General features: G+C 40.1%; 5 protein-coding genes, 1 non-coding gene and 1 pseudogene across 12 annotated transcripts; 2 read left to right on the forward strand and 5 right to left on the reverse strand.

Moving 5' to 3' along the window:
- Positions 1 to 3700: 3700 nt before the first annotated feature.
- C7H11orf65 (chromosome 7 C11orf65 homolog) lies at positions 3701 to 34183 on the forward strand. Its single transcript, XM_036193610.1, has 10 exons — positions 3701 to 3745; positions 4622 to 4795; positions 7680 to 7769; positions 10943 to 11035; positions 14188 to 14241; positions 22873 to 23073; positions 25216 to 25346; positions 27801 to 27971; positions 30080 to 30135; positions 33325 to 34183. Exons 1-10 carry the CDS (start codon positions 3701 to 3703, stop codon positions 33474 to 33476), a joined length of 1167 nt encoding a protein of 388 aa, XP_036049503.1. The 3' UTR covers positions 33477 to 34183.
- On the reverse strand, positions 19767 to 20190 carry LOC118587359 (annotated as a pseudogene).
- Positions 34184 to 41783: 7600 nt separating the features above from the next.
- Atm (ATM serine/threonine kinase) lies at positions 41784 to 154859 on the reverse strand. Of its 2 annotated transcripts, none has more exons than XM_036192817.1 (63): positions 154658 to 154859; positions 152234 to 152335; positions 152019 to 152131; positions 149785 to 149930; positions 143038 to 143202; positions 140443 to 140608; positions 137722 to 137960; positions 136007 to 136170; positions 134520 to 134686; positions 131715 to 132086; positions 130955 to 131149; positions 129473 to 129568; positions 127845 to 128070; positions 124413 to 124538; positions 122736 to 122861; positions 121714 to 121803; positions 120320 to 120419; positions 119374 to 119573; positions 117225 to 117307; positions 116976 to 117131; positions 115493 to 115568; positions 115236 to 115366; positions 113024 to 113144; positions 111613 to 111786; positions 109895 to 110064; positions 108274 to 108520; positions 107186 to 107301; positions 105829 to 105955; positions 105172 to 105371; positions 101990 to 102161; positions 101337 to 101501; positions 100036 to 100168; positions 99531 to 99626; positions 98001 to 98172; positions 93828 to 93969; positions 92267 to 92443; positions 91099 to 91276; positions 87129 to 87216; positions 81979 to 82134; positions 77883 to 77970; positions 75061 to 75149; positions 74867 to 74969; positions 73997 to 74145; positions 71663 to 71767; positions 70392 to 70511; positions 68527 to 68761; positions 67674 to 67841; positions 66575 to 66688; positions 65717 to 65931; positions 64938 to 65145; positions 63924 to 64037; positions 63476 to 63634; positions 62739 to 62877; positions 62558 to 62640; positions 60983 to 61123; positions 59951 to 60067; positions 55433 to 55582; positions 51274 to 51439; positions 49683 to 49769; positions 47684 to 47798; positions 46333 to 46396; positions 42941 to 43077; positions 41784 to 42834 (listed from the first exon to the last, which is right to left on the reverse strand). In XM_036192817.1, exons 2-63 carry the CDS (start codon positions 152303 to 152305, stop codon positions 42651 to 42653), a joined length of 9093 nt encoding a protein of 3030 aa, XP_036048710.1. In that variant the 5' UTR covers positions 152306 to 152335; positions 154658 to 154859; the 3' UTR covers positions 41784 to 42650. The 2 variants fall into 2 exon arrangements, with proteins under 2 accessions (XP_036048710.1, XP_036048709.1); XM_036192816.1 differs by having other exon boundaries at positions 120248 to 120419.
- On the reverse strand, positions 58881 to 58988 carry LOC118588112. Its single transcript, XR_004945515.1, has one exon. It is a non-coding gene; the product is annotated as a U6 spliceosomal RNA (small nuclear RNA).
- A 275-nt stretch (positions 154860 to 155134) lies between the features above and the next one.
- On the forward strand, positions 155135 to 196026 carry LOC118587190 (protein NPAT). Of its 5 annotated transcripts, none has more exons than XM_036192940.1 (18): positions 155135 to 155274; positions 163813 to 163931; positions 166212 to 166272; positions 167167 to 167239; positions 169387 to 169427; positions 170005 to 170235; positions 171250 to 171331; positions 172911 to 172998; positions 173434 to 173525; positions 173605 to 173692; positions 176366 to 176462; positions 177542 to 177670; positions 180405 to 182039; positions 185859 to 185974; positions 186054 to 186162; positions 191873 to 191933; positions 192027 to 193158; positions 194681 to 196026. In XM_036192940.1, the coding sequence occupies exons 1-18, from the start codon at positions 155238 to 155240 to the stop codon at positions 194756 to 194758; spliced, it is 4269 nt and encodes a 1422-aa protein (XP_036048833.1). In that variant the 5' UTR covers positions 155135 to 155237; the 3' UTR covers positions 194759 to 196026. The 5 variants fall into 5 exon arrangements, with proteins under 5 accessions (XP_036048833.1, XP_036048834.1, XP_036048835.1 ...); XM_036192941.1 differs by having other exon boundaries at positions 192030 to 193158; XM_036192942.1 differs by having other exon boundaries at positions 170005 to 170229.
- Positions 196027 to 201078: 5052 nt separating this feature from the next.
- On the reverse strand, positions 201079 to 234443 carry Acat1 (acetyl-CoA acetyltransferase 1). 2 transcript variants are annotated; one of them, XM_036192946.1, is made up of 12 exons: positions 234280 to 234443; positions 224698 to 224745; positions 222932 to 223049; positions 221975 to 222070; positions 221676 to 221776; positions 219273 to 219416; positions 218278 to 218428; positions 216074 to 216169; positions 214068 to 214181; positions 211407 to 211471; positions 210557 to 210714; positions 201079 to 201267 (listed from the first exon to the last, which is right to left on the reverse strand). In XM_036192946.1, exons 1-12 carry the CDS (start codon positions 234340 to 234342, stop codon positions 201174 to 201176), a joined length of 1248 nt encoding a protein of 415 aa, XP_036048839.1. In that variant the 5' UTR covers positions 234343 to 234443; the 3' UTR covers positions 201079 to 201173. The 2 variants fall into 2 exon arrangements, with proteins under 2 accessions (XP_036048839.1, XP_036048838.1); XM_036192945.1 differs by lacking the exon at positions 201079 to 201267 and adding an exon at positions 209610 to 209856 and having other exon boundaries at positions 234280 to 234442.
- Positions 234444 to 238767: 4324 nt separating this feature from the next.
- Cul5 (cullin 5) lies at positions 238768 to 283783 on the reverse strand. Its single transcript, XM_036192906.1, has 19 exons — positions 283304 to 283783; positions 277664 to 277773; positions 274053 to 274152; positions 272016 to 272189; positions 269494 to 269635; positions 267748 to 267893; positions 267585 to 267665; positions 260226 to 260319; positions 258269 to 258399; positions 257769 to 257876; positions 256583 to 256647; positions 252242 to 252374; positions 249528 to 249659; positions 248203 to 248326; positions 247779 to 247954; positions 247002 to 247163; positions 246073 to 246191; positions 245396 to 245519; positions 238768 to 242109 (listed from the first exon to the last, which is right to left on the reverse strand). Exons 1-19 carry the CDS (start codon positions 283325 to 283327, stop codon positions 241915 to 241917), a joined length of 2340 nt encoding a protein of 779 aa, XP_036048799.1. The 5' UTR covers positions 283328 to 283783; the 3' UTR covers positions 238768 to 241914.
- Between the last annotated feature and the right edge of the window lie 4575 nt (positions 283784 to 288358).

Consider the following 288358-nt stretch of genomic DNA (forward strand, 5'->3'; position numbering starts at 1 on the left):
TATTAGCTTGGATATATCTTAGTGAGAAAAACTGGATTTTAAACCCTGATTCTTTCCTTCCAACTCACCTATCACCCACAATATCCATGAGCCGCTTTTAATCCTGAAATTTTTATTAAAGTGTATGTGGCTCAGAAGCCACGGATCGAGAGAGAGTGAAGGAAACTGCCTGGGGAGGGGTTGGAGGGAGATTTGAATTCAACAAAAGTTGTTTTTTGTTGTTGTTGTTGTTGTTGTTTTTGGGTTTTTTTTGTTTTTGTTTTTTCCGAGACAGGGTTTCCCTGTGTAACTTTGCGCCTTTCCTGGAACCCACTTGGTAGCCCAGGCTGGCCTCGAACTCACAGAGATCCACCTGGCTGTGCCTCCCGAGTGCTGGGATTAAAGGTGTGCGCCACCACTGCCCAACAAAAGTATTTTTAAGCTGACTTTTGAAAAGAGAGGGATCTAAGGGCATAAAGATATAGTTATGTTCATTTGAATAAACTGTCAACAGTGCATGTGGCTTCACACACTCTCAGTGGCTGTCACCCATCAACAGTGAAAGCTGAGGAGTGGAGGAACTGAGCAGACAAGCACACACCACTGACAAGAACAAAGCGTTCCGACCACGCTGCACTGAGAGCTTCCCACGATGTGTCCAGTAAGGACCAAAGGTAGAGGACACAGAGTGTGAAGATCTTTTGCCAAAGACAAAAAGAAAATGGCTGAGTTTGAGGGACAAACTGTCAGCGTTGGGAAAGGAATGGAGAGGAGGGAAATTTTGCTTTATACCTTTTTATAATATTTAAATTGTTTTTTAACTATGGATCTAAGTCAAGTTGTACAATAAAAATGTCAGCCTGGTAAAAGGAAATCCACAGAAGATATATAAGAAGGAAAGGAAAATGGTATTAGTGTTTTCCATGATGCCATATTAAAAACCATGTCTAGAATTTTGTCATGTGGTTTTATTATATACTCTTTTTTAAATAAAGCAAATTTTCTTAATAAAAATTGGAGGCCATGTACTTTGTTTTAAGAAAGATTGTCACCACCCTGGTATGTCTATGACAGTGTAACCTGATTTTTTTTTATGATTTTTAAAAAGATTTTATTTATTTTTGGTGTATGAGTTTTTGCTTGCCTGTATGTTAATACCCCCACATGCATGCCTGGGCCCACAGAGCCCAGAAAAGAGAGTAGGAATCCCCCAGAATTGGAGTTACAGATGCTTATAAGCTGCCATGTGGGTGCTGGGAACTGAACCTGGGTCCTCTACAAGAGCAGCCAGTGCTCCTAGCCCCTGAGCCACCTCTGAAGGCCCTGCTCTGACTTCCATCTCTGTTACATCCTCATGAGTAACTGAACTAAAACTGCTGTCATGGCCATTCTCTCTGAATCCTATTCTTCAGAAATAGAAAAAAAAAATTAGGCTTCACACCACTTAAAAAAAAAAAACTAACAAAACAACTAGTTTTTCAAGTTAACATACAAAGTAACAGGTTTCATTACAGGGTTGCCTACATCATTATACTCTTCTAATCCTCGACCCCTTCTGCGTCCTCCCTTGTGCCTTCCTGACCCCTCCCACACCAGCCATCAGTCAGGAAACAAGAAAGCGTCCCCACGGACTCGCCAACTGGCCAGTCTGGTGGAGGCGTTCTCCCGGGAGAGGTTCCCCTTCGCAGACAGCCCTGGCTTGTTGGCAAAGGCTAAGCAGCGCAGCCGCCATAGGCTCGGTGGGTATCGAACATTGGTCCCCACTTGGCAGTGCTGTCTGCGGAGGTTATGGAGCCTTCAGGACAGCGGCTCTCAACCTTCCTAATTCTGTGACCCTTTAATTCAGTTCTTTACCTTGTGGTGACCTCCCAACCATAACAATTATTATTGCTGCTACCGCGTAACTGATTTTGCTACTTTTTGAATTGCAATGTAAATATCTGATGTGCAGGATGGTCTTAGGGATAGCTGTGAGAGAGACATTCCAATCCTTTCCCCGGATTCACCTTTATTGTAGACTACTGGGTAGCAAGAAGGACCAAGCTTCGGAGGAAACGAACTCCCTGGAGAAATGTGAAAACTGTTTTCCCATCATACATCACGTCATCGGCTCAGTAGTCATGTCGCTATGAGTCATGAGAGCCCGCTGCCACTGCTTGCTTTACTGCCTACAGACAGGTGGCCCTGGGGTAGAAGCTAAAAAAAATAAAATAAAACCATCCATGGACAACTGCTTGTCCACTGTGCCAGGACTTCAGCATTCAGGCTAAGTCACCAAGGAGTCCACTGTTTGAACTAGTTTGGAGGGGCATAGAGACTTACAAAAGGAGTAACATGATAAACATTCTGTTTTTATTAGCACCGTGGAATTTCTGTTACCCATGGATTTGGACACTGCTCTGGGTGCAGAGAGCCAGATGAGCATAGAGATTGATGGTAGTTAGTACCTGACTTTGAGCTTGCTGCAAAAGTCCCTGCAGCCAAGTAGCAGGCAAATGAGCTGTAACAGCTGGCTGGCTGACTAGGCTGTAGATAATTAAGTTGGTTTTGAGGCTCCATTTCTGTTTCTTGTAAGTGCTAATGGACAGATCGCAAGTTGTAGTTCCCGGAACACCCTTCAGCCCTGGCCGATTCCTGACTCCTGAGTAGTTTTTGCTGGGTTTTTCTGCTTGAATTGAGTAAACCCTGCTGACTTTAGTGTTCTAGGAAATTTAAGCAATTCTGGCCTAGTCATCGGGGTCTGAAGAGGAGGTACACTGGTCCCTAGGAGCTTAGATAAGTTCTCCACCAGGCCCACGGTGCCCAGTTTCCTGAGTCTGGGCATGGTGAGAAAGTTAGGAGTCTAGTTTCTTAGATTTATGTTTTGAGTATCTGAGTGTGACTGTTCGCTTTTTCAGTGGGAGAGCTGGAAAGGGGGTGAGGTCCATGGCTTTCTAGACAAACATCCTATGACTGGGGTATTATAATCCCAGACTTTGAGACATGTTTTTAAAAATCTGGACTGTGAGGGCTGGAGAGATGGCTCAGTGGTTAAGAGCACTGACTGCTCTTCCAGAGGACCTGGGTTCAATTCCCAGCAACCACATGGTGGCTCACAACCATCTGTAATGAGATCTGGTGCCCTCTTCTGGCCTGCAGGGATATGTGCAGACAGAACACTGTATACATAATAATAAATAAATCTTTAAAAAAGAAAAGAAAATCTGGACTGTGAATGATCTAGTCCCAGCCGCAGACCCACTCCGATCCCCTGCCTAAAAACACCCCAGCCTGCCAGGGCAGAGCTCCTGGAGTTTCACTGACTGATTTCCCCTCACAGAACCCACCCCAGCCTGTAGGGGCAGAGCTCGTGGAGTCTCCACCCAGGCCGCCAGGCACCTTTGAAGAACCATGTTCTGGGCTGCCAGAGCCACACAAGCCTCCTGAAGCCGACCTCAAGAGAGGCAACAGCAGGTGCTTCGCTCCAAGTCCTTCAGCTTGTGGGCTCAGGTAAAGGAGACTTGTGCAGCCTCTTAGAAAGCCGCGTACCCCGAGGAGCGGCTGATGGCGGACAAGCTTATTTTCCACCACTCCTGCTGGGAAGGTCCTCTATTTTTACTTAAATCCTGTGCCACGCTCAGAAGCTCAAATTTGGAAACAGCATTAGACTGCAGCCTCATGTTACATATAGGCGATCTCTCTGGTCTCCTTTCCTAAGTCCTTTGCCTCTACAGCACCGAGAATGGAAGAGAGGGGGCTTCTGTCAGAGCAAACCACAACAGTCAAGGTTGGGGGCGGGGCCTAAGAAGAAGGTTGAGATGGGAGGGGCTATTGTCATTTCCCACTGCGTCGTTACCAAGGAAACAAGCGGAGAGCTAGGCCACGGAGATTGGCAAGTCATGGGATGTGTCCCCTCCCCTCCCCAGCTCCTTTCTTCCCTGGCGTCTGGTCCCAACTTGGCCCGTTGCCCGACCCTAAACACCCACACCCTTAGCGAGGTCCAATACATCCCTCTCCTGATGCAGTTGCTCTGGTCGGATGGACAAAACTTTCTTCTAGCTCACCAATCCCTTCTGCAGCCTCTCCTTAAATCCGGGGGCTGTAGCCTTGAGGCTGTTGCTAACCCACTTCTCACCTCTGGATTCCTCCCCACACTCTGTAGTACTTGGCTTTAAGTTTTCTCCCTAAAATATTTAGAGATGGAGGGAGCGTTCTAAAGGGTACATGAATGAGGCTTCTATTGGCTTCTGTCTTGACCCTCAGTATAAAGGTCTATAGGTAAAGAGAAAAAGCAAAATCATGACACATTTCTTGAGAAAATAAAATTTAGGAAAGAGGATGGGAATGCGGGTTCTGCGTCGAAGCTACACACAGCAAGGGTATTGATCTGAGATTGGCTTGCTGTCCTACCTCTGAATCACATGATAAGGGTATTGTCTTGGGGCTGGTTTGCTATCCTTACTTTGGAATCGGCAGTGAGCACGTGGGTATAGTAAAACCATGACTTGAGCAACTGTTTACACACACTCCTTGTGTCTTAGAAGTGGTACTTTCACATGATTACTTTGAAGCCTTTGTGCCCTTACTCAAAGAATTTTGCGTTTCCTTTGCCCTCTCTTGCGCCTTTAATTTCTCCATCTCTAACAATATGTTCACATTTTAGTGCCTCATGTTCAAGAAAAACCCGATCGAATCCAGCTCCATCTTCCAGCTCCTGTGTCCCTGCTTCCGCATAACACTCCAGAGTCTTTACCTCCTTTTCCAATCCTCAACCCACCTCTGTCTTCCCCCTCTGCTCCCCACTGCCTGTAAACTCAGCGTTCAGGAGACTGAGGCTGTGAGTTTAGAGGCATCTTGGGCTCTGTGGCATCTGGCTTTCTTGCTCTCTTAGAAAAAGAAATAGTGGCTACTGACATTACTCAGGCTCATTTACCTGATCCAGCATTTAATGCATTAGCAATATTTAGGACAACTGAGCATGCAATTTTTGTTCTGTTTTATTTTCCTGCCAAGTGCCATTGTTCCTCGGGATCATTTCTGCATCATCATGCTATTCATCATGGGATGGCAATGTATACACCACACCTTTAATCTGTGTTATTAACACATCACTATATTATCCTTACATCTTAAGTCAACCAGAAAAATATTAAGTACTGATTTAAAGCCTTTTATAATTTTCATGATGTAAATGCTCCTGTGGTCAATGTCACAGCCTCAGGAATCGGGAGAAGCCAGGCAATGTTCTACCCCTAGTTTCTCCTTTATCGTCATTGTCTCTATTATTGCTGCTGTTATTGTTCCCATTTTGGAAATGCTAGGGATTGAACTGTGGGTGCCAGGGAAGCACTCTCCCACTGAGCTGCAGCTCCAGCCCTTCCTCTTTCCACCATGCAGGTTCAATAGACTAGCTCTTCAAGCACAGCAATTGGAGACATTTTAACTTTACAATTATGTGTATTGTGTAGGCACACATGTGTCATGGCACTTGCGTAGAGGTCAGAGGGCAACTCTCCTTCACTCCTCATGGGGATCACACTTGGGTCATCAGGTTGGTGGCAAGTGCCTTTACCCACTGAATCATCTCACCAGCCCCTGGGGGACAGCAGAGGTTGTTAGTGTGCTATGGCATGTGGTGGGCAGAGAGGGACTCTGGTATGCATTGTACCATGCATGGGGCACTCCCCACCACCATTCACAGGAAAATAACACAGCCTGAAGAATCAGGACTGCCACTGATAAGAAATACTGAAATAGACATACATCACCTCAAAAATACTGTAAATAGTAGGGAGCTGTAATAACTAAGAGTGTTATGTTCTGAGTACTGATTTATAAGTCTAATTTTTTATGACTGTCTTTATGCATGGCTAAGCAAAAATAGAAGCTTAGGGCTTTTTGTGTTTCTTTTGTACCCTTACAGAGCAATATTTTATTTTACTTATTTATGTATTTATTTTTGGTTTTTCAACACAAGGTTTCTCCATGTAGCTTTGGCGTCTTCCCTGGAACTCACCTTGTAGCCCAGGCTGGCCTCAAACTCACAGAGATCCGCCTGCCTCTGCCTCCCATGTGCCACCACCACCCACTGATTATATGTTTACATGCTACAGCAATGCAAAATGACTATAAAAGTCTCTACTCTCGTGTGTGTGTGTGTGTGTGTGTGTGTGTGTGTGTGTGTGTGGTGAGAGAGAGAGAGTGTGGATATGTGGACAAGAGCACACAGAGATCAGGGGCATCAGATTCTCTGGATCTGGAGTCACAGGCAGTTATGAAGCACCTGATGTGGTTGGTGGTGGGAACTGAACTTGGGTCCTCTCAAAGAGCAGCAGATGCTCTTTGTCACTGAGCCATTTCTCCAGCCCCTACTTACGCATTAGTTCAGACAGCCTTGGTGAACCTGGAGCTCACCATTTTGTCTAGACCAGCTTGCCAGTGAGCCCTTGGGAACCTCCAGTCTCTGCCCGCCATGCTGCTAAGGGCGGGGGGGGGGGGGAGGTTACAGATGGCCATAGCTTCCTGCTTTTTATATGGATGCTAGGCATGTAAATGTCAATCTTCATGTTTGCAGAGCAAGAAGTTACCCACTGAACTCTTTCCCCAATCCTCCAATTTTTTTTTTTTAATCTCATATGCTAACATAAAAATTGAGCCTGGCCTGAATCCACAGAACACTCTTAGAATAGCACAACTTGTCATCCACATACCCCCTTACAGAGTTTTCGGGAGCTTTAGAAGGGATAGGAAATTAGAATGTGTCTCTGATTCCTCTACTACTCTTGACAGTTCAAATAAAACTTTTGAAGTACAAGTAGTGATTTGTTTTGCTCCTTAATAGTTCAAATTTCATCTCTTTAAAGCTGTAGTGCATGATATATCAAGTAGGCGTGTGGTTAAGAAAGTCTATAATCAGCTGGGCAGTGGTGGCATATGCCTTTAATCCCAGTACTCGGGAGGCAGAGGCAGATTGATTTATGTGAGTTCAAGGCCAGTCTGGTCTACAGAGTGAATTCCAGGATAGCCAAGGCTACACTGAGAAACCCTGTCTCAAAATAATAATAATAATAATAATAATAATAATAATAATAATAATAATAGAAAGTCTATAACCAATCCCCAGTTCTAGGTTAGGGGCTTGGGCAACCTTGTGGTTACAGCTGTTTCTCTACGCATGTTGGTTACGTTCAAGTCATATAACAAAGTATGTAAAGGTCACAGGTTTTAAAGACACAGACTGAGCTCAACTCTGGCTAGTTATTTACTATTTGACCTTAAATCTTGAAGTCTAGTCCAACACAGGCATATTAAAAATCTCTGCAGGGAATGGAGAGATGGTTTGGTGACTAAGGGTGTTTACTGCTTTATCAGAAGACCAGAGTTCAGATCCCAGCACCAACACTGGGTGGCTCGCAAAAGGCTGTGACTTCAGTGCCAAGAAATATGATGTCCCCTTCCAGCAGCTGTGGGCACTTGCAACACACACACACACACACACACACACACACACACAAATACAGATCTTCTTTAAAAATCTCTTATGTAAGGTACTTGTTAGAAAACAAAGTGTAATATATTAATAATACAATTTAAATACCAAATTTCATTTCATTATTTCTTTTAGACAATTTTATTTAAATTCCACTAGGTTCCAGAAGCAGCTTCACAGCAGAGCATATACTATTATTTTAAGGTTCTCCTTTTGTTAACTTTTCTTTTAGGACTTCCAAATGCCTGAAGAACCACCCCAAGTCCTTAGAAATGAGGAGAGAGCTGCAAAAGTCATTCAGAATGCCTGGAAAAATTTCCTCGTGAGTTTAACTGATCCCTTGAGCGATAATTTATATTGCACAAAATTCATGTATGTGAAGTGTGTGTGGACCAGTAGTTCTTTTGTGTGTTTTTACAGGTTTGTAGTACCTTTCAACTTTGAAGTTCATTATTCAGTTTCAAAAGTTAAAATTATCTGGACAGTGGTGGTACACACCTTTGATTCCAGCACCTGGGAGGCAGAGGCAGGTGGATCGCTGTGAGTTGGAAGACAGCCTAGCCTACGAAGCAAGTTCCAGGACAGAGAAACCCTGTCTCAAAAAACCAAAATGAAAAAAAAAAAAAGTTAAAATTACTTCATTAGGTTTACAAACATTGACGTTCTTGTTAGTTAAAACAATTTTTTTGTGTGTGCATGTATGTAGATATGAGTGTGGTAGCTGTGGACATGTTTGTGCATGCAGGCATGCACATGGAGGCCACAAATCTACCTCAGACATTGTTCCTTAGGATGCTGGTTTTTGATTCAGGAACCCTCACGAGCCTGTAACTTGCCAAGTAGGCTACAGTGGCTACCCAGCAAACCTCAATGGTCCACCAACTCTGGCTCCCCTGTGCCAGGATCCTGAGGGTCCCACCACACTCAGCTTTTTTACATGGATACTGGAGATCAAACCCAGGTATTGGTGAAATTATTAAGGCCACTCCACGTAGTAAAAAGGGAGGTTTATTTTGTGGTGTAACTTACAAATGAAGGGATAGGTTGCAGGGTCTGGCAAAGGTATGGCGCAGTCCGGCGGTATTCTCTGGAGAACTCTGCTCCGTCTACCTCCAGCATCCAGGGTCCTAGAACCAAGAGAGACCTCTCCTCTCGATCCTGGATCTTCCACTTCCTCCCTCAGCCCTACCTTGTGGGCGTGACCATTACCGAAGCCTCAATGGGGGTTGGAGCTTCCAGGCCAATGCTGGGATGGCTATCCACTACACCCAGGTCCTCATGTTTCCACAGTAAGTACTTTGTTACTGAGCCACCCTTCTGGCCCCCACTAAGTTTCTGAATGGGGGTCAGACTCTGGTAACAGCTAATACCTGTGAATGTATCCCTGGTAGCTCATTTGATTTGGACCCACCATGGAGTTGAGGACTCTCTTAAACAGGTTTCCACTTACCTATCAGTCTGTGTTTTCTCACTGTCATTATTTTATATTCATCAAGTATTTGTGCATATTGACCCTGTGGGTCTCTGGGGCCAATGGATTCCTGTGTCTTTTGCAGGATATCTCTTGTGCCCCTACACTGAGATTTGCACAGCTGGTAGGCCAGGTGTCCCCATTAATTCATGGGGTAGCCTTCCTAGCAAGCGGTCTGCTCCTGAAGATGTGCCTAGCAGCCTGACATTGGCCTTGTTTCCACTGAGCACCATAGCGTGTACCTCTTGTCCTCTTTAAGGGATGGCTGTGGGCACAGCAACCTCCTCATGGCCTCTTTAACTGTAAGGGATGGCTGTGGGCACAGTGCATACCAAGGAAAGACTGCTAGACACTGCTAGAGAGACTCATGGCCTTTGGGGGCCAACAAGAGTAGGGACTGTAGTGGTTCAGGGAGCTGTGATACAGGGATGGGCGCTCAGGGTGTGGCTACGCCAGTGGGAACAGCAGCTTGTCTGGTAGTTGCCCCACCCCACCCCCCACTCTCGCACACATTGCTTATGCCCTGATTCTGGCAGAGCCCACTTGCAGTGGGAGTTCCAGCCATGCAGAGGAGCCTGAAGCGCGGTGATGGGCCCTCCACTTCCTCCGTGTCAGTGCACACAGAGGTGGGGTAGCTGGAGGCAAGGCAATCACATGTGAGTGGACCAGCAGCAGGGACCACACTATTTCCTTACAGTTCTAGTGAACTCCGTGGGTCTCTGCTTCAGTTTCGACACTAGTGCAAGTCCGCAAGCATTGCCACAGTCTGGGCCTCAGGATGCAAGTGCAGAGAACTACTGGTTCTTAAGGTCTGTGCTCCCTGTGTCTGTCCGTGTCAAAAGGCCATCCTTTCCAAGGCAGAGCATCCAATAGCATAGGGCACCGTGACTCTGCAAGGGCAGGTTGGGTTTGCAATAAGCCAATGCAGTGGGTGTCTATGGAACCCTGGAGGGGAGGGGTGTGCAGGGATCTCTGACTCCTAGAACACTCCAAATTTACACAACAGTACGTGTCTTGAGATGCCTCTAGCTTACAGCAGCCTTGTGTGTTCACCCGGAGAAACTGAAGTCCTTGTCCAGAGTATAGCCGCTATACAAAGTTATGGTTACTTACCTGACTGAACCGCCAACCTGGGAGAGCTTTGAAGCTTTTTACTAGCAAAGACTGTGGCCACGCTGACAGGAGTCTACAGGGACTCTCCTGTTCACACTCTCTGGCAGTGTGTTTGAGGGGGGTAGGGGGGTGCCCTCTAGAGATGTAGAGCTGGGGTGGGAATTTCAGGAACTGCAGAAATATTTTTCTTTCTATGCTATCATTACAAACATCTTATTCCTTCCCTCCCTCCTCATTCCTTCCCTCTCACTTCCTCCCTCCCTCCTTCCCCCACTTCCCTCCCTCCCATTCTCTCTCCCACTCCCTCCCCCGTCCTTCCTTCCCTCCCTCCCTCCTTCTTTGTCAACTCTCATTTAGTCCTCTGTCATCTTCTGAAGTCACTCACCTTGTAAAGCAGCTATGTCTGTGAACTTGGTTCTTTTCTCAGTAAGAAGTGGGTGCTGGTCTATATCTAACACCCCTCCATCTTTGTATTCTCCCACCCACTCTTCTATAGTGTCCTTGATAAGGTTTGATGTCAGGATAGCACCAGCCTCATAAAAGGAGCTAGGGAGAGCCACGCGTACTGTGTACTTTCCCTCAAAGGGTTTCAGTTTGAAGCCTTTCTCTGATCCTGTAGGACCACTCAGATCTGTGTTTCTGTGCATGTATACAAACAGCTAATAAGAAACAGAGAATTCCGGGCCAGTGAGATAGCTCAGTGGGTAAAGGAAAGTGCCACCAGGCCTAAGGATGGAAGTTCTGGGGTGCACATGGTGGAAAGGAGGACCCAATTCCCAGAAGTCCTCCTCTGATCCCCAAAGGTGTGCTCTAGCACCCCCGGCCCAAATAAATAAATGTAAAAAACTTTTCAAACCCTTGAAAAAGTAGAGAATCTAGTTTTAACCATAATTCTGTGTTTCAACCTTTAGAATGTGGCTGTATTCCAACACTTTAAAAGTCTGATTGATTTAAGAAGACAAGGGGAGCCACGCCAGATAGTGAGGTTCCTTAATCCTAAAGAGGTAAGGCTGTTCTTACCACACAGCATCTTATCAGCTCAGTGTTCTCATATTTGCTTCCTTAAAAACTTCTTATTGAACTACTACATGCTTTCTGTAATAATAACATCACAGAAAGCAAAAGTGTACAGTTAAATGAATTACCACAAAGCAACCACCACCAAACTTCGCTCCAGCTCACTGTGCCTGCCAGTCACTTTCGACCCCTTCCTAACTAACATCATGCTTTAGTTCCTCCTTCCGGAAGCAGGCTTTGAGGTGCTGTCCTGGTTAGTTTTTGTTTTTGTCAACTCCACACAAGCTTGGGTCATTTGGGAAGAGGTGTGTCTGCAGGGCATTATCTCAATAATGATTAATGTGATAATTTATGGATGTGGGATAGCCAAGCCTACTTGGGAGGTGCCACTTCTGAGCAGGTGGTCTTGGGTTCTACACAGGCTGAGCAAAGCCAGTAAGCAGCACCCTCCACGGCCTCTGCATCAGCTCCTGCCTCCAGGCACTCCATAAGAGGAGGAGAAACCCCAGGCTTGCATCTTTGCTCTCTTGTGGTAAGATGCCCTCACAGCAGGAGGACCCTGTATAAATGCTGCCACCACAGCCACCAGGACTGTAAGGAAAAAACTTCCCAGTCACCAGTATTTTGTTACAGACACAGAAAGTAAACCAACATGCCTCATAACCTCTTCTAGTTTATTCCTGAGTGTGGGGCATTTACCCACCAACTCCACAGCTCCCCAGAGTTTTTTTGAGTGTGAGCAGCAGGAAATATTAGATAGAAGAATTTATAGTGTGGAGATAAACAGATAGAAAATAAAGGATAGCCTCGAGAGGGCCTGGAACCTTTTCCAACCCCCCCCCCGACTGTCTCTGCCCCAGGGTATTTATAGAGACGCCAAGGGAGTGGAGCAAAAGACCTCCTCCCCCAGCATAGTCAAGTGCAGACCATCTCAGACACGTGCACTCAGGCCCGTGGTCCAATCATCCTTCTCTATTCGGACCTGCTGGGTAAAGCCACGAGGAACCCAAAAATGGGCTCCCACACCAGAGCATACAACCAAGAGAAATAAATTCAGGAATCCACCAGAAGACATGAAGGGTAATGTTCACAGCAGCTCTGTAACTCAATCTCTAGAGGCTACAGTACAGACAGAGCAAATGTGGAACTGTAAGAGTTGATAGGTTGGTATGATAAAATGCTAGTGGCATTGCAAAATAACCCATGTATCTGCATGGATGGATCTTACATATTCATCAAAGATTAAAGCTGAACAAAAATCCAGGTGCCAAAATAGTATATAGTGTATAATTCCTTTTGTACAAAATTCAAAGCTGCCAACATTAATCCATGAAGATAAAAGAGATTTTTAAGGATAGCCAACTGGGAGAAGTCACAGAACCACAATGCTGAAAGTGTTTATGACTTTTATATGACTTAGAGATGCCATGAAATATACAAACATGTGAAAATTCATAGAGCTACACACTTAAAATTTGTCCACATTCTAGTGAAAATGTATGTATATATGATTTCATCATCCAAACATGAAAATTTTTATGCAGAATTTTATACTTTGTATTTAATTTACAAAGGTTTTAGCCAGGAGAAAATTATTCTGGAAAATTAATAGATTTTCAAACCAAAATACCTGTTTTCTCATCTAACCTAATATAATCAAGAAGATAGATGTGAGCTGTCTTCAGATAAGGAATCAAGTCCCCCATCACCACCCATTTTCTCTTTGGAGCAGGGTACTACATTTACAAGATTTACTACACACATAATTGGAGTCTTTTTTTGACTCAACAAAAGCTAGTTAGGAGGGTTGGGGATTTAGCTTAGTGGTAGACACAAGGCCCTGGGTTCGATCCTCAGCTCAAAAAAAAAAGCTAGTTAGGAAAGGCCCAACTAGTGTTGAACTTGAGTGGGACCAGTTATTTTTTTTCTGAATTTATTTATAATATTTTATATATAAGTCATATATTTGAGGGCTTGTTATTTCTGTTTTACAAATAATAAGTCACTTAGGATTTGTATTTTTTATTGTTTTGAGACAGGCTCTCTCTATCTATATAGTCCTGGCTGTCCTGGAATTCACTTGGTAGCCCAGGCTGGCCTTGAACTCCTAGAGCTCCACCTGCCTCTGCCTCCCAAGTGCTGGGATGAGGGTGCACCACCACACTCATTTGAAGATTTGTATTTATATCGCAGTTTGGCAGTATTTTTCCAGTTATCCTGTAGGGGACCAGCTCCCACCTTTTTGGGGTTCCTATGAAGAGGAGAGAGGAATAAGAAATATTAGGTAGAATGATCGGCCTTTCCAAGAAGAAGAAAAACAGAAACACAGAATAGCTTTGGGAGGACCTGGGTCAAATACCCAACGGCCCAGAACTTTATTCAAAAGGGGTTTTTATAACTTCCAAGGGGAGGTGCAAAAGACTTCCCCTTGCTAAATACAACCAAATGTAGACCCTTCCAAAAACACCTGGTACCCAGGCCTGTGGTCCAATCATCGTCTCATGCAGCCCTACTGAGTAAAGCAAGCTTGATTTCACTAGAATACTTCTGTGGGCTCCCACATTATCCTAGGAGCTTTCCATAAGTCCTCAGCTCTAAAGTATTTTTATGATTTGGGGGCTGGAGAAATAGTTCAGCAGTTAAGAGCTCACACTGCTCTGCCCGAGGACACAAGTTCAGTTCCCAGCACCCACATTAGGCGGCTCACAACCACCTGTAACTTCTGCTTCAGTGGGATTCAGTGTCTCTGGCTTCCACGGGTACCTGCACTCACATGTACCCCCCCCCCACATAATAATAATTAAAAATAAAAATATTTCGCTGGGTGGTGGTGGCACACACCTTTAATCCCAGCACTCCCAGGGAGGCAGAGGCAGGCGGATCTCTGTGAGATCCAGGTTGGTTCCAGGCCAGCCTGGTCTACAAAGTGAGTTCCAGGAAAGGCGTAAAGCTACACAGAGAAACCCTGTCTCGAAAAAACAAATAAGTAAGTAAGTAAATAAGTAAATAAATAAATATTTTATGATTAAATTGAATAATTTGAAGCCTATTCACCTGACCTGTAAGTAGTAAATACCAGCAACTGCTTTTAATAGACAGAATGAGAACAAGGTGATGCTCACGGAATGTTTTCTCCCAGGCGGAGCTCCTGGATGGTGCTGCTGGCATTCAAGTCCGATTCAGGCTGGGTGGGGTGAGTATGTATGAGTCCTTGTTTGGTAGGTTTGGTTTTCCCTTTTATTGAAAATGGATTTTCTTCTCGCATAATAGATCCTGATTACAGTTTCCCCTCCCCCTGCTCTTCCCAGTTCCTCCTCACCTCTCTTCTCCTCCAGATCCACTCCCTTTCTGTCTCATTAGAAAGCAAACAGACTTCTAAGGGATAATGGCATGAATGATATGATATGTTATGCTAAAACAAAAACTAACACACCAGAACTGGACAAAACAAATAGAAGAGAAAGAGCCCCAAAGAAGGCACATGAGTCAGAGACCCACTTGTTAGCACAGTCAGGAATCCCATAAAAACCCTAAGCTAGAAGCCGTAATATAGACACAGAAGACCTGGTACAGAGCCATTCAGGCCCTGCACATGCTGCCCCAGGCTCTGTGAATTCCTATGAGCTTGACTCATGTTGATTTAGAGGGCCTGATTTCTTGGTGTCTTCCATTTCCTCTGGCTCTCATACTCCACTTCCTCTTCACAGAGTTCCCTGAGCCATAAGGGGAGGGATTTGATGGAGACATCTCATTTAGGGCTGAGTGTTTCAAGGTCTCTCATTCTCTGCACATTGTCCAGCTGGGGATCTCTGTATTTGCTCCCATCTGCTGCAGGAGGAAGCTTCTCTGATGATGGTAGAACAAAGCACTGATCTATGAGTACAGCAGAACGTCATTAGAAGTCATTTTATTGTTGCTTTTTTTGGGCGGGGCAGTACTTGGTTTTACCCTTGGTCCCTGGACTATCTAGTCTCAAGTTCCTGATCACTCAAGTAGTGTCAGTATGGGTTCCATCTCATGGAGTGGACCCTAAGTCAAATAAGATATTGGTTGGTTACTCCCACAAGTTGTGTGCCACCATTGCACCAGCAGATCTAGCAGGTGGGGCAGCATGTAGATCAAAGGGTCGGTGGCTGTGGTAGTGTTTGTTTCTCTTTTGGTAGTGTGCAGAGAAGCTTCCTTTGCCATAGATGCTCAACTTGGGGGTGAAGGCTCTGTGTAGGCACCAGCTTGACTTCTTTATGTTCAATGAGTTGTATAGGGGTTGTCTTCAGCAATGGGGACTTTTAGTCTTGGCAACAGCCTGGGTTATCTGGGGATTCCATGGGACCCCTTTGGCCAACAACTTAGTTAGATTTAGCCCAATTTTGGTACTAAATGTTTCATTGGGTGACAAGAAATGGCTAGATGGGACTCTGTCTTCCCCATTATTTGGTGATTTCACTTAGATGGCCTTCATATATGTATATATTTTAGGAAGCCTCTACTGTATTGTTTCCATACTACCCTTCAATTGTAGCTGTTTCTTCCCATATTCCTTCCCTCATTCCCCTTTTTCTCTCCCTCCCCACTTGATCCTCACATTTCAGCCTCCCCCATCCATATCTATTCTATTTCCTTTTCCTAGCATGATCTATCACCCCTTGCCTCTTACTTTATACCTAACCTCTGTGGTTCTAAGAGTGTAGCTTTATAGCATGAATCTTAAAAGTTCTTATTAATGAAATCAAACCCGAGGCCAGTTATTGGGGCAAATGCTGGAAGGAAGATCAGAGAAGCAGAACAAGCCACAGCTATCTCACCTTGCTAGTTCCTCAGGTGATCCTGTTTTCTCAGGCTGGAAGCTTCTGAGTCCTCATCCCAATGGCTCTCAGCTGAACTGTGTTGCTCCAAAGCCTGAATGCTAACCAACCAAATGTTTAACAAACTACATGCTTTTCTCCTCTAGTTCCTGGTCCTCATGCCTTATATACTTTTCTCTTTCTGCCCCCACTCCCTGGGATTAAAGGTTGGGTTTCTGGGATTAAAGGCGTGGGTCACCATGCTTAGCTGTTTCTAAAGTGGCCTTGAACTCAGAGATCCAGCTAGCTCTGCCTCCCAAGTGCTGGGATTAAAGGCGTGTACCACCACCGCCCAACTTCTGCTATAGCTTACTCTTCCCATTTTCTAGCCACCATTTTTGGCTTTGTTCTAGTGGCTGTCTGTTCTCTGACCCCAGATTTGTTTATTTCGGGGAACACACAATATTTCAGGGAACACAATACCCACCACATAGCTTGGTCATTGTTGACTTAACAGCTAATAGCCACATATAAATGAATATACACCATACTTCTAAGTCTGGGATACATCACTCAGGATAATTTTTTTCTGGTTCCATCCATTTACCCATTAATTTAATGATTTTATTATCTCTTTAATGGCTGGATAATAATCCATGGTGTAAATGTTCCATACTTTCCTTATCCATTCTGATGAGTTTTTTTTATTTATTTTCACATTAGACCTCTATTGAATGTATAGTTGGTAAAAATCTTTTACTGTTCTATAGGCTGCTGGTTTGTCTGTCCTATTGATGGTGTCCTTGGCTTTTCAGTTTCATGAAGGCATCTTAGCGCCTGAGCCACTGGTCTTCCATTCAGAAAATATTTCCCTGTGTCAATATGTTTTATATATATATATATATATATATATATATATATATATATATATATATTTTATTTATTTATTTTTATTTTATGTGCATTGGTGTTTTGCCTGAATGTATGTCTATGTCTGATGATCTTGGAGTTACAGACAGTTGTGAGCTGCCATGTGGGTGCTGGGAACTGAACCCAGGTCCTCTGGAAGAGCAGTCAGTGCTCTTAAATTAGCCATCTCTCCAGCCCCTGCCAAGTAGTTTAAGAATATTCCCCACTTTCTCTTCTAATCAGGTTCAGTGTTTCTGGTTTTATGTTGAGGTCTTTGATCCATTTGGGTGGAGTTTTGTGCAGGGTGATAAGTATGGATCAATTTGCATTCTTCTCCATGCAGACATCCAGTTTGACCAGCACCATTTGTTGAAGATGCTGTCTTTGTTTTAAAAAAAAAAAATCAAGTGTCCATAAGTGTGTGTATTTATGTCTGGGTCTTCAGTTTGATTTCATTGATCATCATGCCTGTTTTTGTGCCAATACCATGCTGTTTTAATTACCGTGGTTCTGTAATACAATTAAAATCAGGGATAGTGATGCCTCTTGCAGTTCATCCATATAAAGCTGAAAATTGTCCTTTCAAGATCTGTAGAGAACTGTGTTGGAATTTGGATGGGATTGCATTGAATCTATAGAGTGTTTTTCATAGAATGGCCATTTTTACATATTAATCCTACTGACCCATGAGCCTGGGAGATCTTATCTTTCCATCTTCTAATAACTTCTTTAATTTCTTCAGTGTCTAAGTTTTTTTTCACACTTTGTTATGAGTTGCTTAGAGTTGCCTCAAGATACTTTGTATTATTTGAGGCTACTGTGAAAGGTGTTTCCCTGATTTCTTTCTTTGTTGTTTGTATTTAGGTAGGCTATTGTATATAGCTGGGCTACTGATTTTTGTTAGTTAATGTTGTACCTAGCTACTTTGCTGAATGTGTTTTATCAGCTGTTGGAGTTTCCCAGTGGAATTGTTAGGGTCAGTTATGTACACTATCATATTATCTGCAATAAAGACACGTCTTCCTTTCTGATTTGTATCCCCTTGATCTCCTTTAGTTGTCATATTGCTCTAGCCAAGACTTGAAGCACTATACTGAATAGACATGGAGAGAGTGGACAACCTTGTCTTGTTCCTGATTCTAGTGGAATTGCTTAAAGTTTCTCTCCATTTAATTTGATGTTAGCTATAGGCTTGCTGTAAATTGCCTTTATTATGTTTAGGTATGTTCCCTGTATTCCTATTCTCTCTGGGTCTTTTATCATGAAGGGGTGTTGGATTTTGTCAAAGGCCTTTTCTGGATCTAATGAGATGATTATGTGGTTTTGGTCTTTAAGTTTATTTGTAGGATGAATTACATTCATCAATTTACATACATTGAAGCATCCCTGAATCTCTGGGATGAAGCTTTCTTGATCATGATAGATAATCTTTCTGATGTGTTCTTGGATTTGTTTTGCAAATATTTTATTGAAAATTTTTTGTATCTATGTTCATAAAGAAAATTGGTCTGTGATTTTCTTTCTTTGTTAGGTCTTTATGTAGTTTGGCTATCATGGTAACTGTGGCCTTGTAAAACAAATTGGACAATATTCCTTCTGTTTCTATTTTGTGGAATAATTTGAGGAGGATTGGAATGAACTGTTCTTTGAAAGTCTGATAGAATTCTGCACTAAAACCATCTAGCCCTGATCTTTTTTTGGTTGAGAGACTTAATTATTGCTTCTATTTCACTAGGGGTTATAGGTCTGTTTAAATCACTTATCTGATCTTGATTTAACTTTAGTAAGTGGTATGTAACAAGAAAATTATCCATTTCTTTTTTATTTTCTAATTTAGTGGTGTACCGGTTTTTAAAGTATGTCTTTATGATCATCTAGATCCGCTCGATGTCTGTTACATCTTCTTTTTCATTTCTAATTTTGTTAATTTGGATATTCTCTCTCCACCTTTCAGTTAATTTGAATAAGGGTTTGTGGGATCTTAAAGACTTTCACAAAGAACTGATTCTTTGTTTCATTGATTCTTTATATTCTTTTCTATTTTATTGATTTTGGCTCTGAGTTTCTTTTCTTACTGTCTTCTCCTTTTGGGTGTGCTTCCCTTCCTTTTATTCTAGAGTTTTCAGGTGTGCTGTTAAGTTACTAGTGCTCACACTAGTAACTCTCCAAAAATATTTTTTTTAATGTAGGCACTTAGTGCTATGAACTTGCTTCTTAGAACTGTTTTATTGTGTCCCATAAGTTTGGGTATGTTGTGTGTTCGTTTTCGTTCAATTCTAGACAGGCTTTATTTCTTAATTTTTTGCCTTGACCTGTTTTTCATTCAATCGTGAGTTGTTTGGTTTCTGTGAGTTTGCAAGCTTTCTGTTGTTGTTGATACCTAGCTTTACTCTGTGGTGGTCAGTTAGGATGCAGGCAGTTATATCAACTTTTTTTTTTTTTTTAATGAAAATAAGCTTTATTACATCAAGTAATAAATACAAAGATGCAGGTTTCAGTCATTTTCTTCCGGATGTTGTGATCTTCTCACAGTAAACACGGAACTGAGATCTACAGTCTCAGGGCGGACATTTGCAGGGCGCTTGGTAGGGTGGGTAGATTGCTCTTTCTTCTGTATTTATAACTTGTGCACTTTTGAGATCGAGTTCAAAGCACTCAGTCATGCAAATGCTTAAGCAGAGAAGCTCGTGAAGCAGGGTCTACGCTGTACACAGGTCGGCGGGCTATGAAGCAAACACGCTGTGGTTTGCACTCAAATCCACAGAGGCAGGTGAGCTCATGGACAGGAAGTCAACTGTGCTGATGCAAATGGCAGGTGTATCCAAAGGGAGGTTAAAGGGGACATGGTATTTGGGGGCAAACAACAGCTTGCTGTGAAGTGAGTTCACAAACATCCTTCAAATCAATGCCTGGGAAAAAAAGAGCTGGATCGTTCCTAACTACTTAAAATGCACATCATCAGTAACTGCAAAATGTCTTCCAATCTTCTGAATGTGGGTTCAGAGCTTATGACCAACAAGGCAGGAAAGCTACTGCCATCTTGAACGAAGCCTCTCATCTCCATGGGGTATCGAGATGGGCCTTCACATTGGCCAGGGGCTAGGACCTGACATTCCGTTCCGTTTCAGCCAAGCACTCCGGAACCAGGCTCCGGGAATGAATGATGCCTGTTTTAGTCTCTCCCTGGCGCTCTTGCTCCCTGCAAACGTGGGTCTGATCTCTTTCCCCAACTCCTCTGCATATTTACTCTGAGGCACCTGGCTATTTCCAGTTCCCTGGGTGTAGCCTAGTGATGGTGGCCCGTAGTCACTCAGCAGCTGACGATATTGGGAGGGTGTCGCCATGCTGGTGGAAGGCGAGTGGGCACTTCCGGCGTTGAGGGCGGCGGCGGCGGGCATGTGCGCGGTCAAGTTCGGCTTGTACGACATCCCCGCGGGCGGCGGGCGCACCGGGCCGGGCCGAGCCGAGCCCGGCCAGACCGCTAGCCGGGCGGCTTACCGCGGCGGCGAGGCCGAGGCCGAGGCCCGGGCCGGGCGGCCCCACGTCCCTGCGCCGGTCCGAGCGCGCACCGGGCGCCCGCGCACTTTTTGTTGTCGCCGGCACGGGCCACGCTGGCAACTATGGCCGTCCGTCACCCTGCCGCCGCCGCAGTCGATCGCCCATCCATCGGGCGCGCGGCGCAGGGGCGGCCTATATCAACTTTTTAAATAGCTGTTGAGACTTGCTTTGTGTCTGACTATGTAGTCAGTTTTGGAGAAAAGTTCATGAGGTGCTGAGAAGGTGTATTCTTCTGTGTTCAGGTGAAATGATCTGTAAATATCTGTTAGGTCCATTTGGTTTATAGTACCAGTTAGCTCCAGCATTTCTTTGTTGAGTGTTTATCTGGATGACCTATTAGCGAGAGTAGGGTATTGAAGTCTCCCACTATTGGTGTGTGTGTGTGGTTCAGTATGCAACTTAAGCTGTAGTGGTATTTCTTTCGTGAACTTGGGTGAGTTGTGTATGGTGCATGGATGTTAAAAACTGCACTGTCCTCTCGGTGAATTTTCCCTTTTGGTTTGAAGTCTGTTTTGTCAGATATTAAAATGGCTACACCAGCTCACTTCTTAGGTCCATTTGAATGGAAAATCTTTCTCCATCCCTTTAGCCTGGGTGATGTCTATTCTTGATGTCAAGGTACATTTCTTGGATACAGCAGAATGAATCTGTTTCTGCATCCATTCTGTTAGTCTATATCTTTATTTTGAAATAAAAATCGTTGATGTTGAGAGACATCAATGAGTAGTGTTTGTTGATTTCTGTTCTTTTGTTGTGGTGGTGTATGTGTGTATGGGGGTGTGAATGTGTGTGTGTGTGTTTTCCCTGGTTTGATTCACTGGTCTGGGATATTCCCTGTGTTTTCTTGGGTATGGTTAACCCTTTTAGGTTGGAGTTTTCATCCCAGCACCTTCTGTAGGGCTAGATTTGTAGATAGATATTGCTTACATTTGGTTTTATCATGGAATATCTTATTTTTCCATCTATTGCATTGGAAATTTTGTCTGGACTGGCTGGCATTTGTGGTCTCTTTCAGTCTATAAAACACCTGTCCAGGCCATTCTGGGTTTTAGTCTCCATTGAGAAGTCAGGAGTTATTCTAAATAGGTCTAGCCTTTGGATCTTCCCCTTTCAGCGTTTAATACTCTCTGCTCTGTCTGTTTAGTGTTTGATCATTATGTGATGGGGATGGAGGATGACTTCCTTTTCTGGTCCAGTCTATTTGATGTTCTGTATGCTTCTTATACCTCGATAGGCAGCTCCTTTTTTAGGTTACAGAAATTTTCTTCTATGATTTTGTTGAAAATATTTACTGTGCCTTTGACCTGTGTCTCTCCCTTCCTCTATTCCTATTACCATTAGATTTGGTCTTTCCATAGTGTTCCAGATTTCCTGGGTGTTTCGTGCCATGATTTTTTTAGATTCGACATTTTCTTTGATTGACTTATCCGTTTATTTTATCATGTCTTCAAATGCCTGAGATTCTCTCTTCCATCTCTTATATTCTGTTGGTGGGGCTTGCCTCTGAAGTTTCTGTTTGAGTTACTAAATTTTTCATTTCCAGATTTCCCTCAATTTGGGTTTTCTTGATTCTGTTTCCACTTTCCGGTCTTGAACTGTTTTATTCATTTCCTCCCATTGTTTGTTTTCATCGATGAGGAGATTTATTCACTTCTTCTGTAAGGACCTCTATCATATCCATAATGTCTATTGTAAGGTCCTTTTCTTGTGTTTCAGCTACGTTGCTATTCTCAGGGCCTGCTGTGGGAGGGCTGCTGGGCTTAGTGGAGACATACTATTCTGGCTATTTTCTTGTTTTTATGCTGGTATCTGGGCCTCTGGGTTTGGCAAGATTGTAATTCTAGATGCTGATATCTGATCTCGTCTTTGTTGGATGCGTGTTTTGTTTCTTGGTTTCTGTTGCCTTCTCTGGTTCTTAGGAGATTGTAGCGGCTGTGTGTTGCCTGACAGGAATTTTTCTGGGATCCTGATAGGTGTGGCCACTGAGAGTTCCAGACAAAATGTATTTCTAGGTATTGGGAGCTAACATGTGAGAATGGGGGTGGGCTAGGAGGGAGGTTTTGAGGGGTCCACAGAAGGGAAGAAAGCAGGGTGTTCCACAGGATCTGCTTAGTCCCCTGGGCATGGGGGCAGGGAGTGAGGAGAGGCCACAGCAGAAGCTCTTCCTTCTATAGAGCTAGGAATGAGACTAGGGAATGGACTTGGAGGAATGGAGGGAGAGGTGAAGATCTGCAGTTGCCTGTGTTTCCCCAGGGAGTGCCTACTGGAGGTAGGGCCTGGGATAAAGTAGAGTTTGGGGAGGGAGGCTCGGAGGGGAAGATAAGTGGGGTCCTCTGGAGATGGGGCAGATGGAAGGAAGGCCTCCCTCAGCAGGTAGTCTGTGGTGAGTCTGGGGGATTGGATTTGGAAGAGCAGAGGAAGAAGTGAAGATCTACAGGTAGCCTACCTGCTTCCTGGCTGGAGTCATTATTTGATAGTTTTTAAAGCACCCTTACATGAAGTTTAAAAGAATTTTTAAAATGAAACCCATTGCTGTTATTGAATTACAACGCTGCTTTGAACTTTCCCGTCTACAGGTTAAATTTCCACCTCAGATATACTATAAAATTTTTACTCACAGACATGTTGAAGATCTGTGTGCTAATAGCCCTAGAGACTACACAAAGCTCCAAGCAAAATGCACATCTCATAATAAAGATGATCCACCTCCGGTTGAGGACCACAGTGGCTGGTACCGTCGTGTAGAGAACAATGGCTGGAGGCCTGTTTCCCAAAGAGTAAGCAAATGGAAATTGTAGTGGTTTTTATTTTATATATTTAGAAATTAATCTTGTTTTTGAAAGTTAATCTCCAATTTTAATAATCATAATTTTAATTTAGTTGAAAATTTGCTTAACTTAGCTATTCTGGATTGTTAAAGAAGATAAATTGTTATCCTTAGAATTATTTGAATTATTTTGTGTGTGTATAAGTGATATGTATGTAAGCATGGGTGATTATGTACTCCAGTGTGCATGTAGACAACTTACAGAGTTGGCGCTCTCCTTCACACCCAGGTTGTCAGGTTTGAGTGGTGTTCTCACACAGTAAGCCATCTCATTGACTCCTTAGCTTATTTTTTTCAACATAATAATTTTTTATTGGTTCTCTGGGAATTTCATATCATGCACCCCAATCCCACTCATTTTCCAGTCCTTCCATATCTGCCCTCCACCCCTGTAACCTCCCCACTCAAACAAAAATTAAAATAAAAAAACAAACAAAAACAACATCTTGCAGACCCCTCTGGGCAACAACCTGCTTCCCTATCAACATCAGCCTTCTCTCACACCCATCACGGCTGTCTCATCTCCAGTTCTGCCTCTCAGGTACCACTCCGCTCCTCCATCTTCTCTACTTCTCCATCACATATTCATCTGTTGTAGTGGCATTGGGAGCTGCAGTGTATCACGCAGTAGACCCTTTTGAATAAACAGCTTTACTTGCCAGTGTTCACTGCAATGAGTCATTGGTTTAGTTCAAGACCTCGGGCTTCTGCTATACCATCAATACTGGACCCTCACCAAGACTCCTCTCCAATATCCTGTTGTTGACCCAGTCATGGAGATCCTGTGGCTATGGTTCCACAGGACCAGCCCCTTCACGTGTTCCAGCATCTCATAGATGGGGTAGATGCTGGTGTGGGCCAATTCAAAGCCCTGGATCTGTGCCTGGGTGGTAGCAGAGTTGGTCAGCCCAGGCCTCCACAGACCCAGCTCTCCTGCACCTTGTGGCTGGCTAGGGATGGAGCCAACTCAGCATGGCCCTTGGACATCAACATGGTTTAAGGTGGCATCCCCAACCACAGACATCTGCATGGCCTTTGTCAGTCCCCATGGGCATCAACACAGATACTGTCCACATCAGGACCATGGGTGCAGATATGGCCAGGGGTGGCAGCATGGGGTGGACATCCTATGGACCCAGGTGGCAGCTCAGGCCACTCACATTAGCCTGGTTCTCACTGCCGTCATGCCTCCAGTTCTGTTTCTTTCCACAGCACACACACTGCTCCACTTCTCTCTCTCTCCTATTCACCACGTAGATTCCATCATGAGTCAGTGAGCAGGCTTCTCTTATGTTTATTTTTAATAATCAGGTTTGAAACTAGGCCATTTTTATTTTCTCTCTGCTAACCATATCCTCAAAACACAGATTATAGGATGTGGTATGCCTATATACCAAATGTCTAAATGTTTGAAATGTTTAAAATGATCAAGGTGTGAATCTACTCATTCAGTACTTTATTATATGCCTATCGTGTGCTAGGCATAATTCTAGCCATTAAGAATGCAGTGGTAAGAAGACACAGCTCCTTCTCTCTCAGAGGATGCTTGTACCTAGAAAAAAGCCAAGTAGGCAGGATGCTTTAGTGCAGTACAGTAAGTGGTTAAACAGGGCAAACCATTGTGAGATACAGCAATCATTACCTAGTGATTGTATTGTGGGAAGCAAGGATAAATTGGACTTGGGAACACAAACAACCAGCTAGGAGGACATGCCATTCAAAGAAGGCACAGTTTGGGACATAGTAGAGGTACTTCTCCTTTCTGAGTGGATATAACCCTTGAGGGTTAGTCATGAAAAGCCAGTAGTGCTAGGAGGGGCTAGGTATGTTCAGGTGAGATGAGCAGATATGCTTAGGTTTACTATTCATTCATTTCACTGGGTACTGAAGGAATGCCTCAGTAGTTTGTCAATGTTGCTAGAACAGGTACTTCTGAAACTATCTGTTGCCCATAACTTAATTAGAACTCCCTTGAAAAGGCCTGTCTTCTGTTCTGCTCTTCTCTTGCACATTCCCACCGACACAAAGTTCTTGTCTATAGAGAGTTCTTCACAATCAGTATTTTAATTCTGTCATCTCCACCCCGCCATAGTTTTGGATACCACTTGAAAGTCAAGTGTTGGAGAGCACAAAGCAAACTGAATTTCATTTCTCTAAACTGAAGAGAAAGCAAGACATGGAAAAGAAAAGAAAAATTAAAAAGATAGAATGGATGAGGCAAATGTAAGTAGATGATGACTTGGTCTTATTAAAGAAACAGAAGGTATTTTTGAGAAAAGTTGGATAACTTGCCCTACTTAATTTTTAATTTTAAGGCTTACAAGGCAACTGCAATCAAAACATTGTAACCAGCACACAGTTGACTGGGACAGACCATAGGACTGAGAAATAGAACCCCCTACACACTGTTCGTTGTTTTTTTAAAAGCAAAGGGCATGGTTTATTCTCTGCTACTGTGAGAAGATGATCTGGCCACAGCAACTTAGGGGAGGGAAGGGTTTATTTCAGCTCACAGGTTACAGTCCATCACTGAGGGAAGCCAGGGCAGGAGGTCATGCACCACTTGAAACAGAAAATGTGGAATAATGCTGCTTGCTGGCTCATCCTTAGCTAGCTTTCTTATGCAGCCCAGCACCATCTACCCAGAATGGAGCTGACCAGGCAAGCTGGGTCTTCCTACATCAACTGACAGTCAAGACAACCCCCCACAGACCTACCAATAGGCCAATCTGGTCTGCACAATTAAAGGAGACTAGGACACTGCACAGGGAAATGCATTTAGAAAATACACTGCCCTTTCACCTGCCATGCAGGCCTTCTTTGAGCATTTCCTGTAGGACAGGTCTGGTGACGAGGTGACAAGTTCCCTTGGTTCTTGTCTCAGAAAGTCCTTATTCATCTTAATGACCTTTGTTGAAATTGTCTAACTCATGGCATCCTCAAGTGCTTGGATTACAGGCATGAGCTATCACACAGGGCTTTATGTGTGTCACATTCTTTCAGGGCCTTTGGGCCTCTGTGCCTGCACATCCACATCTTTCCCCAGGCTAGAGACATTTCATGGGCAAGGTTCTGTGTCTTCCCACTTCTTGTCATCTTGTACTGACTCAGAATTTTTCAACAGTGCCACTGTGTCTTAGAGCTTTTCTTCACTCTTTTTTTCCATCTAAGATATTACAAAAGATCTCTCTTTCTCTTCCTATTTTTCTCCTGATTTAATGTAATGGTGAAGCTATCAACTGCATGATTAATTTGAATGAGTGAATTCCTTACTTGTAAATATTGTTTCATTATCTGTATCTGCTAAAAGTTTCATTTAGAAATTTCCCCAGTTTTGTTGAATTTTCTGTAATTCTCCTGTATCTCACGGAGTTTCCTTAAGTTTGTAAGAACACTTAATAGGCATTTAATTAGTATACTTTTCTTTTGAAGTCTGTGGCTAGAGTTCACATTGGAAGCATCATGTTAACTTTGTTTTCTCCATACTTCTGTGTCCACACCTGGTGGATTAGTTGGGCTAACTTTATAAACTGGCTTTGGGAGTAAAAGGTCATCTCCTGAATGTGTCTCTTTGAATGTTGGCCTGGCAAAGGACACTGGCTTTGTTTCCAGTTGTCTGTGGAAACAAACTACTTCCCCTGCTATCGTGGTAGCTTCTGGCTACCCACCATGTTGGGTGGCAGTATGGTGCCACCCAAATGAGGAGCATAGGGGGATTACTCTCTCCTCAAGCACTCTGGGGACAAAGCATCATTTATGTCCCTTCACTACAGGGCAGGTCTTCCCTAGGCATTTCTTGTAGCTCAGACCTAGTAATGATGGCAAAGTCTGCTGATAATACTACATCTGTCTTCTCAATGGATTTTTGTGTTCTATGTTCTTGCCAAGGACTACTAATATCTCCCTATTTGTGTTTGGTGGGAACCTTAAAATAGTATCAGACAGAAGGAGGGTGTGCTCACAGTCAAATGCTGGTGGTTCCCATTCTTACTTCCATGATCTTGAACAATTCCTTGACTTCCCCAAATCTCAATTCTTTTTTTTTTTTTCTTTTTTGGTTTTTCAAGACATGTTTCTCTATAGCTTTGGAGGCTATCCTGGAACTCGCTTTGTAGACCAGGCTGGCCTCGAACTCACAGAGATCCACCTGCCTCTGCCTCCCGAGTGCTGGGATTACAGGCGTGTGCCACCACCACCCAGCTTTCAATTCTTTATATAAGGAAGCAGAAACAACCACCACAAATAGCTGTCTTTTAAAAGAAAAAATGGGAAAATTATGCAATGTATCTGACACAAAGATGTAGAGACCTCCTTTCTCTTTCTAACCGCCATTAGCCTCATGATGTTGTAGAAGTTACCCGATTCCTCCTGGACTTAGTTCTTCATCTATAAAACAAGAAGCTGGCTTTGTCTCTAAGAGTCTTCTACCCAGAATGTAATTCAGATTTTTCTGTCATGAAACTTAGGGCAGGTGAATAAGTGCAGTCTCACTTATTAAAGGTTAGTGATTAAACCATTCCAGGAAGAGTCTACCACATGGGTCTTAGTTCAGAAGGATACAGAACAAAAGCTTGACTTAACTTGTAATGTTAGTATAGAGACACCACCACCCATCAGTGTGTTTACTTCTGATCAGTTATTGCAGAGGATGTGTACCAGTTCTTTTCCTTTATTTAGGTACTACCTGGGCAGCCTGGAGGCCAAGGCGACAGATCAGGAAACTCTAGGCCTAATTCACAAAGCAACAAAAGGGCTAATCAGGAGCATTGAAGATGGAGGGGTCGATTCTGTGATGGAATGGGAAGTGGACGAAGTGCTGAATTGGACAAACACACTCAACTTTGATGAGTGAGTCCAGAGCCATCATAGGGGGACAAAGTCCTGTATTTTTCCTTTGTAAAATTTCCCGTTTCCAGGTTGAACCTTGGGGTTACGAACACAACCTTTAAAACCAGTACTATTTGTCTAGACAGAAAAGGGAAAAACTGGGTTTGAGAAAGTTATAGTAAGGCAGAAGAATGCATTACAACAGCTGTGTCTAACTGACTCTACTGTTCCACTTTGAGATTCAGAAACAAGGCTAAGACCATAAGATTAATTATGCAAAGATTATGTAAAGAAATAGTTCCAATCTATATGACCTACTTTTTCTAGATATTAAAAAACTGTATCAGTAACATAAATGGCCATTGAAAAGTATTTTTAGAATTTTGTGCGGTGAGAATTTAGGCTGCTCAATACAGTCATAAGGTAAATGCCAGTTGAAGGCACAGTGTGGGGACTTCAGATGACCAGCGTGCCTAAAAACAAGTGTTGGCAGTGCCGAGAGTGGAGCCTCTCTATGTGGCTGGCAAGAACGTGCCATGGTTCCGCCACTTTGGGAAATGGCTGGTAACTTCTCAAGTGTTGCTCTATAATCCAGCCATTTCACTCCAAAGTGTGTACAAGGAAAAATGAAAATATCAGTCCACACGAAACCTAGCCCCAATGTTCACAGAACATTTTACAATGAGGAAAAAACTTAGAAGCAATCCCAATGTCCATCAGTTGATGGTTAGGCAAGTCAAGCTTAGTACATCCACAGAATGTAGTATTACTCCGCAGTAGAACAGTGAAATTCTGGTATGTATCATGATGTCAATGAAATTGTCAAGTGAAAACAGCATAATTATAAATGTGATATATGCAGAATAAAGAAATTTAGGGACGACATATATTAGTAGTGGTTACCTGGGGCTGTGGAATTGGGATTGCATGGAGGTCATAGCTATGGGATGTTGAGTGTCTTCTGGGTGTGATGATAATGTTTGAAAATTGACTGTGGTGAAGAATGCACAACTCTGAATATACTAACCATCTCTGAACCATACACTTCACCTGAGTGGATTAGACAGCCAATGAATTACAGCTCAGTCAAGCTGTTAAATGTGTAACTCAGCTACAAGGAACGTGGATAGTGCATGGGCAAAGAGAAGAATTCTAAGGAGGGTAAAGAAAAGGAAGACATTAGACAGAGGGGAGAAAAGGGGACAGGGAATTGAAGTGTCAGTCATTGGCAGAACATGAGAAAGGGACCAGGGCAAGTAGAAGGTGACAAAGGGAAACTCCCCATTGTTCAGAGAGACCTTTGTCATCACATCTGAGGAGATGCTGGCATAGGCAAGCCCCTGCGCTGCCTGTCACTCCTGTGAGATTCTGTGTGGAGTGGGATGAGTTGGCCTTGATTTGAAATGCTGAGAGTAACTGAAGAACCACTTTTTTTTTTCTTAAACGTTTCCAAATTATGTACTCCTTTCCATTCATTCCAGTCAAGTCTATAAAAAGCCAAGTGTTTTCACTGAACCCTGACAAGAACTTAGGGTGAGGTGAGTGATGACTGGGAATATACTAGTCATGCTTCTGACCACAGGCACAATTATCTGATGCAGAATGAGGCTTTGCAGCAGCTTGATCCTAGGCAGGGACAAGTAGCTACTTCCCTTGGCTTTTATGGCATCCAGTCTCCATTCTTATTCTCTTTATTTACAACTGGTTTAATGACACATTCTGTGAGAAAAAAAATGAAGCTGTCATTTCTCCCTCCAGGAAAATTGGTAAGTAAGAAAGACCTTCAAAAATCTGGACAATTACAGATGAATTTTAAAGGCCTTATTACTTTATTTTGAGACAAGGTCTTACCATGTCACCCCGGCTTTCCTGGAACTCAGAGATCTGATCTGTTTGTCTCCAGAGTGCTGGAATTAAAAGTGTGTGCCACCATGGCCGGCAGGTTCCATTTCAACCTCTTGTAACTTCTTGTCCTGGAGATTGTCTTATAAGCATGTGTGAGTACGAGGTGGTAAAGTCATGGAAATCAAACACTGAGACTAGTGAAGATGTCACCAATAAGTATGTGTTAATTAACTAATTTATTATTTAGTAATAGGTCAATTTAATGCCCATATAATATATTGCAGGTATATTGCTAAATGGAAAGAAACTGCTACAAGTAACTCTTCAGCTAACTTAAAAGGTAGGTGATTTGTGTGTGTGTGTGTGTGTGTGTGTGTGTGTGTGTGTGTGTGTGTGAGTATTTTGCTGCCAGGTAAGTGTACCACATGCCTGGTGCCTGTGGAGGCAGGCAGAGGATATCAGACCCCCTGGAACTGGAGTTACAGACAGTTGTGTGCCAACATATGGGTGCTGGGAACTGAACATGGGTCCTTTGGAAGAACAGCCAATACTCTCAACCACTAAGCCATCTCTCCAGTCCAAGGTTGGTGGCTTTTAGCAATACTTATGGAAAAATCTGTATGGGTGTAAACAATATTCTTCACATCTATACATGTATCTAACCTTTCATTATTCTGAAGCATATGTGTCTGCACATGTGGATATAAATAACTCTGTCAGGTCATTTCTATCTTTATATGTAGGACTGTCATTTGGAAAATAGGTTTTCTATTTTATTTAAGGTTGGATAAAAAAGTTGCATACCTCATGGTTTCAGTAATGATCTCCAGTGAGCAAACTTAATTTGACAAAGTGAATGCCTCCAAATTTGCTGGAAATGTTTTTTAAGTCTATGCCACTACTGCCCTTCTGGTAACTGCACACTGAAAACTATCATGTTGCCACAGAAATACCAGTGACTCTGACATAGCTGTCTTCGGGTCTCTATTCTGTGATAAACCCCAGGACCAAAAGCAACTTGGGGAGGAAAGGCCTCTTTCACTTAGACTACCACATTACAGTCATCCAAGAAGTCAGGGCAAGGACTGATGCCGAGGCCATGGAGGGCTGCTGCTGCTGCCTGGCTTGCTCTCCATGGCTTGCTCAGCCTGCATTCTTATCCTACCCAGGACCATCTGCCCAGGGGTGGCAATGCCCACAAGAGGTGGGCCCTCCATCACCCATCACTGGTCAAAGCAATAGTTCAGGCTTGCTTACAGGCCAGTCTTACAGAGGCATTTCTCAACTAGGAGTCTTTCTGCCCGCGTCTATGACTGTCAAGTTGACAAAACCAACCAGCACAATAGCCAAAGACTGGTTACCTGTGATCAGAGTGTAGCTTTGCTACCTTCTATGAGAAGCAGTCAGGTGGAGAGGTTAGACTGTGGAGCCTGGGTTTGAGTTCTTGTGCTGCTGTTGTGACACACACAGCAAGCTTAGAATAGTGCGTGACACTTAACAGAAATTAGGCTGCTGCCCAGCACGTATTACCTCATCAATATGAGCTATCATTTTTATTAGGTGTTCGCTTGCTCCCACCTCACTGCTACCCCTCAAATCCAATTTGTGATTGCCTTTCCTAACTTCTTCAGTGGTTTCTGTTCTGATATTCCCCACGTCCATTTTACACACAACAGATAATGTGAACTCTTAGCAATTACAATGGAGAATGAACTTAACTTGACTTTTGAGACAAATATATGAAACGAGTTCCATTATCTGCATTTTCTGAGGAAGGAGAGATGCTATGACTAGCTGAAGGTCAGTCTGTGTTAGGATTTGAACTGCAGCAGGTTAAGAATTCGCAGCTGAAACACTGTCACATAGTCTGCTGCCTCAAATACAGTTCTCCACATACAAAACTCAGCTGGCCATGGCCTCTGGCTTTACCTACATGAACATGTTCCACTTCTCACTCAAACTCTTCATTTTTCAAACCCCATGCCTGTTCCTCAAACAAGCAGTTTTTGCGTAGGGGATTAATGGAGTCAATGCTGATCTATTAGGTTGGCTTCTATGGTGTGATCTCAGTAGTTCAGCAATGGCTGCCTCAGAACAGCCTGTGGTTGCTCACTCCATGGGCACTGGATGCATCAACTGCGCTGAAAGCTGGGAGGGCCCCTGGAAAGCTGCTAGTCTGAAAGGATGCAGAAACAGCACAGATGAACGTGCCATTAAAGTGAAGGCAAGCAGGCAGAGCAAGCCCTTGCTCTCCATCTTCTTTGATTTGGGTTGCCACCGAAAGGTGCCACCCATATTGAGGGGGGGGAGGGCCTTCCCACTTCAATTAACCTGATCAAGTAAATTCCTCATGAGGTTGCTAGCCTTTTAGCTGATTCCAGATTGAGTCAAGTTGACAGCCAAGTCTAATGATTACAATGGCCTTCTATAGAACAATTTTGGTAACTCTATTTATAGTAAAGGGCAAGGAGGTTAAAGCTTTGCTACAGAAATCCCAAGTACACACATAAGTGGTTTACTGGTAGATAAAAGAACATAAATGGCAGGTGCAAAAAAGGAAACAATATAAATGACTAAGTTCTGAGAGGTTATGGTAAAAAGATATGTTCCTTCCAGCTATGATACAATAAGGGTAAGTGAAAATGATCTTAAATATTGAAGAAAGATGGTGTCATTGGGAGAATGTGTGCTACCCTTCAAGAAGCTAGGGAAAGCCAGGTACTCGAGGGAGGCAGGCATATCTCTGAGTTCAAGACCAGCCTGATCAACATAGTAAGTTCCGAGGACAGCCAGGGTTACATAATAGAAAGACCCTGTCTCAAAAACACAAAACAGAGACAGGGTGTGTATGTATGTACATGGGGGTCAGGTAGGGTGGGTTTCCATAACAGATCCATAGAGGGAAAAGGTAGTTCATTTGGGAATATAGAAATGACTATAGTTAATTACCAAGCACTTACTTTCAAACACTATGGACCATCTCATTTAACTCACAAAACCAGGAAGGGTCTGGGGAATGGCTTAGTAGGTAAGACCACTTGCTATGCAAGCTTAAAGACCCTACCACAAGAAAGGCCAGACACAGCCTGTGGATACCTGGAACCTCAGTATTAGGGAATAGACACACATGGATCCCAGGTGTTCTGTGCTCAGTGAGAGATCCTGACTCAAGACAATAAGGCAGCGTGATGGAAAGGTCACCTCACAACATCCTCTGGCCTTCTTTGTGTATACACACACCATGAGGCAGGTGCTACCGTGACCCTAAATTTTACAGATGAAGACTTGGACTTACAGAACATAAATAAGTGCCCCCAAACTATACAGGTAGTTATTAGGAGGTCACACCTAGAAGCTGGGCCACATAGCGACCTATGTAGAGCTGGACAATGCTTCAAACAGAATGAACAGAAGATCAGAGCACTATGAGTTTCTGTTAAACAGCAATACGGACGGACATGTGCTCCAAGTGTGAAAGAACAGACTACAGGGCAGGGCACTGTTCTAACCATCTGTCATTTCTCTCTAGATGTCAGGCTTGAAAGAATACAGAAAAGCCTAGTTGGCACCTATGGAGATGGGCCACAGACATCGATGGAAGAACCATATGAGAATAATTATTATGAAAATACTTACGTGAAACGGCCGTTCACTAGCTTAACACCGAATTCCATGTTTTGAATGAAACCATAAAGGACTTCCTTTTCTGAGCAAATGGCCCTTCAAGTGCATTTTCAGTTAAAGTCAAGAGACTGTGTATTCTGACTACAATGACTTGTGTATATATTATTTACTCCTAATTAAGGAAGACTAAAGAAATACTACACTGGACAGTGTATAGTACTTCCTGGTATTCTGATAAATTGTAGTCTGACAATCACATTTAAAATATTTATTTAGGTATTAAAAAAGCTCCAAACACAGTTTGCTTTTAGTACAGTTGCTCAGGGCAGACTCATTCACTGTACACACCAAGTCCAAATGCCCCTCACTTGTTTTTTTCCTGAACTGTCCACTGAAGCATTTTTTAAATTATGCACAGGTAACAATTTACACATTTCTGGGGAACAGTGTATTTCACAACATGTACGCAATGTGTACCAATCAAATCGGGGTAGTCACATTTCAGTCTCTTTTAGTTTGGTGCCTTTGGCTGAATGGCGCTGCGGTAAATGTAGGAGCACACGGATTTCTTTAGCACACTCCTTTCCTCTAGCTATACACCCAGACGTGTATACATTGCTGGATCGAATAGTAGTTTGGCGTTGAGTTTTTGGAGTAACCTCAACTCCTCTCCATAATGACTATCCTAATTTACTTTCCCCCATCAGTATATAAAGGATTCCTTTCCCTGAATTTTTTTTTTTTTTTGGTTTTGGTTTTTTGAGATAGGGTTTCTCTGTGTAGTTTTGGTGCCTGTTCTGGATCTCACTCTGTAGACCAGGCTGGCCTCAAACTCACAGAGATCAGCCTGCCTCTGCCTCCCGAGTGCTGGGATTAAAGGCGCCACCACCATTCGGCCTTTCCCCATATTTTTGACATTTTTTCCCCATATTTTTGACACACATCTTTTTTTTGGTTTTTGAGAAGAGTATGATGGCATCTTGTGGTTTTGATGACTTTCAATGTTTTTAAATTTTTTATGTATTATTTATTTATTGGTGTTTTTAGTTTTGTTTTTGTTTTTGTTTGAGACAGGGTTTCTCTGTCTCCAGGCAGGCCTTGAACTCAGAGATCGACCTGCCTCTGGCTCCTTAGTGTTGGGATTGAAGGAGTGCTTCACCACTACCCAGCTCTTTTTTTTTGCCAGAGTTGAGGACCAAACCCAGGACCTTGCACTTACTAGGCAAGCGCTCTACCACCAGCTCTTATATATTCTTGATATTAACACTTTACAGATAAATAGTTGGCAAGTATTTTTATCCAAAATCTGTAAGCTGTGTTTCTAGTCATCTACGCTTGTTGTTCCACACACTTTAGTTGGTGTGATGCCCCCATTGGTCAGCTTCTGTTTTCTGTGCATTACAGGTGCCGTCGAGAAAATCATTCCTTGCTCTACAATCTTCCGTTGCCTGTAGCAATTCCATAGCTTACATTCAGGTCTTGATATATTTCTGAGCTGACTTTGGTGGAGGCTGAAACAGAGGCAAATTACAATCCTCTGCATTAAAATACAGTTTACTAGCAATGGAAATAAGGAGGCTGTCCTTTGGTCAATGTATGTTTTTGGAACATCTATGTAGAGTCATCTGGGTGGAGTATATGTCTTTATTTCTGGGGCCTTTAGGTTTTCATTATTGTCACCCAATGTCCTGCAATCCCTGCAAAGTTTTTTTTGCTGTTGTTGGCTATTTGCAGATTTTTTGGTAGTTTTTTATGAATTTTGTGATTTTTCTAGTTCTCTATAGAATGTTCCTGGTATTTTCAAAATGATTGGACTGACTCTACTATTATTTATTTATTTTTTTGCCATTTAGCAATATTAGTTCTTCTAATCATAAAATGGGAAGTCTTTCCATCTTGGGATTTCTCCAGTGACTGTCATCAGTGTTTTATAAATTACATAGTAGAGGTCTGTCACCAGAGCCTCAGTTGAATTTGTTCAAGGTATTTTATTTATTTTATAACTACTGTGAATGGATTTGCCTTCAGTTTCCTTTACAGAAGGTTTGTTAGTACCAGGATGGAACTCAGCCTGCATGTAGTCATTTTTGGCTTGGTTTACCTGGACCTAAGAAAGAAAATGACACCCCGGATCCCACTGCAAACTAGTGAATCTCAAAATGAGAAGCTTAAGAACAAAGCAAGGCATTCCTATCCTCTCTATCCTCAGCAAGGTAAACTACTACTTAACATAAAGGGACAGACATGTCCAAATACAATTAACAGTGATTTAAATACCTCTCATCAACAGATTGTCCTATTCTGGGAAAAGAAATGTGATTTTTATATACAGCTGAATACTATTTAGCCATAAAAAGAATAAAACCATGTCACCTATCATCTGTGGCAAAATGGATCTAGAGAGCATCATGCAAAACTAGTAGTGTATTCTTTCTGTCACATGGAAACAAAAGTCCCAGAAGTACAAAAATAACTATGTGTTATCAAAAGAAGGCATGAGGTGGGTGTGGGGGACAAGAAATGAAGAGAATGAAGAACAGACATGATCAGTAAATTTATATACACACATAATCGATATGCCTTAGCAACAGAAAAGAACAATGTACTGTATATTTCCAAAAGCCTGAAAGGGCTGTGAAGACTTTTACCATAAAGAAACTATATACCTGGGGCTGGAGAAATGGCCTAGTGGTTGACTGACTGCTTTTTCAGAAGACCCAGGTCTGATTCCCAGCACTGACATGGATGGTGGCTCACAGCTATCTAACTTCAGTTCTAGGGAGTCTACTGCCATCTTCCGGTACAAGTGGTACACATACACAAATGCAGGCAAAAGACCCACAGACATAAAAACAAATACCCTCAGAAGAAACACTTGACCTGACTCAACATTACAGCATATACACAGATCAATACATCCCATTCTTATGAGTACATTTTAGGCTTTTAAACAATTTAAAAAAAAACTCTCATAAAACATATAATAACTTATTTCATGTGCTTAAATTGAATTACTGGAATTGATGGCATATATTGTCAATCCATTTCTGGTTTTATACCTAAAAGAACTAAGGACAGAGTCATGAAAATATGAAAATACCTACCCATGTGTACTATGATAGCACCCTACTGTTGGGGTAAAATGCCCGAAGTTAACATCTTTAAGACTCCTTCCTGTTGGGTTCTGTAATGAGACTTCATCAAGCCAGGGAGCAAGTTGTCTTGTTCAAAGACAGAGAGCAGCTACATAAATCGGCTCCAGGTCCTATTTTATGATTTCAGAGATCATACTCTGTCCCTCCCCTGACAACTCCCTTGACTGGTCCACCTCCTATCGGTTGGTTCCACCACCTCTCAAGTGTTGAAAGTGTATGGATGACTTAATCTTAGAAAACCTAACAATGTGAGTGAGCGCCATAGTAACATGCTCAGAAAAATGGTCCTTTTCATTAAGTTCAGTAACTGTTAACTCACCTCAAAACTTCACAGCAGCCCATGGACGAGAAGGAATTTCTTTAACATGAAAAGTGGCACAGATGCCTCATTAAAACCCCACAGGAAACAGAAAATGGGAAGACCCTAACACTTGAGCATTAGCTGTGAGCCACAGGACTGTTCAAACATGACTCCTTCTATCTTCCATTATCAGTGTGGCAATCAGAGGCTGCAGCCAAGAGTAAAGGAAGATAAAGCCACAAAACAGTATTATATCTGGGAGGAAAAAATAATCATTCATAGCAGATATGATCACCTAAAACAGCAGTTCTCAACCTGTGGGTTGTGATCCCTTGGGGGGTGGGGACGACTGAATGACCCTTTCACAGGGGTCACTTAAGACTATTGGAAATCACAGATCTACATTACAGTTCATAACTACAGCAAAACTATAGTTATGAAGTAGCAACAAAAATAATTTTATGGTTGGGAAACCACAACCACATGAGAACTGTATTAGGAAACTTGAGAACCATGGGGCTAAAAGAACTAACGTTAAGTTTCTAGAATGAATAAGAGTTTTCACCTTAGTCACTGGATAAAATTTCAGTGGAGAGTAACTTAAATTCCAAATACTAGTAAGAGACTGAAGAGATACCCTATGAAAACCATGAAAGTACCTAGGAAGAAATGAAATAAAAGTATGCAAGATCTCCAAAACAAAAAAAAAAGAACTGAGTAACTTTTAGGAAGGTCTAGCAATGAAAGTCCTTACAGGAAAGATTTAACCATCAGTGAAACCAGTGATGACAATGAACGGTAAGTGACAGGGGATTAGGTTAGCAAAGACGTCATGTGGCCAAGACAGAAGCAGAAACATTTCCAATATACCATGGCTATCCAGCAGAGGAGACCACACCAAATGTGAAAAACTTTGTGTCCCGAGCTGTTATAAATGGAGACAATGCCATTTTATACCTAACAGAATAAAATATTTTTAAAGATGTATTTATTTATTATGTATACAGCATGTGTCCCTGAACGCCAGAAGAGGGTACCAGATCTCATTACAGATGGTTGTGAGCCACCATGTGGTTGCTGGAAATTGAACTCAGGACCTCTGGAAGAACAGTCAGTGCTCTTAACCTCTGAGCCATCTTCTCCAGCCCAATACTTTTTAGTTTCAAAATATAAGCAAGGCAAAAGTTCCCAGGTTTAGAACTTCTGCTTTTAAACAATATACTAGTAAATGTACACTTACTTCTGCTGTACTGGATGTTCACATATCTTGTTAGAGCAAAGTATGGGGCTTTTATTCCAAGGAATAATTCCATTATATGAGATCTTTACCAATCCTGAACCCAATCTTTCTGGACACTTTGACTATACTGTATACAAAATTCATTTTGTCAGAAGCTTCACAGAAACATGAAACTCTCCATAGGAATGAATTTATTTTAAAAAACATCACATCTAGGATATTAGCATTGTTATTTGACATATCCTGGTACAACTTAAGTTTCTTAGATTTCAGAAATCATTCAGAGATCATTTTCTAAGCCAAAGCAAACAGCATTAGTCAATGGCCTTCCTGTAGTGACAGACTGGGCGCTAATAATGGCACCCAACGTGTTGGCAAGAGTTTCCACCTAAAACCTGAGAAAAAAGATTCTAAAACCGGAGCTAAAAACAGCTTCCTAGTTGTCTCTCTCAAGTTAGTGGCAGCCTGCCGGTTTGAGCTACTAACTATGGCGGGTTCCTGGCGTGTGCATCTGACCTGCAGTGTGGTGGGAATGAGGAGTCTACAAATGGCACTTTACTCTGCTGCATGGTGGATTTAGCCTTTGCTAATTAAAAAAAAAAAGTTTTCTGGGCTATGCGCTGCTTTGATAGAACTGTTTCTCATAGTTGATGGTACACATGACTCCAGACCCAGAGCTGGCGGTAAACTGTATCATTGCCATGTTGGGAAGCAGAGGTGGGCGGAGCCAGCAGCCACAGCAGCGTTTCAGTCTTACAAAGATGGATATTACACAAAGAATCTGGTTTGTGTTGTCTTTGGGATTTTTTAACTACAGAAAAAGATTTGATTGTAAAAGCTGTTGAGTTAAACAAATATGTAAATTTTAAAGGTAACTTGACTTCAAAATTTGGATATAAGGATATTTTGCTTTGGAAAAGAGTCTCTGCTTTTGTTTCCACAGAAAGCTAGAGGCTGTGGATTTGTTCCAGATTAAGATACATCAGGTTGGATCAGCCAAGACCACCTGAAAGGTCTCCGATGACACCATGGTCCAGATAATCCAACATCCAGAATAGTTTCAAGGCAACTGGCTCAGAGGTTTACCCTCACAGACTACTCCGTAATCCTAAAATTTTCTTTGTGTCCCCACTAGATACAGTGCCCCCCTCCAGCAGGAAGTAGTAAGAAAAACTACACCCAAATTCCCAAAATTATCAAGCTGGCTTTAGAGATGCAATTGGCTCACTCCTTCTCTAAACCCAGGCATATTGCTAAAAGAAAAGGTTAAGAGATTCTTATGTCCCAAATTAGAAGAGCCCTCTGGTGTGGGACAGAATAAAATCAATATTTTTATTCAAATCAGGTTATTAATGTGATATCTTTCTAAAGAAAAAAGGGGACATGATATAGATATAATAGGATGAAAGGGTAGATTAATGAACTTACTTTTAAAGAGCAACAATTTGTTTGAAATGTTTTACATTGGTATAGATTTTAGTTTATTGATACAAACTCAGTTAATTTTGTTATACTGTGTGTATATTTCTACTCTGTTTAAGGTATTATGTTTGTACAGCTCATTTAAAATTGTAATGGATAATTAAAAAATAGATTAATAATTAGTCATCTGTGATAATCATACTTGTAGCTATGTTAGTTAAGTCTTCTAGGTATACATAGAGATATTTCAGATAGACAGGTAATCTTCAAACACTTCAAAGATCTACAGAATATGGCATTTAAAGTATTTTTAAAAATGTAGACTTTCTGGAAAGTGAGACATGTCTGCTCCTGGCAGCACTGATTTATTTCAGAGAGGAGGATGGACATTGAAGATATATAGAGTTTATCTTCACCTTGGCAAAAATAGCCATTTGGGCAAGAAACTGTTCTTGCCTGGACTGCTTGATCAACTGGACATGCAGGACTCATAGGAAGGTGACCACTGAACTCTGCTTGACAAAATGGTCCTTCAAGACCTGCTTAGAAGAGGAAACTGCCAGACATTCTACAGGACACTAAAAGAAGTGACCAAGAAACTCTAGCCCTGTGGGCTGAAGACAGATGCCCCAACTTTACAAAGGAAAATTAGGTGACTGTCCAGGCTGCCAGCTGTCTCTGTCTACCCTGCAAGACTCCCGAAAGTTGCTTGCATCCTTCTCCCCTTTCTCAGGTAATATTATATTCTTCTGAGGTCTTTGATGTAGTTGAAGCTAGATAGTTACAATTTTCCTTAGTTATGATAAAAGATAAGTTAGATATAAAACCTTAGACTCACAAATATTAGATAGGATATCTTCCTTAATATTGAAACTGTAATTCTTGCTTGATAATTGTTTTATTATATGTAGTTTTACTATGTTAAAGTTAAAACCTTCCTTTTAAAAAAAAGTGGGGGGGCAAGTGCTATGGATGATTCATTGGTAAATAAAACAGTGATTGGTCAGAAGCCAGGCAGGAAGTAGAGGCGGGACCAAGAGAGAGGAGAATGAGAAGGCAGGAGGGAACACTGCAGCGGCAGCCAGGACAAGGAAGGTGTAAGGTACCAGTAAGCCACGAGCCACGTGGCAAAGTATAGATTAATAGAAATGGGCTAAATATAAGAGTAAGAGCTAGACAATGGTAGACCTGAGCTAATGGCCAAGCAGTTTAAATAAGTGTCTGTGTGTTTATTTTATAAGTGGGTTGTTGGACTAACGGCTTGGTGGGGGCTGGAGAGAAGGTCTGGACTGGACCCATCATGCCTGGACTCTGAATTCCGAGTGCGGACATCCCTGCTCACTGTTGTCTCACTACAACTAGCCTATGCCTGGCACATACAACACTTAAGTATTTCATAAAATGGACACATACTTGCATAATTAACATAAACTTGTATAGTTCTTTATTAAAATGTTTTATGACATTCAGGTAACAATGTAACAATTACATTTAATAGCACTAAACAAATCTATATGAAAAACAATTTCATTAAGGTGCAATTGAAACACTTGAAATGGCACTTTTCTCTATTTATACTGGCCTTCTACTTATAAAAATGGTTATTATAAACCTTAAAGTGCTCAAAGCTCATCCTTTTTGCTTTTGTTCCTTTTAGCATATTTAAATTTGTGATGGATTTCTAGGTGCACATTTTTTCCCCATGTTAAGTGAACACTATGACCTTAGAGTTGTGGCCTGATGCCTCCCTCACTCTAGACACATCAGCGCCTAACTTCCTTTTCTAGCAGCCTCTCTAGTTGCTTTTCACTAACTTCTAACTGACCCATGAACACCAGACTCTTTTTACTAAAAGCTCTTCAATAGAAGAGATTGCTTACATGAATCTCATGTGTAATGTCTTCTGGCCTCTCACACAAGTAACCTTCTCCAACCTTCACTTTCTCTGGTATAAAACGGATACCATCACCAATATCACAGGCTTTTGCTGTAAGAATCAGAGGTGCTACTGTCAGGTACTGGCATAAAGGAAATACCTGACTTTTAATACCTGTAAATCTAACCTCATTGGCTCCTGGTAACTGCCCATCTTACTCCTGTCAAAAATACTTTTTTTCTTTTCTTTCTTTCTTTTTTGTTTTGTTTTGTTTGTTTGTTTGTTTGTTTTTCGAGACAGGGTTTCTCTGTGTATCTTTGCGCCTCTCCTGAAACTCACTCTGTAGACCAGGCTGGCCTCAAACTCACAGAGATCTGCCTGCCTCTGCCTCCTGAGTGCTGGGATTAAAGGCATGCATTACCTCACCCTGGCTTGAAATCAGAACATTTCTTAAGTACAGGTTTAGTCAGTGTCCCCTCCTAAAAATGCTGAGGACCAGAGCTGCTTCTAGTTTGGGATATTTTCAGATTGTGGAGCATTTGTGCAGACTATAAACTAAGACTAATCTAAACCTAATCTGAACCTCTGAAATGTGCCCAATATGTCAGAAAATTTTGGACACCAGAATATCTCATGTTTTGGATTTTGGAATTAAGGATGTTCAACCTATACTACTTTACTCCCCACCCCCTTCAATCTGCAATTCTGGTCTTAAACTTGGGGCCTCATACAGGTTGGGCACATGTTCTACACTGAGTCACACTCTAGCCCAACATTTATTTAGTGTGAGTCATAATTTTAACACCTACCCTTTCTACAGTATTATTATTTTGTTACGTACGTGTGTGTGTGTGTGTGTGTGTGTGTGTGTGTGTGTGTGTCCCAGTCCAGCACACACACACACAGAGTGACTACTCCACTCAGAGCAGAAGTTATGAACTTGTCCTAATGCACACCGAAACTCACTCTGCTGTCCCCACTGGTTGCAGTTCACTGTGAGCCTCTGATCCACTGAAAACAATACAAGCATGATCTTAAGGGTCAACATTTATCCTAGCAGATCTTGAATAACTATTACTTCTAACATATGAGAGCAGAAATATCAATTTTGGGTGGTAATGAATCAAATAGAAAACTGGTTCAAAAGCAGTTATTAGCTTAAATAATCCTATTCAAATATGGTGGCTGAGATGTAATTTCTGAAGTCTGAGTTTAAGAGTAACTCCTGCGCTGAAGGTCACACCCAAGCTTTCCATCCTGGGAAAAGTCGGCTGAGTTTTTTGGGGTCCATGGCCTGCTGGATAAGCAAGTTCACCTGTCCACCCACACTGAGCACGGTGCTTTCTTCCACGCCCTTCAGCTTCTCCTGCAACCTCATCAAAACACGTTCAGCTACTTTGTTGAAACTCTGGTCAGTATCACTGAGGATAAAAACATGAAGATTACAATGAGGTACAACAACAGTTAAGGGCTTGGGAATAATGAAATCTAAGTAACTAACAATAGGTCCCTCCTAAAATCTCCCACCTAAGACTTCGTTTGCATTCCTGATCTTCTGCGTTGGGGGTAGAATGGAGATCAGTCTCATCTTCTGGCCTCTGCTGCAAATACAAAGCTTTTAGAGGATTCATAGTCCAGTCAAAGAGTGGATCGTACAAAAGGACCTAGGCAGAAAAAATAAATGATGTGAATTTTGATTACATAGTTAAAATCAATAGCAACCATATCACAAAGTGACACGAGTCACAAGCAGCTGATGGAGGAGCCGACTCAGAGATGAGGAAGCTTTCTGAAGTATATGCTCCAAGGTTCTCGTCCCAGCCCAAGTTTACTCTTCCTCCAGGGTCAGTTGTCAGGCTGGATGACACCGACCTAGTTGGAGGAGACTTGTCACTGTGGTTTTTACTCCCTTCTCTTCCCAGGTCTATTTAATGTTCCCCATGGAGTTTTAGCACCATCAAAACTAACATTTTGACCACCAAACAAACCCACTACCCACTCTAGTGGCTTTTTTTCTATCTATTAGAGTCCAAGCTGGGTAAATTTAGTAAAAGAATGTAATTTATTCGACAGCCAACTGCCCTGCAGTGTGTAAACACAGACATTTCTTATTTTCATTCTTTTTTTTTTTTTTTTTTTTTAAGTCAGGCTTATGCAATCTTAGTAGTAAGTGGAATGCTTGGGTACAGAGGCAAACGACTCAGCAGGCCAGGCCAACATCACAGGACCACAATCCTTTCTGACCGTCACCTTCACTGGGTTTCTTCAGCATCTACCTACATGCTGGGACTGTACTAGATCAGCAGTATCAAAAACTTTTCATTTTGTAAGGCTGCCTTGGGTGTCCTTCAGGGCTACTGATAAACAATGGAGGGACTAACTTCGAAAGTGTGACCTCAGGACTGGGAGCCAAGATGCTACTGCACTGCCCTAGAGCAGGAGACAGCAATGGTGACTGGGAGACTCTTCTTCAGTATTAGAAAAGCCATACCAAATGACTCTCAGAAATCTGGACTGATTTACCAGGGGCAACACAGAACTTTGTGTGTCTGTGAGGGGTGGGTACATTCCAAAACGATACAGGTACTGTAAGTGGAGACAGAAATCATTTCTCAGGTGCAATACTCTAACACAGACCACGGTGACAAACTGTTGACTGAATCTTCTAGAGGACACGGCTTCTCCTTATTATCTATCACAGTCTTCACAGTGCCAGTGAAACGTAAATGGCTCTCAATCCTGCCTGCCCAGGAGTGATTTACAAAACACACATGCCCCTTCTTCATCCCTAGAAATCTGGTTTGAACTCAGTTAACATCTACTCTTTAGAAGCAGAACAGATGGTACCTGTCTGCAGCCAGGCCTGTACTCTACTTCCTGTATTTCCCTGTGCAGGAAACAGCTGAGTTTTTCTCTCATACATCCTTACCAGGTTTGTAATGACTGCCAGAGACCCACAATTCTCACTTGGGTAGAATTAAGGTCAAAAGCACAGGAAGTATGACTTTCTTCCCACTCTGACCTGGGTCTACAAGAAATGCATGAAATGATGAACCTGATTTAAACGTGTATGTTCTGCAGGCCACAGGTCCATTCAGATGAGCTGTCTCAAAGCTAAACAGCAAATGCACTGCAGGAGCCTCAACAGCAAAACCTCATTCTTCAGTTATGCTTGCCACTAACAATGCTGGCACTGATTTGCATCAAAATTAGCTCTGAAATTTGTAGGGAGACTGATACATACTACTGACTTCTCTTCATGGAAACCAATCTCAAAAATCTCATATGGAATACACTGGTATGTGTATGTGCATACGTGTGTGGGTGTCACTGGAGACCAGAGGTTGATGTCAGGTGTTTTCTTCAATCATTTTTCTACTCATTTTTTGAGACAGTGTCTATCACTGAATCGGAAACCCACCAATTTGGCTATACTGGCTGGCTAGTGAGTCCCAAAGATCCTCCCATCTCTACCTCCCCAGTGCCAGATAATAAGTATGCACCATTAGTTTTTACATGGGTTCTGGGGATCCAAAATCAGGCCCCATGCTTGTGTGGCAAACACTTTACCAACTGAGTCATCTACTCAGCCAAAGTGGGATGTCTAAGATGTCAAAGTGCTCATTTATTCTTTAAAAATTGGAGATTACTTAACAATGCAATAATATTCCAAGAAATGTGAGGGGACTAGAACCATTTCTAACCCCAAATTTTGTGATGTGTGAATATGCCCACTGTGCCCCTTTCTGCTGCTTCCCAGAACCAATCTACATGAAATGCATGCAGCATTGCTCTTCAAATGAGTGACATCCTAACAAGGCAGGCTGACTGGCAAAGGAGTCCAGATGTCCTTATGTTGGGGAATATTATTCTAAGGTGTGTTATTTTTTTTTAATGTTGCATTTGTTTAACTTGGTGAAGCTGTGTTACTGTGCCTGTCTAAAACACCTGATGGTCTAAAATAAAGAGCTGAATGGCCAATAGCAAGGCAGGAGAAAGGATAGGTGGGGCTGACAGGCAGAGAGAATAAACAGAGGAGAAATCTGGGAGAAAAGAAGTAGCCAGAGGAGGAGGAAGACTCCAGGGGCCGGCCACCCAGCTACACAGCAAGCCACAGAGTAAGAAAGGTATACAGGAATAGAAAAGATAAAGCCCAGAGGCAAAAGGTAGCATGTGGTGGGTACTGTGTTCCCTGAAATATTGTGTGTTCCCCAAAATAAACATATCTGTGGTCAGAGAACAGACAGCCACTAGAACAAAGCCAAAAATGGTGGCTAGAAAATGGGAAGAGCAAGCTATAACAGAAGTTGGGTGGTGCTGCTGGTACACACCTTTAATCCCAGCACTTGGGAGGCAGAGCCAGCCGGATCTCTGAGTTCAAGGCCACTTTAGAAACAGCTAAGCATGGTGACCCACGCCTTTAATCCCAGAAACCCAACCTTTAATCCCAGGGAGTGGAGGCAGAAAGAGAAAGGTATATAAGGCGTGAGGACCAGGAACTGAGGAGTAAAACATGTAGTTAGTTAAGCATTTGGTTGGTTAAGCGTTCAGGCTCTGGAGCAACACAGTTCAGCTGAGATTCATGTGGATGAGGACTCAGGGTTTCCAGTCTGAGGAAACAAGACCAGCTGAGGAACTGGCGAGGTGAGGTAACTGTGGCTTGCTCTGCTTCTCTGATCTTCCAGCATTCACCCCCAATAACTGGCCTCAGGTTTGATTTTATTAATAAGAAATTTTAAGATTCATGGTACAGTAGCAGGATAATTTAAAGTTAAGGAAAGCTGGCAAGAAACAAATCACGCTAATGCCAGGCATTCATAAGTAAGAATATGTCTCTGTGTGTGATTTATTTGGGAGCTGGCTGGTGGGCCCCCCAAAAAGAGTAAAAACCAACAACAACATCCTTATGCATACTTTACCTCTACAATGGTTAGGAGAGTTTCCTGAGAACTGCGCATAACTTCCATGGTTTTCTCACAGCATCTGCAAGGTGAAATACATTACAAACATGGATTCTGTAGCACACCAATATTTCAATCCATCTTTGCCTACACACACTTATGTATACATATGTAGATGATCCTTGCAATTCCCAAAATTTTATTTCAAAGAGCTGACCAGTTGGCAAAGATAGCATTTAAGAGATGTTCCAGGGGTTGGGGATTTAGCTCAAAGGTAGAGGGCTTGCCTAGCAAGCGCAAGGCCCTGGGTTTGATCCTCAGCTAAAAAAAAAAACAAAAAAAAAAACAAAACATGTTCCAGAAAGTAAGATACATACCAATACATGTGTGTATGTTTCATAAGCTCAGCACTTATTTTTTAAAAAAGACACTACTACTATGAAATACTTTGTCTTGATTACTGAGGCAAGTATTAATTTACTTACACAAGCTGAGACTATGGACATTTACTGGAAAAACTACAAGAAACGGCAAAATCTTTGGCTTGTAGTTCTTTCAGACAAAACTATCATTTCTTGAGTTCAAATTGGAGATCTCCATCGGGTCCCTCCCCATTGAAGACAGGGAGGAAGAACTGTAGGTGCCAGAGGGGTTGAGGACACCAGGAGAACATGGCCCACAGAATCAATGACACAGGACTCAAAGGGGCGCAGAGAGACTGAAGCAGCAATCACGGAGCCTGCATGAGTCTGTGCTAGGTCCTCTGTATATATGTTATGGCTGTTAGATTGGTAGTTTTATGGGACTCCCGACAATGGTCATGGGGATGTCTCTGACTCTTCTGCCTGCTCTTGGGACCCTTTTCCTCCTACTGGGTTGCCTTGCCCAGCTCTGATACGAGGGTTTGTGCCCAGTCTTATTGCATCTTGTTATGCCATATTTGGTTGACATCCCTGGGAGGTCTGCTTTTTTCTGAAGCAGGGGAAGAGTGCATCTGGGGGAGAGGGGAGATGGGAGTGTGTGGCTAGGAGAAGTAGAGGGAGGGGAAACTGAGGTCAGGATGTATTGTATGAGAGAAGAATGAAAACAAAACCAAAAAACTATCATCTCTTTAATACCCCCAACAATGAGCACCAAGAAAACAGCAAAACAAAGCATGTCAGCTAAGGGCCTCTACCAGAGGAGGTTAGGTATGCTGACCTCATGTCCCAGGTGGTTGGAAAGAACTATTACTGCCTGTACCAAGGGTTTTTTCCCTCAGTACTGTAAAGCACTGGGATGTGATTCTACCACTGAATCCCATCATCTATATACATTTTATTAGCTGAATAATTTTGATAGCAAAAATTATCTGCCTTCCCTCCCTTACCTTCTGAAGACACCTTCCACACCAGTGATGCCCATGCCATCCACGATATCTCTGCTGAGTCTAAAGGGAACTGTTTCTGGAGTGGGAAGGATTTTACCCTGCTCAAAAGCCACTCCTAAAATCAAAGAGATATGAAGCAAGAAAGTGTGATGGGCTCATACACTGTCTCCGTAAGTACATGTTAACTTTGTAAAGGCAGCAAATAATCTATCACTCACATTCTATTAGTACTAGAAGATTATTCTATTTTTGCTTTCCCTGCCTACATCTCACCTCCATCACCTATGAGAACCACTTCAAATACAAAAGAACAGCTACTTGACATTAAAGGATGATTTTAAAAACTGGACAGCTAGAATGTTTAAAATGTTAAAGACTCGAGTATTAAGTGTTTTTATATATTTTAAATAAAGTTTTGGGATACAAACTCACACGCTTATTTTGAGGTAATTACAGATCCACATGCAATTCTAAGAAATAATGCACAAGGATCACCCTACATACCTTCTACAGTCTTTCTCTCAATAGTAGAAAACCATGGTACAGTATCATAGCCAGGACTATGGACACTAGTACAGCCAAGATATATACCATTCCATCACCAAGAGATCCTTTATACAGCCCTTTTATAGCCACACTTACGTTCCTCACACGGTCTGTCAATCCCTACACCTGTCCCCATTCATCTGACAACCATTCATTTGCTTATTTTTATAATTTTGACATATCAAATGGATATACAAGTGAAATCACACAGTGCACAGCTTTCTAGGATGGGGTTTCTGCACTAGGCAGACACTTGCATCCACTCTACCCCTGTAGTAGTTAATACCGGGCTTTATTATGGTCTTCATGTAGTATTTCCCTCCAGTGGCTTGGAAGCTGCCTCTTGGGCTGAAGAGATGGCTCAGCGGCTAAGATACCTCTTCCTCATGTTTTGGAGACTGTTTTGGTTTTTGTTTTGTTTTGAGATGGGCTCTCATTTCATAGCTCGGACTGGTCTGCAACTCCCTATATAGCCTAAGTTGTCCTTGAACTCATAGCAATCCTCCTGCCTCAGCCTTAAGTATTAGGATTACAGTCATGGGCCACCAAGTCCACTCTGGTTTAGATTTTCAGTAACTAGCATTCTCAAAGCTCCCGTCTTCAGTGTGAGGTCAGGATTTCCTCCAGCCCAGTGACTTCAGCCACCTCTATTGCGGAGAGTGTGACTCACCATTACATCGAAACTCTTTTATATTGATCTCCCACTGCTTTCCAGAAATCTCACTAACGTTTTGAAATAATGTGCAAAACTTATCATTTTCTTATTTTTTTTTTTTTTTTATGAAACCTGCTATATTCCTTTGTTAGATGCTTTCGATGTCTGGAAATCCTCTCCCACTCTGCATAACTAACTTCAATGGTCCAACCTAGAACTCATGTCTTCAAATCCAATCTCCTGGTCACCACAACTCTAGTCCAAGCCTTCATTCATCATTTCGTTTTTATTTTCTCTATTATTATAATTATCACTATTATTTTCTCTCTTAACTTCCTGGTCCAAATTGCTTAGAAAGTTACCTAAAATTCAAACATGACTGTCTCTTGGTTAAATATTTGTTCACGTCCCACCGTTTAACAGATTAAAAGTCAAAACGCTTTAGCCTGTCCGTTTAACCACCCCCACTCTCTCTCAAGCTACTTCATTACAGGCAAAGTTCCCTCTAGCAATACTCAGGCCAGCTCTGCATTATTACCCCTCCCCCACTGCCAGGTTCCCACCGCCTCACTCACTCTTCCTTCTTTTCTTGAGCTGCCATCTCTTACAGTGAGATTTACTCATTGTCGTAGGTGGAGATAGCTGCTCCGCTCGCCACAAGTGCTTATGCTTAAGAAAAAAATCTTGTTATATATTTCTGTGGCTATGTCTGCCTTCCTCATATTTGTAATATGCTGATAGGCAAACAGTCCCTGATGACTACATATTAATGAGAGACACATACCGTTTAATACTCACCCAAATCTATGTGTACGAGTTCTGCTGACTGCTCATTTATCAAGATATTCTGTACATGTCTATCACCAAGTCCAAGGATGTAACCAACTAGGGAAAAAACAACCACCATGTGAAATCTCTAACATACATCCAACCATAATCTGAACTCGTACCATTGACTCTATGCAATTTTAAGTAGTTCAGACTTTAAAGCTATTTAAAGGACATTATAAAGTAAGTAGTATGTAGAGTTTAAGTTAAATCTAGCCAGATATTTTAATGTACATTACATTTTACAAATACATGTGCTGATAAAAATATTTTCTCTTTGTTAAAAAGCACAGACTTTTCTCTGAAATTAGTGTGGTTAAAGCTGGAGACCCTGATTTACCTGGGCAAGTACAATACAAACTTTTATTAAGTGTTCTTACAAAACAAGAGATGCAGTGATGAGTAATTTCATCATTCGACAGTGACACTTTCCTCTGCTTAATGAACTATGCTGATCAGAAACTACTTTATTTCACCAGGTGCTTGTGCAGGCATGACTGCATTTCTGTTTTTAGGACAGATAAATGTCATATCTTAAAACACCTTTAACCTGATGAGAGACACCATACAGTGTTACAGAAAAATCACTGGGTAGAGAATAAGGATGCCCCGTACCTGGCTGGTCCTACTGTTAACTGAGCATGCTTTCTTGTTTATAAACCAAATCACTTTAATCCAATTAGTGATTTTCAAGGCAGAAGAAGTTCCCATAAGTACTGGGGAGCTTGCCTAAACATATATATCCTGTCATTCTAAGTACAGTACAAAAGTGGCAGAAGAAACTGTCTTTTTTGCAAATTAACATGAGACAGTTTCTACATCTCTATTAGTTCTCATATTCTAGGATTTTTTAAACTGATTTATGTAGTAGAATATTATTTTAAGGTATGCTACTTTTGTTATGTCGCATTTGTTTAACTCTGTGAAGCTGTGTTACTGTGCTGGCTAGAAACTAAGTCAAGTTAAGGTTGGGCATTCATAAGTAATAAGCCTCCGTGAGTGAACTTATTTGGGAGCTGGGTGGTAGGACCCCCAAAAGACCAAAACCCCCAACAGCATTAGATTTACCTAATTAAATTTATTTCAATCTCATAAAAAATTAAAAAGTCAAAATATATGTTGTATAGCAAGTATTTAAACACATTACCAGTTTCTGTTCTGAGATTCTATTAAATGAACCACTGAGTAGTAATATATTAGAGATTCTGTACACAAGAGTAATATATTAGAGATTCTGTACACAAGAACAATAATGAAAGAAAGCCAAAGGGCAATACCAAAGGTTTTATTTTCCAAAGAAAATCTCAAAGAGCCTTTATTAAAGGGAGAGAAAATAAACCACATCCATTATATTAAAAACCAAAACAAAACTGGTTTTATTTTTCTTTCTCAGAATAGAATTCTCTTCTATAAAGATGGTTGCAAACTAACAACCATCATCAACAAACACAATGATCTAATCACGAGGACAGTTTGAGCAACAACTACCATTATCACTACCATCCTCTTGTAAGTCAGAATGTAGTTATGTGCTCAATATCTAAGAGGATAACAGGATTACCAATAGAAGATGTGGCCACACTGCGCGTATATGCCAATCGTTTCTCAAACCAAACAGCTGGGTCCAAGAATTTTTCCATGAAGAAGTAACGGAAAACTGGTTCAAAGTTTTGGCAAATAGTCATGAAGGTATCATATTTCTCTTCAAACGACTTCCTTTGTACTTCCTTTAAAAGGAACATTTGGAACATTTTCTTAGTATTATGTATTAAGCTCATTTCATTCAACTATTATCCACAATGCTTCTAGATGAAATAGCTAATAGATTATCAGGGCAATAAAAAGATAAACAAGACATTCTACTCACAAGAGGTTAGCAATCTGGTCAGGAAAGCCTTTAATTCAAGTGATGATCCCATTAGGATCCCACCCCTTGACTACCCCTTAACTAAATTCTAATTTGAAGGGTCTTATAATATAGATGGAGCGACAAGGGATGCCAGAGGCAGTTCCCAGTAATCTTAGGTGGGGTCACAGCATGCACTGTGAGAGGACGGAGGGGTCAGTCTTCTGTCCTGAAACCTCTCTGTGGAATATGCTCCTGAAGCGAAGTTTATCAACTTCAGTGGGCTCAGTGCCCATCCATTTGACGATGACATCCTAACCTGGCCCAGGCACCTCTAGTTAACTTGAGTGATATGCCACTCCATTTCCCACACAACATCCTCACTTGAATCCTTCCAAACCCAAACACAGCCGCTTGCCTCACAATCCAGACTACTGTGAAGAGCACACCTTTCTGTACACTGTTTTTGATGTTGTTTACTTTTTAATAAAATTTCATCCAGGTATATATTGTGTATGGAGTGTATTCCCCCATCTTGTTCGCGCTCACCCTCTTTTTTCACCAAATACCCTCCCCTTTGAATCCTTTGTATCCCTGAAACATTTCACTTCTGCTTTCCTTCATTGTATATATACATACATAATTTTTTTAAAATTTAGGAACCACTAATTTGAAAAATCATGTATCTGTCTGAGCCTGGCTTAGTTATTATTATTATCTCTGGTTGCATTCATTTTCCTGCAAATAACATAAATGTCATTCTTCTTTAAGCCTTAAAATTTTCCATTTTCTTCATCTTTCTTGTTGCTGGACACCTAGACTGGATCTGGAATTTAGATTCTGTGAACACCTGGCAGTCCTTCATACACACAGGAACAGTATAGCTGGGTCACAGGGTAGACATTTTTGAGAAACCTCCACATTAACTTCCATAATGGCTGCACTAGTTTACATCATCAGCTTATGTAAAGTCATCTGTGCTAGCATTTGTTGCTTTATTACTTAAAATTTATTTTTAATTTTTATTTATTTTACTTTATGTGTATAGATGTTTTACCTGTATGCATGTATGTGCATCACATGGGTGCCTGTTGGATACCCTGGTTTGAGGATGGTTGTGAACCACTATGTGTATGCTGAGAACTGAACCCGGGTCCTCTGAGAAGATCAAGTGCTCTTAACCTTATTCAGCTCCATTTTATTACATTTTTACTTACTGTGTGCACGTGGTGGCTGGCGCTGGTGGAGATGCATGTACCACAATGCACACGTGTCAGTCAAGCACAGAGTTGGTGCTCTCCTTCCCCATGTGGAGTCTGGGTTCTGAACTCAAGTAGCCAGGCTTAGCAGTAGGAATCTGCTTCTCTGCTGAGCCATCTCCCCAGGCCCCTGTCCTTGGCCACTGTCAATCTGACTTGAGTAGAACAGCTCAGCATGGATTCTGATTTGCTTTTCTCCAATAACTAGTGAAGCAGAACACTTACTCATACTTGTTTAGATTACATTTCATCTTCCGTGAACTGTTCATTAGTCCATTTGCTGACTGGGTCACTTGTTTTCTTGTTTCTTTCCTTTTTTTTTTTTTAAACGTTCCTTGTTTATTCTAGATATTAATCTTCTGTCAAATGCATAGTTGGCAAAGACTTTTCCCTCATTCTGGAAGCTGCTTTTTAATTTCATGTGACACCGTTTGTTGGCTGGGGACCTCGTTTCTGAGTGACTAAAGTCCTATTCAGAAGGACCTTGCTAGCAGCAGTATTTCCCCGCTTCTTTCTTTAACAGTGTAACAGCACTTCCAATCAACCAATTCTATCAGCTTTGTCTCCTTAATGTATCTCTTCTCTACCCATGATTATCCGTTTGTACCATTAATTAGTCTTACTTAGTTCAGATTATAGCCCCAATCTGTTTTCTCAAAACCACAGCATAAATTATTGTCAGAATTATCTTTCTAAAAAGTAAATCTGTTGCTGGGCATGGTAGCACATGCCTTTACTCCCAGTACTCACAAGGCAGAGGCAAGCAGACCTCTGTGTGTTTGAGGCCAGCCTGGTCTACATCGAGACCTCTGGGATAGCCAGGACTAGAGGGACCCTACCTCAATACTACACCCCCCAACAAAAAAAAAAGCAAACCTGATACCCTATTCTTCACAAGGGTCTTTTTCACCTACAGGATAAACACTTACAAGCATCTTACAGCAATGTTCCACTTTGGGGATCAATTACTACCAACCTCATTCATTCCTTCTCAAAACCTAAGCCCATGCTGTCTGTACCTACTCAGGCCTCCTCCCCATTGTCTGTACGCTTCTACCTGGAAACCTACTTATTTACAAAGCTTGGTTTAAAGTTCGATACCCTCCCACTCAGGAAGCCTTTCAAAAATCTAATTCTCCCCACTCCTCCTCACCAGGCACAACAAGTGCTCCCTCCTCTAAGCCTATCCTTTACCACAGGTGCCCTGCACAAACTCCCATCAAATGCTAATCACATGTTTAAAAAAAAAAAAAAAACTTTTAGGGGCCAGTGAGGTGGTTCAGCAGGTCATGGAGGCTGCCATTCAATCTCCGATCTACAGGTACAAGAACTGGCTTTACAGAGTTGTCCTGTCACCTTCAAATTTGTATCATGACATGAGTGTCCACACACACACATCGTACAGGTACACAAACACACACACACACACACACACACACACAAATACACACAGATACATATACACACAGATACAGTTTAAAACAAGCTAACAACAAAAACCATGTGACAGAAACCACAATGAACTTTCAGGGGCAAAAAAAAAAACAACCCACCAAAACCAAAAATACATGATTTTTACCTTTGACAAGGCTCAAAGTTCTACTATGTGATACATCACTGATCACTGGCAAATTACAGTCCCTAACATCTCACTTTAAAGTGGGGATAAGAATGATGATTGTCAAAATTGTGAAGCCCCAGCTTAGTGCCTGGTTTTCAGGAAGCATTCAATAAATGCTGCTAAAACAGCAAGTGTGGGAGGCCAGCTGGGAGACCGCTCCCACATTTTACCCCAGGGCACTCTTGAGAAGAGAGGGGTAAGAGATTGAGACAGAAGGATAGAGGGGAGAGAAACAGAAACACAGGACAGCCTCGGGAGGGCCTGGATCCTTATCCACCGGCCCCTCCTGTCTCTTCTAATGGGCTATTTGTGGGAACGCCAAGGGGTGGAGCAAAAGACCTCCCCCCAGCACAGCCAAGTGCAGACCCTTTCCAATCACCTGGAAACCATGCACGTGGTCAAGCAATCCTCTAATGCAGTTCTGCTGGGTAAAGCAAGCACAGGATCTCACTAGGAAACCTTTGTGGGCCTCCACAAGCAAGTAAATGTTAAGCCAGGCAGCCAATGTAGGAAAATTATTTCAGAAAGTTGTTTCATGTAAAAATGGATTAATCTGTTTCTCTATTTTAATTGGCATTTTGTTTGTTTTATTTTATTTTGGTTTTTTGAGACAGGGTTTCTCTGTGTAGCTTTGGAGCCTGTCCTGGAACTGCTCTGTAGACCAGGCTGGCCTCGAACTCACAGAGATCTGCCTGCCTCTGCCTCCTGTGATGGGATTAAAGGCGTGTGCCACCACTGCCCGGCAATGTTTTATTAAGAATCACCTTATCACAAATTGGAAGAAACTGGTATAAAGGGGACAATGTTTCTATTTCTAAGATGACAGGGCTGGCACTTCATATTGTGTAAAGAAAGACCTTCCTATCTCACTCACACATTCATCTTGGTAAGTTTACATCCTGTAAACTAAGTAGTATCTTCAACAGTTATCTTATGAAGTTATATATTTTATATATATAAAAGTTATATATAATAATATAACCTTTCAACTCACCATCATTTTCTTTTGGCACTGAGAGGCACTGAAATCGTTTGGTCTGTATCTTTTGTGAGCACCTTCTTCGTTGTTGACAAGATATTCACCAATAGGGATGGTTCCTGTGCACCACTCAAGAACACCACTTCGCTGAGAGAGGGGAACCACCTGAGGTGAAATCAAAGACCTTTGATTACAGAAAGACATTAAAGAACCATTGAAAACCATTCATCAGCAGCAGTGCAGAGCATTTTCCAGGATTCCTTAACATCTGCCTACAGGGATAAAGCCCCTGAAGCTCCTGGGAGGAAAGCATGAAATAAACCTAGGCTCAAAAATGAAGATTTTTCTAGCTTCTGCTTAGACTTGATTGATCTATAATTGATTTGTTCATTTAGTAGAGTATGAACTCTGTTTTCACTATGCTTTGTTTCTGAAACAGGGTCTCATTATGTAGTCTAGGAGCCTTGAACTTGTGATGCTCCTGCCTCAGCATCTGGAGTAGCTGGGATTATAGGTATGCACCACTGCACCTGTTACTTTTCCTTACATTTTTGTTAATTAGGACACACACACACACACACACACACACACACACACACACACACATCCAGTTTATTCAGCGTGCATTTCAACATTTATATTGGTTGGTGTTATTTTCTTATTTCCTGAAGGAGGCATGTAGCTCCTTGTGCTCACAGGTAAGAACTAGGAAACCTTTGTCTCTTCAAAGGGAGAGCTGTATAAGCTGTTTTCTGCTCAGAAGACTGGGAGCAGAGATAGTTAAAGGCCTGGTAAACTCTGTGCTATCTGTATGGCCAGGCCACACCAGCTCCTCCAGACCCTTGAGCTTGTTTATCTCATTTAATCTATAACATTACCCTCCCCCAGACCCTTACCATGAGCATTGTTTACTTTGGGCCTACTTTCTCAGTTAATGTATAAAACCTATTTTTATGTCACTTGTACTTTATAAGTTTTGATATAGTCATGTCTTAAGCTTTATTGCACACGTGGGATTGAATTAATTATCACCGGGAAACTTTTTCCCAATTGTGCTGTGCTTAAATATGCCTAAAATAAACTACCGAGTATCAGATACTCAAAGTCTGACCAACACCAGCTACTGAGTAGTGCTGAACCGGACCTCCTCCTTGCCTCTTGCAGACTGAGTCTCTGCTGGCCTTAGTGTTTGTGGAGACCCCCACAATTTTCCCTGAAATACTGCTGCAGTGATAGTCCACTGGTAAATATATAACAGGGTCACAGGGAATGTACTATCTTTAACTTAGTGAAGTAACTATCCAAGGGGACCGCTGCTTTATAGACTTACCTATTACTGAATTTTTCCAACACATTTGCATTTGTCTGCTTACATTTTGCCACTTTTGTGCTAACTGTAGCACACTGTGGTTTTAGTCTGTATTTTTCAGATAACTAACAGAATATCGTGATAGGTTTACTGGCCACTCAATTTGTTTCTTATGAATTCTGTTCTCTCCTATTTTTTATATGACAATCTTTTAAATTCCCTGTAAGAGTTGCTGATATATTCTACATGTAAATTTCTTGTTAATAAAACAATAATCTTGTGTTATAGTATTACAATTCATTTCTCTATGGATCCTGGTTTTTATGGTATCTTTAATTCTAAACATCTTTTTCTTTTACTATATTCAGATATGTAGAACTACTTTAGGTTTTGTGTCCCAAGGAAGCCTTTAGCTCAAACTCAGCTCCTCATGCTTACAATGCATGCACTTTATCCACTGCACTATCCCCCCACCCACAGAGGAAATTTGGGTATAACAAAATAAGGTGTCTAAGCTTTACTCTGCCTGAAAGCAGCACCTTTAGCTGAGGCAGGAAGAAGCGGTTATTTTGAAAGTGGAGATCATTAATCAAGAGTTCTACTTTACATTTATTGAGTTTGAGATGCCTTAGACCTCTATACAACTAACCTTACAGGAAGTAGTCCTTCCAGATGGTTATGTATAGATGACAGGTCTATTTTTTTTTCTTTGAGCTGAGGATCGAACCCAGGGCCTTGCACTTGCTAGGCAAGCGCTCTACCACTGAGCTAAATCCCCAGCCCTTTTTGTTTTTTTTTTTGTTTTTTTTTTTGGACAGGTCTATTTTTAAGAGACCAAATGAAGGACAAACAGGGGGTTGTTAAAAGCAGGTTAGATTTCCCAAGAGCACAGGGACCAGCGCAACTGAGCCACAATCTACATGTAAATTTTTCTAGTGATTTGAATGGCTTCCAAAGCCCCACACTGCTATGATGCTCAGTAACCTAAGGACATGAACCCCAAACACAAAGCTAACTTTTCAGCTATCAACTGCACACTCTGAAAGCCTGGGACTTAGAACATAAAAACTTATTTTATTCCCATCTTTTATTTCCTTAGAGCATCTGTTCTCTAAGGCAGGAAACAGCTAACAGCTTTTTAACCTTCAGATCAAGCATAAGACTTAGTTAGGATAGCGGGTCTCCAAAAGTGTGGTCCCCAGCACCACTCAGCATCCAGGTAAAATGAAGTCTTGGGTTCCACTCCAGATCAACTGACAGAAATCCTGAGTATCTGTTTTAACAAACCTCTGAAAGCCAGGGACAGTGGTAGAATTTGACCCCAGGCACTGGGATCCTAGCACTGAGACAGGAAGATCAGGAGTTCAAGGTTATCCTTAGCTACAAGGGAGACCTGGTCTCAAACACATACAATGATGGGGTGGAAGTGGAGAGAAGGGGAGGCAGAGAGAAAAAAAAGGGAAGAAGGGAGCACAAATCTTGTAAGTGGTAAGGGCTGCTGAAGTTTGAGTACTAATAATCTGAACCACATTAAGAAAATAGCTTTGGGGCTAGCGAGATGCTCAGCAGTTAAGAGCACTTGTTTTTGCAGAGGACCTGGGTTCAGTCCCCCAGTGCCTATACAGCAGTTCAACCTGTAACTCCAGTTTCAGGTAATCTGACCTCCAAGGGCACCACACACAATGTGGTACATAGACACATATGTGAGGAAAACACTCATATACATAAAATAAATCTTTAAAAAAAACAACCCAGCTTTTACAGACCCTTAACTTTTTTTTTTAGAATTGAGAATTAGTCTTTAAAACATCCGTTGGGCTGGTAAAGTAACTCGGCTGGAGGCACACACACTGGGCTTTTAGAAATGTATGCCTGAAAACGTTTTAAGACTTACTCAGTTTTACTGATTTCCTCCACCCCAATCAGCACCCCACCCCTGCAGGAGATTGAACTCTGGGCCGCATACATGCTAGGTAAGCACTCAATACTACTTACAAAATGTTTTATTGAAATTTTATTGTCAAAAATTATTTTGAAATAAGCTGGTATTTTTCAATGCCATCCCATTTAAAATTTATCTGTTTTCCTGCACATTTTATGTTTTCCTAATTATTTTATCCATTCCTATATTTATGTTGTTAACACCAGTCCTAGGTAGTTTATTCATGTTACATACTCTTTTTTTTCCCTTCTTATGCAGAGACCATGCTAATTTTCTTTGTATTGTTCCAATCTTAGCATTTGTGTTGCTGAAGTAAGTACAGTATTACATACCCTTTAATTGTTGTGAAGGGAACATTTTTCCACTGTACTTTAATGTTTAGGTTAGCTCCTAATAAAATTTCTAGGGAAAACACTTACGGCATCTACCCTTCTGAAAGCAAAAGAACCAGATAGAGAGACTGTCTGGAAAGAAGTAATTCTTGACTAGGTGAATTAAATACTTCTTAGTTTATTCCTATCCTCCTGGGAAAAGGAAAATGCATCAGCAGTAAGTCCTGCTACAACAGTGACAGAGGATGGAGAGGAAATGAGACCTGGGAACAAAGCCAGAAAAGGACAAACTATGGAATTTTATCTCTTAGAAGAAAGATAATTAACATCTAAATGTTTAACTATTAAAATCTTGGCTTGCATTAAGTAAGAGTTAATTAAAGAGCCAAAGATCAGCTAATAGAATAACATGATTTGAAGATTTCTTAAGCAAATTGTGGAGGACATGGAAATGGGTATGACTCCACTGACCATCCTCTAGCAAAATCTACCAAATTATAGTTGCCTGTGTCCTCTTACCTATCAATCCAACTTTTGGAAATCTTTCCAACAGACTGACCAAAGTATGAATGAAACATGCAAGTTCACTTTATCTGTTCAATGCAGAGCATCACTGTTTGTAGTAGCGCACGCCCAGAGACAACCTAGATGGTACTGAGTAAGGACCTATAAAACAAACTATGAACATACATGCAAATGACAGCATAATCCCTACATCACATTACTTAATAATGGGAGACTATTTCAGTTGCCTATAGAAAATATCTAATGGCAAATAACCTTAAATGATACTAAAATAAAAATGAAAATTGTATTGTCCAACCAGAGAGTGGCCGTCTATGGCTAAGTGGCTCTCAAAGTCTAAAATATTCACTATTTGTTCCTTTCACAGAAATCATTTGCTTATCCTTGGTCCAAATAGTGCACCAGAATAGAAGTCAGTAAGTTACCTTGTATGTGCAGATAGTCAGTTTCCTCTTCCTAGTCTCAGTGTTTCTCTGTAGTAGTGTATTGCACATCTGGAACACCTGCTGCATGACAGCATCTTGCCTCAGGTCATCACGGCCCTTTAGAACAACAGACATAAACAGGTACAGTTTACTTTACTGTAAGCACACGGTCATCTCAGAACAGGCACTACAAGGCACTCAGAAATCAATCTGAGCTATGAGCCTCCTCAGAGTCTCTTGAATCATTATCTACTGCCATTCTTTCATTTAGAAAAAAACTATGAAACTGAGAAGCAACTAATACAAAAGACTAAGTCTCTCCTAGCTGCTTGTCTAATAACTGAACTACTTCACCTGAAGGCACAATACAAAACACCCAGGTAAAGTATTATTTCCTCTCTCTTCTATCTTCAGCAAGACCCCAAAAGCACCTACGCAAGCAAAGCACAGGATGCTGTTACTTTCCAATATAGTAGCAGGTGGCACACTATTAGGCCCAGTATAAGCAAAGGCCTTAAATCTTTTCTAACTACCACCAAAAGCTTTTTTCACAAGCAAGTTCATGATGTGTATACACCTTGGTAACATTCTTTCTCTTGATCAACCACACAAGAGCTTGCTAACCCTAGTAGTGCAGACCTACAATCCCAGCTTCTTCAGAAGCTGAGGTGAGAGGGTTCCAAAGTCAAGCCCAGCCCAGTCAGCTTAGCAAGACCTATTTCAAATAAAACCTAAAAGAGAGCTGGGATGTATCTCCCAAGCAGAGAATTGCTGGGCATGAGCAAGGCCCTGGTTTTAATCCACAATAGTAGGAAAGAGACTTTCTCTACTAGTCTTTACATACAATAATAAAGCAGTTTAGTTCTAGCAAACTGTATGTCTACTTCACAAATGTTTCCTACCTGTCATTATTCAGGATAAAGCTAGATCCAGAGAGCCAAACGAGGGAAGAAAAAAACATTGACTCAAGTTTTTCTTGACCTTGATGTCCTTAATCCTCAAAGGACTATACTAGAAACAGGAAGCTCTCACCTTGACGAGCTGTCTCCTTTCCTTGCCGTCAGAACCCACACAATCTATTATTTTTGGTAAATTTAAACCTCCTGCTAAGCGAAATTCTGCTTTAAATGATTTTATAGTCACCAGATTTTCATACTCTCCTGTGGGATCAACCTAATAAATTATGAAAAATAATTATTATAGGTCAGATAAATAAGAAACATTGAACAAAAACAAATTATAAATAGTAAGCAGAAAAATAAATGAGAACATGCTGCTAACATCTGGATCTCTAACTTACTTTGTTTAAAGTTAGAATAAATAACATTGATAGGTTTTATTTCACTTACTTATTTACTCTGTATGTGTGAGTGTACATTGGGTAAGCATCTATCTGTGTGCCACCATGTCAGTCCCAGGGCTGAGCTCCAGATTTTTAAATCACATATAATTTAGTTTACTTTCTTAAATATATTTTAATAAAATTTCAGCATTTCAAGTCAATTAAAATAGTGCTGCTGAAGCTGGGTGGTAGTGCATGCCTTTGATCCCAGCACTCAGGAGTCAGAAGCAGACAGATCTCTGTGAGCTGGAGTCCAGCCTGGTCTACAGAGCGAATTCCAGGACAGGCTCCAAAGATACAGAGGGGGAAAAAAGAAAAAAGAAAAAAAAGAATAGCGTTGCCAAAAAAACTACTGGAAAAATTAGAACTTAGTTGTCATTTATGTATGTTAAATCATCTAAGAAATTATTTAATTCACAAGAACATCAGGTAAATTTTGAAAAGTGAAGAAATACTCAGTTAAAAAACATAGCCTAAATCTGCTAACCCATATGATGCAGTAACAGGTCAAACTCAGTAGCAAAAGATACTAATTTGAATGTACAAGTGGAGTGAAAGATGTACCATGTACTTATCACATCAGTTTCAGAAATGGTTACCTTAACTGTTACATACATCCTGCCCACATGGCACTTCTGGTAATAAAAGATCACTGTGAATAGCTAAATTTAGTATGTACATGCAGCAGCTTCAAAGTACTATAACACCTGTTGTTTTACTAAATAATATAATGCATCACAACCAATACTTCCACTATATACTGAATTATTAAAAAACAAAACAACTACAGCAAACTAGGGGCAGTGATGGTGTACACCTGCAAACCCCAAGAGCCTCAGGTACAGTTCAGCGGAAGTGCTTGGCTGCCATAGGCACCATACCCACACACAGGCATGCATGCACACACTTAAAAGTATAAAAAGGCTTCCCAGCATATACTAGGTTCAGTTCCAGTGAACAATGGGGATTCTCAGAAGCTTGTGACTACTTTAAGGCTTAGGCAAAGGAAATCTGATATAATCTAAGTGGAAACACATGAAACTGCAAAAATCAGCCATTTAGACTACATAAAAAGATCTACAAATAACTTAATTTACTAATGTGTAATTTATTCTTATTAAAAACCAAGAGTTGGGGTTGGGGGTTTAGCTCAGTGGTAGAGTGCTTGCCTAGCAAGCGCAAGGCCCTCAGTTAGGTCCTAAAAAAAAATTAAATAAAATTAAAAAAAAAAAAAAGTGAAAAACCAAGAGTTAATGGTAAATTACCTTGATTTCCATAGTGGGAACAACAACATCATCTAAATTCTTTAGTTTGGTGATTGGCTGGTTTGCTGGAATACTGATGCCTTCTACATTTAAAAATGAAGAGATTTTAGTGATAACAGTAAACTAAGGAATATCACCCAAGGTCAAGCTGTAACAGCAGCAGCAACACTTTCAAACATACTTCTCTGATTCCTCCACTGAGAGGCATCCAGGTTTGCCAGTATAATGTAGGCATCACAGAGCGCCTCCATGTCCTTCACCATCTTACACCTCTGACTTCTGATGGTATGTACTATTTTGGTTGCAGCCTCTGTTCGGTCCTATATCACCAACAACAAGGAACAAAGAAAGACAGAACAAGGAATATTTAAGCTTCTTGGAGAATATAGAAGAAAATTTATATCTAGACAATTGGAGGACTATAAACCACCTATACAGTGAATGAAATATACACATAAAAAATTCAAGGTTAATGATTGAGTACTTTTGAAAAAAATCTATTTTTCTGAGGCTAGAGAGATAGTTTGGTGTTAGGAGCACTTGCTGCTCTTTCAGAAGACCCAGGTTCAGTTCCCAGCACACACATGACAATTCTAGGTCTAGGGAATCTAAAAGCCTCTTTTGGCCTCTGTGGGCACCAGACATACACATGCAAACACTCACATATATTACAAATAAAAAAATATATTTTCTTTGTCCATTGCTACAAGAAAACAAAACCAAATCCAAGTATTTATGCTCTGGAAAATGTTCAGGAATTGTTAATCAGTTTTGAGAGGCATCATCATAATAATGGATTTAGAATCTAGATACTACCAGCAACACATATCCCTAAAATCTCCGAGAATTAAGAAAAGGAATATTCTGAGAAAGAATGACCGTCATAACACAAAGGGTACTTATATTTAATTCGAATACCTCATCAAGCTGGGAGCTTTCTTTAGGTGCATTTTTGGTTATTCTACTCCTTCTTGCTGCCTCTGGTTTGCTCAAAAGTTCATCTTTGTTTGCATTTGCTAAGGCCAATATAATGAATAGAGTATGATGGGGGTGATCCATTGAAATCCTAGAGATCAGCTATCAGAAAATTAATAACCGTTAGTTTCATACAAATAGAAAAAATTAAAATATACATTTTTCATTGTGCTTCACATCTAAATTCAAGTTAATGTCATTACTATGCAGTAAGTAGTATATGTGCATGTCTGTGTGAAAGAGAACTAGAGAGGAACATCAGAAATATGAGACAAATTTATCTGGAATAAAAGAAAACAATTTTATGTTCTGATTTCTCATTTTTCTCTATCTGGTACTCAATAATATAAAAGAAAGGGGATTATTATGTTGTGACTTCAGGTCTACTTACATTATTGAGGACTTCATGAAATCCTAGGCCTCCCATCATTTTGGTCCCCATTCTAGCAGCCAATTGATACATAAGAGGCAAAAATTTATGTGATGAAATCTTCATTCCATCTCTCTGCCATTAAAAAATGCAAAATTAAGAAAGTGTAATATAACCTCATATCTAAGCCAAAATGATGATACTAAAATAATGTTCCTCTACTAACACAACCTAGTGGCTGTCAAAACTTCACTAACTACACAGTTTCTCTTGTCTCTTGGCCTGTCTGAAAGCCTTTCTAATGGAAAGCCTAGGAAGCCTTGATTCAGTGATGATAAAAAATACTTAGTCCTAAATTAAGTTGCATCCAGAGGTAATGATGTATGCTAACCACTGCATACATTCTAATGACTCTGAGAAAGACAAATGTGGACCCGAGTCCTCCTATGGTCTCCATTCCCAAGAAGTCAGTGAATAACAAAATGCAAGTTCTTTTCCCTACATGCCGGAAATGATGAAGTTTAATACATACAGTAGAACAGACCTGTTCTGCTAACCCTGAGTCTTACCATTCTTTTCATTCCAGAGAAACATTTTACCTTTTCCCTTCAAACTAAATGAGAATATATATTTATTTCATGACCATATCTTAAGATTTTTTTCAAAAAAAAAAAAAAAATTAGAAAGTACTCCTGTATATGTTATGAACTTTTTTATTTGTAAAAGCACTCTACTGGGAAAAAAAAATCCCTCAAAAGCATACATAAAGGAAAACTCTTGCTTAGGATCACATTATCTTTAATTGCCTTTTCTATTCCCCAATCTAGCATTCTCTTCTAGGCACTTCCATATGGATCTGTAAAGATAAAAACTCTCGCCTCCATACAAGTCTGCATCGTTTAGTGCTTATACTTATTCATGAAGCACCAATCCCATTGCTAGGGTTACACAGGGATGTACAACACCAGACACTGAAGGAGCTTATGTCTCAGTTTTTAATGGAGATGCTCAAATGCTGGGTTGGGTAAGACTTGCCTTCATCATGGCAGTGACTTCAGAAACTCCAGAATTTTCAAGCCAGAGGGAGCAAAGTCGGAACACCCACATGTCATGTTCTTCTCCACTTAGCAAGCAGCTGATGTAGTTCTCAACTGCTTTACATAGGAAGCGTTTACGATCCTCTTTCAGGGCATGGAGAGCACATTCATCCAGCTCCAGTTCTCTCTGAACCTTTACTGTGTATCTTGTATTTGATAAATTCAAACATAAAAGTCACAAAGCTTTACATAACTATAAAATCATACATGATATATAGCACAAATGAAAAACAAGGTGTTTATTTCAAGAAAGGAAAAAGACAAAACTCAATGGATAATAAAAGGAACTAAATGTTGTCACAACTGCAACTAATAGAACTTCGACACACCCAAGGACAGAGTAGACTCTAGTTAATTTTCTGCTTGCTCCAAACATACAAAAACCCAATGCAGACTCAAAGGAACTTGACAATACCAAAACAGGCAAGTTTTCTATACTTATTTTGGTACCCAGGAAAACCAAACAACTAACATCCATGTACTCTGCCAAGAGCTAAACCAAGAAAGACATCAGCTCTACAAAGAAGAACATCTGTCAGTGTACTAAAGACTGACTGATGTGATTAACCACTGGAGGACTGAAAAAGCCTGTTTAAAAAAAAAAAAAGCCAGTTTAAGTATTCTAAACTGTAATTCAGATGACAGGTTCAAGTCACATTTTCATGTAAACTCTCCTTTAGCTGAACATAAAACCACCATTTCGAGACATAAAGTTACCTGCTAGTCTGAATTTTATGTTCCCTTAGAAGGCCCACTTCTTCTTTGGCTCTTCTTAAGAGGGCCTGCTTGTTTTCAAATTCTGATGACTTCATGTAGTTCTCAATTCTCTGGTATTGAGTATCGGAGAACCGTGCCAATGAGAGAAATGCTTTCATCTGTCCATTTCTGAGCTCGCTGCTTTGGCCATCAAAACTGCCAGCAACTTTCACTGCCTTCAACAACATACATTCCACTTAGATCGTATTTACAAGTATTAAACATAGTTAAAGAATCACTTGGATCAAGACAATCCACTCATGTATATGTAAATTCAAAACTTGATGGCATGGAACCCTTATCAGCTAACAGCTGCAATGAACTGTGCAGAAATGAAGGGTTCTTCAGTATCCATGACAATGACATCTTACCTTCCATGTTAAGCTTACTGAGTGAAATGACTATTTCCCAAATTAGTGACAATGAAGGACAAAGGGGAGAAATGGTAAGGTCAATGGGGACTAGAGGAGTGAAATCCTAACCCTTACTGTGGGTAGTTGGACTATACACAAATAGTATTGATGGCTTGTATGTTCTCTAATAGGGTATTTGTAGAATAAATACAGAATAACCAGAAATAACTTCTTGAAAGAGTAGCTAGGGGTGGGTCTAAAGAGTAGATGGAAGATATACATGCATTCAGTTATTCCTTCTTTTGCAGCATTCTGCTTCATTCTGCTCTAAGGATTACAAAGAGTCCCAGCAGGAGCTGAAGCAATGAACCACTTTCATTTGCTTTTGAGATATACGTAGTCTTCATAAAAGGATCAAGTGTATTTATGCTAAACAACAATCTTTAGAGCTGCACCAACAACCTACCTTTTCTAGGTAGGTCTGCATGATGACCGCAGGATTTTCTAAGCAAGTTTCTGCCAGCCAGTTGCCACAAACCCTCAGACACTCTGAGTATATGACTTTTAGACCTGCATCATTCTGTATGGAAAAGCAAAAATCTTAAAATTCCTTTTCAAGATTACACAATGTCTTCCATGTAGGTAGAAAAGCAATCAGAAATATTTTTCTTAATGTTTTTACCATATAACTATTTAAATAGTTGTAAGTATGCAAGTTCATGAAATAACCACCCTGAACAAACTAATCTATCTATCCATCCCTCCGTCCATCTTCATCTTCATCTTCATCATCATCATCATCATAACAACTCACATTTACTGAGTACTTAAAAATGCTAGGAACCTTCCAACAGTTTTATGCATATTAACTCATAATTTTTACAGGAATCCTATGAACTAGGTATATATATCATTATTTCCTACTTTGTCAATGCAAAAACTGAAAACTGCCCATACTTTAGGGCCTGTACTATTATGGAATATTTAAGTAAGTTATACTGGAACCTGGTGCTTTGTTGTGATAATTCAGTGTCCCTGCACTGTCCAATGAATGTGGTATTTTCAGAGCACTTTAAATGAAAACTTGTTCTAACTTGTTTTCCACTTTTCTTCTCCAGACATATCTAATTCCATTTTTGTTCTTGCTTCTTCAAAGTTATAGTATGCATTTCAATTTATTTTCTACATATCATTCTTGACTTCTATATTTAGCACTGGGATAAATTAAATGAATATACTACAAGATAGATGGATAGATTTGTTTTAATTAAAAGTTTCCAAGTCTCATATCTGACATTAGTTTTCAAAATTCCTTTTCATAGTATATTGTTCATGGGTCAGTAATTTCAAAACCTTAATCACTGTGGGGGGGGGAGATAGGAAGAGGAGGGAGGGAGAATTGGGGTTGGTATGTAAAATGGAAAAAAAAAAAACTTTTTTAAATAAAGGAAAAAAAAAAAGAATGGAAAAACAAAACAAAACCTTACTCATTACAGACATCCTGAAGCACAGAAATGTTCTTCAATAACATCAAAACACTAAACCAGCCAACTAAACCAACACACCTCTTTAAAGCTGGAGTCCAATTTCTTGATCATCTGCTTGAGAATATTCAGGGCAAGACTCTGCTCCTTTTTTGCCCAGAACACTTGTGCTTCTTCCAAATGCCACTCAGAGATGCCACAAATAGCTGAATTATATTGCTTAATTTTAAATATTGCTCTTTCAGGGAGCTGCAATGAAAATGGCATATGGAAATAAATACTATTACCACTAAGATTAAAAACCAAAGCAGCAACTACCATTCACAAAGAACTTCGCTATTTGTCAGGGACTATCTTAATTGGCTTCCTGTTTATTTACCAAACCCTCAGACCAGAAAATCTCCCCACGCATGGCTCATGTATGTATAAGTATGTAAAACCATTGTTTTGTTACCTGTACCTTATAGCAGGTTGGGTATCTTCTCATTTTATAACCAGGAAATTGGGCTCGAGAAAAGGTAAATGTTAAATTCAGGTTTTTGTCTAAATCCAATATGGAAGTTTTGTTTTGGTTTCCCCCTCAATATTGGGGTTTGATCCCACAGCCTTACTCCTGCTAGGCAAACAAGCATGGTATCACACAACTACAGTCCCAGCCCTTTTTTATGCATTTAAGACAGGTCCCACTAGGTTGTTCAAGTTGACCTTGAACTCATTCTCTTGCCCAAGTAGGCTCTAAACTTTTGAACCTCTAAAATAACAGGATTATAGGTCTGCACACAAGCCTGGCTCAACATGAAATCTTAAATAACTTTATACACAGTAGTGATTTCTAGTGTTCAACAACATTCTTCTTCACATTATTATACCTTTTGGAATCTGAGTAATAAAAAAGCCCAAGAAGTGAGATGACATAATTTTACAAGCTTTTTACCTGGGTGTTCTTGAAGGTTCGGGCCAGAATAGAGAATTCTACAAGGTGTTTGGTGAGAATGTCAGTAGAGCATCCTCCTTGGGGGTTCTCCATTTCCTTTTGTACCAGGATCTCCAAAATGACTGTGCGTAGAGCCATGAGAGGCTCCTGGAAACTAAAGTCACTGTCCTTCAGAAGCTGGGAGTGTTTCTGCCACTTCAAATACACTTCAGAGCGATCTCTATCTGTGACTGACCTGAAAGTCAAGTCACATTAACTTACATGAGCAAATGAAATGAAAAGGGTTCTTAGGTCTTGAAACTTAAGACACTGTATATTATACAAGGAACTCTTGTAGTAGCAAGATTAGAATGTGGTGGTACTGTGTTCCCCCGAAATATTGTGCACCCTAATAAACTTATCTGGGGTCAGAGACAGAACAGCCACAATATTAAACATGAGGATAGGCAGTGGTAGCACACGCCTTTAATCCTAGCATTCCAGAGGCAGAAATCTATCTGTTCTAGGATACAGCCAAGCATGGTGACTCATGCCTTTAATCCCAGGGAGTGATGGCAGAAAACAGAAAGGTATATAAGGTGTGAGGACCAGAAACTAGAAGCACTTGGCTGGTTAAGATTTTAGGCTTTTGAGCAGCAGTTCAACTGAGATCCATTTGGATAAGGACTCAGAGGCTTCCAGTCTGAGGAAACAGGATCAGCTGAGGAACTGGCCAGGTCAGGTAGCTGTGGCTTGTTCTGCTTCTCTGATCTTCCAGCCTTCACCCCAATACCAGGCCCTAAGCTTGTTTTTATTAATAAGACCATTTAAGATTCCTGCTACATTAGAACTTATAAATAACCCTAAATATGTAAATCATGAAAAATACTATGTAATTAGAGGTCAACAGAAAGGTAACAGATAATGGGTACTTTAAAAGATTTTCTTAAAAGGCAGCCTTTCCAAATAGATTTTGTTCTGAAGTGAGAATGCTGTCCTCAGACATGACTACTCCTCTAGTCCTCCTTGCAGCAAAGGAGGACACCTCTACAAGGAAATCAACTAACTTCATTAGTTACCTGCAAATGATACTATGTATAGCTGTCAACACATCAGTTCACTGAAGAAAAAGCTGGTATTTAAAGACTCCATGTGCTAACATCATTAAAAATGCAGAATATGCCAGGCAGTGGTGGCTCACACCTTTAAACGCAGCACTTGGGAGGCAGAGGCAGACAGATCTCTGAGTTTGAGGCCAGCCTGGGCTCTAGAGTGAGTTCCAGGAAAGGCTCCAAAGCTACACAGAAACCCTGTCTCAAAAAACCAAAACCCATCCCCCAAAAATAGAAAATGCAGAATATATGGTTCATTTATATGAATACATTGCCTTTAACATGCATAAAATAAGAAATACTATCTTATCTTTCAATACGTGTTGAGAGAGAGAAAAAAAAAAAAAAGATCCAGGGAAACTAAGAAACAATGCATGTTCATAAAAACCAAACTTCTATTTCCTCCACAAATGATTTCAGAGCAACAGATCTAAAATATTTTAAGCATAGGAACCTCTATATACTCTTAAAATCAATGAAGACTTGAAGAGCTTTCACTTTCAATTCTTAGATTATACCTACTAGCATTACATTTCTCAATTGAGAAAAATTTATCAAGTTACTTTATTATAAATCTTTCCCTTTCCTCCTGCTTTGTGCGATCAACACAATCCAGGCCAACACGGAAGCAGCTAATAATGGGCTGGAACCTTTGAAGACCATGAAGCAAAATAAACTTTTCCTCACTTAACAAAACAAATAATCATGCCCACCATATGTTACTACTAGCAATACAGTGCACTTCAGGATTATCAAAACCCATGAACCACATACCTTGAGAAAAGCTCCCCAGTGTTTTCCAGTTCTCCAAGTGCCTGCAGTCTAGCAAGTGTGGGGTACAGCGAGTACGCCGATTCGAGACTGCCCTTACACAGCTCTTCCACTTCTTTCACTCTGCGGTAAGAGAGAGGAGCCTGAAACGACTAAGGTTTTAGCATGAAGTTCAATTCACACTTAACAGACACTGTTGCTGACCTAAGACGAACACACACAAACAACAGTGATGATGAAATAGCAACGTGACTAGCATTGGCCTTAGGATCATACGGTCCTAAACTGAAAGCCCAGCTCTGCCATGTCTATCTGTCCTTGAATCCGCTACTGAATTCTGCCACAGCTATTGTTTTCCACCTCTGAAGTTACTTTAAAGAACATATATAGAAGGAGCCTGACCAAGTGTCTAGCATACACTTTATTCATTCATTTATTTACATCCTAACCAGTTTCCCCTCCTCTTCTCCTCCTAGTCCAACCCCCACCCCTTCCTCTGCCCCCAACCCCAATCCACTCCTCCGTTTCTGTTTAGGAAAGGGCAGGCCTCCCACGGAATATCAACAAAACATGGCATATCAAGTTACAGTAAGTCTAAGCACCTCCTCTTGTATTAAAGCTGAGCAAGGCACCCCAGTATGAGAAGTAGGGTCCCAGGAGCAGCAAGAGTCAGAGACAGGTTATGCTCCCACTGTCAGGAGTCCCCCAAGAGGACCAAGCTGCACAACTGTCCCAGCCTAGGTCAATCCCATGCAGGCTCCCTGATTGTTGAGTCAGACTCTGTAGTTCCTAATACAATCAGTTTAAAGGTAGCAAGTATTATTTCTGTCATATATATAGGATTTATGATGTCAGTGGCTAATGTTAAAAACTTCATGTTTAACTTGTTATAGCTAATTGGGACATCATGTATCATCTCATGTGTGCCTCAAAGCAACCTATAAATACTACTGATCATCATTTTATAAAGTAGAGTTATAATGGTAAGAGAGTGAAGCCATGTACCTAGAGAGGACAAATATGAAAACTCTTAGGATACTTGTACAGGAAGAGAACACTATCATGATTTTCCTGAGGGCTCAGAGTGAAGAACTGATATAAAGTCCTAGAAAAAAAATCTTTCTTGAAAGAGCGGGAATGGCAAGGAAACACCTGATCACAGACACCACATCTTCATCCCTTCATCGCTCAAATACTCATATTGAAACTACTCACATTGTGAGGACAGCAGCCACGGCATTAAATGTAAAAATAATCTTGTCTTTTTATAATACCTGGCATATCTGAGACTTTCATAAAATGTGGAGAATTCTCTGTTTCTTAGAGACTGCAGAGCATTATACAATGATTCATGGTAACTGGCTCCTTCTAGTTCTTGGCTGTAACATTGAAAAAACAAATTCAAAAACAGAAAATCTTAACATATGCATGTATAAGTAACCAAACAAAAGAACAAAACTGAAAACTAAGATTTCTGGGGTTGGGGATTTAGCTCAGTGGTGGAGTGCTTGCCTAGCAAGCACAAGGCCCTGGGTTTAGTCCTCAGCTCTGGCAAAAAAAAAAAAAAAAAAAAAAAAAAGGAAAAGAAAAGAAAACTAAGATTTCTTATAAAAATTTGCAGAAATTAAAAAAAAAAAAAAAAAGCTGGGTGTGTTGGTACATGCCTTTAATTGGGAGGCAAAGGTAGGGTGATCTCTGTGAGTTCAAGGCCAGTCTAGTGTACACATGGTGTGCACACATAGTGTTCCAGACCTGTCAGGTTATATAGTGAAATCCTGCCTCAAAATAATAAGATGAAATAAACAAAACAAAGCAATAAAAAGCAAAGAACTTTATAGGCCATTTAAATTCTTCAAGTAAAAAAAAAAGCTTCTAGAAAATTTTGTCTGGTTCTCAATCTTTTATTTCCATTTCTTTATTCAGCAAATATTTATTATATTCCAGGCACTTAAAAACCAAGTACTAGATGCAAAAGATCCATTAATGGGCAAGTCAGATAAAGTTCCTTCTCTTGTGAAACATATGTTCTGCTTTGGATAATGAATATAAAATCAGAAAAGAGTGGCTGACATAAGGGTAGTCAAGAATGGCTTCTGAGGTTGGGGATATTAAAATAGCAAATGGGTGACAAGAAGCTGCAACAAACGTGAAAACTGGGGGAAACAGGCTTCTAGCCTTTACACAATAGTCTACCAGACTAAAACAAACACAAAAGGTGACCTGCGTGGCTGAAACACCAAAGAAGGAGAAGAACTGTCTATGTAGTTTACAAAAGCAGGCAGAGACCAGTTTAAACAATAAAATGTTTTTAAAATATGAGAACATCTGGGAGTAGTGCACGCCTTTAATCCCAGCACTCCAGAGGCAGAGGCAGGTGGATATCAGTGAGTTCCAGGACAGCCTAGTCTACAGAGTGAGTTCCAGGATGCCAGGGCATCAAAGAGAAACTGTCTTGAGAGAGAAGGGTGGGGTTGGGGTGGAAGGAGAATAAATCTACAGCACTTACAATATGAAATCTGAAAAACATTCCAATTAATGAAAACATTTTTCCATTAAGGCAATTAAAATGACTTAATCTTTTCTGTTCCATCATTAAAAGATTTTTAGGGGTTGGGGATTTAGCTCAGTGGTAAGTACTTGCTTAGCAAGCACAAGGCCCTGGGTTCGATCCTCAGCTCCAAAAAAAAAAAAAAAGATTTTTATATAACTACTAATCTTTTACTAGTCTAGGTGTTTTGACTTTCATTTAAAAAAATATGGTGATTTGACATACAGGTTACAACTTTCATCTTCTTGACATCTTGGTTTAGCACTAGTTCTTTTTGTCTGTTTATCTATTTGTTTTTTAAGACACTGTCTCCCTATGTAGCCCTGGCTGGGCTAGAACTCACTATGTAGACATGACTAGCATCAAACTCAAGAGATATGCCTGCCTCTGCCCCCTTGAACTAAAGGTATTTCTCCTAGTCTAGTACTACTTCTTAACAGAAAAAAATAGTAACAAAGGTAACTTATTTTACCATCCCAGACAATAAAAATGTTTGTGGCTAACTTCAATGTAGACAAGAAGTAGAAGGAAGAATACCTTTACTTGCTTTTGTATTCCTCCTTCTAGCAAACAGTATTCTCAAAGGAAAAGGACTTTTTAAAAATTTCTGTCTTCAAAAATGGTTGAGGGCAGGGAATAGATTTTTCTCTAGTGAAAAGAAGAGAATGTTTTTTGGGTTTTCTTTGTTTGTTTGTTGTTGTTTTTTGTTTTTGTTTTTGAGATGGTTTCTTTGTGTAGCTTTTGGCTGTCCTGGAACTCACTCTGTAGCCCAGGCTGGCCTTGAACTCACAGAGATCCACCTGCCTCTGCCTCCCAAGTGCTGGGACTAAAGGCGTGCACCACCAAAACCCATTCTAGAGAGTGAAATTTAAGCTTTGTTGTATTAATTGCTCATTGCTACCTTAAGTATTTAAGCACATGTGTAGCCCATAGTAGCTGTAAAATACAAAAAGAACACCTTAACATTCATCGATAAGATCATCTTTAAAAATGACGGTTTTAGAGTCAGACAAAAACAAACTAGGAGAAGGCTACTTTATGAAGTCAGCTTTCTTCTTACTTGGCAGAACAGCAGAGGTCCCACTGCATGTTCCTCCACGCTGCCTGATAGTGAAGTTCCTGCAGCTCGGTGGACCACTCTGTATTCTCATGATCTAATCCTTTTAAATAGATGGACAGAATATGGGAGAGCCCCAAATTCTGCAAGGCCTAAAAGGAAGTTATTACAAAACAGTCAAATATCTCCACATAAACTAGAGCAGGGGTTCTCAACCTTCCTAATGTTGAGACCCTTTAATACAGTTCCTCATGTTGTGGTGACCTCAACCATAAAGTTATTTTCATCACTACTTCATCATTGTAATTTTGCTACTTTTGTGAATCAAAATATAAATATCTGATATGCAGGATATCTGATATGTGACCCCTGTGAAAGGGTTGTACATGACCCACAGGTTGAGAACCACTGAACTACAGGGAAGAGGGGGGACAGCAAACAAAAATTAACTTTTAAAAGTTTAATCAACAATACCACCTAAAATTCTAAAATATTGCTTATCGTATTTCCTCAGAGAGTGCTAGCATTTGATGGGAAAACACCTAACCATATTAAGGAGTAATAGAAATATCAGTTTCGGGGACCAGCTCTGATGCAAACTCTAGAGGCCATGTGAAGTACTAAGAGTACCTCCCGTACACACTCAAGAAACTTGTTCTGCTGATGTCAAACAAAAATGTTATCAACAACACTACACTGACCTGCCAGCTTTCCTGTGCACCTGAGGCTTTAGCCTAGAGTCTGAAAGAGGTAACCCCAGTCCTCTTCCGGCAGTTTACCTGGCTGCGTGAACACTTTACTGATAGACTAAAATAATGTTAGCAGTTGCCCTGATGATGGCTTTACCGAAGCAGATACAGAAAAAAAGTACACCTGAATTATTCCTGACTGGCGGGTTGAGGAGGAGATTGCAGTCTCAAGGTCGTATGTTACTAAGGCTTTCCCCCACATTGCTTCATGCTCGTAAGTCCGTATCCTACAGGAAAAGATAGTAAAAACACCTTTTGTTTTTGTATGCATGTAGCTCCTTCAAAAAATAGAATTACTATCTAAAAAGTACAATTTACCTCGTAAGGGGTTGTAACATTTTCCCTCCACCACAGCCATATAGGCTGTCTGGCTCTCCTATGCTTCTGTAGATCTCTAAGAGAAGATCCTGAAAACAGAAATACCAAAGACAGAGAATTTACAAAAAAGAAAAAAAAAAAAAAATCAGTTCATGAATTCATAAGCTTTAAATTTTATCATTATCAATTCATAGCTCACAACTTATAAATGTGTTGTAAAAGTAAAAGATAATGATATTTAAAACATACAAAATATTTTCATCAATAGCACAGTAGATTTGTCCCAGACAACAATGATGATAGTCTACTTTAGAAGTCATGTTCACAGACTGGAGAGATGGCTCAGCAATTGAGAGCACCTACTGCTCTTGCAGAGGACCCAGGTTTGATCCCCAGCACCCACATGGTTGCACTCACAATCACTTGTAATTCCAGTACTATAGGATCCAATGCACCCTTCTAGCCTCAGCAAGCACCAGGCATGCACATGGTGCACTTTATGTACATGCAAACAACATACTCATATGCAGAAAATAAATCTAAAAAAAGTGACACAATTTTATAAATTAGATAAAACATGTATACCAACATATTAGATTTCTTTAAAATCACATTCAGCAATAATTACAAAACAATCTAGTCAACAAATGAAACTGTAAATTGGAAAATAAAGTTCTGCAAAGAGTAACTACTAAAACTGGCAAAAACAAAGGTCATAAATTTTATTTAAAATGCATAATAGTTTTTTAAATGTGTTATGCATAAAGCAGCAATTTAATTACTTAAGTATCTTTTGTGAAATTTACATAGGAAATACTAGTGCTGTTTAACCTCAATGAAATAAAATAACAACAAAAAAATAGAAGCTACATTTAATAGAAAAATGAGCAAGCAATTTACTTGCCTTGACATTTTTGCTATGGGGAGTATTTTCTAAATACAAATCCATTAATACTGGTATAAGTCTACACATAATTCTTCTAATAGTGCTTGATATAAGAAGATACTCATAAAAATTAAGCAAAGAGGGGCTGAGGATTTAGCTCAGTGGTTGAGCGCTTGCCTAGCAAGCACAAGGCCCTGGGTTCAGTCCTCAGCTCTGGAAAAAAAAAAAAAAATTCAGCAAAGAAAGGTGAGACTATATATTATCAAGAGAAAAAGAAACACTAGTCTAGTGGGTCACATGATAAGCACAAGACAGAACTGAGGAGTTCAGGAGATGCTCGGTCACTAAAGGGCTTGCCATGAAAGCATTAAGACCTAAGTCCAGATCCCCAGCACACACATAAAAAGCTCAGAGCAGCTGCAAGCACTGGTAATCCTAGTTCTAGGGAGGCAGATGAGTAGATCCCTAGAGTTCATTGATCAGCCACCCCAGCAAAATCAGTGAGCTCTGGGTTTAAGAAGACACCTTGTCTCAAAAAACAAGACAGAGATTAAAGACACCTGATTTCAACCACACGCATGCACGCACGAGGGTGCAACACGGCTAGATGTGAATGTGAAATTAAATGTTAAGGAGAAAGAAATGAAAGGTGACTAGCAGACTTAGCAATTTCTAGCTCATGGAAAACATTAGGCAAGTGGCATTTTAATGGCCTGAAGGGAAGAAATGGAGAGAGCCAATACAGACATTATCAGAGTCTGGCTGTGAAGGGAAAGAAGACAGCAACACCTGAAGAGAACACAGGGAAGAGAGAAGGTCCTTCCACCTCCAAGAACAGACATGTTTTAAACAGTAGAGGTCGGAAATGTTCACAAGACCGTTCTGAAAAAGTACAGCACACCAAAGTTTCTGAGAAAGAACAGATAAACAACCTGGGATAAAGGGAAAGTGATTTTCTATTTTAATAAGGGAGGGGGTTATGGCAAGAGCACATGTCGAGAGACTTAAGCCTGACTGTGGGATATTGTGGGATTCCTACCTACGTGGTGGTTTGAATATGAATGCCCCCCTTAGGCTCACATGTGAACACTTGGTCCCCAGGTGGAAAAGTTTGGGAAGGACTATGGAGGAAGTGTGTCACTGGGGGCGGGCTTCCCTCTCTCCCTCTCCTTGCCATGTCTTTGCTCTGCCATTTTGGACTATAACCCTTTAAAACCATAAACCCCAAATTAAACACTTATTTAAAAAAGTTGCCTTGTCATGTTTTCTTACCATAACAATAGAAAAGTAACTGAGCATTAACTATTCTCTCCAAGAAGCAGAAGCAATTTGAATACAACTAGAAAAAAGTCAAGTTCAGAGGTTTCCTCAAAGCAGAGAGGTTCAAACTGCCATTATAGAGGAATGAGCTGGTCAGAGTGATTCAGGAATGCCAAACAGCGCTATGAAGTATGTTGAGACAGTACTTAGAAACTTATAAATGAAGTTGCTGCTCTGTGACTTATGCATATATACAAAAAAGTTAGTAACTTATAAATACTTACAAATAAAATAGAAGAAAACACAATGACAAAAACTGTGTGGTATAAATTTACCCCATGAGACAGTTGATTTCACTTCAGTCTTTCATGTAAGAGTCAAAGTCAGAAAGGGTTGGTTATTTATGCAGCATTACATAACAAGTAGCAGGTCAAGATTGGAAATTATTTCTCTACTCAGAGCATGAATATATATATATATGTGTGTGTGTGTGTGTGTGTGTGTGTGTGTGTGTGTATGTATGTATGTATATGTATATATATGTATGTATATATACATATATATCTATATATTGCTTAGTTCAATAAGTAGCTTCAGTTTTAAAATCAATTATATCACTATAAGAAAATAATCCAACACATCACATAAAAATCGTTACAGAGTTTCTAATATTTACCTGTAAGCTTATTCCAGTTTCTTCTTTACTTTTTTCACTCAAACTAGAAATAGTTGTACCTTGACTTCCTTCTTCAAATGTTGGACTTCTGTTATCATAAGAACATCTCTTTTAATGAAGATATACTAAGAGGTTAGAATATATTTATTCTATGCTTTAACAGAAAGAAACTAATTATGGTTACAAAAATAACAGTGAGCCATTAATACTTTAACACAGTATATCATTTAGAGCCGGGCGTTGGTGGCGCATGCCTTTAATCCCAGCACTCAGGAGGCAGAGCCAGGCAGATCTCTGTGAGTTCGAGGCCAACCTGGTCTACAGAGCAAGATCCAGGACAAGCACCAAAGCTACACAGAGAAACCCTGTCTCGAAAAACCAAAAATAAAATAAAGAATATCATTTTAGACCTGGTATGGAAAAGAAATTTGAGAAATTATATATGATAACAATATTGTATAAATGGCAAAGTTATATGTCAAACATGCTTATTCATATAGAAACAAGCCTGTTTAAAAGGGAGCAGGTTGTTAAGCGCTCGCCTTATATTTAAGGCAACTTTTATAGAGTAGGTTCTGCCAAGAGCCAAAAGGGAGCAGGTTTCCCAATTTGATACAATCTTGTATCAGTAGTCTTACCTAAAGTTCAACTTGATAATTTCAGATATACATTGTAAGACCACAAGATACAATTTAACCTCCAGTAAACTGAAAAAAAAAGTTAAGAAATCTGATGAAAGTAAATGGGATCCACTGAAATCTAAGCGTATAAAGTAATAAGTAATGGGACTAGAACTCAAATTTATCTACTCTAAGACCTTACCTTTAAAATTAAGCATTTAAATACATGAGTATAATAGTTTGGTAAGTGACTCAATTTTAGTATCATGACTGTTATTCTTATGCTTATAATAATTCGATATAAGTTAAATACTGCCATAAATGAAAATGATAACCCCTCTACTATCTTTCTAAAACATGTTCTGTGTTTTCTAGACTATTTTCCCTCAAACTAGAAAAACTATACTTTTGTTTCCTTTGTCCAATGTGGCACTTTCTTATCAATTACACTTTGATAACTATATAAACTGGTACAATCACTTTAAGAAACAATTTGCGTTGGTGGTGGTGGTGGCGGCGGCGGCGGCAGCAGCGCACACCTTTAATCCCAGCACTCAGGAGGCAGAGGCAGGAGGATCTCTGTGAGTTTGAGGCCAGCCTGGTCTACAGAGCAAGATCCAGGACAGACACCAAAAGTACACAGAGAAACACTGTCTCGAAAAAACAAAACAAACAAACAAACAAAACCAAAAAAAAAAAAAAAAAGAAAGAAAGAAGGGAGGGAGGAAGGGAGGGAGGGAGGGAGGGAGGGAGGGGGAAAAAGGAGAGGAGAGGAGAAAGGATGAACTCGGCTTATCTTCCTAAGTTGAAATCTGTGCATCAGTAATTCTCAGTGAAGTGTATGTCACTGACAGACAGGTAACAAACTGTGGTATCTTCTCTCAGTGCCCATGGGCAGTCACAAACTAAAGAATGACAGCAACGGACAGTCTTATTAAAAACCTGAGTGAAGAAGACGGCAGATAAAATGCCTTATAAACTCAAAAGTACGGAGTACTAGGCTGTATTTCCAGGCTCATACTAATATGACAAGAATATCAACTAGACTTGAGAAATGACAGACATCTGATCACCTTTACCTCTTGGAGGGGGCTCAGGAGCCAGACACAGGAAAGCCCGAGTAACAGAATGTTGCCGACAACATTCTACTTTGCTTTTGCTTTGTAACCTTTAGGTATAGATATGACATATATCCTACTTATTTCCAGAAATTCAGAAAAATGATGACACTATAGTGGTATGCCACTGCAATCTAGAGCCGCAATTCACCAGGTGTGGTGGCTCACACATTTCACTCAGCACTTCAGAGGCAGGTGGATCTTTGCTTTTGAGGCCAGCCTGGTAAACATATTGAGCTCCATATTGGCTGGGACTATACAGTGAGACCCTGTCTCAAAAATGAAATAAAGTAAAGCTCTAATTCATTTAGACAACCAGTGTGTGACACAGTTGCCTGTACTTCTGTCAGGCATCACCTTAGGAATCTGGACTATTAAGAAGACTGGAAATTGTACACATCTGCTGGCTAAACCCTGTTAAGATTCTGATTGACTTTATTTTAAAACAGACTAAGGACACTAACACTGAAAAACAAAAACAACAATAACAAAATAGATGCATCTCAAATGCCTATTATGAAGAATTTTATTAAACAATTTGAATAAAAATGAATGACTTTGTTTCCTTGACAATACAGGTAAACTGCTTACCTATATTCTAGTTACAAACACACTGTGCTCACTACCTTAAGAGCTGCAGGTGGGCTCCTCTAACAGCCACTGTGAACTCCTGTACACATCATCTGGCTGTCCTCCCTTCTTCATCAGATCTTTGGGGGTAAAGAACCCCAGGAGAGATAGTCAAAGCAAATGCAGACACACAAATGCTTGAAGGAGAGCAGTTCTGCACGAGTTTGCTCCATTCACACAATGGCTGACTTTAAAATGTAAGATGCTTTTATTTATACTCCCAGAAGACTTAATATTTACTCCTGATTAACAAAAAAATTATCCTATGGACCTTCAATGCTAAAACTCATTCAAACTGCAATTACTACCATATACTTGTCTTCATGAATTTACAGTGATTATGAACACACTAGTTACATGTTATATAGTGTCCACATAATGTAGATTTGTAATTGTTTTCAACTGAAATGCAGAGATTTAAATTATCAAACCAGGAAGAAAGAAATTGGTCCAAATCTGTTAGCTACTCACAGACCATGATTCTGGTCCCACTTTTCCAATCTAAACAACACACCAAATTTCCATCTTAATGACATCTACAATTATTAGTATCGAAAATAATGTATGCATTGGCATAACTCATATTTGTGATTTCAATTTCTTAGTAAGGATGAATTAGTGGCAAGAAAGTGAGGTTATATATAAACACATACATAGGCTATTTCAGATGGACAAGGATTTGTATGGTGATATTTTATTTGTGCTGAAATGTGATTTTATTTGTATGTAAAAGGGAGCCATTAAGCAGAAGTCCGGGAGTGGTGGCACACACCCTTAATCTGATCACATGGCAGGCAGTCTCTGTGTGATCAAGGACATAGCCAAGCGGTGACCTTTAATCCCAATACCAACCACAGATACCTGGATGTCTGTATAGACAGGCAGTGACGAGGAAGTCATGTGGTTGGGTTTACAGCCAATGAGAAGGTAGAACAGAAAGGCAATAAAAAGACAGGTCACACAGGAGAAGGTCTCTCTCTCAGGGGAAGGATGGCAGCGAGTGGTAAGCTCAAGGCTATTTGTTAGTGCTCTGATCTCTTGGGCTTTTAACTCTGTATTTGGCTCTATGTTTCTTATTTCAATAAGACCGTTTAGAATTTTGTCTACAGATTTGAAAGGAGGTTCATGTAATAAAGCATGTAATGCAATTTAATACCCTATTTTCTTGCCTATTTTTCATCATGATCTACAATCATATTTTTATTAGCTTCTTATAAAAGTTGTAACTCAATCAGAGAAAATCACATTGAAGTAGCTAGAAATACAAGCAGGCAATACATAAATGAAACTTACTTAGTCACAGATAAGAATTAGTCACATTACAATCAAAAAGTAAAATAAATCCTGAAAGCTGAAGGACTTAGAGGTAAATCTAATGCAACCAAAACTAGGAAATCATTCAATCATGAAAACACTGATGGATCATTTATGTTACCAATGCTAGCTATTACAAGGAATACACAAACAATCAATTATTGTTTTTATTTAGAAATGTCCTATCTGTCTAGTCTTTATAATATAAAATAGAATATATCACATAACTGGAATTCCTATTTTTTTTAAAGAGAATTACCTCTTTAAAAAATTTATTACTTTGCTTTGATTTAGAAAATTTCTGTCTAAAGTGTCTTTTAAATGGAGAAATGGGACAAAATAAATCTTTACCATCTACTTTTATTGAAACAGTATCAACACCAATTTAAAAACCAAAATGTCAAAACCCATTACCTTTTCTCTTGCTCATCCATGCTTTTCTTATCTGAATAGATCTCTGCATAGAGCAATGCCGTGAAGTGAGCAGAACAAGACTGAGCCACCTTTGCCACCTCAAGGTAATTCAAATCCAGCCAGAAAGCATCATCGAAAGCTGTTCCTGAAGAAGGCCTGAAGAGGGATTGAACACAATGCCAGGTCACTGCTAACACAAGAAGCACAATGGTACAGGATGTAACTGCAAGCCACAGTTCTCTAGTGTATGGTTATAAACCACTCTAAGGTATCTTGGCTAAAGTCCAGTTCTCAACTGTCTTGGCTCATAAACCTCTCAGAGAACCTGCAGAAAGCAAAAAAAAAAAAAAACCAAAAAACCAAAAAACAAACAAACAAAAAAAAACTGTGATGGGTTAATTCTGATTGCCAACTTGATGGAATTTAGAAAGACGGTGGACACAAACTTCTGGGCATGTCTTGTCACAGATTTCTAGATTAAGTTAACTGATATGAGAAGACCCACCCTGCATGTGGGTGGCAGCATTTCATGAGCTCGAATCCTGCGCTGAATACAAAGGAGGAAGCGGGTTGGGTGCCAGCATCAATGGCTCTCTGCTTCCCGAAAATGGACAAAAGCTATCGGCTGCCTCCTGCTCTTGCCGCCTCCCGCTCTTGCCACCGTGACTTCTCCCACATGATCAAATGTACACCTCAAACTGAAAGCCAAAATAAACCCTTCCTCCTTAAGTTGCTTTTGCTGGGTGTTTTGCCACAGTGATGAGAAAAGTAATACACGTGTCTTTTCTGTTGCAATCATTTGCTCCTATTATCCAACACTGAACTACTTAATAAAAAATGTGCGTGTGGTAATGACAGTTCAGAGCTGGAAACGATAGATAGTATCTTCTTCAAAGCTAACATTATAAACGTAAGATAACATAGTGATGAAGGGTACTGGCTCTGGAGCAGTATACAGCGAAGGACCAAACTAGCTTTACCACCTACTGCTAGCTGTATCATCTGGAGCAACTTAAGTCAGTTAGTTCTAGTCCTATCTGTAAATACTAGAATAGCACATACCACATCTTCTACACAGTCAGCACTTCAGTACAACAATTGCTTCTGAGGAAACTCAAGTTCAGAGAAGTAAAAGTTGCCCACAGAGAAGAACTGTAGATTTATTGAATGTCAGGTATATTACACACGTTGTCAATTTTGATTACCATACACCGCTATCCTTAAAGGAGACCTTATACTGATATTTACTTGGGAGGGGCTCACTAGTCCTGCCTGTCCTGGAGCTCTCTATGTAGACCAAGCTGTCCTGGAGTTCACAGAGATCTTCCTGCTTCTGCCTGGGGTTAAAGGCATGCATCAATATGCTTGTGCCCTTATCCTGATTTTTAAGAATGAGAAAATATCAGGTAACATGCTCAGATCTCACAGCTTTTAACAAAGCACTCAACTTGAAATTGGTCCTGCCCTAGTCACACCTTCCTGAACAATTTTTAAAAGTTTTTTTTTTCTTTTTCAAGACTGGGTCTTTCTGTGCAGCCATGGCTGTGCAGGAACTCACTATGTAGACCAGACTGGGCTACATAGGATCCACCTGCCTCTGCCTCCTGAATGCTGGGAAAGGTGTATACCATCACATCAGACCTTCAATTTTTAATAACAATTAAAAAGTAACTTTTTTTCCCTGGAGATAATGTCTTTGTTTTGTAATTCTAGGCTGGCTGTAAACTCACTATAGCCCAGGATGGCTTCAAATCACACAATCCTTTTCCTCAGCCTCCTAAACAGTAGGATTACAGATGTTCACCACTATGCCCAACTCAAGAATTTTTATCTTGTACAATTACTATATGTCAATTAAAAACAAAAATGTGAATTCTTCAAAGTGATTGTGTTTATAGGATGTGTGTGTCCATGTTCATCATGTGCTACTGTGCACATGTGGCGTTCAGAAAAACACCTTGGATGGCAGTCCATGTCATCATCCTGTTTAAGACAGGGTCCCTCTTATTGTTCACTGCTGCATATACCAAGTTTGCTAGCCCACGCTCTTCTGAGGATTCTCCTGTCTCTGCTTCCTACCACCTTTTATGGATGTGGGATTAGATGCACGTGCCATTGTACCCAAGCTTTATATGGGTTCTGGGGATCCAATCAGGCATCAGGCTTGCCATCAGCACGTCAGGTTTACACAGTAAGCACTTTACCGACTAAGCATCTTCCCAGCCCTAAAAACGTTCTCTAAAAAAGAATTGCCTTTTCTATGTCTTGCCAACAACAACGTCATTCTACCTTATTAAATCTGAAATAAATGGCTCCAAGATGGAACTACCTCCCAGTACCAGGAAAGGGCACTCACAGCTACAGTTAAGTGCTTTCTCAGAAGAGGATATGCGATAAAACAAGATAAACCACACACAAGACATTAAAATGCAAAAAAAAAAAAATCTGTTAGTGAAATGAATGATATGAAACACATGTATCTTTTACAACAGCAATGCACTTAGGGTCAAAATGTTCTATTCTTCATCAACCACTGTCCTTACCACCATACGTACTCATTGGCACTAATTACTACTTGTCCAAATCACACATGCCCCTACACTTGGGTACGGTTACGGCCAATACACCCATCCCAGGTGGAAAAACCTTCAAGTGAAAAAATGCATTTATCACACCTAACCTACTGAAAATCATAGCAACACAGCACACTATGAGGGCACCAGTGATTATTTATTGTCTTTATCACATGGCTGCTGATAGGGAGCCACAATCCAGCATGTCAAGAAAGGATTATAGGACATGGTGGTGCACACCTTTTATCCCAGCATATGGGAGGCAGATGCAGGCAGATTTCTGTGAGTTCAAGGCAGGGCTACTACAAAGTGAGAACAACCATTATTTTAAAAAAAAAAGGAAAAGTAAAAAAGAAAAAAAAAAAAAGATCATGCTGCATTATCACCAGCTGGAACACAACAAGGATTAGATATCTAGCTTCCTCTGAATTCTAAAGTTGAAAAATCACAAGGCGGACAGGAACATTCTGAGTCAAGACTTCCAGCACTGTTTTCTTCAGAGTTCTGATAACTCTCTGGCAGTACATATCATCTGAACTGCCCACTGTGCCATTTTGAGCAATGTCTGTGCTTTGTTAAAAATCCCTTGAAAGCCTGGGGCAATGGTACATACCCAGCACTCGAAGTGGAGGAAGATCATAAATTCAAGGCCATGATGAGCTACAAGGCCACCTTAGGCTACATATGACCTGCTCTCAAAAAGTAACAATAGACTTAGCACCATGACTGAGTGGGACCAGGAGACCCACATGCAGGCCTGGCGCAGGATGCACCGGGCTCCAAGGAGAGAGCACCCATCAGCCCAATGGGCATTAATATGCTGAGCAAAGTTCTGGTGTGCTATGGGAGAAAAAGAGACAGAATGGTTCATGTCCTGTGGACAGTGGCTTATCAGTATTGTGGTATTGTGGGATATTCGTACACTGTGTGAAGATATACTGTTGTGATTGGCTTACTAAAGAGCTAAAAGGCCAATAGCTAGGCAGGAGGTATATAGGTGGGGCTTCAGAGCAGAGAGAGGAAGTAGGGCATGAATCTAGGCAAGAGAATCACCAGCAAGACACAGAATGAGTTGGATACGCAGATGGGATAGAGGTAAAGCCACATGGTAGAATGTAAATTAATAAAAATATGGGTTAATTTAAGTTGTAGGAGCTAGTTAAAAACAAGCCTAAGTTAAAAGTCAAGCTTTCACAATTATAAGTCTGTCATTATCTGGGAGCTGGCTGGTGAGACAGAGAAAAACTCATTACATATCTGAAGAGGTGAAAGCAGTGAGGAGCGGGTTGCAGTGGGTGGCTTGATTGTCACCCAGAGCCATGGTGATGTTGGGCATGCTGCCGGGACCCCATGTCTGGGTTCATGGCCCTGAGGCAGCTTCAGTTTGTGTTGATGTCCGTTCTTGATACCAAAGGCCTAGAGGATAGGGCTATACAGAGTTGCCCCTCCCTCACTGGCTGCAACACTAGAGAGAACTGCTCCTGCCCCTCACTAGCTGAAGTACTCAGGAGAGGGTCCTACATTTCACCTGGGCAACACAGTAGAGCTGGCCCTGATGGTACAGAAGTGGGAGAGCCGATCCAAAGGGTGTGCAAGCACAACTAGCCCCGCCCCTTGCTCATCACGGCCAAGGGTGAACCAGCCAGGACAATGCTGACGAAAGAGTTCACCTTGGTGGTAATGACGGGAGAGCTGGTGGGCTGACAATCCTGCAACTACCCAGGCCCAGAAGCAGGGCTATGGGTTGGCTCACTCCAACATCTACCCCATCTATAATCTGCCAGAGCACATGAAGGGGCCAGTCCTGCAGACCCAAAGCTCCACAACACAGGGCAACAACAGGATGGCCAAAAAGAACTCCAGTGAGGGCCCAGCATCAATAGTGTAGCAGAAACCAGAGGCCTCAACCAGACCAATGACTCCTCAATGAACACTTGCAAGTAAAGATATATGGATAAAAGGGTTTACTGAGTGACCCACTGTGTCACACTACAGCTTCCATGACAAGATTGATTTTTCCTTTCTTTTGCCTTAAATTTTATTTATTTGGGAGGGGGGAGAAGGTTGCAAGTTCAGACAACAGATGCAAAGGGATAGGGAAATGAATGGGATGGAGATGTATGATGTTAAAGACAAAGAATAAATAAAAAGAAAGTTTAAAAAATCACAACACAAAGACATAATACTGTAAAGTAACTCACTTAAATCAATTGTCATATCACAAAACACTACAGATTTTCATAGTAAGTATGGTATACAGCAATAAAAGCTTTACCTTTATAACAAAGATGATAAAGGAGACATCTAACTCTAGCTACCCTAAGAACTACTTAATGAGCATCAGCATTACTGAGAACTATCACTAAAGCGTGATTTAGTCACAGAGTATGCCTGCTGGGACAGCTGGGCCAAGAAACGACAGTCCCCACACTTTACCTAAGTGCTACCCTACAGAAGCATCATACCCGTTAATTTTCGAGGTCTGAAGCAGTTGCAAATAAAACAATTAGGCTAAAATGCAGGCAAAAGGACGGCAGAGTACCCAGTTCCCAACCTGAGAAACTGTTATCATATTACCTTTTCTGTCTTCTCATATAGTCGACAACAGCAAGCATTGTTCTTTGTGATTTTTTATCCAAACAGCAATGGAGAAAATGTTCTGGCTCTGACAGAAACAGAAATAGCTCTTCTTAGTCTTAGACAGATGTAAAAGTACTTCCTTGTCTGTGTCCTTCTTCTATACTGCAAGATTCTGATGAGTGGTACACCCAACACAAAAATGCTTCTTAATAAATTCAAATCAATTTAATTTAGTGCCATTCCTTTTATTTCAAAAGAAACAAATATGTATAAACAAGAATTTATGTTGCCAATTATAACTTGTTTCTGAAGCAGTACCTACTGCTTTGAGATGTCTGGAATGTTTTATGTGCCTGGTGCTTAGTACATTTACAACCATGAACAAATCAAAACTGTTTCTGCACACAGAACTCACTGACTAGCTTGGAGGCTCTTCACATGGTGGGAGAGGGGACGTGAGAGAAAGGTTAAGAATGCTCTAGAAATTATGTGAGAGTGACCTCACGTGGACTAAGAAAAGCTTGAAGGAGAAAGTAACATCTGAAACCAAAATACTGGTCAGTGGGGGAAGGGAAAGGACGGAGTACCAGGGAAGGTGAGCAGAGTCCAATGGGGCTGAGTGCAGCTCAGTTGGTAAGTGTGCTTGGCTAGCCTGCACGAAGTGGGCTCAAGGCCCAGCACTGTATAAACTGGTGTCATGGCACGTGCCTCTAATGCCAGCATTTGAGAGGTACAGGCAGGAGAATTACAAATCAAAGTATTCCACTGATACATGAGGACCATTTGAGTTGCTGTCTCAATAAAAACAAAACAAAACACACACCAACAAAAGTGCATTGGAGGTGGCTAGTAGAATTCAGAAGGTAGTGAGAGAATCTCAACCTGCTGAACCAGAGCTAGAAAGCAGAAAGGACAATGGTGACCTAGGAAACAGAGCTAGCAAGATTTGGTATTCAGATAGGTGAGAAAGGTTTTAGTGTGGACAGCAAAATACCATTTATTTTTATTCACATATCTGAGTTGGAGATTCATGTAAGACATTCAAGTAAAGGTGAGAGATTTCCAGACACCAGCATTTAAGATTTATAGGAATCTACATTTATTGTCATTTTCAATAATAGCTTTATATATGTGAAGTCCAAACTTTCATTTAAGGTAATAAAAATATTGGCACTCTCTGGAGATAAAACTAGACAATTTTGCTATTTATTAAGTGATCAGAGCATAAAGAGAAGTAGTAACATTGTTTAAACTGCACTTAAACTTTAAATTGTTACTTATACCTATGGACCACTTATATTCCTATTCCCCAATAAACATAGGTGATACATTTTAGATAACTAGTGAAAATCTCTGCAAGAATTATTTTAGGATTTTTATATTACATTTACTTATGTTTTAAAGTAGACTTAATTACAGTAATTATTATGCATTTGGGCACTCAGGCAGGGAGTTCATCTGGAGGTCAGAGGATAGCTTGTGCAGATTGGTTCTCTCCTTCTACTAAATGGGTTTCTTAAGAATAAACTCAGCTCATCAGGTTTTGGCAGCAAGCACTCTTACCCATTAAAACCATCACATAAACCCATATTTTAGGATTTTTAATTCAGCAATCCCCCAAAATTTCATAAACACATTCCAGATCATTTTGATGAACAATTTCTAATCTAATAAGGCCACAGGAGGGGCAACCTTGTCTATGTTTATATTTTCTTTCAGACAGATTGTTACTTTTTAAAACTTTTAATTGAAATCATGCATATTAATGGGATGCCATTTGATTTTTCAATATAAGTATGTATTTGTGTTTTAATCAGGCTAAGTATATCTACCTCCTCAAAAATTTGTTTATAATAAAAACATACAGGCTGGAGAGATGGCTCAGCGGTTAAGAGTACTGACTGCTCTTCCAAAGGTCCTGAGTTGAATACCCAGCAACCACATGGTGGCTCACAACCATCTGTAATGAGATCTGGTGCCCTCTTCTGGCCTGCAGCCATATATGCAGGCATTGTATACATAATAAATAAATAAATCTTTAAAAAAAAAACCATACTATTTCTTCAATGTTTTTTTAGAACAACTTTTAAAAATGTGTGTGTAGGTATGTGCACATGAATGCAAGTGCTTATGGAGGAAAGAAGTGTCAGGTCCCCATGGAGCTGGAGTTACAAATGAGTCACCCAACATGGTACTAAGAATCCGACTCAGGTTATGTACTTTCCCACATACCAAAGGTTTGTTTGCTTGTTTTTACATGCATTATCAACAGTCACCCCACTTTGCAACACAACATCAGATCTTATCCCTACATAACTGTAACTTAGTAGCCTTTAGTCAACTCTCCCCAGCCTCTCTCAATCTCAATGAAACATATCAACTCAGACACATAAAAACAGCAAAATGGCTGGGCGGTGGTGGTGCACGCCTTTAATCCCAGCACTCCCAGGGAGGCAGAGGCAGGCAGATCTCTATGAGATCCAGGTTGGTTCGAGGCCAGCCTGGTCTACAGAGTGAGTTTCAGGAAAGGTGCAAAGCTACACAGAGAAACCCTGTCTAAAAAAAAAAAAAGCAAAATGAAGTCTAAAGAACACCACAGACATTTCAAACAAAGACTACCATAGTAAAGGTAGAGAAACAGGGAAAACTGAATCATCACAATTATGCTAAAATAACTATAAACACACTAAGGTGTGGTTATTAAAATGGTATTCCTGAAATGCAATATGTGAATTTTGTGCCTAGTTTTATGCTTATGTATATTAAACACAGTAAATTAACAGTATAGAATTGTTTTCTTATCCTTTTGAAATTTCAGTTTGAAGACGTAATCTACAATGAATGCTCAATTGTATTTATAGTGTTACAAATACAATGTATACTTAAACTCAAGTGTAATTTCTCTTCTCTTTGCAGGTGTGGAGGTTACATGTGGAGGAGAAGTTGACACTATCTTTCTTGATTGCTCTCCATTTTATATATATTCTGGCAAAGTCTCTCAAACCCAGAGCTCACTGTGCTGGCTAGTTTAGCTAATGAGCTTGCTCTAGGGATCCTTCATATTCACCTCTGATAAACCAAGCTGAGCAGAGGGCTATCACCTGTCTTTTATATGGGTGCTGGGGAATCTAAACTCTGGTCCTTGCAGCACTTTACCTGCTGAGCCATTTTCCTACTCCCCACCTGCCCAGGTGTGATTTCTTCTGTTAATAAACAGCATCAGAAATGTTCTTTTGATTTATTTGGCTTTTTTTTTTTTTTTTTTGTAAAGTGTCAAGGGGACTTTATTAGAAGCAAAATGATAACATAGATCAGATATGCTGCTTGAGAGTATTCAAAGCCCAGAAATACTCCTTATCATCAAAGTAAAATTAGGATATGTCCCAAATGTAAACAAATATAAATATACAAATTTCTGTACATATGAATCCAAATGTATATGATTGTGGATCATTCATTCATTCATTCATTCATTTATTTATTTATTTATTTATGTTTTTCGAGACAGGGTTTCTGTTTAGCTTTGCACCTTTTCTGGATCTCGCTCTGTAGACCAGGCTGGCTTTGAATTCACAGAGATCTGCCTGCCTCTGCCTCCTCCCAAGTGCTGGGATGAAAGGCTTGTGCCACCACTGCCCAGCGGGTAATTTATTTTTTAAAAAAACTTATAGAATGTTTATTGTTTACAAAAATACACCTGATTTGGTGATAGAAAGTTTTTAAAAAGTAGTTGGCCAGAATTCTAAAAATATGAATTCTACCATACCTCTACCATGGTACAAAATATGTGAACAGGTTTACATGTTTTTTTCCATTGCTAAAATGTGAGCTCTGTTGTTCACATCCATATTGCAAGCACAATGTCAGATATACAGAATGTACAGTAAGCTGCCCTGTCATTTACTGAGCCTTTTTTCTCTAGAGCAGAGAAGTTAATGGTATAAACATTAATAATTGAAAAGAATACCTGAATCCGAATTTGCAGGAGTTGCTGATCGGCTTGCCTGTGAGAGGTGTTTAAAACAGCTAGTGAAAAATCCTCGAATGTGTGTAGACAGTAGAGTTCTCCAAGATTCACATGTATCTTGAAGTAAGACATCATGGATCAAGTATGGTAGCACAGTCTGACAAAAGTCAGTTTTCACCTAGAACACATCATTTAGAATAACATAATTCACTTAAAATGCTTATCCCCTATTACTGACATATTTAAAACTATAGTGATCTCCCATGAATTCAATATAGTACTAAATAGCAACCACTATCACCAATATTATGTCACAAGTAGTGTTTAAAGAATAAATAAACAAGCCAAGTGGCAGTGGCACACGCCTTTCATCCCAGCACTTGGGAGGCAAAGGCAGGCAGATCTCTGTGAGTTCGAGGCCAGCCTGGTATACAAAGAAAGTTCCAAGACAGGCACCAAAAAACTACACAGAGAAACCCTGTCTCGAAAAACCAACCAACCAAACAAACAAACAAACAGTAATACCAAGCAAGATATCTCAGGACTTGGGAGATGGTGGCAGGAGGAACAGGAGGTCAAAGTCATCATTGGTTACATACTGGGACCCTATCTCAAAATAAAGCAACAACCAACAAAACCCCAGGGTTGACCCTGCTCCTAACACACTAGAGGCACGTGCTCTCCCAGTCGGCCACCACCTTTGTCCCCAAACACTCTTAGCTCTTTGAAACGACTCGTACACGTACTATTTGCTGAGATCGACTGGACCAAGAAAGACCTTCAAGGTAAAACTCTTGCCCACTGCTGCCTGTCTTTCTTCACTCAGAAAGCATGCTGAAGAATGCCAACTGACAGTGAAGAAAGCAGGAGCTGACTTCCAGTAATACACGTAATTTATAATCACCATTACTAATTACTCTAGCACTTTGTAGAACTTAACCAATATGTGGCCATCTCAAAACTAAAGCCTGCCGTGTAGTTCTGGCTAACCAATGACACCCACTTTAATGGATTTACAGTAGCTGAATGTAGGTTACACTGCTGGCAGATGATACACTCATCACGCAGGATTCTTTCAAACATGCAAATCACAGAAGATACATTGAATGAGAAAAACAAAGAAGAACAAAAACCGTAGGATCTAAGTCAGATTAATTAATCCTCTTACCTCACACATTGGCTTTAATAACTGAAGAATTTCACTTTTTATGCCTCCACTGTCTAAAAAAGCACACGTCAGTGTCTTTATCCAAATGTCATGACTTTCACTTTGAGGGACCCACAGATTCACATCATCTAGGCCTTCGAACACATCTTCTTTAACAAATCGGGGTACTTCTAAAAACTAGAAGCAGAAAATCATTTTTAAGTCACATAAATATATGGATATATGGAAACAGTCAAAACTGTTTCCAGTAAAACTAAGAACACTTAAACTACACCTGGGGCCCACCGTACGGGTCAAGAAGTAAAGGTACTTGCCATCAACTCTCACTGACCTAAGTCTGATCCCCAGAACCTACATGGTGTAAGGAAAGAACTGACTCCAGCAAGTTGTTCTCTCACCTGCTTGAGTGCCACAGCACACACATGTCTACACACATAAACACACAAATGAAAAAATAAATATTTGATAAAAGAATTAAATCTGAATAGAGTATTTAAAAGTTAAATAGATTAGACTAGGAATGGTTGTTCAGGCCTATAATCTCAACTATTCAGAAGCTGGAGAAGGAGGAATTTAAGTTCAAAGCCTGCTTGGTATCTTAGTGAAATCCTGTCTCAAAATAAAAGTAAAATGGAGCTGGGTTATAAGTCAGTGGTCAAGCACAAGGCCCTAAGATCTAATCCCTGCTACAAAAATAAATGAGAGAGGAGGAGGAGCACACATGTGGAATGGGGGGATTTAAACTGGGGAAGTGAGACTGTAAAAAGATTTCCGGTGTAGGAAGTGAGAAACCTGAGTTCTACGGTTAGCACCGTCACTCATTGGTAGCATATTATACAAATCACAATCTCTGCCTCATCTGGCCCATCTACAAAACTGGTGCAAATCTACCACGCAAATTGATTTCAAAATAAAATGTGATTTTATATGTTAAAAATACAGTACTTTACACTAAGCTATACTAATAAGTTCATTAACAGTCTTTATTACTACTAATTTTACTAAGAATCAAACTACAATACATTAAAATTACTCTTTAATGATGGGTATTTCCATTGAACTTGAACAGGTAAAAACAACTGCACATTGCTGTCACTTTCTGAAAAGAGGAATGCTTAGGGACAAGAGATGCAAAAGATCTTAATGATACTGCAGACTGCTTCCAGCGGAATCGTCATGACATCAACATGCAAGAAGGGTGCTTACAGTCCTCTTACATTTCATCCAAGTTGGGCTAAAAGCAGTAAATGCTTGTTGGCTGATCACAACACCTAAAATCATCCAGGATCAATGGTGCTTGGGATTAAAGGGTCCACTACACTGGAAAAGAATTTCCCGCAGACCCAAATCATCACTTCTCTAGGTTATCTATTTCAACTTTTATAAACTGCCATTGTGAGAAATAACAAGTCCCTTGAATCCAGTATGTGCAGTATGAATTTTTCTAGCAAACAGTATATTATTCATAACTATTTTAAGCAATTTCATATCCAGAGTACAAAACAAATGTAACCATTCTACACAAAATAGGTATTCAACAAACATTTGTTACTTAAGAGACCTTTTTCCTTGATCCTCTAAAAGGCTGTAGATAGGTCAGCATGGGATCCTCCGACGTCTTATAATTCTCCCAGAAACTGTGCCCAGTCTTTGTAGCCAAAATGTTTTTCAAACACTTAGCAGCAGCTGATCGAACTTTGACACTGAAAAACAATTAATTTATCAATCTAGAATGCTATGCAAATTCCACTGGAAATTTTTAAAACTAAAACTTAAATTATTAGAAACTTCCTATCTATAAAATACTGTAACACTGAAGAAATAAAATCAAAGATTTTAAAAATGTTCCCTCAGTAAACATGAGTTACTGACCACTTCAGCAGCAATCCTCCTCATTCTATACAATAATGACTGTGTCACACTGACCATAAATTTACAGCATTCTTAAGAGGAGCTACTTGGAAATAGCGTAGTCTACAAAATATGGTTAGTGAAAAGTGGCAAAATCCTAATTCTCCTAAGGAATTGCTAGTATTTTCTCCAGTGATACAAATTATTTTTGAGGTAAGGTACAATGATATCTTACTCGAAATGATAAAATTATTGCAAAAATTTTTTTTTTCCAGAACTGAGGACTGAACCCACAGCTTTGCTTAGGCAAGCGCTCTACCACTGAACTAAATCCCCAACCTGCAAAAATATTTTTGAAGGTACATACTTATTCTGACAGAGCAGTTAGTTGAAAATCATTAGAACATAAAAGTTCTAAATAAAAAGTACTGAATCCACCAGGTTTAAATGAATCCCCAGGGGTGTCTTGGCCCTGGAGGAGATGGGAATGGAGGGGAGGGGCTGGGGAGAAGATGGGGGCAGGGGCAGGAGGGAGGAGGACAGGGGAACCCATGGCTGATGAGTAAAATTAAAACACAAATAAATTAAAAAAAAAAAAAAAAAGGAGAGGGAAAAAAAAGTAAAATTCCTTCTTTTAAAACAAAAACACCCCACAAAATGGAGGGCTACAACGGTCCTGAAAATATAGCAACTGACAAAACAATGTTACCAGGCCTGAGATTGGAATGATGACAAGTTATCAAAGGAAGGTTTACTTCTGTTCAGGTATGTTTTGCTACTTACCCAGATGACCTATGAACCTGGATATATTTTTCCACATCTAATTCCTCAGCAAATCCTATTGACTATGTTAAAAACATATCCTGGTTCCATCCACGCCCCTCTTGTTCATTATTGATCTCCTAATTCATACCATAATTTTTTCTCCTCTGTACTATAGCAATAATTTCATAATCAATTCCTGTTTCTACTTTTGCCCCTTAGTCATGATGCTGGTTAGTTTCTTTTGACAACTGAACACAAGCTAGAGTTATCTGAGACAATGCCTCCAGCAGACTGGCCTGTAGAGAAGTCTGGGGGAACATTTCTTTCTTTCTTTCCTTCCTTCCTTCTTCCTTTCCTTCCTCCCTTCCTCCTTCCCTCCCTCCCTCACTTTCTTCCTTATGTTTTGTTTTTCAAGACAGGGTTTCTCCGTGTAGCTCTGGAGCCTGCCCTGGAACTCACAGAGATCCACCTCCTTCAACCTCCCGAATGCTGGGATTAAAGGCTTGCGCTACCACCACCCAGCTCCATCTTGACTTTTTTGAAGAGATTTTCCACAGAAAACTTAATCATAAAATGATATGATACACATTAATCTCAAGTTGCTTTTTTTTTTTTTAATTATGTACAGACCTGCTAGTGTAACTATACAAGCATGAGAATAGTGGGCAATGGGTAAGAGTTCTTTCTCTTTTACTGTTGGAGGGGGAAAAGCATTAGGTGTTTAGGGGTTTCAGCATACAAAGGGGATGTTGACTAAGGATATAACCACAAAACCTGATCAGAAAAGACTTCTTTGAGGAATGTCATGTCTGAGTGATGATAAATTAATTTGAGATAATTAGGAGTAAAGCATTCCACACAGGGAGGATAGAGTAAGATCATCTTATTTATATTTGTCTGATATAGATACAAGGTGTATGTATATACATTAAAGCCATAAATTTTTGTATACAGTGGTATTGTAGTACACCATACACAACTGGCTTTTATATGACAAATCAATCACTATTCTAGTTTGCTTCTACTGCTGTGATAAACACCATACCCAAAAGTAAACTGATGGAAGAAAGTGTTTATTTCATCTTACAGCTTACAGTCCACTGTGACAGGAAGTCAGGGTGGGAACTCAAGAAGGCAGGAACTCCAGCAGAGCCCATGAATGAATATTATGCACCAACCAGCTTGCTCTCTAGGTCACATACCTTTCTTATATCTATCAGGATCACCTGTCTAGGGCTAGCAATACCCTTATTGGCCTGGGTCCTTCCACTTCAATCATTAATCAAGAAAATGTCCCAGCTGGGTGGTGGTGGCAGCATACACCTTTAGTCCCAGCACTAAGGGAGGCAGAGGCAGGCAGATCTCTGTCAGTTCCAAGACAGCCAGGGCTACACAAAGAAACTATGTCTCAAAAAACAAACAAAAGGTAAGATGAATTAAGGCAGTAGCACATGCTGCAATCATGGCACTTAGGAAGTAGAGGGCAGAGGGAGGAGGATCAGAAGTTCAGGATCACCCTCAACTACATAAGAAAATCCAAGGCCAGCCTGAACTGTATGAGATTCTGTCTCAAAAAAGATAAGAGAGAAAAAAAAAAATGGATTAACAGTGGTTGAAAGACAGGGGAACACAATTAAAAAAAAAACAAAAAGGACAGCAGTAAAATGTTTAATGCAAGAATTTACAGACACTGTAAAATTCTTTCACTTTTACTGTATGTTAAAAATTTATATAATAAAATGTTAAGATGGAACCCATGCCAGTCAGTTTAATATAACAAAAACAATTATAACAAAAAATATAGGGCCATTAAATCAGTAATGGAAACATGGTAGGTATAGGAAGAGAGGCAGAAGAATGAAGTCGACATACAACTATACTTTTAAGAGATGCTTGGCTGGAAGAAAACCTTTGAACTCAGCCTCTCACAATGGTAATGATGGAGTGGACAAATAAACCAGCAAATCAATGACTAAATAATGGGAGAGCTGGGAATATGGCTCAGTGATACCAAGGATGTTTAAGGCCCTGGATTTAGTCCTCAGCGTTGCAAAGAATTAATAATAGTAACAATAAATAAGAAGTTAATGAATAATGAAAAGAAAGTAATCTTACAACCAACAAGCTAAAATACTGACTGTATCTTAAAATTTTGTTTTGAACAAGGAATAAAAGAGTAATAGGAAGATTCTATTAGTTTGAACCTTCTGAGGTTGCTCCATGGATTATTCTAAAAGAATCAAAATAAGGGGTTGGGGATTTAGCTCAGTGGTAGAGCGCTTGCCTAGCAAGCGCAAGGCCCTAGGTCCGATCCTCAGCTCCAAAAAAAAAAGAATCAAAATTAGCTTGGAGGAACATAGCACTCTGGTTTTAAAGATCATTTAAATTATCACTCTTTACATTCCTATATTTAAAGTTCATAAGGGTGAAAGTGCATGACACAGCACACTTGTAGAGGTCAAACGACAACTTTCAGGAGAAGGCTCTCTCCCTTTACCATGAGATTTGGGGATCAAACTCAGGTTTTCAAGGTTGAGGGCAGGTGCCTTTCATCTGCTGAGTCATCCCACCAGCCTTCCTTAATTGTCTGTGTGGAACCACCTGGCAGTTTACTTATTTATCCTTTGTCTAACTTAGTCTCACTAGAATTTAAAACAGACCTTACTCTTCATCACCATCAAGTGTCAAGAACAAAGGGTATTTGATCATACAAATTAATAAAGGAATTTCATAAAAATATACAAATTTTTTTAATGTAAAAATTTGAAAGTCTAGAGTAAAGAAATGTCTTAATAGTTAAGAGCACTCATTGCTCTTTCAGAGGACCTGGGTTAGATTCCAGCATCCACATGGTGTTTCACAATCACCCAACTCCAGTTCCAGGGTATCCAATACCCTCTTCTGAGCTCCATGAGCACCAGGTACTCACATGGTGAACATACATACATGCAGGCCAAACATTCATGGACATAAAAGAAATCTAAAAAACTTAAAAAAAAAAAAAAAAAGGAATAGAAAAATAACTTGCAAGACAAAGTGTTAAGTTAGGTATTAGTATAATTTTCCTGAAAGCCAGATTTGGATTTGGTTTCTGTAATGGGATGAAAGGTATACTCACCTGTCTTCCACCAGGGTATTGTTCAGGGCAGTCAGCATTATCAAGGTCCACTGAAGTTCTTTATCTTCAGGTAACCCGTGGGCTTTGGTATTAGCTGTATCTTTATTATATTGCACAGCTATAGTAGAGAAATCCAGAGGACCTATTTCTCCCAAACACCTTCCAACAGCCTCTACATATAGAAACTTAATTTTAGTACAGCCATAAATAGAAGGGTATACAACATTTCCAATTTAAAAAGTATTAACACCATTTTGTCATGCTTAAAAAGGATTTCAGTCTTTTCAAACATTGGGAGTAAAGAAAACTAAAAACACATCAATGTTGTAATATATATTTTCCCCAGAAATGACAGAAAATAAGTTAGCAATTATAGTAACACAATATTAAAAGCACAAGTATTAACATGTCTGGCACTGTATAAAGTATCAACTTCATACCTTAAATAAAGAAAATCCAGGGTGTCACACATATGTCATTCATAAACCTTAAACATCTAATTCAGTGAAAAATTTTAAACACATATCATCATGTCATCTATAAACACAGGCAGCTTTGCTTCCTTTTCCAGTTCGCACACTTTTCAATTCTTTTTCTTTGCTTGATACTCTGGCTAGAACTTCAATACAGTGCTGAACACAAGCAGTAACGGGAATAACTTTTCTTTCCCTGATGTTAGAGGAAAGATTTCAGTCTATTACCAGTAAGTGTGGCATGTATTACAGGTCAAAACAGAATCATTCTGTGTTATACAAGAAAGCCGCTTTGGACTGCTGGGCTGCATAAATCAGCTTTATGACCAGAAGCAGGACAATGAACAAAGATGTGAATTCTGGGTGTAGGGGAGATTCTCGGTTTCTGGTAAGGTTGAGTTTCTAGTTCTGGGTGGTAGATGCACAGGTATTCTTTGTGTACAAATACTTTAAACTAGGTACATGTGGTCTGTATTATTCATGTCTATACGTGAGATACATTTTAATAAAAAACAAACTAAAGGTAAATATACTAGACAGTAGGCTCCACTGGGAACTGAGATGGACACTGGAAAGTGCACCAACAGCTCTTACTCTTCCCCTTCTCAGTAAGGCGCTACTGCCATGCCAGCTTCCAGCAAACATTAATCATGTGACTTTCCACACTAAGACCACCAAATCCAAATACCTATACTCAACGAAAGACTTAAATGGTATTTCAAAAAATCTGAGTTTAACCATCCTTCAGAATCTTTGTCCCTATTTGCTATATTCAAAATAAACACTAAATACCAGTAAGCCATACTTATAAAATATTTCAGAAGTTAATTAATTTGCAACTTAACTAAGCAGAGATTTATGCTATTCCTACATCTTTATAAGGCATTTTAAGATTAACATTTATACACTATTAATTATTATTGCCAACTTATAAGTATATTTAAGGAATATGAAAGGCAAGTGTCTAGGGTTACCTGAATTAAAAAGAAACATAACTTAACAAACAACAAGCTTACATTATTCTGATCATAGTAAAGACTGTTCACCTAATCGTTACCTAAAACTTCTCTTTCACCAGTCTGGTTCACCGCCATCTTGGATAATTGCAACAAGCTGACAACCAGCTTCACCACAATGCCATCCTGCGGGTTATCTAGAAATAGTTTAGAGAAAAGTGTTTCCATTATCATAAGGATAACACATGCTTATTTTTCAACACATACCTCCAAACAAGGACATTTTAAAAGGTTTTAAATCATAAACAGATTTTAAAAATACATAGATAGAATTCTGAAGTATGGCCACATGGAAATGATTAGCAAAATTTACCAAGCAGATAGAGAAATATCTTGAACAAGCTGAACAGCTAAGTTAATATCTTATCAAAGTCACAAATGACTAGAAACATAAGAATCATTAAACACAAAATCCAGAAGGACCTTGCTTAGTCTGTTACCACACAGCATTCAGAACTTAGATACACACCACGCAGTGGCCTCTCTGCAATGATGGGAATATAACACACACATGGAAAACACTCATTCACATAAAATAAATAGTACCCTGAGATGCTCTCCTAAGCTCTAGCAGCTGATCTTTATGCTGTTCCAGTTGTCTTCGAAGATCCTTCAATCCTTCAAGCCTGGTCAGTGGAAGTGGATTGTAAGCACTTACTGAAAGAAAATGGTTAATTTCCTAAAAGACAAAAATCAACTTAATATTAGTTGAGTATGCACTGGCTAAGTGTGAAAAAAGAAAAAATAATAAGCAGTGTCTAGATGCTGAAACATGGAAGAACTATGCTCCTTCTTCTACCTTAATTCTGACAATGTTTTAAAGGTTTAAATTCTTTCTTTCTTTATTTACTTACTTATTTATTTTTTTTATTTTATTTTGTTTTTTGTTTTTTCAAGACAGGGTTTCTCTGTGTAGCTTTGTGCCTTTCCTGGAACTCACTTGGTAGTTCAGGCTGGCCTCGAACTCACAGAGATCCTCCTGCCTCTATCTTCCAAGTTCTGGGATTAAAGGCGTGTGCCACCACCGCCCGGCAAAGGTTTAAATTCTAAGAGTCTCTTATCTATATCAGATGTCAATACAATAGACTTCAAGACTGCAACAGCAAGCCGAATTGAAAGGTAACATCTCAATTTTTATTTACTTAGTAGTATAAGCTGAATTTTACATCTTAATGCATTGTTTTCAGATTGATAGTCTAATAGAATTTTAAATTATGACATTTAAAAGGAGAATAGAGACAAACTGAAGTTTATAAAAGATTAACATGCTAAATATCATCACTAATATAAACATTACTGACCCTCAAAGAAAAAGGTGGCAATTCTGAGATATTAATGAACCATAGGACCCTAAGTGTGTTAAAATTAATAATATTTTTTATTTTGTATTATATTCTTTGAATATTCAAATTCCTCTTTGTCAGGAAGCTTTGATATCTATACTTTAAATGCAATGCAAGAAGATGCATAATGATCTGTTTTGAGGGGCTGAAGAGAAGGCTGAATTATTAAAAGAGCTGGCTGCTCTTGCAGGGTACCTGGGTTCAGTTCCCAGAACCCATGTCAGGTGGCTCAGAACTATCTATAACTTTGGATACAGAGGGATCTGAAACCTTCTGTTGGCTTCCTTGAGCATATGTACATATGAGGCATACACAAAGACACATAAATTTAGAATATATATGTATATTTTAAAAGATTTGGATTTCATTTAAGAAGGTAAATCTCATGTATTACTTTTACTACAACAGAAAGTGTTGTCATTATAGGTAGAATATTAAAGGTTTTAAAAGAAATACTATTGCCTATATTCTGTAATACAAAACTATAAATAAAACTTTTATTACCTCTAAGAGTGAAAAGGGTCCTCCACTATATTTGATTTTCTGTTGAGTAAGTCGTAAATCCTTAAAAACAACATGGTCGGGAAAAGGATCCAAAAGTTTAATCGTGACAAAGAGGTTTTCATTGTCCTTGTTATCTATCACCAAGTACTTCAACAACTCTAATACCTGAATAATTACCAAAGGAGAGGGAGAAAAGCCTTAATTGTATTTAGAGAGCCAAATCCTATTATAATTGATAAACCTCTGCTAATCTAGAAATGGTCTAATGGTATGTGTGGTACTCATTTATTGGTATGTATGGCTTCAGAAACTAAAATACGTACAGTGCTACACAAAGCAGGCATAACAAACACAGTGTTAATGGAACATTTTATATGGGATCTCACATACCATAATAGTGAGAACTGCTCACTCTACTTTGAAATACTTCTACATTTCAGTGTAACAGACAAAACTATCAGATTTATTAGATCAAAATTACCAATGGCTAGGTAACTGATTTCAAAGATTAATTCACTAATAACGTCTTCCCCATCATTTATCAAAAAACATGCCCATTAAAACTACTAATTATACCAGGTAAACTTAAAGCATTCAATTCCTAAGAGTACTGTTTATCTCATATACTGCTCTGAGGATGAACTGGGAATTACCTGTTCTTGAACCTCCTGATATCCCACAAGTGGTATAAGTGTGCCAACAATAACATGCAGATGGTTTTCTAGAGCATCCTTACAGTGAGTTACGGCTGTATGGCAAACTCGACTTAACAGGTCACAACAAAGGAAAAAGCTTCGCAATGATATATCTGTGAAATGAGAAGGCCTAATAGGAAAAATAAATAAAAAATAACAAGGTCTAAGAAACTACTCTGAAGTACTATTCAAGTCATTTTTACTCAATGTCTCTAATTCTGACATGGCTTGACAAAAAAAATCACTTTTATATCTAATACTTCAATGGTTACAATCCAAAAAAAAAAGCATGTCAGAAAGATACAGAATATGTGGCCTAAGCACCTGTTTTCTGATAAAAATTACTGAAAAACAAGAAAACTGTCACAGTCGTTCAAATAGAGATCAAGGATCACTGCAAGCCCACAAGCACTGAAGGACAGTCCCAGCAGTCATTTTGTAAACTAAAGTCTTAGTCTTTTTCTCACGTTTTCCTCATCCCCAGTCTTCTGATAGTGCTCCTGGTAGTCAAGTAACCTCTGAAAGGCACTATCCAAAAGAAGGCAAAGAAAACCAGCTTCATTGAACGCACACAGCAAGAAAACCATTGACAAGACAGCTACTTGATAATAGCTGGTGTCAACAAAATAATAATAAGACAAGAAGGGAAGGAGGAAAGGAAGGAAGGAAGGAAGGAAGGAAGGAAGGAAGGAGGAAAGAAAAGAGAAGAAAATGAATAAAGGCCAAACAAGGCAGGGGTGATGGCTCAGTGGTAGGAGTGCTTACTCTGAAAGCATGAGGACCTGGGTTCCAATGCTAAACACCTATATAAAGAGCCAGGCACGGTTGTTCATGTCCATACCATAGGACTGGTGGGCCAGGAGCTTGCTGACCAGCCAGACCCGATGAAACAGCCAGGTTCTCACTTAGAGAAATAGACGAAAGGAGACAGAGAAAGACACAGCATGCCCCACTCTGGCCTCCTGCACACCCACATACTCAACAAATATGGAACAGCATTCAGAGTCAAACCTTAGGGAAAATCTGATTTCAACACTTAACCTCATTATATATGAAGTGGTCAGATTTTATCAACAAAATTGCAAACCATGTAAAGAAATAAAGCATGGAATATTCAGAGGAAGAAAACAGAAACATTTCCTGAAGAACTTCAGACGCTGGAGTTACTAAAGAAAGAATTCAAAATAATTTTAAAATTTTATTAAATGCTGAGACTACAAAGAAGTATACCAAAGAACAAAGAGCAGGAATATGGATGCAAAAAAGATCTATGGACACTAAGTTATAGTTGGGGAACGAGACATTCCAGTGTTCTACAAAAGAGGATAACTGCAGATAATAATTGTATTGATCAAAAAGCTACAAAAAAGGATTTTGAATGCTCTCACCATAACAAAATGATGAATGTTTTTAAATTTCCATTCTTTGAAGACATAAAAATATAACAAACCTCTGGAGCTAAAAAAGAAAAAGGCACAGCCAAATGAATTTATGAGAGACTATCCAGAGAATACAGGCCTGCAATTCTTATTATTTGGAAGGCCAAGGCAAGTGGAATTCCTGAACCTAGGTGTTTGAAAGCAACACAGCAAGACCACTAATGAATAATAAGGAAAGAAAAACTACCTTAATAGCAAACTTGAACAAGTCAATAACAAGTAATGAGACTAAATAAAAAGTCATCCAACAATAACAAAGCCCAGGACCAAATGAGTTCATTAAACTAATACTGATTATTCTCAATTATTCAAAAAATTACAGAGAAAAATTCTGCCAGTTCAATTCCACATAGACCAGAATTAGCCTGATATTGAAACCAGATAAGTACATAATAACAACAAAAAACTACAGGCCAATATTCCTGACAACCAAAGACACAAAAATCCTTCACAAAGTACTAACAAACCAAACCCAACATCACACTGAAAAGATTACACATAATCAGGTGAGGTTTATCCCAGAGATGCCAGGATGGTTCAACATACACAAATCAATAAAAGTTCTAAACCATATGCCAATAGAATTAAGGGCAAAATCTACGATCATCTCAACAGTGGAAAAAAAAGGAGTTTGAATAAATGGAACATCCCTCCATGGGAAAGAAAAAATCTGAAGAAAATAGATATTTTAGGAATATACTTCGACAAAATAAACGCTACACGTAAGTTCACAGATAACAGTGGACAGAGAAAAGCTGAATAGTTTCTCTAGCATTTTGAAAAAGACAAGAACTTCTTTTTCACCACTTCTATTTCAAGACAGTGGTAGAGCACAGGAAAGAAATAAATTAAGTATATCCAAACTAACAGAGAAAGTAAAATCATCACTATTTGCAGGTAAACTTAACAGCTCTACAAAAACAACAAACAAACAAAAAACTCTACTAAAACTAATAAATGTATTCAGTAAAGGTACACGTTATAAAATCAACATAAAAAGAATCCGTAGGATTTCTTCACACTGATAATGAATAAAATGAAAAAGGGGGAATGTCATTTATAATCACTACAAAAATTTTAATCTAAACAGGAAAAATCTCTACAAAACAAAAACAAGAAACTTATTAAATATTAAGGAAAGAAAGTAAAAAGGGAAGAAATCCTTTAATCACTGAATCATTATTAAAATGCTCACTCTACCCAAAGCAATCTATGTAATGTAATCCCTAAAGACACCGGTGACTCCTTAGAGAACCAAAAATTAATAAATATTCTGATTTAAATAGAACACACACACACAAAAAAATCTCAAATAGTCAAAGCAGTTTTGAATGAAAAGAACAAAGCAAGAGTATACTACTACTTTTGATGACAGAGAGATAGTAGCCACAATAGAATGAGATTATCATGAAAATGTACATACGGAGCAATGAAACAGCAGTGTGTTCACCTATAATCCCAGGATGCAGGAGACAGGGATACTGGGAGCAAGCTGACTACACATCAGCAGGCATACTGGTGTGTTCTGGTTCCATTAAGAGACCATGACTCAACGAAGTAAGTGAAAAACAATTGAGAAAGACTCCTGATGTTAACTTCAGGACTCTACATGCACCCCTGCCCAACATGCATGTGCTTGCACACACAAAAGACTACCACACACAAAATACCACTAATGCATCAGTTCAATATATTATTTACCTTTTGTTGATATAGTGAATCAAAGTATAAATAACATCTCGAAGAACAAAGGCCCAAGCTCCTCCCAAGCTACTTTTTATATCTTTCAGTAATAAGCTGACAAATAAGTGATATATTTTAAGAATTCTGTGCTTTTTATAGACATTTTTTGTCTCAGCTGCTTGTTCACAAATGGCCAAAAGAATTTTCTGATAGGAATCCTAAAAAAAATACACATTTAGAAAAAAATTTTAAGATCAAATATATTCAGCTACAACTAAATAGTTCATACTTTACTAAATTATCATTTAGATATGGACAGGCTTGATATCACATGCAAAATATTATATTAAAATTGTTAAAAGTCTATTTCACTTTATAAACAGTTTCCACATTAGTTTTCAGAAAGTAAACTGAAAATCAATCTATTATGATGACACAGTAAACACGTTCCCTGAACTAATTAATAAAGGTAGGGTCATGAAATCCTGGCCTGATATATAATGCATTTAGTTAACACTGACTAAAATACTAAGATATAACTTGTAAATCAAGTGTTTTCCTTTTGAAATTAGTTAGTCAAGTAAGTTTTCATGCCCCCCCCAATATACTTACATTTTCTAGCTGAAAAGGACTTTTCTTATCAATTATTATACTATTAATGCAATATGTACTTACAGGGATTTTAGAAAGAATTTCTAAAATGCTTTTAAACTTGGTTTTATGACAGTTACTGATATAGGCAAATGTTGCTTTAATAACATGTGATGGAAAATATGGTGGATTAGGAGCAGGATCCAAATCCCTAAAGAAAAAAAAAAGGCAATATTTTCAAAACAAAATTAAACAAGTGAACTCCCAAAATGGAGATTAACTAACTCCCAAGTTACAAAACTGGCTTTCTATTGAAAAACTATATATTTTTTAAATCATAAACAATAAAATATAGTTTGCATACATGAATCGTCCCCATGGACATAATGTCAGATGAATTTGTTTAAAGTAATTGATTTATTTAACCTTTTATGAAGTTAATGGCAGCCCCAGAGTTGGGACTTAGCAAAATTTCCCTTCAGGTCTGATTTACAACTCTGTACTGCAGTACTGCAAGATCAACAGTATCTTAAGCCAGGTGACGCATTAGATTATTAACATTATTTAGAACACAATTATAAACTCTAAGTACTTTCTCAGCATTACTACTAATTATACGCTTAGCACAATCAGCACTTTTAAAAAGTGAGTATTTTCAGCAGGGCACGATGGGACACACCTTTAATCCCAGCACTGGTGAGGCAGAGGCAGGCAGATCTTTGAGCTTGAGGCCAGCCTGTTCTATAACGTGAGTTTAGGACAGCCATCACTGCATAGTGAAACCCTGTCTCACAAAAACAAAACCTAAACAAAGTATTTTAGGGACTGGAGAGCTGGCTCAACAGGTAAGAGCACTGACAACTTTTCCAGAGAACCCAGGTTTAATTCCTAGCACCCACATGGTGGCTAACAACTACAACTACTCCATGGGGTGTGTGATGGAGGAGGGGTTCTAATGCCCTTTGTGGCCTCTACGGACACTGCATGCACAACAGACAGATACCCATGCAGGCAAAATACCCATAGACAAAAGAATACAATATTTTAAAATCTTGTTTTAGAATTAAGATTTTCAAGTAGCTTACAATCAAGCAAAAAAACAAAAAACAAAAAACCACTCTAATATTCATATACAACCAAGTGATTTCAAATCTAAGTTAAACTGGACAGCCAGCTAAGGAGCACCACAAAGAAAGGAGGCAGAAAAGGCAAGACGTGACTAAGAGAACCAGTAATCAAACACATAAAGAGAAACAGTCTCAAAAGGCATTAGGTAGCTCAATACTTAAATACCAAAGGAAGAATGAAAAGAAACAGGCTAATGGATTCCCCCAAAAAGGTCAGCTAGAAAGAACAAGTACAGTAGGAAGGCTGCAGTGAAGGAGATAGGTAAGTAAAGTGACTCTTAAGCTACAGCTAGCCCTCTAAGGAATGGACATACCCTGAAAAGTCACCAAGGTCAGTGTTTTGACTGGCATCAGAATCAGCTGTTTCATGTAATGTCATTAGTAACTCCACCACAATCTCTGGTAAATTACTAATGAATACTTGATCAATCTGTAAGGATACAAAATTAAAATATATTAAACATTTTTATATCTATGATTTTTATAACAGCACAAAGGGTATGTATTAATTCTTTAATTCATAACTATAAAAACAGACAAGCCCATGCCGGGCAGTTGGTGGCACACGCCTTTAATCCCAGCACTCAGGAGACAGAGCCAGGTGGATCTCTGTGAATTCAAGGCCAGCCTGGGCTACCAAGTGAGTTCCAGGAAAGATGCAAAACTACACAGAGAAACCCTGTCTCGAAAAAAACAAAAAACAAAAACAAAAACAAACAAACAAGACAAGCCCAAGTTCTGCAAAGAAAACCTCTACATTTTCTTCCACTTAGCCAATCCACAGACTGAAATGAGCATAGGGGAATTGTAACAAACCAACCCTCCTTACTTCAACCTATCTTATAAACCATTTTAACAGAATTTGGATTTAGCATTAAATTTCTCAAACTAGAAGTTCCCCAGCTAGCCAAGTTCCATAATCTACACTGTTCCTCAATTTGCAGTTTATTTTTCATTCTTTTGCTAACTCTAATGATCTTAACTATTAAGAAATCTTTGTGACTAGCAATAAGCCCCTTAGATGCCCTGTACTCTTCTCCTGGTATCAGGTGATAATCCCAGAATCTAAAGCTAGTATCACCTTTTGTCAATACTCACTAAAATGATGACTGTCTAAGAGGTAGATTTCTCACCAATCTGCTTCTGCTACAGGGAGTCTCACAAAGGGCAGAAATTCTTCAGGAATGCCAGCAAGCATCCAGTATCACTGGCTCTGGGGTTACATGTGTGAGCTGCCAGCCAAGCCCAGCTTTTATGTGGATGTAGGGATATGAACTCAGGTAGTCATATTTACACAGCAAACTCTTTACCAAGCCATCTCCCCAAGCCCCATAACTTTAAATTTTAAAGCTTACATCTTTGATCAGCAAGGGGTATCGGCAGATAAAAACTGAAGCCACACCTGTTTTCCTAGGAAGTCTTCACCTTTAAGTGTATCATAGACCTTGGTAGCAGTCTCTCTATTCTGTGTTATGCTGCTGTCTCCTGTGCCCTCATAGGCGAAGTAAGGAAGAATGTGCACAAGAATCTTCGGAAAGCAGTCTATCAACAGACTTTTCCAGCACTTTTGAATCTGATTAGCAACGGACTTCACCTCATCAAATTGACTTCTAATCACCAAATGTGGAATCAAAACCTTGTAACAAGATCTGAAAATGTGTAAATTTAAAATTTAGGTTATAAACATTTTCAAAGTAAAATTTTACATTAAAATAACAAAATGCTTTAACATAGTCAGTGTTTAAAGCATCATTTTAGATTCTTAAATATTCTTTTTATATTTTTAATTATTTTTTTTAATTTTACATATGCAGGTGTTTTGCCTGCACTTATATCTATGTACCACTTGCATGCCTGGGGACTATGGAGGCTAGAGGAGGATACTGGATCTCTTGGAACAAAGAGGGCATTAGATCTCTTGGTAAAGAAGTTACAGACAACTGTGAGCTACCACATGGGTGCTGGGAACTGAACCTTGGTCCTCTGGAAGAGAAATCAGTGCTCTTAACTGTTGAGCCATTTTCCCACCCCTACATCATTAAATACTCTTATTACCATTTTACAAATGGCAAAATTAAAGTTAAGGAAAATATAAATAAAAACACTTTAAAAAAAAAGTACAACTTTATTCTCCCTCCCCTTTTTCTGAGACAATCTCACTGCACAGCCCAGGCTAGCCTGGGCTATACTTATACCGACCATGCTGACCTCTAAATTGTGGGAATCCTCCTGCCTCTATCTTTCAAGTTCAGGAACTACAGGCATTTGGTATGCACTACCATACCCAGCTAAAGAACTTTCATTTTTTTTTACACATAATCAACTTAATGCAATATTGTAAGATCAAAGGTAAAGCAATGTATAAATTCAAAGAAAAAATATATAAGCTATTGCAAAAAAGAATGGATGATAAAGACCATCAATGTACTTCCTTTTTTTTTTTTTTTTTTTTTTTTTTTTGGTACAGGGTCTTCTGTAGTACAGCCTGGCATTGAACTCCCTATGCAGCTGAAAATGACCTTCAACTACTGAGCTTCCTTTATCTATCAACCTTCTCAGTGCTGGAATTGTAAGTATGTACCACCATGCCTGGTTTACATAGTCAGTGCTGAATCCAGGACTTTGAGCATGCTAGGCAAGCACTGTACCAACTGAGCTACATCCTAGTATTTTGTGATAAGCTTTGAAAACTCATAGAAATGATTAAATAATCCACTATCAACCAATAAGAAAGAAAATCATCCAAGAAATAATTACCCATTAGTAATTTATCTTTGATTACTTTCCAAAGGAAGATACTTGTGTGTAAGTCAAGATGCATAAGGTATTAATTACCACAGCTTACTCAAAGATATACAACTGATTACTAGTATTACTACCAACAAATCCTAAGCTCAAATACATCCTTACATACATTTTCAATATGTCTTTTCTTAAAAACCAGGCAACTTCCTGCCTGTGGCTGTGATGTGAGGGTGGAAGAAGGGTTGTCAGACATCACTGCACACAACATATATACCCACCTGTAGAAATCCTCAACACTTGCGTAGTTGAATAAAATGAAAGGAAAGGAAGATAAGTTGTATTCAGTATCTTGAAGGTTCAGCCATTCCAAAATCAGGTAATCTAGATGAGAAGCCATGAAGTCTTCTAAACATCTACACCCAAAAGATTCAGAGACTTTCTCTAAAACCTGCACAAAAGGAAAATGTGATGTTTAAAAAAATGGAAGCAATCATCATTTCAGCTTGTTAATATTTAAAATAGGACTTTGTAGCAGTCACTTAATGCTTTTCTACCTTGACTTCTGCATCAGTGGCATGGGGTAGTAATAACTGAGAAAATGGAAAATGTACTATATAGTTCACTATACTACTGTGGATATTGCTCTGTATAAATAAAATGCTGATTGGCCAGTAGCCAGGCAGGAGTATAGGCGGGACAAGCAGAGAAGAGAATTCTGGGAACAGGAAGGCTGAGTCAGGAGACGCTACCAGCCACCACCATGAGTAACAACATGTAAGATACTGGTAAGCTACAAGCCATGTGGCAAGGTCTAGATTTATAAAATGAGTTAATTTAAGATGTAAGAACTAAACCTAAATAAACTGATGACATTTTGGTTGGTGTTTCAATAATAAAGGTGATAGTGAAAAAAAAAAAAAAAAAAAAAGATGTAAGAACTAGATAGCTAGAAGCCTGAGCCATTACGCCAAACAGTTTAAATAATATAAGAGTCTGTGTTCATTTTATAAGTGGGCTACGGGATTGGCGGAGCTTGGCGGGAGCTGGAGAGGAACTCTCCAGGTACAAATGGCGCCCAACGTAGGGCACAAACTCATGACCCTGAGATTTAAGAGTCTCATGCTCTACCAACTGAGCTAGCCAGGCACAGCATCCAGCACATAGAAAACCCATAATAAACATTTAATAAATCATAGCATAATTTTATATAGCTGACTATATCTCAAAGAATAGTCTAAGGAAAATTAAATTTCTAGGCTCACATCCAAAGTTTTAAAAATCCAAAAACATGTCACTCATTTTAATAACAGTAAGTAAAAGGTTAACTCATTTAAGACCAGTTCCCCTAAAGACTGATGTACAAGTTCCATGGAACCCATGCTGGTACCAAGTTAATTGCCTATCAGTCCATATTCACCACATTAAAACCTGCAACAAGAACTTGTAGAGGTTCCCAATAATGAACTTGGAGTGGAAGAATAGGGAGGGCTACTGTATTCTACAAAAATGGGATGATATGGTTGCAATGACTGAGCCTGGACCTCTTCTCTAAATGTAACCTAAAAGCCACATTGTCCTCAACTTTATTTTCTGGCCTTGTTAAATCCCAATATGCTGCTCCACAATCTATGAAAAAGCAATCAAAGAGCTCCAAATGTTTCTATCAATAAACAGTGTTCTAGAAGATCTGGTCTGTATGGAGACAGATCACTCACTATTGCTACTTCTCAATGAGTGCCTTATAAAATGATCTTAAACCGACCAAGAAATCATACTGAATATTAATATACCACTCAAAGAGTTATTAAGTTTGGCTGTGGAAAAGACAATAGTTCAGTGGTAGAGTGTTTACTAAGTACAAGGCTCTGGGTCCAACAGTGTTAAACCACACATGTATACACACAACTAAACTTGTTTCTAATATTCCCAGTCTAAAAAGAAATTGTTTCAAAGCATCAAATGCCACACACAAACAATGTGAAAGTACTCATCATACCTTTTTCACAAGATGAGGTTCTAATCCATTTTCCTTCACAGATTTACACAAGGCAAACAGAGCCTGTTTTTCATAGACAGGGCTACAGTGCAAGACCACGGCTATCACCATCAGTAAAACTGACTTTCTATTATGAAGCTCATCCAGAAGATCAGGGTTCTGAGTATCACAAAACTTTAAAAATTATAAGAATAATGACATAAATATATTAAATTGATAAATCAAGCAAGCAAGCTCAAGTATTCTCTAACCTCTTAATAGCCTGCCAGGTTTTAAATCTTATAGTAACGAGCTAAGAGGAAAGACTTGAGAAACAAGCTTTTCTATAGTTAAGAAAAGCTGCCATTTCCTAAGATCGAAGGGAAACAATTACCAAAGGAAAAACATTTTCACAAAGTATTAAGTTGTTTAAAGCAAAAGGAGAGTGGGAAACATTAGTGCTACTCCTAAGATTTTATTAAGACATCTTTATAGTGTTTTCTTCTTTAAAAATCACTGCCTTCTATAAAGCCTTGCAAATAGAATAACATGCTTTCTATTAATGATCAATTATTTTTTTTAAATCCCCAATAAGTACTCATCTGCATTTTTTTAAACTTTTATTTTTTTACTTTTATTTTTTAGGTGTGTGGGTGTTTTGCCTGCATATATGTCTATGTACTTGCTTGCAACTGGAGTTACACATGGCTATGAGCTGCCATGTGGTAATAGGAATCAAATTCAGATCCTCTAGGAGAGCAGCCAATGTTCTTAACTGAGAACCATATTTCCAGGCCCTATCTGCATTTTTTTGACTATCTGCACTCACTCTATAATCCAGGGAGTCATATTTAACTCAGTCTTTGAATAGTACAGTCACAGGCACACACCACCATACACAGCATTTTTTGGTGTGTTCTAAAATTTTCTTTTTAGTTTTAAAGATTTCTTAAACTAAAAAAGCCTTTTTTGGGCTGGAGAGATGGCTCAGTGGTTAAGAGCACTGGCTGCTCTTCTAGAGAACGTGGGTTCAATTCCCAGCACCCACATGGCAGCTCACAATGTTCTGTAATTCCAGTTCCCTGGGATCTGACATCTTCATACCAATGCACATAAATTATTAAAAATAAATAAAAATCATTTTAAAGGCCTTTTTAATCTCTCAAATGTATTGAAATCCCCATGAAAGTTGAATTTTCCTCACAAAAACACCATAGATTAGTTGAAGCAAAAGTAATTTCTACTATTTGACTCACTGTGGCCTACAAATTTCATTCAGAAAAATCTTATTCAGCCCATACTTGGTCATTTGACTTAGACCAGCTTTATAGTGCAAACTACTAAACACAAACTCTCACCCGAAGTGTACTGAAGACATGTGACACAGACAGACCACTGTGAGTGCAGAGCACATACATGTTACTGTAATTACCATTTCTCTTATTCCGGCCTCTGCTTTCCTGTATGCGCTTTTAAAAGCTGTTTGCTGAAACTTCAAAGGTAGTGCTTTCAAGCATCTGGAGGAATCTCCATGTTTCACATCCTGGAATAGTCTTTAACAAACAAATAAACAAAAGAAATCGATTTATTTCAAATCCTACATATCAAAGCATATTATAGAACATAAATAAACCACTCCCTGAGGCAAGTATTGCAGCGCTTCCTTTGAAAGACTACTTTAGCAGTTCAGACCATCTGCTAAATGTTAAGGTCCTCAATCTAAAAATCCACTTTTCCAGATAGAAAAGATTTCAAAGGTGTTTGAACTACTGGTCAGATTTAAACATTAAACTCAAGCTGTCGGAAAGACTCACTGTCCTCTTGCCAAACGCGAGTCCCAAGAGTCCACCATCTTCTGTGTCAATCTGTTCTAAGTTTAATCACGCCAAAATGAGTAGCTTCGGTGTTCGGTGAACATTATATTTAATGTGGAGGTTATCAATACCTCTTACATAACACCCACATATTTTAAGATAACTCTGTAATGAAGTTTGTCCTTCATATTTCTGAGAAATTTGTTATTTCTGATTCCTTTATTTTGCTAGCCTCTAGTCCCACATTAAATATCTAACAAATCAAAGACAAAAGAAAAACAAACAAAAACAAACCAAAAAACCAACGAATCTGACTTACCTTTCTTGAAATTTTTGAAACTTAGATTCTCCCCACCCCCATGCCATCACTACACTTAGTTATTACACTCAACTTATGATCCTCATAACCTGGTAATTTTAACTTCAGTTCAGTAAGGATTTAAACTGCCACACACAACCACTAGCAATCTTGACAATGCACTATTTTCTTACTAAAGTAAATGAGGGATGGAAACAACACCTGGTTCATGGAAACATCACTGTCACAGATTCAAATTTTGGACACATTTGTTCTATCACAGAGCATTAGTTCTCAACCTTCCTAATGTTGTGACCCTTTAATACAGTTCCTCATGTTGTGCTGACCCCCCTCTACCATAAAGCTATTTTCATTTCTACTTTATAACTGTAACTTTGCTACTGTTATGAATCCTAATGTAAATATCAGTGGTTTTGATGGTCTTATGTGACCCCTGTAAAAGGATCATTCAGCCTCCACAAAGGGTCATGACCACAGGTTGAGAACCACTGTCATAGAGTATGACTGCTTTGATAATTTTTTGCAGGTTTTTTCTTTCTTTTTGTTTTGTTTTGTTGTTGTTTTTTGTTTTTCGAGACAGGGTTTCTCTGGGTAGTTTTGGTGCCTGTCCTGGATCTTGCTGCGTAGACCAGGCTGGTCTTGAATTCACAGAGATCCGCATGGCTCTTTTTTTTTTTTTTTTTTTTTTTAAAGATTTATTTATTGATTATGTAGGTAGTGTTCTGTCGGCATGTAATGTATTCCTGCAGGCCAGAAGAGGGCGCCAGATCTCATTACACATTATTGTGAGCCACCATGTGGTTGCTGGGAACTGAACTCAGGACCTCTGAAAGAGCATCCAGTGCTCTTAACCCCCTAGCCATCTCTCCAGCCCTTGGCTAATTTCTTTATGGCACCTTTCTCTTACTGGTCATTTAGGTCTGAATAATATGCAATTTTCAGCTTTGATTTTTTTTTTTTTTTATTTTTATTTTTTTTGCCAGAGCTGAGGACCGAACCCAGGGCCTTGTGCCTGCTAGGTAAGTGTTCTACCACTAAGCTAATTCCCCAACCCAGCTTTGATGTTTTTAAAGCAGCACAGAGTTACTTTTCCAAATACATTCATTTCACCGATTGACAATGAACACCCACCATAGCCAAATATATTTTAAGCTAAAACAGCAATCATATCAGCACCATACAGAACGAAGAAACTACAACTTTATTGACTCACATAAAGCCATGGTAATATCCAAATATTCTACACCTCCTGAGAAGACACTTCTCATGCAAATCAATGGCTTATTAGCTCCATGGCACAAAGCAAGTTACCTCTCTAAGCCAGTCTTCACTTGTAAACTGGAGAAAATAATGTTATCTAAATAATAGAACTGTCAGATTAAAGAAAAAACACAACTCCCAGGCACATGTATATACTGATTAAGTGTATGTTACTGCTACCATCACAGCTAGTGAAGATGTTGCTGCAATCAGCAGCATTACAAAATCCTTTTGAAAACCTAACTTATTACCTGTTGATTAACCCTGCAGCCAACATCCGAACTTGGTGATGATCATCAGCAAGAAACTGTGGAAATACTTCATTTACGGGAAAATCTTCTCCTTTTGCATTAAGAATCGCCCATTTGGAATATGGATCGGCCTATAGTAAAATAACAAAGTTAAATACAAAAAAAATTAAAAGAAAAATCATTCATTAGCATACAGAAATAAAGGTGGCTTTGACCATTCCAATGAAAAAACTTTCTGGTAGCATGGAGTAACTGACCTCAAGCAGAGTTTGAAGACACTTTACTAATGCCATTCTTACAGAGGATATACATTTCTTCTCCTTTGTTAGATGCCTGAAATTAGGTAAGATTTTCAATGTAATAATTATTCAAACAAAAGCAAAGACAGAAAAAAAAAAATCAATGGATATTAACATTATCACAGCTAATTTCAAAATTTTGTTTTAAATTATTTCTCACTGTAAGAAACACGACAGTATATTGATCTTCCGTAAAATTCAAGCTAAATAAGAAGAAATTCATTTTGATGTACATTTGTTTTGTATCTTGGAACTGACACACTTCAGCTATAGCAAACTGAAGATAAACAGAATAACCTTTAAGTTTTTGGTCATTATAACATAGATTTAAAAATGGAGAGATGGCTCAGAGGTTAAGAGCACCAACTGCTGTTCCAGAGGTCTAGTCTAAATTCAATTCCCAGCAACCACATGGTGGCTCACAGCCAGCTGTAATGAGATCTGGCTCCCTCTTCTGTTATGAAGGCATACATGCAGGCAGAACACTATATACATAATAAATAAAACTTTTAAAATATATATATATATATATTTCTATGTCCACTTAGAGAAGTCCTTATTAATCTAACAGAATGAGGCATCTAAGTTACATGTATGTGATTTCCTATATATATCAAATATGTTATTGTTGGGCCAGCGAGATGACTCAGGGGGTAAAAGCACCTGCTGGACCTGAGTTCGATCCCTGGGACCCACATAGTGGAAGGAGACAAACGGACTCCTACTAACTTGCACACGTGCACCATTGCATATGCTCAGACTTCCCCACACACATAAATAACATGTTAAAAAGATGTTTTAATTGTGAGACTTTGAATGAAATGAACAGTGACAAAGCCAACTGGTTCATATGGATCACCGACGACTCAATTTGTTTAGGACTGTTGCATTTTTTTATGCACCATCCATGTCAAGTTATATGTGATCCAAAATTTACAGGGCCATTATGCTAAACACTTTAGAAAACAAAACCTTATAAAAACAATGTAGCTTTTCAATTAGGGAATGGAAGAGAGAGCTGGGGAAATGGCTCTCATGGAAGTGAGAAAAACAGTCTGGACTCCAGAACTTAAGTAATGTAAGATGCAGCAGCAGCCATATGTAATCTCAGCATGCCTACAGCAAGATGTAAAACAGAAAAAGGAAGATCTTGTGGGCCTCATAGCCTGGTATCTGCAGTAGCACATGTAGTACCTGCTGCAAACAGGTAGAAAGGGTGGGCTGACACCAAAGTTGTTCTTTGACTGCCATAGGAGTGCAGTGATACACAACCCACACTCACACAAGCAAACATTCACAAACATGCACTGAAAGAGAAAAAGACAGACTATATTATGCTACTGTTAAAGATGTAGAAAGTTACACAAGATAATCAGGGAAAAAGTCATTAATGTAGAGTTGACATCTGCATCCAGAGGTAGAGAAAGAGACTTATGCCTACCAAAATGCTCCAATCACTGTCAGGAACTGTCCTTGGGCATTCCTTGTGCTCTCAGTGTCCACACTGCCCTGACTTAGGTTTGTCACTATAGGAAGGACGTGGCTTAAAATTGTTTTACAAACATCTTGGTCGCGACGATACAGAGAACATACAAGGCTGTGGTAGAAATGGTTTTTGTTATAAGCGTACAAGAACATGCCAGTTTATAATTTAAAGTGAGCATAACATAACACAGCTTTCATTTCTTACGATAATGGTTTCAGAAGTTCAACAACATCTTCCATTGGCAACGAATGTTCTCTTCCAGGGAGCTCCTTCAGAAGCACTAAGTACTAAGGTGGTTTAAAAGATAAAAAAAAAAGCCAGCTTTACCCATAGACCACTTACTTTTAAAAGCAAATTCAAACATGCACAGAGCTGTCAATTTGTAAACATAGCATATAAGATATCTTTAAATCAAATACTAGATTCAAAACTCAGCACAACAGCCTTAACTTAAAATGGTTAAAAATCCTGACCATAAGCCATGGCGAGCCTATACTCTCACCTGTAAAATGGGGATAGAGCAATTACCTGGTCAGGTAACCGAGGAGTAGAAACAAGAACTTCTGCTGGGATTCAAGAAATGACCATTACTGTCACCACTACAGTTTAGAGGTAAAGAATCTGCAATGTCTCTATACTCTCAGAGTAATGCTAAGTTCAGTGGTGAAAAACTACTGAATCCTGGGAAGGAAAGATAATCCTGAGCGTTAAAATATCCTAACCTACCTGCTTACCATGGCAACTTTGTAACTATGTATTACTATACACACAAAGAGCTGTGTTATAAGTAAAATTTATAATGGTAGTTATAAATAAGCAATCAATTTCCCAGAGGTGTTAAGTAATTTTCTAGTTACAAAAAAAAATCCTAAGAGATATGTTATATACTAACAAAGAATTTGCCAGGCAATGGTGGTGCACGCCTGTAATCCCAGCACTCGGGAGGCAGAGGCAGGTGGATCTCTGTGAGTTCAAGGCCAGCCTGGTCTACAAAGCAAGTTCCAGGACAGTCTCCAAAGCTACAGAGAAACCCTGGCTTGAAAAACCAAAAAAAAAAAAAAAAAAAAAAGAATTAGTTAAATCCTCTTTAATACCTAGTATGTAAGTCATATGTAATGTTACTGAGAATGTTAAGTGATTTTAAACATCAAAGCTTCAAGAAAAGTTGGAGGCTGAAGAGATGGCTCAGGGGTTAGGAACACTGACTGCTCTTCCAGAGGACCCTGGTCAATTCCCAGCACCCACATGGCAGCTCAAAACTGTCTGTAATTCCAGTGCCAGGGGAACCCAACACCCATGGCAAAAAACCAATGTGCATAAAATAAAAATAAATAAAATTCTTTTAAAAAAGCTTCAAGAAAAGCATATAACCCTTCCCACAAATCAGGGTAAAACTTTACTAGAGTATTTGTGAGGAATGGAACCAAGGCTCCCAAAAAGAGATAATGAAACCCATTTCGATTAGAGGATACCTGTGCATGTTCAAGACATCCATGACAAATAATTCTATTACATGGTTAGGAATGTACCAGGTATGTCTGCTAGTTTAGCAAACCAAGGCTATAACCTTGAACACACCAGAAGATACTCAATGGGCCAGGAGCTATTTCCACCTGTTTACTGGGAATAAGGTAAGGACATGTTCCACATGACAAGAAATGTGTTCCATAGAAAGGTTACTGAGTAAATGAATTCCTTATTTGTGGGAAGGTAGGGTTTTTCATTTTGTCTTATAAAGACAAAGGAGCTACAAATTGGGGGAGGGGATACTAAGCCACAAAGTCATGAATTGAAACTGAAGGTATGTATTAGTAGCATTAGTTCAAAAGCTACACTCAGACCTCAAATTCTATGTTATGAATTATTTTTACAGTCAAGACCTGTTTTGCTGAATGTCAATTACAGTCATAATCTCAGCACTTGGAAGGAAGACTGTTTAGCCCAGGCCAGCCTGGGATACACAGGAAGAACTTGTCTCAAAGACATTTCCTGTGCCAGTCTATAATCAATCACAATAATTACAGGAAATAATATTCAAAATGCACCCAAGTTTCATTGCTTCAGCCTCAACTTCAGTTCTTTGCACAGCATGTTAAAAGAAAAAATGTAAAATCTAGGCATGATAGCGTGTACCTATTACCCCATTAATCCAGTAAGACTGCTTCAGCCCAGTCTGGGAAACACATACACACAAACATGCAGAATATATCTTATAACTAATCTCAGATTTATATTTCAAAAAAAAAAAAAATCAAGCTTTCAAAGTTACTGTACCAGTCTTACATATCCAACTATTGCATTTTTTGGCAACACCAGACAAAATCAAAAAGCTTCTTCAATCCCCTAGACTCACCATATGTAGGTGGAGAGATTTAGTAAGATCTAGTGTGCTAGAATCAAGTAGCAGTAACAGCTTTCTTCTAACGTCAGCTGCTCTAAAAGACACAGTGTTGCTCTGAGATGCAGTTACACACAAGCACAAGAACCTGAGCATGTCTAAGAGAAGAAGATCTTGTTTTGACAGGTAGTCGGCAGTTAAAGGACTCATGGCACCTAAAAATAAAAGGCACTCATTAACACTACGAGAGGGGCACAGTAGGCTGACACAACCTCAACATCCTCCCACTTTCCACATCCATCATAGAGTTTCTCTCTAAACTAGTTCTAAATTTTCATGAATAGAATAAGAAACTAACAGACCTTACTTTTAAAATGAGGGATTTAACGTGCAGTAGGGAGGGACAGGGAAGTCGACTCTGCAAGTAGGAACGCTTGCACACAGCCGGCAAAACCGAGTCGGAAACCCAGAACGCAGTCCACAGTGGAAGGAAGGAGAGAACTGCCTCTGGAACACTGTCCTCCAGCCTCCACACACGTGCTCACACTAACACACCAACACAGAAAGTAGGGAAAACAACAATACTTATTTTAGATGCCAAGGCAGGGCGCACACACTTTCAATCTCAGCACTTGGGAGGCAGAGGCAGGTGGATCTTTTTGAGTTTGCAGTCCAGCCTGCTCTACATAATGAGTTCCAGAACAGTACTACATGGTAAAATTCTGTCTCCATTTAAAAAAAAGTAAATGTACAGAAAAAGGACAATCTAAGTAGACTATACCTAAGGGAAATGAAATTATCATTAAAGTTCTTTTCAATGAGGTCCTTTTCAGTGACAAATTCACGTAAGGTGGTAAGAGGAAACCCCGAGCAGAAAACACTTATTTACCAAGAGTACTCTGGTTCTCTCCAGCATCATTTGCATCACTCACAGCACTAGCAGAGCAGTCACTAAACAGACCTGTGAATGATGGACCCTGTGCCTCCATCAGATTTTCATCAGCATCATCGTTCACTGAATGTACCTCTCCATAATCAAATGGCTTTTTCATACAGGATGCCTTAGAAAGAAGAAACAAAGATGCTGTGTTCAATCTCTTTCAGAAACACACTAATCCATCACATTGTAGGAAGTGAATACATAAACTGGAACCTGTTTAGATAACAGGATAACAAAACTTTAAAAATAATTTCTTATGTTAAAAACTACCATGGCCCAGCAAGATGGCTCATGGGATAAAGGCACTTGCTGCCATGCCTGATGACTCGAGTTAAATCCCTGGGATCCAAATGTTAGGAAATAAGAGATGCCAGTAATTTTTCTTTCACACGTTCACTGTGACACGTGCCCCCACACAGGCATAAAATAAGTAAATGTAATAGATTTATTTGGGAGCTGGGTGGCAGGCCCCTTCAAAGAGTAAACAACAACAACAACAACAACAACATTTTGCAACATTTAATAAAACTTTTAAAATTGAACACCAGAAATTGATGAAAGCACAGAAGTATCAATTACTAGGATTATCTTGTGGGACAATAACAACAGCCATCAAAATTAAAATTAAAAGACATGGAGGCATGCATCTGCCTGTAGTCCCACCTCTTTGGATACCTGGAGGAAAAGAATCATTTGTACCTAGAGTTCAAGGTGATATTTGGCAAGACAACTAAGATCTTATTGTATAACACACGCTCCCTAAAAGTCTCACACATTCCTTTGAACAACTGAGTCCCTTTCTTGCATCCTTTCAAATACAAGAAGACAAAATAGAAATGCAGGAGTCTCTGTGGCAGAACTTTTGGTTCGAAGGGAAAAATGACTTAAAATGTTCAGTGAGAGCAGATGGGTATGGCACACATAGAGGTATAAGTCCTTAAGCAGGCTGCCTGCAAGAGTTAGGCAGGGTAATTGTCAAAAATTAAAGGCCAGATACTGATACTAAGAAGAAATTAAATACATGCCCTCCTTAATGCAATAACCTTATTAAAGGCTACATTTATTTAAAAAAAAAAAATCCAAGATCTCATGCTATACCATGAGATACATATTTATTTATTAGCTGTTTCAACAAAAATATACAATTTAGGACCAGCAAGATAGGTCAATGGTAGTAGAGGCTTTTGCATGCAGGTCCAACATCCTGAGTTCAATCACTGGATCCCAGAAAATGACAGATAAAAATCCATTCCCAAGACTCGTCCTCCGACTTCCACATAAACTGTGGTACACATGTGCCAGCTTGCTTGTGCTTACTCAATCTCCCTCTCTCTCGCACATATATGTATATATAATTTTAACTGCATCTCAGAATCAATGAAATTTATTAGTAAAAAAAAAGGATTCATACTTACTAAACTTTTACAAATATCTGCAATGTCATTCATAAGCTTTGATGTTAACAGTCGTAGGAAAAAGCCAGATACAATCTTGTGTGGATTATGCTGTAATTTAAACAAAGATTCAAGCAATAAAAAATAAAGCAAATACAGATTTTTGATAAAATAATTTTCTCTTATCTTGAATGAGTTCAGAACTGAGGCCAAATTACAAGTTGAGGTACACTATCATCTTTCTTTTTTAAAGAACAAGGACTTATTGAGTTCATTTCAAGAGAGCAGTGAACTAGAAAGTACCCCGAATAGCAACTATAGCCTAATCTCTTTTCTTAAGGAAATGATAAATGAAGTACATGTCTTTGTGTTGATACATCATTAAAATATCAGCTACTGATCCTAAACATAATAAGCAATTGACTGTGAGGCTCAATCTTCCATTTCATGCCTTCCACACTTATATACAAATACAGGAAAGTGTATTAGAAAACCAAAACTATATACTATGAATATTAAGTTGCTTATGTACTAGCTTTCAAAGACTGTTCAAAATACTAGCAACAGTCTAGCATCATTTAGCTACCCCAACAGGCCTGTGCAAAATCAAAACAAGGATTACCCACAGGAGCATCTTTTCTACCAAATGCTACCTGAGATAATACAGGCAAAAGCAACATTTGTACTAGTATCATTTATCTTTGTTGGCACTCTACAGACTGAGCTCATCCTGGGACGGCGTTATCTTTGTAGCACTGATTACCTTCAGTATAGTGTTATGAAAAATCATATTGTTAACAATGAATCAATAAATTAATAAAAATGTGCTAGCGATAGAAGACTCATCTGTGTAGTTTTATATATATATAATAAGAAAATGAAGTTACAAAATAAGTTTCATGAGAAACTAATATTCTTATAATATTCTTATTTATCATTCAATTTAATTTCAGACCAGCATATAAACTTATAAATGGATCAAAAACTCCACAGCACTAAATTATAAGCCCCATGAACAGACTATACTACCAAGATGATCTTACCTTGGTATGTTTACACAAGCAACTTGTACACAGTTGTATTACATTTCTCAATGAACCAATTCTAGATTCCTCATTTGTCTTATTTTTAAATAGAGAGATACTTTCTCCTGCACATTGCATTAGAGACTATTTAGAATAAAAGAAAAAGACAAATTCCAGTTAAAATAACAACTTAGTATTCTTCTTTTGAAATTTCATTTAAAAACCAAAACTAAATATATTTACATACTGAACATGAAACTGGGAGTGGGGGCTGACCCCTGTGATTCCAGCACATGGGAAAGGCTGAGTAAAGGATCACACGGCCAGCCTGGGCTAAAAACTGAGACTTTGTATTAAAAAAAAAAAAAAAAAAAAGGTGCACATGGTCATGCAATAAGATTACAAATGACAAACACCCAAAAAGAAAATGACAAATCCAAGCCATACATGGCAATGCACCTATAATCCCCGTGCTCAGAGGGTACAGTTCCAGGCAGGTTGGACTATAGAGTCAGATCCTGTCTCAACAAACAAAATAATAACAATAACGCACCATATCTTACACCCTGTTGCCTTTGCAAAACCCACCACAGATAACACATATTAGTATCAAAGAGCTTAATATACTCAGTCAAGAACTCTTCACTACAGATCACCTTAGGAAAAAATTTTTAGAGTACAGATAAAAATCAATGTGTATAGCCAGGCAAGGTGGTGCACACCTTTAATCCCAGAACTTGGGAGGCTGAGGCAGGCAGATCTCTGTGAGTTCCAGGCCAGTCAGGGACCTTATCTCAAAATAATAATAACAGTAATAATATAAATATTGTAATGAGGTTACATTGTGATAAAGATCATTTGCCATACTTATTTACAGGTTTATAAGAATTATAAATCTTAAGGAAGGACACTCTATTTCTTTTAGAATGTAAAAGTGAAAGAAAAAGTTTATTTATGTTGAGCATCTCTTATCTAAAATACACAGGACAAAAAAATGTTTCAGAATTTGGAATATTTACATATACATAACAAGATATCTTTGGGACAGATCCCAAATTTAAAAACAAAATTCATTTGTTTCATCAAGTGTGCTGGTTAGTTTTTGTCAACTTGACACCAGCTAGAGTCATATGAAAAGAGTGACCTTAATTGAGAAACTTATCTATACACGTCTGTCAGGACATTTTCTTGACTGATCATTGCTGTAGAAGGGCCCAGTCTACTTGTGGGCAACGCCATCCCTGGGCAGGTCCTGGGTAAGAAACCAAAGTAAGCAAGCCACGGGGAGCAAGCCAGTACACAGCAGCACTCCTCCATGACATCTGCTTCAGTTCCCACCTCCAGGTTCCTGCCCTGACTACCTTCAATGATCCTGTCATAAGACAAATACGTCTTTCCTCCCAGGTTGCCTTTGGTCTTTATCACAGCAACAGAAAACTAAAGACAACATCTTACAAACATCCGATGCTAACCTGTGTCTACATCTTGACTATGACTTGTCATATGAGGACCCATGTGGAAATTTTCACTTTTGTGGTTGTGCTGGGACTCAAATTTTCTAGTTCTAAAGTGTTTCAGATTTCCTATTTTCAGATTAGGGACATTCAAATTATACAAAAGTTTATTTTCCATAATCTTTCAGGAATTTGTTTCATTTAAATCCATTTAAAACTTTATCAGTATGAATTTTCCTACCTTGGCCTTCTGGAACAATTCTGATTTATAAGCTTCCTCTTCCATTATTCCACCCATGCAGCAATAGCAGCCGAGAACACCCACCAAAAGACTTGAACACCGGACAAGTGTTTCTGAACTTGTAATCTTAAAATAAACCACAAATTTAAAAATACAGTATTAGATATAAAGAATGCTCTGTACTCTGGAATTAACTCTGGAAGAAGTTCATGCACATATGACGAAATAAAAATTCAGCAGAGTTAAAACTGGACTGCTCTAGGGTAACTTTTAAAACTAGCTCAAGATGACTGCAGAGCTATGATAACCAACATTACAAACAAACAGGCTAAGCTACTCCTAAAGACACGTAAGATATCTCCTCCTACTCCACCCAAGGGAGCAACACACAAGAAGAAAGAAAAGTCTGGCAAACAAACATATGACTTAGAACATAGGTAGATAGCTGACCATGTCAGTAGTAGAGCGCTTGCGTAACAAACCCAAGGTTTGATTCCCAGTACTGAAGTGGGGTGTGGGGACAAGACTCAGAACATGACTAGATTCTAGATTCACAGAAAAACTGGTGTGGACCATGTGGTGACCATTGCTGCTTGACAAAGTTTCAACTTTGTGGATCACAATTCTCCAGCACCCTGTTTCTTTCATTTTTAATGATTCTCACTATTATGCCATTCCCTTTGGGAAATTTTGTGTAGGCTTTGGTGAAGGATGAAAATGTATAAAATAGCAGCCTCCACAAAATTCTTTGGAAAAAATCCCCACCACCACGGAACCATATAGGGCACTAACTCTATCTATTCCCACCACAAGTTAACACCACGCTGCTAAAAAATTTAGATAAGTAACAAATGCTTGATAAATAAGGTATATTTGATAATCAAGATTTATAAATTCCTACAGTCTACTCAGGTTCACACTAATATTTGTCTAGCTTTGCTTTGATCACTTTAAGCTGTTGCTATTTAGATAAACTAAGCCATACAAAAACTGCAATATTCTGGGCTGGAGAGATGGCTCAGAGGTGAAGAGCAGTAACTGCTCTTCCAGAGGTCCTGAGTTCAATCCCCAGCAACCACATGGTGGCTCACAACCATCTGTAATGAGATCTGGTGCCCTCTTCTGGTGTGCAGGAATACATGCAAGCAGAACACTGTGAACATAATAAATAAATAAAACCAAAAATAACAACAACAAAAAAAAGAAAGGCTGGAGAGATGGTTCAGAGGTTAAGAGCACTGGCTATTCTTCCAAAGGTCCTGAGTTCAATTCCCAGCAACCACATGGTGGCTCACAACAATCTGTAATGAGATCTGGTGCCCTCTTCTGGCCTGCAGGGATACATGCAAACAGAACACTGTATACATAATAAATAAATCTTTACAAAAACTGCAATATTCTATAATGGAGTGTTTGATTGTCTGAAAGTCTTTTTCCCAAAGTCAGAAAATAAGACAAAAGTCCCCATTCCCTCAGGAGCTTGAAGAAAGTTCCTGCTTGCTAAAAGGGGAATCATTTTTATCTCTGGCAAGAGGAACTTGTGGCCCTTCATTAACATATGACTGGTGCCTATTAACTTGTCAAGGTCAATGCTAGCTTCCTCAATCCCTGATCACAAGCCACATCCCAGCTCACATGCCCCTCTTTTCCCATCTAATTCTATGTGCAATTACAGCGTATAAAAGGTGTACCCTTTTGTCAATAAATAAGCAGCCATCCCAACTCACCCTCAGATCATGTCAGTCTCCTTTTCTTCACCTACTCCAAACCTCCTCTTTAGGACCTAAACCCCATTGGAGCTGAACTCCAGCAAAAATGATGTTCTGGCCTGCAGTGGTGGCGCATGCCTTTAATCCCAGCACTCAGGTGGCAGAGCCAGGCAGATCTCTGTGAGTTGGAGGCCAGCCTGGACTACCAAGTGAGTTCCAGGAAAAGGCACAAAGCTACACAGAGAAACCCTGTCTCGAAAAGCCAAAAAAAAGATGTTCTGAACAAGGGTCTTTACTGATTAAGGTTTTTCAGACTCCAGACTAGCAGAAAACATTTTTGCTGGTAGACATTGGTTAGACAACTTTACAGGGTTATTTAAGAATCAAATATCATCATGTTTTGTTCCAATCCTATAAGAAACAACATTCTAAGAGGAAAAAAAAATAGATGACTAAATTACTTTAGAACAAAATTAGCTACAGCTGTGATAGCGAAGTCCATCAATAAACGGCAATGACAGAAGAAACAGACACACTGCCCCTACTTGGTTTTTTGGTCATTTTCCTTGGCTGCTTATTTCACTCCTTTGGGAAGTTTACAAATTTTCTTTAATTATGTCTTTTACATAACGCAAGACTTTGTGGAAGGTATAAAGATTAATAAACTATTATGCCCTTAAAGCAAATTATAGCAAAAGTTGAGATATATAAACATATAATAAATACCCACGATACAAAGAAGATACTAACTAAGTATCCTTAAAATTATAATACTAACTACTGTGATTTTTTTGTTGTGGTTTTTCTTTTTCTTTTTTATTTCCTTCATGACAGAGTTTCTCTGTGTAGCCCTAGACATCCTGGAACTTGTTCTGTAGCCCAGGCTAGCCTCAAACTCTGAGATTCACCTGCCTCTGCCTTCCAAGTGCTGGAATTAAAGGCATGCACCACCACACCCAGCTGGTTTTTTTTTTGTTTGTTTGTTTGTTTTTGTTTTTTTTCCAGAGAGGGTTTCCCTGGCTGTCCTGGAACTAGCTTTTGGACCACACTGCCTTGAACTCAGAAATCCACCTATCTCTGCTTCCCAAGTGCTGGGATCAAAGGTATGCTCCGCTACACCCAAATACTTATACTCACAGGTCAAAAAACTAGTGTGGCTAAGTTCGAATAAGGCGTTACAACAAATGTAACATGTGGCCATCAAAACACATGGAACAGGAAAGATATTCACTATACACAAGAAGAAATGGTGTTTTTCAAGAGAATAGTATGTATGAATTTGTGATGTTACAAAGATAAAAGAAATCCTTATGTGACCTCTAATACCTGGACAACTACTAGTCAGTCCATTCCATACCTTTTAAAATCATTCCACTTGCTTCAAATGTAACAAATCTACCAGGTTTTTCTTTTTTTGTGACTAAAATGTCCTTCCTTTGTACCAATATGTTCATTCTGTCCTGGAATTCTTAAGACTCATACCAGCACTATTTCCCAGTAACCTACCCAAAGAACTCTTGTCTACGGAATTCCTGAGACAAACTATCTCAAGATTATTTTCCTTCCTCCATGCTAATTTTCTCTGCTTTTTCGGGATGGGCCAGCACTTCACTTAAAACCAGGCTTCTCATCTTTTGTGACTTTCACTCCCCCATTTCTCCTTCCTAACAGTCTATGAAAGTTCAAGAATAGACCCCAATTCTTTTTTTTAAAGAAATCTCACCTCAGATGAGTAATTATTGAGAATCTGTTCTGATAATCCCAGAAGATAATGATCCAATGATTCCTTGAGATTCTGGTGGACAGAAAAGCCAACACTAGGCTGAAATTTTTCTACAGCACATTCTTTCACAGTGGTTAAAAAATCCATCTTGTCAAAAGTTGTCTGAAGAAATAGTTCTTCTACTTCTGAAAATGAAGGTTCTTCTTTATCTTGGCAGTGTTGTTCACTTCAAAAGTGAGATTTACTTATTAATAACCACAATCTAATACTTTTTCAACTTATTTGCAATGTATTGCATATAAAAACATCAAGAAAGCATTTACATCATTCAAAGACTGCTCATATAATTTGTGAACTATCCTGTCAAATGCTTCTTTGTCTTCTTTGGGCTCTTATAGCAAATCGAATTCAGGTTGGAAAATGTCATTATTCCATAGGAAATTTTACTCACAAAAACATAGACACTACAATTTAAAAGGCAAGTTCAGAGAATCATTTAGACACTAACACTCAATAACTGAATGTGACTACCAAAACACTGCCTTCTTTTCACCTTTTACTTCCAAAATGTATGATTTTTCTTTCACTTAATGCCTTTGAGAGAGAGACTGGGTATCTTCACATCACTGAGTTATGTTCAGTCACAGTGACAAACTTAAGTCTTTGAGTCAATCAACTAAAAACAAGGTTTTGGCTATTTTTACTCTGATTGTAAATTGGGTTTGATTGATTCTAGTTACACTGCTTAGGATGGTCTCAAACGTCCGATTTCAAGATACTCTTGTCTCAGCCTCAGTGTTGGGACCACAGGACATCATTATATCCGACTCTTATGAGGTTTTTTTTTCCTCCCCGCCATCCATATAGCTAGTTAGGTTGAATGTGTGTGAGAGGAGGGGAAGGAGTGGACACACGTGTGCCACAGATGCACACGGGAAGCCAAATGAGGACTTGCCAGACTCAGTTCTTACTTCCAGCGTGTAAGTCATCAGGTTTGAAAGGTGCCTTTACCTGCTGAGCTGTCTCCCTGGCCTACATTTAAACCTAATAAATTTTACTCAACCAACAAAAAAATGGGTCCCTACTAAAAACTCACTTCCCATAAATTTTTATGTTCTCAATTTCCCATCACAACTGTTTAGTTTTCCTCTACTGACACTTGTTATAGATGTTATAATATACAGCAATGAAACTATAACCTTCATCTAAAGTTACAGAGCATAAATTATAATCACTGATAAGAAACTTCCCTCCCTGCTTTTTTTTTCTTTTTTTTTTTTTAATTTTCAAATTCAATTCTTTCTTTCTTTCTTTCTTTCTTTCTTTTTTTTTTTTTAAAAGATTTATTTATTATGTATACAGTATTCTGCCTGCAGCCAGAAGAGGGCACCAGATCTCATTACAAGTGGTTGTGAGCCACCATGTGGTTGCTGGGAATTGAACTCAGGATCTCTAAAAGAGCAGTAGGTGCTCTTAACCACTGAGCTATCTCTCCAGCCCGCTTTTTTTTCTTTAGTCAGATCAATTTAGATCATAATTACTAGTAAGATGAGCTCCCACCCAGCTAGAATTATCTGTCTAATTAATACTATACCTTAAAACAACATATATTTTCTTATATAACATACCATTCTGGCATACTTTGAAAAAACTTCATTGCAGCTCTCGAGTTTTTCATAGTGAGACTTACAAGAATCTTCTCTAGTACAAGATGAGGAAAATTACTAAAAAAGAAAAATGAAAAGTTTTATTTAAAAGACCAAGTCATTAGAAAAGAAATTCTTTAACAGCCATGTATATATAGCTACAAATTATGACCCTGAAAACTCAGATCCCAAACTAAAAACGCTTTCACCTGTCCTAAATCACTTAGTATTTGAAAGAATTCATTAAAGTGGCTGGAACAATGCTACTATAGTTTCCAACACTACTTAGAATAAGTTATATGTAATTTTAAAAGTAGAATTTCTTTTTAAAAAATATTTAATATTTTTATTTTTATGTGTATGGGTGCTTTTCTTGCATCAATGTCTTGCACTGTGTGTGTGCCTGGTGTCCACAAAGGCCAGAAGAAGGTATGAAATGCCGTGGGACTGAAGTTACAGACAGTTGTGAGCTTCTGTGTGGGTGCTAAGAATCAAACCCTGGTCCTCTGAAGAACATCCACGTGCTTTTAGTTGCTTGAGTCATGTTTCCAGCCCCCCTCCCCCAATAACATTTCTGAGATTAAAGATTATAAACTAAAGGAAAAGCACGATGCTCTATCCTCTGGAAAAAGGAGAGGTAAACTGGGCCCTTCCATCCTAGGGCTTAAGTCCTACTTTGCTTTTCTTATCATTCATGAAACAAATTTCACCCAGAAGATACCCATTACGATTATTAAGATAAGAGACTTGCTCTCAGACAAGAGACTTGCTCACAGAAAAAAACACCCCAGAGCAGGTGTTGTGACACATGCCTTTAATCCTAGCACTCAGGAGGCAGAGGCAGGAGAATCCCTATAAGAGGCTAGCATTGTCTATATACTGAGCTCCAAGCCAGACTAGCTAGAGTTACATGGTGAGACACTGTCTCAAAAAACAAAACAAAAACAAAAACAAGCAGCCAAAACAAACAAACAAAAAACCAGGTGTAATTTATGATGGGAGAAAGACACTCTGATGGCATACAATGGAATGGGTGATCATAATAATTTACTGTGTATTTAAATAAGTCAATGTGTTCCTAGTAAGTAAATTACAATTATTTAAAAAGATAATATGTTTACCCTGATTTAAAGATTTTACAATGTATGCATGTATCAAAATATTACATGGTATACCACAAATATGAACAATCTTTAAAAATACACTAAATTTTTTAAAAAGAATTATGTGTCTATCCTTCATGAACATCTCCCATATCCTACAGTGAGATAATCTCTATTTTAGAAATGATCCAGCACAAAGATACAGATAACTTTAAAATTTTAGACATAACTTCAGGAAATTCTGCATTATGAGTATAAAATGAAGCTATCTGACATTGTAGTAATATTAAAATTAAACAAGTAAACATGTACAGACAAAAGAAAGCAAGAACCCAGGAGTACACCAGTAAACTACAATTACCTCTGAAGAACCGGAGGCGGGTCTGCGCTGTCTTCTAAGTCATCCTCTAACTGGTAGAATAAGAGCCATCTCATTATTGACTCCTTTAGAGAAAAAGTTCTATTTACTTCACACACACTCTGCTCTGTTCCCATATTCACTGTATCAGGAACCACGCAGACGCTGAGTGCCAAAGTCAAACAGCACACTGAAGAGCTGTAAGGCAATGCAAGACGGCTGTCAGAAGCCAGCTCTTCGAGGGGCAGACCTCACCTACCCTACTTACCACTGAGCCCGCCACACTCAAGGCAATACAAGAGACATTTGGTTAACAAAGTAGTAAAAGGAGGGTTACATTTGAGAAAATGCTTGATTTTTTTTTTCGGACTACAAAAATACTTCTGAATAGTAAATAATTATAATTATAGGTAAAAGAAATTTAAACTTTATAATCCTTCAAAGAAAACTGGCCTTAAAAAAATAAAAAGGCAGAACATGGTGGCTCACATCTTTAATCCCAGTACTTGGGAAGCAGAGGCAGGTAAATCTCTTTAAGTTCAAGACCAGCCGATTCCAGAGAAGGAGACTAGCCAGAGTTACACAGTAAAACCCTATCTCCAAAAAACAACAAAAACACTCTGTATTATTAAGCATTTTGGGCCAAACAACAAAAGCATCCAAAACAAAATTTAATACATCTTTTACTGAAGTAACAAACTACAAAAATGAACAGGAACATACACTTGTTTGCATATGTAAAAGTAAATAAAATGCAACCTACCTTGAAGGTTTACAGGCTGAGCCAGTAAATAACTTCCAGAATTCTCTATCAAGTTCAATTAAACTACCTTGAATAATGGCCCCAAGTAAACCAAAGTTTTCAGTCTGTGTATGTTCAGAACTTATACCACGAAAGGCAATAGACCAAATTTTAATCCATAGTTTCAATAAATCTGACTTCTGAGAGCTTTCTAGGTTTGATTTCTTGCCTTGACATAAGGCAACTTCCATAAGGCATCTCAACACATGTGGGGTGCGTTCTCCACGCCGCTGTTGAGGCAGAAGCTGGTACAGTATCAGTAGTAATGGAGATAGCTCACAATTAGGTAAACTGGAAGGATACTTTGATATTAATTGGGTTGTAATCTGTAACCTGAAAGGAAAAAAAAAAGAACTAATCTGAAATTTTTTCAATCCCATTAACAACCTAAAAGAAAACAAATACACAAATTATATACCTTTATGTATCCTAACTAAAGTATCATCTTCACTCTTTTCCATAGTTTTTTCAAAATAAAATAACTGCTGGAACCTCCAGCTTACTCCTGCTGATCCAGAAAGCCCCATTCCGCCCTCTCTCCTTCTCTCCCTCCCGCCATCCCTCTCTCAGTCACCCTCTTAGAGAATCTCCAACTAAGGAAAGACACCAAAAAGTCCAGTTCTGCATTCTTGGCTGCTACAGCAGCTCCTCCCCTGAAGTTGCGACTGTCCAAGTCCCCACCTAAGCACCCAGCTTTTGACCATACTTGGGCACAACCCAGCCTGTAGCAGACACATCATCACCCCTTGTCTACAACCTATATAAGCTCCCTACTTTAGTTCTGCATGTGACTTCTCCTGCCTAGATCTCTGGGGCTGGAGAACTCACCAGGAGTTGCTTTGCTCAAATAAACCTGTTTTTTTTACTTTTTCATTTCTGCTTGATCTGGCTTACTGCACCGTCGGAGAAACCTAATATTGGGGTACAGAAAACCTATTACTGGCTAGCTAGGCATTTACATAAGCATCCCCCAAAAACCTCAATTTCTAATATTTTACCACCAAAATTATTCTATGTTAGAAAAATAAAACCTGGGGCTGGAAAGATGGCTCAGAGGTGAAGAGCAGTAACTGCTCTTCCAGAGGTCCTGAGTTCAATCCCCAGCAACCACATGGTGGCTCACAACCATCTGTAATGAGATCTGGTGCCCTCTTCCGGCCTGTAGACATACACACAGGCAGAACATGGTATACATAATAAATAAAAAAAAAAGAAAAAAAGAAAAAGAAAACCTAAACATTTGTTCTTTGATACCAACTTCTTATTCAACACAATGTATTGAGAATTCTCTAGAACAGTAGTGTTCAACCTGGGAGTTGTACAACCCTTTCACGGGGTCAAATATCAGATATCCTGCATATCAGGTATTTATATTATGATTCATAACAGTAGCACAATTACAGTTATGAGGTAGCAACTAAAGTAATTTTATGGTTGGGGTCACACCATGAGGAACTGTACTAATGGGCTGCAGCATTAGGAAGGTGGAGAACTGCTGATCTAGAAGGAGCGCTACTCAAAACCAGAAATCCTGTGTTAGTCATTGCTGCATATCTACAGTATGGCACGTAAAAGTCAGTGATTCTTTTTTTTGTTTGTTTTTGTTGTTCAAGACAGGGTTTCTCTGTGCAGCCCTGACTGTCCTGGAACTCACTCTGTAGACTAGGCTGGCCTGGAACTCAAAAGATCTGCCTGCTTCTGCCAAGTACTGGGATTAAATGTGTGTACCACCACCACAGAGCTAGTAATTCTTGACTAAATAAAGAATCTAAAGTAGAACTGTCAACTATATAAAATAAATATAAGCTTAAGCAATAAGTAACAACTTAATTACATCTAAATATTCTAGTAACATGGTGAAAACAGCAACAACAACAACAAAAAAAACCCTGTAAATTTCTAAGTGTCTTTAGGCACTCAGCTTAAAATTTCTAGAGTTGGTCCTGTTGTGTGCTATTTTGTTTGTGTTCTGATAAATAAAGCTTGCCTGAAGATCAGAGGGTGAGCTAGCCACTAGCTAACCATAGAAGCTGGATGGTGGTGGCTCACACCTTTAATCCTAGCACTAGGGAGGCTCATGCCTTTAATCCCGCATTCAGGAGGTGGAGAGAGGAAGTGAGAAGGTGGAATGGAGACAGGATCTCAGCCCTTTTGTAGGATTCGGAGAGGTAGGAAGTCACTGGTGGCTGCTCCTCTGCTTCTCTGATCTGAAAGTTAGATTCACACTGCATGTTCGCTTTCAGTAAAGGGAACAGGCCTGAGTAGATATAGTCTAATGATCCTTATCAGAACTAATCCATGATTCTAAAATTGTGCACATTTAAACATGCATGAATGGAAATAAAAAGAAGAAAAAAAAAAAAAACCGAAATCAAACCCTACTATCATGACAAAGATCAAAATTACCCTGTGATTCCTGGATGTTCTTTAATTCCCTGCTAATCCAATTCTACATGAAGGTACTTTGCACTGGAAATAAAATCTCTTCTTAATGAGGTTTACAACTCAATGAATCCCTGGAGGCAAAAAGTACAGACTGCCTAGCACAGCCAGGCCCTTCTTCCTTACTTTGTCGACATGTCTAAAAAGGTAGTCTTGTCTAGTACAGCAGCTGAACCTTCAGTGGTTATCTCAATATGCTGTAACAATCACACTTTGCTACTACTAGCTGGTCTGGGAGCAGACAAATGACAGCTCTGGTCAGCGGGGGCCATGTGGGGAAAAATATAATTAAATGACATTGAATAAGAAAAATAACTATTTTACCAAGGCACAAGATCAAAATCATTCTGTGACTTCTGAAGATGATCTTTTATCACCTCCCAGCCTACTTCTATTTTCCTCTTTTTGCAAGGCACACTGTAATCAGTGGATTCTCTTTGTGTAGTGTAAGACTGAGAAATCTCCACGGATCTGGTATCTTCATTAAAAAGCTGCAAAATTAAAAAACAAATTTTTATTACTATAATTTTCTAATAAATCATTAGGGGGAAATCCTTCTCAAATGAAGATACAGGAACTCATAATGATTAACAAGTTACAGAAATATATAAACATATTAAGAGAAATTCTTTGCATAGCAATAATAACAATCTTAGAAAATATTTGCATGTAGGGCACTAACTTTATTTCCTGGGGACATTTACCAAAACTGCAAATAGTATATTTTCAACAGGATGAAAATTCAAATTTACTGAGCTGGAGAGATGGTTCAGCAGTTAAGAGCATTGACTGCTCTTCCAGAGGACCAGGGTTCAATTCCCAACACCCACATGGCAGCTAACAACTGTCTGTAACTCTGAGATCTGACACCCTCACAGTGACATACATGCAGGCAAAATATCAATGCAAATAAAATGGAAATAAATTTTAAAAGAAATTAAATTTACCATTAACATTTAAGAGAGCAAAATTACCACCAGGATGTCAACCAAATCTGTGGGGAAAAGAGTTTTACTTAACACACACATACACACACACACAGAGTAGGGCCAGGTGGTGGTGGCGCACGCCTTTAATCCCAGCACTTGGGAGGCAGAGCCAGGAGGATCTCTGTGAGTTCAAGGCCAGCCTGGTCTACAAAGCGAGATCCAGGACAGGCACCAAAATTACACAAAGAAACCCTGTCTCAGGGGGAAAAAAAAGACACGCAGTAGGATATCAACTGATGAATGGGTAAGCAAAGAGTACTATATCCATATGATTATTACTCCATTATAAGAAGGTATAAAATACTGATTTATAGCATGTAATGGAAAATATTACACTATATGAAGGAAGCCAGACACAAAAGCCCACATCTATGTGATTCTATTTCTATGAAATATCCAAACAGATAAACCATTCATAGACATTAGAAGTAGATTAGTGGCTAAGAGAAACAAATAAATGTAACTGAAAGCTAGGAGGTCTGAAGTTTCTTTTGAGATAGATTTTCATGATAGTTTTAGAACAAACTAATAATAATTTCTATTTTAAATATCAGTGAATTTAATGCTACATGAATTCTAACTTAACTTTTTAATTAGGGTACATTCACCTTCCCTGGATATGATGGTCATCACTAGCTCTAGACATAGGTTCAAAAGAGTTATCTTTTCAATTAAAAGGGTTAATTTCAAATACACATAATTTGAAAATAATCGTTACATGTATAGAATAATTTCATAGGCTTCTTGTGATCATGCAAGGTATAAACATTCAGCAGGAAGAAAATTAAGAGGAAATTTGAAATGTGACAACAGCTACTATACCTGGTGACAGATATCTGCCATCAAGTCAATCAAATTTTCCTTGGCAGCAATATTACGAAATCCTGAAGAGTATTTCCCTCTACTTCCTATATGACTTATCTCATTCACCAGCAGGTCATATAAGTTGTACAAGATGCTTTTCCATTTCATTGATTCATAAGCACCTGTAACTCAGAAACACAGTGTATTTATTTATATACAACTCCCATCTGCACTTCCAGCTCTCACCATCAACATTAGATGTCTAGTTAGTACTGAGTAGTACTAACTAATGCCTCTTTGGGCAATATCCTTGAAAACTCTACTCCCTAATGGTTTCACTCAAAAATTAGGTAACTGTGGTTGTTATAAGTGTCTTCACATTCTCTTCAAAAATTTTCCCTTTTCTAATGTATGACGTCCCCTAAGGAGGATAATATGCCCCCTTCCACATGAGAAACAGATGTTTAATTTGTATTATTGTTAAGAGGAAACTATTACTGGCTCCTTCCACTAGTACATATATGATGTTGCCCATATATGGTGGTTACCTTACTATTTAAGACACACTCCAGTCAACTTACATCCCTCTTAAAAGGTTGAACTGGAGTCTGCAAAGTCTGGTGAACATAATTCTCCAACTGTCTGACCCTCATGGGAAGATACAGGACTATTACTTCTCACAAACAGAATACCATAAAAAATAAATTATTGGAGGCTAAAACTATGTGAATTTTTCTGGCAGCCTAATCATCCTGTCAAAATTTCACCATAAGTACGCAGTTAACTAATACATGACACCACCTCTTAACCAGCCTGATCTTTATCCTGGTTAGAGCAAGGTGAAAGACGAAAAACTGAGAAGTCACAATTCTTTGGCGTAGTTGTATGGGCTAGACAAATCTAAAAGAGCTAATATAGCTCCCTACTGAAATAAAAAGTGGCATCAACAGTTACCCTCCATTCTAGCTGTTGTTATTTAATGTGTCAGGCTATCTTCACAAAATCATCACTATTAGCCATGATGAACTAGTCTAAAGGCTAGTGCAAGCCCAAAGGCAATCATAGTCAAACCACAATAGAGTTCTTTTAAGACGGCTGTCATTCAATCCAATTCTGAAAAACCAAAGAGCAATACTTGGTTGTTGAAAAAAAAAGCCAAACCATCAAGGAAGACAAGAGATTCATTACCAGTATTTTACTGTTGTTTTTTGTTCATTTGGTTTTTGTTTCCCTGAAAATGAGCCTTGGTGAAACTAAAAAGCATAAGGTGCAGCCAGCCATTGTCCTAGTCTACCTTATATCTCTTTGCAAAGTCTTAAGTACATAACCTCCTTAGAAACTGAATAATTGGACTGGCTGTTTTCAGTTTAGCTATCTTATTTTCTACTAGAAATCAAAAGCAATGTGTAGATAAACAATTTCCTGCTTTCTCTAAACTCCTTTGCTCTTTAGCCCATGGCACCTCTTAACACTGAAGATGGATAAATGCCTTTTAGAAGAACAGGCAATGTCTCATACTTGTTTTCCATCATGATACTTTATTGAACAATGGAAAGGCAAGCCGTAATTTACTGCCACTGATTCAAATTCAAGAATATGCATGAAAAACACTCTCAAGACTAATTACACTATTAACCAGAGACACTTCATTCATCTACAGAATACTGATGCCGTACTTAGGCCTCTTATATTTTAATGAAGTATATTCAAACCAGGGAACATTCCCTTTATACCTTTTTCAGGGTCTTTGGCTCCTTGTGGATGATGGATATAAATCTGCAGTTGAATTAGTTCAATAATTACTTCTTTTGAAGAATCGTTAAGTCTGTGTTGAGTCCAAATATACAGTAAGGTAGGAAGAATTTCATCTCCTACTTCACACACCCGTTTTCGGAAGTTGACAGCCAAAGTCTTGAGAAAAATTATAAGAGCTGCTAAGATATGATTTAAGCCAGAAGAGCTCTTTTCTTGTCTGCAAAAGAAAACAAAGTCAACTCAGTGTAGTATAACAGGCACATTCTAAATAATATCTAATTTTCAAACTGTATCATATCCTGGGTTCAAATTTCTTCAGGAAAAAAAAAAAAAAAACAACGTAACAGGACAAACCAGTTGTGGAATATTACTTTAACTATGTAAAGGTGTGCTGCAATTATTTATGCTGCATTTGTTCAACAATGTAAAGACATGTTGTTTTGCCTGCCTAAGGCACCTGATTAGTCTAATAAAAAGCTGAATGGCCAATAGGTAGGCAGTAGAGAGATAGGTGGGGCTGGCAGGCAGAAAAAATAAGTAGGATTGTGAATCTATGCTCAAGAAAAGAGAATGAGGGAGAAAAAGAGTGAGACACCCTGGGCTGGCCAGCTAGGCAGCCAGACACGGAGGAAGCAGGAAAAGTATGACATATAGAATGGAAGAAAGGCAAAAAGCCCTGAGGCAAATGTAGATGAAGAAAAACAGGTTAAATTAAGTTTTAAGAGCTAGTGGGACAAGCATAAGATAAGGCCGAGCATTCATAATAGATAGTAAGTCTCCGTGTCTTTGATTTGGGAGCTAGTTAGTGGTTTAAGGAAGCCTGCTATACTAACCAGTAACAAAAACAGAGTCTCACTTGGGGTCAAAAAACTTGTCCTGTTAAATCTCTTTGCTACTAAACCACTGTCTAAAAACACCCACAATTGGTTTGTATACTTACTATATATATATATATATTAGATAATGCCATACAGATGTATACCAATGCTTCCAAAATACTTTATTACTTTATTCTCAATATACATCTATCCTTAAAGTGGAGAGAATTAAATTACTTTTAAATTAAAGTGATATTTAACTTCCCATTAGCAGATGAGAAAGATCTCAAGGCTCACATTTAAAAGTACCATTTAGTGCTTACATATTAAGAAACTTTGTATTTCATCCTTTGAGAAACTGCTGGTTCTGAGTCAATGGTTTCTTTTGAAAGATAGTCTTTTACATTCCCATCAATGCAGTGAGTTAACTCTTCTCCAAACTGTTGATAGCCTTTGCTATTTCTATGGTACCACTTTATCTCACTGTGGTTTGGCTTCCATGTCTTTAACAGCTAATGAAGTTAAACGTGTTCTTTATTAATTCATTGATTGCATAATTACTTTTCTATTTTCTCATAATACAGACCAAGTTGGCTGTAAACTTGCAATCATCCTATGCAGAGCCTCCAGAGTACTGGAATACAGAAGTACACCACTACACCCAGCCCTTTGCCTATTTTATTTTAATAAGGGCATTTTTAAACTTTTAATAATCAACTAGTTTTATTCATTCTGGAGAATTTCATACAATATGTCTTCATCAAATTTACTCCCATCTTATCTCCCTAACCATATGGTTTTGGTACTGGGTTTCCTGAAGTTGTTATATAATCTGGATGTTAAGTCTTCAGTAAGATAAACAGTGTGCAAAAGCCTCTCCCATTTGGAAAGCTGTCTCTTCACTCTGCTCAGTATTTCCTTTCTTGAAGAAGCTGAAGTCTATATAATCCAATTTATTTCTTTTTGCTTGTGTGTTTTTGTAGTGTATCCCAAAAGATCACTGCTTTTATCTTTTAAAGAAGTATTTAGTGTGTGTGCAAACAAGTACTTGTATGCATGAAGATCTCTAAAGGTGGATGGATGCTGGGTGTCTCAACTGTTCTCCACATCATTCCCTCAAAAGAGGGTCTCTCAATAAACCTAGAGTTTGGCATTTTGGAGTAAGGCTAGTGGTCAGCAAGCCCCAAGGATTCTCTGTCTCTATTTTCAACTCCAACACAGTGCTGGGATTAAAAGCTTGTCTAGCTACACTGAGCTGTTTTACTTGGGTGGGGAGGTGGCTTAGTGAATACAAACATTTGGTGTGCCCCTCATATCAAGATCTCAAAGTGTGCCGGGCAGTGGTAGCACATGCCTTTAATCCCAGCACTTCGGAGGCAGAGCCAGGTGGATCTCTGTGAGTTCAAAGGCCAGCCTGGGCTACCAAGTGATTTCCAGGAAAGGCGTTAAGCTACACAGAGAAACCCTGTCTCAAAAAACAAAAACAAAAACAAAAATCAAAATAAAAAAAAATATATCTCAAAGTGTTTCATCTGTTTGCTTTCTACAAGTTTCTAAGCTGCAAATCTTTGGTCTATTTTAAAGTATTTTTTTTCATATAGGATGGGAAATAGAGGTCAAGCTGAATACAAGAAATGAAATATCAGAGTGAAACATTTGAATATAATTATGTTAATAAATTTAATATTCAAGAAAATAGAAATATCCTGATTTGATCATTACATACTGTATACGTATTATCATATTCTACATCACAAATTCAAGCAACTGAAATAACCACTGTTTAAAAGGTATTATTTCAGTCACTAAATCTAAAACATGGTCATAGCAAGAAGATCTAATGCAGTTTAGTACATTATAAAAACACAGTGATTAGATTACCTTGCATACTGAACAGCCTTAAGAAAAAAATCTAAAAACTTTGAAGGTAATCCATCAGTCTGTGAACAGCATCCTCCAGTGACAGCATAAATTATTCTAGCCAATAAAACTCTATTCATATCTTGTGGTGGTTTGAGATACAGCGTGAAGTACACAGAGAACAATTCTAAAAATTGAGGGGGAAAAAAAGCATTAGCTAATTATTTTAAAAATCAAGTATGTTCAATATCACAACTCAACTTAAATATGCTACAGTTCTCCATAGACAAAAGCATTAAAGATGACCTTGAATTTAACAAATACTCCATCAATGTTTAAATAATATACTTAAAATAGGAACATAAGTAGCACAGTGTGAGGGTATCTGTTTTCACAGCTAGACCTCAGATAAACTACTTAACTTCTCTATGCCTATGCTCTTTTATCTAGGATTAACAAAGTCTTTGACAGAGACTTAGTGTCCTATCAATGCTGTTCTTTAAATATATTACCACTTAAGAATGGCCTCCAGTTCACTCTGCTTATAACATAACTAACAGCATGACAGTTTCATGGGTTTTGGCAAAGGACATGAGCTCACAGGAAAAGGAAAGTTTATTCCTCACAGCAATAACAGAAGACAGAATACTTCCATTTTTGCATTAGTTCCCCAACCTAAATAGTATCAGGAAGGGGGACATCTGACCCAAATGAAAACAGTAGCACTTTTATAAATATGGGTTAACAGCAAAACCCTTCTTTGTGTGATGGAAGCTACTGACTCTAACTTCCGAGTTATTCACTATACAAACACCCTTTAAAAAAAGTAGTCTTATTAAAAAAGAAAAAGAAAAAGCAGCCAGTACTTCTATGTTAGACATGCAGAAAAGTAAAATCTGTTGAGAATTACCCCAAACATAATAATAAATAATCTAGTGGCTTAAGACTTTATCTCCATTAGAGATAGAGAAACAGGAAGTATAGTAACTATTTGTATCTTCCTTTTCAATTGTTCATGTCATGATTCTGCAGAAATGGATAAATGGCTTAAAATTGGGTACTGGACAAGATATAAGGCCAATATAAGTAATTCAAACAATATATTGCAATAAAGTAATTTTAATCACACTATGTATTAAGAGTTCATAGACTTATATCAATTATGTCAACATGTTTTCACTGCATGAAATAGCTATACAATGATAAAAATGTTTATACATTCACATTGAAAAGGAGGGATTCTTTTAAACAATTTTCTCTTTTATTGACAGATTAGGCAAGATGAAATAGGAAAAACCAAACTGCAACTGCTTCTCATTAAAGCACAGACTTCAAGTCACATGCTTCTCAGAAATGCCCCAAATGTTCTCAGAGTCCACCATACTCTGCTAGAGGACGTATAAAGGATAGCACAAGACATTTCTAGAAGTCTCAGAAGAGTAGAATCCTGCTTCTTCAAAAAAGGAAAAATATATACACCCAGATGTATATACACTCCATGAATCCAGTAGCAAAAAAACCCAAAAGTTGATAGTAAAACTGCATATGAGAAATATGTTCCTAGGGTTGAAAAAATAAAAACTCAAATATCATCCAATGTAAATTTCTTGAGATATTATACATGTGCACTCCTGTCACTTGCAAATGGAACTACATGACATGAACCTTTCACGTCTGTTATTTGTAATGGCCTAGACTACAATACAATGCTGAAATGCTGTACAAATGGCCTTGACTCCAGTGAGGCCTCAAGTTAGACAGCCTCACAATGGTAGGAGAATTTACAGGATCAGAGATTTAGGGTCAGGGTTTAATAACTCTCTCAAGTGCTAACAAAAGGAAACCAGGAATAAAAGAGAATTTGTACCACAGCACTGAACAATTTGGAAACAAATTTTAAAAAAAGATAGCACTTTGCATGTCTAGTAAGTCAATGGGTAAAATACTGTAATGCATTTGATTTTCATTACTTGTCAGCTATCTAGCGTCTCTGCCTAATCCAATGAATTCCTGTGCACTTTATCCTTTCTGTAACATTTAAAGTGTCCACCATATCCCTTTGAACTCAGAACTCTTGCTTTCAACTGTGACATCCCTCTCTTTACACTTTCTCCTTTATTTAGGTCCAGTTGAGATGTCACTTCTGTGTGTACACACTGAATACAAGCATGTGCATTATCACAAATGGAATGGTAACTTTTTAGTTAATTGGACTTTTTTCAGTCACTGGATTGCAGAATTGGTTAAAAACCAGCACTAATCATTGAAATCTGATTCTAGTTCTAGTGGGAAGCACCTACTATAAACTATATGTGACTTACAAATTTAAAAAGTACATAAAAGATAAAAATTAAGAATCAAACATGGTAGTGCATACCTATAATCCCAGCTCTCAGGAGACCAAGGCAGGAGGATTATAACTTGAAGAAGGCCAGAACAGGACACATAGTAAGATGTTATTTTGAAAAAGAAAAAAAAAATTAAAGATCTGATACTGTAATGATATAATTTCACCAATGCAATGTTAAACTGTGAAATCATCTGTGGGATGTAAACTGCTTTTACTGTTGAAATTTCATTTTCTAAGGGAAAATAATAACAGCTTTCAAAACATACCTATCCACTGTTGCTGAGATATTTCACACCAGTATTTTCTCACAGAAAGAATGTCTTTGAGTAGTATGTTGCTACAATCAGCTCCATAAGCTACACCATTAGATGAATCGTTCACTGTATCCATGACATAATTCAAGAGGTCTTGACATTTTAGCCTGGGTGCTCCTATTTAAAAATAAAATGAAAAAGCAAAAACATACAGATGTTAAAAATTTAAAAAAATCTTTGGAATGCCAGCTTCTTTAAATGAGTCCATACCTGAAATTGCTCTCAATCTCCTATGAAAGATATTAGTAAATTCTATAGCCCCCGAGTAAAATTCAACTGGTTGAATATTTTGTTAATAAACTTTTACTGGAACACAATCATGCTCGTGCATTTAATACTATAAATGACAAGAAATCAGTAACTACAACAGATAATATATGGTCCAGAATATAAAAAAAAATTGCTATATGGTCCCATTAAAGATTAAGTTTGCCAACCCCTAAAGATACTGCAAGAATAAAAATTTTTATACTTAATAATTCATAATTCCTGGCATTAGACTTAAGAGGATTCTAAGTCTATGAGCATCTTTATGAATAAACTAATGAAAATAATCTTGAGTTATTCTAATTAGAAATAGCCTATTTACTCTAAAAAGATTATTTCCATGGCATCTAACAGCATACAAATGACATACATATAGAAAAGGCTGAAATTTTAACCAATAGTCTGAAAATTCAGTGCTAATAAGATAAATGTTCTTTTAAAATGGGCACTTTAATCAGCCATTTCTAAAATTTTACTATTTATTTGTATGTGTATGGGTGTTTTGCCTGCATGTATGTCTGTGCACCACATGCATGCGGTGCCTACAGAGGCCAGAAGACAGCACCAGATGCCCTAGGATTGGAGTTATAGATGGTTGGAAGCTCCCATGTGGGTCCTGGGGATTGAATCCAAGTCTTCTGGAAAAGCAGCCAGTGCTCTTAACCAGAATCATCTCTCCCACTCTTAGATGTATAATCTTAAAGGTCACAAAATTACACTTAAAAACAATTTAAACAAGGTACAGTATTACACACCAATAATCCCTGTAGCCCCAGGTAAAGGCAAGATTAGGAAACTCATGGTGTCATTCTTGATTATACAGCAAGTTTAACAATACCATCTCCGACATAAGCTGTCCTCAGTGTTTTTGATCTTAGCCATTTTAACAAGTATCTCAGAGTCCTTTTGATTTGCATTTCCCTAATAACTAAGGATGTTGAACAATTCTTTAATTGTATTTCAGCCATCTGAGATTCTTCTGTTGAGAATTATTTAGATCTGTACTCCATTTTTTAATTAGATTATTTGGTATTAGGATGACCCCAGCTAAGATTCCTAGCAATATTAGAGAGGGTCTACTGTAATCAGATTGGTGACTACCCTAATTGTCATTAGAGAGTCTTTATCCAGTAACTGATGGAAGCAGATTCAGAGATCCACAGCCAAGCACTGTGCCAAGCTCTAGGAGTCCTCTTAAAGAAAGGGAGGAGGAATTGATACAAGCCAGGGGCAGTCAAGGTCATGACAGGGGAACCTACAAAGACAGCTGACCTGAGCGCATGGAACACATGGACTCTGGACCAATAGTTAGGGAGCCTCCATGGGATCTACCTAGGCCCTCTACACATGACAATTAGGTTTCTTGGTCTGTTTGTAAGGTTCCTAGCAATGAGATTGGGACTATCCCTGGCACTGGGCTGGCTTTTGGGAACCTGTTCCATGCTGGATAACCCAGGCTTGATTGAGGAGGAAGAGCTAGGTCTTGCCTCAACCTTGTTGTCATGTGCCAGGTTTTGTTCAAGCCCATGAGAGACCTGTCCCTTTCTGAATGGAGACAGAGGAGTGGATGGGGAGGGAGGTTGATGGGAGTTGGGGAGGGAACAGAAGAGGAGGGAGAGGAAACTGTGGTAGGTATGTAAAATAAATGAAAAAAAATGTTAATTAAAAAAAAGCTTAAGAATACATTGGGCCACATAGAGACCCAGTCTTACAATAAACAACAGGAAAAAAGTTTAAGTCAGGCAAGGTGGTGCATGCCTGTAACTCCAGTTAACAGCTGGAGTACTGTGAACTGGAGGCCAGCCAGGGCTACAGAAATAAAAAGGTTTGTTTCATCAAATCATACTGATAACAAAGCTAGATAGAATACTATCATTTCTTCAATACTGACTTCATTTTGAAATTGAACTACATGTAGAGTACAATTCAAAATGCATATATGAATTATATTAGGGCAGCACTTTCTTTTTTTTTAATGTATTTATTTATTATGTATACAGCATGTATGACTGCAGGCCAGATCTCATTACAGATGGTTGGGAGCCACCATGTGGTTGCTGGGAACTGAACTCAGGACCATCTGGAAGAGCAGCCAGGGCTCTTAACCTCTAAGCCATCTCTCCAGCCCAGGACAGCATTTTCTTAATGATGAGACTGGTTAAATTCAGAAGTATCATGCTATGGTAAGTACTCACTGACATCACAGCATAGGAGCTTTCGGTTAGGGCTTGTGATTTCAGGCATCTGGCCCATGATGACATTCACATCCTGTGATCCCTTTCTACTGCTCCTTGGGTATCTCTCACAATACTTGAAGCATTTTTAATCTACAGTAGTTCTTGTATTACCAGAACATTATGGAAAGGATTAATTTTTATATTACCACAAATGCCCAGGACCCACAGTGGACAACAAATAAAGTTAATTTCATAAATACTAAGATGACATCATGTTTTTCTATATTCTTTATCCCAGAATATTTTCTTTCTCTGCCAAAAGTGTTTTAAAAATTACAATGTTTCTATTTCCTTAAAAAAAGTTTCTATCAGTCCAAGTTAAAACTCAGTGACACATTATTTGCACAAACCATGTTTTTCCAACTATCACTGTAAAAAACAAACAAAAAACAAAAAACCCACAACAACAACAACAAAAAAACAAGTATACAAAAAATTTAATGATCTGTCTTATGAGACTGACTTGTCTATATGCTTAAGAAACCTCATGAAACTACTTCCACAGCTAGGTTTTCCATTTTCTATACTCTGCTTAATACAGAATGAGGAACTTCTCAGCTATTCCCACACCCACTAGTTCTTCAGTGTCTTTCTTCATTCTTCTTTGGTTACAATACTTAACAAGGCTGTTAAAATCTCAATTTGGGTTTAAATAAAACTCAAGAGGTAAGGGAAGATGATGGTAAGTTTTTAAGTTTAAAGAGCCTGACACTACAAAATCCAATCTTTTTAATTTAATTTTTTTATTGAAAATAGGTTTTCTCATACAATATGTCCTGTTCACAGTTTCCCCTCCCTCTACTCCTCCCAGTTCTTTCCTGCCTCCCCTTCCCTCGGGATTCACTCCCTTTCTGTCACTCATTAGACGGAGAACAGGCTTCTAAGAGATAACAACCAAACATGATAAAATATAAAACAAAAACCATCACACTGAAGCTGGACCAGGCAACCCAACAGAAGGAAAAAGCCCCAAGAGCAGGCACAAGAATCAGAGACCCACTCATTCACACTCAAGAGCTCCATAAAAATACTAAGCTGACAGCTGTAATATATACACAGAGGACCTGGTGCAGACTCGTGCTAGCCCTGTGCTTGATGCTTCAGATTCTGTGAGTTCAATTTAAAAGCTAGCCCCTAAATAAAAAAGTACATTTTGACTGTTTCTATGATCTTGTATCCACAATTTTACTTTCTTGTAAACCAACATACTGGTACATTTTTAAATGTGATCTCCACGATTAATTTTGTAACTTAAACTTTTTCTTCACTAGAAAGCAAAATTATCAGCTACAAATTTTTCTGCAGGGTAACAAAATTGGTATCTTTCACTCAGGAATTACATAGTACAAATTAACTTCCAATGTTACAAGCCAATAATACAATGTTTGTACCACACAAGCCAAAGGCAAGTACAGAATGTTTCAGTGTGGCTTTCTTTTGTCTTAACTAGAGAATCTAGGGAGGGTTTACAGCTATCCACATAAAGTAGCATCACAGAGGAATGGAGATTTTTTTTTTTTTTTTGGTTTTTCGAGACAGGTTTTCTCTGTGTAGCTTTGCACCTTTCCTGGAACTCCCTTTGGAGACCAGGCTAGCCTCGAAATAACAGAGATTTCCCCCCTGCCTCTGCCTCCCGGAGTGCTGGGATTAAAGGCGTGTGCCATCACGGCCCAGCAAGAATTTCTTTAAACAACTGCTCATTAGACTCTTTCTAGTAGCTCATTAACCAAGAACCTATTTGCTTCCACTAAATGTTTACTATCATCTGGATTTTCCAAGTACATTTTTTTTAGGTGTGTATATGCGTAGGTGTGTGCGTGGTCCTCATGAACATAGGACGCTGAGGACAACTTGTAAGAGTCAATTCTCTCCTTCTACTATGTGGGTCCTAGGACTGAACTCAGGTTGTCAGGCCCGGCAGCAGGTAGGTACCTTTTACCTGCTGAGCCAACATGCCAGACCATATATTTGCCTCATCTTTTGCCTAAAGTTGCTATCACAAATCCACATCCTTATGTGCACAGTATAAAAAATCTGAGATCTCTCAACAAATGTTATTTATTCTAGTTTTCAACACTCTGTAAAGCCCATTTCTTTGCAAAAGCTTATGATGAGCCTGCATTTCTGCTTCAAAAATGTCATTCTTGAGGTAAGTAAGACAGCTTCTCTGGTGAGGTGCTTGCTGCCAAGCATGATGATCTGAGTCCAATTCCCAGGACCCATATGGTACAAGGAAAAAAACCAACACCTACAAGTTGTCCTCTGACATCCATGAGCACATCAAGGCAAATGCACATACATGTATACAAAATAAAATGAAGTGAGAGTTCTTAAAAAATCATTCCTTCAAAGTATCAACTGTAGGGGTAGAGATGTTGCTTAGTGATGGGAACTGATCTAGCACACACAAGGCCCCAGGTTTAATACCCAGCACCGTATATGTATCTACACCTACACACACACACACAACTATATAGATTCAAGATGAGAGATATGTGGCTTGTCACTGACATAAAAAAGAAAAAATGAACTTGACTTTTGTTCAGTTTTTTTCTTTCTTTTTTTTTTTTTTTGGTTTTTCGAGACAGGGTTTCTCTGTGTAGCTTTGCACCTTTCCTGGAACTCACTTTGTAGACCAGGCTGGCTTCAAACACACAGAGATCCGCCTGGCTCTGCCTCCCGAGTGCTGGGATTAAAGGTGTGCGCTGCCGCTGCCCAGCCAGTTGTTTTCTTTAAATGACAACACAATATAAAACAGTGTATTTTGACCACAAGAAAGCTAGCATTATCTCAGAATGAATAAATGCTGGAGTGATAGTTTAGTTAGTAAAGTGCTTGCCTTACAAGCATGAGGATGACCTATGTTTCATCTCCTGGAACCCACATAAAAAAGTTGGGCATGGTGGCATGCACTTGTAATCTTAGCATGAGTAAGACGGACAGGATCCCTGGGGCTTGTGGGTTAGCAAATTTAGCCATTTGTTAACCTCCAGGCCAACAAGAAACTCTGTAACAAAACATAAGGTGGATGGCACCAAAGAAAGGACAGATGAAGTTGTCCTCAGACCTTCCATTCACCGGACCACTTGTGTGCACCCATCACACATATGCATGAGCACACAAATAAATAAATGCACAGGTAGCATGGTGGCATATATCTGTAATCTCAGCACAAGGAAGATTTGAAGCAGCAGGATCACAAATCTGAGCTACAGTGAAAAAGACCCTGTTTCCAAAAGCAAAACTGGGACTATGTCTATTAGATTATACTACAAAGAAATAAACAGAAGAATATTAAAGAGAGAGTAAAATAAAAACTAGGTCACATGAGCAGAAAGAATTAGAGAAAGTGTACGCAGGAATTCTATGACTGTTTTCAAATATATCAAATGATATGTTGAAATAATTACTAAGTTTTCTGCACATCATTTTAAGAACTCAGAGGGGCTGGAGAGATGGCTCAGTGGAGTGCATTCAATGCTCTTGGCAGAAGACTTGGGTTTGGTTCCCAGCATTCATTTGGTGGCTTATAACCACCCAGAAATCCAGTTCCAGAGGATTCTTCTGATCTCTACAAGGACTAGGAACACATCAGAGTACACTTACATAAATGCAGACAAAATACTCATATACATAAGTAGGTAAATCTGAGAAATTAAAGTAGAAGCAGTAATAAATGAAGACAGACTTATTAAAGGCGTTTTCTTTGTCTTTTACATTTTCATTTATTAACTTTGTGTGTGTCCACACGCTCACACGTGTACTGTAACATCCACGTCATGTACATGTGTGGAGATTAGAGGACAACTTGAAGGAGTTGGTTTTCTTCATCCAATAAGTTTCAGAGCTCAAACTCAGGTCAAAGTGTCTTTTACCTGCCAAGCCATGACACTGGCCTAACAAGCTTTTATACCTTTAAAACGGTTCAGCCTCAACATGTTTTTTGAATCCTTAAGGTGAATCCTTAAGTTGATACTTTTTGCCGCTGTCTAAAGACATGGGGGAATTGAAGCAATAATTTTCAAGCTTACCATTTTATGCTAAATTCCCCCAAATTTTGGACCAATAGTATTAAAAGTCAGTATATTTGCTAGGAATTTCAGTCAGTACTTAATTTTTATGCTAATGTATTAAGATCAAGTTTATGCTATGGTAACTCCTGAAGCATGTGTATGTAATACATAATGTTGCTTACTCTTATTTGCACATTTGATGAAGTATCTGACCAAACTGCTGATCTCTTGCATCTTTTTCTGTCTGGAGGTCTGTGTGGAGGCTGATACATTTGATTTTGCTGTTCGCAGACATTCTGTTTCTTTTTTAATATAATTCTGCAAAAACCTGCAAGGAAATTCATATCCTCGTTAATATGTATAATTTTACCATTTCAAAAAACTCATGTAATGCCTACCCAAAAAAATTTACTTAAACCCGTGTTGTACCAGCTATATGAAACTATTTCTTTTCCAAAGTCTAACAAAGTGCAAAACCAGTATAAAGCCTAGCCTGTAAAGCTTTTAATCTGTAGCGTTCATTATTTTCTGTCGCTTACCTACTCGCTCAGCATCTACTGAGGACTTCAATTCTCCTTACCTTAGAATCACCTAGTAATAATTCTAGTCTTTTAAATGAAGGCTGCCTAGAAGACACTGAAGGCTGCAAATCTGGCCTATCTAATCATCTTATAAAAACAGATTAGTAACTGTATTTGTAACATTACAAATAAATTAAATGCTCAATGATAAAGCATGCATTTTTCTCCATGTCAATGCACTTAGAACTTTCACAGTTTAGTACTGTACAAGAGATAAAAAATAAGTTTATCAACTGGGAGGTGATGGTGCCCACCTTTAATACCAGCACTATGGAGGCAGAGGCAGGCAGATCTCTGAGTCTGAGGCCAGCCTGGTCTACAGAGCAAGTTCTAGGATAGCCAAGGATACACAGAGAAACCCTGTCCCAAAAAACTTAAAAAAAAAAAAAAAAAAAAAAAAAAAGAATAAAAGTTTATGTTAGAGGTATTCTAAGACTAACTTAATATTGAATGAAGAAATGAGAACACCTTCTTTACTGCAATCATTTATTTTGTTTATTTATAATGAACTGAACTCATTATCTTCCTCTATCAGCTCCCCCAAGAGCAAAGATTACAGGTGCTATACCACCATGCCAGCTTTAGATAGAATACTTTTAGTATTCTACATAAATTTAAAATACATTTGGGGGGCTGAAGAGATGGCTGAGTGGTTAGGTGTGCTCATTGTTCTTCCAAAGGACTAGAATTCAGTTCCCAGCACCCATGCCAGACAGCTTACAACCTCTGCTAACTCCAGCTCAAGGACATCCAATGTCCACTTTTGGACTCCCAGGAATCTGCACACACTTGACAGACAAAGACACACACACCTGCACACAAATAAAAATATTTTTTTTCCAAAGTCCCGCCTACAAAAGTCTCACAATATGTTTCTAGTTATAAATGAACTTATATGGTTGAAAATAAAGTTTCAATATAAAAATGTATAAACTAGGCCACAAACAATTTGTTTGAATTTTCATTTTATGTGCATTGGTGTTTTGCCTGCATGCACATCTGTGTGAGGGTCCCCTGGAACTTGAGTTACAAACAGTTGTGAGCTGCCATGTGGGTGCTGGGAATTGAACCAAGAACCTCTGGAAGAGCAGTCCTAGAAGAACAGTCAGTGCTCTTAACTGCTAAGCCACAGCTCCCACAAACAAGTTTTTTAAACTGCTTTAATATAAATGTATTCCAATATTTTATTTGTTTTAAAATAATTTAACACATGCTAGTTATTTATAGTCAGTAACAACCAAAATGATAAACAAATATTATAGCTTACTTGTTTTTTTTTCTTTTCCTTTTTTCAAGACAGGGTCTTTCTGTGTGGCCCTGGCTGTCCTAGATCTTGCTCTGTAGACCAGGATGGCCTCAAACTCAGAGATCTACCCGCCTCTAACCCCAGAGTTCTAGGATTAAAGGTATGCACCACCTGTGCCTGAATATTATAATTTACTTATAAATCTAATTTGAAATAAATCCTTATAAACTAGTCAAAATGAACAAAATTCTTAATCTGTTGTTTTGTTTCGTTTGAGACAGGGTCTTGCTACGCAGACCAGATAAGACTGGAACTCATGCATCCCCTGCCTCAGCCTCAAGAGTGCAGTATTACAGGAATTCTATGATGGCCAGCTTCTTTCTTGATCTTAAATGACAAAGATCTAAAGCATTTTGTGGAAGAAATGACTTAAAACTTTCAATATTCTGTATGAGTTTTTAAAACTATCTTTTTGATAACTAAATGCCAGCTTCCTATATAACACACAATGATAGACAGTGAACAAAATTAAACAATAAAATGGCGTCACAAAACAGAGAAAGAAGGTAAAAGAAATCCAAAGAGATACCTGAAAACAGCATCCCAATTCAGGTAGTTCCCTTGTTTGGAATCTGAATGCCTATCTAGGTGTTGGACTGTTTCAGGATCCTGAATCAGACGCTTGAATTTCTCCACTTCTTTCTGAAAACGGGGAAAAAAAAAAAAAGAACATAATAACAAATACATACTGTGTTACCTATCACACATTTGTTTCAAGAGAAACAATGTCAAATAATTTATTACCCTTCGTTCTGTAGCTCTGTCATGTTCTAATTGCCGGCAGCAAATGAGCAGATCATTAAGTGCTAGACTCATGGTTTAAGACTTCAGAACATACATCATCACCTGTAAAAAGAAATAAACATACAAAATTAATTTCACTTATTTTGGGGTTTTTTTTGGTGCTGAGAACTGGCTGTAATATAAACCTATATGTAATTATTTTAGACTACAGTACCTCTATACATTTAAAACTAACTGTACATCCAGAGGCACACTGTGATCAAAGACAAAATAGTTTTTCTTAACATTTCTATATGACATTTTATTAGAATATATCAAAATTATGCTCTAATTCTCAAATGTGTGCTTTGCACAGCAGGATAAAGTATATTTTGAAGAAAATTAAACAGTTCAGTATTATCTCTGCAAACATAGAAAACATTTCCCAATAAATGCAAACAATATTTGTTTCACACATCCAGTGTTTCAGGTCAGGCATATGTCAGGGACAGCAAGAAAACAAATGAACTACATGGACACAGCCTCCTCTCCTGAAGACATGTGGGGAAGATAATGACAATCAAAGTATTAAGGCATAGTTTCAAACTTCAATATATGCCTTAAAGGAAAGAAAACCACAGTAGAAAACAACGGAAGAGAACATGCACGTCATCCCCCCAGTGAGGAGGTGGAGGCAAGGGGATCAGGAGTTTAAGGTCACCCTCAGTGTGAGATCAAGGCCAGATGCTCATGTTCAAAAAAAAAAAAAAAAATTACAACAATTTATTGTTTTAGATAAACTAACATGAACATGAATCAAAGAGGTTTAATTATATCAAGAACTGAATGAACTGATGCCAATTACAGGAAGAACTAAAGAGTGAACATTTTGTGGAGACGCCAAAAGGCCCTAAAAAGGAGTAAGAGTACATGTTAAAGGAACTGAAAGCAAGCCCGAACTGTGCCAGCTTCCACAGCACACACAGTAAAACTGGAACAATTGTGCAGAGAGGACACACAAATTCGTGAAATGTTCCATGTTTAAAAAAAAAAAAAAGTGGTGGGTGAAAGAACAAAAGCTCCCCAACCGGAGTATAGAGAGCTATCAAGTAAACAAACCCTATTCAGACACTAGACCAGACAGCATAGCTTCAACTCTCAACATTCAACTGGAAAAGCCTCCTAAGCAAAAGCCCCTCGGTTGACAAATCCAATCTTACTTTCAATCACGTTGATGTATTTACAAATTTGGCAATAATTACATGTCCTCTTCCCAGAAATAACCCCACCCTTAGGCATGCCTTTCTCCACTAGTAGTACAGAGCACAGGGCTCAGCCAGGCATAGCAGCACACACATCTATATTCCCAGGCCTAGGAGAGGCTCCGACAGCAGGGTTGGGAGCTCGTGGCTAGCATGGGTTGCAGAAGTGGGCTCTACAGTCAGGCTGTATTGTTCCAGTCAATTAACAGCTAGCCAACCTGGAGCATGCTGGTTAACATCTCAAACCTGTTTTCTCAATGCTAAACGAGAAAATGAATACCACTATCTACCTCAAGGGGTTCGTTCTCTCGCTCTCTCGCTCTCTCGCTCTCTCTCTCTCACTCACTTACTTACACACACACACACACACACACACACGTGTTCAGTAACGGCCAGCCTATTACTGTTTTCCCTCAGGATCGCTTCAGACATCAATTTGAACGGTTCTTTTTTTCTCCTCTCCCTGTGGCTTCAACACGCTGAAAACTTGCAAAATCTGTATCACGCAATGCTCTGGAGCTTCAGAAACCTTCTACTCTTTGTGCCTTTCCATGCATTTCCTTCTGTCTGGAAGGTTCGCTACCATCCTGCAGAACAAACGACACCCGGCGAAGCCTAGCAGCAAATCAGGCTCGATTTCCACAGAACCAGTCCCTCCTCGGCTAACACAGTGCTTTTCTATCACAGCACCGCGTAGAAAAGTAGCTAATTAGCGGGGCGGGGGGGGGGGGGGTGGGGGGCACCAGCAGTGAACTCCTTAAGGCGCTGCCATCTACCTTCCTAAAGAAGACAGCACAGGTCGTACAAGTGACAACAAGAACTCGAACTCTGAGACTGATTTCCGAGCCCATGCTCTCAACCACGAACCTGGGCGTCATTTCGTTTTTACGAGCCCGTAGCTTAAAGGTAAATAAATAGTCTGTGACTAAAATGAGATTTAAAAAAAAAAAAAAAATGAGTCGTCTCCTAGACCACTCGGAACCCTTAAGGTGACAGACAGGAAAGGGGGACGCGCAGAGGGGAGGTTCAGGCTCCCGGGGTACGCAGTGAGAGGGAGAAGATCACAGACGGCCGGGGAAGAGGAGCTAAGAGGCGTCGAGGGCCACTCCGGAGCCGAGGAAAGAAGGGGTCTAACGAGAATTTCCCCTCACAAAAGCCCCGGCAGCTGGTCCCGCGCTCCTACCGTTGCATCTTGTCTGCCCAATGCAAAGCGAGGTCGCTTCGCCTTTTCCCGCGTCCACGGATCACGCAGCTGGCTTTCCACGCACGCCTTCCCGCTTCCGGTTCAAAAGCAGCACGTCCGTCCAGCGTGGGTCCCCCAAGTCTGAGTCGCTGCACGGCGCGCGCGTGCGCGCAGCGGATCACACGCTCGCCAACTCAAAACATTCGCTCCCCGCAAAACATTCCCCGGGGGTCTGAGGAAGCGCGCCTGCGCACGGCGCACCAATGAGGAACGACCTCGCGCCGGCAACTCCGCCCAGGGGCTGAGGCTCCCACGCCGGGCCCCCGGGTCCTCTCTAGCCCCACCCCTCCGCGGGCGGAAATGACGACAGCTCGGAGGAGCACGGAGGCGGGTTTCATTTCGGCGCCTTTCTGTCTCCCGCGGAAGTGATTGGCTGGTGTGTAACGAAAGAGGCGGGACAAATTGCCGCGGGTTCAGTACCGCCACTGGAACCGGGAGATGCGGCGGCGCCGGGGCTGTCGCGGTGTTTGCTTTGAGTTGACTCTTGTACCTTCAGGCGGCTCCCTGTGCAGCTCGGATCATGCTGTTACCCTCGGATGTAGCCAGGCTGGTGTTGGGTAAGTGCCGGCCCCGGAGGGCGGGTGATCGGACTGGGTGGAGAGGACGGAAAGACCGGAGGCGGGGGAATAGTTGCTTGGGGTGGGGAAGCTTGGAGGGGTCGCCCCCTCGGGTCCAAGTTCAGACTGAGGGAAATGCTCTGTCCCTCGGAGACTTCGGGCGTCCTTAACCCCTTGGTGTGCGGCTGCCCCTCTCCTCGAGCCCCGAGACGAGGGGGCAGCCGCAGGGAGAAGCTCGGCGTGGAACACCTGGGGCCTGGATTCCGAGGCAGAGCCAGGCCCGCTGGGACCCCTGAAAGAGTGTCGTCTACGTGATGGACGGGGCTGGGGGTCCCTCACCCTTTCCCTTGTCAGGGACCGAAAAAGGAAAAGGAAAAGCAAAAACAAGAAAGCGCTTCCCCGGCCGTCCAGCTCTGTGGAAAGACTTTCCCGATGCCCTTTCCCATAACCCGACGTTAGCACTAGGAATTTGGGACACAAGGTCTCCATACTCCTTCCACAGAGGCTTGAAATGCCAGTTGCATATTTTAGAATGGCAGTTTTTCGACTTCTTGAGCAAATATTTCGGAGGGTACGGCGACTGCCTTCTGGTGGCACACGTTCTAGCCCTGGTTTTTCCTCCATTTTTGAAAAGGGCTAGTTCATAGACCACTGGTCGGTCGGGGTATATTGTCTGTGTGAAAGACAGTTTTCGTTGTGTGACCTCCGAAAGAATAAAAGGAACTGTACTGCTGCGAACGAGAACTTCTTAGACTCAAAACTGGGCAGTGACTTTGAAACATTTTTTGCGACAACCCTAGAAGACATTGGTAGAAGTTTGGTAAATCCTTCCCTAGTTTCCACAACTGTTACTAACATTTGCTTTGTGCCTAGTCCTAAAATTAAATAAAGTAAAATAAAAATATCATGGGGTTCTTGACAAAGACGTTTGGCAGGAAATATTAAGGTACTATAAATGGTTCCACCGTCCATTTTTGGAGAACTTTAAACACTAAAACTAATGTTTTGAATGTTTTATTTTTTTTTCCTACTTCATCAGAATGGAGTAGTTAAAACTTATACTTGTAGCTTTTTAAAGTTAGCTATCTTTTAATTTTTAAATTTATTAGGGTAATATGAAAATATGTATTAATATGTCCCTTTTTCTCTCTGTGTGTAATTGTTTGTGTAAGAATTGTGACTTTTAGCAGTCTGGCGATCCAAATAAAATTCTGTGATCACAGTCTTAAAAACAATTTCTCAATCCTCCCATCATGGTGGTGAATGCCTTTAATTCCAGTCCTTGGAAGGCAGAGGCAGGTGGATGTCGTCTGGTCTACAGAGGCAGTTCCAGGAGAGTGAGGGCTACACAGAGAAACCCTGTCTCTAAAAGGGAAAAAAAAAAAAGGTTTCTCGAGTTTGGCAATATAAACATTGTGAAGTGGATAATTATTATTATTATTGTTATGAGTCGTTTTCCTGTGTTCAAGATTTTATTAGATGTTTAGCAACAACCTTGATTTCTCTCCACTAGATAACCTTTAGTACCTCCTTCCCCAATCATTCCCAGCTGTAAGAAGGGAAAAAAAAAAGTGCCTCTACATACTGTCAGTGTATCCCCTGAAGAGACAGTCCTGCTTTGTTAAGAAAACCTTCAGGAAATGACGGGGTTCTCTAATTGGAGTAATTATGTTTCTCCCCCCACTAACAAGCTGTTTACTGATTATTTTTCTCTTGGTGGCTGGAAACTCAGTTGTTGGTTTTCATCCTTAAAACCATCTTAGATTCAGATTCCATTTTCAGTGCCATGAGTTTCAGCATGCCTTCCATTCTGTTTTGGAAGTGTGTGTGTGTGTGTGTGTGTGTATGTATATGTATTCTACTTGCAATTCATGTTAACTCTTGTTTCAGATCTTCCTGAATCATTCAGGTACCACTACATTCTCCCGCTACTCTCAATTCTGTGATTTAGTTTTCTTTTATTCATATGTAAACTTACGTCGTCAACAGGTTTATGGCTTGATCAGGATTCTTCTGTTGTACTCCCTTACCATCTTTAGCCCCTGTTTTGATCCCTTGTGGTATTTTGTTTGTTTGTATTTTGACATGTTCCAAATGCTGCCAGTTTCTAAGCATGAGGGAAAAGGTAATTTTTCTTCGCTTAGCATTCACTCTTTTTTTAACCCTTTAACACGGAAACATTTTTCTGAACCCTATCTCCCATTGTCCGGTGCCCTGTGTCACTTACTTGTAACACCACTTGTTACTTAGTTGCTTAACTGATTCATTTTCCTCTAATTCTTCAGTTTACTATACTCACCTCACTGCTCTCTGCTCGGCTACAGCCAGATATTTATTGCTTTAATGGAATTTTTCAAACTATTGCAGAGGCCAAGATACTTCAGACTGTTGCTTGCTGCCTCTGGGCCACCATTTTGGCTTTTACTGATAGGTCATAGGAAGTACTCTGTGGACCTGTTCTACTTGTCTTCCTACCCAGGCCTGTCTTCTCAATATTTTTGCTAGGCTGCAGCGGAATAAACTAATTAACTGTTTCTTCAAATACTATGTATTCCTCTTTCCCTTGTGTTCCTAATACACTTGTATTAAAGGTTCAAGTCAAATGTGATATCAGAAAATTCTTCCAATAGCTACAGATAGTAATTTCTCCAATGTCCTATTAAAATCGCTCTGTTGGTGGGTAGAGGGTTTTTTTGGTAAGGAACGCATAACAAAATTGGTCATTTTAGCAATTTCTAAGCTATAGTACTCTAGTATTAGTTACTTAACATTGTTCTGCAACCATCCCTAAAATTTTTCTCTTCTTGGACTTAAACTTTCTCATTCAGTACTCTTTATCTTTGATTCAAGCTTCAGGAATTCTTAGGAACTTCCAAAATGATTTTTAAAAAAAAGTTCTGTGTATAAAATGAGCACTTCCATGGTTGAAAGGTTCAGATTTTCTTCAATTTCATAAGTAGGTTACTTTCTGTATGAGTTGGCATCCATTCAGAAAAGAAACCAGAAACCCAGTTGTCTGTTTAATGTGGTAGGATTTAATGAGGGAATTGGTTACACCGAGTGATACAAAAGCTAAGAAGCTGAACAGCTTATGTGAGGCAATTTACAGGTTAGTTAGCACAGCAGGAAGCCGTGCTAATCCAGGAGACAGGCAATATAAAGCGACCCAGGGGCAACAGTGTGGGAAGATGAAATTGAAGACTTGTCTATAAGGAAGCTATAGTCAGAAAAGAAATTCTTGACGCCATCAGGGAATATGGCTGCTTCTTCCTGAATTCCAACCTGAACAAGTACTTGCCATTTTAGCAAACTTAGCCAGAAGCTAGCTGACTGGTGAGCCGGGTAACTTTGCCTGTTAGAAGTCTGGCTTCCTTTCATAAAGAGTCCTGGGAAATGAAGAATTGATTTGAGAGCAAACAGGACCAAGACTGACATATTCTTAAGAGATCAAGAGCTGTTGGTTTTATTTACTTTTATATTAGTGACATATTTAATAGGCATTTACCGGAATGCAATTGTGATCATTCTATATCTTGAATAATACCTGTATTCACTCCCTTCAGGTGTGTGGCTACAGATAATAGATTCCTTGGAGCTGGATTTGCAGGCAGTTGTAAGTAAGCCACCTGAAGTATGTGCTAGGAATCAAGCTCGGGTCCTCTGGAAGAGTAATACACACTTTTGACTGATAAGCCAGTCCAGTTTTTCATGGTTCTTAACCATTTTGTCTTTGCTGGTGAATCTCATTAACTATTATCTTTTATGCAGCATCCATACTAGGCATATTACCCAAAAAATTCTTACATATATGTTATCCATATATGTATATGTGTATGTGTTTGAATTTCCCAACCATATCAGGACATATCTATACCTCCTTCAAGCTTTGAATAATTTTCTTATGCCTGGTAGTAAATTCTTGAGTCTCTGTCTTCTCATGAACTAAGCTATTCCCATTTTCTAACTAGCTTTTCATAAATTGTTTCTATCTTCTAACTCTTTATAAATCATAATTTATGGATTGAAGCCATACATCTTATACTTGTAGATCTGCTACTACAGACACTGTAAATTGTCTTTCTAAGAATTTATATTCTTCAAGGACATTAAGCCACCAATATTGCTGGTGAGTCATAGTACACGGAAAAGGTCTTTACACAAAAGGGGCTTTAGTTCTTGCTTTCTTCAGGCTCCACTTTGTCTTTCCCTAAAAAGGCCAAACTCTTGGAATTCGGCTTTCTAAAATTTAGGTAGCCTTGATATAGTTAAGATTTTACCTGTCATATGGTTGATAACTGGTTATGGTCAGATGGTGAATGTTGGTGAGTAGGCATTTTTATAGCCTACCAGTTAATCATATAAACAATGGCATCATTGGATATTTAAGAGTAGAACATAATATGTCTCAGGTATTTCTAGGTGGCCATAACTTGAACATTCCTATAACAAATAGAAGTAATACAGCATTTTCACAGAGCTTTTCCTCAAATACGCTATGTAAGCATGTACTAACAGTGTATCATGAACTGTCATATCTGATATTCTTTGCCCAAGGTATGCTATCACAATTGATCATATTTTTTTCTTGGGGTGGAAGAACACATTAACTACATTACTTTCTGCCTAGAGCATCATTTCGCTGTCTTACCCTTTAAGGAGTCTTTGTAGAATTTTTCTAAGAGCCCTCTCACATATTTAAATAAACTATACATTTTTTTTATATTAGGTATGTATGTGCATAAAAATGAAATTTTCCTGTTTCCCTCAGAAGCAGCTCCTACCCGCTTTTAGGATGATATCACTTTTTAGGAATGTATGTTCTCCAGGAAGGAAAATCTTGGAGGGGTCCTATTTCACAACGACCACCTGTTACAAGTCTCAAGTGACTGAATATATCTGGGTGATTAATGCTTTTAGAATTCTCTACCATGACAAAAAAAAAATTATTTGGTGGATCTAATCCAAATCCAAAACCTGAAGAAAAAGTTCCAACTGCCCCAATTCCTAGGTTATTCCAGTGGTTTGTACGTGTTTTAAATTTGTGTTCACATATCCTAGTGGCAGCTCACTTATACAAAGAGGACTTTGGGGTACCAACAGGGATTTGTTCAGTGGTTATAGTGCAGTTGAATGTTATTACTTTGTATGGAAGATGAAGATGGGCGCATGTGTGGAGGTCAGAAGATAACTTTCAGGAGTCGGCTGCCTCCTTCCACTCTGGGTCCCAGGGTTCAAACTAAGTCCTCAGGCTCATGAAACAAATGCCTTTACAGCTGAGCTATTTTGTTAGGCCCGACCTATTGTTTTAATTCATGTAACTATGTATCTGCAATGTGATCTTCAATGGTAGAAATTTTAAAGTAAAGATATCTGAAATAAAGGGTTTTGTTGTTTGGATTTGGTTTTCTGTTTGTTTGTTTCTAAGTGCTTCTTGTGCTCCCAAGAAAATACACTTTATTTGTATGTTTGTTTTTCTTCGTATAAAGCATAAATTAGAAGTGAGAAAACCTATTCATTAACTACAAGAAGAAAGCTATTAGTTGATTCCCAAATCAGTAGTGCCCAAAATGAGATGACTTTTTCCTTGCTCTTCCCTTTTTGAACTCATGGGTAATCCTTTGTAGGCCATCTCATCAAGATTGTTTTTGTTTGTTTGTTTGTTTGTTTGTTTGACTGCTTTGCCTAGTGTATGTCTGTACTACATTCCTGTAGTGTTGGGGGTCAGAAGAGGGTGTTTGTTGGAGCCCCTGGAACTAGAGTTACGGATGGTTGAAAGTCACAGTGTGGGTGCTAAGAACTGAATCCAGGGCTGAAGAGGTGGCTCAGCAGTTAAGAGCACTATCTACTCTTCCAGGGGACCTGGGGTCAGTTTCCCAGCACCCACATGACAGCTCACAACTGTCTGTAACTCCAGTTCTTGAGGATCTAAAACCCTCACACAAACATACATACAGGGCAAAACACCAATGTACTTGAAATAAATATTAGAGGAAAGAAAAAAAGAACTGAACCCAGTCTTCTAAAAGGGCAGCAAGTGCTCTAAACCACCTCTCCAGCCCCCCCTTTTGGTTTGTTTTTTTGTTTGTTTGTTTGTTTTTAAATTAGACTGTGTTAAAAAATATATTTCCAAGTGAATAAAGTCTAAAATTTTAAAATAGGAAAAGACTTTAGATATCATTATTAAGGCTAAAAAAATGTTTTTGATTGGTATATTTTGCCAGCACAGAACTAAATATACATAGGGTAAATAATGTAAGAGATTACTTACAGTTATTACAGAAGACTTACAAGTGTAGGGAAAGGGAATATGGTATATATAAAAAAATTAAAGTTTTCTGAAGAATTGAAAATTATATTAAACACCAAAGAATGAGTTGAAATTGCCTAGGCTAAGGCAAGGTGAGCTGCCCAAGCAAACAATATAATATACATTGGCTTTAAAATAAGAGCATTGTTACTTGTGGGACATCTGTAAGATTAATTTGTTTGAAGAGATGGTATGGTAAGACAGTTTAAATGAAATTAGGATGCAACAAGTAAAGCTTCATACACTATGTTAGGAATTTATAGTTAGGTTCTTTTCATGGCAGTGTATAATTAACAAAAAATAAAATATTTGGGAGCTTGTAATATTCCTAATAAGCAATGGTACCATTAATTCCAAAACAGGCATATCTCCAACAGGAAATACATACTGATAACAGGCACTCTCAACTTCCCCATCCTCAACAGTTACCTGCTCCTTTATATGTGTGGATTTGCTGCTTCTAAACATCTGATATAATTGAAATATTTGTGGGTTTTATGCTTGACTTCCTTTAGCATGGTTTCAAGAGTTAATTCGAGTCATAATGGGTGTAAAGACTTCTGTCCCAGTGTATATGAATTGAAATAATAGTTTTTCATTTTCCATTTTCTTAATGACTAGTAAAGTTGAATGCCTTTCTATGAGTTTGTTGTATTACCGTCTTTGCAAAGCTTTTGCTCATTTCTTTTTTTTTTTTTTTTTTTTTTTTTTTTTTTTTTTTGAGCTGAGGATCGAACCCAGGGCCTTGGCTTGCTGGGCAAGCACTCTACCACTGAGCTAAATCCCCAACCCTGCTCATTTCTTAGATTACCTTTTTATTATTGTCCCTTTCAAGTTCACTATATCATTTGGTTTTTAGCATCTGCCAGATATATGATTTGCAAATGTTTTCTTCCATTTTAAATTATTTTACTTTATTGATAGTGTCCTTAGTAGCATAGAAATTTGAGGTGTTGATAATCAGCTTATCTTTTTCTTTGATGCTTGGTTTTCAGATGTTATACCTAGGATATCATTATCTTTCTGTCATTTGGTTTTTGTTTGGGTTTTAGGTTTGGGGGGCCAGCTTCCTGTTTTTGGAAAGTAGGTATCCACTTATTCCAGCATGAGTTGCTAAAAGACTGTTCTTGCCACGCATGCCTTTAATCCCTTAATTCCAGCACTTGGAAGGCAGAAGCAGGTGGGTCTCTTTGAATTTGAGGCAAGCCCGATCTACAAAGCAAGGTCCAGGACAGCCAAGACTACACAGAGAAGCCCTGTCTCAAAAGAGAGAGAGAGACTATTCTTTTCTCCAGTGAGTTCTATTGATAACTTTAATATAGAACCAAATGGTTAACAACCTCTTAGCCTTCACTTGTTAAAGAGTTGAAGTTACTGTTGAAATTAATATGATATAATGGATATAATTTGAAAATTAGAATTTCCTTCTGACTTTGTTTTGTTTTGTTTTGTTTTTTGAGACAGGGTTTCTCTGTGTAGCTTGCGCCTTTCCTGGAACTCACTTGGTAGCCCAGGCTGGCCTCGAACTCACAGAGATCCTCCTGCCTCTGCCTTCCTAGTGTTGGGCTTAAAGACGTGTGCCACCACCGCCTGGCTTCCTTCTGACCTTTAACACAATGTACATAGATCTGTTCACTCCATTAAATCATGAAGTAGATAGTCAAACACAAGTAATTCTGAGAGAATGGCTTTTCAATAATCCAGTAAGTGAATATATGCCATCCCCTCATGTAGTTATTGTGGAAGTCATGAAGTAGTGGAATGCACTTACTTTACTTTTTCTTGGTTTTTTTTTTTTGTGTGTGTGTTTTTTAATTTATTATGAAATAATTGTACTTTGTCAAAGATCTCCCCCACCCGCCACCCCTGGGACAGGGTTTCTCTGTGTAGCCTTGGCTGTCCTGGAACTCACTCTGTAGACAAGGGTAGCCTTGAACTCATAGAGATCCGCCTGCCTCTGCCTCCCAAGTGCTGGGATTAAAGGCGTGTGCTACCACTACCCAGCATGTCAAATATCTTTTTATAAGCTTAACTACAATTGCATCCAATAGAAGAACCAGTGATTGTACTCCTGCATCATGCTGCAGCACAACCTAGTGAACGGCTGTAAAACACCAGCATGTTTTGCCTGAAGCTGTTTATGGTTTTCCTACATGCTCTAGCATTTTTAAAAGCCATTTTCCAAAAGTACAGAATTTACTGAAGTATTCAAACTTCTATTCTTCATTTAGGTTACTTACAACAAGAAAATCTCACATCTACTTGCCAGACTTTTATTTTGGAAAGCTCAAATTTAAAAGAATATGCAGAACACTGTACTGATGAAGGTTTTATCCCAGCCTGCTTATTGGTGAGTTACTTATTCCTTACAGGTCATTTCATTACTAACCAACACAGAAGACTATAAAGCAGAGCCTTAAAATGAATTTATTGATGACATGAGGCACTGTGCTATATGTCTGTCCCATCTGCTTGGGAACCTGAGATAATCACGTGATGATTTGAACCAAGAGGCTTAGGGACAGCCTAGACAACATAGCCAGACTCTTGTCGCTCATCAGCCAAGTCAGCTTTGGCAGATAGCTAGCTACATGACTTATCACTGCCTAATTCACAGAGCTGAAGACAGAGATTTAGCCTTTGGAAGGCAGATGCAGGACAATTGTCATTACTTTCGGCCCAGCATGGGCTACACAGCAAGACCTTATCCAGAAATTTAAAAAAAGAAACAAAAAAGCATATTTTGGTATTTTATTATCACCTCTTTTTTTTAATCTATCCTTATATAAAAGGAACATTCTAGAATTACATAATTTCTCGTGGTACTCATAGTTGTATGTTAAATGTGGCTCCTTAGTGAATTGTTGGGGTATCCTAATTTTTACATATAAAAATTGTTAGAATCCCCCAAACCGTTCTCAAAAATTTCAAAGAGTTGGAGAACTAGGAGAGATGGCTGAAGCACCTGCTGCTTTTCCAAAGGACCCACATTCCATACCAGCACCCATGTCTGACGGCTATTTTTATTTTTTTATTTTTTTTATTTTTTTGATTCTTTGTGTTTGTGTAACAATATGCACACATGAATGCAGGAGTTCTCAGACCCGAAGAGGGCATTGGGTCCCCTGGAGTTGTAGTTACAGGTAGTTGTGAGTTGTCCAGTGTGGGTGCTGAGAACTGAACTTAGGCCTCAGAAAGGGTAGCACACCCTCTTAACCCTCTGGACCATCTCTCCAGATAAGTAAACTGGGGTTCTGAACTTTGTATGCACAAAGTTGAATTCATTATTAGAAAGAATGAAAACAACAGGGAGTGATGCAAGTCTCCTGCCTTCTCAAGCTTTCTGCTGCTCAAGCACTCTGATTGAGCTATATCCCAGCTTCATTTTTCGTCTTTCTTTGAGTGGGGAATCTCACTAACTTACCTGAGCTGGTCTTGAACTTGCTCGGTAGCTCAGATAGAACTTGAATTTACAGTCTTTCTGCTTTACCCTCCCAAGTACTTAGGAATATAAGACTATGCCATATGTATGCCTTTAGTCTCAGCACTAGGAAACCAAGACCAGCCTGGGATTTATGGTAGGAGCCTATTACCAAAAAAGGGGGTGAGAATAGCCGGGCAGTGGTGGCGCATGCCTTTAATCCCAGCACTCAGGAGGCAGAACCAGGCGGATCTCTGTGAGTTGAGGCCAGCCTGGTCTACAGAGTGAGATCCAGGACAGGCACCAAAACTACACAGAGAAACCCTGTCTCCAAAATTAAGGAGGGGAGGATCTAGTGCTGAAAGTTGAGAGGGAGGGGCTGGAGAGATGGCTCAGAGGTTAAGAGCACTGGCTCCTCTTCCAGAGGTCCATGAATTCAGTTTCTCCAACACCCACAAGGTGACTGAAAACCATTTATAATGAGATCTGGTATCCTCTTTGGCCTGTAGGCAGAACACTGTATATATAAGAAGTAAGTAGTCTTTTGAAAAAAAGGAAGTTGAGAGGGAAAGGGACCTAGTTGCCTGTGTCAGACATCTTCCTCAGTTACATATGTCCTTAATATTATCCAGAATAAAAATGTTGTGCTGTTCTCTCTGCAGTCAATTTTAGTTATTTAAAGGATTTGTCACATGCTATTAGGTTTTTTGAAATCAGATCTCTTTAGTCCCAACATCCTTGCTCTTTCACAACCTCAAGTGTGCAATCATACATTATAACAGACTACCTTGAATTGTAGTGGTGAGGATAGGGAAGGCATGTGGGTAGGATGACAGAAATAAGGACAAATGTACTATTTCTTAGGAAGCATATCTCACATACACTTATCTTGAAAAGTTCATTTTTACATGCTTTACATGGCCTTCTGGTTAGCCAGAGCAGATTAGACCTGGGCCCTCTGGTTTCTTTTATATATAACAAAATATCTACCCCCTGACTGAAAACTGCTTTTTTGACAATGTTTTTTGATTTACGTAAGGACTTATGCAGTCACAGTTCAGACACTTCTTTCTGTCAGATGTGTTACACATACCTGTAGTGAATGTTGGTGACCTACCTTTTCCTCCCTGGATTCTTTCTGTCATTGGCTTTATGGTAGGAAAGTGATGATTGTATGGTTTTGGTAATGTTTGATCTTTCACCTTTCAGTCCTTATTTGGAAAAAACTTGACAACAATTTTGAACGAATATGTAGCCATGAAAGCAAAAGGTAAGAAATTGGATATCATTGTTTTAAGATACAGTCTCATAAAAAGACTTCAAAACACTTAATCTTATTCTGATAAGATTAAGAATTCATTTTTGCTTATATTGAGTAAAACAAATGCTAAAACTCCAAATGTGAACTAACACGTGTAAGCCAAAACTCATATTTTAAAATGAAATAAAACTGAACTCTAGGTTATTATACTGATGAACAACCATTGTTATTTGCTAAAATATTTTGAACTAACAATTTAATTTTGACTTCTGTGTAATGTGAGACTCGGCACAGGACTTAGAAAATTGACTTATAGTTAACAGAACATAAAATAATAATTGTTTAAACTTCTGATGATTCAGAGGGGAATTAGTGATTATTTTCTTGACATTGTTCCTGTAGTTCTTATCTTATTAAAACTATTACTGTTAGATTGATTGTCATAAAGTAACAGCCAGAAGAAAAGCAGCTTTTCCTTTTTTAATGTCTGGGTGTGTAAGCTAGGTGTTTCACATTGTAGCTCACTAGCCTTGTACCCAGAAAGAAGCATTGTTTACAGCTGTTTTTAATATGGATATCAAGGATTAGCACACATAGAAAGAGTTGATATAACCTTTCTGATAATAATAGTTTGCCTTTCTCTAATACAAAGGAGATATAAAATTATTAGCCTAAGTTTTTTAGATGCATATTTTTACTTGTATTAGATTTGATGCTCTGGTTTAAGAAAATAAACTCACTTCATTACATATTTGCACACTGTTACAAATAGGCTTACTTCTTAATTTCCAACGTAACTTCAACAGTTTAGAAAAGTTTTTGTTTTCCTCTTATGATCGATGTCTTTGTTCAAACTGAGAAGTGAATTTTCTTCAACTGAGTTTATTTCCTCTTACAATTTAGAAACATCAAATGATGTCCCAACAATAATGTCATCTCTGTGGAAGAAGCTAGACCACACACTTTCTCAGATCAGGTACTATGCTCATTAAAATGTGCTGATTTAGGAATGCAAATACACTTTGGCTATTGAACTTCTTAAGATCTTTATAATATGTGCATCTAACATCTCTAATTTTGAAGGTTTCCTAGAGGGTGGTGGAGGATCTTTGCCTTTACTAGAAATAATTTGAAACAAATTGCATACTTTTAATGATCTTTTACAACTGAGGAAATTGTAATATACAAAAATTTGATGGCATTCTCAACTTTGCATAGCAACTTAGAAACAAATCACTATATAAAATTCTTTAGACAACCATTTCTTAATTACATATTGAGAATTATTGACTTCATGCCCAATTGATTCTTTCCTTCTGGAATTTTCTAATTTCAGTATTTTTAATAATTTCTACTTTTAGTATTCTCTCACGGTAGAATACTTACTACCGTCTACCTAATTCATAGCCTTGGAGTTCCAGTTTTTGCATCCTTGGAAGTATACCAGCCCTGCTGCTATCAGTGTTTTGGCATCTCTTATGTGATGGTAGAACCCCATGAAAAATTCCTCCTCAAAGCTACAAGTGAATATTCCTTCTAACTGCAGCAGAGGCCTCAGTTTTATCCTCTGATTAGGTTAATGGTTCCAGATGCTTTCATCCTAGCAGTAAACCACATCTTAATTAGTAGTTTTGTCTTTATATTTCTTTCCTTAACTCTTTTGCCCTTGGAAATAATCTTCAAAGGATTTTTGCAGGGTCTGGAGAGATGACTCAGTCAGTAATAGTATCTGCTATACAAGCATGAGGACCTGAGTTTGGCTCCCTGAACCCATAGGGAGGAAAAAAAAAACCATACGTGGTGGTGCTTGCCTACAGCCCTAGCACTGGTTTGTAGGGGAAAGAAACAACTGGAAACCTGAAGGTCATTTGGCCAGCCAGCCAGTCTAGTCAGGTTCAGTAAAAGATCCTGTCTCAAAAAAAGAAAGATGGCCAGAATTAAGGAACGGCAGACTAACCTTAACTCTGTCCTTCATACACTGCATTCCACATGTGTATACACCTATACCTCCAAAGACACATAGTGCACATGCATACCAAAAGATAGACTTGTACAATTCAGTCTTTTAAAGTGATTGAGTTTTGAGGGTTTTTGAGGGGGTGGTGTTTTGGTAAACTGTTACATAAAAGTAAGATTCCTTTTACACAAGTTCAGGTTTTTTCAAAAATTTTATGTATTAAAAAATCTTCAAAGCAGGGTGTGGTGGCGCATGCCTTTAATCCCAGCACTCAGGAGGCAGAGGCAGGAGGATCTATGTGAGTTCGAGGCCAGCTTGGTCTACAGAGTGAGTTCCAGGAAAGGCGCAAAGCTACACAGAGAAACCCTGTCTCGAAAAACCAAAAAAAAAAAAAAAAAAATCTTCGTTCAGTTTAAGTTTTGTGGGTCTTGTTGATAAAAATTGACAAATTTCATGGACAAGGACACAGTGTTTATGATTACTTAGCAAACGTTAGTAATTACAATTCACAGTAAAAGAATTACTTTCAGTGGCTGGAGAGATGGCGTAGTGGTTAAGAGTACTCCAAAGTACCTGAGTTCAGATCCCACATGGTATCTCACATGCAGGTGTACAATGCAGATACAACACTTGTACATAAATAATTCTTAAAAATAATAATAATAATAATAACTTTCTACTATGAATTTTTGTTTGCTTTTCTACCTATATGGAGGTTCAACCAAGTTATTTCATAGTCATAAATATGACAGCAGAATTTCCTTGAATTCCGAGACTCTAATGTATCGATGTATATGAATCAGGACTTCTTTTTAGGAACGTCTCTTGTCACAAAATTGAATGAGAATGCCATTTGTGTATAGCACTTAAATATATCAAGTTCCTAAGGTCAGGCCAAGCTGAACCTTCATATCAGAGCCCTGCAGTGCATGATTATTGATTGTATAAAATTTGATCAACAAAATTATGTTGTATGAATGTTTATAGGATTCTGGTTCCTTCTATAACAAATCACAGTTGGATACATTAAAGACATGTAGACTCTTTATCTTAGGAAAATCGCCTTTTAACTCATCATTTACTTCAGGTCTGACCATAACTAAGCCAGAATATATATCATCTAAAACACAATACTTAAAGAGTAACTGCTTTGTTTTATTTGTTAGGAACATGCAAAGTTCTCCAGGGTTTGCTGCCCATCAGAGAGGTTGGTATTTAACTTTCAGCAAGGTTCAACATTACTTCTCACTCTTGTGAGCATTTTAACTAACAGCATATCTGTGCTAGATCTATATTTTTTAAATTACTTTTTTTTAAGTACAGTCATTAGATATTTTCATGTATCATAGTTGAGGGGAGTTGAGGTATAGGTTACTGGTAATAAATGCCCAGGGTCCTGAGTTTGATCCTCAGCAATTTAAAACCATATGTATATGCATGTGTGTATGTATACATATAAAACATGTCCTAGTTTTACTCTTTGAGTGTCAAGTAGTAACATCCTTAATAAATTTATAGTTTTTAGTATCTTAAATTGGGGGGACATTATCAATATGAATTATTGCAGAACAGATATACTTTAGAATTTGTGAAGTATAATGTATTTAATTTATTTTGTTTTACATGAAATTGTTGCGTAAAGTTATTTTGTGTTTTTCAAGGCTGTCTTTTAATCTATAGATCTAACATGTTACATAATGTATAGGCCATGCAACATAGTTTCTTGGTCAGATTCTGAAACGCCTCTGATACTGAGTTAATTTTGTAATGCCCATGTATTTCAGCACGAACAAGAAACGGAATTGCAGAAATCAAGCGACAGAGATGGCTTGCATCTCAGGCAGCTCCCGTCAATTCAGAGTTACTGGTTTTACCTTATGGTTCAGGACAATTTACCACTTCTCCTCTGGTAGCCTCACAAGCTGTTAAACCAACTGGCCAAATTGCAACTCCAGTGAGGTCAAATATTGTAGTAGTCAACCAGTCACAGTCACAAAATACTGTAACTAGTAAGTGTAAGTTGTATTCTTTTAAGTTCTGTTAATCCAAGTACAGTGCCTTACATTTGTAATACAGAGTCCTGGCCCAAGAGAGAGGTGAGAGATCTTATAAAGGGAGCAGACTTGAGGTAGGTAAGCCACAAGTGTGCAAGCGTGCACTCTGGGTCTGATCCCACTGCTGCATAAAACTGGCTCACCTGTGATCCTAGCACTGAGAATGATCAGAAATTCAGGTCATCCTCTGCTACATGCCTTCAAATAAAAGATCTGGGAGTCTTTGTAGCTACAGTTCTTCCTATTCTAATCAAACTGGTCCATCCTTGAATTCGTCTAATTCTTAATTTGGGGGTAAACATAGGAAAGACCTGATTGTGTTTTTAAGCAGAATATACATTGTATTTTACCTTCTCTTCCTTGAATGTCATTCTGTCCTAGAACATCTTCTGAATATCCCACCATCTTTATGTGTTGAATAAAAATAAAGTCAGGAATAAAGTTCTATCTAGATCATTCTTAAACATGCTTATTGAAGTGAAAACTGGATAGTAAGAAGTGGGAAGCTAGTTAATATGTGCTTTGGGATTTGAATTCAGGACTCCTCTTTCTGTTTTGAGGAGGAGTTTTATTGCCACCCATTAAGATTACACTGGGAAGACAGAAGCAGGCAGATTTCTGAGTTCAGGAGAGCCAGAGCTACACAGAGAAACCCTGTACCAAAATAAAGGAAAAGATTGCTCTTTCTGTCTCTCTCTAAGCCCTGTTCTACACTAGGAACATTCATTGATACTTTTTTATACTTGTTTTCTCTGTGTTATATTTCTTTTGTGTTTTGTTAAATGTAAAACCCTAAAAGTGTAGGGACTATATTGCATTAATCTTATCTTATACAGTGCCTTGCTCATAGTAGTACTCAGTAAATGTTTGCTATATTTTAATATACAATAATAATTAGTGTCTAATGTTTTTTATACCATTATAAGTTTAGAAATGTATGTTTCTTTAGCTTATTGTTGTTTTCTTAAAATACAGCTCCAGAGTCTTTGAATATCATTCCTGGTCCTCAGGAAAGGAAAACTCACACCAGTTTAATGTCTCCTGGTAGACGTAAAAGGTAATTACCTTTTATACTCGACACATTGCCAGTAGCCATTTAAAATAGACAAAAAGAAATTGAGCGAATATTTACATTGTGAGTAAATTAGCAAGAATAGATTAAGTTCTTGGGACTATTATTATATTAATTCCAAAAACACATCTTTTCCAGCATTCTGACTTCACTAAATTTGAGCTGTGTCCTTAATCAGTGATGTGTCTCTTACTGTTCACTAACATTTTGTGATGTGCAGAATAATGATGTGTCTTACAGGTGATCTCATCTCATTTTTTAGGGTGTTTTCTTAAATAAATATAAATAATGTTAGTTTTATGGTCCACAAGGACACATAAAGTTAAGTCATAACAGCATGTTTTAAGGTGTATTTTCCAGAAAAATTCTTCCTGTCTACTTCAGTTTGTATTTCTTAGAAAATATGAGAAATCAGAGTGGGTTAGTTTTTTTTTTGTTCTTTGTTTTTTTGTATTTTGTTTGGTTGGGTTTTTTTGATACAGGGTATCTCTGTGTAGTCCTGGCAGTCCTGGAACTAGCTCTATATACTAGGCTGGCCTCAAACTCAAAGATCCACGTGACTCCCAGGTGCTGGGATTAAAGGATTAAAGGTGTGTGCCACCACTGACTGGGGCGAGAGATCAAAGTTCTAAGTGGTTTGGTTTTTGTTGTTGTTGTTTTGGTTTGTGTGTTTGTTTGTTTTGATGACTTTATTTTTATTTTATATGCGTTAGCATTTTGCCTGCATGTATGTCTATGAGGGTATCAAATCCCCTGGAACTGGAGTTACAGTTGTGAGCTACCATGTGGGTGCTGCGACTTGAACTCAGGTCCTCTAGAAGAACAGCCAGTGCTCTTAACCACTGAGCCATCTTCTCGGCCCCTCTAAATGGTTTTTTATCTGATTTCCTCATCTGCCAACCAGTAGGTTTTGGATTTTTGGGGGGTTTTGTCTTTTAATTAAATTTTTTATTGTAAGCGTTCTTTAATTCAAGGCTGACTTTATTACAAGCTTCATTTAATTAAAAGTCTGCTTTATTACAAGCTTTTTATTTAACCACATAAAACATTAAAACATTAGTATTTTCAGAAACTTTGACCTTTTTACTATAAAGTTCATGAATATTTAACTGTGTTTCCATAAACCTACTAATAGAGTTGGTCTCATTCCATCGTTAAGGTAGGTAACGGGGCTGAGGGTGTAGCTTAGTCATAGAACACATGCCTATCATGTGTGAGCCCTGGGTTAAATCCCCACCAGTACCAAAGAAAGAAGAGGATGAAAGTAACAGAGCTCATATACTTAAGACCACATAGCTAGTTTGTGTTCCTTGAGGGTTGGTTGGTTTGTTTGTTTTTCATTCTTTGTTATTTTTCATCTTTTGATTTGTTGTTGTTCAGTAGAACTCAAGTTCATTACATCTGAATCTATGTCTGGTAATGCTTTTTCCGCTCTTCTGACTTTGTTCTTCTGGAAAGAGAAAAAAATAATCCTACCATGATGATCTCATGGTTTATATGTACATACATTCTCATTGATCTGTTAAACATAGAGTAAAAGAAAAGCTTTTAAAATGTATTTCAGTGAATCCCAGAGGAAGAGCTTCCCGCCGTCTGGACCTCATTCTTCAGTAAGGAATTTACAGGATCCAAATGCATTTGCAGTAGAAAAAGTAAGTGGCCTCCCAAAGTATGCAGCTTGAGATATTCTCAAATTTTAAAACACTGAAGTATATATAAGTAGTTATGTGTTTATGGATTTTGATATGATTGTGAGAACAACAGACTTGCTTTTGGCTTTCCCATTGAATAGGGAATTGTAACTGGAAAGTAGTACTTAGAGAACACTACACATGGCAAATGCACCAAGTGAAACTTCTTTGTGATTGAAACTACTGCTGTGGATTGGGTTTTGTGGCGTTTTTGTTTTCTTTATTTACTTAGAGATGAGGTCTTCCTTATGTTCAGATTGAATTCAAACTCTTGACTCCAATTTATAATCCTACCTCAGTCTCTCAAGTTGCTGGGACAAGGCATTGATTTTGGGTTTTAGTAAATAATGTAAAATTCTTTTCTATCCTTTTACTAATCTTGATTTTCTTTTTCAGCAAATGGTTATTGAAAATGCAAGAGAGAAAATATTAAGCAACAAATCTCTTCAAGAAAAACTAGCAGAAAACATAAATAAGGTTTTGACTAGGTAAGCCGTATGATTCAAATCTCAGATTTGTTTTTGCCTACCCCCAGTTTCACTGACGGTTTTCCTTTCTGTGCTGCAGTGATAATAGTGTTGCTCAAGTACCTAAGCAGACAGACAGCAACCCGGCAGAGCCAGAAACTTCAATTGACGAACTCCTAGGACTTCCGGTATGGGTAGATGTGTGTAAGGGTGTGAGTGTATCAGAGAGCTTATATTTCATAAACAGCACTCTATAGTCTTGCCTTTCCTACATCACTAGGAACTGAGTAGTAATTTAAAGATACTGAAGTAGTATGTTAAATATGACTTGCATTCATCATGTTCCTTCTAACGAACTGATCCTAAATGTAGTGTTTCTCATTCCTAAGGTCCAGTTTCCCTCCCTAATATTAGTTGTCATCCCTGATCGGTATGTCTTGGTGATGCTTCTCGCTGTTGTTTCATGAGTTTTCACTTCCAACATTTGGGCTTTTTGTCCCTTGCTGACTATATGTGGTATGTTGCTAATTTTCATAGTTTGATAACTGCTTCTTCCTGAGTCGAAGACCTCATTATTTTCTCTTTAAAATCATTAATTAATTTTAGAAGTAGAATTCCTCCTCGAATTTCAGCCATAGAATTAATCTAGTCTGTAATATCTTTGTAAATTCAGTAATTTAGACGTTGGTTATCTCTTGGTGATAGATTCTTTGTTGGTTTCATGTGTCTGTTCATTTGGGTCTATTTTCCAGTTTTATTTAGGGGTGGTTCTTACTTTTAAGGGTTCCATCTCTACAACACTCAAAGGGAGGAAACAAACTACTATAACAGCAACAGCACCAAGTCAAACAGAAACACACTCTGCTAAAGCCACATCACTAAAGACCATAGAACAGAAAATGACAGAACCAATGTAGTGTATTATAAAGTGAAAAATTGGTATGGCAAATGTAAAAGTAAGTCAATGAAATGAAGGCTAAGGGAAGGGGAGAAAGAAAGGGTAAATAAAACAATGGGAAAAAAAGTTCTAAAAGAGTTTAATACTAGTGGTTTTTAAAAAAAATCAAGCCAGGCCTGGAGTACACCTTTAATCCCAGCACTCAGGAAGCAGAGGTAGGATGTTTAGGTCAGGCTGGTCTAAACATCAAGTTCCAGGACAGCCAGGATGACATAAAGAAACCTTTATGTAAAAAAATAGGTATAATATTTAGGGATTTTAAAAAAACAAACAAAACCTGTTGCCTAGTACCAAAATAATATATGGGAAATATCTGATGAATGTAAGAGGTGGAATAAAATTTTAAAAATAAAAGGGCTTGTTTTTCAAAGGTAGTCAAAATACTACTGAAAGTATCATTAAACGCAGGGGTGAGGAACTGAATTATTGCAGCAATTTCTTTATGGGTCCTCTACAATTTAATCTGTGGGTAAGAAGTGCGGGGTGGGAGTCTCTAGGAGATGTCTGTTTCATAATCCATACCGGATAAATACCTTTTATCTCATAGAGCTATCTTTACTTCAGTAGCTTCCCTTAGTCTATACGTTCTCCCACTCTGTCGTTCATATACCCTAGGGTGGACAGTGTTCTAGCTAGCAGGGGTCTTGGACTCTTGGAATGGGGAAGCAAACTATAGTGAGATCAGTATAGGTGCACTGACCTCAGTACTTGGAAAACTCTATAGATAGGCATTAAACATCCCGCCAATGGGACGTGACTGTGAACATGAAGTAATTTGCTGAAGCTTCAGGCTTCTCGGTCCTTACACAGTGAACCTCATAGCAGATAGGTGGTTCCAGAGAGCCCACTGACTTGAGGCTAACAACTACTTCCCACAGCTGTCTCACCCTGGGTGTGTGGGAAGTCGATTGATTCTAGGTTCCCGACTTGTGCTTATCCCTTGTTTTCAGGTCTCAGGTTACCTCATCTTAGAATCCCTCTCTAGTGTCCACTTACAGCCCTCCACTTACAGATCTGGCAAGTGACAAAGTGGGCCTCTTATCCACTGCTAGCCTGGCACAATAGACGGCTCACTGGGGTGGGGGGACATCCCCCATCCCCACATTTCCCCAGAGTACTCTTGAGTAGAAGCACCAGGAAATATTAGTTAGAAGGATAGAGGGGAGAGAAAAAGTTAGAAAATACAGGATAGCCTCGAGAGGGCCTGGATCCTAATCCATCGGGCCCTGACTGACTCTGCCAAAGGGTATTTAAAGGAATGCCAGGGATGGAGCAGAAGACCTACCCCCCTCTCCCGCACAGTCAAGTGCAGACCATCTTACGTACCTGGTACTCAGGCCCATGTTCCAGTCATCCTCTTTATGCAGACCCGCTGGGAAAAGCCACTAGGAGATCTAAATGGGCTCCAACACTCACTGTCCACCAACACTCCCCCTAGCATTTGAGCATTCTAAGAACTGTCGATTTGTCCTGTGGATGTGTAGGACTGCCCATCTCCTTTTCATTCCTGCCACATGGCTTAATTTTGGGGTGAGGCTGGTGTTTGCCTTCCTGAGCCACCTCTGGAGCTGTGTGCTTCTTAATTCCTTTTTACTGTATCACCATCTGTTATTCACACCTTACAGTTACCCTGTTACTCCTCTATGATGTCAAGTGTTGTCCTTCCACCCATTCTCTTTTAATAGAGTCTGATTGTTCTTGTCCTTACTCTTCTCATAAACTACAGTTTCTAATCCACTAGCCCAGAAGTCTTATTTTCTTTTACATCAGTCTATTATTCAAATCGCAAGGAATTTTCTTATAAGGAAATACTCATATGTAAAAGTCAACAGTAACGTGAATAATTTTTGTTATTAAAGCCATATTAATTCTATTTGTTCATGCCTTTATTTTTACTTTGCAGAATGAAATCCACATGTCTGAAGAAGCAATACAAGATATATTGGAACAGACAGAGTCAGACCCAGCATTTCAGGCACTCTTTGATCTCTTTGACTATGGTAAGTACACCATTTATTCTAGCAAATAGAATTTTCTCCACTGTCTTGAGTTATCTAACCCAGAATAAAGTAGCATCACCCAGGGTTTCTGAAAATTTCCTGTTTCATCCTAGCAAATAATGTATGGAGATAGGAACTTTATGTCTTTATGTTTACTTAGGAAAGTTCAGCTATAAAAATGGAGAATTGGGTTTGAGGTTTGGTTTTTGTTTTTGTTTGGTTTTTTTTATTTTGACCAGTCAATATGAGCTATGCTGAGTCTGTTACAATGCAGGTAAATATAATTGAATGATCCTAGAGGAATGCAAAGTATTGAGCATTAAAGTCAGAACAGCCGTAGTATCAGCATTCTTTATGAACTTGTTCCATGTGCAGATTCTTGGACCTGCCAGAAGATCTTAATTTTAACATTAAGAACCACCATTTGGGCTGGAGAGATGGCTCAGTGATCTGCTTTTTCAGAGGTCCTGAGTTAAATTCCCAGCAACCACATGGTGGCTCACAGCCATCTATAGTGGGATCTGATGTCCTCTTCTGGCATAAAGTCATGAATGCAGATAGGGTACTCATATACATAAAATTTTAAAAAATCAATCTTTAAAAAAGAGAAAGAACCACCAGTTGAGCTGGGCAGTGGTGACACACGCCTTTAATCCCAGCACTTAGGAGGCAGAGGCAGGCGGATCTCTTAAGTTTGAGGCCAGCCTCAAACAAAGTGAGTTGCAAGACATCCAGGGCTGTTAAACAAAGATAAATAAGGGAAGTTGGGTGAGAAAATCCTTGAATTTGTATTTGTGAGTGGCATATAAAGCAGCATGTTAACAATTTTTAGATTAGGGTAGTGGGGAATACCTATAATGATCCTTAGGGATTCAGAGGTAGAGGCTGGAAAATCAGGAGTTCAGGGTCATCCTTGGCTACATAATAAATTCAAGGTCATCCTGGACTACCTGAGACCTTGTCTCAAAAAAAAAAAAAAGATAGAATTAAAATAAAGCTTTTAACATTTATTTAAGAATGGTAGTATTTGTGCTTTTTTTAGTATGGTCATTTAATTACTTTCCTATTCTCTTTAATAGGTAAAACAAAGAGTAATAAAAATATATCACCAAGTGTTTGTAGTCAACAAATGGAAACTAATCCTAATATAGTCTTAGCTGAAGAAACTAATCTAGCAATTAAAAGTTCCTTTGAGACAGAAGAATCTGGTAAGATCTTTTTATTTATCTAATGACATCAACCAAAATGTTAAAATTAGTTTCAAAATTCAGAAACAAAGTGCTGTTTTCATTAGAAGTTACTGAAATTAATACATAGTTCATTTTTATGCTTATAATTTTCTGCCCAATGAGAAAAATTGTTGCTAGATCTCTAGTATTTTGATTAAAAGATTAGTTTTTCATAGTCATTCTTTCATAGAGCAATAGATACACAATCTAGTAGTAAATAATATTGGCCAGATGGACAAATCTATAACAAAATAATTTCATGAAGGCTCAGATTCTAGTGCCTGATCTGTTCGGTTCATGTGTTAAGAGATTTTTTAGCTTTCTGAGGTGAACTGACAATCAGCAGTTGTCTCAGTGACATTATACAGTATGTACTGATAGTCTTGAATTTAGTTAATGTAAATTTTGTAGGTTATCCTCCATCTCTACTATCCCTCCTGTCTTTATTCAGAGCCTTACAGTTCTGTCTTTCATGGAGTACCAATAGTTAGTCTATACATAGTAATAAACACCTGGTGAATTAAAGAAAAGCATGAATAAGTCAATATTAAAATTTTTTTAATGTAGAATGTTTTTAAAGAAATATTGTTGTCAGGTATAACAGATTTATACAAAATAAAATTGTATATAGCTCTCTGTTATCGAATCAAGAACTTGTCTGTGGGATCACCTCTCAAGTGAGAAATGAATCACTGCCAGCATAACAAAGACTCCTTTCAATAACCCCATCTCTGCCCCCTGGGTCTCTGCTCTTCAGATAGCTTCTTCACTTCTCATAATTGGTTAAACTTCTCAGTGCCTTTCTCAGTACCAACCACCTAAATTTATTTAGTCTCTTCAAGCTATGCCTGATCATCATTTCTCCTTACCTGTTTTGATTGGTTGGTTGTTTGGTTGGTTGATTGGTTGGTTAGTTGATTTTTGAGACAGGGTCTTTCTGTATAGTCCTGGCTGTCCTAGACTCACTCTGTAGACCAGGCTGGCCTTGAACAGAGGGATCCACTAGACCCTGTCCCACGAGTGCTCGGATTAAAGGCATCTGCCACCGTCACCACCACCACCACCGGGCTCCTTGCTTGTTTTTAAGTGCATAATGGCTTCCAGTTTTTCCACATCTTGTCTTCAAAAACTAGTTTTGGAATATTTTTCTTTGAGTTCATTGTTAATAACAAAGCTCAACTTTCCTTTTTTTTTTTTTTTAAAGATTTATTTATTATGTATACAGTGTTATGCCTGCATGTATGCCTGCATGCCAGAAGTGGGTGCCAGATCTCATAGATGGTTGTCAGCCACCGTGTGGTTGCTGGGAGTTGAACTCAGGACCTCTGGAAGAGCAGCCAGTGCTCTTAACTGCTGAGCCATCTCTCCATCCCCAACTTTCCATTTCCTAGGCTGAGCTACATTTGTGCATTCATATGTGTGTGTGTTCACATCTAGAAGATAATGTTTCACTTAAGCTTTACCATAAACAAAATAAAACTTGTGATCCACTGTCAGAAAGTCTTGCAAATTCATTAAGAAACCACTTCCAGGCTGAGAATGGAGCTCGTGGCATAGTGCTTATGTAGCATAATGCTCAATTTAATCTCTAGCACTGCTGGTTTTTGTTTTTGTTTTTTTTTTTTGTTTTATTTTGTTTTTCGAGACAGGGCTTCTCTGTAGCTTTGGAGGCTGTCCTGGAACTCATTTTGTAGACCAGGCTGGCCTTGAGTTCACAGAGATCCACCTGCCTCTGCCTCCTGAGTGCTGGGATTACAGGCATGCGCCACCGCCGTCCGGCCTGCTGTTTTTATTTAATGTTACTTATAATTCATTTGTGTGGCCTTAACATAATTTCCCCTAATCTCTCCCTCAATATAGAATTAAGTGGGCTCTATACACAACATGATTTTTACTGGTTATGATAGTTTCAGGCATGTTTATGGATTTTTCCCTATTAAATTTCTTTCCATATTTATTCAAATTGTCCAAATTATGACTGCTCTAAGACTCACTATATTGATGCTACACTGTTTCCTCTTAAAAAGATTCTTTTTTTAATCTCCCACCAGCCTTTTTCCTATACTATTACAATTTTCCCCATGCCCTATTAGAATTTTCTGTTCTGTGTGTTCTTTTCTAGCTGTCTTAATCTCTGCAAGATCATTGAGTGAACCATTCATAATTGCATTCTGGAGACATGTGTATGGTTGTTCTCAGTAAATATGTTAAATGTTTCAGTATACACAGAAATCGTGTTGATTGTGTAAAATGATCCACCATTAAAAATAAATCAGGCAAAATAAGGTCAGTAGACATGGCAAAATTTGAAAAGCCCGTCATTCAGGAGGCTTGAAGCATAAGGATGGCTACAAGTTCAAGGCCAGTATGGGCTGTCCACACAGTGAGACCTGTCTAAAATCCATGGAGAGGAGAAAAACCAGTCTAGATAGGGAAGCAGCACTAGCTCCACTGTTGTTACGAGCCAGCTTAGGCATGTGGTCTTCTGGTAAGTGCTGGATGTTCTTAAGCCCTATACATTTTCCTTCTTTGGCATCTGTTGTCTTAGAAACTCGGGAAACAATTTGACATTTGTTAACTATGCATCAATCTTAAACTTACTGGTAGGCCCAAGATTAGTATTTTCTTGGCAAAGTAGGTTGTACAAGAAAAGTGACTGCTCCAGAAGCTAAACATACTCAACGTAACTTTCCATCACACTGGTGTTTTACAGATGGGCAATCTGGTCAGCCTCCATTTTGTACATCCTATCAAAATGAAGATGTGTTATTAAGTGATTTGAAGAATGGCAACAACCACAATGCTCTTCAACAGGAGTCCCAGGAAAATCTCTCCCAAATAAGCTCTAGCATTCAAAAAAAGGCCTTTAAAACAGCTGTACCTGCTGAACCGAAGTGTGCCCTTGACATTACCTTTGAGTCTGTGTCTAATTTAACTGACTTTAACCAAAGAGGAAGCTCTGCTGAATGTACTGAACACTGTTCTGAGTTATACAGCAGTCAGATGCCCACTGAAGCTGAAGTGACTGTGGAGGTTGAAAAGAATTCCTTGTCTCCGCCGAGTATGTTGAGTGCACCTCATTTAGAGCCTGATCAGCCCGATGTGCCGGTTACTTCCTTTGTGTCTCTTGGGGGTGAAACCAGTGATGAAAACTTAATTCTCTCTGGGAAAAATTCCCAGCTTTTGTCCCAGAGTACTCCATTAACTGAAAAGCCATCTAAAAGTCAATTCTGTGAAAATTCTAACAATATAATAAAAGTTAAAAGTAATGCCCATGGTTCTGAGTCACCAGATTCTAGTCAAACTCCAAACAGTAAAATTGAAGTTAATAGTGTATCATCAGCACAGCCACTACCAGATTGCCAAGATAATTCTTCATTGGAAAGTAAAACATCACCTGTGACTGTTGAAAGGTTAGGTTTAGATGTATCTGAACAAATAGAAATTCATCTTGAGGAGTCAGCCCCTTCAGATAAACAGCTATCTAATGGTTCAGCATCTGTTGACTTAAATCATATGGAAAACAAGACTGAGACACTTAAGTCTGAGAACTCTCAAGAGCCTTCCTCTTCTATGAAAGATGGAGATACTATTTTTCTCTCTTTGGGTGAACATAACAGCTGTGAAGAAGTTGCACTGATTCCCCGAGAAGGTAATCCTGTGAAAAATAATCATTCGCTTCCTTCAGAATCTAGTGGTTCAGTTGGGGGTTCTCCTGAGATCCAAAATATTGATGGTAAACCTAGCAAAGACTCAATGGAGGTAGATGCATCAAGTATTGTCTCTCTCAAAATCATCATCAGTGATGATCCATTTGTTTCCTCAGATGCAGAGCTTAACAGCGCTGTATCTAGTATCGGTGGAGAAAACTTGCCAACGATAATTCTGTCTTCTAAATCTCCTGCCAAAAATGCAGAATTTGTTACATGCCTATCTTCAGAAGAAACTGCAAGTGCTGTTGTATCTGTTGAAGTAGGAGATTCTGGCCCAATGGAGCAGAACCTTTTAGTACTCAAGCCTGAGGAACCTGTAGTAAACAACCCTCAGAACGAAGATGGTATTGCTTTTTCAGCCAGTGTTGCCCCTTGTGTTCCTAAGGATGGAGGCTACATACAGTTGATGCCCACCACAAGTACAACATTTGGCAATTCAAGTAACATTTTGATCGCTACCTGTGTGACTGATCCAACAGCCTTGGGACCAACAGTCAGTCAATCTAATGTAGTGGTATTGCCTGGGAATTCTGCACCTATGACTGCACAGCCTCCTCCACATCAGTTACAGACACCACCAAAGTCTAACAGTGTATTTGCTGTCAACCAAGCTGTGTCACCAAACTTTTCACAAGGTAACTCTTAAGAGCAGATTGGAGGTGAGCTGGGGCTAGAGTTCAGTGGAAAAGCACTTGTATAGCATGTACAAGGCTGTGGACTCCCATCTCCAACACTGAATGAAAAGAGGTGTGTGTGTGTATAATTTACGTGTGTGTGCATACATATTTTGGAGCTTCTCTGTAATCTTAATTTTCTTGTGTAAAGTCACTGACTAGGAGATAATATAGGTAGTTTACATGACAATATACTATACAAATAATTGCTTATGCCTCTTTCTTGCTACCCAATTCAGCCAGATTTTGTTTAAATCTGGTAGGATATAGCTTTATTTTTTTTTCCTTTGTGCAGTTTTTAATATACAACACTAAGCTGTGAAAAGAAAGCCTAATTCATTGCATAGCTGTATACATAACTCAATGTAGCAGGATATTTATTTTTATTACAGTCATAGTTCTTTCAAAGGGGAGTTCGAGACAGGGTTTCTCTGTGTAGCCCTGACTGTCCTGGAACTTGCTCTATAGACCAGGCTGGCCTTGAACTCAGAGAGATCCACTTGTCTCTGCCTCCCAAGTGCTGGGATTAAAGGTGTGTGCCACTACCACCTGGCCCAATAGTCATAAGGAATTTATCGTTTAGAGAGGCTTTCAAGAAAACTTGAAATTTTTTGTTGTTGTTTTTTGTTTTGTTTTGTTTTGGGGCACGACAGGTTTTCCTCTGTGTAGCTTTGGAGCCTGTCCTAGAACTCACTCAGTAGACCAGGCTAACCTCAAACTCACAGAGATCCTCCTGTCTCTGCCTCCTGAGTGCTGGGATTCAAGGCATGAGCCACTCCACCCCACCCCCAGCTGAAAACCTGAATTCTGTAAAGCCCTTTCTAATTTCTCATGTTCTGATGGTGTTTAAGAATGATCCAATTCTTTAGAGGCTCCAGAGGGGCTCTTGTCTTCATTGTATGCTGGTTTACATGCAGTTAGTAATTGACAAACGTATATCAGTTGATTTATGTTTCTTGGAGATAAGAATTTACACATTTTCACCTACATTCCTATGTGTACTGATTTATATACAATGACGTTTGATTAAATATTATCAACTAAGTATTAAGGAATCTATTTCAAATGAGGTAAAGGAGAGGCCAGAATTGCTGCAGAATAGGAAGCCTGAGTTAAGGTTTAGAGAAATGAGATAAGATTTGAAGCCAAGGAAAATAGAATAAGCATTTATGGATATTTGGGAAACTGGCAAGTTTGGGTGAAAATAAGATGAATCTGACAGGGGTAGTTAGTGTGTTAGGAAATGGTGCATTCACAGACCAGGACTAAGTTACTATGGCTTTTCCTGTGGTTGACTCCTAAGGACCATGTGTGCACTATAATTTTCTCTTGGTAGTTTAATCTGGTTACAAAAGTATATTCTTTTTGACCAATACCATTAAGATACAATACATTGGGTAAATTATTAAGGGCTATAAATACTCACTGGGAATCCAAGTTTTCTGATACAAGATTCGAACATAAAACATTTACTACTCAGTTTCTAATTGCAATCTTCTTTGTTAGAAGAATCCGTATGTAATAGATATTCTAGCCAGAGTCCCAAACTCAGGATAATATTGCTAAATGCCCTACACCTAAGTATTTCTTAACTTTAGTACTGTACTTCATCAAAAATCTATAAACAAGATTGTCTTAGTTATGGTTACTATTGTTGTGATGAAAACAATGACCAAAAACAACTTTGGTGGGGGGAAGGGTTTATTTCACTCACAGTTCCATGTAACAATTTATCATCAAAAGCAATGATCACAGGAACTCAAGTAAGGCAGAGACCTGGAGTCAGGAATTGATGTAGAGAACATAGAGAGGTGCTGCTTACTGGTTACCCCCATGCTGGCTTATCATGACTTGCTCAGCCTGCTTTCTTATAGAATCACAGATCTATAGCTCAGAATGGCACCACCCACAATGGGTTGAGTCCTCACATCAGTTACTAAGAAAATGCCCTGCAGACTTGCCTACAATCTAATCTTACAGACATAGTTTCTCAATTGAGGCTCCATCCTTTCAGATAACTCTAGCTCATGTCAAGTTGACATAAACCTAGCCAAGAAGTTGACACACAGACACATCAGTGTTGAGCCATAACCTTTGTTTTCTTGTTCTTCCCAATGATCACACATCAATATCAGCATTACAATATAAACATTCTAAACTTTTAAAGTCCCATGGTCTTTAAAAATTCATTCTCTTGAGGCTGGAGAAATGGCTCAGTGGTATTAAGAGCACTAACTGTTCTTCCAGAGAACCCAGCTTCAATTCCTAGCACCCACATGGCAGCTCACAACTGCCTAACTTCAGGAGATTTGACACCCTCAAACAGACACACATGCAGCAAAGGGCAACATAAAAATAAATAAATCTTTAAAAAAGTCAGTCTCTTTAAAATAGGCAATCTCTTAAAATCTAGTCTTTTAAAATTCAAAGTCTTTTTTTAAGCTTTATTTATTTATTATGTAGACAGCATGCAGGCCAGAAGAGAGCACCAGATCTCATTACAGATGGTTGTGAGCCACCATGTGATTGCTGGGAATTGAACTCAGGACCTCTGGAAGATCAGCCAGTGCTCTTAACCTCTGAGCCATCTCTCCAGCCCTAAAATTCAAAGTCTTTGAATTGTGTGCTCTTGTCAAATCAAAAATAGTTACTTCAGGAGGGAAGAACCAGGACAGAGTCACAATCTGAACAAAGCAAAACCAAACTCAACAATATAAATCATTCAATGCCCAATGTCTGAAATTCACTCATGATCTTATGGGCTCCTCCAAAGTGACCCAAAGGGCTTGGTTACCCCTCAGACTCTGCCCTCTGCAGCACACACAGCTTGTCTTCTAGGCTATAGCTGGCTACACTCCACCACTGCTACTATTCTTGGTGTTCCTCCCGTAGTGCTGGCATCTCCAAAAATGCTGGGGTCCCTTGCTGCAACTGAGCTGCACTTTCAACAATAGCCTCTCCTGGGCTCTCTTCAGGGACTCCAGTCCTGCCTTACAGTGCCAAGCCTCAGCTGCTCTCCATGACCCCTTCATGGCTTCAAAACCCGTACCACCTGGGTGACTCTTATACTACCAAGATTGGCTACCAGTATGAGGTACAACCTTGGCTGCTTCTGGAACACAGCTTCTGTGGGCTCACCCCAAGGAAATACTTCCCAGAGGACTTCACCTCAGTGATGCTAGTCTCTTAGTTACAGCTGATTCTTCAGCACCAACTGTCCCAGCAAAGCAAAGGTTTTACTTCAGAAGTTCTGGGCTCTCGTTAATCACAGCTGATTCTTCAGCTCCACCTGACCAGACACTATAGATTTCTTCACACAAAAGGCCCAGTACAGTCTTTGCTTCTCTCTAAAACTTAGCAAGCCAGGCCTTCATCATCTGCACTGCACTTAACATTCTTATCTTCCAAGCTCTTAGAGAACAGTTTGCTGGGCTCTTAGCATCTATCCCAAAGTCCTTCTACAGTCCTCCCCAAGACATGTCAGGTCTGTCACTAACACCCCACTCCTAGTACCAGCTTTTGTTTTAGTTAGGTTACTGCTGTGAGGAAACACAATGACCAAAGGCAGTTTGGGGAGGAAAGGGTTTATTTCACTCACACTTCCATATAGCAGCAGTTCATCATAAGAAGCAGTGAGGGCTGGAAGCTGGAGCTGATGCAAAGATTGTCAGGAAAGATATGGTCATAGAATTTATTTCAAAATACTAATTACTTTAACATTTATTTTTGTCAAAAGATTTAGTGAAGGAAACCTGATTTTTAATGAGAACTGTTTTCTAGGATCTGCCATCATAATTGCTTCTCCGGTCCAGCCTGTACTTCAAGGAATGGTGGGAATGATACCTGTCTCTGTAGTTGGACAGAATGGAAATACGTTCTCTACTCCTCCTCAGCAGGTAGCATTTATGAACTAAAAATAGTGTGAGGAAGCATTCCAAACAGCATAGTTAATTGTTTGTATGTTTATCTTTCTAGGTCCTTCACATGCCTTTAGCAGCACCTGTTTGTAACAGAAGTATCACTCAATTCTCCATTCCTCAAAAATCTCAGAAGGCTCAGGGACTCAGAAACAAGCCTATTACAGGTACTTGTTAAAAAGTTCAAATCAACTTTGTGTCTGTTAAGCAACAACTGAATGTTTTCTTGTTCTCTCTGTCTCTGTGTGTCTCTCTCTCTCTTTTGAGACTGGGTTTCTCTGTATAGCACTGACTGAACTCAGAGATCTGCCTGCCTCTGCCTCCTGAGTGCTGGAATTAAAGGCTTGTGCCTCCTACATCCCACAAATGTTTTCTTCTTGAATACCTTTCACACCCCTAATAAGCAGTCCTCCTTCCCTACAAGCAAGCAGTTTTTGATTGGACAGCTTTGATCTGGTAAATCCCTTTGTTTTACTGAATACTTTAGCTTTTATCCATTGCTCCTCAGTATGTTTTTTGGAGCTATGTAAGATCATAATCCCTATTTTCCCAAACAGTTTTGAAATGTTTAACAAAGTTTGCATAGCATCTTCTCTTGTTCCCTACTTTCACCAGTGGTCCTACCATCTCTTTAGTCATGTCAAAAAACGGATTGTCTCTTAACACACATTCTGTTAGCTCACATATTCATGATTTTATATCTGTCACATCAGTGTCCTACCCTGGTGGGGTTTTTTTGGTTTTGGTTTTGGTTTTGGCTTTTTGTTTTTTAAGATCCTCAGTTTTCTGGTTTATCCTATATTTGTTAGTTGAGTTACATCCCCACCCATACATATTGGAATCTGTGACTTTCTACCTAAACATTGCAGTAATTCCCTGTTGCTCACAGGATAAAATTGAAGCTCCTGGCCCAGGGTGGTGGCAGACTGTATAACCCACATGTGGGAGACTAAAACAAGAGGCTAGACCAGGCCAAACAGTTAGGGAGACCCTTGTTGAGAGTGAAGGACTTCCCTCACCCTAAGCATTCCCTAAGTCTTCTGGGTTTCATTGGGGTGTGTTGTAATGTCTCCCTTTTGCCTCCAATGTTGCTGACTTGGAACTGCCATGTCCTTGTCCTCCCCTTTTGTTTGTTTGGGCTTAGTTTGGCCTAGGAGCTTTTTAGTCGTGTTAATCTTTACAAAGAATCAGCTCTTTGTGAGATTAATTCTTTATATTATTTTAGTCCCTGTTTCTGCCTTGATCATTATTATTCCTAACATCTGCTTTATGCATTTGAGTTTGTTTGTTTGTTTGTTTGTTGGAAACTTGATACATCCTTGTTATGTGACTCTATTCTGGAGAGATGTGAACTAACGTCTACTTGCCCCAGGTAAGGAACCAGGAAACTGACCATAGACCAGAGTCTTAACTGGTGAACCAATGAGCTCATTTGGATTTACTTACAGAAATTTGGGTGAGGGGTTACTAATAGCAACAGTGACTCAGACACAAAAAGCCCACACAAGCCTGGGTGACAGCTTACAGAATCTAGAAACCTGGCCAGGTAGTGGGTGGCACATGCCTTTAAGCAGACAGTTCTCAAAGTTGAAGCCAGCCTGGTCTACAGAGATAGTGAGTTCCAGGATAGCCAGGGCTACATAGAGAAACCCTGTCTCAAACTGCACCTCCCCCCCCCAAAAAAAAAAGAAAAATTGTTAGGTTCCTAAAGAAGTCCCACAGAAGACCACCATCCATATATGCAATCAGCAAGAACATTTATGTTGCTAGCATGCTGGAGCCATCCATTCCACACAAAGACAAAATGGTGACAACCACAAGAGGGACATGTGGACTCCTTTTAAGCACAGCTAAGGGTCCTAGACCAATTAGGTCATCTCCGATATGATTGGCTTAAGCAAATGGAAATCGTATTAGTATATTTTAATTGGCCAGGACTAGTAGGGGTTGGCTAAGGCTATAATTTTTCCATTTGAGAGCAGGCCTGGTACTGCACATACCAGACCTCCTTGTCCTTGCTGTCTGGGGTATTGGAGATTGATTATCCTTTGTTTGTGCCTCCTTCAGAAACTGCCTGCTTGGTTCCAAAAATCAAGGATCCAGGCCTAGTTCTGAACTGAGTTATTAGGGCAGGCTGTCATATTTGCCTGGCCCTTTCAAAGATATAGAAACCTGGAGTGTCCTGTACAACCTACAGGCAACTCAGATAATTGCAATCCTTTCCAGGTAGCTCTGAGGATCTGAGCCTTTTCCAGGCAAGTGGGCTGGTCTCTGGTTTTTGTAGGCAGTAAGTAATAGGTTTTCTGTAATGCGATAATCGGTTTCTCCGCTGAAGCAGTAAGCCAGCCAAGCCAAATTGAAAAAGCAAAAGAACAGGTTTATTTAAGCAAGGCACTTCCCAGGTGAGCCCTCCAGCCCCACAGATCGGAACAGAAAAGTCAGGCAGCAGAACTAAAGCAGGGAGCATATATACCCTGTAGGTGAAGGGTGATGATGTGTCCTCCACAGGCTGGTTTTGTACACAAGTGTGACTTAAAAACTGACCAGTTTAGGCAGGATCTTGGGCTACTGACTTCTGGGAATGAGCTGCCGAAGCTATGGGAAACTGGGCTTTTTGGTGCCTCTTCTTTGTTGGAGATTCTCTGAGAGGTGGGGTTTGGAGAGAGAGAGATGGGGCTTTCCGGATCAAGCAGGAGTGAGCTGGAGGTTCCAACCGAACAGGCTGTTTACCTGATCTAACTCTTCAGGCTTCTCTGCTGGTCTGTGACTGCCTCTTGGCAGTCCTTATTATTTATATATACCTGGGGAGGGAGGGATATGGTGACTGGATCAACCTTAGTGACTTCCTGAAACTGAAGAGTTGTTTACTTCCTGAGATTAAGGAAATTCCCTGCAGGGTACATTTTTACTTCCTTTTTAATATCCAGTGTCTTAAGGAGCTTCCCTACAAGATGGAGAGTTTTAATCTCAGGAGACTGTTATACAATAAACATTAGGTTATTTATTTAAGATGTCTGATTCATCATCATTCAATTGGACTATTTAGTCTGCAGGTATGTTTTCTGAGATCAACCTCTTAAATTAGCATCTATTAGTTACAAAGGCTACTCCACGTAGTTAAAAGGAAGGTTGATTTTTGTGGAGTAGCTTACAAATGAAGGGATAGTTTGCAGGGTCTGGGAAAGGTATGGCGCAGTCCAGCGGTGTTCTCTGGAGAACTCTGCTTGGTCTACCTCCAATGTCCAGGGTCCTGGAACCAAAAGAAGCCTCTCTTTTTTCCTGGGTCTTCAGCATCCTCTCTGAGCCCTGCCTTGTAGGTGTGATCATTACTGAAGCCACAATGGGGGTTGGAACTTCCAGGCCAAGACTGGAATGGCCACCTACTACATCATGTCATTTTGATGTTTCTACCTCTATGTGGGTTACAGCTTTTACTATTATTTCTTTGTTTTGAAATTTTGGCTATTATATGTTGTAGGACTGTTCTTTTCTGGCCACTATTGGTTTTGGTTTTTGGGTTTTTGTTGTTGTTTGTTTTGTTTTCTTATTTTAAAGGTTTATTTATTTTATGTATATGACTATTTTGCCTGCCTGGTGTCTCTGCATGCCTGGTCACTGTATCCCCTGGAACTGGATGACTGTGAGCCACCTTCTAGGTTCTGGGAAATGAACCCCAGGTATTCTGGAAGAATAACTAGTGCTCCTAACCACTGAGCCACTTCCCCATTTAGAGTCCTTAATACTTCTTGTGTTTAGATCTTTCTTTCTCTAGACTTGGGAAATTCTTGGCTATGATTTCATTGACTACATTGTCTGCATTTATCTATTTTATTAGCTCCTTCTATCTCTGGATTCAGATTTGATCTCTAGAATATATTCCTTTTCCTTAGAAATGTTGGTTTGTGGGGGTGGGGGGTGTTTATTTGTTGTTGTTTGTTTTTTTCTTTTCCTCTTTATGTCTGTCTAACCTCAACCTTAACCTCCATCCCCAGCACTGATTCTTCTCCTTGCTCCTGTTGTTGACAGTGTTTTCTGCTGTGCCTTTATTTGATGACTGGTTCTCTCGTTTCTACAGCTTTTATGTGGTTCTCTTTCATCATCTCAACTTCCTTCTTGAAGTTTTGCTTCATGTTTTTACATTTTTCCTTTATTTTATGATTACTGATTATTTTATGTACTGTGATAACTAATTTTCTTGTCATGAATTGACTTCCTTGTTTGTGTATTTTAGTCTTCAATATAGTAGTTGATCTGTTTTTGAAATGGGACTCTGAAATCTTTTTAAAATAAACGGATGTCAGTATTTAAATAGTCAAGTGAAATTAACTGGGAGAGGGAAACAGTAAGAAAAATTAAGTATATGGGTTAGAAGTATGGAAGCAACAGAGAAAATATTGTATGTTAGGTTTAAAGAAAGGACAGATATAAAGCCTTAAGTTTCACTTGAACTCTTAAAAGTACAGAAGTACAAATACTAAAAAGTAATAACAGGAAGGAAAAAAATTTAGGTCAAAGATTAAAATAAAATTGATAGAAGTATATTCTCAGTCAGCATTTCTTCCTGATTGGGGAGAGCCTTCTGGTTTGTTAGTTCAGTCTATAAGGATGCTGTAGCATTTTGCCAAACTGCCTGTACAGCCTTTCCCTGCTCTTGCCAGATTGAGCCCCTCACTACACCTCTGCTGCGTGGGATCCGAGTCCCATCCGGATGTCCAGCACATTCCCCATTCTGCTACTTTCCCTGCACTCCCAGTGTCTGGCTCTCCTGGGTAGTGGCAGGAGTGAAGAAATGGTGAGGGCCTTGGGCCCCTTTTCTGGTACCATATTTGTGGCTTGTTGGTCCACTATCTTCTCCAATAGGTACTGTCTCCCTAGCTCTCATAGCGTCTGGTGCTCGGCATAAGCAGCGTGGTGTGGCTGGTATACCAGCTGGCTTCTTTATGGAGAAAAGTTTATCTAGTCTTATCTCTACCTCATGGAGCTCTTTCTCTTTTTCTCCATTGGTGATTTTATTATTTTGACTTTCTTCCATCCAAATCCAAGTCCCACAAACACCACTTCTGATTTATCATAGCTCCTTCCCCCAAGGTGCTTTCTTAAACTTAAGTTATCTTGATCTATAAGTACAGTTGACTTCCTTTCTCAGTTTCTTTGACATTTGCAGATTCAGTCAACCACAGGCAGAAGAATTTGGGAGTGTTGAATACTACATTTGTGATGAACAGACTTTTCTCATCATTTTTCCCTGAACAATGCAATATTAGCTATTAACATGATATTTGTATTATATCATATGAGTAACCTAGAGATGATTAAAGGATGTGCTTAAGTTTTATGCAAGTACAACTCCATTTTTCTGTAAGGGACCAGGTTGCGTGCAGGTGTTAGTATCCATGGGGTCAGTTCACTCAGAGACACTGGTAGAGAACTTGTGGCTCTTGAAGGCTGAATTCATGTTAGCCTGAAATTAAAACAAATCATTTGGTCTTATCTAGATTTCTCTATAAAATGGATGAGTATGTTGGAGAAAATGCAAATATTTAAAAAAGAAAATAGTATTACCCGGTGGTAGTAGTGCACATCCCAGCACTCTGGAGGCTGAGGCAAGCGAATCTCAGTGAGTTCAAGGCCAGCCTGGTCTACAAAGTGAGTTCCAGGTCAGGACTGTTACAAAGAGAAACCCTGTCGATAGATGATAGATAGATAGATAGATAGATAGATAAGAATATAGTGTATATGTGAAAGTGTTTTGTTTGTAAAGCAGCTGTCATTTATATTTTTTCTTGTGTAATATTATCATCCAGCTCCTCCTCTTTCAGAGGAATACATTATTTCGCAGATGTTTTTCTTTTCTAATGAATTAATTTATAATTCCAGGAAAACAAGTAAATAATTTAACAGATTTGTCCAGCCTTCCAGGAGCATGTCATATGCAAAGGTGAGGATAAAATAGTTTGTATCATAGATAATTAAAATGCTCAAATAACAGATTTCCTGTTGCTAAAAATGAGTTGTTTTATTTTCATTTCAGTAGAACTGAAGTGTCTGATAAGAATACAGCCACTGAACTTGGGAAAAAATTAGAAGAGGTCACAATTCCCCTCTCAGCCGAGAGGGTAGCTCCTACCAGCAAGCCATTTGAAAGTCATAGGCGTGTGCTCTGTTTCGACAGCACTGTTTCTTCTGTGACAAGTGCCCAGGGGACACAGTATAAGATGACCCCCCAAAACAAAGAAAAGAAGGAACCCTCCTCTCCTCATCTCGACTCAGCCATTGTGTCCTCCACCCTAAAACCACCTCCTAATAATGCCATTAAAAGAGAGAGAGAAAAAACTGTGCCCAAGATTTTATCTAAATCAGAAACTGCCTTTAGCCGACAGAGCACTGTGAAAGAAATTCAGTCTGAAAAGAAAGCTTTCCCCACAGAAGTGGCCCTTGAATCTTTCCATAAAGCAACAGCTAACAAGGAGAATGAGCTGTGCAGTGATGGGGAAAGGCAGAAGAGCCCAGACTCTTCAAAACTGCCTGGGGCACAGCAGAGTGGGAGCTTGCGGAGTGAGAAGACTATAGCTTCGCTGCAGGAGGTGACCAGAAAACAAGCTGCATCCTCTAACAGTAAAAGTGCTACTTCTATAGGTGGAACTGTGAAGGACCTAAAACAAGAGCAAAGTAAACCTGCTAATTCTTTAATCGGTGCAGAAATACTGCAGGGTGTCCCACTGCACAACCCAGCAAATAGGATTGCTGATACTGATTTGCCAGTACCCCGGACCCCTGGCTCAGGAGCAGGAGAAAAGCACAAAGAAGAACCCGGTGACGGTATGAAGGCGCCCTCTAGCAGGCGCGTTGGTGAAGATGGCAGCATGCCCAGAATAATGGTCCCTCCTGTCACTGCAGACTTGCCTGCCTGCAGCCCAGCCAGTGAGACAGGCAGTGAGAACAGTGTGAGCATGGCTGCCCATACGCTGATGATCCTCTCTAGAGCAGCCATCGCTAGAACTGCAACTCCTCTGAAAGATAACACACAGCAGTTTAGAACATCTTCAAGGAGCACTACAAAGAAGCGGAAAATTGAGGAATTAGATGAGCGCGAGCGAAACTCCCGTATTTCTAGTAAAAATCTTGCAAATTCATCAGTACCAATGAAGAAGAAGAAGATCAAGGCAAGTTTGGAAGTTTTCACCTCAATTCCTCTCCCTTCCCTCAGTGTTCACATTAGATAGAGCTTAGTACTGCTTTGCTGCAGCTGCTTGACCAGATGTGCCCTCGAGACCATACACTCAGTAGTGTTTCCCAGTCTCCCCACCACCTCCACCACACCACCACCACCCCCACACCCACCACCACCACCAACACCACCTCTACCACCTTCACCACCACCACCTCCACCACCACCCCCCACCCACCCCCTGGGCTGAGGACCAAACCCAGGGAGCTACCACTGAGGTAAATCCCCAACCCCTGTGTTTCCCAGTCGTGATGATACAGGTTGTCTGTAAGTATCATCCTTAGGAAAAGTGAATGTTTCTGTCAAGGTACCACTCAGGACTTTCCCCATGGATACATACATAAAATGTGAAAGACTGGGAAATTACCAATACATGAATTACCAAGTGAAACAGTACCTTACATTCCCCATCTCTTCTGTAGTCTTTAATGATGGTTAGCCTGGCAGAGCAGAAGAAAAACTCACGTCCCCTTGTTTTTCTTTAGCCATGGTTGGCAGTAGTACGGCATTGTAACGACAGTAGCAATGGTAAATGCATTTATCTAAAGTTTGTTAGTTTTACTGAGTAGACTGAATCAGTATGTGAGTGCCATAGAGAAAGTATAATAGGTGGGGGAAAGGGTGTCTAGGTTTGATGCCCTGCAAGTCTTGAGTTTGAATTCTGTTTCAAGTGCTGTCATCCTTGTGACTGTCCATGGTTAATCTATGGTGCTTCATCATTTAACATAAAATCATACATCTTGCCGGGCAGTGGTGGCACACGCCTTTAATCCCAGCACTCAAGAGGCAGAGGCAGGCGGATCTCTGTGAGTTCAAGGCCAGCCTGGTCTCCAAAGTGAGTTCCAGGAAAGGCGCAAAGCTACACAGAGAAACCCTGTCTCAAAAAACAAAAACAAAAAACAAACAAACAAAAAACCATACATCTTACCCTTTGTTTATATAGTGTACTACGTCAAAAAGCATCTCTATTCTTAATGTTTCAGACTAGGTGAGTGAGTGGTAGTCTTTAATGTGTGTTAGCAAAGGGGTCATCTGGTAAAAGTGCTTGTCCTCAAGGCTGAAGATTAGAGTTTGATCCCTAGGAACCATATGGTAGAAGCAGAAAAACACAAAATAAATGAGTCAGTATAGTAAAACAGTGTCTGTTAGTAATGCTTTCTAAGGCCTGTGGTTTGACAAAAGTAACCACCTTGAAGGAAGCCTGTTCTTAACCTCAACATGCGCATACATACTCCAAATTCATTTCTTGCCTTTTGCCCTAAACTAATACTTAATTACAATCAAAATGTATTTTAACATTGGGTTAATGAAACCTATCTTCCCTTCCCTGTAGAAATAAAATTCTAACAAACCCAAAAATGATGCAGTTTTAATGGACTCAATATAGTGTTTTAAGTGATTTACTAATTATATGGCCTAGAATTTATTGTTTTTCCTTCTCTCTTTTGTCTTCACAGAAAAAGAAGCTACCTAGTTCATTTCCAGCAGGAATGGATGTGGACAAATTCTTGCTGTCACTGCATTATGATGAGTGAGCACCTGACATAGAGAACAGTAGTTGTTTAAAACTAGTGTCCTTCAAACGCGTGTAGGAAATGGGATAGTGACAGACTCTGCAAACATGACCTGCACTTTCAATGGACCGAGATTTCACTTTATATCTAAGTCATGCTGTTTCTAAAGCAGCTTCCTAGTTTGTAAATAGACGTTCTTGGTATATTTTTATTTTAGAAAAACAGAACATGTGCAAAAATGTAAGTAAAGCCTATCTGCAAAACTGTACAGCTTTGACACTGTATATTGTACATGTGTATATCGTGTAGAAATAGTGCTTAAATCAGCCTGATAGTCCCACATTGTCTTGACTTCTGTGATGCCCAAGGCTTCTGGAGTAGTTTCTCATCTCCTTTGGAGGAAGATGATGGTTATTCTTATAAAATTACCATATTAGTAAGACACTTAAATTTACAGCCACTACATAAAAAATAATAATGATAACCATCTCAACTGGTTAGTAAAATATCTAATCAGGAAGCAACAGTTTGGTGATTTTCCCCCTAGAGTCAATATTTTATCACCCTTTCTCATAAGTTGCAGTAAAAACTATATTTCTGAAATTCTGTACTTTTTTCTGATCATCTGCTCTCTTTGTTTTAAAGAGATTTTTATAAACCATTTATTAAGTGTTCTGATACTTCAATTTATAACTTCTTGAGATCTTTTACAGAACATTAAGTGGTTAGACTATTGAGCCATAAAAAACTGAGTTATGTAGTAGTGGAGATTTCTTGATTATATATAAACTTTCCCTAAGCACAGGGGATACAAAGAATTGCACTAATTCATAGAATTTTTCATACTAGTGACCAATGCACATTTAATTTAAATCTTGTATGTAAAAGCTTATGTGGAGGATTGTCTTCTGGTGTCTTTGAAAGTCATGTCCCATCATAAGATGTAAAAATACAAATCATAGTTATATTGTAATTTAGTTTACCCTAAAGTGGGATGTGTAAATAACTGTGTCTATACTTACCTATAGAACATTGTGTTCCTTGAAGTGTTGTAAATAGTTGCTCTCAAGGTCCTTAAGGGGAGTGAGAGGTGCCTTCTCTGTTGGATGGACTTACATAAACAACAGTCAAATTGAAAAGCTGGTTTAAACTTTAATGACAGAAATTATCATTAATACTTGACCAATTGTGCCTAGATATTGAAGTGTTTTCGTAAGTCCTTTCTGTTTAAATATCGGTATATTCAGATTTTTTTTCCTACAAGTGTATATTTTATTAAAAAGTCACTTTCTTCAACCATTTTTTTTTTTTGTACTGGGCCTTTAACAAATAAATCCATTCGACTGTAACAACAACAAAAAAGTTTTCAATATAAAAATTATGTCTTTTTAATTGCCTGACTTTACTGTACAAATTTATATTGTAAAATTTTTATATGACTGGTCTATTCCTAAGGAACTAAATAATCATACAGTTAATGTTTACATAACTCAGCTTGGGTCTATCCTACAGTTAGGTTTGAATAAATATATTTTCATTAACATTACAAGCTTGGATTTATATTGACAGTCCTATTTAGGAACTTTTGTTTAAATTTCTTTGCAGGTTAGTTAATTCTTTTTTTCAGGAATTCACATAATGCAGAAAATTGCAGATTATCTTATTTAACTCAAATCTATGTGCTGAATATTGAAAATCCATATATAAGTTAACTCACGATTTTTTTTAAATAATTTGTGAGCTTTTTTAATTAGTGTCTTTCATGTATTTCAACTGGCTTTGAAATCATTATATAGTCAAGAGTGACTTTGAATTCCTCTACCTCCTAGGTGCTAGTATTGTAGGATGCACCACACACAGCTTCTTCAGGATACTCTTTCTTGTTCTTTGGTGGGTTTTTTTTTGTTGTTTTGTTTTGTTTTTTGAGACAAGGTCTCTATGTAGTCCTAGCTGTCCTTTGTAGATCAAGCTGGCATCAAACTCCAAGATCCTTCTGCTTCTGCCTCTGCCTCCCAAGTTCTGGGATTAAAGGTGTGTGTTACCATGCCTGACCTGCAGCATTTTTAGTGAACTAGCCTAAACCACTAGATAGTTAAGTCCAAAGATAATTTACACAACCAGAGTAAACTGTCAAGTATTTTTTATTTCTCTCTGCCGTTCTCCCTTAGGACAAGGACTCTCACTAGGCCTGGAGTTGGATGGTTTTAAGCTATGCTGGCTGGCCAGCAAGTCCCAGCAACCCTCCTGTCTTTGTCTCACATCCAGCAGAAGGGTGCAAGTACACACAGGCATTTACATGTATGCTGTTTACATGGCTGCTGAAGATCTGAGTTCAGATCTTCATGCCTGCACAGCAAATACTTAGCCACTGAGTCATCTGCTCTGCCTTCATGTTACTGTTCTTAGGTGTCACAAATAAAAACATCGCCGAACATTTTTGTAAAGAAACATGTTTACATTGTCATTTATTTCCTTAGGAGGCTTTTTATCAGTTACCTTTCTGCCAGCAATTAGTTGTCTCTTCTAACCCATGTTTTTATTGCATGCCAGCTGTGTATTCAGCTGAATGGTCACTTATTTCCCTAGGCCTTTATCTGACTTGTTTGGAGTAGCAGTTGTCCTCTAAGCCACGTGTGACTTGTCTGGGTAGCTTGTGAAGAAAGACGGAAGAGTACTTTTCATCTAACTCTAGCCTTCTGTCACCATTTGTTTAAATAGCTGTCCTCCTGCAGATCATTTTAGCTCTTCCGACTGCCATTTCAGTCTTACAGTTCTAAAGTCTGAATGCTTCTGACAACCATCTCCTTGTTCTCAAGTTTAGCATAGAACCCATTTCATGGCAAAGCATTATCAAAGGCCTGAGGCCTTTTTTTTTTTTTTCTCTTAAATAAATTTATTTATTTCTACTTTATGTACATTGTGTTCTGCCTTGGGTGTCAGGTCCCCTGAAACTGGAGTTATAGACAGTTGTGAACTACCATGTGGGTGGCAGGAATTGAACCCAGGTCCTCTGGAAGAGTAGTCAGTGCTCCCAACCGCTGAGCCATCTCTCCAGCCCTGGCCTGAGGCCTCTTACAGTTTTGTATTTTCTTCTATCTGAGCATTCTTCTTTTACTATAAAAGGAATTTGTGGGCTGGAGAGATGGCTCAGAGGTTAAAAACACTGGCTGTTCTTCCAGAGGTCCTGAGTTCAATTCCCAGCAACTACATGGTGGCTCACAACCATTGTAATGAGATCTGGCGCCCTCTTCTGGCCTGCAGGCATACATGCAAACAGAACACTATACATAATAAATAATTTTTTTTTACAAAAGGAGTTTGCTTGATGCATATGCTATTTTGTGATATATGGTACACACATTGTATTACTTTTTTAGAAACCCAAAATGTTCTGAATTATGAAATACAACTTACTCCAAAAGTTGATAGTCAGGAATTTCAGGCTTGTATTACGTTCACTCACGTGTATGAACTAATACACTATGTGCAGAGATTATGTTCATTGGTTGCATCATAACTGTAGCTGTTAATATTCATGTTTTTTCAAGTATGCCTTTTCTACTTCCTAATTCAGAATCATGTTATTTCAAACTACAGTTCCATTGAAATCATTTTCGAAGTACATCTAGGTTATAGCTTTTAATTGATGCTGAGTAGCAATAAGTAAAGATGGTGACACAAGTCTCTAATCCCAGCACTCGAGGCTGCGGCAGGAGCATTGCCATGAGCAAATGGTAAAGATCATGAGGTATCAATAAAGTTGTATTGGGGGGGTTGGTTTGGTTTCATTTGGGTTTTTGAGACAGGATATCTCTGTAGGTCTGGCTGGCCGGTAGCTCACTGTAGGTAGACCAGGCTGGCTTGAACTCCAAGCATGTCCCACCATGTCTAGTATTCAGTAAAGTTTTATATATATCACTATCCTTATGAATTTCTTGACAAGCTATTCCATAGCCAGTTCTAATGGTTGTTGGAACTATGTAGATATGTTACTCCTTAGTTAATGTAAACTTTCTGCTTTGACTTTCTGAAACACCTTGGTTCGGATTTGATATGTTATGAATCAGTGTTTTTACTCTCATACGAAGTCTGCTTTTGTGGAAACGCCGTGTTTCAATTATGGAAAACAGAGACTATCTTTCATTCCTCAGTATATAGGTCTCAAACTGATAACCTAATGTAAGCTTTAACAATCGTAGTATATCAATGAAGTGCACAAAGTCATACACTTCAAGGGGTTTCCTTAAACTACACAGCCCAGACCAAGACTGTCAGCACTCTAGAAAAACCTTACCTCTTAATGATTGCCAGCCCAAAGGCTAATCACTGCCCTGGCTTCTAGAACCATGGACTCAGCTGCCTGTATTAACTGTAATTTTATGAGTGTGGTGTGTTCATTGTGAGAGTTACTCATGTTTTATTTAGTCTTCCTCAATACTGTATATAGTTTTGTTGTGATTTAACACAGGGAACATAGTTTTACAAATGTTTTGTGTTCAGTTTTTCTCCAATTTGGGGCTGTTATGAAGAGAACTACTACAGATACACTTGTTTATGTTTGGAGAATTGCTACATTCTTTGGTTAGGTACATTCTTATTACACACTCAGTGGTAGCGCTGGGTCACAGTGTGGTCTGTTCCCAAACATGTTTAAATTTGTCCAAAGTGATCTTTCAGATGCCTAACTGCTCTGCGGCGTAAGCTCTCCTATACTGTCGCCAGTGCTCAGAGATAGATCTCCAAAACATGAATCCCAGCAACTCAGGTAGACTTCAGCCCCAACTTGTGTTCAACTGGCCTGCAGCAGTGCATGCACAAGTCCATATGGCCGCTGTCCTCACCTGGCTATGCTAGTAGGTTTTGGTTTTGCACAGCCAACCCAACACCCTGTGTCTTGCAAAAACAAAAGGTCTAGCCCCCTATGGTTTTGTAAGGCCAATTGTGCTAGCGAATCAAGGGACTTTTGAAGAAACCTAACAGAGGTTTCTAACTTACCTAAGTTTACATCCATTCAATGCCTCGACTCTTGATATTTTTGTTGTAACACCATAGGGCGGCCCCCAAGCCCACTGCGGTTGCTCCCATCCCTAAGAGGGTGGTCACTGCCAGGGCTGTCATCAGTTCTCTCTAACCCAATGGCTCAATCGTGCCATGACCTCCTCATTATCATGGTACAATACATGGGGAAGCATCAGCACTATGGCACAAGAATCATTCCATTGTGTTAGGAGTTCAGTGGAAGAGGTCTGTATCCTTAGGCCTCAGCCAGAGACAGGTACTGGTGTTTATCTCCTTGCACCCCCTCCAGTGGACATCCGGAGTCCCCTGGTGTAATTCAGGTCATAGTTGAAACAGCCAATGGGAAAGGTAGCTCCGTGTGGTCCTCCACAGTTGGGTCACCCCACCTGCATCCAGTAGGGCTATGTTCTGTCCAAAATTGTCTCAAAGAAGGGGGGGGGGGGCACTGATGTAAGCACATCCAGCAGGAGGCAGTGAGATCTGGCCGGGAATAATTTAAGAACAAAAATGCCATTTGTACCGCTGACAGGGCAAGTCCTTCATTCTCAGGTACCAATGGGCCTTCTCGCAGGGGCAGCTGATTCCACAGGTGGCTCCGACGGGAGAGAAAGTGACCAGGGGTTGGGGGGTTCATGGGCCCTATTAGGGGCTCCTGAATGAGCTGGACAGTTCTCCTTACGGAGGAGAGTAGTCCCCGGTCGGTCGTGTCCCTGCTGGTATAACCGAAGGCCCCAAATTCCCCCTACATCCCAATTGACCGCTGTCTTTCCTATCTCTGAAATAGTTATCTGGATGGGATTACATCTATACTTACATCTATACTTAGAGAAGCGGCCATACAGGAGGTTGGATGCCAGACGAGTCTGAGGGACCCGTCGGGACTTTGATATTACTCCTTTATTTTGTACAGTAGCCTGTTCGGTTTGTTCACATCCCCACTGAGCACAGTAATAGTCATTTGCAACTCCACATTGAGCAACCTTCTTTGCAGTCCGATTGCTTCCAGGGCATACACAGAAAGAAGTGTCCTGTAGGACGGCCCTCTTTAATACATGGGAGCATCCTGGACTCTGGGGGTCAGAAACCTGTGGAAGGATGCACCCATTCGCCCCTTTGCATTCAGGTTGGCCTTTATGAGCAGGGGTCCAGTCTCCAAGGTCCCAGGAGCCTCTTGCCAGATTGCAAAGATCAAAGTAGAGTTCAGGCCACCAGGCTCCAGGGACGGCCTCACAAGTGGTGCTGTTGAGGATCTTTCCATTGCCAGCACTTATCACCGCCCAGGTTACCTGAGGTTGGTGAGGATTTTGAGGCCTTGTTTGTTGCCTAGAGAAGTGCCAGAGTCACCAGCAGGAGTTCTGTCTGGGGTGCCATTATCTGCAAGGGCCAAGTGATATAAACCCCTGGACTTGATTATTAGTTACCTTGTTTGTGTTGTTTCTTTTTGCTTTAAAATCGACTTGAGACCATTGTAGACTTTTTTTCTCCTTATTAGTCTGGCTTTGGGTATCTTCCTGGGGAGGGAAGTAGGAAGGAATTTTAGATTCCTGACTTGGAGCCAGATTGGGGCAGCTCCCTTATGGGGAAGACATAGCCATACCCCCTTCCCATAGTAAGTAAGGGATCTATCTGGTCCTCTTCATTGAAATGTTAATGGACCCTCTCACTGTATTTGAATCTGAGGCTTGGGGTTTAACTGACCCCAATGTTTTTGGAACCTGGTTTCATTGGCTTCTTTGGACAGATTCAAAATATTAATAGTGAATAAGGCCTGATGTAATTGAATATGGGGGTTTACTCCCCCTTTTTGTTTTAAAGGCTGTTCTTTAAGGCATCGGTGGTTTCTTTCAATGATTGCCAGCCCTTGAGAGTTGTGGGGGATTCCTGTGGTGTGTTTCATATGCCATTGTTCAAAGAACTCTGCCATGCCCTGCTGGTGAAGCAAGGCCAGTATCTGTTTTAATTTGTAATGGCAGGCCCAGAGTAGTGAAACTTTGAAGGAAATGGGAATGTGCGTGTTTGGTTCTTTCTCCCGTGTGGGCTGTGGCCGAGCAGACCCCTGAAAAAGTATCTATTGAAACAAAAATGTACTTAAGTTTGCCAAAGGGCAAGACATGAGTAACATCAGTTTGCCAAAGGACATTTGGCTTCAGCCCTCTAGGGTTGACCCCTGGTGTCTGCAGGAGAGGCACCCTGAGAAAGGGCTGGCAGGCCTTGCAGGCATGTACTATTTTCTTGAGATCTTTGACAGCTATGTGAGGCTATGCTGCAAGCCCCTCCAATTAAGGTGGGTCAGAAGGTGCAGGTTAGTGGTCTCCTGTAATGTAAGCATTTGGGCCCCAGAGGCCAACTCATCGACCCAACTATTTCCTGTAGATGAAATTCTAAACAGTCCCAGTAAATAAGAAACAGAGCCAAATACGGAGTTAAAGCCGAAGAGATCAGAGCAAGAGCCACGACTACCTTATCTGACCACCTCGCCGAGAGAGAGCTTCTTCCTGTGTGACTTGTCTTTTATTTTATTTATTTATTTTTATTTTTTATTTTTTGGAACTGAAGACTGAACCCAGGGCCTTCTAGGCAAGTGCTCTACCACTGAGCTAAATCCTCAACCCCACTTGTCTTTTTATTGCCTTTCTGTTCTGCCTTCTCATTGGCTCTAAACCCAACCACATGACTTCCTCATCACTACCTGTCTATACAGACCTCCAGGTCTCTATAGTTGGTACTGGGATTAAAGGTTCAGGCTTGGCTGTGTCCTTGACCACACAGAGACTCTGCCTGACATGTGGTCGGATTAAGCCACCACCTCTGGACTTCTGCTTAATGGCTCCCTTTTACCTCTGATCTCCAGGCAACTTTATTTATTAACATACGAATAAAACCACATTTCAGCACAAATAAAATATCACCATAATTTCCTCTAGCCCAAACCCCTGGAAGCCTTGAGTGCCCTCACGTGTGACACATGAATGGGATGGTCCCTCCCCTCCAGCAATCCCCTGAGGCTCATCATTAAAGGAGAGACAGGGTTTGCATCTAGGCGAATGTGTGCCTGGGGTAATGTGGTAGCAAATTCACCACATACAGGCTGTCAGAATATAGCCTGCAAGGCCCCTGGACATTTTGAAGGGCCATGATAACTGCCAACATGTCCTTATATTGTGCTGATCCCCAGCAGAGTCGGAACTCCTGCAGGTCTGGGGAGTTCTGATCGTCTCTGAAAACGGCGAAGGCCGAGCCTGCTTGGCCCCCCATCTGTGAATACATCAAGGGCATCTGGGATGAGTTCCGGTGGGGACAGTTGAGGAAGCTTTAGCGGGAGCTTCCAAAGCATGACTGTCCACAGGGAAGGCCCATAATCGCAGCCAAGGGACCCCAAGGACCCTTCAAGGGAGAGTGCAAGCCGGGCATTAGCTCTGGAAAGCCATCCCACACCAGCCATCCGAAAAGGGAGGACAATAGATTGGGGGTCAATCCCAAAGTGTCTCTGTGCTTGTGTCCTACCTCTGATTGTAGCATCAGTGAGCTGATCAGCCTGAGAGTACACTGGCAGCGGCCTGCTCCCCAGGGAGGTGTGGACCCATTCAATAGGTTCTCCCCCCTGTACTAGAACCGCTGAGATTAGGGTGGCAGTTGTGAATAACCAGAGGGAGATGGGAAGATCAACAGAATATCTCCTTAGGGATATCTTATCAAGGGTCTCCTGAATCTGCAGGAGGTGTGAAGTTAAAGTGACCCATCCTTCCTTAGCAGGGGCCCCAATAAGGCGGCTAGATATTGTTGACAGAAAGCTGGGCTATTGGGGCAATACAGTCCACTCAAACCTCTGATCAGGTTGAGAAAAATTAAGGGGAGGAATGGAGAGGGCAAATTTAGAACAGTCATCTGGATGGAGGGGAATAGAGAAAAAACAACCATTACCATCTATTACCACCAGGGCATACTCAACAGGTATGGCTGGGACCCAGGGCAAATCCCTCAAAGGGGTGCCCACTAATTCCATCCTTTCATTTACTTTTCTTAGGTTCTGCAGTATACACCAGGCTCCAGAGGCCTTTTTGATGACAAAAACAGGTATATTCCAAGGGCTCATGGAAGGGTGTACATGCCTAAGGTCCAATTGTCTCTTGACCAGAGTATGAAGCACCTCTAACTTAGGTCTAATAAGTAGCCACTGCTCCACCCATATCAGTTACCCAGCTTCCACCTAATAGGAGATACCTGGGGGCAAGTGGCCTCTAGGATTGAGGGCAGACCCAAGTAGGCTTGTTAGGGTCATTCCTGTAATGGATAAAGAAGTCCTCTCCCTTTATCTCCTCACCTTGGGCCTCCTCTTCCTTCGAAACATCATCATAAAAAGCCCCATGGTCAGTGGTGAGCACTGCCTCCATCTGGGATAGCATGTCCTGTCCCAGAAGGTTGGCTGCAAGAATATTCAACACAAGGGGGAGTATCTTGCCCTGTTCTCCATCTGGGCTGGTCCATGTAAGGAGCACAACCGTCTCTAAGGACTGGGTGTTTCCCCCAACCCCCAGTATTCAGGTCCAGCTGCTAAGTCCCAATGAGGGGGTACCTTTTCCTAGTGGATTACTGTCCTGTCAGCTCCTGTATCCACTAGCAAGTGGAACCTTTTTCCATCTATGACAACACTCATCTTAGGGCAGTGACCTGGGATCAGGGGAATCCAGTTGGCATGGGCCATTCTGGAGGGCCGAGCCTGCCCCCTCTTAAGTGGGGCTCCTCCTTTGGTTGATGGGGCTAAAGGGTGCTTCTGTTCTAGTTTAAAGGCTTCCCATCGATATCAAACTTTGATCTACAGTCCTTTCTCCAATGATACCCCTTCTGGCATCTAGGGCAAAGGGTGGAGGGGAGCTTTAGTCCTCGAGGTTGACCTGGGCCTTTCTGTCGGCTAAGGGGGGACTGCAACAATGGACATTCTTGCTTGAAGTGCCTGTCCTGGCCGCATCTAAAGCAGGTTACTTGGGTTATGGATTTCCCAGGCCCCTGTCCCTGGGCTGCCAGGGCCCAGGAGAAGGTCTCGGTTGGAGTGGCTGTCTGGGATTGTAATGCCAAGGTTAGCGTCTGCATCTGGTGATGTTGTGTGCCCAAGTCTTGGGTGGCAACTACCCATCCATTCATGGAGGCCTCTTTCAGCCCTACACAGGCAGTGCGATGCTCAGAGTTCATCCCATCCCAGACCAATATCCTCGTGATTTGGTCCCTGAGACTCCCAGCCAGGAGCTTGCAATTAATACTCTGCTGGACCCTGTCTATAAACTCTGGCAAGGTCTCTGTGGGCTTCTGCCTGACTCCTGCTATGGATGATTCCGAGGGACCCTCATCTAGCTTGGCCCAAGCAGCCAGGCCCGCCTGTTGGACCTGGTCTCAGTATGGGCCTGGGGCCGCAGCCTGCTGAATTCCTGTGGAATATCAGTCAGTCTTCCCTGCCAACATGCCATAGATAACTGGAATTTCAGACTGAGCAGCCTGATTGGCTTCTGCCTGCACCCTATATTCCTCCTTGTAACGGGCACACCATTTAATGTACTGGGTGCTTGAAAGGACAGCCTTAGCCAAATCTAGCCAGTCCTTGGGTACACAGGGGTTGTAGGCAATATCTTGCAACAAGGTAGGTCTGGGACCATGGGGAATTTGGACCATCCTTTGCAACTGCCTTGCAGTGCTCCTTAAGGTCCTTGGCCTCCCATGGGTACCATTCCTGAGGTCTATTAGGGCCAGGAGCCAAGTTGACGGGAAACGTCTAGTGAGGGGTGGAGAGGGTGGAGGGTGTTGAGTTTGTTCCTGAGGCTTTGTGCCCAGCCCTCCCTGGGGTCCCATGTGTATGGCATAGGTCTCTGAAAGTGTGTGACCGCCATACTGGCCTCTTACTCTCCAGGCAATGGCTTGCCATGGGGGTCATAATCATGCAGGTCCCTTCTAAGGGCCATATATGATGAGGATAGTTCCTCTACATCAAGGCCACATGATGGAGGGCCTTGCCCTGTCAGGGCACATGGCTGAGAAGGCGCAGAGGGAGAAACTTTTACTCTTGCTTTAACTTCTATCAAGTGGCCTCCATATCATCCGCACCCTCCTCCTCAAACTTAGTTCACTCTCCTTCTCCCTTGTTTTCTTTATCCTCCCCAGTCCTCCCCGTCACATAGGAGTCCTCCTTCCCTTTCTGGGTACTCGGAGGAGGGGGCAGGGAGTTCGATGGAACATGGCCTTAAGGGCAGTAATGGTAGGATAGAACCCCAACAGTGGTGCTATATCAAAATGTTTTCCCTGTCTCTAGCCGATCTTTCCACCCTGTCCCAAGTGCTCCAAGAAGAGATTAGCACTGGGCACCCAGGGTGCTAGGAGAACAATAGTCTCCCAAGTAGTGATGACAATGAGTTCAGATTATTTCAAGTCCCCTGGACCTGAGCATGTAGTACAGGGCCTTAAGAGTTGGCTTTTCCTTTGGTGAGATTGTGTTACCCATACTGAGGGTCTCACCCTGAAAGACCTCTTGGCCTTGGCTGAAGCACTTCAAGCCCCATGTTGGGCGCCAGCTGTGGGGTCCTGCCCCACTAGAAACTTAGGTCCCCCAAGAAGGGAGAACTGGAACTGAGGAAAGGTAAGTGTGCTGCTCACCCGTTCCCCAGCCTCCCTTTTTTCCTGGAGACAATCAGACATAACAGGGAGCCAAGTCAAGAAAGGACTCATTTATTTAAAAACAACAAGTTCCTTTTAAAGCATAAAGAAAACAAGAGCAGGGGAGGGGCAGGCAAATGCCCCCTGATCAGCTTAAAGGTTACCCAATCACATGCCTACAGTATTTACAGTGTTGTCTATGAGGGAATCATGTACTGACATCATGTTTCTTAACATGAAGCACCAATCATATTTTTTGTAAACAACTTGGGTTCCATCCTCTACACTCTCCCTCAGGGCCAGTTTTACTAGCACCTGGTCCATAAGCCCTTCCCCTCACCACATTCTCATTTTTTTAAAGTATTTTTTTACTGAGCCAAGAGCCCACTAATAACCAACAAACTAAGGATTCACCTGTTTCCCCATCTTACCCCCTACCCTTGTGCTAGGGTTACAGACTCATATATCACCCTCAACTTTTATGTGGATGCTGAGAATCTGGGGTCATGGCCTTGTGCCTGTGTGGTAGGCACTTTCCTGAGTAATTTCCTGAACCCCCAATTTAGTTCTGATTTTCATTTCTCTGGTGGCTAAGGACAGTGATCACTTCCATGTTTACAGACCATTTCCACTTCTTTTTTTCTTCTTTTTTTTTGAGCTGAGGATCGAACCCAGGGCTTTGTGCTTGCTAGGCAAGCACTCTATCACTGAGCTAAATCCCCAACCTCATTTCCACTTCTTAAGAACTGTCCACCTGCACAAAAAGATTGGATTATTTGGTATGGGTCCCCCATTTGGTGCTTATTTTTTTGTTCTTCATAAATCGTGATTATGAATATTCCATTAGAGGAATAGCAAACATTTCTTCATTCTGTAGACTATCTTTCCAGTCTATTAACTTTACTGTGCTGAACTTAATTTCATGCAGACCCACTTCTCAGTTCTTGCTCGGCTTTCCTGGGCTGCTGAAGTCCTAGTCAGTACTTTCTGGTGCCTGTATCGGGAACTATTTTCTCTTCCCTGTAGTGGGTTTCAAAGTTTCAAGTGGTAAATTAATGTCTTTGATCCATTTTAAACTTAGTTCCATTCTTGGTGGGGACATTGTTTCCCCACCATCATCTGTTGAGGAAGCTTTTCTTCTCCAACAGTTGCTGAGAGTCAGCCATAGCTGTGTGAGTTTATTTCTGGGTTCTATATTCTGATTTCATTCTTGAATCCTGCACCCTTGGATGTTATCTATTGATGAGTGGCAATAGGCTCAACTAGTGGGTAATGTTACTGTTCATTTTTGTTCAGTATTAGGAAGTTGAGCACAACAATCATATGTATATACTTCCAATTATTTCTTCTTTTCCTCTTTTCTTCTTCTACACCCCCTCCCTGCCACTATTTATGTAGTGCTGGGATAGAACCCAGGGCTTTGGGTATGTTAAGCAAACAGAACCGACAGAGCTACTTTCCAAACCCTGTTCTGTCTTCTTGATGTTCCCTTCACTTATAGTGACATTTGGTGTCTTATCTGAGAAGCTATCTTGAAATCTAGCATCTGTCATTCATGAAGAAAGCTACACCTGCTTGCTTTTATTTTCTTTTGAAGAGCATATTGTTTCCCATTCCGTCACTTTTAGTCTCTGAGATTTGTCAGTAAGGTGTTTCTCTTGTAGACAACACTTGGATCGTGGTTTTTGTTTGTTTGTTGTTTGTTTCTTTTAAAGATTTATTTTATTTATTATGTAAACAGTGTTCTTTCTGCAAGTTTTGCCATATGCCTGAAGAGGGCATCAGGTCTCATTACAGATGGTTGTGAGCCACCATGTGGGTGCTGGGAATTGAACTCAGGACCTCTGGAAGGGCAGACAGTACTCCTAATCTCTGAGCCATCTCTTCAGCCTTTGGATTGTGTTTTTAATTGAGATGTTCAAGTCAATAAAAATTTGGGCTGAGGGATTGGGGCAAGCCCCTGGGTTTGGTCCTCAGCTCTGGAAAAAAAAAATTGGGGCTGAGCATTTGCCCATTATGATAATTTTGTTGGTTTTATTATTATTTATTTATTTAAAGTTTTATTTATTTATTATGTATACAGTATTCTGTTTGCATGTATCCCTGCAGGCCAGAAGAGGGAGCCAGGTATCATTATAGATGGTTGTGAGCCACCATGTGGTTGCTGGGAATTGAACTCAGGACCTTTGGAAGAGCAGCCAGTGCTCTTAACATCTGAGCCATCTCTCTAGCCCCATTTTGTTGGTTTTACTAGTTCTTCCTTATTTGTTCTAGAGCGCTGCTGGTTTACTGAGTTGGGCACGGTCTATTTTATTCTCTCCTGGTCTCAATTCCTCTCATGGAATTTAACCTTTCTTGTGCTCTCATGTTTGTGACTGTTTCTTCCTGCTCTGTGGGTTTCCTTTGAGGATCTTCAGTGCTGGCTTATTGGACAGGAATGTTCATGCTCACTTGGAGGATTTAACCAACCTATTTTCATTTGTACTCACATAACTTTATTTGAAACCAATTTTGACTGCCCAACGATTTACAGTTCAAAGACAAACAGAAAACAAACAGCTACAGTCTTATTCTGTTCATTCTAGTGGCAGAATGGGAAGTCTGCTGGGTGTTAAACAGGTGATTTGGGGGCTTGAGAAAGTCAAGGAGGCTTGTCCCTGCTCTTGTAATGGTGATCAGCGGCCTTCCTGGAGGAACCCACCTGTGACTTTCTTATTTCTTCAGTGTATTTAGATGTGAAACTGCTGGATCTTCTGCTCTGCTCTCATCAGGAGAGAACCCATTACAAAATGTTTCCTGGGATGGCTTCCCTCTACTAACACCAGCAGCTAGTGAGGAAAGGAAGAACACTATCTCCTTTCTCTGGCATCTGCAGCACTGTGTGCAAGTCCTCCCTGGTTGGGCGACCCAGATGTGGGTCCTGGGGATCAAACATCTTCCACAAGGACAATAGATGGGTCTCTCTGTGCAGCTCTGGCTGTCATGAGACTAGCTCTGTAGACCAGGCTGGCCTGGAACTCAACAAAGATCTGCCTGAGTTTCCTGAGTGCTTTAAATTAAAGGCTGTGCCACAGTCCCCTGGCTAGCAACAGATGCTCTTAACTGCTGAACCATATCTCTAGCACCTGTATTGGTATTTCAAGTATAGTGTCAGACTGTTCAAGTTTACCAAAAAAATTAAAGGAACAATTTTTATTTATACTTTCAATGTGTTTTGGATATGATTATTTTTTTTAATTTTAATAAAAAAAATAATAAAAAACAAAGTAGCTTATGTTGAAAATAAGCTGGCCCATGTCAGCAGGGTTTCTGATCACATGAACTGTCTCCTAAAACAGGCTGTCTACAGCTTCTCAATCAGCACAGCAGAAGCACCTCCTCCTCCATTGCAAATACTGGCCAGACCAAATTCTCCTTGCTTCAAGGCATGAGCCAAGTGAACAACAATCCGGGCTCCAGACATCCTAGGATCAAGAAAGCATTTGCTTCTTTAATGAAGGACAGAATTTAGGACTAACCAGAAAACTTCTTGAAAACCTTACTAGCCAGAACTTGTGGCTGAGTTAACTACTTCTAAGTTTAGGAAATGAGTTCCAGAAAGAGGTTACAGCTCTTAGAAAAGCCTGGGCTTTAGTTTCCTTACTGTTCAGCACTATTACGTCAACTTGACATAAGCTAGACCTGTCTGAGAGGAGGGAGCCTCAATCGAGACCTCCATCAGATCAGGCCTTAGATACAACTAGGGAACTTGCTTAGAAATTGATGGGGAAGGCCCAGCCCACTGTGGTAGTCCAGGTTCTAGAAGAAGGCAGGCTGGGCAAGCCAGTCAACAGCACTCCTCCTTGGCCTCTGTATCAGCTCCTGCCTCCAGGTTCCTGCCCTGTCTGAGTTCCTGTCCTCACTTCCAACCCTCCCTCGCCAGCTTACTGTGGTGTGGTAATTCCTTGCAGCAGCAGAAACCCTGACTCTGACAGGTAGGTTTCCAGCTGCAGATGTGCTAGGTCTGTGTCACTGTTGGATGTTATCTACGAGAAATATGTTCATCTTCAAGATGGGTGGGAAGGAAAACTGCCAATCAAAGAGCAGCAGGAGTGAGCGACAGGGAAGCAGCTGACAGAGAGAGGGGCAGCTCTTGACTTAGGGGGTTATGTGTGTGGTACTCACCCGATTGGATGGCCCAGAGAAACGGCTCCCCCATGGATGTTCACTTTTTGGGGATCAATCTCCAGCATTTTAATGTTGGCCAGGACAACCACACTGAATGCTTCGTTGACTTCCCACATGGCAATGTCTTCCTTTTTCAACCCTGCATATTTAAGAACCTAAAAATACATTTCAGAGATGGTTATCCAGATATTTAGCAATCAACTTTGGTTTGGTTTTGGTTTATATTTCCCCTTGATGTAGTTACTTAAATATGACCAGCTTTTGTTTTTGTTTTTTCTTTTTGGAAGGACTTGTTTTCAGATTTTGTTGTTCTCTCTGTATTACAATCAGAGTTTTGTCTGCTATATGTCCTTAAGATCTACCTTGCTGGCTGTATGTTACTTAGTTCTATATTCTTGCAGAGTGTTGTCTGTTCCCACATGTCCCCTCAGTTTCTTTAGAAAAGCTGTGAGATTATCTCAGGCACACTCCCTTCTTTACCTGTGTACTATTTTCAGATGTCAACTCTAGCTGGATGGGATGGTACACACCTCCAATCCTAAGACGCTGGAGTCTGAGGTGGAAGATCTCAAGTTCAAGACCAGCTTAGACAACATAGCCAGACCTTGTCATACAAAAGGTCAAGGCGAGGACATCCCTTGCAAGCATATATTTGCTGTACACATTTGAGATCTCTGAACCCCTAAGCATCCTGAGTATCTTTCTTTGCCTGTGACCTTAATGTCTTCCCACAGGCTTGGTATGTCTGCCTTAGAAAGCACAGACAACAATGTGGGTGCTGTAATCTTGATACAATAAGCAAAGCACAAGTTAGTAAAATAGGTATAGGCCCCTCACCTTTTCTTACCTTGGGTACAGCATATGCAGGTGCAACTGGAAAATCAATAGGGTCTACAGCAGCATCAGCAAATGCTGCAAAAATAAACAACATTAAACTCTTATACCCAGAGATTCATTCATATATATATATATATGACTCAAAAGCTAACAAATAAATGCACATTGCCTAATCTCTATGCCATATATGACTATATTTGCTCTTTTTTATTTTTAACAGCAGGGTCTCACTATGCATCACTGCCTGTTCTGTAACTCACTCTGTAGATCAGGGTAGACTCATCTTCAAGACATGCCTGCCCCAACCTTCTGAGTGTTGAGATTAAAGGTGTGTACTACCACACCAGCTACGCATTTGCTCCTCTTGTAAGATTCGATTCTTAATAAAACTGCACTAGTCTCTAAGACGCTGATTTGCCCAGGCAGAGGTTAGAGACTATGGTGTGTTTAGAACAGTGGTTCTCAACTCTCCTAATGCTTCGACCCTTTAAATATAGCCACATGTTGTATAACCGCCAGCCATAAAATCATTTTCATTGCTACTTCATAATTTTGCTACTGTTATAAATCGTAATGTAAACATTTGATATGCAGGATGTCTGATATGTGACCCCTGAAAAAGGGGTGTTTGGCCCTTGGGGTTGTGACCCACAGGTTGAAAACCACTGGTCTAGAAGCAGTTGCAAGTGTATGTTGTCCTACCGAGGAACGGAGTTTAGTTCCCAGCACCCATATCAGACATCTTGCAACTGCCTCTAACCCCACAGCCTCCATGGGCATCTAGTGGGCAACAGTGCCCATTCCCACATGCTGATACATACCTATACATAAGTCTTTAAAATAAAAAAATAATCAAGTTTGGTTGTATAACTTGGGTAGAGTTCATGAGGCTGTTAGTTTAATCCCAAGTACCACAAATATAACCCAAGAAAAGGTAATAAAAAGCTAAATGTATTATAAAGCAAATTCTATTTTAGATCTGTCCAAAGAAGGCCCAGCAGATCTGAAAGGTGAAACTGAGTCCTGACATCACTCACTACACAAGTCTGTAGACCTGAGTTCAATCCCTACAACTGTCCCATGGAGAGGTGGAAGGAGAAAACCAACTCCACAAAGTGGTCCTCTGACCTCTGCTGCCCATCACACAGACACACAGGAACTATTGTCCTCTGACCTCTGATGCACATCACACAGACACACAGGAACTATTGTCCTCTGACCTCTGATGCACATCACACAGACACACAGGAACTTCTACCTCAATCAAAATAGAAAAAGCTAACTCTATTACTATGTGTTACCAAGGAGAGACCCTATTTTTAAAACTAAAGTTGGGATGCAAATGAAGAAAGCACCCCAGGCCTCCAGAGGCAAGAACACACATTTACACACTTTTTTTTTCCGAGACAGTTTTTCTGTATAACAGTCCTGGCTATCCTGGAACTCACACTGTAGACCAGGCTGGCTTTGAACTCACTGAGATCCACCTGCCTCTACCAATTTGGATTAAAGTGTTCACCACCACTGCCCAGCTCACAATTTTTTTTTAACTAACCCTACCCTGCCAGAAAACAGCACAGCTGAGTTAAAACTCTAAAACTGAGACAGTTAAAACCCTAAAGCAAAACAGACCGTTTTATTATTTTATTCATGATTTATACTAACATCATAGACTCCTAACATTTGACCTAACCACTTCTAGGACTGTAGTTTGAGCACATAATTTCCTTTTTCTGACATATTAATTGATTTTAGCTCTTAGTTGACCACCTCCTTTAACCACTCCCCTTGTGGGTTGTAAAAGAAAGCCTGACAGTCACTGCCTGAGGTTAACTCATATCTGCCTTTATGACCCTGTAAGAATTCAAGTTTGGGTGACCTTGCCTTGGCCAGAGAGTTGCTACTTTGTGTGGGTGTATAACTGTAACCCCTGAGAGACTTGAGGAGAACCAGAAGACAGAGACTTGAGGACTAGAAGAGAGAATTAGAGGAACGAGATGGGGAAGAGCTAGATGGGAGAATTACGATATAATTTAGAGAGGACAGCAGAAAAATGTAGAGAGGTATCAGGCAAGAAAGGAGCCAAGTATGAGAATAGAATTGAAGTTGTGGAGATAGATTTTTTTTTTTTTTTTTTTTTTTTTTTTGGGCTGGAGCTGAGAACCTAATCCAGGCCTTGCATTTGCTAGGCAAGCGCTCTACCACTAAATCCCCAACAGCTAAATCCCCAAACCCCGGAGATAGATTTTTTGACTCAGAAGAATAAAGTGTATGTGTGCACTTTATATGGAATAAAGACCTTGGTGTACTTAGATTCATTTCCTCAGATTAATTCCCACCACTGGTGGGGTCTCTTCTGGAACCCTGGGAAAGACTGCTAGAGGCTGGACCCCAGCAGTCTTGCATAACTGAGAAAGCCATGAGAAGCAAGCCAGAGCAGTTCTCTATGGCCCCTGCATCAGCTCCAGCCTCCAGGTTCCTGCTTGAGTTCCTGTGCCAACCTCCTTTGATGATGAACTGTCATGTGGGAGCATAAGCTGAATACATCCTCTCCTCCCCAGGTTGCTTTGGTCATGGTGTTTCATCACACAGTAGTAACTCTGACTAAGACAATGTGTAAAGCCCTGGATTCCCAATACCAGAAAAAGAAAATCAAGGTGAGAACATCTACCTGAGATTCGTGCTAGTGGCTTAACATTGAGCCTCCGGGCTGCATCTGCAGTCATGAGAACCACAGCAGCCGCGCCGTCATTCAGTGTGCTGGCGTTGGCAGCGGTTACTGTGCCTGCAATCGGTAAAACATGAAGTTACCCTCTTTTCGCTGAGTCCCTGCTCTTGTCACCCACAAATGCCCACAGAGCACTGTCTGCTTGTTACATATGTAGACAAATTATAGATAAATCTGGAGATAATTTCTGCCCTGGGGAAACCATGCACAGAGCTAGCTCCACAGTGAATGTCTGCCATTCTCTGTGCCTGGTGGGAGTTTAGCGGAGTTCTTCGGAGGTAGCGCAAGCCCGTGGTGGCACTGGCATGTGGCCAATTCATGTTTCTTCTCAGCATCTCTGCACAGCCAGACTATTATAGCACACTACGTATTTTCCAAATCCATGTCAGAATCAGGCATTCTCCACTTGAAGGTGAATGTCAGCGAATATAAAAGCATTCAGCTCTATACTTTAAATCAGATTTTTGTATATATAAATTGTCAATGAAGCTAGTTTAATACTGAAATAGAAACCCTAAATTAGTTTTTGTTTATTTATTTGTTATTTATTTATTTATTTATTTATTTATTTATTTATTTATTTATTTATTGTTTTTCAAGGCAAGGTTTCTCTGTGTAGCCCTGGCTGTCTTAGAACTTCTGTAAACCAGACTGGCCTCAAACTCAGATCTCCTTGCCTCTGGGTTTTTTGTTTTGTTTTGTTTCGTTTTGTTTTTGTTTTTGTTTTTGTTTTTGAGACATGACTCTCATTATGCAACCTTGGCTGACCTGGAATTCACAGAAATCCACCTGCCTCTGCCTCTAAGAGCTGGAATCGATGTGGTGTGTTACCACATCCAGTTTAACATATACTTTTGTTTTTTAGGGTTTTTTTTCATACCTCTCACTCTCTTCTTTTTGTTTTTGTTTTACAAGGCAGGGTTTCTCTGTGTGTTCCTGTCCTAGAACTCACTCTGAAGACCAGGCTAGCTTCAAACTCAAAAGATATGCCTACCTGTACCATCTTGAGTGCTGGAATTAAAGGTATGTGCCACTACTGCCTAGCAACAGGTACTCTTATAAAATAAAATTTTTATGATGCTTAAAAAAAAAGATGACTGATCATTTCTATATTTAGAACTGAGCAATTCTATCAGGAAAGAGGGAAAACATGTAGCAGAGTATCACAGCTGCATACAGCCAACCCTGAAGAGCTCATATATTCTCAAAGTTGAGAGCTCCAAACCATTTAGAAATTCAGGGTTAAGCATGTCACTCAGTAGAATACTTGCCTAACATGTGAGTTCCTGTGTTTGATTTCCAGGACATCCTCCCAAAAGGATATTCAGAACACAGACTCCATTCATCCCAACACTCAGGACTAACATACGCTAAGCAAGAAGGCCCTAAACACCAGTGGACACAGCCATCTGTAGAAGACTCAAGGAATGCATTAACATGTAAATGTATATTTTCAATTCACAAATTATGGAGATGCCTGCCTGTGAAAAATCAATTCTCCAGCCATGTTATACAGCTCTCCCTACTAGGATTTAATATATTGAAGGTATGCACTGTTAAACAATTTACATTGAATTTATATTATTTGGCTAATTTTATATGAATACAGTATTCTAAAAATGGTAAGTAACATCTAGATGTTTTCTACAATTACTTTGTTTCAATTTTAGGCTAAAGAGAGATGGTTCAGTGATTAGGAGCCCCGGCTGCTCTTCCAGAGGACTGGGTTTGGTTCCCTGTATCCACATGGCCGCTCCCAACTGTGACTCCAGTCCCAGGGGTTTAGAAATCATCTTCTAACTCTCATGGACACCAGGTACGAAGTGGTGCATAGACATACATGCAGGCCAAACCACAGAACAAATCTTAAAAAAGCGTTAGGCAAATCCAAGAATAAGCACTGCATATTGACCCAGTTTCTTCCTTCTGTCTGACCTCTTTCTACTTACCATTTTCTTTCTGGAACACGGTCTTCAGCTTTGGCACTTTACTAAAATCAACACGCTTGTACTCTTCATCTTCTTTCACCACCACATCTGGCTTACCTGAAATTGAGAGACCAAGTAATCACCCAGTCAAGAGAACAAAGCAACTGAGACACGTGCATGGTACTCGGACAGGCATAGGCCACTCCCAACAAGTGTTCAGCTGGAATGTGAGACCTATGCCAACAACTTCCATTATTTCCCAACCCTTTTGTTTCCTTTTGAGAGGTGGTCTCCCTATGTAGTCCTGGTGGTCTTGGAGCTCGTATGTAGACCAGGCTAGCCTCAAATGCACATATATCCTCCTGCCTCTGCCTCCCAAATGTAAGTGCCGTGATTAAAGGCGTGTGCCTCCACAGCCAGTCTCTGTGGTCACTGACCTCACTGGGATCATACAGTGTGTGTACTCCAAGGGTGGATGCCCAGCCAGTGCAGCATGAACCAGTGTTCACCTCCCAGACACAGTGAGCATGCAGGGAAGAGGTCCAAACCAACTAATGAGTCTGTACCATGGATTTGCCCCAGTGAAGCTGGGGGAGAAGGCCTCTTTCTTTGACTCTGAACACCACACATATGGCTCTAGAGGTGGATACCATTTGTCCTTCATTTCTGGGAGGTGACCCTAGTCGGCTTCTAATATAAATCCCTTTTGAAAATACTTTTTAGGGGGCTGGGGATTTAGCTCAGTGGTACAGCACTTGCCTAGCAAGGCCCTGGGTTCAGTCCTCAGCTCCTGGAAAAAAAATACGTTTTAGGGTCAGGGAGATAGCTCAGCAGACAGAAATGCTTGCCACACAAGCTTGACAATGTGAGTTTAATCCCCAGAATCCATGTAGAGATAGGAAAAACAAACTGATTCCACAAAATTGTCCTCTGACTTCCACATGCAGGCCATGGAGCACACATATATGCACACTAATAATGAATAAATGTAAGCAGGGCTGGATAGATAGCTCAGTGGTTAAGAGCATACACTAGTCTTCCAGAGGACTCAAGTTTGATTCTCAACATTCACATCAGATAACTCACAACCTCCTGTATCTCCAGCGTGGGGCATCCAATACCTCAGGCCTCATCAGGCACCTGTACTTATGTACATATAATCCACACACAAAATAGTAAGTATAAAATCTTTTTAAAAATAAATCTAAAGGCTGGGCAGTGGTGGCACACGCCTGTACTCGGGAGACAGAGGCAGGTGGATCTCTGTGAGTTCGAGGCCAGCCTGGTCTACAAAGCAAGTTCCAGGACAGGCTCCAAAGCTACAGAGAAACCCTGTCTTGAAAAACAAACAAACAAACAAATAAATAAATTTAAGATACATCAACAAATGTGCTGTCTGTCACTTACATGAGAAAGAATTCTAATAAATGGATTTTTTCTCAAAAACAGTACACCAGCTTCCTTCCAAGCCTGAGGACCTAACTTCAATGTCTGGATCTCACATGGTAGAAGGAGAGAACTGTCTTCTGCAGGTTACACCACAGCATGCATGTGCCACATAAGCACAAAACCAAAGAAATAAATGGGAAAAAAAAAACTTTATAGAAATAGTAAACTTAGTGCACTGTGTACCTGGATGACCTGTGACCCTTCCCTTTTAAGCAGAACTGTTAATATGTTCAGCTCAGATAAACAGAGATAACACTCATTTAAAATGGAAACATCAGTTCTACAACACAGAAAATCTATTAAAAGTAAAGTCTAGTTGGGTGGTGGTGGTGCACACCTTTGGTCCCAGCACTCAGGGAGAAGCAGGCAGGTCTCTGTGAGGTCAAGGCCAGCCTGGTTTAGAGAGTGAGTTCCAGGACAGCCTAAACTACACAGTGAAACCCTGACTTGAAAAACAAAACAGGGCTGGAGAGATGGCTGAGAGGTTATGAGCACTGGCTGTTCTTCCAGAGGTCCTGAGTTCAATTCCCAGCAACTACATGGTGGCTCACAACCATCTGTAATGAGATCTGGCGCCCTCTTCTGGCGTGCGGGGACACACGAAAAAACAACACTGTATACATAGTAAATAAATCTTAAAAACAAAACAAAACAAAAACAAAAAAAGAAAAACAAAACAAATAAACCACAAAAAGCCAAACAAAGAAAGTAAAATCTAAACGGGAAAAAACAAATGTCTAAAAATTTGAACTCTATTTTGGGAATGTCTCCTGTACCTTTTATTGAGACCGTGACAGGGGTAATTTCATTTGCAAACTTCCCTGCGTCCCATGCTTCTTTACTCTTGGTGTAAGAGCTGATGGCATAAGTGTCCTGTTCGCCTCGAGCGATATTCAGTGTCTTTGCAGTGTTCTCAGCACAGTTTCCCTGAGAAGAAAACACCTCAATAACTCAATGGTTAGCGGTTCCATTCCTCTAAATCCCTTCCCTCTGTTCTAGGGGATTTCTCCCTTGTGTCCTATCTTCAAATAGTGCAGGAAAGAAACAGAATTGCCATTTTAGGAAGAAATACCCCACTCAAGTGTGGGGCAGCTTTTTTTTGTTTTTGTTTTTCGAGACAGAGTTTCTCTGTAGCTTTGGAGGCTGTCCTGGACTAGCTCTGTAGACCAGGCTGGCCTTGAACTCACAGAGATCCACCTGCCTCTGCCTCCCGAGTGCTGGGATTACAGGCGTGTGCCACCACTGCCCGGCATGGGGCAGCTTTTTAATAGGTGATTCACACTAAAGAAATGAATATAGTAAAATATTTTTATAAAGTGAATGACTAAAACATTTAGAGAACCCACCCTAAAACTCAGTATTTAAAATACATGCTATGAAAAGTCAAGGGTTATGTATTAAATGGCACTCCCTACTAAAGCAGCATTTGGGGGCTGGAGAGACCCCGGCAACTGAGAGCCCAGCTGCTCTTCCAGAATACCCCAGTTAGATTCTCGGGCCAGGTGCCTCATACCCACCAACTCCAGCTCCTGGGGAATCTGACTCCTTTGGCTTCCATGATTACCAACACACATGCATAACCATTTCTTTCTTTTTTTTTTTCCCCCGAGACAGGGTTTCTCTGTGTAGCTTTGCGCCTTTCCTGGAACTCACTTTGGAGACCAGGCTGGCCTTGAACTCACAGAGATCCGCCTGGCTCTGCCTCCCGAGTGCTAGGATTAAAGGTGTGCGCCACCACCGCCCAGCCCCATTTCTTAAAAGTAGCACTTACCATATGAATCTTATTGTAGACATCAGTTAGCCCATCTTTTACGATCAGGTCTTCAAGTTTGACCCCACCATACGGGGTTGCGCCTCTGCTCATTACATATGGGACATTTGACATGCTCTCCATGCCACCTGCCACCATCACATCCTGCTCAGCAGCACAGAAAAGCCAAGGTCAGTTCAGAGTTGCCAATCCACTGCACTCTTACAGATACAGCTCTCAATAAATGTGTATCCAGTATGGCTTTACTGACCACGGTCACACAGCGAATGCCCTCTACCACCTGACCCTGATTAGAAGAAAATAGTTTCACATGGTCAATGACAATTATGATTAAAACTAGAAGTTGGGTATGGTGGGACAAACCTATAATCCCAGCACTTGGAAAACTGGGACAGGAGGGACCAGGAGTTCAAGTTCATTTTCAGGTACATTGTGAGGTTGAAGCCAGCCTGGGCTAAATGCGACACTGTGAGAAAAAACACAAAACTTTATTCCTTTTAAGCCTTCTATAACTGAAGTTTCTAGAGTGTGCACATGCTGTTTGTATCATAAGGTCCCTGTCACAGTAGCTCAGACCTCAATGCACCCTCTTCTTATTCTCTGAAAGGGAGCACAGACGTAGGTTTGGTCTTTTGTTTCCATTTTCTATGTTATGTAATGACTGTTGTGGAATATCAGCTTAAGATGTGTTCATTCATTTATGCTGTGGGATATTTGTTTAATGATGCAAAGATGTGCTGCATTCTTTCATGTTGCATTTGTTTAACTCTGTGAAGCTGTGTTACTTTGCCTGTCTAAAACACCTGATGGTCTAATAAAGATCTGAACGTCCAATAGCTAGGCAGGAGAGAGAGAGGTGGGGCGGCCAGGCAAAGAGAATAAATAGGAGGAGAATTCTAGGATGGCAGAGAGGAAGAAGAGGGAGGGATGAAAAAAGGAGGAGAGGAGGGTGCCAGGGCAGCCACACAGCCAGCCGGAGTAAGAAGGGAAGAAAAATATATAGAATAAAGAAAAAATACATGCCTGAGACCCTAGAACTGGAGTGGAAATGATGTGAGCCGCTATCTGGGTGCTGGAAACTGAACACAGGTCCTCTAGAGGAGCAGCCTACTCTTACCACTGAGCCATTTCTATAGCCCCATAAGTATGTTTTTTTCATATGTGAGAAATAATATGAAAACATGTCACACTGCCTTTTAGCTTGGTTGTAATATACAGTGGTAAATTAGCATGTCTAAAAATAAAGAAATTCTAATGAAGACCTCTGTTTTTCTCACTCTAGCCCTGTAACTTTCTATCTATGGCTACTTCAGTATCCTTCCATCTGAAAACTGAGGAAATGTTAGTTCTTAAGTCCAGACACAATCAAAGAACAGCCTGTGTATGCCACAGCACACTCACTGAGCAGTCTCTTTCTTTCAGTCTGAGACAAAGATAACATTTCAATTAAGAGGCCTCAAACTTGCAATCTTCCTGCTTCTGCCTCACAAATGCTAGACTTGGGCATGAGTTTAACAGAATCAATCTCAGGGCTGGAGTTCAGTTTCCAGCACCTACAAAAGGCAGCTCACAACCACCTGTAACTCCAGCTCCAGGGGATCCAACATCATCTTCTGGCTTCCACAGGTGCTTGTCTACATGTGGCATTCACTCACACAAACATACACATATAAATCTTAAAAAAAAAGGGGGGGGGGTGGGGGGTAGGGGTGGTGCACGCCTTTAATCCCAGCACTCAGAAGGTAGAGTTGGGCAGATCTCTATGAGTTCGAGGCCAGCCTGGTCTACAGAGCGAGATCCAGGACAGGCACCAAAGCTACACAGAGAAACCCTGTCTCGAAACACCCCCCCCCAAAAAAAACCCAAAAAACAAAAACAAAAAACAAATGGGGGGGGAGTTGAGAGATGGCCAATGGTTAGAAGTACCTTCCAAAGACCCAGGTTCAATTCCCAGAACCCACATGGATATCCAACAGGATATTCAATACTCTTTTCTGACCTCCATGGGCACCAGACATGCACGTGGCACACATACATACATGCAGGCAGAACACATAAAATAAAGTAAATAAATCTTTTTAAAGGGAATGGAAGGGAGGCTAGAAATGGGACCCAGCAGTAAAGAGCATGTGTTGTTCTCCACAGGACCAGAGTTTGATACCCTGCACCCACAGAGTGGCTCATAACTGTCTGTAACTCCAGTTCCAGGGGATCCAATGCCCTCTTCTGGCCTCTGAACACCAGGCATACATGTGATTCACAGACATGCAGGTAAAACACTCATATTTATACAATAGAAATAAGAATGAATCTCACTGATACAGCATAAATATGCTTAGACAATTAATATTTTCTAGGGTTTGGAAATATTTTAAGTGACAGATAAAATAAGATGTTTCTTACCTGATGCCCACACATAAGATTTTGAGAGGCCATCATGATGGCTTTCATTCCTGAAGCACAAACCTTGTTTACCGTGGTACATGGAGTAGAAATCGGTAAACCTAAAGCCAACATAAATCATACTTTGGAAAAATAGAAACAATCATTTTTCTAATACAACTGTACAATTAAAATAGAGCATGTGGCTTAGTCTACAGATTTTATTTTTCTGTAAGGATCACGCACTTACTGATTTAGCTGAAATGACCTTGACACTTTCCAGACTATGAAGTACAAAGGCAAATGCATGTTCACCGTACCTGCGCCCAGTGCTGCCTGCCTTGTGGGGGCCTGCCCCTCACCGCCTTGGATGACATTGCCCATGTAGACTTCCTTCACTTCTTCTTTTGGGATCCCTATAAAAAACAGCAGAAAGGAATGTCCTGGACTTATTCAATTTCTTTCTTTTTTAATTATCAAGATTTTTTGTTTGTTTGTTTGTTTTGTTTTTAAAGACAGGGTTTCTGTGTAGTTTTGGTGCCTGTCCTGGATCTGGCTCTATAGGCCAGGTTGGCTTTGAACTCACAGAGATCCACTTGGCTCTGCCTTCTGAGTGCTGGGATTAAAGATGTGTGCCACCACCACCTGGCTCTTTTGAAGATTTTACTTATATTTATTTTTTTTATGTATATGGGTGTTTTGCCTATATGTGTGTCTGTATACCATGTGCATGCAGGACCCAGGGAGGCCAGAAAAGGGCATAGGGTCATCTGGAACTGAAGTTGTGACAGTTATGAGCTGCTATGTGGGTGCTGGAAACTGAACCCAAGTCCTCTGGAAGAGCAGCCAGTGCTCTTAATCACTGAGTAATCTTTCCAGCCCCAATATCCAATTTAATAATTAAGATTACCAAGCAAAGCCAGGCATGGTGTCACACATCTTTAATCCCAGCACTCGGGAGGCAGAGGCAGGTGGATCTCTGTGAGTTCAAGGCCAGCCTGGATTACAGAGCAAGTTCCAGGACAGCCAGGACTGATACAGTGAAACCGTATCTCGAAAAACCAAAAAAAAAAAAAAAAAAAAGATTACCAAGCAAATTACATGACATGGGGCAGGAATTTCTTTTTCCTGTCAGTTTTGAGTTTCATTCCTATGGCGAACAAGGGAATGTAGATATGTAGGAACTGTGTAATTTCTGTTATATATACAGTAAATGCAAAACAATTATGTGTCCCCCAATCATTTGCCCCTCAACTCCAAACAATGCAACCACTGACCTGCTTTTTCAATCGCTCCCTGAATTGCAATAGAACCAAGCTTGGTTGCTGGCTGAGAGGCCAGGCTGCCCAGGAAGGATCCAATGGGAGTTCGTGTAGCACTTACTATAACCACTTCCTGGCAAGGCAGAAAAAGGTAAAAATCAGCATAGGCATACTCAAATGCCATTTCATTTAATAAACATTCATACTCAGACCACTTATGAATACTTAGTTAGCAAGGATTAAAATAATATTTGAGCAGCTGGACAGCACCAATGACACACCACAGTTTAAGGCTCAGCAGGAAGACATGGCTGGGGTAGAGAGTGGTAGAGTACTTGTCTAGCTTTCACACAGTCCTGGGCTCAATCCACAGTGGCCGGGGGCAGGATGCAGGGGGTGGACACAACAGAGGGGATGAGCGAGGTGGAGGAGAAATTAAGGCAAACTCTAGAACAGACATAAAAACCCTCCCAGTTCTCTCTGGGAGGTTTAGGGCCAGAAGCTTAAGTTCCAATTTTGCTTAGTTGAAGCCTTAAGAACTGGGCAGTCAAAGTGGCTGAGCAGGTGGAGGACTTCCAGTGCTCGCCTTACAACCTGAGTCTGATCTCAAAAGAAATGTCTGCAGGGTTGTCCTCTTACTTCCATCTGTACATGCACACACGAGGGTGCACACGTGCATACATGCAAACACACCATGTATGCACAAACCCCAGATAATAGAGTTTGGTTTCTTTGGGGAGCTTTTTGGTTTTGTTCGTTTTGTTTTTATGACACGTAACTTTGACCAGCATGGAACTTGATATGTAGTCCTGACTGGCAATGAAATCAGAGTTGCCTACCTCTGCCTCCTGAGTGCTAGGGTTAGAGGTGTACACCACCATACCCAACAATAACAAAGTTTTAAAACCAGTAGCTTGGATACTGGGAACTAAATCCAGGTCCTCTGGAAAAGCAGCAAATGCTCTTAACTGCTTAGCCATTTCTCTACTGCCATTCACAAAGCTTTTAAAATAAAAAGATAAACAACACTACCCAAAAGCTCCTTTACTGACAAAAACTCTGGGCTAACAATCCAGATGTGTAGGCTACATGGGACAGTATCAATTAGGACACAGCCAGGACCATAATTTCCTAAACTAGAAAATAAGAACTGGTAGATAAAAGTCCTCATCAATACTATGAAACACATTTTCCTCACATTTGGATTCTACAATCTCCTACTAAACAGTAGATGTATTAAAAGGATGAAGAGATTTGGTGTCACTTTGGGAACCTATAAACAGAGGCAGAAAGCAGTAACTAGGACATGAAGGAAAGGCCCTTCCGGCCTAGCCCACGTAGTCAGTCTCAAGTGTCAAGTCTCCTACATGTCCACTGCATACACTACCCACAATGCAATGCGGGCTCCTCATACTAAAGGAAGTTTCAAAGGAAGTTCCTTCACCGTTTTACAGGAGAACTGTTTTGTAGTGGATTGTGGAGAATTATGGACTGAACGAACTTTTGTGATAAAGCAGGAACTTAGTGTGTACATTGCTAGCTTTCTCTAGCCACTGCATAACCCTGTTAGTCTTCAAATACATTCAAGACATAAATATATGCAACTGTGGTTTGGCTTGTTCGCTTGAGACAGGGCTGCTAATCCTCAAGCCTCTGGCCTCACCCTCCTGAGAGCTCATTCAGCAAGCACCAGCCACCGTGCCGAGCCACATGTGTAGCTCAACTGGCAATGTTCCTTTAAGTTCTTGAAACTATACAGTTCTATTTAAATTTATACTTACATTCAAAGTGGGTCTGGATGCATAACTTCTCTCCAGACATCTTACTTCCTGTAAAATAAATGTTTACGTTACAAGATTTTAAAATCCATCCATTGTTTCATACTTAGCAATAAATAATAGAATTAGGATGATTTTCTTCATTTTTACACTTTTGTTTTAAGTTCTACACAATCTATATATACCACTTTTATAAATCATAAGGAAAATGGTTATAATAAATATTTCTTTTTTGATAAGCTGCTCATTGGAAACATACATTTTAACTTCTGATGAATTGCCATTTTAAAACTTTTTTTTTTGTTTTTTGAGACAGGGTTTCTCTGTAGCTTTGGAGCCTGTCCTGGACTAGTTCTGTAGACCAGGCTGGCCTTGAACTCACAGAGATCCGCCTGCCTCTGCCTCCTGAGTGCTGGGATTACAGGTGTGAGCCACCACCGCCCGGCAAAACTTTATTTTTAAGGTTATTTATTTTATGTGTATGGGCATCTTGTCTTCATGTATGTCTGTGTACCACATTCATGCAGTGCCAATGGAGGACAGAAGGCATCAGATCCCCTGGGACTGGAGATATAGATAGTTGTGAACTGCTATATGGGTGTTAGGAATTGAACTCAAGTCCTCTGCAAGAACAGCCAGAGCTCTTAAACACTGGGCTAGCTTTCTAGCCCTTAAAACTATGTAAGTAAGCATAACAGGGGCTGGTGAGGTGGCTCAGAGGTTAAGAACACTGGCTGCTCTTTCAGAGGTCCTGAATTCAATTCCCAGCAACCACATGGTGGCTCACAACCATCGATAATGAGATCTGGTGTACTCTTCTGGCCTGCAGGCAACATGCAGGAGGAATATTGTATAGATAATAAATAATCTTAAAAAAAAAACATAACAAAAACAGAAAGGATTCCTAATTATAAAGTAAATACTTACTATAATTTAGTGGTTTTGTTTGGTGGGTTTGTTTTGAGGGTTTTAATTTTGGTTTTGAGACAAGATCTCACGTGAACCAGGCTGGCTTCAAACTCACTGTATGGTGAAATATTTGAACTTCTCACTCTCCTGCCGTCCACTTCCCAAATGCTCAGCTGACAGGCTTGAGCCACACCTGGGTTTTTGGAGATGCAGATCAAACCCCGGCTTTGTGCATACCAAGCAGTCTACATCTCTAGCCTTGGGCTACATTTTTGAAAAAGCACCTTCCTATACTGCCCAGGCTGACCTCAAATTTATTAAGACCCAGAGTAGCCTTGAACACATACTCCTCCTGCCTCAGCCTCCTGAGTAAAATATAATTTAAGTTACATCTAACTTCTTAGTTATGTAATCTTACAGGTTCACAGTTCTCATTGTTTCATTTTGAAGTATGCAGGGGACAGTGGTGAAGAGGCTACTCTCTGAGAGGACCCAGACTGTGTTCTGGCATGCACACTGGGTGGTTCACGACTACCTGACTCCAGTTCCAGGAGTTCCAACATCCTCTTAGGGCTTTCATGGGCACCAGCACATATATAGTACACACACACACACACACACACACACACACACACACACACAAAAAAAAAAAAAAAAACAAACAAACAAACAAAAAAAACAACCCACAAAAACACACATACACACAATTTTTTAAAAAGACTACTATATGGAAAATCTATTTAGAAAAGAAAAAAGGAAAAACTTGCTATTAGTCCCCAAGACCTTCCAGCAAGGGCCTCTTGATCTACACAAGGCAAACATACCTCACACAATATGGCCTATACGATCAGATAATTCTTAAGAAGTAAAAGAGGGGCTGGGGTAAAGCTGAGTGGTAGAGCCAATGCTTGACATGTGTGAGGTTCTGGTTATTCCTCAGCACTACATCCAAAGGCACAGAAAGAAAGACATCTTAATTCTTCCCACACTATTTGTGGAAACAAATGTCAACAAAGGAAACATTCTGAAAATGTAGGGCAGAGTTCAAAGCCCTAAACTGATCTGAAGTTGGAGGTGAGGTCAGCAAGCCTAACATTCAAAGGCAGCAGCATATATTCAACCAATAGTTACAGTGTGCAGTTATAGCTCATGCAAAGGGCAATAAACAGCTCACAAAAGTCTAGACTAGCAGGTGACCCAAGAATTTAGCTTTTCACAGATTAAGCAAACACGTTGTCCTAACTGAATACAGATAACTAAAACTTACAACTTAGAACTCAGAATAAAACCTAAGTTTGACAATAGAGTTATACACTGGAGCAGCCAGGGTAAGCAGACTGGTTTTCAGTGTTTGAATGGCAGAAGTGTATACAATGGCAGCATGACATGACACCTTTTTTAGAACAGCAGTGGCTGGCTCCACAGCAATGGTTTTTCTCAAGGAAAGTATGAGAGCATATGACCGGGAAAGGCCATGCAATCAACTTTGCTATACAAACAACTTAGTCTAGATTTGACTTTAAAATGTTAACATCACAAAATCTCAATGTATCTTCTGTTTTGAAGAGGTTGTCAGTGTTTGTTGTGTCATGGAGACGTGACCAACATGCCTACAATTATTTGATCCTTCTTTGTTCAACAAGACACTGGAGCTTATTTACCTTAAGAAGGCATTATTGCCAGGCAGTGGTGGCCTTTAATCCCAGCACTCAGGAGGCAGAGGCAGGCGGATCTCTATGATCCAGCCTGGGCTACAGAGTGAGATCCAGGAAAGGCTCCAAAGCTACATAGGTTTGAGACATACCCTGTCTCAAAAAAAAAAAAAAAAAAAAAAAAACAAAAACAAGAAAAAAAAAAGGCATTATAAAGATTGAGATCTGTTACCATGGACCTTATACTCTAGCAGCTATACAAGCTTGTAGAGAAGAAGTGTCTTGTAGAAGAATAAGAAATTACCTTGGACATATTCCTTAGAGCTTGATAAGAGCAACAAGAACAGGACCATGAGCAAGCTAGCCATAGGGTTCAAGGAGAAAGAGCCCTTGGTTTGAGCAGTGGTCTTCAAATCCCATGCTCCACTGAGAAGCATGTTTCACCCTACTGTTCAAATCTAATATTGACACAATACGTGACATTAGTTGCTAGTTACGAAGGTACATGCTTATTTTTACTCTGAGCTTTACACAACCCTGTACGTGACAGTGCACTCAACCATGACCAGGAAACACGTCTATGCTCAAGTAGGCAAGGCCCAAGGGCATGTGCTCAATGGCTGCCCTCCACAAACACACTCTCTACATATATAAATCAGGGTGTTGTTTATATGTAATCTGCTTGTTTACTATTACACTGTCTGAGGTACAACTCTGAATAAAAGTTCCAATATGGGGTTGGGGATTTAGCTCAGTGGTAGAGTGCTTGCCTAGCAAGCACAAGGCCCTGGTTCAGTCCTCAGCTCCCAAAAAAAAAGTTCTGATATGGTAAATACACCAGTCATCACCACCAACTACACTCTTCCTCCATAAGGGGCAACCTTAAGTCCCTACAGGGCAACTCCATCACCAGCTCTGAGCAGAGCTGATGGCACCAAGAATGGACTAGACTTACCCTGGTTGGCACCCTGAGAGCCTAGGTCAGTTGACAATTGGTACTTAAGTGAATCATTATGAAGGGCTGAAACCAGTCAGACCTCAGTCAGCCAACACCATGTAAGAGCAGAGGTTAGAGCCCAGAGAGAAAAGCCACAAGCAAGTAGATTATGGAAGGAACAGCACAAACACACTCAAGAAACAGGCACGTGGCACACACTGCAAGAGGCAGAGAGTTCACGCTTAGTGATTGTCTACTCAGGGTCCAGCAAGGTCAGCTGCACTGATTTCCTATCCTTGAATGTCCAAGAGTCTGGGCATTGTATCTCCTCAAACAGTTCCCTCTCCGAATGGTACCACCCCAATGATGCCCTTAGCTGCTGTCAGTCTTTTCTTGCAAGTGTCTGGTTCATTTGAACCTGGGTCTCTGTGTGTCCACTGGGCTCTCATGCCACATGCATCCTTTCCTATGGCACATCATTTCTCTCTCTTCCTTCTGGATCATTCCATACGCATGTAAATGCATCTTGTCTGACTTCTTTAGCTGGGAAATCTTAAGTAATCAAAAACATCTGTAGCCCCACATTACAGCGGACTCTGACATTTCCCAAATTGCTGGCCGTGTCTCCTTGCCCTTGTTACCTGTGATCTTTGCCAGTTTACCACTGTTGACTCTAAGCAAGGTCAACATGTCTGTGCAGCAAAATCAAACACTTCAGGACTTTGCACAGTAGTCCTGTGACATCCAGACAGGGCTACGGTTATCAATCCTGGGTTAAGAACTTTATGTTTAACTTTAAGCAGTCAGTCCTGTTTAGTAAGCGCTTATCCATATGCACATGCAAAGCTATTTTTTATTTTCATTTATTTATTTAGTTATTTAGTTAGTTAGTTAGTTAGTTAGTTAGTTTTTTGAGACAGGGCTCCTCTGTGTAGCCTTGGCTGTCCTGGAACTCGTTCTGTAGACCAGGCTGGCCTCAAACTCACAGAGATCCACCTGCCCTTGCCTCCCAAGTACTGGGATTAAAGGTGCATGCCACCACTGCCCAGTGCAAAGCTATTTTTATGAAACATATGCACACATAGTAATAAGTGTGGACATTTACCATGTATGTATGTGGCTCTAGTCACCATCCTGGGTAGGTAACAGAAACTAATGGCATACCTTTATGGACTTGTATACACTGGCACTATCACTATCTGTACTTTAAAAAATTATATTTAGTTGAAAAAAATTAATGTTTAACTACAGTCTTTTCCACCTCAACAACTCTGGACTCTCCTTTCTTGTTTGGGAAATATCAGCCTGTTTTTATTGAATATTTCACAGGAAATCATGTAGACTAACTTTACTTGGGGTTTTTGTTTTGTTTTGTTTGTTTGTGACAGGGTCTCACTTTGTAGCCTTGGCTGGACTGAAATTCACTATATAGACCAGGCTGAACTCGAACTTAGTGTTTCTGCCTCTTGAGTGCTGGGATTAAAGGCATGCGCCACTGCCGCCCGGCTCTTTTTTTATTAAACACAGTGTGTGTGTGTGTGTGTGTGTGTGTGTGTGTGTGTGTGTGTTTACATGCGTGCACGCATTTATCATGGCGCACATGTGTAAGTCATTGGGAGGTACCTGACTGAGGTAGAGCCTCTCTTGTTTCTGCCACTGTGGTTGGTCCAAGAACCTCAGGCAATTCTATCTCCGTGTCCCATCTCACTGCGAGAGTGCTAATTACAGAGGTGCGCTACTGCATCCGACTTTTAACGTGAATCCAGGGATCTGAATATGGCTGCTGCTCTTGCCCACTAAACCATCTCTGGACCAGCTGGTGTGTTTTTATTCTTCATATTGAAGCTCAAATGCCAAACCCTACAGGCTCTTCTTTAATTAAGTTGGGCCATCAAGGTTGAGAGCACACACCTGTAATTCCAGCATTAGGGGTAGCAGAGGCAGGGGGATCCTGAGTCCAAAGCCAGCTGGGCTCTATAGCGAGTTCTAGGATAGCTTAAGTTAGTCAGACCCTGTTTCTAGATAACATATAACAAAGTTGACCTGTATTTTTTGACTCTTTCTTATACTGACACCATCATTTCCTCCTTCAGAGTAACTTTTCCGTCTCTGAAGTATGTATGGAACACCGTCCCCCAATCATAATGCCATCACCCTGAGACCCGGATCATGGTTCCGGGTCATGTTCACCGATACATCCCAGCCTCAAAATTCTGAAGAATGAACAACAGAATTCAGTGTGGTGGAACATGCCTGAGATCTTGGCACTTGGGAAGCCTGCAGGCAAAGTACAAGACAGAGGCTGGCATGGGCTACATAGTGAGACTGTCTCAAAATTCATAACAACTGAAGGAGGAACACTGAACACTATGTAATAAATATGTGCTAAATGAATAAACCAGTCCGGGCAAGCACAACTCAGCTGTACAGCCAACCCAGGAACCCTATCCAACCAGACCTGGCAGAGGAGGGACTTCTATTTTACTTCCATAGTATCCTAACCACATTCTTCTTCTCTTTAAGTGTGTGTGTGAGTGTGTGTGTGTGTGTGTGTGTGTGTGAGAGTGTGTGGGCACACGCGCGCATGCGTATACAAGTGTTTTGACTGTGTTTTATGTGTACAACATGCCTCCTGGGGCCCAAGAAATCAGAAGGGCCGGAACAGACATTATAGATGGTTGTTAGCTACAATATAGGTGCTGGGAACCAAACCCTTATCCTCCACAAAAGCTGCCATTGCTCTTAATCAGTGAGCCATCTCTTTAGACCCTTTAAAAACTTCTTTAGATTTATTTTATTTGACCTATGCACTTCTTATTGTTCCTCCATGATATAACTGTTTAACCTGAGACAGCCCCACTGTCTTCCCACTACATGGTGAGTTACACAACACAATTTCGTTTACTTCTTACCTCCCCGAGGGCTGCAAATGCTAAGCAAGCATCAGAACAAAGCCTGGCATTTACTAACAAGGCTGAAAAACAAAATCCCAGTAATACCTTAGAGCTGAGAAGCAGAGTCAGCCTTGGGAAGAACCAGGAAAAGAGCACGTGAGACTCAGGGAGCCGCCAGCCCATGGTGAGAGACAATCAGCATACACTAAGCGCAAGAGGAGCAGTGAGGAAGGACAGGGTTGAGAGTGAGCTCAGAGGGAGAACGCCTGCTGAGGCCCTAATGCCCATCCATCCTCAGGTTCAAAAAAAAAAAAAAAGTGGCATGTAGAAGTAGCTACAGACATGGGAAAGGTTGGGATTCTGCCCATGTCATTCCCAGCCACTCACAGACGGCTTTCCTATGAACACCATAGCCACAGCATAAAGGAGCTGAATGGAGCAGGCTAGAAAATAGGGCAAGAGGGCAGGCAACAGCTAGTGAGGTTATGGGGTACAGAGGGCTGGACACAAAGACCCGGAATACCTTTAAGGTTAGGAGCAGCCATGGGTACTGCTGGTCCCCTTTCTCAGACAGGAATGTGAACCCTGGCAGACCCAGCACCTGAAGTCATGAAGCCAGGGAAGGCGAGTCCTGTCAAGTTCTCTAGAGCCTCTACTGTTGGCATCTGGACAATTATAAATCTCTACCTTACTAAAATAATAACAGACCTTAGGAACCTGAGGCACTGCCCCCCACCCCACCCCCAAGCAGTGCATGGCTTGTGGACCAGTGATTATTTGCTTCTCTGGTCAAGCCTGTCAACAATGACACTCTTTTTTTTAAATTGCTCCTTTGTAGGTATATGTATAACCAGAGACAAAGAAAAAAAAATCACAGGTAAATTCTGTATGTTAAAATAACTGTAAACCCTGCCCAATATGCAAGACATGGAGGCACATTCCTGGAATCTCAGTGCTTGAGAAATGGAGGCAAAAGGAACAGAAGTTCAAGGCCAACATGGGCTACATGAAACTGTTAAAAAGACAGACAGATAACCGGATCCAATAATGTCCCATAAAGGTTTGTTGACCATCGAGAGGCTTGTGTGTATATGAAAGCAAAGGTGAAGGGGCCCACACAAGGGGTAAAAGGTCGAATTCCATTCCACAACACAGCACGGAATATTGACAATTCTTTTCAGAAAGGGTTTTCGGTGGTTAAATGGCTGTCAAGTGATCTCCAACAGGTCATCTCTAGAGTTTAACAACGTGAACTGGGCTGAAGAACTTGGATTGGATCCCAAATACATGGTGGCACCTGACTGTTAATTCCAATACTCAAGACGCTGAGGCAGGAAGAGCATGTATTCTAGAGGCCATCTTAAAACAAATCCCCAGCTTTTATGAAGGGGGAGGGAAGCGCATAGCATCCTCTACATAACCCACAGGTGGTAACAGGAGCCCCCGGAACACAGGCAGCTCAGTGGGACAGAAATCAGTGCTGGGAAGAGACACTTGAGTCATTAGGACCCAGAGAAGAAAATAGAGAAGACCTCAAAGTCAGGACTGAGAGGGTAGGAGACTCACTGACCCTTAAATTGTATTCGATGCTATACAGCAATCCCTCCTTCAAACTCCTGTTCTATACCTGGATCAAATTTTCTTCTGGTCACAGTTCTGAGACAGGCTCTCACTATGCAGCCCAGGATAGAGAGTCCCAAATTCACAATCCCTCCGCCTCAGCTTCTTCAGTGTGGAATTACACACAGTTGGACTCCACTATACCAGCTCAGGCTCACTATTCTCAGGCAGAATGTAATTTGCACTTGCTAAGAAAGTCTTAAGCGTAAACTAAGAAGGCGCTGAACACTTTTTGTTTTGACACCCCTCAAGTACCTGGCTTATCTAACTCATCTACGCAACATTACTTGGACTCCCAGGGAGCCTGATTTCACTATAATCTCTCCAGCCACCCCAGTGAAACTAAGAAACCGATCAAGAACTCCTCTAGGCACGATGGCCTGCACTTTCAATCCCAGATAATCCAGAGGCCGAAACAGGGAACCAGCAAAACCAAGTGGAAAGAGAGAAGAGAGAGAGGAGGAAGGAGAAAAGATTGAAGAGAAGAGGGAAGGAGGAGAAGGGAGGATTAGGAGGCAAAAGACACGAGTGTCTTTCTTTGGAAACACTTATTTTATAGGTGAGGGACTACCCATCTCCAGAAAAGAAAATAAACTATCCTTCCTGCTTTCCTACTATCCCAGTCATTCGGGATTTTTTCTTTCTGAGACTGGGTATCCTCAAATTGCCCACGTGGGTTGGAACTCTTGAGCTCAAGCTCCTCTTGTTTTAGCCTATGCAGGGGCTAGAACACCAGCAACTCAAATAGGATTAAATTTATGGTTCCTTTATCCTCAGCTTTCACCCTCACCCTGATGCCCTGCATTATTCTTTCGCAATCTCTTACATAGCACTGCTCTCTTTCAGCTTCTATTGCCAGCACTAACTATCCAGTTCCACGAACCCTGATTATTATAGAAACGAAACGTCAGCCGTCCAGACCTAACTGCAGATTCTTAGAACGTAGGTGGACTTCAAAGCTTCCTATTGCATCCAAATTGGAAACGTCAAGCTTCACAACCACATTATGGAGTTTCTCACCCATTCCCAAGACTGTTAGGCATTTTCTGGAATGCAACATTTGCAAAAATAAATTCTTGCAAAGGTCTGTCACTATAGTGTTCCCCAAACAAGACAATCAGAAAAGAGCACTCGCTCCAAATATATTTTATTTCTTGTAGTGTCTGAGTAGCCATCTTGTTAGCTTTAAGGAGCGGCTGTATAGTATCATTTAATTATCATATAGTGCTGCAGTTCTGATAAGACCAATAATTAAACCTATAAGTAGCTACCGGGTTTTTAAAAAAAGTTAAAGACAATAAACTCCTAAGTATGCTTTAAAGAACGTCTACGAAACTCCTGGGCCTGTAAAGAGCCTCGGGTCTCTGCAGCCTGGGATCGCGCCTGGCCAGGCCCAGGCCTCGCTGTCCGGGCCGGTGTGACAGCAGCACAGACGGACACGGGGACACACGGCCCCGAGCGCGCGTGGTGGGCGCTGACGCCGGCGAGCCCCACCCCCACTCCCGGGGCCTAGCGGGAGGGCGGAACCTTGGACGGCCGGCGGCGGGCTCCCCCGGAATTGACCACGACTCACCTGCAGCAGTCCGCGAAGCAGAGGCCGGCGGACGCCGCCGCGCAGAGCCGCCAGGGCAGCCATGGTGACGCGAAGGGCTGTCAAGGGCAGAGAAATGCACCGCGGCCTCCGCTTCCCACCGTAGACCCCGGACGTCGCGGCGAGCGCCGCCCGGCTCTCTCCTCCAATAGCAGCCCGAGATCGCTGCGCTAGGCAGGGATTGGCCCGCAGCCAGGGGGCGGGACCTGGCCCTGGACTGAAGTCGTCCAGGAGAAAATTGACAAAATAACCAACGTGGTAATTAAACTGGCTAGTACAGTTTAAACCGCTTTTGACCTCTTGACGCCTGGTATTTCCGTAAAGCATAAGACTTTCCATTCACTTAGCTGCGCCTGACCGTGTGACTGTTTACCCAGACAAAGGATATTGGTAAATGTTAATACAGATAAACCAATCACTTACGTTAAGAAAATTTTGAAGCTGTTTTTCTGTAGGATGCGAAATAAAATGCATGTTACTATCTAACCTCCATTGAATAAAAAGATTAAATCAACTTCCACAAAAACTCCCTGCAGGCTGGTTGTAGTGGCAAACACTCGGGAGAGAGACAGGTGGATCGGTGAGTAGTTCCAGACCAGCCTGATCCACACAGCAAGTTCCAGAACAATCAGAACTACAAACGGAGAACCTACCTCAGGAAAAAAAAAAAAAAAAAAAAAAAATTGAAGCAAAACAAACAAAAAACCCTCCACACATGAACTAATGTTAGTTAGATGATAATTATTCTCACATTTGTGGAACCCATTGCTGACATGAGGAGTTTTGCTTTGGTTTTCGCTTCAGACATGGTCTCACTATGTAGCTCTGGCTGTCCTGTAATTCACCATCCAGGCCAGGCCGGCCTTACCTCTCTAGTGCTAGGATTAAAGCATGTGCCACTAAGCCTAGCCTAGACGTTGAATCTTCAGGTGGGGATAGCAAACCTTACTGACTTGTAACATTAATTTTCCATAAAAGTATGGCAACATACAACTTGGACACTCTACTTCAAGACCACCTGTTTTGTGTATGTAGTTGTATGCACTCATGAGTCACTCGGGTCACTCCTGTGGCTCTCTGCATTATTTTTGTTTGTTTTTGAGACAGGGTCTCTCTGGTAACAGCTCTGGCTGCCCTGAACTTGCTTTGTAGCCCAGGCTGGCCTTGAACTCAGAGAGATCCCTTTGTCTCTGCCTCCGGAGTACTAGGATTAAAGGTGAGTGCCACCACTGCCTGGTTGTGCCTTTTTTTTTTTTTTTCTTTAAAGACAGAGTCTATCTTTGCACCTGGAGCTCACTAGAGTGACTGGCCAAAAAGCCTGTCTCCACTCCTTCTCCCCAGACGCCATCCACAGAACTGGAAATACACCCAAGGGCCACCATGCCTGACTTTGACATGAGTGCTGAGGATCTAAACTCCGATTCTATTCCTTGTGAAGCAAGCACTTTGCACACCGAGTCATCTCAGCTCTTTTGGGGGGTAAGGTGTAAGTGTGTATGTTCCTGCATTTGTGTGTAAGCACCATGTGCATGCAGGTGCCTGAAGAGGGCAGTGGAGGATGTCAAACCAACTGGAATTGAAGTTATAGGCAGTTTCGGACTGCCTGGTATGTCTTGGGAACTGAACCCAGGTCCTTTGTAAGAGCATCAAGTATTCTTAACAGTTGAGCCATAATTTCTGCTTTGTGTGTGTGTGTGTGTGTGTGTGTGTGTGTGTGTGTGTGTGTGTAGCCCAGGCTGCCCTCGAACTCGTGATCCTCCTATCCTCCTGCTTCCACCTCCTTCAGCAAATCCTACCAGCGTGTGTCACCATAACCGGCTTGCTTGCTTGCTTATTTATTTATTTAATTTATTTATTTATCTATCTATCTATTATCTATTTATTTACTTATTATTTATTTATTTACTTATAGGCAGTCTCATGTAGCCCAGGATGGTCCCAAACCCGCTAGGTAGTCAAAGATGACCTTGAACTGCTAATCCTCCCACCTGCATAGTTGGATTGCTGGAGATAACTGGTGGGTATTGAACCCAGATCTTCATGTAATCTATGTATGATCTTCATATAATCTAGGCAAGTATTCTGCTAACAGAGCTATATCTCCAACCTGTTTGTTGTGTGCTTGGTTGGTTGGTTTTGGGGTGTGTTATTATTGTCAGGGAAGGTATGAATACCCCACAGTACACACGCAGAGGGAACCTGCTGCAGGAAGCTCTCTCCTTTCACAACTGTGGGAGCAAACTCAGGTAACAGGCTTGATAGCAAGCTACTTCACCCATGGAGCCATCTGGGGTGATCTAGAACACTGGCTATCTCTATTTGTCCTTAGCTAGGCATGGTGATGCACACCTTTAACCACAGCACTTGAGAAGCAGCGGTAGGCTTTAAAGATCCTGTGAGTTCAATGTCACACTGGACTACAAAGTCAGTTTTTTGTCTCAAATATTTTCCTTACTACTTCAATCTCATTGTTATGTTTAAATCCTTTTCATTTAGTTTTGGTAGGCCATAGTCTATAAAATTTTCTCATTCAAGATTTTCTAATTTGCTGGCATATGAGCTTTCAAAGTGATCTTGACACTGGTGACTGTTGTAAAATTCAGCTCTAATTTTGATTTCCTTTTTTTTGCCTTTTGGGTAATTCAGCTGGAAAGTTCATTCCTGTTCATTTTTCTACCAAAGAAATAGTGTGTTGACTCTTTGTTCTTGTTTCCACTTAGGTAAGGTTTTTGTTTGGTTCCCCCCTCCCCTCGATCCTTTTATTGAGACAAGTTTTATTGTTGTTTTTTTTTTTTTTTTTGTAGCCCAAGCTGGTCTTAAACTTGCATCGACAGTATTGAGATTTCATTGATTTCTGCCCTGATCTATTTTTGTAATGATTTTGTTATTGCTATTTTTCTAAGACCTTGAAGTTCACCAATATTTGAGACCTCTGATCTAAAACAAAATTTCATGTGTATGAGTGTTTTGCCTGCATGTGTATCTACCAACCAAATGCCTGGTAGCCAGTAGGGGTAAAGCGGACCTTTGAAATCAGTTACAGATCGTTGTGGATCACCAGGTGGGTGCTGGGAATCAAACCCAGGACCTATGAAAAAGCAGCAAATGCTCATAACTGGTGAGCCACAAGCCCCTCAAAATTTTGTGAATAAAAATTTAAGCCGGTGTGGTGGCACACATATTGAATCCCAGCACTCAGAAGATGGGCAGATCTGAGTTCAAAGCCAACCTCGTCTACATAGTCTATAAAGACCTTGTCTCACAAAAAAAAAAAAAAACCAGATTAATTTCTTCATCTAGTCCACTAGATATTACCAGGGTTTTGTTTTGTGGGGAAAGGTGTTACAAATAAGGGACAGGTGTTCTATCCATAAATTCCATTTTCCAAAAAACTAAGTTTGTGTTTACTCTGTGATCACACATAGTGCAGTGCATTTATGGAGTCAGATGACAACTTTCTGGGGTGGATTTCCTTGTCTCACTTCTACACAGGTTGTGGGGACTGAAGACAGATCACCAATCTTCACAACAAATACCTTTACCCACTGAGCCACCTAGCAAATTCTTTAGTTTGAATCCATTACTAGGAAGACTCTGAGCTCATGGTTCTCCTACATCCACTTCCCAAGTGCTGGGGTTTGGAGCGTGTGTCACTACATACTGCCCTTCTGTTTTAAAGCTGGCAGTGACCTCTATTTATTCCTTGCACTCCCTGTCTTTCATAGTAGAAATGTCTATCCTATGCCCATGCCCATCCAGCTATCTGAATGTTGCATGCCTCTAACCTCCTTCCGGTCAGTATGATTGTACTCTTAACAAGGAAGTTAGCCTCCAATTTAGCTCACTGTGGAGCTGTCTTCTCGGTGGTGGGGGTTTGTTTAGGATTAGAATGCTCACTAGGACAAAATGTTTGAGTTTTGGAAAGGCTTGTGCAAGAAACTTAATATTTAAGCTTAATTACTAATCTTGTTTTGGTTCAGGTGGACCTTATGCTTTTTTCTAACTTCAATTCCAAGTCACTACTCCTACACTCTCCCAATCTTAGTGAAGGTACTAGGTCAAGGTGCTTTTTAGCCATTAGGGAGTCATGTGTTCATCCACCCAACTGTCATGTCTTATTTCTGGTGCTTACAGTGGCTACAATTTACTATCACACCCCCAAACATAACTAAGCATTCTTCATTGAGAAAGTCTCACTATGCTGTCCATGCTAGTCTTGAAATTCTGGGCTTCAATGACCAGCTACCTCATCCTCCCAAGTAGCTGGATGACAGCGGTGCAGCATTGCAAACAGAAACCATTTCATTATTTTTAAAGACAGTAGTCCTGACTGGCCTGGAGCTGATCTTGAACTCAGAGCTACGCCTGCCTCTGCCTCTGGAACACTGGGATTAAAGGCACATGACACTTTTCCTAGCTTGCCCAAAATCTGAACTATTGTTAAAACTTTTTATAGTAGAACACCAAGACTTTCTGGATGAAAGCATTTATATTACACTTTTATTTTGCAAGAAAATAAATTATACAACTTAAAAATAAAATCCAAAAAATTAAGCAGTTCATCAAAATATTTCAGCCTACGGCATACAGAAACTGCTACTGTGTAAAACTGTACAGCGTCATCTCAGTATGTAGTGGTGCACATTCAAAACTGCACAGACCATGAGGAACTCCAGACCACACACAGTGTAGATGACAGGAACGCCCTTAAACAATGTTTCTTTCATAGCTGTGACTTGAGAGGACTTGTAACAGCATCCCGGTCATTTACATGAAAACAGAAGAGCCAGCTTGAGTCTATGATAGCAAATCTTTCTGTAAACTAGCAAATATTCCTCCTAGAGTGAATCCGAAAAATTTGCCCTTGGAGCAGGGCTAATGATATCATATTCAATTTAATGAAGAGTGAAAATAAGAATAACATTTTGTTTTTGGAGACTTTAATATTTATGCACAAATTAAGAACAAGAGATTTAAATGAACAGGTTGATAAACTCAGGGACCTCCTCCAATAATTGTAAAAATTGGGCGACTTCAGAATTTGAGGACCCTTATAAAATTATTAGAACAATGATGGTCTAACATTTGTCTAACTGTGATCATCAAATATGTTCCACATTTTCCACTGTGTGAATCTGTTTCTTGTCTCCTTACTCTGGCCATGAGATGGCAACAGGTTACCATTTATTAGATGGAAGTAATCAAAACTCTGAGCCTGCTACATTATTCATTTAAAAATGGCTCTTTGTTGGTGGATAGGAGGTGGGGATTTTCTCCCCCTTACCTGTCCAATGCTTGGCCCTGCTTAGACAGCAAGAACGTAAGGTCTGCAGGGGGAAGAGAGGTCAGACAGGGAACGTTAATGGTGGTTCTGGACCTTCAGAAAACTCCTGGTTAAAATCTGTTTCAGAATTTTTTAAATTAGCAAATCTATTGATAAAACATTTAAAGAAAATCTCAACAATGGTATAGGCAATAGGCACCTTGTCAACTAAACAGTTCTGAAAAACACCGAAAAGTAGTTACACTTTTGTATATATATTTTAAAAAAAGGATGAAAACTGTTAAGTCTGTGGTATTTACTGCTGTTCATTCCCCAAAATACAATTAGGACATAATTAACTATTAAAAAATTTATAAAATTTAATAAAAAACTTTGCTATGGATTTATTGTTACCCACTTTGCATTAAGTTTGCCTTTATAAATCAAAACATCACAGCTCTCATTCTTAAATGACCAAAGCGATTAGAAATTTCAAAGATGTTCTAAAAAAAATTATGGTTTAAAATGACAAATCTTAAACATTAAGAAATGGCCTAAAATTTCTCCCTTGATTGTTTCCTCCTTTGGCATTCTGGTATTGGGACATAAAAATTTGCCAACACCAAACTATTAAGTAGAAGGGCCACAGTCATTGTAAAACCATCTCCTTGAATTCTGGATGCACCAACGCCAGCTATCACCGACATCAGGGAAGCAGCGAGCACCGAGTCGCTCTTCACACCTGCTCTAGCCATGGCCTCCTCAGAGCAGCAGGGCAGACGGTAAGCACACATGCACTTCCAACTTCCTATAAGTTTCACAACAGAGATTTGACTATAATTAGCAAAACCTTAAATGTCTGACATATACTCCCTTCATTCTAGGAAGGAGCTCACAGCTTCTAAGGCTGCAGGCAGGTCCACAGCCCACTGTGGTGATATAATACTGTATGCTTCTCAACACTCCATTTTCTGCTAATTTCAAAACCATACCTCAAAATATTACCTAACGTCAAAGGTTATAAAATAATCTGCAAGAACACTGGAAACGTGCACCACAGTGAGTAAAAATCCACATGGAGCCATTTTTCCTGATGGGGACACTTCTCTCTTTAGTTGCTCAAGTCTTCAGTGTTTAACTTCCCACTGCACTGTGAAGTCTTGAGACACTGCTCTGGATTAACTGAGAGAAGCAAGGTAAGTGCTGCCCTCTGGACATTTTAAAAATGCTTATTTTTAAAATATATAAATATATATGTACATATTTGGCAAGGTTACTGCTCATGTTAAGACTAACAACTCTGAGTGCTTTGCAGGTCTCAGAATGCAATCTCATCGCTCTTCCGCCTAGGTGAGGGGTAATTACCTTTTAACAGAGAATGTCTTTCCAGAAAACAGAGGTGGTAAATCCCTAATCACAACACTTTCAAAACACCAAATAATTCTATGCTACAGGTTTAGAATGCAATTCTCTCATTGTACTGTATCAGAGCATATTTCTGCATTGTTTTCAACAAATTTAAGTGTATTAGTAACACACTTTAACATGTTTGCTTTGCAATTCTGATTCTGCAATTAATGACTTACCTATACCCATAAATTTAACAACTGAAGCAACATTCATTATAAACTTCATGTTTTCAAAACAAGTTCTCCAACCATAGAAGACTTAGAAAGAAAAGCCCAAATCTTTATCATTTAACAACCAACAACTAAAACAGCAGTCCCCTGCTTATGACAATCAGGATTTGGAAGGTAGACATATTTAATACCACTTTCAGGTCACCATTTCAATCCGGTTATTCCACTGAAAGCAGTGTTTAACCAAAAACTCGACAGCCTCATCTGCTCCATATACTTGCCCTTTCCCAACATGGTGTTGACAACTTCATTCTTTTCGCCAAAAGCAGCTAAGAGTGCTACCTCTAGCTTTAACTGCATTTAAAAAAGATAAAAGCATTTTCAGTGCAATATCTGAATTTCCTTCCTTCTGCAAGTATATTCCTTGAAAGAGGAAAGGGGGTGAAAGAAGCGACAAGAACCCCACCCTCACCCTTCCAAATGGTTACTGCTCTTGGTGGGGAAGAATTCAACTGACTTCCAAGTTCATAATGGGCTCTTCATGAATGCAATTTTCTCCACAAAACTGCATGCTGTTAAAGAGTGTGCGACATGAAGGGAATGCCATCATGCTAACTAATGTGACTGGCAAAATATAGTCGTTTGTAAGGTAAGGCAGAGAGTTTAATATTTATGTAATCAAAGTCCAAATAAACCTTCCTCCAGCTCAAACCAGGACAACTTTCTGCCCAGGTGCTCCAGAATCAGTGCTCGGAACAGTGGCCCAGCGCTCAGCTAGGCCATGTATATGAATGTGTTGATGTCGGCTTCGTCTCTCCTGATGTACTTGTGCTCTATCAGCCATTCAATTTGCTCTTTTATCATTTTCTTCTGCGGTAAGAACATGTTTTTCAAAATTTCTACTAATTCAGTCTGCAGCTGAGCATTGCTAATTTTCTTCCTCATTTTCATTATTTGTATGATGGCTTCCTAAAAGAAAAATAAAAGTGAAATCTATTACTACATTATACTTGTTTGAGTAAAGCAAATCAGTGACTTTTCCTACTTCACCTGGACTTTTACTCAATGATTTTTTCCATTACACTTATTACAAAGATTTTGAAAGTAAAGAGATTAATAATGTATTTGAATATTGGTTACCCTGTATGTCTGTGTACCACATACATGCCTGGTGCCTGATAGGCTGGAAAGGGGCATTGGATCCCCCGGAACTGGAGTTACAGACAGTTGTGAGCCACTATGTGGTGTTGGTGAGATAGCTCGTTGGGTAAAGGCACTTGTTTGCTGGCAAGCATGATGACCTGAGATCTACTCCTGGGACCAACAGGGTGGAAAATTGAATCAATTCTTACAAGTTGTGCCCTGACCTCCCTCCCCGCCCCCCTCTATACACACACACACACACACACACACACACACACACACAAATAAATAAATGAAATAAAAAAGATACAGGAATTCCCTTACACAAATGTGCCTCTAGTATTCAGATATTCCTTTGTATAATAGAAGAGAAACATAGGTGTGTCTTAAAAAAATCAGGAAATACCACTCTTTATTAACTAGACAATTAACTAGTCTATTAACTAGACTAACAAAGTGACAATGTTTACCACAGATCCTGTTTTTAGTTTTATTTGTTTTTAATGTTTAAATGTTTCTATAGGGATCAACATTTTTCACCAAAGTCAATTCATCAATATGTCTTAGTCGTCTTTTTGAGAAAGGGTTTCTCTGTGTAGTCCTGGCTGTTCTGTAACTAGTCATACAGCATGCATGCATGAATGCATTCATTCATTTATATTTACAGGGTTTCTCTGTGTAGTCCTGGCTATTCTGTAACGAGCCATACAGCATTCATTTATTTATTTATTTATTTGTTTATCTATTTATTTATTTATTTATTTATTTATTTATTCATTCATTTATTTGCAGGGTTTCTCTGTGTAGTCTGGCTATTCTGTAACTAGTCACACAACATTTATTTATTTATTTATTTAGTCATTCATTCATTCATTCATTCATTCATTCATTCATTCATTCACAGGGTTTCTCTGTGTAGTCTGGCTATTCTGTAACTAGTCACACAACATTTATTTATTTATTTATTTATTTGTTTATTTATTTATTCATTCATTCATTCATTCATTTATTTATTTGCAGGGTTTCTCTGTGTAGTCCTGGCTGTTCTGTAACTAGCCATACAGCATTTATTTGTTTGTTTGTTTGTTTATTTGGTTTTTCAAGACAGGGTTTCTCTGTAGCTTTGGAGGCTGTCCTGGAACTCGCTTTGTAGACCAGGCTGGCCTGGAACTCACAGAGATCCACCTGCCTCTGCCTCTTGAGTGCTGGGATTACATGCGTGCACCACCACTGCCCAGCTTCATACAGCATTTATACTGTATTTGACGTTATGACCTAGATTATATAAAATATATGGGAGAAGATGTGTAGGATATATTCAATTACTACAGATTCTATCTAAGAGATGGGAGCAATGAAATTCTGGGAACTGCAGGAATAGTGGAGGGAGAGGGGGAATCCTTGAACTAATTCCCTGTGGACACTAATGCACCATTGTATGTATTTAACATTCGATACTGAATTTTACTGCCAACTAAATAAGCTTGAGAACCCAGCACTACTCAGCAGAACAAAATTTCCTGCATCAGCACGACAGTCTTTTCACTGATACTAGATAATTTGCAATTTAAAATTTAAAATTTTTAAACAAGGTTTCGAAGCATATCATTGTGCATACATTAAATGTTAAGTGTTTATGAGCACATGCCATAGCATCCACATGGAAGTCGGAGGACAAACAGTTCTCTCCTTTCATTCCTCTTCTCCCCCCGTTTTTCAAGACAGGGTTTCTCTATGTAGCCCTGGCTGTCTGGAACTCATTTTATAGACCTCAAGCTCACAAAGAGCCTCTGGCTCCTGAGTGCTGAGTTTACAGGCGTGGACCACTGACTCCTGGCTCTAATTTATCTTAAGTTGCTTTCTGGGATCAAACTCAGATCACCAGGCTTCTGATTATAGAGATGGCTTTATGTCAAAACTATGGGGGAGGTGCGTACCTCCAGAAATGTGAAGACTACAAGAACCATGAAGAATCTTAATCTTTCTTTATGCTTCAAACTGTCCTGCACTGGACAGAGTTTTAGTAACAGTAAATAAAAATTGTAAGTAGGACAAAAAAGTAGTTTTGGTTAAGATTTACTAAAATTAAAATAATCAATTTGCAGTAAACTTTTAAAAGTTTAAAAGACTTATGTGTACCCATGGGACAGTACATGCTCTTGTGTACAGGCAGAGGTCAGAAGACAACTGTGGATGTTGGTTTCCTCTGTCCACCATGGAGATTCCTGGTACTGAACTCAGGTTGTCAACTGCATTTACCTAAGCGTCTCACCATCTCTATTTTTTCATATTATATTTTATTTAATTTCTCTTGTCGTCTATGTGTGTGGGTGTGCCATGGTTTTTTTGTGGAGGCCAGAGGACAACTTTCCCAGGAATTAGTTCTCTCCTTTTACCATGTGGGTCACCAGGATGGAACAAGCTGTTAGCTTGGTGTCAAGTATCTTTACCTACTGAGTGGTCTCACATTCCCAGTAATGATAATTGTTACCATGTTCAGAAATCATCATAATCCTAATTTTAACACATTTTAAAAAGGAAAATATAAATATCAGATGTTTCTTAGTTCTAAATAAAATTCCTAAATGCACATTAAATACAATTTTAAATACTTCAATTCTACAAATTCTAAGTTGTTGCTAACATACATTTATTCAGTTGCAATCAAAAGGAGACATAACTAAAAACAAAGGCTCTGTCCAAAGAATACATCAGAATTTACTGGAAGCCTCCAAACCTTAAGGGCACTTCTGGAGGCACTAAAGAATTAGTTCACTGGGCAGCAGTAGCACACGCCTTTAATCCCAGCACTTGGGAGGCAGAGCCAGGCGGAGCTCTGTGAGTTCCAGGCCAGCCTGGTCTACAAAGCGAGATCCAGGACAGGCACCAAAACTACAGAGAGAAACCCTGTCTGGGGGGGAGGGGAAATTAGATTAATTTAATTTTTAAATTCTAGTTAAGTAAGCATCAGCTCTTATTTACAAATAAATAACTTACATGGCTTTTAATTTAGTGGCTGGGGTTAAAAGAATTTACCACTGTACCCACCTTTTGAAAAAAAAATTTTTTTTCAGAGTTTAAGAATTTAGATATTCTTTCTCCCTATACAAACCTGGGTTCTTAATATTCTTAGCTGAACTATCCCTTCATTTTCTTCTTCTCTCATTCTTTCTGTAGTAAGCTGCAAGCGTCCAATCAAATTGATTTTTCCCCTTTTCTGAACTTTTCCATTTTTTCTGCAAAAAAAAAAAAAAAAGTGTTAAACATCTTGTTATTATCATAATGTCAGAAGTTTGAAATATTCTAGAAATCAACACCCAGAGCTGTTTAAAAGGGCAAGTAACAAACACGATGTACAATTTCCTTGAAGTAATCCCCACACTTGTTACAAGGGCACCTATCTATAATTACCTGTAATCCTAACACTTGGAAAGCTGAGGCAACAAACTATTTCAAGCAATTACTTAAAAAAGCTCTTTAATTCCTTCAAACATGATACAGCCTCTGCTGACCAGTGACTGCATTCCTCAACAAATTACAGTGCCATGAAACAATAATTAAAGATGAGAGAATTTTATTCAGAAGTATCTGACTAAGTCTTCAGATAAACAGCTCTGTTGGATAAGGCTATTCTATCCCACCCACTCAATCTCTAATACTTTTTAAATAAAAAAAAAAAATGAAATGACACAAATCTAGTGATAATATTCAGTTACTGTTTTTTAACATCACATGAGGCACTAAAATTCATCATGGAACTTTTATTTAATAAACCAACATGAACCTCACATTAGGCTGAACTCCTGGTTCACGGAGAAGAGGGTCCCTTCTGTGAAGTCTTTGGGAGAGTTGACTTGAGGTTCGTACAACAAAACTTGCCGTTTGAGCTTAGGAAAAGCTACTAACGACTGCGAGGGAGAAACACAGTTAGCACAGTCAATTCTAAGGAGTGTTAGGATCAACTCTATAGTACAGGCCAGAGTGACTTCCAGACAAACTGCAATCTGAACTTTTATGTAACGGCTCCATGCACATGACAAAGTAAACGCATTACAAAAAGGAGAGAAAGGAGTTTTCTGAAAAAGTGATAAATGTCCTTTGACTACATGGAATAAGACTGGTCATCATACAGGACCTGAGTAAAACTGTCTGCCAGTGGTATTCAGGCAGCTTCCACCCTGGAAACAGTTTATTCTGGAATTTGAATAGCAGAGTAAGCATTAAATGCCAACTATAATCAAGAATATCATGAGCACACTTTACAAACGTTCACAAAAACTGAAACAAACCAGCTCAATCTCTCCCCCTTCTTTCTGTGGTCCTTTTGGTAACTTGCCTCTTTACTTTCTTTTTCTTTTTTTTTTAGTTAAAAGTCATATTCAGAGCATCATGAATTAAAAATTTACAGTGAAAGAAAAAAACAAAAAAAGAAGGCGGCCATGGGGAGGTGGCACACGCCTTTAGTCCCAGCACAGGAGGCAGAGGCAGGCGCACTTCAAGGAGAGCCTGGCCTACAAAGCTAGTTCCAGGACAGCCAAAGCTACAAAGACAAACCCTATCTCCAATACATTTATACACACACACACACTGTAAAAAAACCAAAAAAATTATAGTGGCTTAGGTATGAACTTCAGTGGTAGAACAAACCATTCACATATTCTCAACCATGTAACATGACACTATTTTAAAAACAAAATCAAAGAGAAGATAAAACAAACCCATAAAGTCCTTCTAAGTTCAGCATCAGGGAGTTCCGTTGCAAGCTTCAGATTTTCAAAGCTGATTTTCTCTCTGGGCCTTTGGTTCCATGCAAACAACACAGCCAACTGAAATGTGGTTACTTCCAAATCATACTGACCGACTTCATTCTTAAATGTTATCTGTAATAGATAACAGGGCTTTATGAAGCTTATTGAGTATCTAGTAAAATGTACATGAGATGCTAAGGGGAAAATCAGGTTGCTGCTTTTCTTCCAAGACCCATTCTTCCTTCCTTATAGGTAATAATTTTAGCAGACCTATAATGCCTCTCTCAGCTTCAGTGGGGTCATATGACTTCATTCTATCCAATGTGTTTGAAGTAGAAATGATGGGGAAAATGATTACCTCCTCCTCCTTTCCCTTCCTTTTTGCAGAAGACAGAGTTGGGGATCATATTGGATTCTATGGCCAAGGCCATTGGTTTGATAGGTATTCACTGAAACTTGAAAACCATGTCCCTAAAACTAGGGACAGAGCCACTACTTTTTGTAATAATTTTACTTTTATTTTGCATGTGTGGATGTTTTGCATGCATATATGCCTATACACCACACATGTGCAGTATCTGTAGGACAAAAGAGGCTGATCTCTGGGACTGGAGTAAAAGACAGTTGTGAATCACTGGGAATTGAAATTAGGTCTTTGGGAAAAGCAATAGTGTTCTTAACCACTGAACCATCCCTCCAGCCCTTAGGTAACTCTACCGGCACCCAAACTGATAGCGATCTACTTACAATTCCATTTGACATGAGATGATGCCAATGTAATTTTCTACCACTATGATTTTTTTTGTAAAATTCTTCTACCTCAGGTATCAAATCTTCCAGTTCAGTAGGAAGTGAGACAAAGACTTTCTCAGAGCTTCTAGACCAGGCACCAGCATTCAGAATCTTTATATTAACTGAATCAGCTGCAGGTAAGAAAATCAGAAATTATAAATATTTTGACAGCAAGTTAAATTTTACAGAAAATAAACAAGAATGAAGCTTTAGTTAAAAGGGTACTTTTGTTTTGAGATAAATATTCACACACCTAGCATTCTATTTTGACAAATAGCTATAATATGGATTTTTGTAAAAATCTTTGATATTTACTTTAAATAACTGAAAAAGATATTTTAAGCTTAAAAATACACTTCCATTTAATTATAAATAATACCTGGTAATGCCAACTTGTTATTTTTATGCATTTCCTTAAAAGCTTGGTTCAAGTCTTCAGACACTTTTATATCCTGAAACATTCTAGCGAGCTTGTTCACATAATCTGCTGGCATACCAACTTCCTACAAAAATCAAAGACAGAGAGATAATTAATTATGTAATCTGACATAGTATAAGGAAAAAAACTGTAAAAATTTTTTTTATTTACTGTGCATTGGTGTTTTGCCAGAATGTATGGCTGTCAGGGTGTCGAATCACACTTAACAGTTGTGAGCTGCCTGTGGGTGCTGGAAACTAAAGCTGCCCTTTTGGAAGGAGTGGCTAATGCTCTTAACTGCTGAGATGTCTCTCCAGCCCCAGGAATAGAAAACCTTAGGAATTACCTTGTTATTATTGGAGCTTCGGGGATTGAACCCAGTGCTTGCCCACTGCACGATAAGAAAGTTCTCTAGCACTGAGCTTCATCCCTATCTTAGATGCTTAATAAGAAAATTCTTTATTAGAATATAGTGTAACACCTGTGACATTTGATTCTTAGGTAGTCTTTACTTTGTAAGATTCCAGTATGCATGGATTTCAGTTACTGCAATGTGAATAAAATCAGCTCAACTCCAGTCGACATCTTTAACAGGTCAATCCATAAATCAGGACAAAGATAAACAGAAGGACATCAGTGGTACAGCTCAACCACAGCATCCTCAGGGCCTGGGCCAGGTCACTAACCTGAAAGAATCAACTCCCTATTTATTGGGTGATGGCCTTGTTAGGGTCCTCTAAGCCCCCATTTCCTTGACTCACAGGCATGGACTACCACAACCAGCTTCTTATAAAATTACAGTGGTTGTAATTTATTTTAGCAGTTAGTAGTAGCAAAGACATGGTAAAAAAAAATTGGTGATTTCTTCCTGGATACTATTTAAATTCAGTTAAAATTAATGAAAGTACAACAGTAAAAACAAAGCAGGCTTAAAATTTATTAAGAAAAAACACTTTATTAGACACTCCTAATTTTATATATTTGATTATATATCCTCATAAAATTGAATATAATACTTGACATTAACAATACCATAACATATTATTTTACCATGAAAGTAGATTCATAAAAAACAAGCAGTTAAAAAAAAAAAACAACACCCTACTTTTAGGCAAATGAAATGGCCAATCAAGCAAAGGTGTTTTGTGATGAGCCTGGTCATCTGATCTAATCCCTGGGACACACAAGGTAGAGAAGGTGGGGCTCCTGCAAGCTATCTTTTTATCTCTTATGCCTGCCTGCCCTCCACCCCACCTCAAAAAATGTGAAGAAATTGTTGTACTCACTCTTAGCCACTCTACCATGTTTTCTTCAATCTCACTGTCAGCAGAGATGTCCAATATGAGACGTCGGGTAAGATGAGCTTTGTGATACCTCATAAAGACATCTTTATTTTGTACATATTTAAGTACCAAGAGCTGCACAGAAGACAAAGTTACTTTATATTCTCAGCCATTTCTGTCATGTAGACCTTCCTATATTGCCCCAAAGCCAAGATGCTGAGATTTACAAACACATAAACAGAGGCCTATTAACCTACACATCTAGAATACAAAGTTAGCAAATTTGAGACTGTTTTTTCTTTTCTTTCTTTTTTTTTTTTTTTTTAAAGACAGGACTCTCTAGTCCTGACGTCCTGTAACTCACTCTGTAGAACAGGCTAGGCCTGAATTCAGAGATCCACCTGCGTCCACCTCCTAAGTCCTAGGATTACAGATGTGCAGCACCATGCCTGGCTGTATATTTGAGACTTTAATGAACTAACCTTTTAGTTCCTACTAATTCAAGTTTTTCAGACTTTATATAAATGTGATAATACCTTATAGGAAAACAAGCAGTTATTTCTCAACACAGCTTCTTCTTTTCTTTTGTGACCCAATCCTCTCCCTAGGCCGTTCTGTCTAGATGTTTCTCATTTTACCAACCAGGAGGACTCCAACAAAAAAAAGCAAAGAACTAACTTTCATGCACACTCACTTGTCCCTATCTATCTTGGGCTCTCACAAAAAGGAGTGAAAAGCTCAGCTTGCCTCTTTGTTATTTAACAGAAATAGACTTTAATATAATCACCTAATACATCAAGAAACAAGCCAGGAGTGAGTGTTGTTTCTCCACCACTTAGGAGACAGAGGCAGGTTGATAGTGAGTGTAAGGCCAACCAGCTACATGAATGAGAGAACCATTCCTTTTTTTTTTTAAATTTATTTATTTATTATGTATACAGTGTTCTGCTTGAAGGCCGGAATGGAGTGCCAGATCTCATTAGATGATTGTAAGCCACCATGTGGTTGCAGGGAATTGAACTCAGAACCTCTGGAAGAGCAGCCAGAACTCCTAACTGCTGAGCCATCTCTCTAGCCCGAGAGACTTATTCTTAAAAAACACAAGGCTGCAGATGTAACTGAAGTAGTTTAGTGCCTGTCTAGCATGTATAGGCCCACTTCAATCTCCAACACTGTACGGGGTAAAAGCCCACACTTGGGAAAGGGCATGGACAGGCACACAGTGAGGAATAAATGATATTTCTTTTAGTAAGCTAGTGAATAAAAAATTTTAGGTAAAACTAACCTTATGAAAGTGTGACACGGGGTTGGGGATTTAGCTCAGAGGTAGAGCGCTTGCCTAGCAAGCGTTAAGGCCCTGGGTTCGGTCTTCAACTCCATTAAAAAAAAAGTGTGACACTGTAAAAGTTTATATTTTTTTACAAATAAATGCATATCTTTCTTTATGTAGTGTGCACATGTGTATGATATGGAGGCTAGAGTTTGACATCTGGCACCTGGAACTTCCACTATTTCTCTGCACTTTTTTAAAAAACTTATTTTATCTGTATGGGTATTCCTGCATGTACCACATGCATACAGTGCCTGTGGACAATGTCAGCTCTTTTAGAACTAGAGTTATAGATGTTGAAAATGCATAGTCCTGCAACCCAAACTCTGGTCCTCTGCAAGAGCAGCCTTTCTCTTTACTACTGAGCCATCTCTCCAACCTACCTTACTTTTTGAGACAGGATTTCTCACTGAACATAGACCTTACTAACTCAGCAAAGCTGGCTAGTCAGAAGGCCTTGGAACCCACCTATTTTACACCAAATGATTACCCCCAGTGTTGGGTTACAGTTGCTCATCACCACAATCAGCTTTTGGCTTTTACTTTACATGCACTGTTGCCATGCAGATGCTGGGAATTGAACCCAGGTCCTCTGGAAGAGCAGTCAGTGTTTTAACTACTGAGCCAGCATCTTTCCAGCCCCTCAGTGTTTGGCTTTTGTTACATGAGTGGAGTGCTTGCATAGGACCTTTAATCCTTTAATCCACTGAGCCAAAGTTAAGTTTATTTAAGAACCTAATATAAAGCCGGATGGTGGTGGCACAGGCCTTTAATTCCAACACTCCAGAGGAGGCAGAGACAGGAGGATCTCTGTGACTTAGAGGCCAGCCTGGGCTACAGATTGAGTTCCAGGAGAGGCTCCAAAGCTATATAGAGAAACACTGACTGTCTTGGGGTTGGGAGGAAAGAACCTAAAATATAACAAAATATCTACTCTTCCTTTACAAGAGGACAACACTGCCTTGGAGAAGAATCCTCATGCTCTCCTATTGGCACAGCTAAACCTTTTAGAGAAAAGTAGGCATGCCCATTCCTGAGTGGCACTCTAAAGACAGAAAGAAGCTGGACAGCTCCCAAGAGTTTCTATGTCCCATTTTAATCTTTCAAATATATGCTTCATGTCTTGGGTAACTAAGTATGCCTCAAAGCATGCCTGCTATAGTTCTTTCCAAGTTAGACTCAACTGAGCATGCTCAGGAAGGACTATGCCTTACCATGATGTGCTTTCCTATGTGAATGTATATAGCTCCTCATAAAACATCTCTATCTCCACAATTCCTTTGTTGGAGAAGAACACTGATTTGGATACAACTATTTCTCTTTATCTACTACAGGAAAATAATACTTACTGATTAAAAACTAGATAAGTAAGTAAAAATGTACTTACCACTTCTTTAAGCTTTGCTTCAATCTCCTCAGAGGTTAGTTTTTTGCTTAATGGTGTTTTCCTTAATAACATATCACAGTAATTGGCAAGCAACTCAGGGCACTTTGATTCAGGCTGAGTTTTCAACCCCACTCTAGAAAGCAAAAGCAATATTATGATTGTCTGAGCATCTGCTTCTAAGCTGATTTTTCTTCATCTTCACAACACTGGTCATGATCTGGCGATGAGCTCAGCGAAGACCCAAATAAGAGGACATGTGTTAACAGTGGGCTCACTCTGCTCTGCAGTGGAGGAGTTGATCACTGTAATCAAAGGATCAGCCTATGCTGCAGCTGTGCTAAGGATCAGCCTCTAACTGGTTTACCACCACATTTAAAATGTTAGCCAGGTGGTGGTGGTGCACACCTTTAATTCCAGCACTTGGGAGGCAGAGGCAGATGGATCTCTGTGAGCTCGAGGCCAGCCAAGGCTACACAGAGAAACCATCTCAGAAATGCCCTTCTTTGGTTTCAACTGAAAGCACAGACAGTTCTGTCACTCTGAGCAAGTGTGACCAAAAGTTCTGTTGCCCTATGGCAACAAGACTTCTCAAAAAGCAGGGAAACTCTGGGACCCTGGAGATTCCTTGGTCTGTGAATTTTGTTCGATCCTTTTGCCAAGGCTGCTTCTGTAGCTCTACACTATTAAAACAGCTCTTCCAGCATTCTTGTGATTATTTAAGTTCTTCTCTACCATCAAACATTTCATTGCGTCTTACAGATGAGAGTCCTATATAACATGGATGGTTTACTCTATGTGGTAAATTAATCCTGATTGCCAATGTGATTTCACAGACAAACACCTGTGTTAGTAAAGCACCTTGCTGGATTTGTATGTGAGGTTGTTTCCAGGGAGGGTTAGTCTCTGGTCTCTTCTGTTAGGAATTCAAATTGTGAAGAGACTGTTGGGGGGCGGCCTCACTGGAGGAAGTAGGCAGCAGCTGGGTAGGCGTGGGTATGCTGGCCCTCTCCTGTTAGTGCTGCTCCACTGTTTCCTATTGCCATGATGGAAGGGGCTGTACACCCTCCCTTCCATGAGGGACTGACAAAATATAATAAAGCTTTTTTCCTTTCAAATTATTTATTTTTTATTACTTTTTTCTTTCATTATTTTTGAGACAGGATCTATAAAGTCCAGATTGGCCTCAAACTCAAGATCCTGTAGCCTCAGGAGTTTTAAAATTAAAGGGAACATACAACACACCAAAATGTCTATGAAATTCTGACTTTTAGCTATAAACTATAGAGGATTCTATGCGGTAACTGTATCAATACTTAGAACTACTAGAAGATGATGTGCAGGTAATCAGTAGGCAAAATTCCAAGTTTCCATTTCTCGCTTGATTTTACTAAGCATAAATTCACTTTGCCAACAAGAGGTTTTTTTGTTGTTGTTTTCTGTGTAGCCCTGGCTGTCTTGGAATTGGTTCTATGTAGAGCAGGCTGGTCTCAAACTCACAGAGATCTGCCTGTCTCTACCTCCCTAGTGCTGGGATTAAAGGCATGCACCGCAACTGTCCTATAATTTATTTTCTTTTTAAATTAAAGTTAGTATAGAAAGCAATGTGTTTCTTTTACTTATTTAATGAATCCATTTATTTGTATGGGTGGGTGGGTGTAGGGGTATCTGAAAGTCAGAGGAGACTTTGCAGGAATTAACTCACCTATCATGTGAGCTTCAGGGATTGAACTCAGAACTGGCTGGGCAGCAAACACCTTCCTTAACCAGCTTAGCTATCTTGCAGGCCCACAAATAGGCATCATTGTCATGACACTTGGGATGCATCCTCATCCCTGCTCTTGCTGATTCCCTTCCTTCTCCAGCTAGTCCCCCTGCTCTGCCTTCATGGTATATGCCTTCTCTTACTCATTCACCTATTTCCCTCTGAACTGGAGATCAAAGCCAGGGCATCATTGTTGGGGAACACTATTTTTAGGGGTGTTACTCTTGTTCATGTGGCATTTGTTTAACTCTGTGAAGCTGTGTGACTGTGCCTGTCTAAAACACCTGATATATAATAAAGAACTGAATGGCCAATAGCAAGGCAGGAGAAAGGACAGGTGGGGCTGGCAGACAGAGAGACTATATAGGAGAAAATCTGGGAGGGAAAAAAAGAGAAGCAGCCAGAAAAGGAGGAGGACTCCAGGGGCCAGCCACCCAGCTACACAGCCAAACATGGAGTTAAGGAAAGGTATACAGGAAGAGAGAAAAAATAAAAGCCCAGAGGCAAAAGGTAGATGGGATAATTTAAGAAAAGCTGGCTAGCAACACGCCAAGCTAAAAATAAGTCTTTTATTTATTTGGGAGCTGGATGGCAGGCCCCCAAAAGAGCAAAAACAACCCGGATCTCTGTGAGTTCAAAGCCACACTGGAAACAGACAGGCATGGTGACTCACGCCTTTAATCCCAGGAAGTGATGGCAGAAAGCAAAAAGGTATATAAGGCACGAGGACCAGGAACTAAAAGCTTGTGGCCGGTTAAGCTTTTAGGCTTTTAGCAGCAGATCAGCTGAGATCTATGAGGCTTCCAGTCTGAGGAAACAGGGTCAGCTGAGGAATTGGTGAGGTGAGGAAACTGTGGCTTGCTCTGTTTCTCTGATCATTCAGCATTCACCCCAATACCTGGCTCAGGTTAGTTTTTATTAATAAGACCTTCTCAGATTCATGCTACACAACATATTGTATATGTTTCTATTCTTGTTTACAGTATTTAACAATGTAAGGTAAAATTCTAGTTTTTAAAAGTTGTTACTATAAACTATATAAGATAATCAGGAAACATAGGTTAGTGGTTAGTCATTTATAATGATCAAATTTGAAGATACGTTAGGTATGCTTTCCAGTTTATAGATAGATAGATACATAGATAGATAGATAGATAGATAGATAGATAGATAGATAAATGGTCTCCAAGCTTTCAAAGACCTACAGAATATGAATTCATAATGTTTTGTTACCATAAAATTTATAATGACAATGAGACATATCTATTCCTGGCAGTACCAATTTACTTTCAGAGATAATGGGCAATGAAGAAATTCCTTTCATTGTGGCAAGACTAGCCACTGGGCAAAGAAATTGCTCTTGCCTTTGACTGCTGACAATGTGCTGTGCAGACTGGACATGCAGGACACATAGTAAAAAGACTTTTAAACTTTGCCAAAACAAGGCAGGACAGTCCTCAAAACTCCTGCTTCACAGAAGAAGAGTCTGCCAGATATTCTGAAGGAGGAAAGTGACTGATGAACTTTGTCAATACAAAGCAAGAAAATCTTTCAAATTTCTTGTTTCACTGAAAAGTCTGCCTGATACTCTAGGCTTGTAGGCTGAAGATGGATGTCCCAACACTGCAGAGGAACTCTGGGTGAATGTCCAGGCAATCAGATGTCTCTGTCATTGCTAGAGTTTTAGAAGTTGTTTCCAATGCACTTTTTGTTTACTCATATTTGGTAGACAAATGTTCTTCCAAGGAGATCATGTGTTAAAAATGGTAATGCAAAATTTATATTAAAATTCACTTCCCCTTTAATATCATTATTTCAAAATACTAAAATACTTTTAGTTACTAATAAAGAAAAACCAGGCAGAGATTCTAAAGACTCAGAACAAAATGTATTTTACAACTCCCAAAACATTCAATTATTTTGGTAAAAGGAGATTAAAAAAAATCCTAAATTAAAGAGTTTTAATAGCAAATATTCTATGAAAAACAAAAGCCAACCCAAGCCAGGTAAGCAAATACAGCACTTCAGAGCTGGAATCAAGAGGCTCTGTAGCCAAACTTTCTTAAAATTCAAAGATTAAGCCAACTGTGATGGCACATGCCTTTAATCCTGGTAGAAGAATGTCTTCTGACTTCCATGGATACGAGGCATACACATCATGGTATTCTTATATACATGCGTGCAAACACTCATACACATAAAAAAGTTAAAACAAACAAGGGCAAAGGATGTAGCTCAGTTGGTAGAGTATTCACTTATATAAAAAACCTTGGGTTCAATTCCCAGCACTGAATAAACCAGGCTTGGTGCATTGAACCTGTAATTCCAGCACACAGGAGAAGAGACATGAAGATAAGTAGTCTTTTAAGCTCCTCCTTGGCTATATAGAGGATGAGAGCATCCTGGGTCAGAGACGTTGTCTCAAAAACAAAACAATACCAACAATTAGAACTTAAAAGCAAACGCAAGAAAAGCCCAATCTTAATAGGGAAACAAGGCACCTTGCTCCCCAGTAACCCAGTAATGTGTAACATAGTCCCACAAAGAATTATTTTTTTAAAAATAGTTTAAAAGCTTACCCTTTCTGCTTCAAAGGTAATTCAAGTTTAAATATGGTAGCATCATTAACAACTGCTTTATATGCCTGTAAGAAGAACCCAATTTGAAACAGAATGACATTTAATATTTAAAAAATACAAATTACATGTTCAAAGAAACAAATTAATATGAACCACGTGTTTTCTCAGGTTTATTGTTGTGGTGAATGAAGCTGTTAAATTTAGTATACACTCTATTGAGTTATATCTCCAGCTCAACTTTTATTTTTACAGTATATCTGGACACAGTACTTTCAAAAATTATTACAGGGGTGGGAGTAGGCAAAGACAGTCCATGTGTGCTGTGGTGGTGGGCTCTCCTCTACTTTTAAGAGTTCTAGAGGGGGCTGGAGAGATGGCTCAGAGGTTAAGAGCACTGATTGTTCTTCCAGAGGTCCTGAGTTCAATTCCCAGCACCTACATGGTGGCTCACAACTATATGTAATGAGATCTGGTGCCCTCTTCTGGCCTGCAGTCATACATGCTGCATACATAATAAATAAACAAACAAACAAATAAATAAAAAGAGTTCTAGAGAAAAAATCCGGCCAACATTTCCTTCCCAGGGTCCATTTCCATCTAGCAAATGGTATGTTCTCCAATTTCACTGAGAAAACTGAAACATCAGAAAATGCAATACAAATGCTCCCATGGAAAGCAAAGACAACTGTAAAGCAACTCTAACAGGAGCTCCAAAGGATGGAGGATGGAAGCATTAACACTGGGCCACATACGTGGTCCAACAGGTAAAGGCAGTTGCTAAGCCTCATACCCTCATTTCGAGAGAACCACCTTATGGAAGTTGTCCGTTGACTTCTCTGCACACATATGGTTTGGCATGCACACCCTCATACCCCACAAAAATCAATAAATAAAAGTATCGACTCTCCTTGGGATGAGCTCTAGAGAGCAGCGGGGTAAAGCAGGGAAGGTCTCAAAAGGAGAATGAATAACCTTCAAAACAAAAGGGTAGCATGCATGGAAAAACTAAGGCGAGCAGCTTCCTGTTGGAATCACAGTTCACAAGTGTATTTGAGGCTTACTGAAAGAAATACTAAACCTGATGTAATAAATAAACATAGTTTTCAGCTTAGCATTATGACAGTGCTCATCAAGTAGACTGTAATAGTGGCACCTTGTACACAAAATGTTTACAGAGAAATATTACCTTATCTCTGGCAGTAAGGAAACGAGGATCATCTTGAAAAGCTTCTTTGACAAGTTTACTGAATCTATTAAACAGAGTAAGTAATTGCTCCACATACTTCTCAGAGTCCTGGGGGGAAAATGTTTTGCATTTTAGCTTTTAAGAGGAAAAAATATAGCCGGGCAGTGGTGGCACATGCCTTTAATCCCAGCACTCGGGAGGCAGAGCCACCAGGTGGATCTCTGTGAGTTTGAGGCCGGCCTGGGCTACCAAGTGAGTTCCAGGAAAATCGCAAAGCTATACAGAGAGACCCTGTCTCGAACAACCAAAAAAAAAAAAAAAAGGAAAAAAATATGAAACAATAAAGTACTATTCTAACAAAGACTAAAGCTTTAAAATTGGAGAGTATTTTTCTTGAAGGTAAAACTGAATGATATTCCAAATTATTCTTTTATTGTTTCAGTCACATCTTTAGATGTGACTTGGGATGTACATGAATTACTGCCAAAGGAGGAACTTACAGTGGTGATGGTTTCAGCAGCTGCCACCATGTCTGCCAGGCCAGCACTGATGATATGCTCCTCCAAATCCTTCAACATTGGCTCTATCCCATTAGGGACTTTGTCCATCAAAGAAAACATCAAATGTAACTCTGAAAGGACACAACACACTCATGTAATTACTTTATCCAGTACATTAAATTTCTTTCTTAATTAATTAATGTCCATGGACTTTTTTTTTTTTCTTTCTGTGAAGGGATCTCACTAGGTAGGCCTGGCTGGCCTAGAACTCACTATATACAGCAGGCTAACCTCAAACTCAAACAGAAATCTGCCTACTGCTGCTTCCCAGTGTATGAGGAACTACAAGCAGCTATGTTTTCAGAAGTAAGATCCCAAAGAAATGCTACTTGTGAGTTTGAAAAACACTATGAATATCCTGTGGCTATAATTTGTTTAGAAATTGAAAGGTTTTCTTTTAAAAATCTAGTTAAAAGTGATTTTTATTGCCAAGGAAACACCACTGGACCTCCAATAAGGTGAAATGTTTTGTTCAAAAACAAAACTTAAAAAATTGTTGGGGGTAGAGGCAGATAGGAAAACTGATATTTCATGGACACTCTAGGCTAAAGCAGGTTCTAGGGTACCATGAGTTACAAAGTAAGATCATATATCTTGGGGGGGAGGGAGAATACAAATTTATACAGAAGACTACTACATTTCATAAAAAGTAAGTACATGTTCAAAGTAAAGGACAAGGATTATATAAAGTTGTATTAGAATTAACATAAAACTGTATTTATAAAATCTACAAAATATTTAACTAATGTTCACAAAGCCTTACATCATGGTACTGATCACTAAATGAACTGTTTTGTAGAATTCAGTATGGGTCAGATGTAACTGTTTAGATTGGCACTATGTCTACAAACTCAGTATACACAGAAGAGCTCAAAGTCATTCTCAGCTACATGGCAGTTCCGACTCAAAAGCCAAATTCTAAGATTAAGTGAGTTGAGATACATCCTTTAAAAGTAGCTACAGACTACACTTCAGAAATAGACACATTACAATCTGGACAATACAAATAAAAATTTCATAGTGGTTTCTTCAAGGAAGTAAAGCTATAATTATTTTCATGTTTATTATATACCTGCTACTTCTCAAAACACAGTATAATTAAGAAAACATTAATGTTTTATGTGGAAAAAGAATAAACATTGGGGGGGGGGTTGTGTTGTTTTGTTTTGTGTTTATTTTTTGGTTGTCTGTTTTAGTTTTTGAGACAGAGTTCTTCTATGTAGCCCTGGCTATCCTGGAACTTACTCTGTAGATCAGGCTGTCCTTGAAATCAGAGAAAAATTATTTTTCTTAGTATCTGTGTGTGTGTGTGTGAGTGAGAGAGAGAGAGAGAGAGAGAGAGAGAGTGCAAACCCTAAACATGTGAACATCAGATGACAATTTGTGGGAGTCAGTCCTTTCCTTCCAACATCTGTGCTTGGGAGGCTGAACTCAGTCATCAAGCCATCTTTATCATTTTCTACAACGATTCACCAAATTTCTACACAAAAGCCAAATAATACTGGGTTCTATTCTTTTTGGGGGAAGAGGGGCAGTTGGAGACAGGGTTTCTCTGTGTAATGGCTCTGGCTGTCCTGGAACTTGCTCTCTAGACCAGGACTCATGGAGATCCACCTGCTTCTGCCTCCCAAGTGCTAGGATTAAAGGCATGCACTTGACAGCTCAGTTCTAGTCTATACCGTGTTTCTACAATTTATACTAGCCTTTAAAAGTACAGTTTGACTTTCAAAGAAGACAAAAGCCTTCCAAAACAAGTAAGTGTTAGTACATACAGAAGGAAAGTCACCCCAGTCTATAAGAATGACCCAACAGCAATTAATTAGGTGATTTGCTTAAGATACTCTCTTGTATCTTAAGCATAACATAAGGTTATGTCTCTATGTGAGATTTTACCTACTTTCAGTTTCATTTCGTTTGATCATGCCTTGGCATTCTGCTAAAATAGTCTCTTTAAAGGAGGTCACCAGTGCATTTACACAGCATTCCATGAGCTGTAAAAACAGCAAAAACAATTAACAGCAATAAGCTTTACTCACCAATCAAATCACACTGGTTCAACAGTAGAAAAGTAAGTACATTGGAAGTACACTCTACCTACCTTCATGCAGGTTTACTGTTAATGTATGTATAAATAAACAAACCATACTACTTTACCAAAGGAAAGGAAAAAACTACAGAACTTAGGTTCTCTTAAAATTTAATCCTCCAAAAGAGAGAAAGTGTAGTAGAATATTTTAAGGTGTTATTTTTGTTTATGTTGCATTTGTTTAACTCTGTGAAGCTGTGTTATTGTGCATGTCTAAAACACCTGATGGTCTAATAACCAACTGGTCTAAAAAAGCAAGGCAGGGGTAAGGATAGGCAGGGCCAGAGTATAAATAGAAGGAGAAATCTGGAAGAGGAGGGGGAGAGCTAGGAGCCAGAGATGGAGGACTCCAGGGGCCAGCCACCCAACTACACAGCAAGCCATGGGGTAGGAGTAAGTTACAGAAGTAAGAGAACAGGAAAAGCCCAAAGGCAAAAGGTAGATGGGATAATTTAAGTTAAGGAAAGCAGGCTAGAAACTAAGCCAAACTAAGGCTGAGCATTCATAATAAGTATAAGCCTCTGTGATTTATTTGGGAGCTGGGTGGCAGGCCCCCCAAAAAAGAGCCAAAAAACAACCAACAAGAAAGAAAATTAAAAATATACAAAATCCATTACAAGGTGAACTTTGGCTAACTCTCATAGCTGGTGAAATCTATGTTAGAATTGTGATTGTCCATATAATTCAGTAACTACTAGCACATTCTACAACAACTGCTGTGTGATGTCTAGAGGACATGACATAGCCTGTGCCTGTTCTAGAAGAGGTGATTAACCAAGAGGCAGAGAGTTAAACTAATCATCTGCTAAGATGCCTTCTAAAGTCTTATTTCCCCACCGGACTGGAAAGATGGCTCAGCAGTTAAAAAGGTACTTGTTATTGTTGCTGAGGCCCAGGGTTCAAGTCTCAGCACCCACACAGGGCTACAATAGAGTATCTGATAGCCTCTTCTGGGATCTCAGGCACTGCACACACACAGTGCACAAACATGCACACAGGCAAAAGACCCATACCTGACACCCTTACCCTTGGTGCCAGAGATAGAATCCAAGGCTTTTCTCAAGTTAGGCAAGGGCTCTATCACTGAGCTATATGCACAAACCCTTTTTCCTTATTTGAGACAGGCTCTGACTATATAAACCTAGCTGGCCTGGAACTCACAGAGATCCACCTGTCCCTTAGGTACTAGGATCAAAAAAAAAAAAAAAAAAAAAAAAAAAAGTGTTTGCAACCATACCCAGCACCGGCCTTAAATTGGATTTTGAAAAATAAGTAGTCCTAAAATGGACTATGCCTTCTAGGATAATAAAGTAGACACAATAAAGAAAGGAAGAAGAGGATAGAAAAGTGAGGTGGATGCAGGAAGAAAAGCTACGGTTTATGGTTTTTACACATAATTAGGAGAGGAAAAATCAAGGAAATTTTAAAAAGCATAAGATAATGAGAGTCTCTTTCTTTCGAGGGACCATTAAAGACCAGTGCAATGGCAACAAAAAGGAGATATGGAGTGGCCAAAGGTTGGTGAAAAAGCTGTGGAAATATGACATCAAGGGAAAAGGGTCATGGGTTAAAGAAGACCATCAGGAAAATCTCCTTCAGGACAAACAATTTATACCATCTACTCCCTCACTGCCAAGAAGAAATTGACTCCTCACAAGAGGATCAAGCAAAGTAAAATGTGATGTGTGATTCCAGCACCCAAGATACTTAAGCAGGAGACCACTGAGTTCTAGCCTACCCCCAGTTTACAAATAGAGACCCTGTCAATCAAATAAAGATTGTGAGGGCTGCAGTGATGGCTCAGTGGTTAAGAGCACCGACTGCTCTTCCAGGGGTCCTGAGTTCAATTCCTAGCAACCACATGGTGGCTCACAACCACTTGAAATTAGATCTGGTGCCCTCTTCTGGCCTGCAAGGACACATGCAGACAGAACACTGTATACATAATAAATAAATAAACCTTTAAAAAAAAAAAAAAGATTGTGAGCACAGAAGCAAAATACACTAAGGATAGTATATCTCTTTTGAAAAACTTAAAACAGACCATTATCTATACTAAACAAGAAAGGAATTATATGTCTTAAAAATTATTCTGCGCCCGGCGGTTGGTGGTGCACGCCTTTAACCCCAGTACTCAGGAGGCAGAGCCAGGCGAATCTCTGTGAGTTCAAGGCTGGCCTGGGCTACCAAGTGAGTTCCAGGAAAGGCACAAAGCTATACAGAGAAACCCTGTCTCAAAAAACAAAAAACAAACAAACAAAATTATTCTGTCCAAAATTCTCCTTGGAATTGACATAATGTTGGTAATCACTGAATATGAATTAGGTATTCAGGTATTCATATTTGTCATTATTGTCCAAGCACTTGCGAGGCTTAAGTAGGAGGATCCTGAATTCCTACTTCTTAGAGGTATTCTAACAAAAAGCTTTTTGTTAAGTCTCAACTACACTAATGACTGTCTATCACATTTCTTGCATTCAAAAATAATACACACATGGTTAACAACTTCTTGCCCAATATGGTGGGAAGTTCTGCCCCAAATGCTGAGTGATGTCACTATACCATGGGACCTGAGTATGCCCATTCAACATCCTCCTCTTTAAAGATTAATTGATTAATTAATTAATTAATTAATTAAGGTTATGCTATATGTCTGAGTGTTTTTCTGCACGTATGTACATACACTGCATGCATGGTTGGTGCCTGCAGAGGCTAGAAGAGGGCACTGGGCCCCCCTAGAACTGGAATTACAGATGGTTGTGTGCCATCCAAGATGTTGCTAGGGACCAAACATGGATGGGCCCTCTGCAAGAATAATCAGTGCTCCTTACTGCTGAACCATCTCTTTCCAGACCTACAACACTTACCTACCCCAATGAAATCCAACTAAAACCAGGTAAGTTAACCATACAGCACTAACAGAAAAACAAAAATTCTACATTGCACGAACATTTCCTCCACAAGAACAGTAAGTCCTATCATCTGCTGAGCCATCTCTCCAGCATCCCAGTGAAGTTTATTTTTTTAATCATTATATTTATTTTATGTGCATAGGTGTTTTGCCTCCAGGTATATCTCTGCACCATGTGTGCGCAGTTCCTGCAGGACAAAAGAGAGTACTGGGATTCCCTGGCACTACAGTTACTGATAGTTATAAGCCACCATGGGGGTGCTGAGAATCAAACTCAACACTCTAGAAGAGCAACTGGAGCTCTTAACTGCTGAGCCATCTCTCCAGCACCACCCACAATAATTTGTAGATACACATACAAACCTTGAAAATGTATTAGAGTGGGAAACTGAAAATTAAAAAACAATAAAATTTAGGTCTATAGAAATGGATCAGAATAAGATCCATAACAATTCAGGTTAGTTTGGAATACTACAGCAATTTGTATATGGGTTATACCCTTTCTTCAACAGTCTCTTTTCAGGGAGATTCCATCTTAACAGAGTGCAAAGCATGAAGAAGGATATATTTGTAGGATGATAAAAAGAAATAGGCATTAAGGCTATCCCAGAAAACCCTTCTTATAAGAAACTATAAAGAATGAAAAACTGGTTCAATAGAAAAGTGGGTAGCTATATGTTACAGAACCATGGAAGTCAACATGTATGTACAACATCATAAACTTTTAAATGCTAGAGTACAGGAAGAGAAGAGAGTAGGGAGGTAGGAAAGAAGTAAAGAAGGGCTGGAGAGACGGCTCAGACGTTAGGAGTAGTTAGTGCTGCTCTTCCATAAGTCCTGAGTTCAGTTACTGCACCCACATGGTGGCTCACAACCATCTAGAATGAGATCTGGTGCCCTCTTTTGGTGAGCGGGGATACACGCAGGCAGAACACTATTCGTAATAAATAAAATACATTTTTTTAGCTTTTGGAGCCTGTCCTAGACTAGCTCCGTAGACCAGGCTGGCCTCAAACTCACAGAGATCTACCTGCCTCTGCCTCCCGAGTGCTGGGATTACAGGCATGCGCCATCACTGCCCGGCAATTTTTTTTAAAAAAGGAGGAAAAGAAAAGAAATGAAGCAAATGAGTACGATAAAATGAAACGTAGAATCTGGAGGTAGAGCATTCACTAATGACATTACTTCTCAATGAACAAAACAGAGGGCCCGGCTCAGTGACAGTGTTTGCCTAGCATGCATGAGGGCATAGGTTTGCTCTTCAGCACCTCTAGAAAATAGCAACAAAAGGTGTGTGAGAGGTTAGAGGTGCTACAGAGCCTGGTGCTTGAGTTTGGTCCTTGGACCTCATATGGCAGAAAAAGAACCAACTTCTGCAAGCTATCCGGACCTCCACATGCATGCTGTGTGGCACATGTGCTCCTACACATAGACACACATAAAAATAAACATAAAGAGAAGAATTAACTATATTACATGAAAAGGTTTTTTGCCCTGATTATGGTAAAGATCCTATCTATCAAAAAATTCATTTAGAAAGCCATTTACACCAGGCCAAAAAAAAAGAGACTCCTAGATTTCTTTTCTTGCTTTAAATGAGTCTCATACTGTACCAAGAAATTCAGATTGAGAGACCATTTAGACCTTTTATATTTCTTCTCTACCATCTACCAAAGTACTGTATACATAGTTGATCCTAAATACATAATTACTATGTGAAAAGCATCCTGAATGGAAAGGACAGTAATAAACCATCTCTCTCACCGTGGATTCCCTTTCTGTCTCCATTTGCCAGCTTCCATGAAGAAAAAAACTTTGTCAAATGCCATCAACTCTGTATTTGTCTCCCTGAGATGAGCACAAGTTCTAAATCCATAGCAATCTCTCCCAAGGGGGCCTCAAGGTGAAACACTTGATCAATGTGCTTAATGTTGCACCCTCTGCTACACCACAACTAAACCCTTCGAGGTAAGGCTTCCATGAGCTAAGCAGACACTTGAAAAGCCCTACCGACGGGATGCATTTAAGGGTCTGTGGAGTGAAAGATGAGACAGAAGGGCTAAGTGATAGGGTAGGTCTTTCTTTTAAAGGAATTCTTTTGTGTGTGTGTGTGTAGCTGAGGATCGAACCCAGAGCCTTGCGCTTGCTAGGCAAGCACTCTACCACTAAGCTAAATCCCCAACCCCTTAAAGGAATTCTTTTAATTGCAAAATTAATTCTACTCCATAACAATTTGTTTTGCCTCAGTTGTATCTTAAGAGTTAAATAACTTTTAGTTTAAGTTTTCCTTACTTAAATTTTTGAAATAAATATTTAGTGGGGGGAGGCAGCACATGAGTGAGGTCAAAGGACAACTTGGAGGAGGCAAGTTCTCTCCTTCTATCATGTGGGTCCTGAGGACTGAATTCAAGTCAGTCAGCTACTGGCCAGCCCAGGATTCTGTTTTAACAGTACCAGCAAAGTCCCTCACCAAACAAGGACATTTTTAATGGATTCGTGAGTTAATTCATTGTATGTATGACAAGCTCTTTTCAAAATTAATTCTCAAAACAATTCTCTTTGCTTCTCCAGCTTAAGATCTTTTCCACCATGGTAACTAATGGCATCTGCTTCATTTCTAAACAACACAACCACAATCTTCATTAATGTTCATCAATATGTTCTTTCTGTGTGGGGATTTTGGGGGGTACAGATCAAATCTGGGCCTTTTTTTTTTTCTTTCGAGAGAGGGTTTTTCTGTGTAACAGCCCTAGCTGTCCTGGAACTCACTCTGTAGACCAGGCTGGCCTTGAACTCCCATGTGCAGGGATTAAAGGCATGCACCACCACCACCTGGCTAACCCAGGGACTTTAACATACTGACATACTGAAGGTCAAGGTGTATTTAATAATTTATAAATTACAGTATTTGCCTATTTGTTTTTTTTATTTTTATTTTTTTAGGGGTGTGTGTGTGTGTGTGTGTGTGTGTCTGTGTATATGTGTGGAAATCAGAGGACAACTTTCAGAAGTCAGTTCTCATCTTCTACCTGGTTAAGGTAGAAACACTTGTTTGTGTCCATACATTGTACTCCAGGCTAGCTGGCCCTAAAGCTTCCTAGGGACTCTCCTGCTTCTGTCTCCCATCAATGTCTTCGGAGTGGTGGGGGTAGAGATGAGTGACACTGAACCTGGCATTTTACATGGATTTTGGAAAATGAACCCAGATCATGAAACCTTCGTTCATTTGAACCAGCAGGGAGTCATTTCCCTGGCTTTACACTTAGTCGTTCATTTGAACTAACAGGGAGTCATTTCCCTGGCTTTACCCTTAGTTGTTCATGTGAACTAACAGGGAGTCATTTCCCTGGCTTTACACTTAGTCGTTCTGCAACCGCACAACTCACTTGTGCTCACTGAGCCACCCCACCAGGCCATGAGGGTAAGTCTGATCATGGCTCACCTATTCAACGGCCCTTTCTTCTGAGTAAGGCCAAGCCTGGCTACAAATTTCTATTAAAAATTTCCATAAACAACCATTGAATTAAGTTATAGCTCAACTTTTCACCTTTTCATTGTATCAAAATTACTTTAACTACAAAAATCCATATAATACAAATCATGAACACACACGCAGCCTTCTCCAAGAAAAAACAGGGTGAAAGATTCTCCTCAGTGCGATATCTGTTCCAAGAGTAAAACTAGCACGACTATCGATTAAGGTGCAAGGATTCAAAAGATCAGGAGTAAAACCCCACCAATAAGCCTTTTTAGACATGTGCAGAAAATGTGTTTTTTATACAAATAAACTACTTAAGGAGCATGACTGAAGATTAAATACTGTACATTACACACAATAAAGACTAGAAAGTTCAGAAAAAGATACCTTTGCAGATGTATTTTTCTCACTGGAGAAGAGTATTCTAACCAATTACCAACACTAGTTAAAGACATAACAAAGAGAAGTGGGAAACTGGAGAGATGGCTCAGCAGTCGTGAGCACTGTCTGCTCTTCCACAGAGTTCAAGCTTGATTCCCAGCATCGCACGCATGCTGACTCACAACCACCCCAACTCTAGTTCCAGGAGTCCATGACCTTCTTCTAACATCCCCAGGTACCATATACACAGTACACACACAGACACACAGGCAAACCACTCAAACATAAGATGATAATAATAATAAAAATGAACCAGGTGATGTCGTGAGTGTCTGCATTTGTCATTCCTGTGGTCCATGACTTTAGACAATCCCAGACAGTACACAATCACATTACTTACTGCTTCAACAGAGTTACATTCTCGTCTTGTTTCTAAGTAACGGAGTGCTCTTTTTTCTTCTTCTTTTAATTTAGCATCTGCCTGTCCAGAAGCAAAATAGCAATCATTTTAAGAATATCAGGAGCCTAGCTGAAATTATGAAACGCACTGAATTCTGACTTACATATTTCATGTAATTCTGCACACCATTTTGCTGTAAATATGAGGGTGCCTGTGTTCTATAAAATCTCTCTGTTGAATCTGAGTATGCCTTTTCAAAATTATCCCTGTAGATCTTAAGCTTGTCCTCAGGATTAGAACAAAGGTTAACTGAAACACAAAATATAAAGTTGTTTTAATTATTTGACTATGAAAGATGAGTAACAAACATACTGAGGTGTGATTATGAGTCTAGAAACGTTCCAAAGATCATAGCACATGGTAGTACAGTAACAAATATTATAGTCATGTGGAATATTATTTTTTAAAGAGCCTGCCTTCTAAACTGATGATCAAGAAGCCATCCACAGAACAGATGGCATTTTAATGGACTCTTCAGGAATAAAAAGGATTTCCAAAGTTAGGCTAAGAAGCACAAAAGCACAAGTGTACTGACCACACTGCCTAATAGGATGATGAGGGAAGGGCAGTACGGAGAGCCTCAACTGTGAATTTACATGAGCTACCCTAAAAGGTAAGAAGTAGAGGACTGACGGGATGGCTCAGAGGAAGGCATTTGCTCCGAAGCCTCACGGCTTGAATTCAGTCCCTGACACCCACATGGCAGGAAGAACTGACTCCTACAAGTTATTCTCTGACCTACGTACATGTCCACACACAAGCAAATAAAAACAAAATAAAATTGGGGAAAAAATGCTAGGGCTCTATATAGTTCACTAGCACAGGGAAGGCATGCATGTATGAGGCCCTAGGTTTAACTTCCAGCGTGGAAAAAAAATTACTTTTAAGATCTTTCAAAGCCGGGCATCAATGGCGCACGCCTTTAATCCCAGCACTTGGGAGGCAGAGCCAGGTGGATCTGTGAGTTCGAGGCCAGCCTGGTCTACAGAGCAAGATCCAGGACAGGCATAAAGCTACACAGAGAAACCCTGTCTCGAAAAACCAAAACCAAACAAACAAAAAACATTTGTTCAAAAGTCTAGATGTAGAATTTTTTTTCCAGAGCTGAGGACCGGACCCAGGGCCTTAAGCGCTCTCTCTACCACTGAGCTAACCCCCCAACCCTAGATGTAGAATTTAAAGAGGTCTAAACCAGTGGCAGATGAAATGAAAAGGAACAATTTCAAAGACAATACTAAAGAAAATCTAAAGGCTTAACTAAAACACAGCAACAACAGGGGAAAACCATTTAAAAAATGACTAAACTATCCTTTATTGAGGCTAATTTCATGTGGAATATACTACGTTCAGTAAAACAAAGCATCAGTAAGACACTTAAGCAAATTTCTCTAGGAAGGCACAATTACTATGAGTAACTAAATGTGAGGACACACCCTAGTCTGGAAATCAGGACGGCCTCCATGAGAAAATGAAGAATGAATTTGAAGGTGAGGAGGCACTGCTAAGTCAGAGGAAAGAAAGTATCTGATGGACTAGGACAGATGCTGTCATTGTTAGTAGCTTGGAAGGCAGCGAATACACACAGAAAAGTAACTTCTGAAAACATCGACACAAAACAATGTTATCTTTTATGGGCTGTAGGTTACAATTATACTTCTCTAGTAGTTTAGGAACCACAAAGTTTTTAGCCAAGAAGTCAGTGATGAGGAAATGACAGAATGAATTTGGATTTAGCAGGTTTCTTTGACACAGAGTAATTACAATTTGTGTACTGTTAAAATAAAAGGAGTCCCCGGGAGGCTGGCAGAGCTATCTATACTGTGTGTGATGAGGAAGGCTGAGGACATACCGTAGGACTCTCGCACCCCTATGACCAGCTGGGAATCGAAGGCTTCCCCCAATCTCTCAGCATGCACCAGCTTCATGGCACTATCCTGAAGTCTGTTTTTTATATTTGAAAAAATTGACTCATTCCATGTATCAAGCATGAGCTGGGAAAGGAAGAAAATATAGCATCATTTTTGGTTACTGACATGTCAAGCATCACACACAAGTTTCAGGACAAATGGTAGAAAAGCATTTCTTATTACTAGGTCTGCATTGTTGAGTGCTGTAGAAGTCACCATTCAGCATAACAGTAAAGAACTGGGACTGGCACACTGATACACACCTTTAATCTGAGCACCCAGAGGCAGAGGCAGGCAGGTCTCTGTGAGTTCGAGGGTAGCCTGGTCTACAGAGTGAGTTTCAGGACAGCCAGAACTACAAAGAGAAACCATCTGAAAAACACAAACAAACAAAAGAACTATTGCTTCAGAATGGAATTCAGATTCCAGCTCTAAACTGTTTAGAATGTTCACATGCATGCCTGTGCAAACCATCTTAATAAAAATATGTGCACATCTACCTACTAGTTGTCTATCAAAATTATAGAAAATAAAGTACACACTAGCAAATAAAGATCGATGTTCCCAGTAACTTTGTCAGACATTTACTAGGGACAGTAAGAACTGTACTAAGAAGGGTTAACAATTCTGTACTTCTCTTCATGTCCTGCGACTGCACTATGTAATGGCCACAGTCCTGAAGGAGCAACTACAACGATCTCCTCTTTAGATGTGAGAGCTGGGGGCAGCACTAACATGCTCACATCTGAATATAACAAATATGGTCCAAGAAATGATGCTCATTTTACTCAGTAAGTTTCACAACAAATTAACAAAATGGTAATAATGAAAGAAATACCAACAACCAAAAGAGGATAAGATAATGGAGCTACAAGTTAAATAGCATCTTCAAAGGTTTTTGCCTTTAAAGAGAAAATGTTTCAATTTGCAGCTATTTCTAGCACTGAAAAACCATGTACATTTAATTTTACAGTACTCCCATATAGAGCAAATCCTAAGAGTAGGATGGGATGGTAATGCCCAGACCACACAACCATCACAGTAGACAATACTTGAAGTTCAAAGGCAGTCTTCCCCTTTCACTGAGGCTGTAGCTCAGTGGTAGTGCTTCTGTGGCGTGTGTACACAACAGACACTCTACTTCCATTCATTACTCACTGGTGGGAGAGCAGCTGGCAAATGAGCAGGACGATAAAAAAAAACCAATTTAGAGGTGGAAGGAAGCTGGGACACTCAGGGAGAGTCTTTGTCCATTAAGGTATAGTTAGTTACCGGGCAAAGGTTTTAAATTAGAAAACATGCAATATATAAAAATAAGTACAGGACATACTAAGCTTAAACAACCAGCACAAAACAACTATAAAGATGACAGCTGGTTAGCTACAACTAAACACAAAGTTAGAAGATAATCTAATGAGAGGGTTCTTTCAAACAGAAAACAAGTAATTAATTCTCAGGAAAATAAAGTACAAAGAAACACAGGAAAAAAGGTACTTAAGATAAAACTAGGAAAAGTTAAAAAAGGAAGGACTGAGGAGGTAATATTTGAAAACAGAGTTATAGCTTAAGACCACATAAAAAGATGAAAAGTTGGGATTGGGGATTTAGCTCAGTGGTATAGCGCTTGCCTAACAAGCACAAGGCCCTGGGTTTGATCCTCAGCTCCAAAAAAATAAAAAACAAATAAGTAAATAAATAAATTTTTTTTTTTTTTTTAAAAGATGAAAGTTGGAGCATGTGAAGGGGCTGGTCCTGCAGACCCAAAGCTGCAGAACCTCTACCACACAGGGCAACAACAGGATATCCAAGAGGAGCCCCAGTGAGGGCCCAGCATCGATAGTGTAGCAGAGACCAGAGGCCTTGGCCAGACCAATGACTCCATATATGGATAAAAGTTTGTGTGACTATGTCACACTACAGCTCCCATACAAGAAATCTCATATGAGATTTCTCCTTTTCGTTTTTTTCTCTTACATTTTTATTTTCTTTTATTTTGTAGGGGAGGTGCAAGGACAGAGGGTGGATATGAAGGAAGGGGAAATAAGTGGAATCCAGGTGCATGATGTTAAAGACACAAAGAATAAAAAGAAAGTTTAATTAAAAAAATAAAATGAAAGTATAGGAAAAGCCTACAAAGAGAGAGAGCTGAAGCTAAAATTTATGAAAGAAAATGTCTCATTAAAAATAAGTAAGTAAACAGTCCTAGCCGGCTGGTGGTAGTACAGGCAGGCCTTTGATCCCAACACTTGGGAGGCAAAGGCAGGAGGATCTCTGTGAGCCAGCCTGGTCTACAGGGTGAGTTCTAGGATAGCCAGAGTTGTTACACAGAAAAACGGTCTGGAAAAACCAACAAAGTTCCTGATGGCCCCAAAGACCTACGTGTGAAAGAGAAAGCCTGTGTAAACTATCATGAAGTGCCTTCTTTCTGAAGAAATTTAGGAAAACAATGGGGTAAGAGACATACCTTTCTAACAATACTATCTTCCATATTTGACTTTTTATTGCTTTGTTTGCCCAATAAAGTAACCTCTAGTTGACAAAAAGGTTTTGGTAAAATATCACACTGTGTGAAGAACTTTCGCCATTCAACAATGTATGCCTTTAGCAAAGCTGTGTCATCTTGATGGCTCAGGACACGCTGAAAAACAAAATTGTAACAATTTGAAATAGACTTAAATAAAAATGCCTTGAAAATAATAAAGTAAAGCAATAATTTTAAAATGAGTTATTGTACAAATCCTTTAAGAGAAACTAAACACATGTCCTAAATCTTCTGTACATACATGTTCACAGCCATATTATCCAAAACAATCAAAAAGTAGTAAATCTAATCTGGGCAGTGGTGGCCCACGCTTTTAGTCAATCCCAGAACTGGGGAGGCAGAAGAGGCAGACCTGAATTCATGGCAGCCTGGTCTACAATGTAAGTTCCAAGATGGCAAGGACTAGCTACACAGAGAAACCTTGTCTCAAAAACTAAAAACAAATTAACAACAACAAACTAAATGTTAGGGCCTATTCCTGCTGAAGGATACAGGTACACAATAGATTAGTACTCAGTCAGAATGGAGCACACTGGTGAAGACCAGTTATAAATGATCACAATTTATTTCATGCCAAGACAGACAAATTCAAAGGTAGAAAATTCATGGTTTCCTGGCAAACAAGGTTTGAGAAGAGAGGTAATAAGGAGTGACTGCTAGCAGTACTGTGTTTCTTCAAAGGATGATAAAATACTCTAGAATTAGTGGCTGATGCTCTATGAATAAACTAAACCTCTCTGCAATATACACTTGAAATGAGGTGTTTTGTTTCTTGTTTCTTCCTCCTTCTTTTTTAAGGCAGGGTCCCATTATGTATCCTTGGGCTGGCCTGAAGTCACTCTGTGGTACAGGCCGACTTCCCACACTAAGGTCAGCCTTGCCCCTGCCTCCTGAGTGCTGGGATTAAAGGTATGTGCTACCACTTCCAGTTAAGACATCGAATCTTGTGACATGCAAATTTTTCTCTTAGAAGGGGCTACAAATGGTGCTGAGGTCATACCTAGAGCCTAAGCACAGCAAGGGCAGGTAGATCTCTTGAGAGTTCATGGTCAACCTAATCTATATAATGTATACCAGATAGCAGGGCTATTAAGAGACTGTCTCAAAAAAACAAAACTAGTTCTCTCACTGGCCTGGAACTTGCTAAGTAGGCTAGACTGCCTGGCCAGAGTCCCAGGGATCTACTTGTCTCCACTTCTCCAATGCTGAGATGACAAATCAATGCCACTATGATCAGCTTACTAATATTGCTGTATTTGTTTGTGTGTAGGGAATGGGTACATACTACAGCATACATGTGTAGTTGTATGTGTCTGTGTACATGAATGCTGGTGTCCATATAGTTGGAAACACTGGATCACCTAGAGTTAGAGTTACGGCAGTTATGAGTGTTCAATGTGGGTACTGGGCACCAAACCTGCCCTCTGCAAAAGCAATATATGTCCTGAAGCACCGAGCCATCTCTCTAGCACTAGATACAGTGTTTGTTTGTTTGTTTGTTTGTTTTCTTTCTTCTTTTACTCAAAGACAGGGTTTCTCTGTGTAACAGTCTTGGCTATCCCGGAACTCACTTTGTAGACCAGGCTGGTCTTGAACTCACTGAGATCCATCTACCTCTGCCTCTCAAGTGCTGGGATTAACAGCGTAGACCACTACCACCTGACCAGATATATAGTTTTTAAAAGCAACCCAAGGGGCTAGGCACAGTAGCATACGCCTTTAATCCTAGCATTAAGGAGCCTGAAGCCAGCCTGGTCTACAGAGTGAGTTTGAGAATAGCCAGAGCTACAGTGAGACCCTGTCTCAAAACAACCAACCAACCACAACAAACAAAGAAGCCTAAGGATGGGGGTGTGGCTCACTGATGAGTAAGCATCTAAGTCCCTGGAATTGATGCCAAACACCAATAAGTAAAAAAAAAAAAAATGTAAAATAAGGATGGAAACACGCACTACTTACTGCCTGTGCTTGCTTAATAAACTCAAGAATATCTTCTTTTAAAGCCTGATGAATTTTTGATGAGCCTTTCTCATCCCAGAGACAGACTGCATGTACATCCCTGTAAAATTAAAGCAGGTGGGCAAACATCAGTAATGAGACAGCAACAGAGACAAAGCATTCATTTTAAGTTCTACATTGGTACAGTTCTACAGTTCCCATGGAAAAATAACAGTGCTAAACCCATTCACAAGGACCAAGTACTCATTGTAAGCTATCTCAAACAGGTAACTGTTTCTATTATTTCCATTGTTTACTGTTTGCTTTTTTTTTTTTTTTCCTCCTCCCTAGACAGGGTTTCTCTGGGTAGTCCTGGCTGTCTTGGAACTCAGAGAGACCCACCAGCCTCTGCCTCCTTCCTTCTCAGAGTGCTGAGATTAAAGGTGGGTGTGTGCCACCACCACCTAGTTGCTTTCCTTAATTCTCTATTTATTAGATAAAAATTCATTACAAAAGTATGTCTCTGGGGGCTGGAGGGATGGCTCAGAGGTTAAGAGAACTGGCTGTTCTTCCAAAGGACCTGAGTTCAATTCCCAGCAACCACATGGTGTGGCTCACAGCCATCTATAGTGAAATCTGGTGCCCTCTTCTGGCCTGCAGGCATACATACAGGAGGAACACTGTATACAGAATAAATCTTTAAAATTAAAAAAAAAGTATGTCTCTGTCTCCTAATCTCTATTCCCAAAGTTAATTGCTATTAATTTTGAGGGTGGTACATGCCTATAGTCCCAGGACTGGGAGGCAGAGAGGACCAAACCAAGAAAGCTTGCCCAGCCAGCCAATTTAGCTGAATTGGTAAGCTCCAGGTTTAATAAGTAAAGACTTTATTACTTATTCTCTTCTACCTTCTGTTATAATCTTTGATATAAAAAGCCAACAGAGGAAGGCAAGGCATGCAAAGTCAATCTTTGGCCTCGGCAGACACATACACGTGGGATACATGCCCACATGTATTAACTCACACCCACACACCATTTCTGTGGCTCAAGCTCAGGTTCTCATGCTTGAACAGGAAGCACTGGATAACTGAGTCCGCTCCCTAGTCACTGACTATATTTGGTTTCTCCCTGTTCTACTACTACTTGGTAATTGATCTGGTATGCTTAAGAATGTACTAATACTTGATGTTTTGGTTTTTTGTTTGGTTTTGAGACAGGTTTTCTCTGTGTAGCTCTGGGTGTCCTGGAACTTGTTCTATAGACATGGCTGGCCTCAAATTCTCCAGAGTGCTGGGGTTAAATGCATGCACCACCATCACCCAACAATATTTTATGTTTCTTGTAACTTAGTTTCTTTTCCTGTTGCAACATAAACCTATTCAGAAGTTTTGAAATTTGGAGATTTGATCCTGACTGACTCATAAACACACCATGTCCTTTCTAGTTAAGTTGCAAAGCTATCTTTTCTATTAAAAAAAAAAAAAATGCTTCTGCTCTTCTCAGTTCTGAATGAATACAAAAACTGAAGTTCATTACTGAATAGGGTTCACTGATTTTATATGGGAAAAATAAATACAGCACCTGGAAGACACAAGTTCAAGAGAAAGATCATCACGGCCTACTTTTTATAGTTACTGCTGAATGCTTCCCCTTAAAGGAAAATGGCCAGAGCTGATTTTCTCAACTGCTGTGGTGCTTTCGATTCAGACTGCAAGCACACAATGACACCGCAGGCCCTGACTGTGAGAGAGTGGGGATAAGCCCCGTTTCTTTCTGCACTTGCATGCAGAACACTTGCAGACAGATTTCCACCTTAGTGGTGACAGGTAAGCAACAGACAGGGACAGCACAGGAACCTGATGTCACTGCCTGCGCTTAATTAGTTGGCTGAACTAACTGGGAAGCCCAAGGTGAGTGGTTCCACAGCACTGATAGGCTTTGCTTGCTATAGCCTAACAATTTAAAAATCTTTGTTTACAGTGGTAAAATGTGTCCTCTGGAATTAAATAGGCTTGTGTACATGCCCTACCTAACCAAAGACACTAACTACCTGGAAGCCTTTCAGGTTTGCTTCAACTGAGACTGAATTAAGGCTTCAGGCTCCTACCTTTCCATCCAGCACTGGGATTAAACCAGGGTCTGGATCATGTTAAGCAAGTACGTACCACTGAGGTACATCTATAGACAAAAAGTTAGTTTTCTTTTCTTTTCTTTTTGTTTTTTGAGACAGGGTTTCTCTGTGTAGTTTTGGTGTCTGTCCTGGATCTTGCTCTGTAGACCAGGCTGGCCTCGAACTCGAAGAGATTTGCCTAATCTCTGCTGGGATTAAAGGCATGTACCACAGCTTCCCAGCTCAAAAGTTAGTTTTTTAAAAAGAAATGTGAGGGTGAGGGCACTGGAGAAATGGTTCAGTGGTTAGGAATACCTGTTACTCTCCCAGGACTTGGCTTCAGTTCTTATCACCCACATAGAAGCTTACAGTTCAAGGGGATCTGACATACTCTCCTGGCTTCTTTCTGCAGGCACCAGATAGGTATACAACATACCTGCATATATACAGGCAAAACACTGACCCATATTAAATAAATCTAAAAAGTTCACAGAGAAAGTGAAGAAGAAAGCCATCTAGTTTTCTAAGGGAAACTTTGTGATTAATGGGGTTGTTTTAACTTGCTGCACTGCCTCACGGAGACTACTACTCAATAATTGTGCTCTGAAGACATCTGGCCAAAGGCTGAGCAGTAACAAATCAGGCCTGAGACTAAATTCCTTAGAAAAATATCTTTTTAGATTAGCCTTTATCTGGTATCTGAGAACACCTAAATAAAACTTCATGCCAGTGCAGTGGCACACACCTTTAATCCCAGCACTTGGGAGGCAGAGGCAGAGGATCTCTGTGAGTTCAAGGTCAGCCTGGTCTACAGAGGGAGTTCCAGGTCAGGCTCCAAAACTACAGAGGAAACAAACAAAACAAACTTCCCGGAAATGATAACACTGGTTCAGTGTACCTAAACTGTTGATATGAATATGATTTATATTGAATACTTACTCTTCCTAGGAGTTCAGAATTTGAATTATCATTGATTCTTGGTAACATATCACATGCTGCCAATCTTGCTGCTGAAGAAATTAGACGTCCCAGGACTGGAGAGATGGCTCAGCAATAAAGAGCACTTGATGCTCTAGCAGAGGCCCTGAGGTCAGTTTCTAGCACTCACTATGATGGCTTACTAACTCCATATCCAAGGGACCTAGCACCCTCTTGTGATCTCCACCAGTACCAAGTACAAATGTGGGACACACATACATGCAGCAAAGTACTCACACATAAAAATAATTTTCATGTCCCATGTGAATTCTCTGGAAAAGGAGTCTTGGAAATGTGTGCTTAATCTCCTCCTTAAATCTCCCAACTACATACCACGTGCCTTTCCCTGTTAGGTCAGGCTTGTGAGTGCATAGCAGATCAGGAAACCTGGAGAATGTCTTGGGAATCCCCAACACAACCAGTAGTAATACACAGGTAAAAGCAGATCACTTAGCTCATACTATCACTTAGCTCATACTATCTGAGTACAGAAAGACACCAAAATCTGTACTGTTAGCAAACAGAATTACTAGATTACTTACGAAAACAGATCAAACCACTGCTGTTTTGTTACAGATTCCTGGCGTAAAAGCTTCAAAACAATTGGACGCATAAAATCCCACTTGTCTTCAAACTGGAGAGAACCTTTATTCTTTAAAATAAAAGAGATAAGAGATAGTTTAATTTTAAAACAATTAAAATATCTCACATTTAAAAATATGTAAAATCTTTTATGAGATACCAAGAAAAACAGGTATCAAATTTAAAGACAGTTTTCCAGACCAGATTTTTTTTCTTTCATTAAATTTTTTATTTTACATACCAACCAGTTTCCTCTCCTCTCTTCCAGTTCCCTCCCTTCCCCTCCCATCTACCTTTTCCCCATCCACTCCTCCATTCAGAAAGGGGCAGGCCTCCTATGGGAGTCAACAAAGCATGGCATATCAAGTTGAGGCAGGACCAAGCTCCTCCCTGTGTATCAAGGCTAGGTGAGGTATCTCAGCATGGGGACTAAGTTCCCAAAAGCCAGCTCATGTGCAAGGGACAGGTCTTGATCCCACTGCTAGGTGCCCCACAAACAAACCAAGCTACACAGCTGTCATTCACAAGTAGAGGCCTAGACCAGACCAGAGTTCGTATAGGCTTAATCTTACAGCAGAGAATCCAGGAAAGGTAAGTATAAACAAACATCTGGGTGGAATTATAGGCCCACTCACTGTGCATTAGGCCCTCACCTCAATCCAAGAGTGGGGGAGGAAAGAGACCGCAATACTAAGACTGACTTCACAAAAGTGTACAGTGAAGAATTTGCTCTAAAGAGTCTGGCCTTTCCTCTTGGCTCCTTCTAGCAGATAACCCCTGAACAAATGGAATGTGTACCTAGTATGACCCTGAGAACCTTAGGTCCTGTGTATGGGACAAGCTCACCAATGTGCTTTTGGTAGGGGACTTGCCACATCTACATGGTCTTATAAGCAGGGGCTGGCCAAATCTAGACAGATTAACAATGTCATTTAGAGAGGGGCTTTATGTCAATCTAGAGACTCAAAATTCCCATGGAAGCAACCATGGGAACTTTGTGAAGATGTTCCACATAAACTAGCCAGGGGAAAGTCAGATAAGCTCCCTTAGGCATTCATTGTGTATGCTGTCATACACTGACATCAGAAGAGACATGTCTGCAGACTACAGGGAGGACAGCAGAAGCTCTGCTTGGGACCTCCTAGACTCTGTCCTATGCTTCTCTCCCTTTAACTGACCTTATGTGACATAACAAATAGCAGTGATTATAATGGCTTGCAGTAAACCCTGTGTCTTTCTGGGGTTGGAAATGAGCGGCTATATAACAGAGAGCGAACCCTCTAATTTTGCAGCTGGTCTAAACTTCACACAAAGTAAAGCTATCAGACTAGAGATGGTTCAGCAATTAAGAGCACTTGCAGAGACTTGGGTTCAGTTTCCAGTACCTACATGGTGACTCACAATGTCTGACTCTAGTTCCAAGGGATCTGACACCTTCATCAGGCTTCCAGGGACACCATCCATGAACATGGTGCACATACATGTACATAAAATATTCATGCACAGCAGCATTCTTTTAAAAGTAAAAGAAGAAAGGCTGGGTGTGTTAGTACCTGTCACCAATGCCAACAGTTGACAAGCTTTTTCTTGTCACCAACCCTTTTGAGTTCAAGGCCAAAGCCTGGTCTACATAGTGAGTTCCAGGACATCTATGGCTATACAGAGACCCTGTACAAAATAACAAAACAAATCCAAGTATAGCTGTCAATGCTGAGTTCAAATTCCCAGCATCCACATAAAAAGCCAGGCATGGCCATAAGCTAACCAATAATCCCAGTATTGTGGGGTCACTGGGGCTTGCTGTTCACTAGCCGAGCTCCAGGTTCAGCGAAATACCCTGTGCCTCAAGGGAGTAAGGCATAAATAGGACAGAACCTTCAATATCCTACCCTGGCCTCTGCAACCCCACACATGTACATACACACCACACGCAACACACACACACACGCAACACACACACGCAACACGCAACACACACGCAACACGCAACACACACACACACACACACACACACGGGTTCCAGGGTCCTTCATGGATACTGAAATCTTTATCTTTGAGTGCTCAAGTCTCTTAGGTAAAATGACATGGTGCTTTGTGATCTACCACCTTTTTTAAGAGACAGGGTTTCTCTGTGTCCTCTAACTTGCTCTGTAGAACAGACTGGGCTCAAACTCAGAGATCCACCTGCCGCTCTCTGCCTTCCCCAGTGCTGTGATTAAAGGCACACACCACCACTGCCCAAGAACTTTCACTTTTTAAAATTATCCTTATTTATCTTCTTATGTGGGCTCAGGAGTGCCACTGCATGCATTTGGAGGTCAGAGGACAACTGGACCCTAGGTTCACTCCTCCCACCACGTGGGTCACAGAGGACTGAACTCAAGTTACCAGGCTTGACAATAAACGCTTCACTTGCTGACCGACCCATCCTGCCAACCCATACAAATGGTTTTTTTGAGGATATTGATTACTTTAATCTTTTATTGTAGTTTTTTTCTATTTGCTGATTTTCATTTTTGAGGTACAGGGGCTTGAACCTATGGCTTCGCACATGCTAGACAAGTGTTATCACAGGTTCTTTCTATTCATTTTATTTGAAACTAGGCACTTTCTGTATAGCCCTGGCTATCCTGGAACTTTCACTTGCTCTGGCCTCAAACTCAGAGATCCACCAGCCTCTGCCTTTCAGGTGCCAGGATTAAAGGACCCAGGTTCAGTTCTCATGGTGCCTCACAACCTTGGAACTCCAGTTCCAAGGAATCAAATGCCCTCTTCTGACCTTTGTGAGCACTGCACACAGTGCATCTACATACTCGTACACATAAAATAAATACATCAAATAAAAATAAAATTTGAAAAAGATATTTTTTTAAAAAACACCCAGAAAACAGCAATGGCTCAGTTGGTAAGTCCTTGCCTTATAAAAATGAGGAAACATGAGGCCAATCTCCCAGAACCCATGTTTTAATAAAAACAAACAATACACTGATGGTGGAGGTGCTTGTGTAATCCCAGCACTGGTTGGTGAAACAGGGATGGTGTGTACCTGATTGAGGTCCCCTCTCAGCCAGTCTAGGCTAACTGGCAAATTCTAGCCAAGTGAGAGTCAGCGTGTCAAAGACCAAGGCGACACTCCTGGAGACTGACATCTGAAGTTGACCCCTGGCTTCCACCTTCATGTGCGCACATTCACACAAGCAAACACATAGAAAACCCATTCTTCAAAATTCAGCTCCAATGCTCTCTTCATAATATTCATAATTATCCCATCAGGAATTTCCTGAATCTGTAAGGCTTGAAGTAACATTTCAGAAATGTCTGCCTTAGATAAAAACCATCAGTACCACCTTCTCTTTGAGTATGATAAACTCCCATAGAGCATGGGCATTATGATTTTTGTATTCTTCATGGTACCTTGCATGTTGTTGTCTAATAAACAACTATAGTAATGGATAAATTCTAGACACTTAGAAAAGCTTGTGTTGAGAACAGCTACACTTCCTATTTTTGTTTAATTTCTTTTTAGTTTCTTATGAAGAGTCAACTGGGAAGGTCTCAAGTGACTGAGCTACGGACAGTATCTAAGCAAGACACTGACAGGTCAGATAGAGATCAGATCAGTACTAAGATAAAATAGTGAAACAGAACCTGGCGGTGCTCACACACGCCTGTAATCCCAGCACTCAGGAGGCAGAGGCAGGTGGATCTCTGAGTGAGGCTAGAATTCATGATCCTCCTGCTTCAGTGACTTTCACATTGGGAATGACCTGCACCCCAGGCCCAGCTTCAACTGTTTTTGTTCTTCAAAAAGGGAGTTCTGTTTCATTTTCTTATAGGAATAGGCACAGTAGTTCTAGTGTGTTAGTGGATTATATATTAATTGCCATCACTGTTTTTAAGCATTTTACATAATTCATTTGATAATCACAATAGTGCTATGAAACATGGTACTGATAATTTCAATTTTCTGAAAGAAAAAACTTGAGCAGAGGTTGAGAAACTCAAAGTCATATAGCTCTTAAGAGACAGAAATATTCAGATGAGTGTGGTGGCACATCCCTTTAATCCTACCACTTGGGGAGGGATGGCAGAGACAGGCAGATTAGCTGGGCCGTGGTGGCCCTCCGGTGATGGCCCTCGGAGGCAGAGGCAGGCAGATCTCTGAATTCAATGCCACCCTGTTCTCCAGAGCTACTTCAAGGACAGCCAAGGCTACACAGAGAAACCCTGTCTTGAAAAAAACAAGACGGGGTTGGGGATTTAGCTCAGTGGTAGAGCGCTTGCCTAGCAAGCGCAAGGCCCGGGGTTCGATCCTCAGCTCCAAAAAAAGAAAAACCAAGACATAGAAATTCAGGGAACTTAGGTCCTTGTAAAGGACTCCCCAGGGTGGTGATACAGGTCTTCAATCTCAGGACAGAGGCAGAAGGATTTCTGTGAGTTTGAGGCCTGCTGGGTTACACAGGCAAGATAGGGCTAAAGAGACCCAGGTTTTTGTTTTTTGAGGGGGGATTTCATTGTTATTATTCATCCACACAACCTGAAAACAGTGTTTATATTTCTTCAGGTAACCGCTACTCCCATTTCAGTTAGTACGTTCAGGACAGGATTCTTACTAAAAACACAAGCATAGATCAAACTCACCCCAGTCTTCCTAGGTCCTTTCCTAACTTTTTAACAACATCTGCTCCTCCCCACACCCCACCCCCACCCCCATACCTTCCTCCACCCCCACCCCCCAGTACGTTTAGGACAGGATTCTTACTAAAAACACAAACATAGATCAAACTCACCCCGAGTCTTCCTAGGTCCTTTCCTAACTTTTTAAAAACATCTGCTCCACCTACCCCCCATCCACCCCCCATCCCTACCTCCCACCCCACCCCACCCCCCACCCCGCTTCCCCGGACCTCTCTTGGTATTTGAAACTTTTCAATGTCTTCTTTGATAAGAAAAACTTTCCTACAACCTAAAACGACGGTAGCACTTCACCGGATGCCATCTGATGTCCTATAAGGGTAGTCGAGCTTGGGAGACCGTTCCTCAAGGAACAAAAAAAGGGTGGAAATATGAAGTCAGGAATGGGAGCTGGAAGGTGTAACGCGCAGAAAAGGGAGAAAGGGGGTGGAGTGGGAGACACTGCTGTCTGACTCGCGTTTCCTGAAGACGGAGTGAGAACAGAAATTAAGGAACTGGTGGTTGGGGGGGGGGGTCCCCAGTCATTGAAACCTAGTAGGTAGCATTTTGTGGAGGTTTCCCCTTTATGTCTTTGACTCTCGCTTCGGAAGAAACGGACCCGAGAGTCACAATGGCTGGGTCGATGAGGGCCCAGCGACCCTGCACTCACTCGCAGCCTGGGTTGGTTCCTTGAAAGCATCGCTCCCGGCCAGTCACTCTTGTCAGCGGGAGGACCCACGGGAGCCTCCGGACCCCGAAGCCAGGGCCCGGGGTCGGGGTGCTCGGGGTCAGTCGGCCCGGCTCACCTTCCGGTGGACAACCCTGAACCACTCTCACACCTCGCCGCTCACTCCGAGCCCGGCCCTGCCCCAGGAACTAAACGCGTCGGTCGCGAGCAGAAGCCCGGCGGGAGGCAGGGGGCTTACCTTTAACAGATTAGACGTCGCCATGTTCCTTCAACTTGGACTCTCGCGAGACGAGGCGAGACTTGGCGGCGCTCGGGGCCAGGCCTCCTCGGGAGGCCGGAGTTCCCAGCAGGGCCCCGCGGGCCGCGGCGGAGATGCCGGCGGGGAGACGCCGAGGCTGCGAGCCGTCAGCGCTGAGCTCGGTCCGGGCACCCGTGCTTCCTCAGGCTTTGCCTCTACATAGTAGTCGCCGGGGCCTGCCCACGCGAGAGAGTGCGTGCCGAGGCTCAAGGAGACGCGAGCGACGAAGGGTGGGAAGGGGCCCGGAGCCGACCTGCCCGGGAAGAGGTAGCATCGACCTCCCGGGGCCTCCCACGCTCGTCTCCGGGTGAGCCTCTGGGGTTGCACTTGCGGCGGCCACCGGCAACGACTTTTAAGTCGGCTTAGGCCTGGCACCTCGGGTTCCGTGGTGGCATCACGTGACGCTGCGGGCGGGGGCGTGCTTGGGAGCAACCGGGGAGCCTACCAGCCGCTGGGCCCCGAGGCCCGGCCGAGGGTAGGAGGGCGCCCTCTATTGGCTGCAGCCGGCGCCGCCGGTCCCCCCCAATCCCCCAAGCGCCCCAGATCCGTGGATTGCCATTCAGAGCTCTGGGTTAGATTAGCCTAGAAGGCTATTTACTGCTGTTCCAACGTGAAGACTGACCGGGAAAATACTTGTTTAGTGAATGAGTGTACCAACGTGTTAACTGTCATCATTTTGCTCAAAAATGCCCGACTTGTTCAAGAATCGGTGGTTATTAATCTTGGTTTTCCTTCAAACGTATCCTAGACCTAGAGCATCCTATACCATTTTCTCCAAATTGTGTCGCTTTGAATCATGAATCTCTGAACAAGAGAAGAGAATATAATTTATGTAGGGATCTCACAGGTTGGCTATTACATTGTGCAAGTTCCTAACAGTATTCTGTTGGGGTTTTTTTTGGGGGGGGGGTTGTTTTGGGGGCGAGTTTTTTGTTAGTTTTTTTTTTTTAATTACAAAAATTAGAACAATTGTTTTAGTTTTTCGAGATAGGGTTTCTCTGTGTAACCCTGGCTGTCTTGGAACCCCCTTTGTAGACCAGGCTGGCCTTGAACTCAGAGATACACCTGCCTCTGCCACCTGAATACTGTGATTGTGTGTGTGTGTGTGTGTGAGAGAGAGAGAGACAGAGAGAGAGAGAGAGAGGGAGAGAAAGTGCTTGCCTAGCATTTGTGAGGCTCTAAGTTTGATACCCAGTACCAAATAAAGAAAATATCAACTTCATTTGTAAAAATGTAACATCTGGAATACCTTAAAAAGGAAGTTCTCAGTGGTGGTGGCACAGGCCTTTAATTACAGTATCTCTGTGAGTTTGAGGCCAGCCCTGGTCTACAAAGAGAGTTCTACAAAGAGAGTTACAGGACATCTAGAGTTACACAAAGAAACCCTGTCTTGGAAATACAAAACAAAACAAAAACAAAAAGAAAGTTCTCTGCTCTCTTCCGTCCTACCTCATAAGATATCCATTGTTAGAAGTATGTTTTGATTTTCTCATTTGTTTCCTCTGTATGCATTACAGTATATATTAAAAAGTTTCTCAAATATTGTTGATTCATTGTATACTGTATTAATTGTAGATTAAAATAACCTGGGGTGCTTTTTAGAAAAGCGGACTTTCAGGTTCCACCTTAACTCTAAAGGTGTTTATTTCATAGATTATGATACCTTAAATCTGCTTTTGCCCCAGGCATTCCAGATAGCTTTGTTTGTTTGTTTAAGAGGTCTTTCTGTGTAGACTTGGATGGCCAGGAATTCTGTGTAGACCAGGCTGACCTAAAAGACTCAGAGCACCACCTGCCTCTGCCTCCGGAGTGAGTGCTGGGATTACAGGTGTATGCCTCCAATGGTGAAGAATTCCTTGTATCTGTTTTGGGCTAGGTGTGGTGGAGCAAGCCTTTAATCCCAGCATTCTAGTGAGTTCTGGTCACCAGAACTATAAAGTGAGACCCTGTCATAAGAAAATGGTGCCAGCCAGGTATTCATGGCACATGCCTTTAATTCCAGCACTGGGGAGGCAGAAGCAGGTAGACGTTTGTGAGTTTGAGGCCAGCCTGGTCTACAGAGCTAGTTCCAAAGACAACTAGAGCTGTTACACAGAGAAACCCTGTCTCAGAAGAAAAAAAGAAAAAGAAAAAGAAACTGGTGCTTGAGATGGGATAAGAGCTCCACTTCTCTTAGACACTGAGTGGCTTACGTAACCACAGTAAGTCTTAGTTTCCTCATTTGTGAAATTAGGATAAAAGCATCTACAATCATAGAGCTATTGCAAAGATTAAATATACAGGCTGGAGAGATGGCCCAGAGGTTAAGAGTGCTGGCTGCTCTTTCAGAGGACCTGGGTTCAATTTCCAGCAGCTAAAGGGGACCCACAAGTGGTTTCTGTTTGACCTCTATAGGCACCAGGCATGCACATGGCACACAAATATACATGCAAGAAAAAAAATCCACACAAAATTTTAGAAAATTTAAACATTAAATATGATAATGATATAAAACAATGTATGATTTATTATACATATAGGCATTCAGTGTAATAAGAGTTAAAGAGTATAATGCTTACTCTATGTAAGATATGATTTTGTACATTTTAATAGATTAATACATCAAATGCTAGAATTGATTACTTCTTGCAGAGACCTTAAATATTAATTAAACTTAACATGTGAGAAGAGCTGTAAGGAAAACAAAAAAGCAGACGACGCAGAAATAGAAGGGAGGTCAGACGGGACTAACTAGCCACAGGCCGGCCAGGGTCCTCAAGGCCCTGGCTAGGAGGAAAGATAGCCATGGGTCTGCTCTGTAGCTGGAGTTTTCTCCAGTCCTGCCTGGCCCATGGTCAGGACAAATCTCTCTCACCCACCAGTCCTGCAGCCACTCAGACCCAACTGAATAAACACATACTTATATTGCTTACAAAATGTATAGCCATGACAGGCTTCTTGTTATCTAGTTCTTCTATCTTAACCCATTTCTATTCATCTATACTTTGCCATGTGGCTTGTGGCTTACCGGTACTTTATGCTCCTTATCATGGCGGCTGGCAGCATCTCCCTGCCTCAGCCTTCCTGTTCCCAGAATTCTCTTCTCTCCTTGTCCCGCCTATACTTCCTGCCTGGCTACTGGCCAATCAGTGTTTTATTTACTAGCCAATCAGAGCAACACATTTGACATACAGCACATCCCACAGCACCGCCCGGTGCCTATTATGATAAGCAAGTGTGTGGTGGGGAAATGGGAGAGAAAGAGGAGTGGAATGGTCCACACTGTGGAAAGAGGCAGAAGTGAAGGCAGTGAGCCGTGGGCTGGTGTTGGATGTCTGCTCAGGGCCATGTCTGGGTCCCTGGTCCTACAGCAGCCAGGGTGTGAGTTGATGTCCATGGATGGCTTCTGTTGCCATTGAGGGCCATGCTGATACCAATGGTTCGGGCCACCACCTGGGACCATGTTGGGGGGTTCGTGGACCACGCTGCCATTGGGGCCATGCTGATCTGGGTGGCCTTGCTGTCACCTGGGGCCATGATGAAAACCGGACCCAGGCTAATGCCAAGGACCATGTCTGGGCCCATGGTCCTACCTCACCCAAGGTCTGTATTAATGTCCTTGACCAATGTTGTCACCAAAGGTCACATAAAGGCTAGGGTCTGGGCAATGCCCTGTAGCCTTGTTGGTGTCCAGGGGACCATACTGCTGCCAGAGCCATTCTTTTCTGAGTGGCTGGGGCTACCACTTGGAGCTACGATGTCCACTGGGCCTAGCTGATGCCTCAGGTCATGTCTGGGTCCAGCTGGGGTATGTGTTGAAGTCTGTGGCACAGGTTGCCATTAGGGCCCACATGGAGACCTGGGATCTGGGCCACAGCCTGAAGCCTTGTTGGAGTCTGGGGGACATGCCCCAACAGGAGCCATACAGATCTGGGTGGCCTGTGCTGCCACCCAGGGCCATGGTGTTATCTAGGGCCAGATTGCTGCTGAGGCCCATGTCTGGGTCTAAGGCCCTCTAGTGGCCAGGGTCCAGATTGACATGTGATTCCTGTTGTCACCGAGGACCATGAGGAAGCCCAGGGTCTGGTCAGTGACCTGAGTCCAGATTGGTGTCCGAGAGCCGTGATGCATGCAGATCTGAGTGGCCTGCGCTGCTAGTCAATGCCATAGTGATGTCCAGGCCAGAGCTGCAACTGAGGACCATGTTTGAATCCATGGCCATGGCCATACTGCAGCCAGAGTCTGTGCTGATGTCCAAAGCTCTTTTTACCATAGAAGGCCATGTAGATGCCCATGCTGGTGTCTGAGGACCACACTGCCACTGGGACCAGTGCCGATCTGAGTGGCCTGCACTGCCACCAGGGGCAATGGTGACATTCAGACCCGGCTGCTGCCAAGGACCATGTCTGGGTCTGTAGTCCTACCGCAGCTGGCATCTGTGCTGAAGTCTGAGTCCTGTATTGCCACCAAAGGTCACATAGAAGCCCAGGGTTGGGGCCACAACCTGAGGCTTTGGTGGTGTCCAGGGGCCATGCTGCTGCCAGAACCATCCCCACCTGAATGGCCAGTGCTTCCACCCAGAGCCAGGATGTCATCCAGGCCCAGGCTGCTGCCAGGGCCATGTCTGGATCCATGGGCCAGCTGCAGCTGGGGTCTGTGTTGATGTTTTGGCCCGTGTCACCTCAGGGGGCCTTAGGAACCACAGGAGATCAAGAGGACATACTAAGCCGGCCCCTCCCTTTGCTGGCTCAGGGAAAGCTAGCTTTGCCTCTTTTTCTTTTTCCACGTGGCAAGTTTATTTGGGGGCTTGGGGGGATGGGAGAGAGAATGGAGGGAAGGGGAGAGAGAGAGAGAGAGAGAGAGGAGAGAGGTGACCGCTACCTCTAGCAAGAGAAGAGAGAGAAGGGGGGTGGCCTTGCCTCTTTTTTTGTTTTGTTTTGTTTTTTCGAGACAGGGTTTCTCTGTAGCTTTGGAGGCTGTCCTGGAACTCGCTTTGTAGACCAGGCTGGCCTCGAA

The sequence above is a fragment of the Onychomys torridus genome, chromosome 7 (genome assembly GCF_903995425.1).
Source record: "Onychomys torridus chromosome 7, mOncTor1.1, whole genome shotgun sequence".
Lineage (NCBI taxonomy): Eukaryota > Metazoa > Chordata > Mammalia > Rodentia > Cricetidae > Onychomys > Onychomys torridus.

Coding starts and splice junctions, on each gene's coding strand:
- C7H11orf65 (XM_036193610.1), top strand. CDS start 3,701: ATGGAAGAGAGGGGGCTTCTGTCAGAGCAAACCACAACAGTCAAG. Junction 4,796..7,679: donor GCGTTCAGGAGACTGAGGCT/GTGAGTTTAGAG, acceptor CTTTTCTTTTAG/GACTTCCAAATGCCTGAAGA. Junction 11,036..14,187: donor GGTTCCTTAATCCTAAAGAG/GTAAGGCTGTTC, acceptor GTTTTCTCCCAG/GCGGAGCTCCTGGATGGTGC.
- Atm (XM_036192816.1), bottom strand. CDS start 152,305: ATGAGTCTAGCACTTAATGATCTGCTCATTTGCTGCCGGCAATTAGAA. Junction 132,087..134,519: donor GATTTTGATCTTGTGCCTTG/GTAAAATAGTTA, acceptor TTTTCCTTTCAG/GTTACAGATTACAACCCAAT. Junction 65,146..65,716: donor CATAAAATTCAGACTAGCAG/GTAACTTTATGT, acceptor ATCAAATACAAG/ATACACAGTAAAGGTTCAGA.
- LOC118587190 (XM_036192940.1), top strand. CDS start 155,238: ATGCTGTTACCCTCGGATGTAGCCAGGCTGGTGTTGG. Junction 167,240..169,386: donor CACACACTTTCTCAGATCAG/GTACTATGCTCA, acceptor TTTATTTGTTAG/GAACATGCAAAGTTCTCCAG. Junction 171,332..172,910: donor TCTCCTGGTAGACGTAAAAG/GTAATTACCTTT, acceptor AATGTATTTCAG/TGAATCCCAGAGGAAGAGCT.
- Acat1 (XM_036192945.1), bottom strand. CDS start 234,342: ATGGCTGCCCTGGCGGCTCTGCGCGGCGGCGTCCGCCGGCCTCTGCTT. Junction 222,071..222,931: donor GGGAGCGATTGAAAAAGCAG/GTCAGTGGTTGC, acceptor TGTTTTTTATAG/GGATCCCAAAAGAAGAAGTG. Junction 216,170..218,277: donor TGTCACGGTCTCAATAAAAG/GTACAGGAGACA, acceptor TCTCAATTTCAG/GTAAGCCAGATGTGGTGGTG.
- Cul5 (XM_036192906.1), bottom strand. CDS start 283,327: ATGGCGACGTCTAATCTGTTAAAG. Junction 260,320..267,584: donor AATGTAACTCTGTTGAAGCA/GTAAGTAATGTG, acceptor CTGTTTTTACAG/CTCATGGAATGCTGTGTAAA. Junction 258,400..260,225: donor CAAACGAAATGAAACTGAAA/GTAGGTAAAATC, acceptor GTGTCCTTTCAG/AGTTACATTTGATGTTTTCT.